The 288,358-nt window shown below is 38.1% G+C and overlaps 2 protein-coding genes and 1 pseudogene across 6 annotated transcripts; all 3 read left to right on the top strand.

Annotated features, from left to right (window-relative positions):
* The first annotated feature begins 6,312 nt into the window (after window positions 1–6,312).
* LOC143397092 (NADH dehydrogenase [ubiquinone] 1 alpha subcomplex subunit 12 pseudogene) lies at window positions 6,313–6,505 on the top strand (annotated as a pseudogene).
* A 2,648-nt stretch (window positions 6,506–9,153) lies between these two features.
* Window positions 9,154–65,503, top strand: Rab3ip (RAB3A interacting protein). 5 transcript variants are annotated; one of them, XM_076853102.1, is made up of 11 exons: window positions 9,235–9,312; window positions 23,344–23,616; window positions 24,321–24,579; window positions 39,168–39,263; window positions 52,312–52,389; window positions 53,019–53,222; window positions 56,237–56,365; window positions 57,713–57,825; window positions 61,605–61,704; window positions 61,790–61,859; window positions 65,149–65,503. In XM_076853102.1, exons 2-11 carry the CDS (start codon window positions 23,369–23,371, stop codon window positions 65,229–65,231), a joined length of 1,380 nt encoding a protein of 459 aa, XP_076709217.1. In that variant the 5' UTR covers window positions 9,235–9,312; window positions 23,344–23,368; the 3' UTR covers window positions 65,232–65,503. The 5 variants fall into 5 exon arrangements, with proteins under 5 accessions (XP_076709222.1, XP_076709217.1, XP_076709219.1 ...); XM_076853104.1 differs by lacking the exon at window positions 56,237–56,365; XM_076853107.1 differs by lacking the exons at window positions 23,344–23,616; window positions 24,321–24,579 and having other exon boundaries at window positions 9,154–9,312.
* Window positions 65,504–75,929: 10,426 nt separating this feature from the next.
* On the top strand, window positions 75,930–192,359 carry Myrfl (myelin regulatory factor like). The gene is made up of 25 exons (XM_076855407.1): window positions 75,930–75,975; window positions 110,125–110,215; window positions 121,629–121,696; window positions 121,792–122,050; window positions 122,744–122,832; window positions 128,256–128,409; window positions 132,141–132,336; window positions 135,465–135,541; window positions 136,685–136,795; window positions 138,385–138,475; window positions 145,013–145,213; window positions 152,635–152,743; window positions 153,512–153,621; window positions 170,587–170,750; window positions 171,407–171,470; window positions 176,031–176,116; window positions 178,375–178,449; window positions 178,529–178,581; window positions 178,703–178,873; window positions 185,639–185,701; window positions 186,346–186,433; window positions 188,742–188,816; window positions 191,674–191,794; window positions 192,076–192,150; window positions 192,273–192,359. The coding sequence occupies exons 1-25, from the start codon at window positions 75,930–75,932 to the stop codon at window positions 192,357–192,359; spliced, it is 2,724 nt and encodes a 907-aa protein (XP_076711522.1).
* The last annotated feature ends 95,999 nt before the right edge of the window (window positions 192,360–288,358 follow it).

The raw sequence follows: 288,358 nt of genomic DNA on the forward strand, positions 1-288,358 counted from the left end.
TCTCTTGTGTATGTTGCTTTGTTTTAGTTAGCTTTTTCATTCAAAAGACTCAACAAGAACAACTGAAAGGAGGAAAAGTTTATTTTCTCATGGTTTCCAAGGATCAGTCCATGGTCAGTTGACTCCATAGCTCTGGGCCCAAGGTGAGGCAGAACGTCATGGTGGAAGGGCATGGCAGAGGAAAGGAGTTCAGAATATGGCAACCAGGAAGCAGAGAAGAGAACTGTGCTTATCAGAGAGAAAATACAAACCCTAAAGGCATATATTACCAGTGACCTACCTCCTTCAACCACACCCTACCTGCCTACAGTTACTGCCCAGTTACTCCTTTTCAGTGGATTAATCCACCAATTAGATTAGGCTAAAGCCCTCATAATATAATAATTTATCTCTGAAAAATTCTTGCATTGTTTCACACATGAGCTCCTGGAGGATACTTCATTTTGAATAAGAAAGGCCCCCGTGGTAGGAAAATGGAAGAGTGAGGCAGATCCAAATGGAGGTTACAGAAAAGTTCAGATTCAGGGGCTAATAAATAGCACTGGTAATTTTCCAGGACCTGATGAGCCTAATTTTGGACCAACAGTGTTGGATCAAGAGCTATATAAATTCGTAGACTAGTGCACTCAATGGCAGCTCCTATTGGGTTCTCCTGCAGGGTTCTCTCTCTTCTCACTTGATTAAATCCTACTCCTTTTATTCTTGCCTTCCGTTACTGTCCATGGATTTTATTCTTCAAATTTGTGAGACAATAACTCAAAAATAAGCTGGCAGTGAGTTGCTGGGGTCTGTTGTGACAATAGAAGGCACAGCCCACCATTAAGAGCTGCAACACACCACTTGATAGTAGTGAACAGTTTGGCTTTGTGGGCTGTACCCCTCAGAGCTGATGCTGACAGATATCCCCTGCCTTGATTAGCTGCTAACATTAAAACAGGTTTTCTTGGCACCAGAGGCCTGCAGCTTACACAGACCCACTCCCCAGCAGAAGTAGAGAATCAAGTTTCACCTCAAACTCCAATTTCAATATTTAAGCCATTATATGCTCCAGTCTCTTTTAGGAATGAATATTGCTGTGCAGAAATCTGAGACCAGCTTGATATTTCTACTTTATAACTGATTTGATTATTTTCAATCTCTCTAAAGGATTATTATTTTCTGTTTGTAGTCAGTAGCTATACTAAGGAAAATGTTCCTCACATGTGATATCTCCTTTCAATTAAAATATGTACTTTTTTTTGAGGAAAGTTTCATTTAATTATATCTTTAAATATTTATTTGTTCCATTATTTTGGATCTTTTCCTTGGGGATACTGCTTATAAATTTAAAAAACTCTTTGGCCTATTTTCTAAATATATTATTTTGTTTCTAATCCTTCCTGACTCCATTTTTCATTTTATTTTGCTTGTTTTTCTCATCTGTTTTCTATATTTCTTATGTATTCTTTTCTTTTGCAGTTCCCTTCTAGTTTTGTTTTCAGTGATTTTTTTTCTACAACTGCTTTTCTGAATTCTTTCATCTTACATTTAATCACCTCCTGTTATCTTACTATATCTTCTTTTCATTCCTACATTTCTGATTTATGGTTTTATTTTTTCAGAGAGGTGATTGCCTCATTTTTTCTCTAATTCAGGGAAATATATTTTTTAAAAATTTTACTGGTATTCTTTCTGTTGTTTTGTTTCTTTTCCCAAAAATTTTGTTATAGTTTATATAGTGGTTATATGCTACTTCCTTTCTTGTTCCTTTCTCACCATCTTCTTGGACAAGCAAATAGCAAGAGTTTCCACTATGGGTGAGAGTATGGATAAGAAAGAATAATTTGTAGTTAAGTATAGACTCACTCCTCTACTGCCACAAAAACAGATTGCTTCATGTAAACATGTCTTACTATGTGATTCTTTGTACAACCTCACTTGTACTGTTTTTCTGAATCAACTTGGTACAGGTAAATTTTCTTGCCAACATGACTTACCAGTTTCCTATCTCCTTTTTTTTTTTTTTTTAAAAGAAGAAGAATGTGCTGGTATGGTGGAACATACCTGTAATCCCAGAGACTCAGAGGCTGAGCCAGGAAAATTGCAAGTTCAAGGCCAGACTCAGCAACCTGGTGACACCCTAAGCAACTTAGAGAGACACTGTCTAAAAATAAGGAATGAAAAGGGCTGAGGATATGGCTTAGGTGATGAAGTGCACCTGGGTTCAATCTCCAGTTTAAAAAAATGATAATGTTTCAGTAACTCAAAATCTGCTCATTACCTTCATGGGCAATATTTCTTTAAAAAAAATTTAAAAAATATTTTTTAGTTGTTGATGTACCTTTTTTATTTATTTACATGTGGTGTTGAGGAACGAGCCCAGTGCCTCACACATGCTAGACAAGTGCTCTGCCATTGAGCCACAACCCCAGCCCCAATGCACAATATTTCTTTAAGTACTATCTAGCTCTGCTGAGATCTGTTTTTCCTCCCACTTCTTTCCACACAATTCCTGCTCAGTTTGTTTTTGTCAACTTTTACATATGTTTGAGAATCTAGGCAGTATACTTGTGTACTAGTTAGCAAAAGAACAACAACAAAAAATGGGTTTGTGGATTTTGGGACACAGGGGTTGTTGTTTTTACTTTTTAAGTTCCTTTTTTTTTTCAGTACCTGGGATTGAATCTAGAAGTGCTTAACCACTGAGCCACACCCCCCAGCCTTTAAAAAAAAGAAAAAAAAATATATGTTGTAGTTGGACACAATACCTTTATTTTATTTACTTATTTTTATGTGGTGCTGAGGATCGAACCCAGCACCTTGCATGTGCTAGGCGAGCACTCTACTGCTGAGCCACAACCCCAGACCTTTTAAAAAAATGTTTTATTTTACTTAGAGACAGGGTCTCACTGAGTTTCTTAGGGCCTCACTAAGTTGCTGAGGCTAGCTTTGAACTCGTGATCCTACTACTTCAGCCTTCTGAGCTGCTAGGATTACACGCTTGCACCACTGTAACCAGAATCCTTAGTTCTTGAATTGTAAGGATAGAAAGAGAAAATATTAATATACCCAGTTATGTTCAAATTAGAAGTCCTTCTTTAGAATAGTGATGTCTACATTCTAGGGGTAGTTAGAAATCTATAACATGTGGCATGAATTCTCTCCTAATGACATTCAAAATTATGGATTTTTAGAATAAAATAAGGAGTCCTTCAAAATTGTTTAGTCAACTCTGTTTATATAAATGCAATAATATAACCTACCCAAACTAGGTATGACTCATATCTTTTGGCTGGGTCTTATTTGAAGCCTCATAATTATAACATGCTGGAAATTTTAGAACCCCAAGAAACAGAACAATATAAACAATTAAGTTTATATTGTTCATTTACTCCTTATAAAATACCATATATTTATGAGGACCAATATTCAGATATTTCTTATATAGGATCTAGTTCTTTCCTCAAGGTCAGATTCTAGAATTATCTGAATCATCTGGGCCCCTGTGCTGGAATTGCTTGCACTGAATAGGGGCAGATGCTTATTTTTTGCAGCCAAAAGTGTCTGCTTGTCTGGCAAGAATTATTTCACACAGGGATGATGGCAGAGTATTTTTGATCTGGAAAAATATTTACTTAAAACAGAAACTTGTTGATTAATTTTGATTATAGTTAGGTATTTGAGTAAATAATTTTTGGGATGTCAGGCACTATATACTTGAATTTCTACTCCAAATTTTTGTTACTGATGATATGGTTACTATCAGCCTGGATTGCAACAGTTTCATGACAGAAAGCCATGCAGTCTGAAATTTAGGACAATTTTGTGATTCATATGCCATTTCTCAAATTCTAATTAAGTTTGTCTTTTTGATAGTCTATTTCCCTTTCAGGTGTGTGAAATTAAATTCCTTTTGCAACCAGGTTGCACAGACAGGAGAGATACTTGGTAATTTAAACACATCTTGAGGTTTACTCACCAAAAGCAGCTGTAGGAACTTAACATATGATTCATGTTCATCATGTCTTCTGAAATTTGGACTTCATTTCTACCAAAATAGCACAGCAACTCCTCAAAAGTCTATGTAATTTTAATTCACATGCCTGGCTTAAATCTGAGATTTAAGTTTGTCTGTTGAAACAAAAGCCCTTCCTTTTCCCTGTGGTTTCAGTAGGTAGTTCAGTATTTTCAAATGTTTTGTCAGAATAAGAAGAAAGCCCAATCTCTTGGGCCCCTGCTTATTAGTACCTTGGGCCTCTGAGAACCCTTTATTTCCCCAAAGTCTTTGACCTTAAAACATCTTATTAACAAGTTTCCATAATCTACCTTCTGACTGCATTAAAATAAACCCAAACTGCATTCACTGCTTTGTCTATGTCCAGATGGCTGATGGTTAAGAGCAAGGCATGAAGAATGTTGACAACCATGATAATTTCTATTCTTACATCAGGAAAAGCTTTCTTACAAAGCTTAAATCACAAACACACCCAATGAAAGAAGCAAGATCAGTCCACTGTTTTTTTTTTTTTTTTGAATTAGTATTGAAAAATTTCCCTCTTCTTTCACTGCTGGTTCTCCACCTATAGTAAGCATCCATCAGTAAAGGATCCAGTCAAATCTGTATTAAGCAAAAAAAAAAAGGGTGGGGGGGTTATTTTTAAGGACATAATGATTTCTCACTGAACATGTGGGAAGGAATGAAGGGAGATTAAGAGTAGGTTGAGGCCTGGGACTGAAACACTTTGGAGAAGCTGGGATGTGCTCTCATTGTGTTTCATCTCTTCTCTTCCTCCTACTGCAGATTATTTATATATCTGGCACAGAGAAACAATAAATAAACATTTGCTTAATGGATGGCAATTTGAGTGTGTGATAAACCAGATATGAAGTCAATTCCCAAAACATTTTCTTATATGTTTGGAGTTTGTTAAAGTGATTTTTTAAAAGAGAAATTCTTTATAGTCTAACCTCTCAACCCTTTCTGTCAGCCTCCAAATTTTCCCCACTCCGTTTATTTTAACATCAGAAAAGGGGCCTAAAATGCCCAGCTGTCTCTAACTGATCTAATGAAGGACAATGCAGAGACAACACTTTTTTCTTTTTCTTTTTGTACTGGTGATTAGAGCTAGGGCCTTGACCATGCTACATATGTGCTTTACCACTGGGCTGTATTCCCAGCCCCTAGTTCTGCTTTTGTACAGGAATTGCAAAAGCAATTTTTTTAAAAAATGGGAATACAAGCACCAGACTACATGTAACTATTGGGCTAGACAAGGAAATGATTGTTGTTCACACACTTTCCTCCATAACCAGTTTTTTTTTTTTTTCATTTTTACATTGTTATTATTTATTGTCTGGATTTCTACTTTTACATAGTTTTTGCCTTTAGGGTCATTTATGTTCTTACCAACTCACTGATATGTTTGATAAGGTGTTTTATACATTTTATTCAGTACTTTGAATTGCTATTGGTGGGAGAATCTGCCAGAGTCTCTATTGTGCCATACTGCTGGTCATGGAAGTTCAATCTGCTTTTTTAAGAGTTTGAACTGAGTTTGTAAGATATATAAACCTGTATTCTAAAGACCAGGACCTTAACTCTAAGTTCTCCACCTGTAAATGACTACTTCTCACCTGTGTCCAATTGTCATTTTGGTAAAGGATTCTATGCAAAGTCAATTTGAAACTGCAAAGTACCATGCAAATATACAAAAATTTTTAATTTTGAAACAAACAAAAGTTATAACTAGGGTAACAATGTTAGAATAATTTGTTTAATTTAAAATTTCTCTGAACTTCATTATTTTCTGGCCTATGTATGAATGGGAAAAATCTTAAAAAATTAATCAATATTATTTTATATATTGTATTTTACTGTGGTGAGCCGCTTCTGCAGATTATGGTCGCCATTGCAGGATGGCGCTCGCTCCACTGTGGTCTGTAACAACTCCTTGTTTGGGAGAGTTGGTGCATGGTTTTTCAGCACCCTGTGAGAAAGTTCCACGTGGCAGCTTCGCATTGGGGCTTGGGATGCTTTATTAAGGCTGGGAGGGGCATCCGACTAGGAATTAGAAGAAATATCAAGGGCCTGAATAAACTGCTGAAAGAAGATTCCTGAGTTGCGTCTTCCTTGCGGGCAAGGGGTCGCGACATTTTACTACAATTGTATATTTTTTAATGAAAGGTAAAGAAGTCAAATGAGCATATTACAAAATCTATTTTTTTAAGTTACATTTGTCCCATTTGGCCTGTCTTCAAGAAGCTCACAGTCTTGTTAGGAAAACTGAGGAATAAAACTACTATTAAAATTCTATATGGAAATTGCAGGGTGAGATGGAGTTGCTGCAGGTCCTGAAGTGTGGGCTGCAGCAGGTTAGTGACCATGATGGTCTCTGTGGCTATTTATGAATTTTCTTCAGAGCAAATGATGTGAGAGTTGGTATATTAGTGGGGGAAGACAAGTATGGAAACAAATACTACAAGGACAACAAGCAATTTTTTTGGCATCATTGGCTTCACTGTATGACTGATGACCCTCCAACAGCAAAACCACCTACTGCTCATAAATTCATTTGGAAACCAGAAGTTCAACATGAGTGGCACTCCAGAACAGTATGTACCTTATTCCACCACCAGAAAGAAGATTCAGGAATGAGTCCCACCTTGAACACCTTACAGGTAAAGACAGTGAAAAGCGGTTTCAATATGTAACATATGGTCCAGGCTCAATCTCCAGCCCCCGCTGCCTCTGTTTTCCTGGAAGGGCTGCAATCAAGTCGAATGCAGCCTCTCCTCCTTCATTCTGCACTCTTCTCCATGCACTCCATTCTGCATTCCTTCACTAACATCCCCTTCCAACCAGCCCATCAAACTACCAGTTCCGTCATCTCCTTCTCTTCCTTCTTTCTCATCCCCAGAACCAACTAACTGCCAACCCCTGTGCATTCTAGTCTATACCTTCCAAATCAGGACCCCCTTCTGCAAATTCATTACACCAGATTAATTCAGAAGTTCATCAATATTCACTTTTATTAACAATCCTCTTTTTAGTCTCCTATTGGCCTGTTAGACTCTATGTAATCTGCTGCAGTGCCATGGATGTTATTATACTTGTAAAAAATAAAATAAAATCATATAACATTCTGAAAAAAAATATGTAACATATGGGACTTTTCATGGACTTGTACTTTTGTTGCTTACCATTAACTTGAATAAATTGTTTAATCAAGTTAAAAAAAAAAAGAGAGATCATGTGTTATAGACTCACAGGTAGGGGCAATGAGCCCATATTGGGAATGGTGGGACAGGGCTGAGTGACAAGCAACGGTAAAAGGTTGACAATGGAATTGATGCCTGGAAGGATAAGCAGGAATTATCCAGGTAAAGAGAAGGCCAGTGACCAGAACATAATTTTATGAAAAGAAAAAGTGCAAAGACAGTGACATAATGAGGATATTGCAAGACTGGGGAACCCAAGAAGTTTGTTGTATGTTGAGTTTATTCATTCCACTTGTTATTAACATACTTGCCTCCTGAGTCCTTGGATGGGAGGGGGTGCTATTTGTAATGATTTTTTGCCCCCACACCAAGCAGAAGGCACAAAAATGGAGTGCAATAAATATGTGCTGAATGAATGGCCAACCATATAATATAAGGGAGAAAAGTTAACAGTCCATGAATGAGGAAGGTCATACTAGCAGGCAGTGAATGAAACAAGAGAGATTTAAGAATTTTTTGAACATTACAATGCATAGGACTTGGTAATATTACTAGGCAACTCTAATACTGCCTTGGAAAGAAATAAGCTAGGCCATGTTGCTTGCTACTCCAGAAATTTTTGGAGTTAATTTGGTAAGGAAATACATTTTATTCAAAGCCAGCTTTGAAGGAAGATAGACAAAACCTAATTGTTTCAAAAGTTCTGTCTTGGAAATCCCTGAAAATTAGCAGAGACTTTAAAGGAGAAGAGGCAGGGAAGTGATAAAAGGCAGGAAATGTACAGATGTAGGTTTAGTTAGCCTGTGTTGGCACCAAGGACAATTTGTACTCCCATCATCTTTGATGCCTTTCAGGGTAGGGGATTATTAGGCTCTCCAGCCTCACTTTCAGCATGAGAAAGCCATTCCCAGTTTCAAATGAGGGCCCCCAAATTCAGTTTTTCAGTAATATACTGAAGATGGGATAAAAATATACTTGACTGGAGTATAAAATGACTTCCTAGGTCTTTATTGGATTGTAGGTAGATGATAATAGTAACCTCATTAATAATAGCTAATATGCAGCACTTTGTGTAGTACACTGAATGTTTTACATGAATATATTTCATATCATTTAAACTCAGCAATCCAGTGATGTAGGTATTTTTATTATACTCATTTATTAGTGAGAAAATTGGGGCTATTAAGAGATTAATTTGCCCAACATCACAGGGAGATCATGATGGTAGTAGATTCAAAGCGAGAAATTCTGATTCTAACAGCCATATACATAACCTCCTTTTCTTACTCCAAAATGTGACCGATACACAGAATGATGGACCTGTTCAATATGGATCAATGGATTGTATGTATTTCTTTACACATGGAGACCAGATGGTGACTGTCTCTCTTTTGTCACACTTTTAAAAGCTTGGTTCTTGTCTGTATTTTCACTTTTCCCACTTGGAGTTCTTAAAGTAGGGTGGAAGTTTAATAAAACAGTTCACACAAGAGAAAGAAGGCTGGCACAGAAACGACATTCTCGAATACTCTGGAAGCGGCTGGAATGAGGAGATGTGGGTTCTGGGTTCTGTCAGGATTCCCTCCCCCCACGCCCGTTATAAGGTGTGTATGGGAGTCAAGCCTCAGGTTGATTCCAGCAGTACTCAACTCACAGTGAAGGTGCTTCTTCCGACTCCTAACGAGCCCAACACGCTGGAAGTTACCGAGAGGTCACCTCTTCCTTCGGGAAACGTCCCGCAGGGTATCCGGCGGTCGTTCCCAGGGAAACCGCCCGCGGAGGCACCTGGGCCAGTGCCGGGGAACCTGCGACGAGCCCGCCTGGCGCCAGGGGGCGCGGAAGCGCGTCGCCCCCGAGGCCCCACGCCCCGCCCCTCCCCGCCCCCAGCCCCGCCTTCCTTCCCGGGGGACCGGCCGCTCCCGGCTCCCGGTCCCGCTCCCGGCGCAGGCGCAGTCCCGCGCTCCCTCGGCGGCACCCAACGCAGAGCGCCCGCCGCCGCGGGGTGTAGCGGCGTTGGCCCGCCTTCCCTCTTGGCTTCTTGTTGCCTCTCGGCGCGCTCCCTGCAGCTCTGCGAACGCCCCTGAGCGCGGGCAGCGGCCGCCGTGGGTTCGTCAGGTGAGTGCGGCCGCGGGAGGGAGAGGCCCGGGGCGTGGAGCACCGCCCCCCTTGTCGCCCGCGCACCTCCTCCCGCGAGCCGGCCGGGAGGGGCGACCGCTGCAGGTGCAGGTGCCGGTGCGGCGGAGGGCGCGGCGCGCGGGTACACGGCCCTGCTGCCCTGGCCGGGCGAGCGCCTCTTCGCCTGGGGACGAGGGCCGTAGGACCCCCCCACCCCAGCAGCGGGATTGGGGGCTTGGTCGGCCGGCCTTCCCCTGAGCCGCGGCTGGACGTCGGGGTGCGGCTCTCCCCTGCTCCTAGACTCGGGCGCGTTACTCATTAACTGCGCGGTCCCGAGCGCCAGAGGCTGAGAGCCCGGAACCTAGTTACCTGTCGGCGGGCGGGAGCAGCCCTTCTTGTTGTCGCGGAGCCGGTGAAAAGACAGTTCCCGAACTAGTCGGAAGCGGGTCGCAACACGGGACGCCGCGCGGCAGCTGGTGTGGAATGAAGCAGTGGTTGTGCAGCGAGGGTTCTACCATGCCCCCGTCTTAGTAAAAGTCTTGCGAGGCACGGTGTCGAGGCGTAGAGGTCACCCTCGGGAGGTTTCGACGAAACCCGGTGGGATAGCGCTAGCGCCTGGAGTCCCGCCTTAGCAGGCAGCTCAGCTCAGCCTCACTTTTCTGGGGAATTGAGAGGAGCTGCCCAGATGTAGTTGTGAGGACACTGCCCTCCTAGTTTTGACAGCTCGCCCCCACTGCCTGCGGAAAATCCAGTTTAGTGGGAGGAGAGGTGATGTTGCTAGGTGGACTTTGCAGCAAGTGAAGAGTTTCCAGTTGTTACGGGGATTAAAACAGTATCTGTAATGGCAAAAGGATAAGGTCTTGAAAACCAAGAGGCGCTGAGTTAATATCGATTCCCAAAAGACAATTTGGTATCACGGAAATGTTGCCTGTTTCCGGACTACCTGTTAAACACTCCACTGTTTTCCCCAACCTCCTTCCTTCCAGTGTGTGGAAAGAGCCATGCAATCTTTTGCTGTGAAATGATTGCATAATTGGAGGAGAGACCGATAAGAGGATTTAAACAAAACTGTACCATTGTAAATCTGTTGAAAGACCTAGTTTCTGCTAGTTATCCTTGTTTTATTCATGCAGTTTCTTTTTAAAATGGTGAATGACAAATCAAGGAGAAAAGATGCAGAATAGGTTTGTAGATAATCAGTAAATATTTGATACTGTTAAATATTTCACCAGTTTTATGGGGCCTTGTTCTGTTAACATTTGTTATTTATTTACTAATACTGTGCATTTTTATAGGACTTTTCATGTTTGGACAGAAATTGTATTCCGAATCTGGTTTATGTGATCTAATTCTAAAACCTTTGTAGAATTTATAGAAATAAAGTCAACAGTTACATAATTTTACTACAGTAGTGTATTTCTTACTATTAGAGGAAGTTTTTACATTTTTCTAGTACAATAATGTTACGTATTAGTGAATACATACTCTTGCGAACCAAAGTGTTTTATGTAACTCTTCCTTGTGTGTTTCATTAACCATCTGCTCTGTGATGTATTGAATACATCTAACCTTCCATCAAGATGGTTATTTGATGTTCACTTGCTTCATGGAGTTTCTAATTAGTGAGGTTTCTAATTAGATCCAATTGCACCCTTTGAAGTAGTGTAGTTATACACATACTTCCTTTAATATACCTTACTGCTGATTTCCTCTAAATCTGTTACCTCCAACACACACATAGATGCTCTACAAATAATTTTGTAATTGAAAAGATTTTAGAAATAGTTCATTCCTCATTTTTAATATGGTAGAACAAAAATTTGTGGGTTATGTTAGCTTTGCATGTATTATAGTGGTTAGTATACATTTTCTACCTTTGTCAGTGTCTCTCTCTGAAAAAATTAGTGAGGTTGGCCTAATGAAAACTTATTTAACCATCACTAAGCATATAATGTTTAGTAAATCATTCAATCTGTATGAGGTTATTTCCTCCATTTGTAATACTGCCAGGTTGAAGCATATGAAATTGCCAGTGTTTGGCAGTTTTTAATGTTTACTGTCTAATATGAACTTCATAATGGTGGTGTGAGGATTTATTGGAATATTCCTTGTGAAATGTGGGAAAGAAGGAACAGACATTAGCTTGGCAGAATGCTGAGCATGTGTTTGATATTTAGTTCTCAGGACATTCCTGGGATATAGGTGGTTTATTAAATTTTGCGAATTAGGAAATTAAAGTGTGGAGTGTTGAAATAACTTGCCTATAGTTATTTAGTTGTCATTTATCATATCACTGGCTGATGGCAAAACCAAGATGAAAAATTATGTGCTCAAAGTGGAACTCTTAGTTCCTTATGTTACTGGTCTGCACCTGTGGAAAAAGAGCTTTGTATCTATAAGGAGGCAATGAATGAAAGGTGTTGTTATTTTTAGTTCTATTTTTAAAATACCCAAGGATTCTGATGATAGTGGCACCACTGCTGCTACACTGGTGACTCAAGTCTAGTGTTTCTCATGTGCTAAGTCCTGGTATACTCACTATACTAACCTGTTTACTCTCACAGTGAGTTAGGAGATAGGTAATATTTTATGTCACTTTTATAATTGAGAAATTGAGACACTGAGAGGGTATATAAACTGTGCCTAAGATTACGTGGCTAATTATATCATAGACCTAGATTAGAATTCAGCTGGTTGTCTCCAGTACCATTACTGTTATTCACTATACTCCATCACTTCTTTGGGTTTAGTTGTAAAACTGAAAAATTGTTTGCTTTTAATCATTCTCCCATATCATGTGTTGTAATGCTGAAGAACTGTTTTTAATATAGCTTTTATGAGATGCTTATTAGTGTAATATGTAATTCTCATGTCACCAGAGGTTTTTTAAATCAAATATTCATTGAGCATCTACTCCGCAAGTCAGTGGGGATTGAAGGAAAATATTCATAGAGAGTCTGGAAAGTAGGTGACATATAATCATTCCCATATCTTTTATAGGCTCCTCAAAATTTGGATGCATATATATTTATGTCATATATACATATGGATAGATAGTTATAGAGAGCTATAGGTTTGTTTTAATGAGTGCCAAATAAGAAAGCAAGACTAGTTGGGAAAGAAGGCAGGATAAATAGTAGGTAGAGATATTTATGTGTGGAGGTAATGAGGAAAAGTTTTAAGGATGTTCTGAAGGTGTATTACTTTTCAAACTAAACTTTTGTCCAGTATAATTCTGGTTAAAATGCATTTCAACAAAGGACAATAAGTCATTTACTGTACACTTGATATCCTAAAAATGAAATGTCTTGAGTTTTTGAAAAATTCTTTCTAGCTAGTTTCTCCTTTTTTTTTTTTTGTACCATCTTTAGCTATACAGGTAGTACTTTTTAATTTTTCCCTTTATGCTTCCATAATTTTGAGTACATGCTTATATTTTGGTATTTATTAGTTTTGGTATTTGTGCTATATTTGTAACTGCTTCTAGCACACTAGAATTGTGTTTGACAGGTGATCTCTATAGTCTGCCAATGCTTGGAGGGCAGGGTTTAAGTTCTCTCCATCTATTTTGTAACTTTAGCATTGGTCTTGATACCCAAGGATCTGTGCAGTGTTTCTGATGATCACTGAAATATATCTAGATCATTCAGAGTGAGAATTGAGGGGACTAAAGAAAGGAAGAGGGAAATACTTAAAACCGGTTGCATTATCTTATTATCTCTATTTTTCCTTCTGATTTTTCTTTTAATTATAAAACTGAGCAAGATAGTTTCATAAGCTTAAATTGTATATAGTCTTAGTTAGAAAAAGTAGTCTTTATTTTAGAATATTGACAATACAAAACTAAATAGCTATAGACATAAACCAAGATTACTTACAAGAGGAAAAAAAAGAATTGTTGAAATAATTCAAGTTTATGAGAGATTTGTTACTTGTAGTTAACACAGGATTGTAAATATAATCATAGTGGAAGTTGATGAAATTCTGCTAGTGGATGTGAACATATACACACAGAAACTGACAATCTAGTAAACATTCTATTCAGGAAGATCAAAGTGCCCTAGATACATGAAGGAGCATGCAAATGATAGCTTAGAACCAGTTAAGTAAATGAATTATTTTTTGATCTGTCCAGATAAAAGTAATAGTATTGAGTATCATTTTGAGGGCACCTTGTTGACATATGGGGATAAAGTGTAAAAGGACAACCAGAATAGGTTTGAAAAACAATGAGTAAATGTGTATTGATTCACTGTTGGGAGGAGTATCATATTTCCTATGTTTACCTCAGACTAGTTTTCCCCCTTCTGCTTTATCACAAATAATAATCTGTAAGATAATATACTTAATGATTTATAAGATAATATACTATCAGTATATTTTTGCTATTTTCCCATCACTTAATTCTTAGATTTTTATAAATATTTCATTTATATTCTATTTTACAGTCTGTAGGACATTTTTATATTTATAACTAAGCCTTTTGATTTTCTTAAATATATACAGGAGAGACATTATCACTACCACTGTAGGTGTTAAAACTAAGGGTCAGAGACATTAAGTGACTTTCCAAGTTCATACATCTAGTTTATGATTGAATCTGAATTAGAGGGAGAGTTTAATGAAGCTAGTGTGAGATAATGCATAATTTCTTCAAACTTTAAAAATTCAGTTTCTCCAGTCTTGATGCTATCTTAGGTTCTTATCATTTTATCTCTTACCTTTTTCAACAAAGGTAGCCTGGAATAGCTGTCTCCACTCTTTACTGCTTTCCTCTCTAAAAGACTCTTGTATATTTATCAAATCAGTGCATATTGAATGTGTATTGACAAATATTCTTTTATGTACAGAATAAGGCTTCCATTATTAGGAAGAAATTTAGAGGACTTGGGTTGTAGCTTGATGTAGAGTGCCTGCCTGCCATACGTGAAACCTGGGTTCAATCTCAGTACTGAAAAAGTTTTTTTTTTTTTTTTAAGGGAATAATTTTTTATATTTATTTTCCAAAGATTTGTAATTAAATAGTATAAACAATATGCTATTAGTAGCCAGAAAGTTCAGAGCATTTTCTGAAAACCCTGAATATAAGCCTCTGCAATAACTAATATCACTAAACATGTCAAGAATACATTCAAGTGGTCTGTTTTAATAAAAATAGAAAGATGCCTTTTTCATTAAAGTAGAAAAATGCCTCTTTTCATTAAAAATATTGATACATAATACATATTTATATATAAGGACCTGAATAAATATTTCAAATCTCAACATAGAGTCAAAATAGAGAGGACATGATAGCAAAAAAAAAAAAAAAAAAAAAAAATAGAGGAAAAGAACAGAAAGGACACAGTGAAATAGCAGATATCTAGTTCAAGAATAGTACATTAGAGATTTCAGGTTTTTTTTTTTTTTCCTCAAAGAAAAGTGTTCAGAGATTAAATAGTATTCTTCCCTTTGGATTTTTACTTTTTATGGTTGATACAAATGAGACCTACTTAAAGATTCTTTGTCTTCATCTAACCTTTATCTGTCACTGCTCCCACCCCGCAAGTTTGTCCTAGTTTATCTTAGATGTAGTGCAGTCAGATGTTGGAGTCAGTCACACCAGGCTTGTATCCTACCTTTTATTTATTGGCTGTTTGATCTTGACTAAATTAATCTCTATGAGCCTCCATAAAACAGGGATAAGAACCATTTCAAAGGAATGCTGTGAGAATTAACTAGGGGTGTGTGTGTGTGTGTGTGTGTGTGTGTGTACAGATAGAAATGAAACTTTTGTTCTGAACCTTTCTATATATTTATATGCTTCCCCCACCATTCCCAGGATATTACTTACTGTGGCATTAGATCAAACATTCTTAATTTCTTGTGTAACCTGTTGCATTAACAATTCTCTCTAGTTTTTACTCTGTAGCTAAAGCCCTTTTTGCCTTGGGAGTCATTTTTTTCTGATTATATTACAATATACCTATACTTTCTAACATAAGGATGTGATCATCTCTTCATGATAAATTCCAGGCAACATTTTCTATATTAAATCAGGGTTTTAATGGTCTGTCACTTAGCTGCCTCTCCAGCCTGACTTTTTCCTGGGAGTCACATGTATATTTTACTTCTCCTTCTTTCCCCATACCCTCAGGGTAATCATTCAGTGGTTCACAATAGGTTATGTGCCATCTCTTTAGTCCATTATTAGAATTTAGGGCTGGATTTTATTTATTTTTTATTATTTTTATTCTACTTAGTTGTACATGACAGCAGAATGCATTTCATCAAACACAAATGTACAACATTTCAATTCTCTGGTTGTACACAATGTAAAGACGCACCATGTGTGCAATCATGCATATACTTAGAGTAAAGATGTCCATCTCCTTCTACCATCTTTCCTACCCCCATGGCCGTCTCCACCCCTTTGTCAGTCTAAAGTTCCTTCATTCTTCCAATACCCCCACCCCCCAATCAGCATTCATTAATCAGAGAAAACATTAGTTTTTTGGGATTGTCTTACTTTGCTTAGAATAATATTCTCCAACTCCATCCATTTACCTGCCAATGTAGGACTGAATTTTAAACTTAGTGTTGGATTTGCTCTCAGGAGTTGAAGCTGTCGATCATCCTTCCATTCTAACAAGAATATTTGATAATATATACGCCATAAAATAAGTGTATTTGATAAATATAGATAGTGTTTTTAAACAAGTGAACTAATTAATGAAATTTTTAATGCTTTAATTCATTAGACACTTTTGAAGTAGCAGTCTAATTTTTAATGCCAGGAGGTGTTTCTTCCATAATTCATAGTAAATTTAGGATGTTATTTGGTAATTAAAATGTATCTGGACTTTCCTCCTAGTCCCCTACCTCCTATATCCCCCAACAGTCTGTGAATAAATTGAAAGATGAAAATAATACTTATGTAATCTTTAAACTTTTCTTTTAATCTACCTTTGAATATTTTTTATTTTTGTGACAGTAAAAGTAAAGCATTCTACATATGTAGTATAATATATAGATGTTTGCTTTGTTAAGGAGGAACATTTAAGAATAACAAACTTTTAATTTTTAATATTGTGTTTAAACAACCAAACAACCATTCCTTTTTTTCTCCTTATTGATGATGTTTGTACTGATACATTGTGATAAAAATATTTGGCAAATAGCCATTAAATAATGCTTTACAGATCTTTATAAAAATTCTATTTTTTATTATAAAAACTAATTTTAATTGATAGGTGTCAGATATAATGCTAAGCCCTTTATGTGTATTGTCAAACTTAATTCTCATCTCAACTTTATGAGTAGGTATAGTTATTCTATCCAGCTTTCAGATGAGAAGTTGAAAATTAGATCCTGGGGTTATGTTATTTGTAACTGGTCAAGCCAGGATTTGAGCCGGATTCCAGAGTATAAGCTTTTTTGGTGAGGTAGCAAATACCATTGGGAAGTCAAACCCTGGCCTTCCTTTTAATAGAGGGGTACACTCACCACTTCATCCCAACAGAATCATTGGGTCCAATTCCATCACCATGTGTGTGTGTGTGTATGTATGTGTGTGTGTATATATATATATATATATATATATATATATATTTGGGTTTAGAGAAGGTAAATGACCTGCCCAAGTTCCTAGGAATAATTTAGAGCATGGTCAAAACCAGAACCTTAGCTTTCTTCTTTAGTTACTGGTGTTTCTAATTCATTTGTGATTCCATATAACCTCTTGTGTTGGAAATGATTTACTTTCGATAGTGTAGTGCTTTGAATAATTTTAGTAAGTACAGAATTCATATTGTTTAATTTTCAGATATATTAAATTGGCTTGGGAAAAAATAAAAATCACAGCTTTAATTTTTTCCCCTAGACATGAATTCTGTGTTTCCCACTTATCAAAGGTAAATTAAATAAGAGGAATGTGCTTTTTGTGGGAAAATAAATTTAATTTATCCATTTAGACTACTTATATAATAATATTAGGAGTAGATAATTTAAAAGTTTTAACTAGATTAGTGTTAGATAATATGCTGAGATAGATATGTTAAGACTTTTCTACGCATTTACTTAATGAGTTAAAATATATGACACATAGTGAACCTTCAGCAAAGATTGTTATTTTTGCCATTATAATACTGATTTCTGGGAGAAAAAAAATAACATGAAATACATATTAGAAACCAGAGGCATTGTTTTGATCAGTTTTTTCCTTATGAGTGGAAATCAGCTTTGTTACAGTAATAAGGCAAGACAAGTTGTGTTGGTGATTAATCTGTAAGAATTTAATGTGGTCATCTTTTTCACCTATTGGTCGTCCAATAGACTTATCCTTGCCAAGTTTAATTTATAAATTGGGATAATCTCCGATTGAAATTAATTCTTTTTGAATCACTCATTGCTTACTGCAAAGAGTACTATTACTTAAAAATAGTAGCTTATTTTACTCATAAAGACAAAGTGAAATCAATCTTAACATGTCCATAGATTTTAGAGAGCTAAAGACTTTCAGATCAGTGAGATTGGCAGCTCATTGCCAGCTAAATTACATTTTCTAGGAATTTCACAGACTTGAATGAGAGGCTAACTTTAATTTGAAAAGAATCTTTCCACAAGTGACTGGAATATAAACAATGTTGAAATGTATCCCCTAGAATAGAGGCATTGTAGGTAGAAGCTCAGCTAAGAGGTGCTGTCCTAATGCTAAAAGCATTCTCTTTTCATTTATCCTTTGAGGTAGAAAACCAAGATGCAGATTTCCTGATGAGAACTTAGGCACAGGTTGCCCCAGTGATTTGACAGAAGCAGGATTCAAACCTACCTCTCTTGGAGTCTTATCTCTTGTATTCATAGTCTGTGCTTCATCTTATGGAATATTCATTATTTCCATAAATGTGTTGTTTTTACACTTAGGCATACTTGGAAAATGTTTCAAAGGGCTTTGTCTTTTTCAATATTTCCTACTTGTTGTTGAGGACTTTTCTTTGATTTTCTTTTTTTCTGGGAGTTCTTTGTCTATGATTTATTTGTCTCTCCTGTGTGATTTCTTTGTACCTTTTGCATCTTCTGAGGCACTTATCACATTATTATTGCTTCTACTTGTCAGTCTTTCTTGCTGTATTGAAGCTATTTGAGGAGGATTGATTAAAGAAAAATTTTTCCCCTCCAGAGCCTGGTATGTAGTAGGTCTTCAGTAAATACTTGTTAAAAGGAATGGCTGAAATATTGTATTTATGTATAGGAAAAATAGAATTGGTGTTTCAGGGATGATGGATTATAATTCCACATAAAAAGAAACATTTCTACTAGAATAGTTTAGTAGTGGAATGGGAAATAGTTCTAGTGGTTAAGGATTTGGACTTTGGAGATCCAGACAGAATCCACTGAAATATCCCAGAAGTGTACTGAAACGATACCTAATATTTAATAAATTCTCAGTAAAATCAGCTGTTATTATCATGAGAGAAGCCACTTTGTCTTTCTGTGTGACTGGGACTGGTAGTTGGATGGCTCAGCTCCCCAATTCCTCCATCTCCTCCTGGGCCCTTTTGTAGTTCTCTGCTCTCAGTCTCCTTTTGCTGTGCTGGAAATAGAACCCAGAGCCTCTGCGTGAAAGCATGCACCTACCACTGAGGTGCACCTCCAGTCCCTGCTTCCCCTCGATTATTTTGAACAAATAAACCAAGTAATCTTACTTCATATATAAATACTTTAGTGTATATCTTTTAAAAAAAAGGATTTTTAAAAACAAAACCATAATTCCTAATAATATCATTTGTTTGTACTGCTAGTTTACTCAAATAAGAATCCAGAGTCTATACATTATAGTTATGTCTCTTGTTTCTCTTTTTAAAATTAACCAATTTTCTCTCCTTACCTACTCCGCACCCTCTTTTAATAGTTTTTTTTCCCCCCTGACAAAACCAGGTAGTTTGGGGCTAGGGTTGTGGCTTGTGGCAGAGTGCTTGCCTAGCATGTGTGAGACACTGGGTTGGATCCTCAGCACCATATAGAAATAAATTTTAAAAAAGGTACATCAACAATTAAAAAATATTAAGACACAAACACACACACACACAAACAAAACAAAACAAAACAAAAACCAAAAACCAAAAACCCAAAACCAAAAAACAGATAGTTTGTCCCTGAGAATTTACCAAAGTCTGGATTTTTCTACTTTGGGCCCTCAATATTATTTAATATGTTCCTTTTTCTTCTGTATTCATTACAAACTGATGAAGATGTAGAGGCTTGATTGTTTTGGGGGTCTTTTTTTCCTTGGGGTAATGTTTTGTGAATGGTAGTGGTATTCATTTCTTATTTACCACATAATATACAGCATCTGATTCTCTCCCTTTTTGTGATAAGATGTGCTCAGTTAGTTTAGGTACTGTCATTCTGATTCATTAACTATACAATTCTTCAAACAGCCTTTTCTGTTATGGTTTTAATAGCTAATTATTTCATTAGAATTGTGAAGGTATGTTTGGAAATAGATTTTTTTCTTTTTTTTAAATTTTTTTTTCTCACAAACTGTTTAGCTCCTTGATATACAGGAAGGTAGGGATAAATACATCATTCTTTCCTTTTATTTACCAATTTTGAAAATAGTGAATTGGTTCCATAGCAGTGATCAAAGGAGACTAGTGAGGGTTTTTTTGTTTGTTTGTTTTATTTTTAGTATCATTATGAACTCATGGACTTAAAAATATTTTGAATTTCAGTTCTTTGAAGATGTTCTCCTTTTTGATGTTCAGATGTCCCATCTTTGGTTAGTGGGAGTCCTTATATTATTATAAGGACTTATATTATTCCAGTAGTTTTTGATAACTTTTTTGCTTTCTAGTGTAAGAAGATGTTCTAGGGTCCTTTTGTAGGTTACTGCCCCAGGCTTGTAATCAGCTGTTTTTCCAAGGAGCTCTTGTTTATGTTTTTGTTGTTGTTGTTGTTGTTGTTGTTGTTTGTTTGTTTAATAGAAAATGGTATTTCTCTGAGCATGTGGGTACCTAGTGCTACTGAGTTTGTCAGTGTTGCTATACTTTTTTCATCAGATACAAAGATGGGACTATTTTTTAGTAGAAAGTTTTTCTGCTATTTTTGATTCAAATTTAGAGCTATGAGATTTTAACTTCTTTGATTTTATACTTGTGTCCTTTTTTCTCAGATACAAAAAAATCTTAGCTCCAAGTGACATTAACAAAACATTTGCTTCATCTTATATGTGTAATAGTTTCAGAATAACAGTACCAATGTTACCACTCATCACTGAAAATAGTTTGAGTTTTTTCCACTTCCTTTTGTCCATAAACATTCCATTAGAATTTTACACTTATATTACTGTGTTTTAAAATAATATGAAATAATTCTTTTGTATATGGTTAAGGTATCACCTCAATATATAGTTAGGTTTCTTCTATTTTTAGGGACTCTTAAAATTTAATCTTGTTTTATTATTTTTATGATTTTAAGTTCAGTTCAAATCTGTTAAGCAAGGTATAGTCAGAAAGATCCAGATTGCATGCCCGTTCACTCCTACCTGTTTTCTTCCTCCTATAGATAACTATTTTTTATTAGTGTTTGGTTTGCCCTTCCATTTCTACAATGTAAACATATATACATACAAATATATATCATATACATTTTGTGTACATTTATAAACATATAAAAAAATTGTACTTTTATTCTCCTTTCCTAGATAAAAAGTAGATTATAATACCTAGGTACTTATCCTTTAAAAAAATTATCAGAATATCTTCAGGGTCTCTTCATAGCAGTGTGTAGATACTATTTATTTTTCTATAGCTATATAGTGCTTCATTATGAGAATGTACCCTGGTTCAATAAAATAGTCTTTTGCTCTTGCAAACAATGCTGTTAGCCTTATGAGTATGCATTTTTTTTGGGGGGGGGAGGATAAAGCTCTTAAGAGTGGCATGATGGGCCATGCACTAACTGAATATGCCATTTTGCTAGTTATTATCACATTTTCTCAGGATTTATATCATTTTTCATTTCCAGAAATGGAAATGCGTTTATACCCTATGATTCAGTTAAATCTTCAAGGTATAGATAGGTGAATTAGAAGTATATGGGATAGCTGGGCACCGTGGTTCTATTTAGGACAGAGACTTGGGAGGCTGAGACAGGAGGATTGAAAAATTAAGGCCAGCCTTGGCAATTTACCAAGACTCTCAGCAACTTAGCAAGAACCTGTCTCAAGAAAAAGGACTGAGGATGTAGCTCAGTGGTAAAGATCCTGGGTTCAATCTCTAGTCCCCCTGCCACTCCCCACCAAAGTATGTGGGATAAAGGAAAGGAAATGTCACAAATAGTTACTGATAAAAATGTCAATTGAATGAAAACATTTGCAAAGGGGTTCTACCTTAAAATGAACTGATTAATGATTTAATATTAAAGTGAAAAGAAATGTAGATATTTCCTTGGGGTATGTGTAATTATGAATAAAGGTGAAATTTATTTATTTTGGATGAAAATAAATTATAATGGAGTATTAAACACTTTAAATTCCTTGCTAATCTTAGTTATGATTTGACATAGTGGATATTTTGCATGAGGAAACAAGGGTTAGTTAACATTTTGAGGACTGAAATTACCATTTGTAATTAATAGTTTATTGCATTTGAAAATGGCATTTGTAGATGCCAAACCAACAATTTTGGTCATTCATGTATGCCCTAGAGATCTGTCATGTAGTAATCTGTACTTTTGAGAAAATATATAAATATTGAGTCACCTCTTTCTCAACTTCACTGAAACCTTTTTATTCTCTACTTGAGATTTTAAACATTTTATTGGAGATATGAGAGTTAAATTTTTCATTTAGTTTAACATGTTTTTGTATTTTAACATGGAAGAAATTATATACTCTACTGATGCTTGTATTTGGGAACTTTAAAGTTCTGGGAAGTATAATTCATGATTATCAAAGTACAACTATAGTAGAAGTTGGGTTTAGAATGTAGAGGAATTTACTTTTCAGGCTAGTAAGTTTAGACTTTATTCTGTATAGACAGTGGAAACTAAAGGGTTTATAGAATCTTGAAATGAAAAAGTTGAGTGGATATGTCTTAGTTTTCGTGTAAACTTTGTAATGTAATTGGGTAGTTTTATAAAATATTTTTGTTAACAGAGAACCTACATATACTTGTTATTGTTAGTGGCTATTATAACAATATTTATTTAGGTCGTGCTGTGTGCCAGGCATGTAGTATTCTACTAAGCACTTTAATGGATTGTTTCCTTTAATTCTCACAACAAGCAGAACATTGGAGGAAATTTTGTTGTCCTCATTCTCATTCCATCAGAGAAGAAATTTTAGGTTTAGGGAAATGGAACACATTATCCAGGATTGGATCCTGGTTCTATTTAGGACATTGTTGAGTCAGTAAAATTTGATTGAGGCCTGCCCATTAGATGTTAATTTGATCAGAGTTAATATTCAGATTTTGATGATGATTATGTGATTATGTAGGAGATTGGCCTTGTACTTGGGATACAGTTTTATATATACTGAGATATTTAAGGGTTTATGGGTATCCATCTGAAACATTCTCAAATGGTCCAAAAATGTCAACAGTTTGATAATGTGAGTGAATGGGCGTATAGGAGCTCTGATAATGTGAGTGAATGGGCGTATAGGAGCTCTGTAATATGTAGGTAAATTTAAAGAGAGAGAGAGAGAGAGAGAGAGATTGATTGTGTGTATCTTTACTGCCTTTTTAACTTTCTGTGACCTTGGTTAGAAAAAATATCAAGCAGATTTTTATTTATTCTTCATACTTACTTATCAAGTGTATTTACTTTAGCAATATTAGTTACCATTTTCAAGTTTTTTCCAAATCAGGTGGTTTACCTTTGGTAGTATACTCTAAGGTCATTAAGTATTAAGTGATTGTAGGTCTTTCTTCTTTAGTCTCTCTTAAGTTTTTACTTTATTATGGACTATAAACACATAATTTATGCATCTTAATTTAGTTTTAAATATCAGCATCAAAAATAACACTCTGATTTTTGTTTTAATAGGTTATCTTATGATGAGGCTTTTGCTATGGCTAATGACCCCTTGGAAGGCTTTCATGAAGTAAACCTTGCTTCACCTACTTCACCAGACCTTCTTAGTGTGTATGAATCAGGAACTCAGGAGCAGACTACCTCACCAAGTGTCATCTACCGGCCACATCCTTCAGTTTTATGCTCTTCTATCCAGGCTAATGCGTTGGATGTTTCTGATCTTCCTACACAACCTGTATATTCATCCCCCAGACGTTTAAATTGTGCAGAAGTATCTGGTATCAGGTAGGATTATTTAGGATTATAGTTTTTAAAAGATGGGCAATTTGCTTAGTTACTTTTAAGTGTAACTATTTTTGAAAATTTGAATAACATCAGCTTCACTGTGTAGAGCGATGTATAATGCTTCAGAACAGGGGTTGAAAAACTTAATGTAAAGTGACAAATAGTAAATATTTTAGCCTTTGTAAGACATATAGTTACTGTTCCACCTATTCATTTCTGCCTTTAGAGTATAAAAGCCACCATAGACAGTATGTAAATGAACGAGTGGGCTGTGTTCCAATAAAACTATATGGACACAGAATTTTGAGTTTCATATAATTTTCACATGCTATGAAATTGTATTCTTTTGAGTTCTTTTCAACCATTTGAAAATGCAAAAACCATTTTTGGCTCATGTGCCTTTTGAAAACAGGTGGCAGGCTTGATTTAGTTTGCAGGCTATAGAGCCGACCCCTGTTCTTAACATTATCCAGTAGAACTTTTGGTAATGTTAAAAATGTTCTATTTCTGTGTTAATCTGCAGGAAAGCTATTAGCTTCATGTGGCTGTTGGGCCCTTCAAATGTGACTACTATGATTGAAGACTTGCTATTAATTAAATACAGAAGCTACCAAATTGGATAATGCAGTTTTAGAGATATGGCTTATGCCATTTCTTTGGTGCTTATGCTGATATTTTCTGAAAACTGTTTCTTTTCTTTATAGCATTCATGTTACAGAGCCAGCATCTTCTGTTACCTCTGGAGCTGCAGCTGAGTTCACTAAATTAACTACAAGGAAGGACAACTGTAATGCAGAGAGAGAGTTTTTACAGGGAGCTACTATCTCAGAGGCTTGTGCTGGCAGCGATGATATTTTTGGGTTGAGTACAGATAGTCTGTCCCGTTTACGAAGCCCATCTGTTCTTGAAGTTAGAGAAAAGGGCTATGAAAGATTAAAAGAAGAACTTGCAAAAGCTCAGAGGGTAAGGAAAAAAAAATATTCTTCCACATATCATGTTAGAAATTACTGCTTCTCCATGGGGTAGGGCAACTAATTAATAAATATCTTTACAGTTTTACACTTACCCTTCACATGTGCCCAGCCTCAGCTTCTGTGGTGTAGCATCAAGGAATATGAAATTGGCTGGGTAGTAAAGAAGCCCATCTAAGAGGACTTATTGGAAAAATGTGATTCTAAAACTCTTCTGGTCTCCTGTATTGACTAATCTCTGTATTACATTCTTTGTAAGGCAAATTTAGTGGATTATATTCCACATGCCTATTTTTTCCTTCTTATGTCTAAATGGCTTGATACTCATTTATTTGAAGTCATCTGGTCTAATTCATATTGTTTTGAAAATTGTTTTAGTAAATTCACCTTTGTTATTCTGTTTTTGAATATTTTCTGTATTTTACCTTGGAGAATTTTCTTTTCTTGGTAGATTATTCTGTTTCCCATTTGTTGTTCTTTAAATTTTTTGCTATTTATTTCCAAATTTGTGGCCATATATTACTTTCTTATGAGACAGTCTTTAAATTACAGAGGGAAATATATAACATCAAGAAGCAAAATATCTCAAATGAACATCTAAGTTCCCACTTTAAGAACCTAAAAAATGAGAGTAAAATAAAATCAGAGCAAGTTGAAGGAAGGAAGTAATAAAGATAAGAGCGGAACTAAATGAAATTGATGAGAAAAAATAGAGAAAAATGAATGAAACAAAATTCTTGTTCTTTTAAAGAGCAATAAAATTTGACATACCTCTGGTAAGCCTGACAAAGAAAAAAGACACAGATTATCAGTAGCAAGAGTGAAACCGGGATATCACTACAAACCCACTCGTCAAAATACAATAAGGGAATAATATGAATGACCTTACATATTTAAGATTTGATAACAGTGGTAAAATACCAATTTACACATATAAATTAAAAAGGTAGGGCAAATATTCTGTAGACATATAACTTTCAGCGCACTGTGACATTTCACAAACATGTATTTCCCCTTTTCCCAACTAAACTTGTCTCTCAAGAACAAGAACATAACTTTTTTTTTTAATCCCCACTTCCTAGCATAAAACAATATAATGCTTAGTGTATATGCCTCTTTATTAGTGCCTCAATGAATAGATGATTGTTAAACAGCCATGAAGATATGTCAAACTATATTTTTTTTGAAAGTTCATAGCATTTTTAATTAGAGGTTGACATAAATGTAAAATACAAGAAATCTATTTCATGGAATCAACTTTTTTGTAGACCTGATGGTAGAATGATTGATTTACACAGAAAATTTGGTATAAACAGGCCTATTAATTAGAAAGGTCTAATCATTACATGATAGCTAACTTTAATGTTATATTTACCTCATATTGATATATGAATTATTAGATGAATTTTAGGTCTATAATAGATTGTGTAAAACCCAAGTTCTCAATGTCCTCTGATAATATATTTTTAATAAAATTCTTAAAACTCAAAGGTTTTCCAATTGTTTCCATTTTTAAGTGGAAAATATCTCCATTGTCTTGCTGACTGACATTGATTTCCCTAGGTGCAGAATCTTTGAAAGGCCTCATCTCTGCAGTCACAGAAATCTGATTTTAATAGTGCATCTCTAGATGAATACGTTATTAAGGATTGGTTCATGGTAACTAAAGTCACCAGAACCTTGTTCCTTTTTTTTTTTTTTTTTATTGGTTGTTCAAAACATTACAAAGCTCTTGACTTGTCATATTTCATACATTAGATTCAAGTGGGTTATGAACTATATTTTAACAAAGAATGTTATCAGGAAGAAAAATCAATAGTCCTTTTAGTCTTTTCCCAAAGAGAAGGAATGTGGTGAGATGTGATTGTGTTTTGCTGCTACCATTTGGCTCAGACTTTATTTAATATATAGTATTTTAGTGAAATCACAGATACAGAAGTAAACTGTTAAACATATATATCTACCTTTCAAAGCACGTTGTGTTTACTTATTGATCACAATAAATCTCTTAGCTCATTTAGGAAATCTTTAGTTGTGTTTAGAGGTTGTTGAGATAATTGAAATAATAATGATGTATATGCACATATATAGTGAATTTTATTGTGATGAGTACAACATACTTTTAATGTTAAAAGTCTATAAGGACTCTTGAATATGAATATATTTTCTGAATTATGGCAACTTGTGATTCAAAACTTATGTCAACAGCCATTCCCGTTATTCCAATTTTTTTTTTTAAGAGGCCAGATAGTTGACATTTTTTTCTTTCTTCTACTTTTATTTGTTTCTATTTAAAGTGAGTTTCTTATAGGCAGGATAAAGTTACATCTTGATTTTTTTATCCTTTCTAATAATGTCTCTCTTTTTTCTTCTTCTTCTTCTTTTTGGTAGTACTGGGGATGGAACTGAGCTATACCCCAAGTCCTTTAAATTTTTTTTTATTTTTTTTTAAATTTGAGACATGGTCTCACTAAGTTGCCAAAGTTGGCCTTTAAGCTTAGAATCCTCCTGTCTCAATCTCCTAAGTCACTGAGATTATAGCTGTGCATCCCCATAACCAGCCTTTTAGTTGACATGATTTGAGTATTTACATTTACATTTCATTTCTATCATACTATTTGTTTTCTATTAGTTGCATATGATTCTTCTTTTCCCCTTTCTTCCTGTTATGATTTCTTTTGTAATCTATATTTTTTATGAATTCATCTTTTCTTTAGCATATTGGCTATGTATCTTTGTTGTGTTAATTTAGTAATTACTTTAAGGGTTTATAGTGTACGTATTTAACTTGCACTATCTTCAGTGATAGTATCCTACTTCACATACAGTGTAAGAATCTTAAAAAAGTATATTTCTGTTTTTCCCATCCTATTTTTGTTGTTATTGTTGTTGCTGGTACATAATAATTATATAGTATAGTGGTTGCATGGTGGCATTTTTGTATGTGCACATAACATAATTTGATCAATTTTGCTTCCTGATACCTCCCCTTATCCTTACCTTCTCCCTCCCTAACTCCCTTTCTCTACTTTTCTGCTTTCATAATGTCCTCCAACCCCCACCCCCCACCCCAGCTTCCACATATGAGAGAAAATATTTAATACTTGTCTTTCTGAGTCTGGTTTGTTTCACTTAACTTGATGCTATCCAGATCTATCCATTTTCTGCAAAAGATGTAATTTTGTTGTTCTTTATGGCTGAATAAAACTCTGTTGTATATCTCACTTTTTCTTTATCCTAGTCTAGACACCTAGACTGATTCCATAACTGGGCAGTTGTAAATTGTGCTTTGATAACATAGGCACACATGTATTACTAAAACATGCTGACTTTAATTCTTTTGGGTAAATACCAAGAAATGGTATAGCTGGGTCATATGATAGTTCTACTTTCAGTTTTTTAGGCACCTCCATACTGATTTCCATAGTGGCTGTCCTAATTTGCATTCCTACCAACAGTTTGTCTTTTTTCCCTGAATCCTTACCGGCATTTTTTGTTATCTATATTCTTGATGATTGTCATTCTGATTGGAGTTAAATAGAATATCAGTGTAGTTTTGATTTGCATTTCCTTGATGGATAAAGATGTTGAACATTTTTTCATTTAGTTTTTGGCCACTTGTACTTTTGAGAAGTGTCTGTTCAGTTTATTTGCCTATTTGTTAAATTGGATAATTCGTTTTTTTAGTGTTGGATTTTTTGAGTTCTTTATATATTCTGGATATTAAATACTCTGTCAGAAGAGTAACTGACAAAGATTTTCCCCCATTCTGTAGGCTGTGTCTTCACACGGCTAATTGTTTTCTGTTGCTGGGCAGAAGCTTTTGAATTTGATGATATTCTATGAATTGATTCTTGATATTCCCTGAGCTACAAAAGTTTTATTCTAGAAGTTGTTGTTTGTGCCTATGTGTTGAACTCCTTCCCTTATGTTTTCTTGCAGCAGTTGGAAAGTTCCTATTCTTTTTTTTTTTTTTTTTTAATTAATTTTTATTGTAGGTTGTTCAAAACATTACATAGTTCTTGATATATCATAATTCACACTTTGATTCAAGTGGGATATGAACTCCCATTTTTACCCCATATACAGATTGCAGAATCACATCAGTTGCACATTGATTTACATATTGCCATTCTGGAGTCTGTTGTATTCTGCTGCCTTTCCCATCCTCCACTATCCCCCCTCCCCCCTCCCCTCCCCTCTTCTCTCTCTACCCCCTCTACTGTAAATCATTTCTCCCCCTTATATTTTCCCTCCTTTCCCCTCACTTCCTCTTGTATGTAATTTTGTATACCCCTGAGGGTCTCCTTCCATTTACATGCAATTTCCCTTCTCTCTCCCTTTCCCTCCCACCTCTCATCCCTGTTTAATGTTAATCTTCTTCTCATGCTCTTCTTCCCTACTCTGTTCTTAGTAACTCTCCTTATATCAAAGAAGACATTTGGCATTTGTTTTTAAGGGATTGGCTAGCTTCACTTAGCATAATCTGCTCTAATGCCATCCATTTCCCTCCAAATTCTATGATTTTGTCATTTCTTAATGCAGAGTAATACTCCATTGTGTATAAATGCCACATTTTTTTTATCCATTCGTCTATTGAAGGGCATCTAGGTTGGTTCCACAGTCTTGCTATTGTGAATTGTGCTGCTATGAACATGGATGTAGCAGTGTCCCTATAGTGTGCTCTTTTTAGGTCTTTAGGGAATAGACCGAGTAGTGGAATAGCTGGATCAAATGGTGGTTCCATTCCGAGCTTTCCAAGAAATCTCCATACTGCTTTCCAAATTGGCCGCACCAATTTGCAGTCCCACCAGCAATGTACAAGAGTACCCTTTTCTCCACATCCTCGCCAGCACTTGTTGCTGTTTGACTTCCTAATGGCTGCCAATCTTACTGGAGTGAGATGGTATCTTAGGGTGGTTTTGATTTGCATTTCTCTGACTGCTAGAGATGGTGAGCATTTTTTCATATACTTGTTGATTGATTGTATGTCCTCCTCTGAGAAATTTCTGTTCAGGTCCTTGGCCCATTTGTTGATTGGGTTATTCGTTATCTCATTGTCTAATTTTTTTAGTTCTTTGTATATTCTGGATATTAGGGCTCTGTCTGAAGTGTGAGGAGTAAAGATTTGTTCCCAGGATGTAGGCTCCCTATTCACCTCTCTTATTGTTTCTTTTGCTGAGAAAAAACTTTTTAGTTTTAGTAAGTCCCATTTGTTGATTCTAGTTATTAACTGTTGTGCTATGGGTGTCCTATTGAGGAATTTGGAGCCCGACCCCACAGTATGTAGATCATAGCCAACTTTTTCTTCTATCAGACGCCATGTCTCTGATTTGATATCAAGTTCCTTGATCCACTTTGAGTTAACTTTTGTGCATGGCGAGAGAAAGGGATTCAGTTTCATTTTGTTGCATATGGATTTCCAGTTTTCCCAACACCATTTGTTGAAGATGCTATCCTTCTTCCATTTCATGCTTTTAGCCCCTTTATCAAATATAAGATAGTTGTAGTTTTGTGGATTGGTTTCTGTGTCCTCTATTCTGTACCATTGGTCCACCTGCCTGTTTTGGTACCAGTACCATGCTGTTTTTGTTACTATTGCTCTGTAGTATAGTTTGAAGTCTGGTATAGCTATACCGCCTGATTCACATTTCCTGCTTAGAATTGTTTTTGCTATTCTGGGTCTTTTATTTTTCTGTATGAATTTCATGATTGCTTTCTCTATTTCTACAAGAAATGCCATTGGGATTTAGGGTTCTGTAGTTTTCATTGTATAAGTCTTTCACCTCTTTTGTTAGGTTGATTCCCAAGTATTTTATTTTCTTTGAGGATATTGTGAATGGGGTGGTTGTCCTCATTTCCATTTCAGAGGATTTGTTGCTGATATACAGGAATGCCTTTGATTTATGCGTGTTGATTTTATAGCCTGCCACTTTGCTGAATTCATTTATTAGCTCTAATAGTTTCTTTGTAGACCCTTTTGGGTCTGCTAGGTATAGAATCATGTCATCTGCAAATAGTGATAATTTGAGTTCTTCTTTTCCTATTTTTATGCCTTTAATTTCTTTCGTCTGTCTAATTGCTCTGGCCAGTGATTCGAGAACTATGTTGAACAGAAGTGGTGAGAGAGGGCATCCCTGTCTTGTTCCAGATTTTAGAGGGAATGCCTTCAGTTTTTCTCCATTCAGAATGATGCTAGCCTGAGGCTTAGCATAGATTGCTTTTACAATGTTGAGGTATGTTCCTGTTATCCCTAGTTTTTCTAGAGTTTTGAACATAAAGGGATGCTGTACTTTGTCGAATGCTTTTTCCGCATCTATGGAGATGACCATATGGTTCTTATTTTTAAGCCTGTTGATGTGGTGAATAACATTTATTGATTTCCGTATATTGAACCAACCTTGCATCCCAGGGATAAATCCTACCTGATCATGGTGCACAATTTTTTTGATATGTTTTTGTATCCGGTTCGCCAGAAGTTTATTGAGGATTTTTGCATCTAGGTTCATTAGAGATATTGGTCTGTAGTTTTCTTTCTTTGAAGTGTCTTTGTCTGGTTTAGGAATCAGGGTGATGTTGGCCTCATAGAATGAATTTGGAAGTTCTCCCTCTTTTTCTATTTCCTGAAATAGCTTGAAAAGTATTGGTGTTAATTCCTCTTTAAAGGTTTTGAAAAACTCTGCTGTATACCCATCCGGTCCTGGGCTTTTCTTAGTTGGTAGTCTTTTGATGGTATCTTCTATTTCCTCAATTGATATTGGTCTGTTTAGGTTGTCAATATCCTCCTGACTCAATCTGGGCAAATCATATGACTTAAGAAATTTATCGATGCCTTCACTATCTTCTATTTTATTGGTGTATAAGGATTCAAAATAATTTCTGATAATCTTCTGTATTTCTGAAGTGTCTGTTGTGATATTGCCTTTTTCATCCCGTATGCTGGTAATTTGAGTTCTCTCTCTTCTTCTCTTTGTTAGCGTGGCTAAGGGTCTGTCGATTTTATTTATTTTTTCAAAGAGCCAACTTTTAGTTTTGTCAATTTTTTCAATTGTTTCTTTCGTTTCGATTTCATTAATTTCAGCTCTGATTTTAATTATTTCTTGTCTTCTACTTCTTTTGCTGTTGTTTTGCTCTTCTTTTTCTAGGATTTTGAGTTGAAGTATTAGATCATTTATTTGTTGGTTTTTTCTTTTTTTAAGGAATGAACTCCAAGCAATAAATTTTCCTCTTAGAACTGCTTTCAATGTGTCCCATAGATTCCGATATGTTGTGTCTGTGTTTTCATTTATCTCTAAGAATTTTTTAATTTCCTCCTTGATGTCTTCTATAACCCATTGATCATTCAGTAACCTATTGTTCATTCTCCAAGTGATGCATGATTTTTCCTTACTTCTTTTATTGTTGATTTTCAATTTCATTCCATTATGATCAGATAATATGCATGGTATTATCTCTACTCCTTTATATTGTCTAATAGTTGCCCTGTGACATAATATATGATCTATTTTTGAGAAGGATCCATGTGCTGCTGAGAAAAAAGTGTAACTGCTTGATGTTGGGTGGTATATTCTATATATGTCAATTAAGTCTAGGTGATTAATTGTGTTATTGAGCTCTATAGTTTCCTTATTCAACTTTTGTTTGGAAGATCTGTCCAGTGGTGAGAGAGGTGTGTTGAAGTCTCCCATGATTATTGTATGGTGGTCTATTAGACTCTTGAACTTGAGAAGAGTTTGTTTGATGAACATAGCTGCACCATTGTTTGGGGCATATATATTTATGATTGTTATGTCTTGTTGGTGTATGGTTCCCTTGAGAAGTATGTAGTGTCCCTCTTCATCCCTTTTGATTAACTTTGGCTTGAAATCTATTTTATTTGAAATGAGTATGGACACTCCTGCTTGTTTGCGAAGTCCATATGAGTGATATGATTTTTCCCAACCTTTCACCTTCAGTCTATGTATGTCTTTTCCTATCAGATGCGTCTCCTGAAGGCAGCATATTGTTGGGTCTTGTTTAGTGATCCATTCTGCTAGCCTGTGTCTCTTAATTGGTGAGTTTAAGCCATTAACATTTAGAGTTATTATTGAGATATGGTTTGTTCTTCCAGCCATATTTGTTTATTTATGTTACTAAACATGGTTTGTTTTCCTCTTTCCCCATTAACTTTTCTGAAATCAGTGTGAGTCTTCTAGTTGCTGTCAGCTAGGCAAAGATTGTGGCAGTTGTCATTGCCTACTTGGGTGCACACTTGTTCACTGTTGTTCATGTTATCAGTTTAAGACTTTTTCCCTCTGATATACTGAGGATTGAACCCAAGACTTTATGATTGCTAAACAGGCACTCAACCAGCCCTCTTGTTATTAATTTAATTGAATTATGTGAATTGGGTGCTATATTTTTTTATCTTAAATACTGTGTTAAAACATCTTCAGAAGGATTTCACTATGTCATTGAAAAACAAAAAGAAAGAGACAAAAAAGCAATGTAACATGATTTATCATGTTTATCAGTTTAGAAGAGTATTCCTTATCACATAAAATGGACATTCTAAGAGGAAAAAAGCGTGGTGTGATAGTTTTATTAGCAGTGTATTTTCTTTCCTGATGTATAAAATGTTTATCTTAAGAATCATGAAGTCGCTGGGTATGGTGGCACACGCCTGTAATCCCAGAAGCTCGGGAGGCTGAGGCAGGAGATCGTGAGTTCAAAGCCAGCCTCAGCAACAGTGAAGTGCTAAGCAACTCAGTGAGACTCTGTCTCTAAATAAAATATAAAAAGGGCTGGGGATGTGGCTCAGTGGTTGAGTGCTCCTGAGTTCAATCCCTGTACCACCCCGCCATACACACACAAAAAAGAATCATGAAATCTTAAATTTGTTGAAATATACTTCATTATAGAGTCCTGTTATTCTCTATTCTTAATACCTCTTGAATTTTCTCTAAAACCATTTTAAATCTATATTTCTTGCCTAAAATATTACAGGAATTACTGTGTTCTTTCAGTCCAGTTTTTTTAACTTAGCCAAACTCTAAAAGTCATCATTCTATATTACAAATTTGATTGTTGCTCTATTAAAATCCTTCATAATCTTTTAGATAATTTCCTCTTGCTTTTAAGGTAAGTCCCAATTGTGTAAAAAAAAGCCTGCCATTCAAGGCTTTTCAAGACAGATCATAAACCTAACTTTTTTTTTTTTTTTTTGTGGCATCTACCCTCTTCATATTTGGCTATATAAAGCACACTTCTTAATTTCTTCCTTTGCATTTGGAAGACTCTTCTAGTACGAACACATTACTATTTATAAAATTGCCTTTGCAACCCTCGATAGGCAATGATGTCATGAATTTGGTCTTTTTTCTTTCATATCTCTTTACCTAGATGAATGCCTGATGTGTTGTTAACAGAAACAGTATTTATTGAAAGTATGAATTTTGAATAACTATATTACAGTACAAAGTTTTGATAATGAAAAGTACAAGTGAAGATCTAAAAAATATTCACATGAAGTACACATTTTACTTCATACTAGTAGATTGAATTGAACCCGGAGGCATAAAGAGAAAGTTATCAGCTGGGTGTGGTGGTACATGCCTGTAATCCCAGCAATTTGGGAAGCTGAGGCGGGAGGATTGAAAGTTCAAGACCAGCCTCAGCAACTTAGTGATACCCTGTCTCAAAAAATAAAGAGGACTGGGCATGTGGCTCAGTGGTGAAGTGCCCCTGGGTTTAATTCTTGGTAACAAGAAAGAAAGTTATCAGTTATTCATGGGGAAAGAATTCAGGAGGATGGGATCAGCATGGCAATGAATGGAGAGCAAATCAGACCAGTTTAACTCACCTTAGAGCATGGATCATGGGAGGTAACTCTGAAAAGGAAAACAGCATATGTTGCAGAGCGTATTAAGGTGAGGTTTACTCTACTTTGATAGATAGTAGGGAACTACTTGAGAATTTTGCTTTCATGAATGACATATGAATTGGTCTGTTGGTTTGGAAGCTTCTCAAGGGTATAGTATTTTATTTGTTTTTGTATCCTGGAAATTACCATACTGCTTACGTAGTAGAAAATGTTGAGTGAAGTTAGATTTCACATAAAGTTGTAAAAATTAGGATTTGAAAGGACCTGGCATTAAATTTATGCATTTATTAATGTGTAAATTAATGTAGGGAGAGCTGGCATTTAAAAAAAAATTGTAGTTAGATGGACAGCATGCCTTTATTTTATTTGTTTGCTTTTATGTGGTGCTGAGGATCGAACCCAGTGCCTCACACGTGCAAGGCAAGAACTATGCCACTGAGCTACAGCCTTAGCCCCAAGAGAACTGGCATTTTAATGATGTCTTTATGTCCAAGAACATGGGTTTTTCTTTCTATTTGTTTAGGTCTACTTTTGTGTTTTTTCATGACTATTTAAAAGTTTTCATTGTGCCTTGTAGTCTTTAGCATTTTAAGTTTCCTTTGTCATCTTCAGTGATTTCAGTCCTGTCCTGTCCATTTTATTTTTCTTATATTGTTTTTGGTATAGTTATGCCCATCCTTTTATTTTTAATCTGTCTGAATCACTTCACTTTAGGTATGTCTGTTGTATAGAGCATAGGGATGGATTTTGCTTCTTTACCAGGTCTGAATGTCATTTTCTTTTAATAGATGAGTTATATCCACTTAAATTTATTAACAAAGATGCTGTTTGGGCGTTTTTTTTTTTTTGTCACATAACTTTCTGATGTTTATTGTATGTGTATATGAACCTTTTCACTATGTACCCGGTTTGCTTTGTATTTTCCTTCAGTTTTTCTTTTTGGTCATTTGGAAGGCTTTTATTTTAATTTCAGTTGTTACTAAAGTGATAGACTTTGATGTATCTAGCAAATAGTTGTGACAAAACATGAATATTACTTTTATTGTTTAAAACTGGAATGCCCATAAGTACGTGGAGAGGTTTGTGTGAAATATTGAAAGACTGTTTGGGCATTAGGTGTGTCATTAGGAAATCAAAGATTTAAGATAAATTGGCCCTTCTGTAGAGACTGTCTTTGGTCCCCACCACAAACAATACTAAAATAATTTAATAACTATTTCTTTCCTTTTTCTCTATAATTTAATTTTAGTTACAGGTACTATCATAATGTTAACCTCTGTAATCTGAACTATGCAAGTTTATACACATTGTTTGTGAGCCTCAAGTTGTATCTGTTTACTTTCAGCTAATTTCTTAAAAAGTTAGGAGACTTAGTTTCATCTTTCACCTATTTTTTCATTTCTGTATTCTCAAAACTTATGTCATTTATATACTGTTTTGTTATCTTTATCCCATTTAAAATATAGACACTTTTTTTTTTTTTTAGAGCAATTTTAGGTTCATAGAAAAGAGGAAAGTACAGAGTGCCCATTCAGAGCCCTTCACTATAAGCATCATTCACCAGAGTGGTACATTTGTTATAATTGATAAAACTCTGTTGACTCATTATCCCTCAAAGTTCTTTGTTTACGTTTGGGTTCACTCCTGGTGTTTTATATTCTGTGAGTTTTGACAAATGTAAGATGTGTATGTATCCACCATTATAGTATCATAGAGAATAGTTTTATTGCTTTAAAAATCCTCTGTGCTCTGCCTGTTCATCCCTCTTCCCCCCAAAAAAACCCTGGTAACCACAGATATTTTTTAAAATTTTCATAGTTTTACTTTTTTCTATTATGTAAGACAGTTCGAAATATGTATGTAGTTTTTGAGTTTTTCAGATTTTTCACTTAGTAATATGCATTATAGGTTCCACCATGTCTTTTCATGGATTAATAGCTCATTTCCTTTTAGCACTGAATGATGTTCCATTATCTGGATGTAATTTAATCATTCACCTACTGAAAGACATCCTGGCTACTTCCAAGTTTTGGCGATTATGAATAACGCAGCTATGAATGTCAGTGTACAGGTTTTTGTGTGGACATGTTTCCAACTTGTGGGTACATACCAAGAAGTACGAGTGCTGGATCGTATGGTAAGAGTTGTTTGGTTTTGTAAGAAACTGCCAAACTATCTTCCAAAGTGGCTGTGTTGTTTACATTCCTACCAGTGATGAATGAGAGTTCCTGTTGCTCCACATAATCACAATTTGATGTCATTAGTGTTCAGAGTTTGGCCATTCTAATAGTAGATATGTGGTAGCATCACTTTGTTGCTTTAATTTGCATTTCCCTAATGAGAAACGATGTTGAGCATCTTATATGCTTAGTTGTCATTTATGTATCCTCTTTGTGAAATGTCTGTTCTGGTGTTTTTGTCCATTTTTAAAATTGGATTGTTCTTGTCTGAATGTTGTTTTAAGCGTTCTTTGCATATTTTGGGAGCAGATATGTCTTTTACAGATATTTTCTCCCAATCTGTGGATTGACATCACATTCTCTTGATATCTCCATCTTTTAGTCACAATACTATGGTTCAATGTGATTCCTTCTCATCTCCAGTCCTTAATTAAAGCTTCTGTAGATTTTTTTTCCTTATTCATATTCTCTGCCCCATCATTCAGGCAGGCTGATGAGAGAGAGATTTTCTAAGGTCTTACAGATTTATGATACTTTCTGGCCTTATACATGGAAAACACTTTGGCTGAATATAAAATACTCAGTTTACATTTTTTTCTTCAATACCTAAAAAATGTTACTTTGTTTTCTAGAGATGTTGCTGTAAAATTTTGATGTGATTTTTTTCCTCCTTGTATTTGGCTTGGCTTTGCATTTAGCTTTTTAAAAATTTCAACTGATAAACATAAATTGTTAAGTATTAATGGGAAACCATGTAATGTTTCAACACACATATAGGTGGTAGTGTGTTTAAGTCAGGTTAAACATATCTCCACAAAAAGTTATCATTTTTTTTTGCTGCAAAAACATTCAAAATCCTTTCTTAAAACTTTTTGAAATGTAGAATTTATTTTTATATTTGTAGTCACATGTTTTTGTGCACCAGAACATCTTATCTTCTAACTGTAAGTTTATGTATTTGTGTTTTTTTCGCATATTAGTGTGAATTGGATTTTCCTTGGCCCTTAGGAGGAAGTTCCTGTGAAGGAGTAGGATAAGCCTGGATAGCTTTCCCCTCTGTTGATATTGGTATATTTGTGTACACTTCCGTCTCTCAGAGGTATACCTTGTTCAAGTAGGTTTTCTCTTCTAGCTCAGTGTTTCTAAGAGCTATACAGGTGTAACATTTCATCACAAGATAGTTTTCTCTTTCCCTCACACTCTGTGATCTGTTTCTTTTGTAACCTTGCCACCCCCTTTCTCCTCTTCTGTGGGTTCCTTCTCTCTGCTTATCGCCATTGTTTTTGTCTGGCAGTTTGGTTTCAAATTCCAAGCATTTTTCCCTTAGTATGAGACTCTGTCCTTGGCCAGGAGCTCTTTGCAGACTTCCGAGATCCTTAAGAGTTTAGAGCTTCTCAGCACCATTTGCTGCCTACAGAGTGGAATATACATGTTTGTTTTGTTTTGTTTGTCTTAATTCATCTACAGATGGGGCCTGTGAAAACCTTTCTGGTTTTCTCCATTTGTCCTCAGATTTGTTCTCTCAGCAGCACTTTTTGAGTTATTTAGTGATTTTGGGGTTCTGAGATCCTTTCATTTCCTGTGATTCCCTTCTGATACTGCATTGTGGGCAATATGAATCATTCTCTCATATTCTGAAATTAGTGGGGATTCTCTTTTACCTAGTTTTGATGATGATATAGTCATTAGATTCTTCTGATTTTCTAATTGATTTATTTAGTTTTTAGGAGTTATCTTTAGGAGATTTAAAAACTGTGCTCCTACTACAATTACAACACAACTATCTTGTATTTTGTTTCTGTAATTGTGATGTGTGTGTGTGTGTGTGTGTGTGTGTGTGTGTGTGACTGCTGTTTAAGGAGCTTGCTTTTTTTTTCAGTGTTTGAAAGGTTAATTTAGAGCTAGTTAGACATTTGAAATTGCATATTTTTAGCATCTTAATAATTTTTAGACATCTGTTTGTGACCTGTAGAGAAGTCACATGTAAATATAGGTTGTAAATTTTGTCATTAACATTGTTTTCAATTTTAAATGCTAATACGCATTGTTTATCTCTGGTTACTGTGTTAAATGGATAATCTAATAGAAATTTTAGATTTATTATAGTATGGCACATAGGTATCTACATGTAAACAACTTTTAAAATCAATGTGAAAAAACCACTGAACTTTAGTTGAAATTAATAAGCATAATTAAAAACATTCCTTGCTGGATAGAAATAAATATGTTCAAGAGAAAAACGAAGGGGAAAAAAGAGTGAAATCATTTTATTACTTATAATATATATTCATATTTAATCTTTGGGTATTTTATGAAAGAAATGTGAAATTTTAGTATATGTTAGATGGATTATTTGTGATTTTAGACTATGTAAAATTTTAGCCTTTCATGTAGCAAGTACTAGATAAACATTTTCAATGTGAACATGTAGGAGAAGCTAGTATTAATAATTTGTAGTCTCATTAGCAAACATTTATAGCCTTTTGAATCAAACTATATACTGTGGAGTCCCCAAATAAAATTATTAATTTTTCATAGGAACTGAAGTTGAAAGATGAAGAATGTGAAAGGCTTTCAAAAGTGCGAGATCAACTTGGACAGGAATTGGAAGAACTCACAGCTAGTCTGTTTGAGGTTGGTCTGTTTACATCTTGGCCAACAGCAGCATCTTGATTTTTATGTATTGATAGAATTGTTTTTTGAAGAAATCTTTCAAAGGATATGCTCAACTTCATGTATATTCATAAGTCCTCTAAGCAAAAAAAAAATTCTTTAATAAATGTACAATCTGTAACTTAAAGAAAAACAAAATAAATAAAACACTATAAGCTACCAGTATCAGGTAATTTAAAATTATATGTGTTTAAAGAAAGGAGATAAACTTAAATTTTAAATATTTATAGGCTACTTTAGAGTAACTTTTTCTGATTCCACAACAAAAATGACCTCTGATATGGGGTAATGTGAGGAATGTTGGAGAGTATATTTGCTATGTTTATCCTGCCACCAGGACCAAAATTTCTACCCAGCCAAAGCATTGATTCTCAGTAAGAGTATCAATGGCCCCTAGAAGCAGAAGTAATAGAGTGTGTGAGAGGGAGAGAAAGACAAAGATACTCAATATTATAAAGAATTTGCTCATGGAATTATGAAAGGTGGCAAATCCCAGGAGTTTCAAGGTGAACTGATACTCTAGAAACTCAGGTAAGCAGATGGTGTAGTTCCAGTCGAGTTTGAAGGCTTGAGAATCTGAAAGAGCCAATATTCTAGTTAGAGCCTGAAGGAAGAAGGAGTTTTCATGCTCGGGAACTTTTTGTTTTATTTTGGACTTCAGCTGATTGGATGAAGCCCACCCATATTATAGAGAGCATTTGCTTTACTCAGTCTGATAATTTAAATGTTAATTTCATCTAAAACAACCCAAAACCCAGAATACTGTTTGACCAAATATTTGGACACAATGTGACCCAGTCAAGATGACAATAAAATTAACCATTATAAGGAATTGCCACCAAAATGCTAGTAATAGTCCTTGGTCATTTTGACAACTTTTAATATCTCTAGGGAAAAGGATAGTACTTACATGGTATAGAACCATTGCCATGAAGTGTCTCCTTTGGTAAGACCGCCAGCCTTTGGAAGTTTCTTAACAAAAATGTTGATGTGTTACCAGAATGAATAATGCCATCAGCATCATTTAGCAATGTTTTTTACCCCTAAACATTATTTATTTATTTATTTGTTGTGGTGCTGGGGATTGAACCCAGGGCCCTGTGCATGTGAGGCAAGCACTCTACCAGTTGAGCTATATCCCCAGCTCCAAAGATTTCTTCTTAAATTATTTATTATAATAAAAAAAAAATTGGGGGGAAAAACTCCATTCTGTTCCATTCCAAATATGTACAGAACTCTAAAATTGCTTTTTGTTATTTTTATTCATGTGACATTTATTTCAGTTTTAGAGGTATGCATATTTTCTTACATATAATATTAATATAGTTTATATTTTTCAAATAATACTTTCATTCAATAGTTGAAATGATAATCTATGATGTGCATGTTTCATAATTTGTTATTTTCTTGAATGGACATTTTAAAATGCATGTATTTATTTCTTCAGTTACCTAGTCATCAGAAATGAGAGAAAACTAAATTTAAGAATGGTGGTCAATGGAAAGTTAAAAATCTAGAACAGGAGTATTTAATGTTATATTTTATACTGAGACCAGGAAAGAAAGTATGTTGATAAAAGATGATTTTAGTAATGAAATTTGTATTCAAATTATTTATGAATTATGAAAAAAGTGCTGACAGTTTTTCTGTGGCCTTAATTGTGCCTTGCTAATCTTAGTTTATCATTATCTTATGAAAATATTTTTTCCTTGCATTTTTATGTTTGTATAAATTTTTAAATATTAAAATTATTCAGAATAAACTCCATTTGTACACTTTTGGTAAACCTGACATGTAATTTCAAATTAGGAGTTCATTATTATGTTTGATGAATAATTTTGAATATTAATTATAGTTTATATGTAGCAAAATTGAGTCTTAAAATACCAAATATGTACAAAACTCTAAAATCGCATATATTTGTACTGTCTTCAATTTTGAGATAAGACAACAAAATTGTCAGTTGAAAGAATACTTTGCACTCAATATGGAAAAAATATAGGTAGTCATAAGATTTTTTTGTTTTGTTTTATAAGCCAGTCTTTTTTTTTTTTGTTGTTGTTGTTATGCTTTGTTTACTCTCAACAGTAAAGAAAAATAAGATGTAAAAAGTCTGTTGAGCAAGGCTAGTATTCAGATTTATTACCCTGACTCTTGCTTTAAATACTATTAAAATAATAACTGGCACTTACGTTTGTCTCAGGCCATAACATTGTAGTCATTATGAGGCCTCTCTTTCCTTTATCCCACATTCAGGTTATTAGTAAAGTCTTGTGGTGCTACCTCTAGACTCTAAAGCAAAGCATATTCCAAGTCACTGTTATTTACCTAGATCAATATATGTTGAACTTTTTGATTCTGTACCCAGTCAGTGATAGAGAAATTTCAGCATGTATCTCATATTTATTGCAGGGTCCCTATGTGCTGGGCTCTGTTATAAAAGCACGTAGACGTTTTATAAGTTGTATACATATGCTAACATATATAATAATATATTACATACATTTAACACAAAAACAATAATAAAACTACTTAAATTTTTATAATAGTACCAAAATATTTTATTCTCACCAAAGCATTATATGTATTTGTATTTTTATATGTAGTGAGGAATGTGATTGAATGTTACTTTGTTTTTGAAAATTGATTTTAAAAATTTATGACCCAGATGAAAGTCTAGTCTGAGTTTCATTTTTAAAATTAAATGTAATGTTGCTGGTAACTCACAGATTTATCAATCCATCTGTCATCAGTGTAGTGGCCCCTGTAAATCATGTATATGTTTTTTTTCAGTTCTATTACCAGTTATGGGAATTTTTTTTTAAATCCTCCAGCAAATTTCTGTCTTCCCCAGTACTAACAAAGTATTATTATTATTTTTATTAGCACATTATAGTTTTATATAGTAGCTGGGTTCATCTCAACAAATTCTTACGTGCATGGCATCTGACCCACTCCATTTCAGTCCCTGTTTGTTGCTGCCTCCCCACATGTTCCCCATTCTATTCCACTGTCCTCCCCTTGCTCATTCCTCATCCATCCTTGATGGGTGCCTTTCACACACACTTAGTAAAGGTAAAAATCCTTGGTAGTGTGTTTATTTATACACATAATATGATTTCTTTTTTCTTTTTCTTTTTTTTTACTACTGGAGATTAAATGAACCCAGAGGTACTTTACCATTGAGCCACACCCCCAGCCTCCCAAGCTTTTTTTGAGACAGGATCTCATTAAGTTGCTTAGAGCATCTCTTAAGTTCTTAAGGCCTCAGCCTCCTGAGTCGCTGGCATTACAGGTGTGTGCCACTGCTCCTGGCTGTAACAGATTTTTTTGCAAACTAATTAGATGTTGTGTTTAAACATTATTAAAAACAAACCAATGAACAAAACAATAACAACAACAACAATAAAAACCCTGCCACCTCCTTTATTTGAATCACTAGTGACCAGGTAGAATAAAAAATCTGTTTTCACAGTTTTTAAATATATACACATAATTGTTTAGATCAGAAGTCTGCAGATAAGAGCCTCAGGATAAAAGCACCTTATGTTTCCTTTTGTCTAGCCTGTGCTAATAATGGGTTTTATATTTGTAAATGGTTGGAGGAAAATGTAACATTTTGTGACATGAAAATTTTAATATCAATATGTAAATTAGGAGACAAGTATAGTAAGAATAGAAATTTGTTAATGGAAACACAATATAGGAAGGAATAAAATCTGAGATTAATTATGTAAAGTGTTTATATATAGGGTGTACAAATTAGAGTGTTTGTCTGTGATTGAAATTAAGTTGTTATCAGTTTAAGGTAGTGCTATACCTGGAAAATGTTCAGTGTAAACCCTGTGGTAACCAAAAACAAAAGAAAAAACTAAACAAAATTTAGATACACAAAAGACAAAAAGAAAAGAATCAAATAAATGGCCACAAAATATCATCAGACCACACTAAATAACAAAAAAGAAAGGAGCAAGGAAACTACAACACAGACAATAAACAAACAAATAAAAATAAATTTAATAAAATGGCAAGAGTAAACCCTTACCTTACAATAATTGCTTTAAGTGTAAATGAACTAAACTTTCCGATCAGAAGGCTAAGAGTGGCTGAATGGGTAAAAAACAAAATGCCAATTATATACTGTCTGTAAGAGACTCACCTTAGATTTAAGGACACATATAGTCTAAAAGTGAAAGGATGGAGAAATAAAACTGGCAAAAGAACAGAAGTAATTGGACAAAGTAGATGTTCAATCAGAATAATCACAAGAAACAAGGTCATTATATGATGACAAAAGGTTTGGTTTGGCAGGAAGATAGTTATATGTACTCACATCAAAGCACCTAGATAGTAAACATTAAAAGATCTGAAAGGAGAAATATCTGCAAAATAATACTAGGGGACTTTAATACCCCACTTTCTATAATGAACACACCAATTTAACAAAATCAATGAGGAAAACAGTAGAACTGAATAACACTTGACCAAATGGACCTAACAGACATATATAGAACTTCCCACATGACAAAATAATACAAATTTTTCTCAGATATACATGAAAGATTCTCCAGGATTGTTCATGTTAGATCACAAAATCATTTGTAAATTAAAAAGATAAAAATCATTTGAAAAATCTTTTCCACCTACAGTGAAATTAAGCTAGAAATTGATAGCAGCAAGAAACGGGACAATTCACAAATACATGGAAACTAAACAAAGTTTTGAACAACCATGGGATCAAAATGGAATTTGAACAATATCTTGAGACAAACAAAAAGGAGAATACAACATACCAAAACTAATGAGAAGCAACAGAAACAGTACTAGAGAATTTTATAGCAATAAATGCCTACATTAAAAAGAATTCAATCTCATACCTCAAGGAATTAGAAAAAGAAAAACATACTAAGCCCAAAGAGAGCAAAAGGAAGGAAATAATAAAGATTAGAATAGAAAAAGAGACTAGGAAAATAATAATTTCAACAAAGAGTTTTGTTTTGTTTTTTTTTTTTTTTTTGAAAAAATAAAAGCAAACCTTTAGCTAGACTAAGAATAAAAGAAGACTCTTCTAAAACTGGAAATGAAAGAGGAAACATTGCAACAAATGCCTCAGAAATAAAAAGGGGCTTTTATAAACAACTGTATACCAATAAACCAAATAATCTAGAGGAAATGGATAAATTCCTAGAAACATACAGTGTATCAAAACGGATCAAGAAGACATAAGAAAGCTTGAACAGACAAATAAGGCTGAGTCAGTAATCAAAAACTTACCAACAAAGAACCACTCAGGACCAGATGACTTTATAGGTGAATATTACTGAACATCCAAAGAAAATACTAATCCTTCTTAAGTTCTTGAAGAGAGAACACTTCCAAACTCATTTTATGAGGCCAGCATTCCATTGAAAACCAGGTCAGCAAAGACATGAGAAAACAGCTATGGGTCAATATTCCTGATACACATAGGTACAAAAATTTTCAATAAAATGATTGAAAACCGAATTCAGCAGCATATGACAAGAATAAATATACCATGATCAAATGGGATTTATCCCTGTGATGCAAAGATGGTTGAACATGGGCAAATCAATCATTATAATACAGTTGTGTTAACAGATGGAGATCATGTGATCATCTCAATAGATGTAGAAAGACTTCCTTACAAAATTTAACATCCATTGATCATGAAAACTCTCAACAAAATAGGTATTGAAGCAGTGTAATTCCACACATTAAGAACCATATATGAAAAACTTATAGCTCATATCACTGTCAATGGGAAAAAAGTTGAAAGCTTTTCCTCTAAAATCTGGTACAAGGCAAAGGTTGCCTGCTCTTTGCCACTTTTACTGAAGTCCTAGCCAGAGTAATTAGACAAGAAAAAGAAAAATCATATGTTTGAAGGTGATGTTAACATATATAGAAAGTCCTAAGGATTCATTAACAAAAGTTAGAACTAACAAATGAGTTTAGTAAACATGCAGGATACAAAAATCAGTGGTGTTTCTATACGCAATGAACTATCTGAAAAGGAAATTAAGAAAATCCTGTTTGTAAAAATACTAAAAAGAATTAAATACTTAGGAATAAACTTAACCAAAGAGATTAAAGATTTGTATGCTGATTATTATAATATGTGGATGAGGGGAGTTAAAGAAGACAGATATATAAAAAGATATCATGGCTTGAAAAAATTAATATTGTTAAAATGTCCATAAAACCAAAAGTGATTACAGATTCAGTGCAATCCCTCTCAAAATCCCAATGATTTTTTTTTTCAGAAATAGAAAAAAAAATCCTAAAATTCTTATAGACCTGCCAAAGAGCAAAAGTGAGTATACACATACACACACACATATTTAAAAAAAATACATACATATATATACATATATATATATATATGTATATACACACACACACACACACACACACATATAAATTGTTGATGGACCTTTATTTTATTATTAATTTATTCATTTATTTATATGTGGTGCTAAGAATTGAACCCAGTACCTCACACATGCTAGGCAAGTGCTCTACCACTGAGCCACAACCCTAGCCCACAAAAGCAGTTTTCAACAAGAAAGAAAAGCTGGATATGTCACACTTCCTTATTTCAAAATATATGACAGAGCTACAGTAGTCAAACCAGTGTGGCACTGAGAAAAAGACAATTGGAACTAAGTAGCCCCCAAATAAGCCTATGCATTTATGTGAAGGGTGCTTATAAATACATGGTTGAGAAAGGATAGTGTCTTCAATAAATGGTGCTGGGGAAACTGGATATCCACATGCAGATAAATTAAATTGGATCTTTATCTCATGGCATAAACAACAACAATAACACAAAATAAACTCAAATTGGATAAGGAAAACTTGAAACCATAACACTACTATATCAAGAGCACAGGCAACAAAAGCAAATTAGACAAGTAGAATTGCATCAAACTTCTGCACAGCAAACTGAACAAAATGAAAAGGCAGCCTACTAAGTGGGAGAAAATATTTGCAAACTATGTATCTGATAAGGGGTTAATATACAAGGCACTCAATAACCAAAAGGAAAAGACCTCCATCCTCCCCCCCAAAAAAAAACCCACAATTGAAAAATAGGTTAAGGATCTGCATAGATGCTTTTCCTTAAAATCAATACAGATGGCCAACAAATATATTAAAAGGTGCTTAGCATCTTTTTTTTTCTAAGAGAGCGAGAATTTTTTTAATATTTTTCAGTTTTTGGTGGACACAACATTTTTATTTTTATGTGGTGCTGAGGATCGAACCCAGCACCGCGTGCATGCCAGGCAAATGTGCTACAGCTGAGCCCCAGCCCCAGCCCCATGGCAGCATAATTTTTAATTGATACCATGTCATCCCTCTTCTTAAAATAAAAAAAAAGCCTTCCTTTTACACTTAAAATAAAATCCGGAATTCTTGCCCTGATGTTTGATTATTAGAATGTAAGCTCTCTAAGAGCAGGGACCTTGTCTCTCTTCCCAGTGTATTATCAGCACTAGAATGGTACCTCAAAAAGAGATGTCATGAATAAATGCTCATCAGGTAAAAACAAATCAAAACCCAATGAGATATCCAAAATATAAAAGATGTTGTCAAGTATATACAGAAAAAGAACCCTTGTACACTGTTGGTTGGTGTTTTAGTTTTGTGTTCTGTGACCAAAAGGCCAGACAAGAACAACTCAGAGAAGGGAAAGTTTATTTTGACTCATGGATTCAGAGGTTTAGTCCATGGTCAGCCAACTCCATAGCTCTGGACCTAAGGTGAAGTAGAACATCATGGCAGAAGGATGTGACAGAAAGAAGCAACTCAGGACATCACAACCATGAAGCAGAGAGAGTTCTGCTCACCAGGGACAAAATAGTAAACCCCAATATGAGGCAAGACATCATGGTGGAAGAGTGTGGCAAAGGAAAGCTACTTAGTTTGTTACAGCCAGGAAAGAGGGGGAGCTAGTGCGAAATGAGTCAGGGATAATATAATTCCACCGGCATACCCCTACTGGTCTACTTTCTCCAGCCACACCCTATCTGCCTTCAATAACCACCCATTAATCCGTTCAAATTATCAATCTATCAAATGGATTAATCCACCAATCTGGTTACAACTCTTATACTCTTAAAACAATTTTGCCTCTGAACATTAATACATTTTCTTACACGTGAACTTTTGGGGAGACACTTCATATTTATACCATTAAATTCTGCCCCTGGCCTCCAAAAGCTCATGCCTATCTCACAATGCAAAATACATTTAATTCATTTCCAAAACTCTCTATTGTCTCCTATGTTGCCTTTTTGTTTTGTTGACTGCTGTGCAGCATTACTCAAAAGATCAAGTCCAAAATCTCATCTGAGACTCAAGGCAAACTCTTATCTGTGAGCCTCTATAAAGATCAAAAGCAGGTTACATATGATGGCACGAAGTACTTCCATTCCAAAAGGGAGAAGTAGGGACATGGAAAGAAGATGAGACCAAAGCAAGAACTAAGTCCACCTGGGCTAACAAGTCCTGTAGCTTAGGTCCAGCATCAGGGGGACATGGCATCATGATGTTTTCTCCAAAGGGCTTGTGTGGTTCTGCCCCCATAATATTGCTGGTTATAGCCCACATGGCATTTCTCTTGGTTTGTTTCTGCTTGATTTCTGCAGCTTTGGCTTTCTTCTTAAATCTTCATGCATTGCCTTCTCAGGGATTGCTTGCAGAGATTCCAACCCTGCTATACTTTGTCTGGCTTCCCAGGCCTTCCTTTGACATTTTAGTGGAAGCCTCCATGACCCCGTGACTCCATCATACTGTATTCATGCAGAACCAGCACCACATGGATGACACCAAGTTTTGCTGCCATGTTGAACAGTAGCCAAGCCTTCTGGCACCCTGGCTATAGTGACCTGTGAGTGGCTGAGCATGGTGAAACAACTTTTTAGGCTACCCCTTGTGCAAGCAGGGTGCTCTCATTGTCTGGTCTCAAAGGAGTTTTTATCTTTACACCCTTGAGCCTGTGATAGGTGTGGCCTTGCCAGTTCCCAGTATGCCTTCAAGCTCTTTTCTATTGTCTGGCTGTGTGAGTATTTAGCATTTCTTCAGTAGTTGTAAATTCTTCAACAACCACACTTCCTTGATCCCAGTTTTACTCACAATTTTCTGGCCAAACTGCAAGTTTTTCAGATCTTTCTGCTTTGCTTTCTGCTGCTGATTATCACTGTAAACTTGGCTAAAGGGCATCAGCAGTGTCCATGCCAGTGCCTGAGTGGTCCATTCAGCCTTTGCATTTAACCTCATGCTAAGTCTCAGGATATGGGCAAAATGTAGACAGCTATTTTGCAAGAAGTTACATGAATGACCTCTAGTCAATGACCTCTAGTTCTCTAAAATTGAGTACTCAATTTTATTAGAGTCCTTCTTCCCCTCTGAAACTTGAGCCAAGTCTTTACTGTCAGCAGTTCTAATGTCATTCTGGTCTTCTGAGATCCCATCAGTCTCACCCATCAAGCTCTGCTTACAACATTCTAAGGCTTCTGCATCCTGCATCTCCAAACTTTTCCAAAATCCCCCTGCAAACCAGTTCTAAATACTTATGAACCACATGGTCAGGTTAGTCACAGAAATGGCCCCACTCCTAGAACCAATTTCTTGTTTTAGTCAGTTTTGGATCATTGTGACCAAAACTCCAAAAAGATGAGGAAAAGTTTATTTTGGGTCATGGGTTCAAAGGTTAATTCCATGGCTGGCCAACTCCATAGCTCTGGGCCCAGTGTAAAGCAGAACATAATGGCAGAAGGGCCTGGCAGAGGAAAGCTACTCAGTTCATGACAGCCAGGAAGCAGAGAAAGAAAATAAGTACAAGGAGCAGAGGATAATATAATCTCCAAGGGCATGCTGCCAGTGACTTTCTTCCTTTAGCTGTACCCTGTCTGCCTAAAGTTACCACCCATTAATCCATTTAAACTATTAACTCATCAAATGGATTAATTCATGGATGAGGTTACAGCTCTCATAATGTAATCATTTTACCTCTGAACACTACTGCACTGTTTTACACATTTCATATCCAAACCATAACAGTGGGTATGTAAATTGGGATAGCCATTATATAAAACAGTATGGGGGTTCCTCCTCAGAAAAATTAAAAATTACCGGCAATCCCACTTCTAAGTGTATATCCAAAGGAAATAAAATTAGTATCTTGATGCCTGTACTTCCATGTTCATTGCAGCAATGTCTCAATAGTAAAGATATGAAAATAAAATCTGATGTTTCTGTATATCTTGGAGTATTATTCGACCTTAAAAAGGAAATTCTGCCATTTTAGACAACATTGATGAACCTAGAGGACACAAGTTAATTGAGAAATGCCAAATACAGGAAAATGTTGCACAGTCTCCACTTACATAAAATTTAAAATAGTTGAACTCATAAGCAGAGTAGATAGGTAGTTGTTTGAGGTTGAGGATTGGAGAAATGAGAGATGTTGGTCAAATGGTACAAAATTTCAGTTATGTAGGATGAAAAAATTCTGAAGATCTAATGTGCAGCCTAGTGACAGACAATATTGTATCTTTGAAATTTGGTAAGGTAGCTGCCATTGCAACCATATCCTTTAAAAGGCAACTTTTGCAAGTGGTAGCATGTTTAAAATGAAATTATATGAAATGTAACTTTCATTGCTCATAAATTTTTATTGAGATAGGCACATTTATTTGTTTATATATTATCCATGGCTGCTTTCACACTGCAAAAGATAAATTGAACATTTGCAACAGAAACTGTATATGGCCCTCAAATCCAAAAATACTATTTGGCCTTTTACAGAGAAAGTTTGCTGATTCTGGTATAGATGATTTTTTTATATCACTTTGAGCTTCAGAAGGACAAAGTGATGAAAATTCAGTTCCAAACCTTTGAAAAATCTGCTTTTTGATGACTTTTGTTGATTTGCAAAATTTTATGCATTATCTCTTTAGATATTGCTTCTGCCTCAGCCTAGTTCTTCTTTCCTTTTGGGACCCCATTATGTGCAGAGGTACTTTTCATTATCACTTGTCTGTAGTGGAAAGGTCGCCTCAAATTCCACCTCGTTTTTTTGTGTTTACTTTTTCTGGTCTTGACCTCTAATTGTTCAGTTTTCTTAGCTCTCAATGTTTTCAGACACATTAAAAACAAAAATAACCAACAAAACCTTGTTAGCTTTGCTAATTGTTCTCTATATGGTCCAAATTGTATAGTCCACTATTATTGAAAGTAGAGTCTATTTCAAAATATCTAAATACATTTTCCCCCCATAATATGAGTTACTTTTATAGCTAATGTCACTTATCTTGAAAGGTCAGATTAGATTTGTTCATTATTTTGAAAATATCTGCCAGATAGTCTTCAGTTCACAGCTACTTATCCTGGAAAATTTTGGCAAATCTGAAACAATTATTTTTAAAAAAGAAAATGTTCAACTCATTTAGTTATTAAGGACCTTGCCAAGAAATCAGCATAATGGTGCATGGAATATTTTTCTGGTTAATTTCATTTCATATAAATCATTGATAGTGAAGATTCTTATATTTAAACTAATATGATTTATGAGTTCATAGGCACACACAAACCACAACTCTTTACAGTACTGTAAGAGCAAGTGGATGAATGGGATCACCATTGTCAGTGGTAGGGAACTTCCACTCTTTAACCCAGCATTTGGCAAACCTAGTGAGGTGCAGTTTCAAACTACTTTATTTACTAAATGTCTTTAAACCTCCCTACCTTCTGTCTTTCCCTTAGAGAAAGTATAAGTAGAAACTCTGAAATATAAATTCTTATATTACAGGGAACTATATAATCCCATATTTTTCTAATCTTCCTGAATCCTGGGAATCATTCCATATAACAGCATAATTTTAAAAATATTTTTTGTTGTTGTTGATAGACCTTTATTTTATTTATTTATATGCAGTGCTGAGAATTGAACCCAGTGCCTCACACATGCCAGGCAAGTGTGCTACAGCTGAGCCACAGCCCCAGCCCCATGGCAGCATAATTTTTAATTGATACCATGTCATCCCTCTTCTTAAAATAAAAAAAAGCCTTCCTTTTACACTTAAAATAAAATCTGGAATTCTTGCCCTGATGTTTGATTATTAGAATGTAAACTCTCTAAGAGCAGGGACCTTGTCTCTCTTCCCAGTGTATTATCAGCACTAGAATGGTACCTCACAAAGAGATGTCATGAATAAATGCTCAATAAGTAAATATTGTATGTGTGGAAAGGAATTAAATACCTAGAGTTTCATATTTTCTGATTTTCCCTTTTTAGGTTGCTCTGTACAAAATATTCTCTTAGTACTATTTTGTGAATGTTTTTATTGGAAGTTCTGAGGCTTCTCAATTGTCATCCCTATAAACTACAATATTATTGATGCATTAATATTTTTGTCCCCTTTCTTTGCTATGATTAATAATATGAATATATATACATGTATATATGTATACACACCTATACATACACACATATATTTATATCATGATCAAATTATAAACACCTAACTGCAAGGAAGTTGGCTTTGACCTGTGAGCCATTATCTTTTTTTTCATCAAAGTCACAATCCTTATAAAAGCATTATCAGAATGACTGAACTCAACTTGGCTGCCTCAGTGGTAATAGGTACTAAATGGAGTGTACTTGTTCTTAGTTCCTAATAATTTGTCTCATGTCAACTGCTATTTTGGTAGTTGATATTGAATTCTTGGTTTCAGGGTAAATTTTGGCAGTATGCATTTGCTTCAATTATAGCTGCTTGGCAGTTGGCTTTTTTAGTAGATGGACACAGTATCTTTATTTTGTTTGTTTATTGTTATGTGGTGCTGAGGATCGAACCCAGTGCATCACATGTGTGAGACAAGTGCTCTGCTACTGAGCTACAACCCCAGCGCTTGTCAACTGGTTTTTGAAAACAAATGTTAAATCCTTTGTTTCCAAAATTTGAGATATTAACTTTTTCAGGAAGCTCACAAGATGGTGAGAGAAGCAAATGTCAAGCAGGCAACAGCAGAAAAACAGCTGAAAGAAGCACAAGGGAAAGTAAGTTTTTATGGCTTTTAATAGAATGAAATTTAAAGAAATTACTAATAATCATTTTAAGGATACATTAATACTGATTAGATTTTTGTTCTGGTTGTAAAAGTAGTACTTATTCTAGATTTGAAAGCTACAGAAAAATGTAAAGAAGAAAATAGTTGCTACCTAGATATAATTAATAGTGAACATTGGTGTCCATTTATATTAGAACCAAATGATTTAAAGCCTTGTAAATCACATCTTAAAGTGAACATTTATTTTCTTAGCTTACTGAAAAGCCACATAAATGTTAGATGTTACTATTTTAGTAAGATCTAATTTTTACTATTAAAATTATTAAAATCTATTTTAGTAGTGAACTACAACTAATCATGAGTTATTAAATTTTGAAGATTTCAAAAGTTTATATACATTAAATATTTTGTTTTTTGATAATTTTGATGACTAGTAATTGTATTCAGACCTTGTGGAAACATCAAAAAACTTGGATATACTTTCATTTTATTACTCCACAGGAAAGACAAATTAGACTTATTTTCCATCATTGAAAGTGTCTAGAGCAAATTGCTAGCATTTGGCTACATATGTCATAAAACATATTTAGTGTGTATGACTGTTGGTTTCTCTTCAAGATCGATGTACTTCAAGCAGAAGTAGCCGCGTTGAAGACACTTGTGTTGTCCAGTTCTCCAACGTCACCCACACAAGAGCCTCTGCCAGGTGGAAAGACACCTTTTAAAAAGGGGCATACAAGAAATAAAAGTACAAGCAGTGCTATGAGTGGCAGTCATCAGGACCTCAGTGTGATACAACCAATTGTAAAAGACTGCAAAGAGGTAACTGGTCAAGGACTATCCCCTCTGACTCTATTGATACTTATTAATTCTCATCACTGAGGTCAGTTATGATTTTTGCCAGCAAAACTTTTAGTACAAAATATGCAATATTAAGATGGGGGAGGCTTTATCTAGAGCTGGCTGCTTTCAGGGATTCTTCACTTCCATTTTCTACTTGATTGACCTTGGAGTACCTGCTGGAAACTTGGTAAGTTTCTTAATCTCAATTTTTCATTTAGGGAACAAACTGTCTTGTGTTATATAAAGGAGAATGGGTGGCTTTAGTAACCTAGTTCTTAGGTTACTAAAATGTATTGCTAGAATGCTCTCGTAAATTACAAAAATAAGAAATATGTGAAAATAAAATGAGGTGTTTTTTTTTTTTTCAATGTTGGGGATTGGACCCAGGGTCTAGTGCATCTGCTAGGCAAGTGCTCTACCACTGACCTTCATGCCTAGCTTTAAGGTGATTTTCTTAAAAGTTAGTGTATTGCTTTTATTTAATTCTGAGAAAAGTAGAATTTTTTATTATTAAGAGATTCCTAGAGTTAATTCAGATACTTAAGCAACAAAAAATAGAAATAATTGCAGCTTTATTATTTTAGAAGACATGTTATAAAGATAACTGAGTTAGTGTGCTAATATTTTGAATACTTAAGAGTAAAAATTATGTTATTATAAAATATTTTTAATTTTATCATTGCAAACGATGGAAAAGCATTTCCCAGGGGATTTATCAATAATTCATGGAGCACCACTTCCTTGTGTTTTCTTTTCTTTTTTTTTTTTTAGTTGTAGTTGGACACAATACCTTTTTTAAAATGTATTTTCATGTAATGCTGAGGATTGAACCCAGTGCCCCACACACTCTAGACAAGTACTCAACTACTGAGCTACAACCCCAGCCCAATCCCTGTTTTTTTTTCAAGAGCTATATTTTACATTGTTGAATTCAAATCCATCATAATCTTGAAGAAGCTATTTATAATTTTTCAGTTAAATTTTTTCATGGAAGCCAGGAATTTATTAAATTATCTTAATCGAATTGCATTTAGTTTTGTTATTAATGAAAATGCTAATTAGAAATACTTGGTCAAATCTGGATGTTACAAAATATAAAATATACATTGCTTTCTTTGAAATATTTGACAAACAATTTTTAGTCATAACTTTAATTTTGATTTCTTTGAACGTAAATAGCATTTTTAATGGCTTGTTCCCACTTGCATTTTTGCTATAGTTTCTCACTCATGTGTAATTTTGTTCTTTTCCCCTGTGTTTATACTGACAAAATTTAGATGTTTTCTCATGGAATATTTTAAAGGTTTGTTTTTTGGTTTTTGAAATTCCTTAAAATAAGAATAGGCAGCATATAACTTCAAAATAATAGCTTTTTTGCTTTTTAGGTATCATCTTATATTCTGATGTTTTATGAAAAATGTCAAAAAGTTTTAATAAAAAATTGGCCTAATGTAACTCTTAGAACCAGATGTGACTATCTCAAACAAAATATGCCTGTGATTCTGTAGAAAACTGATGGGACATGCAGTCATGTTATTAGCAACCTATCTTCTGAAAGCATTTAAAACTCATTTATGCATGCGGACACACACTCAAGGCAGTCTTTAAGATCATACTGCTCAGATTCGAGTGTAGACGTTACTATTTTCTTACTGTATAACCTTGGGAAAGTTACTTTATTTAAGTCATAACTTCCTTATCTATAAAATGGTGATTGTAATAGCTGTCTCACACAGTTCTGTGGATTAAATGTTTATAAAATGCTTACCATAGTTGTTACAAGAGTCAGCTTTTAAGAAATGGTTTAAATTACTGCCTTTACATTAGACTCTTTCCTTAGAATACCATATCTGCCTTGGGGTTTATGTTCATTTTTTAAATAAACTTACAAAGAAAATAAATATGAAAACATTAAGTATTTATCTGCTAATATTCTTTATCCCTTTGCCTTTAATTTGATTCAAGGAATTTATGAATTGGGATGAAAAAATTCACATTGAGATTGTCATTATACATCTTAAAAGAAAGTCTGTAGGAAAGCTTGGATACGCTCAGTCTTTTGTTACTTTCACGTAAAGAAACTGCACCTCTGATTAAGCTATTTAGAAGTCAGCCACAGCTGTAGTCCATGTGTCATACATAGGGTATTAAGTGCATCTGGAGAAGAGTGGCTTAGGATTGTAAAGGAACAAGGGAGACACTTCTCTTTGGGTGGCTGGTATAGGTGTAGCTTTGTCTTCCAGCAAGTGGTGTTGAATAGGTAAGCAGAGGGAATATTAGGATCTGCAGGGAAGAATACTTGGGGAAATTTTGTTATAGGGAGAAGGGAAAGAAGAGGAATAGCTAAAGGAGTGGTTAGGAAAATGAGTACCAGAAGTGGATTATTCTCAGTAATTCATATGGTAATTACTAGATGTTGATGTACCAGAAATATCTAAACATATTTTAAGATAGTCAATTTAGCAGACTAGATGTGTGCTTTTTTTTGTCTTTTTTGCTAATACAATGAACATTTTGGCAATTCTTCTAGAAATATTTTCAGGTAATAGCAGAACAATTAGTGTCATTTTTGACCCCATATTAAGTTTCACAGTTTAGTCTCAGTTTGAGCAGTTTACTTCGTTAACTTGGCTCCACTTTTTCATTGTTTTCAGAAAAGACTTACCCGTTTTTATATTAAAACAGTGTGCACCTTTGTCTTAAAAACAGCTCCAATGTTAATTTTGGGGGAACCAGAGTTGAGGAAAGAGGTAGAATCATTGGATACCATAGTGGATACATTAAAAAGGGTCAGTCAGTCATTTCAGAGTCATTTTTTTTTTCTTAAAGAAAAATTGCTAACATGTTTTAAAACAAATCAGGGATAGTTCAGTTCATTATTTTAAATGAGCATTTACTTTTCAGTAATGTTTAAATTAGATTTTTGTTTTATAAAATGGTTTTGTGTTTGTTCTTTTTAAAAAGTTGTTTTGTGCTTTCTTTTGGTTTGTTAGGCTGATTTATCTCTGTATAACGAATTCAGATCTTGGAAGGATGAGCCCACAATGGACAGAACATGTCCTTTCTTAGACAAAATCTATCAGGAAGATATCTTTCCATGTTTAACATTCTCAAAAAGTGAGGTAATTTTTTTTCTTTTTTGTAGGAATGCATTAAAGTTGTTTCTGTTCTTTTTACTAAGTCATGTTACATATTTTCATATTTCTTACATTAGTAAGTTATTATAAAATGTTATGTTTTGCCATTTTTTCCATTCCATATTAGAATCATAGTTGTTGGCATTCAGTTACTGAACATCTTTTCTTCTTTGAGCAGAGGATCATTCACACTGAAGTGTGTGTTGCATTGAAGTGAAGAGTAAATACATTTAGGGAGGAGGGCTTATTTCTTGATCAGCAGTTCCAGGTTTAGTGTAAGGGAAGTTCTCTATACAATCTGTTAAAAGTTTTGTATGTGATAAAAATCCATGTTTAGTTTCTGCATCTTTTAAAACAGGAAAAATAACACCTTCTTTGCCTTTGCCACAGGGTTAAGAGAAAGAAGTGAAGTAGATTATATATAAAAACTTTTTAAAAATACAAGTCACTATACAAATGTAAAGTCATAATTTTACTTTGTTCTTCCATATAAAAGGTTTGTCTTCAGATATTCTGTAAATTAATGTTTAAGAAATTTCATCCTAAGAGTTTTGTATTAAGTCTTTTAAGGATTTAGTTATAACATTACTTTTAAGGAGAACTTAATATGAACATTGTAACACTTTTGATATGAATATGTGTTTATTATAGTTCTGTAGCTGGTTTCAGTAGGCCATTCAGTATTAGTTATCTTGCTAAGCTGAAGAAGCTTGCTTGTGTGTGTGTGTGTGTGTGTGTGTGTGTGTGTGTGAGTGTGTGATGGTGGGGATTGAACCAGGCTTTATTTAGGTTGTCAAAATGCTCTGCCACTGAGCTCCATCCTCAGCCCCCAGAAATTTACCTTTGTTACCTACTAATCAGTTGTTACCTTCTCCATCTGGAGACTTAATATTTGATAATGCAATTATTTTTTGCAGTCTTTTATAAATATAAATACAAATTGAGAAAATATATTGTCTAAAATTAGTATATGTTGCGGTGTTATAAATGACATGTATGTAAATTAGCAGAAGAAAGCATTAGGATATTCATTCTGAAATGGCATTTACAGTGGAGGTTAATTGTAGGTAAGAAGTGAACAGAGACTGGAATTAATACCTTAGATAATGAAAAAAGTCACTTCACTACAACTAAATTGCCTTTCATAACAGTATCTGAGTTATAAAAGAAGTTAAATCAAGAATATGTGATTTTTTTTTTCCTTTTTGTTAGGTAAGGCCAAGTTAGTGAAACTTGGGGAAAGATTAATTCATAAAATTAGTTAACCATAGAATATAATTTGGTGCTTTTCTGCCAGCATGGCATCTAATACTTTTATTTTTTTTTTTTAAGTTGGCTTCAGCTGTTCTGGAGGCTGTGGAAAACAATACTCTAAGCATTGAACCAGTGGGATTACAACCTATTCGATTTGTGAAAGCTTCTGCTGTGGAATGTGGAGGACCAAAGTAGGTTTTCACATTTGTAGCTTGTAAAAATAATGAATTTTTGTGTGTGTGCATTTGTTTAGTTTTTTAGTTTTAATTGTGGTTACATCTCCTTGTGTTTCTATTCAGAGTCTATATAGCCCAAAGACAGATTCCCAGACAGTGTGGGAGATAGCATTTCAAATTTAGCATCAAGAGAAAGTCTTTTAAATTACAAAAATATACATATATGATAGGGATCCAGGTAGACTAATGATTAGAAGCATGGTTTTTGTTTTTTTAACCCCATGTTGTGACCCATTTAGTGGAGTGTAGGCAGATTTTTATTTGGTTATACTTGTGTATAGCTGTATACACTGGGTGTCTGTGTGAAATATTTCTGAGGGTTACCATAAAAATAATTTGAGGAGATACTGAATTAGACCAGGTCTTATCAATAAAAACAGGGTGCCAAAGAAATTGGATCAATCTTCACCTTGCATATTGCTAATATAAAGTGTTGTCACTTTTGTAAATAATCAGTTTTGTCTTTCATGTGTGAGAGGTATTTGGGATTTACATGTGTGTGTGTGTAAGTATGTTTTTTTGTGTGTGTGTGTGTGTGGTGTTGGGGATTGAACCCTGGGTCTTCTTGCACCGGGTAGACATGCACTCTACTTCTATCCCTAGCCTGCTGTTTGGGGTCAGAGGTAATACTGCCATATTTCATAGCAAGGCAAGCTGTTTTCATCCAATCCCATGAGTAAGAAAGATTAAAACCAGTTTTTAGATAGTGCTGGTTTTAGGTAAAGGTAAATGTTTGGCCTAAAACCAACACTGAATTGTACCCTGTTTTATATTTTTAAAATGACTTGGAAAACTTTTGAGGAAGGTACTTAGTATATAAGAAGCAGATCAATATGGGAGACTGGAAAGCCCAACAGAGCTTGTAGAAAGCAATAATTGACTTTCCTCAGGATTATTGTGAAGTCAGAAGATGAAAAGACTAGTTGAAATTAACTAATAAGTCTGTTAAAATCTGTTGTAAAAGTTTTATTCTTCCATTTCTCGCGATGCGAGATACATTCTCAGCAAGCTTAGAGAATGATTGTATTCATGTGACTGTTTGTGGAGTCTGTCTGTGAGCCACACATCTACCCAGAGTCTGTCCTGTGTCACACTCCCCTTGGGACACACCTCTAGCACAGTGGCCCCTGAATCATAGGAAAGGATTTAAATTCTACAAACACCCAAGTATTTTTAACTTAGTCCTTCAACCCCTCAATTGAAGAATCAAATTTTGTGATAGCATTTTTTATACTTTGAAGCTCTATGTCATACTTTATTTTAAATATAGCATATAATAGTTTTTATTGTATAATTTAAATTTTGTGTCTATGATATATCACACATATAATACATTTGCAAATACCATCAAATGATGACAAATAGGGGTATCAGTGAAAATGAATTCATAGTATTTTACTAAAACAGTTACATACTTAGAGAACAGTTTGCCAGTTTAAGGATACTGTGCTTGTTGGCATGAGCTCAGAAGCCAAGGAGTTTGTAGTATATAGCATGTGGAAAAACTGAAGGAAGATGTCTTTTCATTATTTTTTAAAATATTTTTTTAGTTGTAGATGGACACAATACCTTTATTTATTTATTATGTGGTGCTGAGGATCAAACCCAGTGTCTCACACTTGTAGGCAAGCGATTTACCATTGTACTACAGCCCAGCCCTTTTATTTATTTATTTGTTGGTATGAGGGATTGAACCCAGGGACACTTAACCACTGAGCCACATCCCCAGCCTGTTTTTATTTTTTTGAGACAGATTCTCAGTAAGTTGCTAGGGCCTTGCCAAGTAAGTTGCTGAACCTGGCTTTTGAACTTGTGATCCTCCTGCCTCAGCCTCCTGAGCCTCTGGGATTACAGGTGTGTGCCACCACACCTGACATATTGTCTTTTTAAAATGAAATGTAAAGTGTGGCCTTTACCAAGATTCTTGTGGTCTGGTTATGAAGATAGTGACTAAATAAATGTCGTAGTGCTATAGGAATTTTGAGGAAAGCAAGATTATTCCAAATGTGATCACGGACTCCTGAAGGGAGGGAGATTTGATCTGTTTTTATATCTATTCCCAGAAGAATAGTGTATATAAAAAATAATTTTATCAGCTTGATGCTACTTTTTCTTCTTGGGTAAATTATAATTTTGGAAGTTACAAGAACTTCTAACACTGGAATCTTAAATTTATTGACCTTTTATTTTCCCCAAGCTAGTAATTAATACTTTGAAATAGTTATAAGTCATTAAAACAATTTGCTAATAAAGGAACAATGGAGACAAAGTCTTTAAAAAGATCAGAAGTGTTTTGTGATTTTCATGGCCTCCTCAAAAATTATCCTGTTCCAAATAACAACAAATTCCTCAGGATGTTTCCTTACTATGGAGGTACATTTGTATTATGTTTCTTATAGAGCTGATATTTAATGTTTATATAATACATTTTTCTTTATTATTATATAACTTACAATGTCATATAAAATGCCATTGACCACTTTATTTTACTTAGAACAGTGTTAAATTTTTAAAAAATACCTTTATTTTCATTCGTTTATTTATTTATTTAATATGGTGCTGATGATCGAACACAGGGCCTTAGGCATGCGAGGCGAGTGCTCTACCACTGAGCTACAATCCCAGCCCCATGCAGTGTTAATTTTATATTGATAAGAGTGATAGTTGTATTTAGCCAAATTCTTAGCTTGCTAGGGTGGCAAGTCTAGCCTGATAAGCAAGTGAACTTCATCTCATGGAGCAGTAGTGACAGGTGGCTCATTACTGATGCATCAGTCACTGAATGTCAGCTGTGTGTCAGGCACTTAAAGATGAATGAGAGGGCTGTGGATGTGGCTCAAGCGGTATCGCGCTCGCCTGGCATGCGTGCGGCCCGGGTTCGATCCTCAGCACCACATACAAACAAAGATGTTGTGTCCGCCGAGAACTAAAAGTAAATAAATAAATAAATATTTTTTAAAAAAAGATGAATGAGACACTGTCTCTGTCCTCAAGAGGCTTACAGCCTCATCCCCGACAGGGAAGTCCTCGTGCCAAATAGGAAAGATGTTACAAAATGCAGTGTGCTGTTTATATGTGTATTAAGATTCAGTATGTTTGTAATGTGGCTTAGTCCTTTCTACTTCTCCTGCATTAAGTGCATACAAGCCAACCAACCAAACAAGGAAAAAAAAAAAGTACCTCATCCAGAAGCTGTTACCCTGCAAGCTATTGAGAACAGGGTTTGGGGGTTTTTTGTTTGTTTGTTTTAAGACAGGGTTTTGCTACATTGTTGAGGCTGGCTTCTTTGAATTTGTGATCCTCCTGCTTCAGCCTCCCAAGCTGCCAGGTTTACAGGTGTGCAACACCCTGCCCAGCAAGAACAGGTTTTGAGACTTGAACAGTCATCATTAAGTTCTCAGCTGAGAAGTTGAAGTCCTTGTACTAAGCTGAGCACTGTCCTAGGGCTGATTACTTATTTTAAATTTGTTCTAGGATAGGACACATCACACAGAAATAGTTGGTTTCTGGTTCTAGAAGCAGTTAGTGTTATGGTATTAAGCATATATTAGAATATAAACTCCTTAAGGACACAGATTTTGTTCTTTTCATCACTATAGCCCAGCATTCAGAAAAGGGTTTGTTACATAGTAAGTTCTCAAGTATTTGTTGTTTACTGAGTGAATATATAACTTATATAAAGGGCAGGAGCAAAATGCTTTTAATTTTAAAAAGTGATATTTATTATTTTACAGAAAATGTGCTCTCACTGGCCAGAGTAAGTCTTGTAAACACAGAATTAAGCTAGGGGACTCAAGCAACTATTATTACATTTCTCCTTTTTGCAGATATAGGGTAAGTGACTTAACTACAGTTTATTAATAAAATTCACTTTGATGCATGGCAATTGACTCATGACATTTTTCCCCTTTCTGCCTAGATCACTTCTGTATGTAATTTTTTTACATACATTCGATATATTCAGCAGGGACTCGTGAAACAGCAGGATGGTGAGTATTCTTAATTTGCTGTAAGTATGTATATGAAGATTTAGCAAAATGTATGACAAGTAATGTTCAAAAAAACTTTATTGTTTTTACATTTATGTTGAATCCCTTTTGTAGTTCTAATGAAATGTGTAGATAATTTGGGAACAAATCTCTCTTTAAAATATATATATATATATATATATATATTTAGTTGTAGATGTTTATTTATTTTATGTGGTGCTGAGGATCTAACCCAGTGCCTCACATGTGCAGAGTGTATATTCTACCACTGAGCCACAACCCAAGCCCCAAAAATGTCTCTTTTTAAAAATAAAATATTCAATCTCTTTATTTGCCTCATATTTTTTTTAAAGAGAGAGAGAGAATTTTTTTTAATATTTATTTTTTAGTTTTCGGCGGACACAACATCTTTGTTTGTATGTGGTGCTGAGGATCGAACCTGGGCCGCACGCATGCCAGGCAAGCGCGCTACTGCTTGAGCCACATCCCCAGCCCAATATTTGCCTCATATTACACTCTCGAATTTTAAGCCAGTCCAGTTTTAATTTGTAAGGTATATGCGATCAATCAAGTGGTACATGTTGAGGAGAGTACAAAGATTATTAAATTTAATTCTTAAGAGATGAAAATGAGAAAGCTCTAAAAGTGGTCAGATTTGTTTAAAACAATTATTGGAAGCCACGAAGGAGCTCACAGTAAATTTTTTCTGTATTTTCTACTTTCACGTGTGAATTAATAAAGCAATCATAAGATGATTCTGAATGGAATAGATTGCTACATTCTAAACCAGCAGAAAGTGCACATGATGTTCCAGATGAGCTACCTCATACAAGTGTGTTAATATTTTTTTTTTTTTAGAGAGAGAATTTTAATATTTATTTTTTAATATTTGGCGGACATAACATCTTTGTTTGTATGTGGTGCTGAGGATCGAACTCAGGCCGCACACATGCCAGGCGAGCGCGCTACCGCTTGAGCCACATCCTCAGCCCCAAGTGTGTTAATATTTTTAATACAGTCTTCTGTGACTGCTCATGGTTTTATAGTCCAAAGTCTTAAATATCAAGCATAAAAACTCATATGGCCTGACAGCTTTGAAGCAGTTTTTCTTGAGCACATGTAGTTTAGGGACAAGTCTATGCCAGTTTTGCATTTGAAGTTGTGGGAGATTTTCCCGTTTATATATTTTTAGGTACTGAAAATGTCTTTCAGTCACATAAACTAGTGTATCTCAATTCTATAGAAAAAGTAGTCACACTGGGTGTGGTGGTGCACACCTGAAATCTCAGTGACTGGGGAGGCAGAGGAATCACTAGTTTGAAGCCAGCCTCAGCAAAAAGCAAAGTGCTAAACAACTGAGTGAGAACCATCTCTAAATAAAATACAAAAAAAAAAAAATAGATATATACATTGTACACTGGATTTCACACACTTGATGCAAGAAGAATAATATAAAATATAAATAAATGTTTATGCTGAATGCATGTTGTGATAGCAAATAAATAAATAAATAAATAAAATACAAAATAGGGCTAGGAACGTGGCTCAGTGGTTGAGTGCCCCTGCATTCAATCCCTGGTTACCCCCCCAACACACAAGAAAAAAAGAAAGAAAAAGAAAAAAAAAATTATATCAACAAAACTTTAGTCTTTCTCAAACTCTGGTTTGTTGGAAAAATTGTATTTATTTAGAATCCCATATAATTGAACTTTAATGCCTAGAAGAATAGGAATGAAACCTGCCCTTAATTAAGCTGAATTTCAAAAGTCTGTGTAACATTAGTCTTTGAGCTGTATAATACTTTTTATGACTTTAATAACACTGAAATCTTTTTAAATAACTGCTGGATAATATGATTTAAAATGGAGAACAGATGATTTATGTTGTTAAATTGTCAGCATATTTTTTTCCTTGTTAAAATAAGATTTGTAGGAAAGTCTGAAAGATAATTTACTTTATGAAAATAAGAAGAAAATGACATGAGTTATGCGGTAAAGGTGATGCCTTCTCTGCTTTCTGTCCTCTTGGACTTCACATATTTGGTACTTGTCATAGACTGTGGGTTTATAGTAAACAAGTATTTTAATTTTAAAATCTGTTTTCTATGCCTTGTATGAAACAAGGATTAATGGCATCTAAGTCTAAGGCAGGGTTTCCTGACCTTGATACTACACCTTGACATACCAGATCTAAAAATTTAAAATGCTCCATGAAATGAAGCATTGGGGCAGATATGATGCCAAGGAAGAAAATCCTACACCTGACTTCATGCGTTAAGTTGTAGTCACAACACAGGCAAACTAAAAATACTCAGGCTGTGTGGATAATGGGTATGTAAGACATGAGTGAATTCATGTTTAGAGTTGGATATCTTCCCCAAGAAACCTTATTTATATGTAAATATTCTCAAATCCAAAAATATCCCAAATCTGAAACACTTCTGGTCACAAACATTTCAGATAAGAGATACTCACCCTGTGTTGACATTTTGAACTGAATAATTCTTTGTCAAGAAGGGTATGTATTAGTGCATTGTAGAATATTGAACAGTATCCCTGGCTTTACTCACTAGATTCCAGCAGCAGTCCTTGGATGTGACAGTGAAAAATGTATACTGACTTTGCCAAATGTGCCCTGGGGGACAAAGCTCCCCTGGTTGAGAACCACTGATAAATCAAACCCATCTGACATAGACCTTGTATTATTTGAAATACTAAATAGATTTTTCTACTTAGAGTGGAAAATTATAAAAGAATATAGAGTTGAAATTTACAGATAATCCTTTACATTTATTTTTAATTTGAGCCCAACACAGACTTTTCCCTATTATTACAAAGAATGTTACTGAGTTTTCTGGTTTGTATCATTTTCCTTTTTTCTAGTTCACCCTCTGTTAGTGTTAATGAAGAATAAAATGGCTAAAATATAGCGTACTAAAGCAAGAAGATCTATAAGTTTAATAATAATTTGAAAAATTGAACATTGAATTATACTCACTTCTGAGGGAACAAAATTGACAGTTACTCAAAACACTGAAGTATATACCTTTTGGGGGCTAAAGTGATAGTCTTTGAAGTATTTAACAAATAGTTGTGACAAAACATGAATATTACTTTAATTGATAAAATTGGAATGCCCATAAGAACGTGGAGAAGTTTGTGTGAAATATTGAAAGACTGTTTGGGCATTAGGTGTGTCATTAGGAAATGCCCAATTTGCATTGTTACCTAATCTTAAATTTTTAGATGTTATGTTGTGATTTACACAACTGTCTTCTCTGTTTGTATAGTTGATCAGATGTTTTGGGAAATTATGCAGTTGAGAAAAGAGATGTCATTGGCAAAGCTGGGATATTTCAAAGAGGAACTCTAATTCTCTGCGTGGGACCATGCATGAACCTCCCGGAATATCTGAAAAATGGCTGAATATTTTTATGGTTACTTGATATTTATTTCTAAGGAGTGGGCCCAAGACTTTTTCCCCTTATTGCAGATTACACCAAGAAGTACTGTGATTTCTTTTTAACTGACCTATGCTGTCTCTGCTTATTCTTTAGTTGAACACACTATAAAGAATTGCAGGTGTACTAGTGATTGTAATTTATAGCTGCAAAAAAAACCCCAATAAATAAATATTAGATTGAATGTTTGTGTGCATATGTGAACAACATGGCAATAAACTTGAAAATTAAAGCAAAGTGAAAAAAAATTCTAGGAGAAAAGTTTTGATTAAGAAGAAATCAGAGGGCTGGGGCTGTAGCTCATTGGCAGAGCATTTACCTAGCATGCATGAGGGTTTGATCCTTAGCATTGCATAAAAATAAACAAATAAAATAAAGACAATCTGTCCATGTACAACTACAAAAAAATAAATTAAAAAAAAGAAGAAATCAGAAACTTGAGCATTGCTATTACTATTAAAGGAAATACTTAAAACTTTACGCACAAGAAAATTCTAGGCCCAGATGATTTTACTAATCTTTTAGGAATGGATTATTCTAATGTAAATTCTCTTCCAGAGAATAAGATTCTCCTACATCAAAAACAATATGACCTTGATAGTAAAACATAGGGATGATGCAAGAAAGAAAAATCATGGGTCCATTTTAGACATGCATATAAATATGCAAATACCTATAGAATATACCACACTGACCAAGTGGCATTTATTCCAGAAATGCAATGCTGATATTTTAGAAAACTGATAAAATCTCATTCACCATATTTGCAGAATAAAAGTTGATCAGTAGTTGAAGAAAAACATTTAATAAATCAATGACCACTAATAACAACCAAGTTAAAAATAAATGAGAGAATGCTTTTCAACTTGTTAAGGGTATCTACAGAAATCTTATAATAAATATCCTGGGGAGGAAAGTGCTAGAAGCATTCTCTTTAAAATGCACCAGAGAAGGGTAAAAATTATCCTCACTTTTTATTTCATATTGTAGTAGAAGTGTTAGCCACTGCAGTAAGATAAGAAAAATAAAAGTGTGATAATTAGAAAGAATAGAGTAAAAGTATCATTTTCTACAGATGGTGTGATTGTCTGCATAGGAAAGTGAAAAAAGGTGTTCCATCAGATTATTAGGCATTAATTGGAGAGTTTAGTAAGATAGCTAAACATAAGGTCAATATATAATTGTGATTTACACTTTTATACACCAGCCATAGAAAATTTAAAAAGAAAAGAAAATTAGAAAACTGTTTTTTACAAGATGCCAAACAATTGCAAGAAGAATTCTAAAGTGCCTGGTAATAAATCTAACCAAATATATGCCAGACTTGGTTATAGAAAGTTATAAAACTTTACTAAAAGATAGTAGGAGGATTAAAATGATGTTATGGTTATGAGAAGATATATATAGGATTAGGATGATATATCATTATATCATTTTAATACAAATAAACTGTCAGTTCCCACCAAATTGGTCTATATAGAGATTTGATATGTCTTCCAACTAAATCCCAACATTTCTCCTAGGTTTGACAAACTGATTTAAAAAAAAAATTTTTTTTTGACAAAGTTAAGGATGAAGAGTGAGCAAGGTATTAATGGAAAAGGAGCAAGAATTTTACTCTATTAGAAGGACTTTTAATGAAGCTGAAGTATTGGAGTGTGTTATTGGTGCAGAAACTGACAAAATGGCCAAAACAAATAGAAAGCTCCAAGGTAGACTCTCACAAATATAAATTTTATACTGACTGGAAGCATGGTAGAATCAACAGTAGAAAAGACTTTGTAAAATGGAGACAACAAAAAAGAAATGAAGATAGGAAAATTGAATCTCTTCCTCACACCATGCACAAGAAAATCCTGTTTTATTCATCTTTTTTTTTTTTTTTTTTTTTTTGTGGTACTGAGGAGTAAACTCAGGTCCTTACAAATACAAGGCAAGCACTCTACCACTGACCCACATCCCTAGCCCATCAACTCTGTTTTGAGTGCCCTTAAACATTAGAACTTTTTTTTTTTTTTAAAGAGAAGAGAGAGAGAGAGATAATTTTTTTTAATATTTATTTTTTAGTTTTCAGTGGACACAACATCTTTGTTTATATGTGGTGCTGAGAATCGAACCCGGGCCGCACGCATGCCAGTTGAGCGCGCCACCACTTGAGCCACATCCCCAGCCCAAACATTAGAACTTTTGATGTAGAAAACATTCAACTATGAGAAGGTATTTGTAACACAACCAATAGTAGATTGGAATCAAGTATATACACAGTTCTACAAATGAACAAGAATAGAGCAGACAACAGGAGAATGGGCAAAAGACAAGCAGGTCTTCCACAAAATTAGAAATACATAAGGACCAATAGACATTAAAAATTTTTCATCTCTGTTAAGGAAACATGGAGACTGCAATGACACCTTTAAGTTTATTCAATTGGCAAAAATTAAGAAACCCAACAAAATTTAATTTTGAAAATTTCAATCAATAGACTCATTTATTGCTTTTGGGAGTGTGAATTGATATCCATTGTGAAAAATCATGCATTTGAGAGGCTGAACATTTGTATACTCATGGGCCAGAAAATCCTCTTCTAGGTATATTTTCAAAAGAAATAACTGTACAAAATGCCCCAGAATACATATGTAAGAATGTTCTGGAAAAAAATCCAGATATTTGTCTATAGAATAATACAATGTGTTCACTAAAGAACTGTTGCATGGCAACAAATGAATGAATTCCAGGTACTAACAGCACAGTAACCTAACAGATGGAACAAAAAAAGGCCACTCCAGAAATCACCATGATGATTCTCTCATAAAGGTCAAAACCTACTACAACTACACAGCTGTTTAGACATATATATAAATATATGATAAAACCAAGGTAGTAACAAAGTTCAGGGTATCTTTGGGTGTGTGGGAAGAGACAAAGGTAGGAGAAAACAAATATCTGAGTAAGTCACCATTAATGTTCTAGTCTCTGGGTTGGGTTGTGGATTCAAGAATGTTCATTTGTCATTAAAAGTAAATGCATGAATGAATAAGACACTTGGTACTGTTATGAACCAAGGACTATGATTAGCTCATTGTGTATGCACCTACATTCCAAAACAAGAGATAGCGGGAACTCTATGAATTGAATTTCAGAGAGAAGAAAGAAATCACATTTAGATCCTAGGTTTTTGGCTGGAGCTTTTGCTGCAGTTTATTCAAATGGAGAAATATATAGATGGGGCAAATTTGATATGTGTGAAAAAGACAAAGAGTTCAGTGTTTGACAGAAGTGATAGGCCCATTAAACATCAGAGTGGGATGTTAAGTAGGTATTGGATATATGAGTCTAAATTCAATGATAAGCCAGGTCAGGAGATAAGTTTGGGAGTCATTAGCTAAAGAACCAGAGGAGCTGTAGGGAATACAGAAGTACACAGTAACTTGAGCACTAAGTTACTTATGTCAGTGGTAAAAGTCCTCAGAGACAAATGAGGAACTGTTAGGAGCATTACTGCAAAAGAATTACTGTGTTATCAATTTATGCTTGGCAGATTATTTCTACACAGGATTTAACTGCCAAGATTACTAATCCTAAAAAAGAGGAAGACTTTTGACAAGTCTCTAACTTGGTTAGAGCTGGGAGGGGGCCTAACCCTATGTAAAGGGCTCTAGATTGTGGGGAGAATCACTCAGCAGACTTACACTCTGGCCCAGACTTGGCTTTCCTAAAACAAGGAGGTCATGAAGGTCACCACTTCTCTCTGGCCTCTGTAAAGACTGAATCAAGCGCTCTTCATTATCTCTCCCAGTCCTAAGACAATCACAGCCTTTGACTGAGTATGTACATTGAAAAAAAAAAGTTTCTAAACATTAAGTTGTGGGAAGCCATTCTCGCACGTGATTTGGGTTACCTCCCTGGCTGGGTGAGAGGTGCTTAGACAACTGTGTCAGAGCCTTCCCCACCCTGTCCCAGGTGCGAGGGCTTGTCCGTGTGGAGGTGTGCCTGGCCACTGACCTGAAGACCAATCACTGACCCTGACCTTGGAATGCTGCCCCCCTCAACCTTCATTGGATGGGATTTTCCCTTGAATTTTTGTTCCCCAATAAAAGCTCATTCCCTGGCGTGTTCTCTCTCGCTAGCCTCTTGTGTTAACCTTGCCACTGCATTAGGTGGCTGGAGGCGGGAGCTAGGAGAAGCCGTCTCCAGAGCTGGGCATTAAAGGTAACGAGAATTATGTCTCTTTAATTTTAAAACTCACTAGTTAATTTTTATGCTTTGAACCTCTTTTATGAAGCTCAAGTGCTGGTCGCGTGGCAGATTGAGTCTTAGTCCTTAAATGAACTTGGAATCACAGATCCACTGACCACCATAGCCACCGAATGGATCCCGTGTGTTCTTGTTTTGTGCATCCAGCATCTTAAAACAGATCTGCTTTTATCCAGAAACTTGTTTTCAAAAGCATTTTTTTTTTGGTAGTGTTTTTCTCTAGCTGTGCTTTTTTTTTTTTTTTCCTAAAAGACACACAAGAATCCAAAGCACTATGAATCTGTTTTTGTGCTAGCAAAAGGTTCTTCATTTTCTTCATGGAATGCACCATGATTACCATCTCAACAGACAACTGGGTTTCTTGTCTTTTTATAGGTAGACAAATAGTAGTGGGTATGACTTTTGTACAGGCTTTCTAAAAAGTGAAAATTCCTCCTCACTAAATTCATTCATTCACTACACAGTTGAGAGGCTTGGAGGTGCTACTCTAGGTGGGGATACAGCATTGAACAAGATAGGCGAGATTCCAGGGCTCATGGAGCTCTGCCTAGTGAGAAATGGACAACGAATTTTAAAAGATGGGATAAATGTGGTATAGGTACTTAAAATAGGGTCACAGGCCAGAGAGGGAAATGGAAGATGACTTCAGATTTGGTGGTCAATAAAAGGAATATTAGGAGGTGACATTTTAAGCCAGGCTTCAAAAAGCTGGGCCAGTCATGTCGGGGAAGAGAGCAGGGAGAACATTCTGAAACTGCTGTAAAGTTCCTATGGAGGCAACATGCCTGACATATTTAAAAAATGTGGAAGAGGGGCTGTGGCTATAGCTCAGTGGTAGAGCGCCCGCCTTGCACGTGTGAGGCACTGGGTTTGATCCTCAGCACCACATAAAAATAAAGAAAAAAAATGTGGAAGAGTCCTGGAGTGCAGTCGGTGTTAGAAGAATGGTCAGAAAAAGTTGGAGAAGTGGGCAGGAGTCAGACCCAGTAGATCTTTGTAAGCCAAGGTTGGGAATTTGGAGTCTTCTGTGACAGCTCAGATGACAGTTCTGCACTTTGCTGGCTCTTTCTTAGCTTGGCCTTCAAATACTGGTATCTCCAGAGTTTTGCCTGGATGTCCCTCCTGTTTATCTAAATGTCCTTCAGATCATTTCTCCTAGGGCTATTGCTTTAAAAACTATCTACATAACAATTGCTCATAACTCTACATCTTTAATGACATCATCCCTTATTCAGATCCACAATTTTGTGTCTATCTACTTGCCAACTCAGCCTTCTCACTTGAATTTCTAATAGGAATCACAAACCTGAACATGGCCAAACTCACCCAGTCACTTAAGCAAAATTCTGAGCTTGTTCTTGTTTCTCCATGTCTATCATCATTAAGCCCAATTCCATCCCTCAGCAAATCCCATCAGTGCTCTCCAGAATTTATCTAAAGTCCATTCACCCACTCAGCCCAGCCTTTCACCCAGACTTCTACAGTAATCTTTCATCTGGGGTCCTTGCATCCATTTCTGCCCTCCTACAATCTGCTACAGCAACTGAAGTGATTATTTCAAAACAAAAATCAGATAATGTCATTTCTCTACTTAAAAACCTTCAGTGTCTTCCCATCACACTTAAAAAAAATATTCAAACTCAACAGAAAATCTTGATCAAGTTTTTACAGTGGTAGTTATTAATAGATAACTAACAATAAAAATCAGCTTAAAAAACAATTCATAAATCTTTTTTAAAAACTGTAGAAGAGGATCAAACTTGCTAAAATTTAAGAAGACTAGAAACACTTCCTAAAGATAGTCTTTTAAGGAAGTTCACATACAGTTTACCTCAAGGACTGTGGCTTTCTGACTCAGAAAATCTGGTCAAATGTTTTCTCTTCTGTGAGGAAGTTAAAAGTAAGGACTTAAAAATAAGGGGGAGAAAAGACAGTGGAATGAGATGGACATCATTACCCCGAGTACATGTTTCAAGATGCGAATGGTGTGATTCTACTTTGTGTACAACCAGTGTTGTGAAAAATTGTGCTCCATTTGTGTAATATGAATTGTAATTCATTCTGCTGTCATATATAACAAAATTTTTAAAAAAGCGGGGGAGAGATCTAATGATCTCTATAGAAAGGAGGTAGTGAAGTCAGAGAAACGGTAATGAGGGGGAAAAGGGAATGGGAAAGAGGAGGAAAAGCAGAATGAAATTAACCAGACTAATATATCAGCAAATTCACTTTTATCTGTAACCATAATGTACCAATTAAAAGAAAAGAAAAAATAAACAAAAAGACAAGGTCTAAGTGCTGTTTCATAGAGCTGACGGCCTCAGGGACGGTCTCAGGAGGGAGACAAGTTCCCATCACCCCATTCCCACATTTACCACATCTGTAGACTTAACTATGGCACCTCAGCTTTTTTTTCTTTATCTTTTGAAGTTCTTTAGGAAACAGTCAATACCAAAACAAACCCAAACCACAGCTAATTAGATTGCTATTCAAGAAAACAAATCCCTACTGAATTTGTACAAATGGGAACATCAAGAGAATAAGAAAACGTTAGCAATGTAAAGACCATAATGAAGGTAATATTTGTTTCTGAGTGGAAAAAGTTTCAACTTAAAATTCCATTTGTCACCAGATGGATGGTACCCTCAGCTGGTTGCTCTGGACTCTAAGCAGGTATATTTCCATTCCCCTACCAACTTCCTTCTAAATTCCCTTGACTTTCCTTAGACCCTGCTGAATGTCCAACCTGCTGGTGCTTGTATATCAGCCTCCTAACCAGGGGTCACATCCAGACAGCTGCAGGCTCAGTAGTGTTTTCACATGTGTGCTATTCACCCTTGATGATGTTTTGGTTTATTTTTATGTTCCTTTTGCTTTAAAACAAATCAGTTTCCAACTTTTATAAATGAGACTTAAAATCTACATTTCAAGTTTCTCTTAAAATAAGCCCTTTTGGGCTGGGGATGTGGCTCAAGCAGTAGCGGGCTCACCTGGCATGTGTGCGGTCCGGGTTCAATCCTCAGCACCACATATAAACAAAGATGTTATGTCCGCTGAAAACTAAAAAAATAAATATTAAAAAATTCTCTCTCTCTCTCTCTCTCTCTCTCTCTCTCTCTCTCTCGCTCTCTCTCTCTCTCTTTAAAAAAAAATAGTCCTTTGAACAACACTAAGATGAAATTGTGATTCCACCCCCTGCATTTGGGAGGCTCTACCTATTAGCAGGACATGTCCTCTTTGGTTTGCTCTGTGCCCTGATTGTCTCCCTGACACCAAGGCTCAGGGTCGAAGGTCTGTGATCAATATGGTTGTATGGCTACTTTTGCTTATTTTGAACCATTTTACTCACTACCTGGCCCCAGAAGTGTTCGAGTTGAGACTCCATTTCTCTCTCTCTCTTTTTTAAATCAAGCTTTTTAATTTTATTTTTTATTTTTAGTTGTAGTTGGACACAATACCATTATTTTATTTATTTATTTTTATGTGGTGCTGAGGATCGAACCCAGGGCATGTCAGGTGAGCAATCTACCACTAAGCCACAATCTCAGCCCCGAGACTACATTTCTAACCTCAGCTTTTCAGCTCATTAAATGGAATCTAATTTCTTTCTCTCTGATGTTTCTTGTTATTCCTTACTCTGCTTCTGAGAACTTGAAGTCTCTGGGTGGACTTTTGGATAGGATCCAGAATTAGCATTTGGCCACGGATTACAGTGGGTTGACTTACTTCTAGTGGATTCCATAAAGTGTGGCTTGGGGCTTCCCTTGAAGTCTTAGATTTAGCTAGAAGCTCCACATTATAGGCATGTTAATTCATATTTTACCTGAAGGTATAAATCCTTCAAAATTTCACTTTGTGTTTCCCCGTCAGTAGCCAATTCTTGGTTTTCATTGTGTTACTTCAAACTTTACTACTGCCAACCTGGATTCTTTACCAGCCTTCAACTGGTCTAACCCACACCAGCCAACACATTCTAACACAGCTATCTCTCCAAGTTTGCTGTAATTATATGCCCCACACCCAGACAGAAAGCATTAATAGATATTAGAATGAGGGGCTGGGGTTGTGGCTCAGTGGTAAAGCGCTCACCTAGCATGCATGAGGCACTGGGTTCGATCCTCAGCACCACATAAAAATAAAGAGAAGTAAATGAAGGTAAAATAAGATGTTTTTAAAAAATAGATAGAATGAACATGCATGGAATTATATTACTTTAAAAATCTACCACTCTTTTTCTCCAGCCATTTCCATTTTTCTCTTTCACTATCTGGCACACAGCTCCTGCACTTGTGCGCTCTCCCCTCCAGGCCATTGCTCTTGTTTTTAAAAGCATATTCATGAAGTCTCTTCAGATCCCAGTTCTGTGTGGCACCTTGCCAGATCCTCCCAGATTAAAGTGTTCTTTCCTTCCTGTGTTCTCTTGGGATATTTTCCCAAGATCCTATCAGTCTGCCTTGAGCTTTAGTTCCATGTGATTTTCTCATGCCTTAAATCTGAGCTTGTGGAGGGTAAGGACCATTATTTACAAGGACCCTTTATTTTCTGTAACCAGAGGATAGCTCCTGCAAGTTGAACCAAAACAAATTGAAAATTCATTCCTTTAAACAACTTGATTTTAAACCCTTATAGATCTGGGTACCAATGTGACCTTAAAAAGAGGCTTCTAAACCTCTTTTATACCCCTAAATAAAATGTTTGTTCACCTTCAAGAAACAACATATAAGTGTGAAATTTTAAAGTACATGTTTGGAAGTATATACTACATCACCTAAACTAATTCTAATAATGAAACAATAGACAAATTCAGAAAGCGGGACGTTCTCCAGGACAAGGGGTCTAGACTATAGAACCATGAAAAACTAACCAACCAAGCAAATGAAAAAGGCAGTCCATGAACATTTATTGAATCCTTGATCAGAAAACAAAAAGCCATAAAAGATATTTTTGGGAATGGTGGCAATTATAGATGAGATGATGGTATCAAATTAATATTAAATTTCTTTGGTATAGTAATGATTTTGTTATGTGGGAGAATGACCTCAATTGTTAAGAATTGTACAAAACATTGGCAATGTATTCTCAAATGACTCACCCCCCAAAAGTTTATATATTAAGAGGGAAAAAGCAAAAGTGTCAAGATAATAATAATTAGTAAATATAGATAAAGAGTATATGGATATTTTGTGGTACTATTTTTGAGTTTTCTCTAGATTCACAATTTTTTTTTTCAAAATAAAAAGCTTGGGGGGCGGTGGATGCCAGGAATGTTGGCACACACCTGTAATCCCAGAGGCTCAGGAGACTGAGACAGGAGGATCACAGATTCAAAGCCAGCCTCAGCAAAAGTGAGGTGCCAAGTAACTCAGTGAGACCCTGTCTCCAAATAAAATACAAAATAGGGCTGGGGGTGTGGCTCAGTGGTTGAGTGCCCCTGAGTTTAATCTCCAGTACCAAACCAAATCAAACCAAACAAAATGGTAAGTAAGAGGGTAGAAGGAAGTTTAATTTCCTAATTGTATTATTCTTAAGCTGTTACTAAATAAATGATAGCTAAGCAGTGAAGAAAACATTTCTTTTGGTCTAACTTTATATTTTGTAGTGGAATCAACTAGTAGCAAACCATATATTCAGTTGTAAGAATTATTAAATTGATAATGCAGATTTTATTACTTTTAAGATAGACTTTTCATACTTTATGCTTTTTTTAAAGAAAATCAACTGGAAGAAGTAGATTAAAGTGTGTATTGAGGAATATAAGTTTTCACTGTAGGTTTGGAAATATTGGACAAATCCTAACTTTTCATTATCCCAAAAGTCTTTCTAAGCCATCTACTATTTTAAGTATCTAAAAGTAGATACCTACATACCATTGATTTGCCCCCTTTTCTAGGTTAAATGAAATTACTGTCTTTTCTTGGTGCTCGCTAAATGGATCTGGTCGATAAAGGTGGAGATATAAATATATCAGTGTAAAAGGACAAATAAGAGATAAGACCATGCATTTATTGCCCACTTATGTAATTGCATGTGTCACTAAGGACAAAGGTCCTTAAAGCAAGACAAAAGGCAAAGTAGAAACTGCTCTCTGCATGAAGATAGATGGGCTTGCTGCCACTTCCCTCTTTGGGATTTTTTTTTCTACATGGTTGTATATTCTTCTAGTTTTATAATTATGTTTGAGAACTTAGCCATTTTTCTGAGCACAAGTTGATGACTGAAGAGATGCTTGGCTCCAATAAAAAGAAAACAAGGATTTTTCGAGAGCATTCATAGACTGGGTCCAGAGGACAGCCCTTTCTTCCTGAGCTCTGACAACCCTTGCTTTAAGAGGAAATATTGACTAGGACCCCAGCGCCATGGATGTAGTAGGTGAAAATGAGGCCCTGCAGCAGTTTTTTGAAGGTAAGAAGAGTCTGGTTTCCAACGGGAAGTTACCATTCTGAGAAATGTCTCTTTCGCAATTGCAATTGCACCTTTCCCTCATTTACTTAAAATTTGTCTTGAAAGAAACCCTATATTTAGATAACTCTCCTGAAGTTGGAAATGGAGGTTGTTTACTTCATTGTAGCAAAAGTCAGTAGAATGGATAGTAATTTTAAAAAACAGAGAATTTCCATCTTACAGCTTGGTTGTTAAGAATCAAAGAGTCAGTGTATTTATTATTTATTACTTGTGTCCTCTGGGTTTTAGAAAACATCAGATTTGTCTTATCTCTAAAGGGACTGAATAGAGCCCAAGAAAAATGTAAGATTTAACTTAAAATATTTTTAGTTAGTATAAAATACAAAACAGACTAAAACAGCGAAGAAACACCTCCTTCTTATTCCCATCTTTCTGTTTTTCTCACAACACTTTAAAAGTATGTAACTGAATAGGATTTGTTTTTTCAATCAAATATCATTGTTTTCACAGGGGAAAGACATGCTGTGGATTATTACACAGGTTTTCTTCCTAGTGAGATCCTAAATGGCAGGATACCTGCTCCTCTTTTGCTGGGTTGATATTGATATTTGCTGGGTTGATATTTTGCTGGGTATGCTGGCAATGTCTGTGAATCCTCGTCCTCTGTGCTCTTCTTCTATGTTCCAGAGGGAGACTCCACATTGGGTGGCTTCGGTGTGATACAGGTTAGCTGTGCTCAGACTCCCCGTGAAAGGACATGTGGCTATAGGTATTTCCCAGGAGCGAGAATGAGGAGAACTGAGGGTGCTCCAGGGCAGACGTGCTAGAGGACAGTCAGCAGTACACAGGGGACGTGCACCTGGCAATTCTTGTGCTTAGTAAAGTGCCTGGCAAATAACAGATGTTCAGAGGTTGAATGGAATTGATCAAATACTAAACAATATAGAACAATAAGGAGTGACAGGTCATATAAAAAAATAGTCATTCTAGCCATCATTAGAAGGAATCAACATAATGTGGTGGTTTTCATGGTTTGGATTTTGCCAGAAGTGGCAAAAAAGAACATATGAATAAGAGAATTATCATATTCCCTCCATCCTACAGTTCTGCTCGACAGTGGCCAAGTTAGCATTGCCCACCAGGTCATGTTTGAGTTGTTGCTTCGTTGTTATTGCCTGATTTTACATCAGATGTAACTGTCGTTTGAGCAGCAGGTTACAAGCTCCAAGCTACAGTTGCATGTGCACTTTTTTTTCTTTAAAAAAAAAGAGAAATTATTAATGTAGTTTATAAATGCAAAAAGTCTACTTCACTTCCTTCCAGAACAAGGACAATTTAATCTATCTTCTGTTTATTTTTTTCTGGAAGAGTTATTAGATCCTACAGGATTCCTATGCTGTCCTTGTTTGTAATATTATAGTTTCTATAAATTTCCTCTGTAGCTTGTGGCAATACCTGATTAATACAAAGTATATTGTTTTTTATTTTTATTTTTTATTACAGTTTCTCTTTTAGCTCCAAATCAAATTATGGCTTTTTTTGAAGTCTTTTTGATGGGGGAGGAGTCCATTAACTACAAAAGAAAAGAAAATGCTCAGCATTTTTCTTATTATCTTTGAGTGTATAGCTGGGATAGGTGGCAGACTTTATGAATAAAAAATACAGGCATTAGCTTAAGTGACTCCCTTCCCATGAAAATCACAGAGCTAACTGTCATCTTAAAAAAATTTCTCCACTATTCAGCAAGCATTAAGCACCTACTCTATGCCAAGTCTGACGATCACCTCCTTTAAGTGGTAGCCCGTAGTGCTTTGAAACCTCTCCCTTGGATTTTAATGATTTCCTTTCCCTGGACCATTTTCAAATCTTCCTTAGAAGGAGGGGAGCAAAATTAGATATGGTGTTGTGACAAGAAGGGACAGTTGGTGCCTGTCACGCTCCCGTTGATATGCTGCTGTTTCTAATCAAATACAATATCATGAAAATTTTTTATAAAACAAGGTCTGAAAGCCAAGAAAACTTTTGGCAAATTGTTATACACCTGAAAGCATTTTTCTCCATTTCCTTGGACTCTTTGTTCTAAGAAACTAAGCTCTAAATAATGCATTTTTCCTTAAGAACATTCTTGTATTCAAGAACATCTGGATTGAAAATCTCATCTTGAATTAGCTCATGCTGACTTTAGTTTTTGTTATACAATGGCCAACTGAAACTCCAGCTCCCTGCTGGAGTCTGTCTGGGTAGCTCTTAGGACCAGAGGCCGAGGAAGGGCAGGAACCTGCACACAGGTCCTCAGAGCAACGAAGAACTAACCAGGAAGCTGCTATCATACAAGCTTTGGATACTTTCTTTCCCTGTCTCTCTGCTAAGATTTACATTCTCCAGGTAGCTGTTATCAAAAGAAGGTGGTGGGATGCAAGGAAGGTGGAAACGTATGCTACCCACGAGCTGTCAGGAACACCATGGCAGAGTCCAGTGTTCAGGGAAATGCTGAAGACCCTGGAGCAGAAAAGCAGTGATGAAGTGCCCTGTCAACAGGGGACAAATCGAGAAAGACTTCAAGGAAGGCGAGGCGGAACTGTTGTAGAAGAGAGATATAGCTTGGAAAAAATGTCTGCATGGCATCAGTAGATAGCAGGCATTCAGTAGTACTTGTAGAATCAATGAAAGAAAAAAGCAGTGCAAAGAACTACACCTTTCAAGAGGTATTGAATTCTAACGAGATTTGGGTCACTCAACAAGTTCAAATGTAGGAAAAAAGAAAAAAAAAGTGATTGATAAATGATCTAATGCCACCTTCTACTTTCATAGAGTCTTGTGTTCAGAATGCTTTCACAGAAAATGTCAGCAGTTTTGATGAGTGAGAAAGGTTACTTTCTCCAAGAGTAGGTTTGGTTCATCTCTAAAGATGGAGTTAGACATCTTGTTGCATGTAGCACATCTAAACTTCCCCCACAGGAGTGGGAGTTTGTTCATCTGTGAGGCAGCTTCTCCTGTGTGGAGACAGCATGGACTTTCAGAAGGAGACTGGGAATAAGAATGTACCAACATCAAGAAGAACCAGACAGATCTTTGCAGGTGATTTAGGGTTATTTCAACATTTCTACCTCATGTTGGTAGCTGGTTAGAAACTGTGTTGCCTTGGAACACAGCATCCAGAATAAAGAGGCTACTGGCTTGGTGCCACCAAGAAGAAACCCCTTTTCTTCTTGCATGCTGGGATCCCCAAAATGAAGTTGGTTTAATGACAATTTAATATGTGCCATGATGAGATCAGAGCTGACCCTGGTCACCTTCACACATGCTGCTGCACTAGAAATCTGCCAGCCTTATTGCCATCTTTAGGGAACCCTGAGACAAAGTCCCATGGACAAACCCTTCTGAGAGCAGGTTCCCCCCACCTTCTTTGGTGTTATTAATGTGGTCATCATTTCAACTTTGGAGTTAGGATGGAACTTCTGGCCAACTCAACAGTGTCTTGGAAGCTAAACATTCAACATAATGGCAATTTTGGAAAACATATAAAAGAAAATTATAGTCATTACTATTAATCTCTGTTTGATTTGGTCTTGACCTTATGTGTTTTTTAAAAAAAAATGGGGATTATATTATTTGTACTCTTTAGTAATGGTCTTTTTCATGGAACATAGAGTGAATGTCTCTTATTATTAGTTATTCTTGCTGATCTACAACGGAGATCCATAAGCTATGATCCATAGCCCAAATTTGGTCTGCAGCCTGTTTTTACAAATAAAGTTTATTAGGACACATCTAATCATTCACATATTGTCTTTGGCTACTTTGATAGTGCAGTGTCAAGAGTTGAGTGGTTGCAACAGAAGCCATATGGCCTGAAAAACCTAAAACATTTACCATCTGGCTCTTTACAGGATATGTTGGCCAACCCCTCCTCTACAACCGAATGACTGTTATTTATTGAATACTTAGTATATTCTGGGTATAGAATCATAGTTAGGAACATGGATTCTAAATCAGCCATCCTGGGTGGGAATCCTGGCTCTGCCATTTATTTACTACCTCTGAATTGGAGACCAGTAAACCTCTGCAGGAGTTAGCTCCCTTATTTATAAAATGGAGATAATTGTATTATCTCAAAATGTGGTTGAGGAGCCTTATGCATGGCAGAAAGAGGTCAGTAACTCTTAGCTATTATTATTCTCATTGTTAATTATCACTTTTCTCCACTTACCATCAAAGCAGCTCTGTGCGGTTTTTATCCTCCCATGAGAAACACGAGGCTTATGGAGGTTAAGCAGCTTGCTGAAGGGTCATCCAGATAGTAAGTGGCTGCAGGATCATCATTGATTCCTTCCTTTGTTTATTCACTCAGCCAATCAAAAAATACTGGAGTGTCTCTCATGAGCCGGATGCTGTCCTAATGTACAGAGTATCAGTGGCCACAAACAGACCCCTGGCCCTAAAGGGGCACCTTTTCTAGCTGAAAGAATGAGATAAGATAACCTAGGGAGATACATAATAAAGATGATTTCAAAAATTCCTTAATTATAATAAAAATAGATGATGAGAAACTGAGGCAGGAGGATCACAAGTTCAAGACCAATCTCAGCAACTTAGGGGAGAGAGACTGATGCATGGAGAGAGTGTGTTCCTAGGGCTATAGTGATCAGGAAAGACTTCTGAGAAGGTGACAGTTGAGGAGCTGGGAACTGAATAATGATCAGGAGCAAGTCATGCAAAAGTTTGGGAGAACACTCACGCAGAGTCACTGAGTGTGGAATGGTTTGGAGTGGTGTGCGGAAGGAACAGTGAGGCGCAGGTGGTTGGAGTGTAGTGAGTGACAGTGGGGAGGGTGACAGCATTAGAGTTTGACATTAGTTTGGACTTTTATTGTCAGTGTCATGGAAAACTAGTTGAGAGTTTTAAGCAGTAGAATGGGCAGGACAGGCAGATGAATGGGACTCGAGAGTGAGGAAGACAGAGGAAACTGTTAAGGACGACGCCTCCATGTTGGATGGTTCATAGTGATAGGAAGATTCAGATGTAGAAGATGAAAGGAAGCACAAGTAGGTGTGTGTGTGTGTGTGTGTGTGTGTGTGTGTGTAATCATTTGGAACATTTTACATGATACCTTTTAGATAGTGAAGTAGAAATAGGGAGGAGGTTGTTTAATCATTGAATCTGAAACCCAAGGAAGAGGTGGTGCCCCTTATGTCAGTCTGGGAGTCCTCGGTATGCATGAGGTGCTTAAAGCCTCTAAGATTGGATGGGATCACTGAGAAGTTAGTACAGGCAGGGGGAGGGATCCTACAATGATGTTGAGGATCCAATGAGAGCAACTAGCAAAGGCATGTTAAGTAAGGTGACAGGAAACCCAGGAGAGTGCAGTGTTAGCTAGGAAAGTGTTTCAGAAAGTATAGGCACCAATGGTGGATATGTGTCTGCAGTCCTACATAACTGACCAAAGAACTGGGGAAAAAGAAGTTTGTGGGTGACCTTCCTAGGTGGGAAGAAAGCCCAGTCACTGGGTTTGAAGAGAGACTGGAAGGCGAGGGGCTAGAATTGATAATACTTTGGAGAAACTCTGCTCTAGTATTAACAGGAAAATGGGGCAGCAGCTGGAAGGTGCAGAGGTCAGAGGGGTTTTGTCTGATCATTGGTTTGGTTTTGATTTTAAGACAGGAGATGTGAAGTATGCTTTGCTGGTGGAAATGATTCAGAATAGAGGATAAATACATGAGGCAGAGAGGGAAGTAGGTAATGGTGGGAGGGGAACCCTGGGAAGGTAGGTGTTTTAGTTAGTTTTTTTGCTATTGTGACTAAAACCAGCACAACCAGCAATATAGTAGAGGGGGGAAGTTTATTTGAGGACTCACAGTTTCAGAGGTCTCAGTCCACTGACAGCAGGCTCAATTCCTCAGGGTTCAAAGTGAGGCAGAACATCATGGTAGAAGACTGTGGCGGAGGGTTCACATGATGATCAGAAAGTAGAGAGAAACTCCACTCACCAGACACAAAATATATACCTCAAAGCCATGTCCCCAATGACCCACCTCCCCCAGCCATACACCCCCCTCCCCAACCATACACGACCTGCTTCCAGTTACCACTCAGTTAATCCCATCAGGGATCAATTCACTGATTAGGTTAAGACTCACCACCCAATCATTTCCTCTCTGAACCCTCTTGCATTGTCACACATGTGAACTTTTGGGGGACACCTCACATCCAAAACCATAACAGTAGGCAAGGACTGCACCCAAATGTCTGGGGAGAGTGTGCCCTTGAGAAGCAGGAACACCTACTCTAGTAGGAAGAGGAGAATAGCAATAGCTGGGAGACATATCAGTTTGGTAAATGTCAAGGTGAGAACCTGAGATTGATTAATTCTGTTTTCCCTATGAAGTAGAGATGTCCTAAGAGGGAACTAGTGGTGGGAGGGTGGCAGGCGACTATTTGAAGACTTAAAGAAGAACTAGTTGAGAACTTGAAGAAGAAGGAGAATAAGTTACAAAATTATCGTCTTAGAGAACATATTAACTTCCTAGGGCTGCCATAACAGACTATCATAAACTTGGTGTCTTAGCACAACAGAACTTTATTTTGTCACATTCTGGAGGCCAGAAGTCTGAACTAGAGATGTTGGCAGGGTGATGTTAACTTGGAAGGCTCTGGGGGGAATCTGTTCCATGCCTGTCTCCTGGCTTCTGGTGCTGGCTGGCAATCCTTTGTGTTCCTTCACTGATCTCTGCCTCCACCTTCACCTCACTTTCTCTGTGAATCTCTTTCCCTTCTCTTTTCTTTAAGGGACACTTGTCATTGGAGTTAGGGCACATCCTAATCCAGGATGATCTCAAGATTCTTAATTACATCTGCCAAAATCCTTTTCCAATGAGGTCACATTTACTGGTTCTGAGAGTACATAACTTTTGGAGGGGTAGCACTCTTTCAGCTCACTAAACACAGTAGAAAATCCAGTTTGCCAGGGCAATAGTAGGGCTGCTAGACAGTGCAAAGTCCAGATTCAAAGTTAATGACTTCGATGAAGATCAGTCATAACACTTGTATGATTTTCCCAGCCACGTTCAGCTACCGAGGTGCAGGTTGAGCATAGGTGAAGAGCTGTACTTAACCAAAGTTGGGCTTTTCCCAGGTGATGCCACAGAAGGAGAGACAGGAGGAATGACAAGAATTTGCATGGGAGGGATTGGAAGGATGGACACTGGTATCTGAGTTGGGTAATAAGGGAAGAAATAGTGAGAAGTGGGGTGAGATGCAAAAAATGTGGGAATAAGGTCAGAGGAAGGGGATCTGTGTGTGTGAAGACCTGTTAGAGCAGGGGCATAAGTGTCAGTGAACAGAGGAGTGAGCTGGGCAGAGGATATAACACTGATTTCAGAGGGTTATTGGTGATGTTAAGGACTTGGAAAGGGGTCATGCGAGGCGGTGTCTCAGGTGAGGTGGAGAAAAGATAGAGGTGAAGAGTTTGATGCTGAAGCAACCAGCAGTGATGGCAAGAGTAGTGTTGGAAAGGGGAAGAGAGGAAGGTGCTTAAGTATCCAGTGGGAAAGGGAGAATGACCAAAACGCTGATAGTCGCCATTAGTAGGAGGCGACCTTGTTGTTTGCATATGGTTCAAAGCTTATGAAGAAGAGAGGAGGAAAATTAGTCTGGAAACAGTACCAGAGACTAAGTAGAACACATCATCCGTTTTCAGGATCCAGGAACATGTGAGAGAAAAGAAACCTCTAAGTGAGGTGCTCCATAATTTATCCATTTCTTATTGTCACACACTGAGGCCAGAACTAAACTTTTTACTTGTTCCTTGTAATGAAATTTCCCCTCAAATCTTTAATTACCTTGTATGAACCTCCCTAAAATAAAATTGATGACACACAGGATATTAAAAGCAATTAGGTCTTTGATTAGTTAATTATTGCGAAATTACTTGCTGGATATTTCTAAAAAAAAACATCAATCTGCAGACTGTACTTTTGCTACTACTTGGTATTAATTTGCAGTTTTTTACTTAAAAAAAAAGTTACTCTATGCCTAGACTCTTTAGCCTGAGATAATAAGATTCTCAGGGGAAAGAGGACAGCACCCTGTGAAATAGAGTGGAAATATGGATTTATGTATAATCAGTCCTATCTACAGGGAAGGCTCCGTAGCCTCCATCAGATGCTCAGTGAGATCCATGACCCAGAAGAGGTTAGGAATCGTGGCAGTTGTCCCAGCTATTGCTGCTGCTCTCACCTGTGTCAAAGGAGGAGGAGTCAAAGCCTGAAGCCCTTGACGGGGAGGGTGTTCTCAGAATCAGGTGGGAGATTCTGGGCTGGGGCACGTTTCAACAATCAGAGTCTAGAAGCTAGAGACTATAGTCAAAATGTTGTTGAGGGATGCGAAAGGGTGATGTAACATCATGATTAAAGGCAGTGATGAAGAAATTGCTAGCTGGTCGCAGAGACATAATGCCTGTTATCCCAGTGACTTGAGAGTCTGATGCAGGAGAATCACAAGCTTGAGGCCAGCCTGGGCAATTTAACAAGACCCTGCCTCAAAATAAAAAATGAAAATTAAAAGGGCTGGAGAGGTAACTCAGTGGTCAAGCATCCCTGGGTTTATTCCCCAGTATGAAAAAAATTACTGTTTCCTCTTTATATTCTGAGTTGTTACCATATGAGTAAACACTTATACCCAAACCATATCATAACCAGAAATGGGGGGTGGGAAAAGAGAAGGAATGAATTCTCTGTAATCTGCTCCCAGTTTTACTGGTTGAAAAAGAAAACCAAGTGACCTATCTCTGAGAGACTGACCTGACCAGGAAAAGATGACTGGTTTCTTTGACCTATTTTCAAGGATTATTGCTGAAAATCCAAGGCCAGAGGCACTTGAGGAGATGCTTCCAGGGACTGAGCTGGTGCCTAGGCTGCTTCTAAAAAGATCCTGGGGGATAATTAACATTAAAGGAGACTATCAAAATTGATGTAAAAGTCAATAGAAGGGAAAGGAGAGGGTAATAGAAACCTTGAGGGATAATAGTGAAATCAAGGTATTGATGGGTCAACATGGAGACTCCATATTTTTCCCCCACTCTCCTCCAGACATTCTCCTGTCTCTTCCAGTTATTACCAAACTCTCATAAATACTCTCTTTATTCTTTACACACGTTCACTTTTCAACCCACTTTAATCTGGCTTATGCCCCAAATGTTCTTTTTTTTTAATAAGTTTATTTATTTATTTATATGTGGTGCTGAGGATCAAACCCAGTGCCTTGCACGTGCGAGGCGAGCGCTCCACCACTGAGCCATATCCTCAGCACCCCCACATGTTCTTTATTCCCCTATTTTTAATTGGTGCCTTATAATTATACATAACAATGGGCTTTGTTGGTATATATTCATACATGCACATGACACAATAATATAATTTGGCCAATATCATTCCCTAGTATTTTTCTCTTTTCTGTCCCTCCCTCTACCTTATTTCTAATCTCCAGACTTTCCATTGATTTACATGAGATACCCTTCAACCCACCTTCCTTTTTCTTTATCCTCTCTAGCTTCCACATATGAGAGAAAACTTTATATGACCCTTGACTTTCTGAATTTGGCTTATTTTGCTTAACATGATACTCTTAACGTTCTATCCATTTTCCTGAAAACAACAATTTTGTCCTTCTTATGGTAAATAAAACTCCATGTGTATATATACCACAATGTAATATCACATTTTTAAATTCATTCATACGTTGATGGACACCTAGGCTGGTTCCATAGTTTAACTATTGTGAATTGTGCTACTATAAACATGGGTATGCATATATCACTATAGGATGATGACTTTAATTCCTTAGGGGGAAATACCAAGGAGTGGTATAGTATGGTGGTTCCATGCCTAGTCTTTTGAGGAACTTCCATACTGATTTTCATAGTGGTTGTACATTCCACCAACAGTGTAAACATGTTACTTTTCTCTCACATCCTCTCCAGTGTTCATTATTGTTTGTATTTTTGATGGCTGGCATTCTACCTGAAGTGAAAAGAATCTGTGTGGTTTTGACTTGCATTTCCCTAATTGCTAAAGTCATTGAACATCTTTTTCATTTAGTTTTTGGCCATTTGTAGTTCTTCTTTTGAGAAGTGTCTCCTTAATTCATTTGCCCATTTATTAATTGGGTTGTTAGTTGTTGGTAAGTTTTTAAGTTCTTTTGACATTCTATATATTAACCCTCTGCAAATTTCCTTATTCTTAAGCCTTTGATCCATTTTGAGTTGACTGTTGTTCAGAGTGAGAGAGAGGGATTTGATCTCATTCTTTTACACATGGATAACCAGTTTTCCCAGAATCATTCGCTAAAAAGCATGTTTTTTCTCCAATGTATGTTTTTGGCACCTTTGTCAAGGATCAGATGACTGTAGATGTGTGGGTTTGTCTTTGTGTATTCTATTCTGTATCATTGATCTATATGTCTGTTTTTACACCAAGCATTTTTTGTTATTCTAGCTCTGTAGTATAATTTGAAGTCATGTATTGCAATGATTCCAACATTGCTTTTTTGGCTTAGAATTGCTTTGCTTATTCTGGGTCTTTTGTTCTTCCAAAGGAATTTTAGAACTTTTTTTTAAGTTCTGGAAAGAATGTCATTGGTATTTTGATGGGGATTACATTGAAGCTATATGCTGCTTTGGGTAGTATGACCATGTAAGCAATATTAATTCTGCCTATTCATAAACATGAAAGATCTTTCTATCTTCTTGTGTGTTCTATAGTTTTCATTATAGAGGTCTTTCACCTCCTTGGTTAGATTTTTTTCCCCTGGATATTATTTCTATTTCCTAGGTTTTTTTCCTTTTGAGGCTATTGTGAATGATATTGTTTTCCTGATTTCTTTCTCAAAAGATTCATTATTGGTATATAGGAAAACTTGATTTCTGTATGTTGATTTTGTAATCAGCTACTTTGCTGAATTTGTTTATTAGCTCTAGCAGTTGTCCAGTGGAGCTTTTTGGATCTTCTAAGTATAGGATTATATCATCTGCAAACAGTGATAATTTGACTCCTTCCTTTTCTATTTTCATCCCTTTTATTTCCTTCTCTTACCTAATTGCTTTGACTACAATTTCTAGTACTATATTGAATAGGAGTGATGAGATCCTTGTCTTGTTCCAAATTTTAAAAGAAATGCTTTCAGTTTTTCTCTATTCACTATGATGTTGACTTTGGGTTTGCATGTATAGCCTTTATGATGTTGAGGTAGGTTCCTTCTATCCATAGTTTCTTCAGTGTTTTGTTTTTTTTTTTTATCATGAATGAGTGCTTAATTTTGTTGAAGGTCTTCTCTGTATCTATTGAGATGATCATATGATTTTTGTCCTTGATTATATTTATGTGGTGAATTATTTTTGTTGATTTGTGTATGTCAAACCATCCTTGCATCCCTGGAATCAAACCAACCTGGTCAGATGTACAGTCTTCTTAATATGTTGTTGAATAGGACTTGCTAATATTTTATAAAGAATTTTTGCATTTAAGTTCATCAGGGATATTGGTCTATAGTTTTTTTTTTCTTGGTGTGTCCTTATCTGGTTTTGGTATCAATCCATATATTCTTTTGAATTTTTTTTTAATTGCCACATCACATAAAAAAAAAAAAACTTCCTCCCTCATCCTCCTGGAATTCTCACTGGGTTTTGCCACTTTCACCTGCTGTTTACTTATGGAAATTCTCTCCTATTTCCTTCCATCATATCTTTGCTCCTGGTTTTCATCCAGCCTCTCCATTTCCCCTCACTCTCTTTCAGTCCTCCTCCTCTGTGTCTGCCCCATAATCCTGTTTCTGAAATGCTTTGATTGAGCACCACAAACTTACCCAGGGGTTCCCATAGATCTATAGTCCAAACCCCGTCACCAAGTTCTAGACCTGTGTTCACAGTTGCCTAATGTATACACATGTCCTCAGCTTCCCCAAATTAGTATAGTCAAACTGGAACTCATTAACCTTCCCCTTCCCGATTCCCATCTTCACTGTCTGCTACATGTTGCCACTTCTCCAACAAATCTCCTGTCTTGTTAGTCTATTTGGTACTGTTATAAAAAAAATGCTATTATCAATAGGTAATTTATAAAGATCAGAATTTTATTTCTCATGGTTCTGGAGACTGAGCAGTCCAAGAGAAGGTTCCTGCACCTAGTGAGGGCCTTCTTGCTGCATTCTCACGTGACAGAGCAGAAGGGTAAAAGAGCAAGCTGGCCAAATGCTGCATGAAGCCTCTTTTGTAAGGGCCTTAATCTCAATGCCTGAGCTTGGAATAATGGTCCTAATGTAGCATTCCAAGTAGTCCTTTCTCTGGGGACGCCTCCATATTCACATCTGTGAGAGGCAGTTTGATGTAGTGGTAAGAGCATGCCTAGGGCCAGAGTTCTAACCTTTTTCTTTTTTCCTTCAGGGCTAAGGAATGAGCCCAGGGTCTTGTGCATGAAAGTGTTCTGCCACTGAGCACATCCCCAGGCCCGCCAAGTTATAATCTTGGTACCACCTCTTCCTAGCTGTGTGATTTTGAAAGAGTTCTTTATTCTCTTGGACCTATAGATCTGTATCTATAAAATTGAGACAATACTAGCATTTACAGTGTTATTGTGAAGGTTAAATGATAAGGCTCAAACTAATACCTGGATTAGTGCCATGTTTGTTGTCATCATCATCAGTAGCAATATAGTCATTATTGTCATCTATGTACCAGCTACATTGAGCTTTTCATAGAATCTTGAATACACTTTGCTTTTCTCATAACATGGCTTTAACTCCACCCACTCATTGCACTTTCCTTCTTCTTCATCTAGCAAGCTTCCCTGGCAAAGTTAGAAGCAAAAATTCACATGCTTATTCAGTGCTTCATCTGTAGTTTTGGATTAGCACCCTTCATATTGATACCTGTGAGATGTTAATTCATGTGTTTCATGTCTCTCTCTCTAGAAGACAATGAGTACTTGAAAATTAAGACTTGGTTTTCTCTCACTTGTCTTTGCAGGGATGGTGTCTTACAGGTAGTAAGGTTAATGAGTTACTCAGAAGATCTTTGTTAAAATCTTGACCACTACTTCTTGTGGAAAAGCAGGAACTTTGATCATAATATATATAGTATCTTGGTTTGTGCTTCTTTTCTTCATAAATATTTTAATATTAGAATCAACCAATCTGGGGAGGAAGTTGCAGCTCCTCATCAATTCACATTGTTTAGGTTCCTCCTGGATCTGTTAGCCATCATGGTGATTTTCCTCTGTTAGGTAACACTATTTCTCTTTAAAAGGAATTCTTTATTGGCAGGTAGTAATGGAGGTAGTGTGGTACCCAACGGAAAACATGGTAGAGATGCAAATTGGGGGTGGAGAAGGATGGAAACCAGAGTCCACAGGGAAAAGTTCAGGTTGGAACTCAAATTGGGTCATGAGCTGAGCTGAGAATCAGGATGAATACTTGGAAGTCACAGGATAATAGTAATAATCAAACAGAGGAGAAGAAGCTGCATTCCTGAGTAAAATTAGAGGCTCTAGTGCTAGGAAACATTGTTATGGTAATAAACCTGGGTTGTAGGAATGATATCGGGAATGTCTGATTACAGCCTCTTTCCCATATGAAGCTGCATTTAATAGGCCACCCACCTCAGCTCTGCAAACTGAATATTATAAATCACACACATTAAACTTGAGCTCCTGATTCCCCCTGCATAAGCGGTGATGAGTGAAAGAGCAATTAGAGCTTAGGCTCAGACCTAGATTGCTCTGGGTTCAAATCCTGCTTCTATTGCATAGTAAGACACTGCCTTGGGTCTGGAGTGTAGCTCAGTGGTAGAGTGCTTGCTTAGCATGGGCAAGGCCCTGGCTTTAATACTCAGTACCAAAAAAATAAAGGAAAGAAAGATGATGTCTTGGCAAATGACCGGGCCTGTCTATTTCTTCATCTATCAAAAGGGAGTAATAATTACATCATAAGAGAGATGTGAGAAATAAGTGAGACGAAATATATAAAGTCTTTTGCACGGTACCTGACATATAGTTATTGACTAGTGAATGAAGTAGTAGTACTATTCTATAATTCGGAAAAAATATTTCTTCTTATGAAGAAGCTACACTAAGCAGCCTGTGATAAGTAAGAAAACCACTACCACATAACAGATGCTTGACTTTATGTTAGACATTATGCTAAGACCTTGGCTGTATTAATTTCTAAATTGCACAACACAATCAACAGATATGGTCACTATCTTACAGATGAGAAAACAGGTTCAGAGGATTTCCCACCTGTCCAAAGTAACACTTATTATATATCTGAGCTTGGATGTTCACAGAAATCTGTCTGACTTTGAAGGCCTGTGTTTCTAGCTGTTTCACATGCTGTTTTCTAAACAGGTTGCAATGGAATATCTATAGGGGTAACTGTAGAACTTAACAGTTTCAATTAAAATAACCAGTTGTATCTTTCGCTCTGTCTCTCTCTCTGACAATTTGCATGCATTCTGGACTGTGAACAGTTGGTACATTACTGCCATCTGGCATTTTTTGGCAAATCCCAGCTCTAGCACCAAAAGATCAGGTGTTAGTGGTAAAAAGGCAATGGTTTATGTTTACAGAGAAGATGGATAGAAACTCAAATGATAAGGCCACTAATAAGAACACAGAGATAAAAGAATACCAACCCTGATCTGTAGTACTGCTTGGTGTATAACAAGGGAATTTAGGCAGCAGGTTTGCTCAGAAGTGTAGTGGAAATATTTACTCCTAATCTTGTAATTTTGAGAAGCCAGACTCAGGACAAAAAGCCCAGCAAGAAGACACCCTGATATATTTGATGCCCTGGTGTTAGCAATATAAGAAACAAATGTTGCATATAGCAATAGAAGAAATATGATCTAAGGAGAATATCATCTGACCTGGTATTTAGAATTGATGTCACCCTCACACCCTCATAGGGTTAAAGCTATCAATAGCTTTAAATGTTGACAGCTGGGAGATGTACTTCCTAAGAATCCCTATGGTGTGCTGGTTAATCGAATAAACCTTCATTCACACTGACTTGGCTGAATCTTGGTTCTTTTGCTTCTCATAAGTATGACCTTTGGGCTATTACTTAACCGTTTAAAGTCTCCCATTTTTTTCCCCATCTGTAAAACGGGGATAATAACATCTATCTCTTAGGGTTAAGAGGATTGATGACAAAATGTTGAAATGGTGAAATAAATGAGAGTTATTGATTTATATTGTAACACTTCCAAGTGTGAAAAACCAAATTGCTTCCCTTATTTATTTTAAAACATGAATGTGTACAAGCTGTCCATACATTTCTTTTTTAAAGAAATACTCCTGTCACCGGGGAGTTATTACAACTTTTACATGTTCACATTAATTCCAGAGCCCTTATAATCATAAAATCCATTTATAGCCCTTAGTTGCCAAGCAACAAAGGACAAAGTACTGAGTATTTCCTTTTAGTGCAAAAGGTTCAGCTTTTCCATGTTGCTCTCAAAATCAACATTTTTCAGAAAAGACAGAACAGTGAAACTTAATAGCATATTTCTAAGGCTTAGTTGGCATTCCTTGTATGGGATAAAAATCAGAGCTGAAAGGAATAGATTGTTATTATTGTTCTGTTTGGCATAGCCTAAAGCATTTTGTGCTAATTATGCAGCAAATCCACAAGAAGTTCTGAAGTCAGACTGCAAATTCATTTGAGGAGAGAACTCTTTTTCTTTTACTTATGTTCTGTGATGCTCTGGCTTCCAAAGCATTGGTTCTTTTTTGTCTGTTGTTAATGATCTTGCAGGAAAGGCTGAGGTGGAGTTAAATTCAAATGAAAGAATGTTATCTGCTGACCTTGGTAACCACCAACTTCAAATAGGTCATTCACCACAGCTTTGGCAAGGTCTAGGAAGCGGGCTTTTAAGGCTCATAACTGAACTAAATTATCTACTTCCTTAAAAGGAATCAAACCTTGCAATCACTTCTGTTGTTTTTGTCCACAGATAATCAGCAGGTAAAGGTTTGGGAGTCCAAAATAATCAAAAGAATATTTTTTACTGGATATCCTATAAAGAACTCTAGTATAACTTATATTTTTAAAAGCTCATAAAAGCATGTATGCAAAACAGTTTTTAAATTTGCATAGCCATTTCTCTATTCATCTGTATTAAAACAGTGCAAAAGCAGATTCAAATGTTTTATTGGGTGTTTTACTGCCCTTGCCCCTTATGTCTCCTATATATGTCGTGGGCTTCTAAGGATGCAAAGAGTAGAAACAGTGGTCTTCTTTCTTCCCTTGTTGAGTTAGGGACACTTGTTGCATTGAAACAAATCTATAGATATAAGTCATACTTAATGTTCTACCTATAGGAAGAGGCAGAGAGGAGACTTATAAGCTATTATAATTCCAGGAGGTAACAGTCAAGTCTCTTCTGCTGAGAGTAAATGTCCTTTGGAATGATTTTCATGCATGAACCTCAGAGTAAGATTTAGCTTGTTAGCATGAGCAGTCTGATTCCAATTGATGAGTAGTGAGATTTTGAAATCGATTATACCATGTGTCTCAACCTTTGAGTACCAAGAATCATTTGAGCTACCACTTCCTCTTATTATCTCCATGAGGATAAAACAAAGACCAAAGGAAAAAAAAAATTCTTCCCTTCCTGGGAGAAGCAGGTTTCTGTGTGAGAATCTTAAATAGCCTGAAATGAGGTTGAAGAGGGCAGTTATGTGAAACAATGCTCCAAATTTGTTCTCGGTTGGATGCTTTTTATGGAAATATGGAAAAACCAAAAAAAAAAAAAAATCAAAAATTTTATATTACTTATTCTCTGTTTCATTCCTAACCCATCTTCAATTTCCTTCCCACTTTTGTTTGTGTTATACTGTTTACAGAGCTTAATATTTCATATACTTTTATTTCTATCAACTCATTGCCCTAAAAAATTGGCAGATGTGTCTAAAATCACTTTGACTTTAGACACTGCCTTCTCCACGCTGTCTAAAATCACTTTGATAAATACCAGGGTTGAGTTGAAATCCTGGTTCTCTTGCTTCAAATCCAACCCCATCTGCCCCTCACCCTGCCTTCCCCAAAGAAAAAGAAGATAGATACATTCTGGCTTACGAGCTTCCATATTCTGGGGCTAGATGTCAGAAGAACATTAAGTAAAGATGCCCAGTCTTTGGAAAATCCTCCGGCTTTCTATCCCCTCCACACTTTACCCCTAGGCACCTCATAATCTCTCACAGACTGCTCATTGGATGCCCCAATTCACCCCCTCTTCCAACAGAGGCAGCAGTTTCTATCTTTTAGGCCTCACTGAACCCCCTCCTTGCTTTGATGAAACTGATCTGTCTGGAGTTCAGCAACTGGTTCACTGTTGAGTCTTGTCTTATGGGGAATGCAGAGAAGGAATAAGAGGAAGCACACTTACCATATGCAAGCACCTTAGTGGGATTATATGTGTTATTTTGTTTAGTCTGCAAGCAGCCCTCTAAGGTGTGAAACCCACCTCCTTCCTCCTGAAGGGGAAACAGGCTCCGTGAAGTTAAGTAAGGCTGGCATTAACCCAGGTCTGCCTGACTTGCGGTTTCCCACATCTCACGTTCTTCTGACCTCCAGGTCAACCAGGGCCCCTCCTACAGAGGCACTCTTCCCTCTCTTATTCACAGCTGTTCTCTCCAGGTCCTGGCTTTGGGGTCATCCCCTCAAGTCTTTTTTCTGTGTCTGTCTTATATGGACAGAAGGAAAGAACTAAGTCTCATTCACTTTGTAGCTTTAGTACCTGGAGACTGGCACACAGCAGCCACTCCAACATATTTGTTGAAACAACTCCAAGCCTAGGCCCTTCCCAGGATTCCAGATCACCTGGATTTTCTTCCCTTATCTCTTGTATCTAAGAAAACCAGAGTCCTGAACCTGGCTGAAGACTCACCCCTCAGCCAGTGTTCTGTTGGGCTCTTCCCTCCCTCTCTGCTTGGTAGAGAGGTAGGCAGTGCTGAGGCACTCCGAAAGCCACAGGTGTGCAGCTTTCTTGTTCCATTTTCCTGAACTTGCACCACACAAGGGGCGAGATTGAATTTTCAATACTGTATCCCAGGTGAGTCAAACTTGTGAAAAGCCTGTGGCCTCTTTAGCTGTCCTTCCTTCAGGAAGGTTTCATCCTCCTCCTCCTTCTCCTCCTCTTCCTCCTCCAAGAATAAGCTTGGAGTGAGGATTGAGAAACAGTAAAATTCTCTTCCTCCTACTCCTCCTCCTCCACTTTCTACTCCTTTCTTTTGTCTTCCTATTCGCCCTCCGTTTTGGCTTTTGGAAAAATTAGACTTTCTAACAAAACAAACCAGAATAACAATTCTTAAAAACCTTGGATATAAAATCAGTGAGATTACTTGATGTGTTCCCCTGTTACTTAAATGTTTTTGGGGTTTTTTTTTTTTTTTTTGTCAGTTTCTGTTTCCCAAATTATCTTCTATGGTTGATTGATACTGGTTAATAGGCAGTCAGTTATGTTTTCTTTTTCTTCTAGTATTTTATTTACTCCTGTATCCATTAACATTAATGTGCTACTGAAGAGAAAAATGAATGAGGCATAAGAGTCTAATCCTCATGTTGTCGGGCTGGGAGGAAGAAGAGTTTTAAGTATTCAAAACTAACAAAAATGGATTCCCAGACTCACAGAAAGGCCAGGGGAATCTTGCTTAATTTATATTTCAAACACTAATGTAAAGGGGAAAGAAAAATGAGCTTGATTATCTATTAGTGAAGACAATGAAAGCACTTCCATCAAAATAGAGATCACATGATACAGCCAAGAGGCCATCTTCTTTTATTTATTTATTTATTTTTAATTATAGATGGACACAATACCTTTATTTTATTTATTTATTTTTGCATGTAGTGCCAGGGATGGAACCCAGTGCTTCATGCATGCTAGGCAAGCACTCTACCACTGAGCCATAATCCCAGCCCCGGAGAGGCCATCTTCTCTTCTTTGAATCCCACATAAATTTTTAGATTGTTCACTAAGAAGCTGTGCAAATACCACAGGGGCAGCTCTCCAAAGATATCAAGCCAATCAGCATTCATTTATTATTTATTCTGAGTGACTCTTGAGTTTGTGAAAAAGCAATAAGGAACACATTCCTGTGGAATTTTAATAACATTAATGCTAAGAGAACTTAGACTCAGCATTTTAAAGTTATAAATATGGCAGACACCATCAGCTGACACACCTACCTTCTCTCCTGCCAACAGAAGCCTGATCTGTTCAGTTAGAGGAGAGTCCTTGGATCCAGGAAGGACAGCTCTCACCCAGCTCTATCAGATGAACTGTAGTTGGTTTAACCTGTTTTTATAACCTCCATTCTCTCCTCTTTTTTATTTATAATTCAGGGATTGCAACATTTTTTTTGCAGCCAACATCATTTTATAAAGGGAAAATGCCTACAATTTGCTAAAGTTTAACATTAATAATAATTTAACATTTGTTTACTTTTTATTAGGAATAATAATAAAATAGTTTTTACTAACTTTTTGTGGATTTCTCCAACCCTGCCTTCTTCTATTACTTTTTATGATTCTGCAGAAAGTAAGGAACACATATGTTATTTTATAGTAAAAACACCCGAGCCCCTGCAATGACAGCTGGGTTATTGCAATCTGGGTAATACTTAAGCTCAATAAGATATTTTGCTTCTCTGAAAAGTGGAGATAATAATAATAGTGCCTATCTGATAGAATAAGTTTGGTGTGAGGGTTGAGAAAATGAATGTAAAATTCTTAGCACAGTATTGGTACATAATGTGTTCCCTAAACTTACCAAGTATTCTTCTTCCTCTCCATGGGCAGCTCTCAATAAGTTGCTTTGTGATTCTTTTGCACCCTGCTGGCCTTCCTCTGGGCACTCCACTCTCATCAGCATTCCTCTTAAGTCTCATGTCTCGGGGCTTGATCTTCACACAGAAGAACAGGGCCTTACCTTCTGATTTCTGTACTCTCTGATTTTAGTATTATAACCTTACATCAGTTTCTTTGTCTTTCCAACACTTCCTCATCACAACACAACTTAAAGACCTATATCTTTATTATCTATTCATTCATAGACCAGGTTTCTCTATATTATATTTACATAATTAGCAAAACAACAACAACAACAATGTAAAGCTGCATGATCAACCTACTGAATTTCATCTTGTCACAATCCAGTCATTCAAGATTAGATGCAACATATACTGTGCCTTGCCTGCCTCCTTCTGGCTGGCTGCATACCTGGACAGTTTGCATTCTCTGTATTTATCAAATTACAAACAGCATTATTCTGAAGCATGAGAAAGTGTTTTTACACTAAATGTTAAGTTTTTTCACCAGGTTAGCATTCTGGGGAACAGTTGTTCTCCCATATACAAGTTTACTTAATTCTGTGAAATACTAATGTAATTCTCTCTCCCTTTTTTGGTCTGAGTTACCATTACTAGACAACCATGGCCATCCATCTTCGACCTACCCTAACCTGCTGCTCTTCCTCCTTAGGTCTGACTTTCGCACTCTGCTGTCACTGTCTGTTTGTCTGTGCTCCCCTCCCCTACCTTGAAGGTGAGGCTGAGTGTTGCTCACCATTATATTTCCAGTGCCTGGTGCACAGCACACCATTAAATATTTATTGAAGGTTGAATGAATGAGTGACAGATTTTGTTAGGTGTCTAGTTGAAATCAAGGCACCCGTTTCCATTGAGAGTCTCCTATCAGCTGGTCAGGCAGCTGGACAGGAAGAGGAAGGAAGTCCATCTGCCAGGCTAGTTCTTGATACAGCACAGTCTCCCTGATGTCTTCTACTTTTCTCAGAGTCCAGCAGCCAAGTTTACAATAGTCTTTTTTAGAATTCTGCATCTTCGGCAGGCATAGAAAACCCACGTGAGGGCTGATCCTGTTTCACAATGTGCTTGAACTATTTTTTTTTTTTTAACTCAAGTTGGATAAAGGTTAATTTTCATTTTATCTCTCAATTATCAGCCAATAAGTTCCAGGTGATTCACATCATGTTAAAGTCCAGAAAGAACCTTTGAATTCGGTCACTCTTTGCAACAGTGGGTCATGTTACCTCTGCTCCATGAACTGATTAGATTCTTCCTAGATCAATGTAAGACTCCCTATTAGGAGAGCAGGAAATTCCCAGGATTCCAGGACACTAGGTGGAGTTTTCTTGGGGGCACTGCCCTGCTGTTTACTTCTGTCTCCAGGAGTGCAAAAAGCAGGATTGAAATGACATGGCCTTGAGCAGATGAACTCCTCACCTCCTTCCCCAGACTCCTCACCCAAATCTCATTCCTCATCTCAAGGAACCAGCATAACTATCAAGATAAGTCCTGTGGAATTGCCTAGACTCCTTCTAACCAGTCACAGAATCCAGTGTTTTATCCTCCAAGGTACTACTCACGAATGACGTGGTGCTGGTCATTGTTTAATAGCCAAATATCTGTGGGGGGGAAAACCTGAAGGCTTATTTATCTATGGCCAATTTACAAGGTGTAAATACTCTCTCTGTGGCTAGTTTCCAGCTACTAACATGATGTCACAAAATAGGAAGTTGGGATGCGATGCTCACAGGTGCAAGCTGGCTCCTGTTGAGTCATTTAGGTGTCCTGTACTGCCTTGTGTACATTTCCACGATCACCTCAAGTTGCTTTGGAAGATTTTTATGTTATTTTGCTCATTGTCCTCATTGTCCCCGTCTCAAATACAGAAAATAACGATAGTGACAGAGTACAATTTATTATGTTGTTATCTTTGCTAAGCCCTTTGTGTGCATTATCTCATTTGGTTCTCAGAAAAAAACTCTGAGTAGATGCTCTTACTAGCCTTATTTTACAGATAAAGAAATGGAGGCACCGAGAGCTTAGATAACTTGCCCACAGTTGCTCAGCTGAGAAGTGTTTCAGCTAGGATTTGAGTCCAGGCCTGCCTGTAGAGCCAGGACCCTTAAATACTGATGCTCCTTTGCCTTTGTGTCTCTAGTTCCTGGCACTGTGTGGCCCATAACAGGTGTCCACTGTGTGGAGAGTGATATCATCAGGAAAGGCTAACACTGACAGTGTGCTCACCTATCTCTGCCCTAGCCTTGCATGGCTGCAGTCCAGTCGCCCAACTGTTGGCTGAATGACCTTTCAGAATTTTAAACCTGATCATATCACTCTTCTGCTTAAAATCTGGTGTCTTCCAGTCTCTAGATAAACTGTTCACCATTCATAACTACATTTATTCATTCAAAGTTCTACGTATCATGCAGTAAATGAAATAACTACCGTATTCTAGATGCTTAAAATCTGTATACTCAAAGAGAATTTCAACCCTAGAGGGGTTTATTGTTGAGTGAGAGAGGCAGACACACAACACACAATTGCTACATGGTTAAAATGAAAGTCGTACAACTGGTAGCAGGTCCAGGAAGGGCACCGCTGTCTCTGCTGTGTTCTTCACCCGCCTGCTGGATTTGGCCGGACTATTGGCACACTTTCACAGGAGTCCTGATGCTAATTATTTGAATTTATTTGCACCCTTTCTTTTCTGTTCCTAGAATGTTAATCATTCCCTTTCACCTTGCTTGAAAGTCCTCTCAAGTGTCACCTGCAGAAAGTCCTTGGCTCTGACCCGGCCAGCCTGGTTGAAAGGCCTCTGTAGTATTCAAGCATATGTTCATTCGGACACTTAACATCTTGCCCAGCTCTAGCTCATTTTCTCAGCCTCTCACTGTTTCTGATTTTATTCCTGGACACAGAGATGACACTAAGTAGATTTGCAAATAAGTGAATGAAACATTTAGTCAGTTAATGATTAGAAATGTTTCTGGGAAATATTATCCTTACTCATCTAACTGTAAGCTGGTTGTGCTTCTGAAATGTTAGATTTTAGATCCAGTTCAACTTCCAATGGATTTTCAAGGCAAAATTCTCCTTGGCAAATGTGAGAAGGGGAGTATTTTCTTTCCTCTTCTCCCTATTCTTCTTCCTCGTCGTCTATTACCATTTGTGTTCTAGTGTCTCATGAACACGGCACGTCAGAGGGCAACTATATTTAAGTCCGAAGAGTAATTATTTGGGAGATCCTCCTGATTGATTTGAGAATTCTTCAACAACAACAACAACAACAACAACAAAAAACTATAGTTGTAACAACACATGTTGACATCTTGCCTGTCTTCTGGCATTGTTGTATGTCACAGAGGATGAAATAACTGATGAAGAAAGGAACAAGAGTATGTGTTAAGCTTGTAGAAAGTGATTTGGGAAGGGGATCTATCCAAAGGAATCCAGAAGGGTCTTTACACAGGACTGGTGGGTGGTGGATGGGCAGGTGGGTGGAGGCCGCAGGGAGAATGAAAGGTCTTTGCAGTGCCTCCCGGGCTCACACCTTGGAGAGGCCCCAGAGGCATATATATGTTTATTAGTAGGTCCTGTGAGTGCAACTTGGCCTTGCCTGTGTACTCCCTCATAACCTCACAACCCACTACTTTACAAGGTGGCAGGACAGGTCAGCCTACTGCAACTGTTTCTGTGCCTGGAAGAGGAGGTATAGAACTAGAGTGAAGAAAGGCCTTACTTTTCAAAAGCAACCAAATTCAGCTGCTCCACACTCCCAGGGGCCCTGGGAAGCTTCTCTTGTGAGCAGGACTGTGGCAGCCCTTCCCAGCCTCAAAGGCATATGTAGAAAAAGGTGGAATCAAGGTATGCAGCTGAGCCTCCCCGACAGGAAACAGGATGTCCAGGGATGCACTCCTCACAGGCTTGGGTGTTATAAACAAGTGTTTCAAATATTTAGAGCAAAAGTGATTATTTTTAAAAGCACTGGATTTATTTTAAGAGCCAGTTGAGAGTTGCTCTCTGTGTGTAAAACCTCCTGAAAATAGTTTTATCTGACACTATAGATTTATTTTGCTGAGTATTTCCTCTGGGTTTGGAAAGCGCAGATGTGATTTTGGAGTCCTAGACAAAGCCAGTTACTGCAGGGATCATCCTCCTTGCTCATGAAGGTGCTTGGCCAGCTCATGCCGGAAGGCCCTGGGAACTGGGGCCCATCTATTTCCACCTGGGGAGTGTGTGCAAGTGACCCATTGGTCAGGTCTTAGAATCTATGAGCCACCTATTTCTACCTAGGGAGTGTGTGAGTGTGTGTGTGTGTGTGTGTGTGTGTGTGTGCACGTGCGAGCGCGCACGCACATGCATGCATGTGTGTATTGGGGTGGGGGTGCTGTATAAAGCAGATGGGACACCAGCAGGGGCTTCAGTGGGAAACTAACCAGATTCCTCCCTCCATCTGTTTTTCTTAGTGATTGGCTTGCCCAAAGCCCAGAGAAGCAGTGGGAGCAAGCCAGTCCTCTCTGGTTGCTTGCATTGCTGGCCGAGGTGGAGGGGTACAGTGTGGAAGCAGGGAGGAATTAGGGATGGTGGTGAGAACATGCTCCGAATTCAAGGCAGGACTGGGTTGGCTTTCCTGTGTGCCACTTATAAACTGTGCAATTCTGGGCAAGCTAGTTAGTCTGTTAATCACTTGGCTTTATCCCTAAATTGGGATCAATACTAACATCCACATCCTGAGACCATTATGAAGATTAAATAGGAAAATGCAGGGAAAGTGCTTATCCTTTTGCTTAGCCCAGAATAAGAAATCCAAACTCTAAGTGTCCCTGGACAACTGCAGTAATGTTCAAAGTTATCTCCCTTCTGTTCCCGTCCCCCTATAACCCTTTCCCACGAAGCAACCACAATAACCTTTAAAAACATGTAAAGCATACCTTGTTCCTTCGCAAAGGTTTTCCTTTGCTCTCACTTCCTCTCCTACTCCCTTGCTTTTGTGATCTAGACACTGGAATGATTTCTTTCTCAATATACTGAGCACAGTCCAGACCCGGCTGATGCCCTTCCCATTCCCTCTGCCTGGCATCCTCTGCCCTCGACAGAGGGCACCTCCTGCCTGACAAAGGCCAACAAATCAAAAAGAGTCTATCATACATACCACCTGCTTTATTTTTCATCAGCATCTGGATGTATCTGTTTACTTATTTAATTTTTCATGTCATGTATATCCTACCTTATCCTCACTGTTGCTACCTTTCCCTCCCCCAGAATGCAAGTCCCTTATAAGATTCTTTTATTTTTTTTTTCACTGCTGTGTCCCTGGAACTTGGCACAGTGCTGGGCACATAGTAAGTGCTTAGTAAGTATTGGTTGAGTCAAGGAAAGGATAATGCATCTTGTCCTGCCATCTCCACCTGATCCTTTCTTCAAAGTTTAACTCCAAGACTAAACTCCAGGGCAAGGTCATTTCCAACCATCACAGTTTTTAGGGATCTCTTTTGCGAATTTGAGAGGCACTTGGGATATGTTCCATCCGTTTCCTTCTTAGCACATGTCCCTAAATACAGTTGGTGGTGTCTCTTCTCCACTTTCCCACAATTTTAGAACATAGATAAGGAAGAAAATCCTCCAAATTCTTTTTATTGTGGCCAGAATAAAGCATGAGCGATATTGGTGTGAAAGTCAGTTGATGTATTGAATATCAAGGTACCTGGAAAACACTTCATAAGTTCATGAAGAACTTATTAAATTATCTATCATTTATTTCAGATTTTAATAAAAGAAAGAAAAGTCTTTGAGCTTCCCTTTGTTGGCAAAAACAAAAACAAAAAACCCTAGTTATTTCATATCCTGTAGATGTATTACAATCCAAGAGAAAAGCAAAGCATTTTATGCAAGCGTGCCACACAGAACGGAGATTGGGAGTTGTCAAAGACAACATGCCCATCACACAGTGTCCTTGACATCCTTCTAAATAATGGGTTTGAGTGCGTTTGTGTATCATGGCATGTTAGAGAGCAGTTGACTTCAGCGGAACTAGCTCCTCTGCATTTAGCACAAATAAACTGTCTCAGTTTTGCTCTTGCTACAGTGGCATGAGGTGCTCCCATACAATTATTTGGGAATTGTATGGCTGCAGGGGAGGTTCTCATGCCACTTAAATGGCAGTGATAAGACAAAGCTTAGTCAGAGGGCTCTGAAGGAGACTCAGATTTCAAACTCCTTTGTTGTTAGGGTGCAAATGTATTTGCCCACCCATTAGAAATGGCAGAAAGGATGGGGTAAAGAAGGACACACAGAACAGGGAGCATATGTCCCATTTAGGTCACTGCTGTTTTTTTATATATATATATACTGGGGGTTGAACCCAGGGTGCTCTACCATTGAGCCACATCCACAATCCTTTTTATTTTTAATTTTTGAGAGAGAGTCTCACCAAGTGGCTGAGGCTGGTATCTACCTTGCCATTTTACTGCCTTGGCCCCAGAGTCCCTGGGATTGAGGGTGTGTGCCTCTGTGCCCAGCTGTAACCTTTTAAGTCAAGGACCATCGGTCCAGTCCTTTCAAGTAATTTATTCACTCATTCAGCCAATACACTTTGACAGTCCACTGTGAGCCAGGGAACAGGGCCAGGTGATGAGTTACAGTGATGAATGAGACAGCTATGGTTTTTGCCCTCTGAACTGTCTCTGTTGAGCAAGATATTGGCAATCATTGAGAGGTTTTGATTTGGGAATTATTAATTGAGAACTTTAGAGATAACATTTGCTTTCAACCTTTATTTTTATGTGGTCTGAAAAACTCGGTTTTTATGTGGCTAACTATATAGTAATTTTGTGTGGGTGCTTTTCATTGTCCCCATCATGGTTTAACAATTGTCCTTCCAAAATGTACAAACATATGTCCCTTTTTTCTTCGAATAATATTATGTTTTATCTAAATCTTCCATATATGTAAGAATTTATTTTGATTCAGGGTGAGATTATAGTATGTAACCTATTCATATTTCATGAACATGAAATGATGCATTTATCATAAACTAACTACCTATAAATCTATTTGACTTTATTTATGGACTTTATTTTTTTCAAAAGACTGGTCTGTTTATTGCTACAATAAGAAATTTATATTACTTTTGAATATCTTTCTTATTAATAAAAATCCCTTATCCTGCTGGGTGTGGTGGTGCACGCCTGTAATCCCAACGACTCAGGAGTCTGAAACTGGAAGATTGTGGGTTCAAAGTCAGCCTCAGCAAAAGCGAGGTGCTAGGCAACTCAGTGAGACTCTGTCTCTAAATAAAAATACAAAATAGGGCTGGGGATGTGGCTCAGTATTCGAGTGCCCCTGAGTTCAATCCCTGGTACCCACCTCCCCTCCAAAAATCCCTTATGCCAGTAGTGGTGGCACACACCTGTAATCACAGCAACTCTGGAGGCCAAGGCAGCAGCATCAAGGCCAAACTGGGCAACTTAGTGAGACTCCTCTATCAAAATTAAAAAAAAAAAAAAAAAAAAAAAAAGCACAGGGATGTAGCTCAGTGATGAAACTCCCATGGGTTCAATTCCCTGTACCAACAAATAAATAAATGCTGCTTATTTACTCGTCTAATTTTTTCCCCTAGGAATTTTCATATAAACTGTAGATTCATTTTGTTATTTTAAAAAATTTTAAATGTGGTTGTATTAAATTTATAAATTAATTTAGGAACGTTTACATATTTATACTATTACCTCTTTTTGTTCTACCAAAATATGATTTTTATTTACTCAAGACTTCCTTTAAGTATATGAGAATTTTAGAGCTTTCTTTTGATTTTATCAAGCTTATTACTGGGAATTGTATTCCTATTCTAAACGGGATTTTTCTGCATTAACTTTCCCTAGTAGCCGTTGTTTTAATTATAGAAATCTATTGATTCTTTTAAATGGTACATTTGTCTTGGCCTCCTTATTGCAGTCCATTATGTGTAATACATTTTGGTTGGTATTCTCTGGCTTTATAAATTTAAAGTTATTGTCCTCTGCAAATTGCTTTCACCTTTCTGACATTTATCCCTCTCATTTTGATTTCCTGATTACATGTGAAGCTAATGTATTAAATAATAACATGGTAACAAAAAGGCTTTTTTCCCCCAATACTAATGGAAGCAATTCTAGCTTTTAAATCATTAAACATGACTTTGGTTGTTATTTGATGTGAGTTTTCTAGCAACACACACACACACACACACACACACACACACATATATATGACAAATATTTTGTGTATATGGATGTATATAATCTTAAGGATCTATTCATTGGAATCTATGTGGAATATTCCATGCCTATTGGCATTGATCAAGAAGGTCAAATACTTTTTACTTTTAGAATGTGAATGGTAGTATTGAATCATCCTTGTGTTCCTTGATGATAAATTCTCTTAATCTCAAATTCCACTTGGCAACATTCCATTTTTGGACTTGAGTATAATATTCCCAGACAATATTAGTCTGTAGTTTCCTTTATATATTTCACCTATGTCAGATTTGGGCATTGGTTTTCTGTTGACTTAATTAAAGGTATCTGGAGACTTTTCTTCTTTCTCTATGTTCCGAATTGTGAAATTAGTGGAGGAATTATAACATTGCTGAAGTTCTAAAAGATGACATATGCCATTGGATCTTGCTCTTTTATGCAAGTGTAGGGTGAGGGCTGTGGGGGAACATTTTCTACATTTATTTCATGGATACTAGTCATTTTAGATTTTTTTTTAATCTTTGAATTTATTTTGGCAATTTTGTTTTTAAATTAGAATATCATTTTGTACAAAGTTGTACAAAATATTTTTCCAACATGTAAAATGATTATTTTTGAAAAATGTGAAATTACTTTGAATTCTATAATCTAACCAGTGTTGGTAGTGGTAGAATATTATTTATCACCTATGAATATTTACAGATAGAAGAATAAATAGGTGAATGGATAGGCGAACTCTAGATAGGGCAGAGGGTTGGAAGGGAAAGGAGGGAGCAGTGGGTTAGCAAGAATGGTGGAATGTGATGGACATCATTATACAGAGTACATGTATGAAGACACAAATTGGTGTGAACATACTTTATATACAGAGTTATGATAAATTGTGCTGTATATGTGTAATAAGAATTATAATGCATTCCATTGTAATTTATTTTTTAAAAAATCAATAAAAACCTTATAGTACATTAATGTACTATAGTAATTCACCATATTAATTTTACTTGAATTTAACAGAATCAAAAGAAACTCTAGGGATTACAGAATTTAATATAGTTGCTTATTTACTCTTAGAGATATCAGTTCCAAAGGATTCTTCCAAGGTTAAGAACTGAGAAAGTTATTAAAAATTTGGAGTAGTTTTTTAAAACCTGAATGTACTGCCTACATTTGAACATGTAGGTGGTACCATGTTTGAATATGATTTATTCTCCTGAGCTCATGCAGTTCAATCTCCAAATCCATGTGTTAACGGGATTAAGAAGTTGGAAACTTAATCCAACTGTGGTATTGAGGTGAGACCTTTGAAAAGTGATGGTTTAGATAAGGTCATTAGGTTGGAGCCCCCGTTATTAAATCTGTGTGGCTTTATAAGAAGAGGGACAGAGTCCGGACATATCTAGACATATATATTCCCTGTCTCTTGCTGTGTACTACCTTGGAACTCTGATGGCCAGAAGGTCATTAGTGGAACTTAGCTAATGTCAGCACCATACTCTTGAACCTCCCCAACTGCAAACTAAATAAGCCTCTGTTCTTTATAACTTAGCTTGCCTCATGTAGTTCATTATAGTTAAAAAAAAAAGTTACTAAAAAAGGTGGTGAAGATGCACTCTGAGATGTGAATGAGGAGATGATTAGTATTACATATTCTACTTTCAAATTCCTAATTTTTATTGCTTATATTATTCTTCCTTAGAGTTTCTTACTTTTAACTTTCCATCCGTAGCTACTCTTTCCTAGATGTTCAGTCAAAATCCCAATTTATATGAATTCATGGTTCATGAGTTTATTTCCTCTTCAGGTTCTGTTTTCCCAAGTTCTTTATTTTGAATTATTCTTGATTGGTGGAATTTCATTGTCAAGGGATGATTTTCAAGAAAGACTCATGAAAGTTTTATCCCCTGGACTTTTTTGTTTTGAAATTGTCTCTCTTTTGCCTTTATCTTTGGGGAAAAAAAATTCCTGGGTACCTGTTTTCTTTCTCTTGAACCACTGCAGAATTTATTAAATGTCTGCATAGCATTTCATGGAAAGAATGTCAATTCTATATTCACAGTCAATTATTCCCAATCTTCTGTTATTATAAAAAAGCATGCCATGTTATTCTTCTGCACATTTAAAAAAACATTTATGTGACTTTTCCATTAGAGTAAATTTAAAGTAGAACTGTAGGTCAATGTAAATATGCACATTAAGATATTTAGAAACGTACTAAACTACTCTCAGAGAGATTATTTAATTTATGCTCCTTTCAGCCAGCAGTGCACAGAGGGACTTATTATTTCCATTGTCATGACCAGTGGGTTTTAGTAGTTCTCTGAATATATGTGAATTTGGTAGGCAAAAAATATTTTTCTGATCTTTTAAATTCTGTTCCTTAGTAAGATTTAAGATTTCGTACTTTGTAAACTGCCCTTTATCTTTCTCTACTATTTTCCTAGGGGAGGTGTTGATGGTATTGTTGAAAGAACATTTTATATATGAAGAATTTTGATTCTTTTCATATGTATTGAAAATATTTTACATTTTTTTCTTCTATTATACTTATGATAATCAAAGAGTGCTAAATCTTTTGGGTAATAATTTTTATAAGAAACAAAATATTTTCCCACTTTCAATTTTCCACACATTACAAAAGGAATAGTAGTACATTAGAGAAAGCTGGCAGACGTACCATAAACAGGGATGAATATTAACATAAATAATGAGGCATTATTATCTTCCTGGTGTAAGTCACTAAAAAGGACATAATATCACTTATGTAATAGTCTTGCCAAACACATGCAATTTGAATGTAACCATGAGAAAATATGAGGAAAACTAAAGTTGAATAGAATTTTATAAAACATCTTTTTAAAAAAAATCTAAAAACTCATGGCAACTGAATGAATTGTGTTATCCTGGATTAGATTCTTTCTTAACATTATTAACACTATAGACAACATTATTAACACTATAGGCAGCATTATTGAGACAATAGGCAAAATTTGAATATGGAATGTAAGTTATAAAATAAAACTGTATCACTCAATGGAATTTTACTCAGCCATAAAGAAGGATGAAATTATGGCATTTGCTGGCAAATATATGGAACTAAAAAATATCATGTTAAGTGAAATAAGTCAGTCCCCCAAACCCAAAGGTCAAATGTTCTCTCTGATATGTGGATGCTGACTCACAATGTGGTGGGGAGAAGGAGGGGAGGTTCATCCATGGGGCAGAATGGAGGGAAGGGAGGGAGGATGGAAATGGGAAAGACAGTAAAATGAATCAGACCAGTGAAACTCCACATGATGTACAACCATAAAAATGGAAAGTTATACTCCATGTATGTGTGATATGTCAAAATACATTTTACTGTCATGTATAACTGAAAAGAACAAATAAAAAAACTGTATAACGTTGACAGTCCTGATTTTTATAATTGAATTATGATTGTGAAAGTAATGTTTTTGTACTTGAAAACACGCTATGAAACATCAGGGATAAAAGCAACATATTTTCAATGATTCAGAGAAGTACGATAGGAGAGTGTGTGGTATGTGTTTATATATGTGCATGTGTATGAGGCGAGGAGAGAGAATAGTGCAAGTGTGAATCTTGGTGAAAGGTATATATGAATTCCTTTGTTTTCTTATAGCTTCTCCATAGGTTTAAAATTACTTCAAAATAAAATGTTAAATGTTTCCTTTTTCCTCAAAAAAAAGTATAAAGTGAAATTTCTCAATCTTCTTTATCATTTCTGGTTTTCATGCCATGATTGAAAAAACCTTTATTTCAAGATCATAAGAATTTTTTTTCTATGATTTCATTTTCACATTGATCTTTGATCTATCTGAAATTTGATGTTGAAGTAAGAAAATGAACCAGGTTTTCTTACCTAAATGTCTAGCCAATTTTCCCCACAATGTCTACCCTTTTCTTGCTGGTGGTCAAAGTATATACATAATACGTACGCAAATTCCATATGTCATATATATATGTAATATCTCTCTGCCTTGGATTTGCATTCCTTTGATGCATTCATTTGTGTATCTCAGTACTCATTACTCCTCCTGGTCATTCTTGCATATGATGTATTCTTCCAAATGTTCAATATTTCAGAGAATTGTTTCAAAACATTTAAATGTGGGGATTATTTGATTTGAGCAGCACACAAATCAATTATAAAGGCTTTGCAATATTGAATTTTTCAATCAACAATGTAGGTCTTTCCATTTTAAAAAATCTCTTCTTAAAGCCCTTCATGGAGGTTTTTTTTTTTTTTAGTTAAAAAAAATTTTCCCTAAGTATACATTTAAATTTTTCATACTTTTGTAATTTTGAATGGAATTCCTACCTCCACCCATGATGTCCATCTAAATAGTTGGCTGGTTATTATTTTTTAATAGCATCAGTTTTCACTTTTAATTTTGATCAACCAATCTATTTAATTTTTTGATCATTTCTAATAGTCAGTTATTTATCTGGTTTGGTAGGTATAAAGTTATAGTATGGTTTTTGTCTTCTTTATAATATATATTACTACATTACATTTTAGATTCTTTGAAAATTCTAATAATATATATTATAACCAGGCAGAAACCAACAAATTTTATTTAAAATTAAGAAAAAGAACAAAACTGTTGCATTATATTTTAAGAGGCCTAAAAAAGTAAATTAAGATATTGAAATTTTTTGAGCATAACAAAATTATTCATCAACCAACAAACCAGCCATATAACTGTTTGTCTATCCACCCATCCATCCATCCACCAAACCTATCCAATAAATGATTACTGCTTGTATTTTTTGTGCCATGGATCCTTGTGGATACAATAAGAAAAACACAGTCCTTGCTCTTATAGAATTGGGGAGGCAGAAAGAGTAAGAGAAAAAAACACAAGTGCACAATATTTTTTATTAGAGTATTATATTTAAACATAATAGTTGGGTTCATGTGGACAAAATCATACATGCATAGAATTTTGTTTACTCTATTTCAGTCCCCATATTCCCCTTTCCCTCCTCTTCCCCTTTCCCAATTCTCCTTCCTAGACTCTACTAATCTTCCTCTCACCCATTTATTTATTTATTTTTGGATTGGTGCTTTCTATATATACATAAAGGCGAAATCCCCTGTGGTGTATTTATATAAGCACATGTTGTGATTTTGTTGAATTCTGTATTTCCTTCCCTTTCCCGTCCCTCCTCCCTCTCTATTGCCTTCTTCTACCCCCAGTGATCTTCCCTATATCTTTATGATTTCTGATCCCTCCCTCCATCACCACCTTCTTCCCCTTATTTTGTTAACTTCCAAATCTGAGGAAACATTTGACCCTTGACTTTCTGAGTCTGACTTATTTCACTTAGTAATAATATTCTGCGTTTCCATCCACTTACCCATAAGTGCCTTAATTTCATTCTTCTTTATGGCAGAGTAAACCCCCATTATGTATATAAATCACAATTTCTTTCTTTTTTTCTTTCTTTCTTTCTGAGGATTGAACTCAGGGGCACTGGACCACGGAGCCACATCCCCAGCCCTATTTTGGATTTTATTTAGAGACAGAGTCTTGCTGAGTTGCTTATTGCCTCACCATTGCTAAGGCTGGTTTTGAACTCATGATCCTCCTGAGCCACTGGGATTATAGGCATGCACCACCATGCTTGGCTAAACCACAATTTCTTAGTTCATTCATCTATTGATGGGTATCTGGACTGAGTCTATAATTTGGCTGTTGTAAATTGTGCTGCTATGAACACCGAAGTGGTTGTTATCACTGCAGCAAGCAAGCGATTTTAATAGCATTTAAGGTAAAGAAAGCATTCAATCTTTTGGAAGCACATAAAATGGGTACCTACTCCAGCCTGAGAATCAGGAAGACTTGCTGAAGGAGGGTGGCATCTAAAGAGATATCTGAAGGAAATACTTAAATGGAAGAACGACAGACCACACTCTCAATAAATGCAGTGTGCTATGTTGTTACTTTGAAATCCTGGGGTATGAGCTTGTCTAAGTGTTTAGCAGTCATTCTGAAATCTTCATGGCTCTTAAGATTTTCAATTTGCCTTTGCAGCTCAAGGGGCCAATGGCACTCTGGAGAACCCAGCCCTGGACACGAGTCTCCTGGAAGAGTTCTTGGGCAATGACTTTGATTTGGGGGCCTTGTAAGTAATGAGAAAACTGCTCTCCCTGTACTGATGAAATAATTAAATGAACTGGGAATGATCCCCCCTTTTCCATTTTTTTTCCCAAAAGAGCTTGGTAGGATCGGTATTATTTCTTCTAATTATTATACAATACCAACTTTCTATTAAAATATCAATCTTCTTTGGCAGATTTCACCAGTGAGGCCTAGAGTTTTCTTTGTGGGAAGTTCCCCCTGTTCCCTTCAACCCCTGCCCTTGCAATTGATTTGATATCTTTGGGATATGGGACTCTTCAGGTTATTAATTGGTAGTTGTCAGCTTAGGCAGTTTGTGTCTTTCAGTGAATTTGTCTGATGAATATGTCCACTGGTACAAAGTTCTCCATATTTCCTTATTATATTTTATCTATTTATCTATCGATTTATCTATCTATCTATCTATCTATCTATCTATGGGTACCGGGATTGAACTTAGGGGCACTCAACCACTGAGCCACATCCCAAGCCCTGTTTTGTATTTTATTTAGAGATAGGGTCTCATTGAGTTGCTTAGAGCCTCACTGTTGCTAAGGCTGGCTTTGAACACACGATCCTCCTGTCTCAGCCTCCCAAGTTGCAGGATTATAGGCATGCACCACCATGCCCAGCCCTTATTATATTTTAATGTAGTGACGATTCTCTTGTTCTTAATATCAGTAGTTTGTATCATTGTTTTTCTCTATCAATCTAACAGGGGGTTTATCAATTTTCCTAGCTTTTTCACAGAACCAGATTAAATTTATATTCTTAATTGTTTTTTCTGTTTTCTATTTCACTGGTTTCTGCTTTCATTCCCTTCCCTTCTTTTTCTTTCCTTTCTTTTTAAAGTTTTTACACAGGGTCTTGCTAAGTTGCCCAGGTTGGCCTCAAACTTGCAATCCTCCTGCCTCAGCCTTCCAAGTTACTGGGATTGTCATTGCACCTGGCTACTACCCTTATTTTCTGATGTTAATATGGATAGTCCATCTTTCTTTTCTTTTCTTTTTTGTAGTTGTAGATGGACAGCTTGCTTTTATTTTGTTTGTTTCATTTTTATGTGGTGCTAAGGATCGAACCCAGTGCCTCATGCATGCTAGGCAAGTGCTCTGCCGCTGAGCTACAGCCTCAGCCCCTCCGTCTTTCTTTTTTATTCTTAATTTAGACACAGTTAAACTCATTTTTTTTGTATATAATTCTGTAAGTTTTTACAGATTCATAAACTCACGTCACTACTCTCCCAATCAGGACACAGAACAGTTTCTTCACCTGCAAAATTTCTTTTCCTTTTCCCCTTTGTCGTCAAACCTCCTACCCTAACCCCTGGTAACCTCTGAATTGTTCTCTGTCCCTATAGTTCTGCTTTTCTCCAGGATGTCACATAAATGAAACATACAGTATATAACCTTTTGGATCTTTCATTTCTCAATGAACAGATTGTCTTTTTATCAATAGTTCATTCTTGTTTATTGCTGAGAGAGAATTTGCTTATCCATTTACCCATTGAAGGACATTTTGATTATTTCCACTTTTTGGCAATGATGAATAATGTTTCTATAAACATTCATGTACAGATTTTTGTGTCATCAAAAGTTGAAATTTCTCAGGGCTGGGGATATAGCTCAGTTGGTTGAGTGCTTGCCTCATATGCAGAAGGCCCTGGGTTTGATCCCCAAAACAAACAAACAAAAGTTTAAAGTTCTCTAGAGTAAGTACTTAGAATAAGGACTGCTAAGTCATAATGAATGATCCAATATATGATCATTCATATGTTAAACTGTAAAACTTGCCACCTTTTTCAGAGTGACCACACTGCTTTATTACCATTAGTCATGATGAGGTATCCAGCTGCTTCTTTCTATCATTCATTCTTCATATTGTCAATTGAAAAATTTTAACGTAGCCATCCAAACAGGTTTGTAGTGGCATCTCATTGTGTTTTAATTTCATTTCATGTGCTTATTTGCCATTCAAACATTTTCTTTGATTAAGTTTCTGTTCGAATCTCTTGCCCATTAAAAAACAGTGAGAGTTACTTTTATCTTATTGTTGAGAAAATTTAAAGTTTATTCTGTTTATAAGAATTTTATTAGATATGTTATTAGTGAGTACTTTTTGCTGGTCTGTAGCTTATGTTCTCATTCTCTTTACAGTATCTTTTTTTCAGAGCAAAAGTTAATTTAATTTCAATTTTAATGTCCAGTTTATAGAATTTTTCTTATATGATTTGTGCTTTATATCTAAGAAATATAGAGTTTGCCTGATCCAAGTCCCCCGATTTTTTTTCTGAGTTTTAGAGGTTTACATTTTACATTTATGTCTGTGATTCATTTTGAATTAGCTTTTGTTTAAATAAATAAATACACACATAAAATGTATATACATGCAATGTTTTATGTAAATGTAATGTATTTTATATATACACACAATGTTATATGTATCTCACTACATTTGTCTATTCATCCACTGGACACTGAAGTTGACTATGTGATTCTATCATCTTGGCTATTGTGGATAGTGACGCCATAAATATAAAAGTACAGATCTTTTCAAACTACTGATTTCATTTCTTTTGGTTATGTACCAATGGTGGGACTGCTGGATCATATGATAGTCCTATTTCTAGTTTTTGAGGAACTTCCATACTGTTTTCAATAGTGGCTGTAGTTACTTTTGACCCATAGTATTTGAGTTCTCCTTTCTCTACCTATTTGCTACCATTTTTGATGTTTGTTTGTTTTATAATAGCTATTTTAACTAGGGTGGGATGGTATATCATTGTGATTTCATCTGCATTTCCTTGATGATTAGCAGTGTTGAGATTTTTTCATCTATTTGGCTATTCATAGATCAATTTTATTGCTCTTTTCAAATAACCAGCTTTTAGTTTCATTGATTTTTGTCTGTTGGGCTTGTTTTCAGTTTCACTAACTTCCATTCTTATTCTCATTCTTCTGTTTGTTTCGAGTTTAGTTTGCTTTTCTTTTCTTTTTTTTTTTTTTAGTTTCTTGAGGTGGAAACTTAGTTCTTAACAGGAGACCATTCTTTGTTTGCTAATTTAAGCAGGTGACACTATACATTTTTCTTTCTGTTTGGTTTAGCTGCATATTTGTGTTTTGATATGAGCGTACTGCAGCTACATTCATTTAAAAGTTTTAGACACTGTTATAATTTTTGCTTTCTACTTTCATACATGTTGAAGAATTTAAGAAGAAAAATCGTTCATTATAGTGACCTAAGCATTTATCATTTTTGTTGGTCCTCTTCATTTGGGAAGTTCTAATATTGTTTCTGGTGTTGTCTTTCACTGTAAGAGCCCCTAGCCTTTCTGTCATTTATAGCAGATCTGTTGGCAATGGGTTCTTTTAGTTTTCCTCCACTGAAAATGTATTTATTTTACTGTCATTCTTAAAGCAGATTAAAAAAAAATCTTTTAGTTTTATATGGGCACAATACCTTTTTTTATTTATTTAGTTTTATGTAGTGCTGAGGATTGAACCCAGTGCCTCACATGTGCTAGGCAAGCACTCTACCACTAAGCCACAACCCCAGTCCCTTAAAGTATTTTTTTTCAGATGTAGAAATCTTGACCAAAAGGAGTTTTTTTTCTTTTCAGCACTCCTAAAAGGTTGACCCACTATCTTCAGGGCTCCATGATTTCTGATGAGAAATAGACAATGATTTGAATTATTGTTCCCTGTACATAATGTCCCCCCGCCCTCTGCTGGTAGAAGTTTTCTTTATCTTGGATTGTAATGTGTCTGAGTACAAGCATGGTTTTCTTTGAAAGAACACTGTTTGAGATTTGCTCAACTTTTGAAACTGTAAACTTGTATTTTTCATTACATCTGGAAACTTTTCAGCTATTATTTCCTCATATTTGTTTTTCTGTACCAATGTCTTTTTTTTCTCCTTCTAGGATTCCAACAATCCAAATGTTAGACCTTTTGATATTGTACACAGTTTTCTGAGGTTCACTTCATATTTTCATTTTTCTCCTCTCTTTTGTTCATATTGGATAATTTCAACTGATCTGTCTTTAAAAGTTCACTGGGCCCTCCTCTGACATTGTCACCTCTGTTCTGTCACTGAGCCCACTTTGTCATGACTATAAATGTCTCTGCCAAGACAGAGAGCAAAATCAGGCCAGAATCTCAATAGTCAAGGGGAAACCTATTTGTGGATATTTCTAGTACCTGGCTCTTACTACTCTTTGCCAGTGGAAACATCCTTGCCAACAGACTCTGGGAAGAAGAGAGCCTCAACATTTTGTAAGCAGGTGAGTTAAACATACACACATCCCTACAGAGCTAGTGTGTTGCCAAGCTTCTGAGCCCATATACTCCGAGCCAGCTCTTTGGCTCCAGGAACACCAATTGCCCTTGCACTTACCCTCACATGGTTCACTCTGTCCAAGCAGTGGTGTGAATTCAGGTGATCAATGTTGTATTCTTAGTGTCCAGAGTGATAACAGTCCTTCCTGCAGGACTGCAGATATCCACTTACAGGCTTCCTTGTTGCAACTGAGTTCCAGACCTAGTTTGCCCCAAAATATTTCCTCCTTATCTTTGGGGGTGGTTTGAGGGGGCAGGTTGTAGATGATATAGAGAAGGAAGTTAATATTTACTAAAAGCATTTACTAAATGTTGGGCCTTGTTCTTTGCACTTTATACAGTCATTTAACCACATATTTGATGTTACATATTTCCTTCTCTTAACAAAGCAGTCAAATAGATAGTATGTTTGTAATATTAAATTTATTGTGTATATTTTACAGAGGAGGAGTCTGAGAGGTTAAGTGAGACTCCCTAGGTCAATAAGTAGCAAAACTGGGATAAAAATCTGCCTGGCTCCAGAAAACATGCCCTTTCTCCTACATATAGCTTGTAGATTAATGAATATTTTAGGGAATGTTTTGAAGAAATATGAATCTCAGGAAAATATATTTTATTTTTTCCACATTTTTATTAGTGCATTTAAATGATATATAATAGGATTCATTGTTACATATTCATTCATGTACATGGTATAGCAATATAATTTGGTCAATGTTATTCTTGGGGAAATATTTTAAAAGTGTCTAAAATTATCTATCAAAAGGTTTGATTGGGCTCCGGAGGCTGAGCCAGGAGGATCAAGAGTTCAAAGGCAGCCTCAGCAAAAGCGAGGTGCTAAGCAACTCAAAGAGACCCTGTCTCTAAATAAAATACAAAATAGGGCTGGGGATGTGGCTCTGTGGTCTATTGCCCCTGAGTTCAATCTCTGGAACCGCTCCCCACCCCCCAAAAAAGGGTGTGATTCAGAATGGATCTGAGCCTCAGTTTTGTAAAGATTGTCGGAGTTCACGGTCATTAAAGTCCTCAGATCAGATAACCTGTCACTACTTGGTAAGTGCTCAGGTGCAGGCAGGGAGGTGGGGCTGCAGTAAGTCTCTGCGGGAACAAGCAGAAACAGGTCTAGTCCCTGGCCGCAGGGATGCTGGCTGGTTCAGTGATCATCACAACCTGCACAAACACTCTGTGTTCTGAGTATTTCTCACAACAGGCTCTTTAGGCAGGTTGGCAGGATTTCTCCCAATTGCCCCCATGGCCAGGGTTTTCTTGGTTTTGCCTGAGGGAGCCCAGCTGAGATTCCAACCTGGGTTAACTACAAATCCTTAATTACTTACTTTGTTCTAAATTGCCCTATACAGTGCCTTTAAACAATGGCAGTGACAACTCCTTATGTAAATGATCTAAGATACCACTAGGCTACAAAATTACCAAGAGCTGGTTTGAATGTCATAGACAGATTTTTTTCAGATCTATATAAATGTATTAAAAACTAGAAGTATTGGTTCTGTAAAGCAAATTTCCCCCTAAATGCTCTATAGGAAATTTGTTCCAGGAGCTGCTGTGGGCAAAGAAGGAAAATTCCATAATCAGTAAATAAACTTGTGACTCACTGGCTTAAACCAAATTAAATGAGCATCTTTTTGTTTTTTCAGAAGCACTTCTCAGAGCTTTTGATGCGCTAATGAGAAACTGGAGAAGGGAAATGATATTCCACATTCCTCAAATTTATTTAGCTACAGACCCCCTTTAGTAAGCAAGTATTCACATATGAGGTTGGGATTTGCTACTTAGGACTTTTTCATCTTTCTGTGAAAATCAAATTGTCAGGCAGAGTTGGGACCAGTCCTATCAGCTTGTGAAGGTTCCTGCAAATTGCCCTTAATGCTTTATCTCCACATGTGATAGAGTCCAGGTACCTAATTGTCTAGAGGAGCAGGTTGAGGCCCTCTCTGATTTTCTAGGTTATTCTACTAGGTACACAGGTTGTAAGCGCAAAATGACGGGTGCAGACCTCAACAGATTCAAGGAAGCCATTTATTGTTCTTCAGTGACTTGGGCAGCGTGGAGACTCCTTTTCTGGATGCGAAAATGGCCATCGATTACAGAGGGGATTTTGGTTTTATAGGGAACAATTAGGGAGTTTCATCATTGGAACTTGTGGGTGTGTGGTTTGGACAGTCAGGGGCTAGTTATGAAGGTTAAAACTTTTGACTCAGGAGGGCAGCTGTAAAAGGTTGAAATTCATTGTTACCTGGAGAGATAGGAGTCCAGATTGTGAGGGTGGGTATTTCTTTTTCTGGAATTTATTGTCTTCCAGAGTTTCAGTATTTGCCTCCATCCTTCAGGGCCTATTGTTCAGTATTTACTGTGTGTAAATAGGACTAATTTGCAATGAGAGAAGGTCAAAGTGCAGAGCCTAATATTCAGTATTCACCAGATGTTATCAGGAAAGGATTTACTGGAAGGTCAATGCTTGGCTAGTTTCCACTCCCTCCTCCTGAGCTGCATTATCTCTCAGCTTCTCTTTGGGGGTTGTTTTGTAGGATTATTATTTTCCATAACTCTTCATAGGTGAGCTGGAGTGATGGGATATCCTGGGAAGTGTCCAGATGTGGAATGCTACTTGGAGAGTGGGAGCAAGAAATGTAAGGGGCAGCATGAAACTCCAGAGGGTGCAGTGGAAAATACACAAGATTGTGTGTGAGAGAGTGTGTAGAGAAAGGAAAGTTCTGGGAAAAAAGGCTAGCAGCTATGCAAGACAGGCTTCATTTCCTTGGGGGAAAAAAATTGCCCAGAGTTCACCTGCTGCTTTCCTGTACTCAAAGTAGGAGCCAGAAAGCCATGGCATTGGTATCTCCTGAGTGCTAAAAGTGAGGCATTTCAGGCCTCACACAGAAACGCTGGATCAAAATCAACATTTTGACAGGATTCCTGTGGGTTTCATATCCATATTATGGTCTGAGAAACTCTGCATTAGGTCACATGAACACGCCTCCCCCGCCCACCTCTCAAGTTCCAAGCCGATACAGTCACATATCACTTAACGTTGGGGAAACATTCCAAGAACATGTAACAGCATGGGGTATACTCACATCAATCACGCACAGGAAAATTTGAGTATCATAGGTTGCTACGATGTCTTTAGGGGGTATAATCTTACAGGATCACTGTCAAGGACAGGTAGAAAGGATATGTAGCACATGTACAATCAGTAGTTTAGTTTGCTTAAGTATGCTGGATGGGGGTCGATATCCTCATGAGCTTTAGGTTGGCCTTGAGGCCCTACCTACAGGGTAAGAGGGAACCAAACGAGTGCACTGAGTTACCTGGGGGGAGGGTGTTTGAATAGGTGACTTCCTAAGAAGGGGTTATGTAGAGACACAGGAAGTCATGAAGGAATCTGCTCTAGGTTTCATTTCATTTCGTTCTAATGGATGAGCTTCAGCATCTGATATTAGGATTTTACTTAGGACCTGGCTTATTGGGGTTGAATGGCATAAAGAATTAGGAGCTAATTGCCAGCTGCATGTCTCAATTCTACCACCTGCGGAGAGGGCCCATAAGCTCTTTAATGTGATGTCGAAAGAGGGCGTGAAGTACAAGTTGTTCTGTGAGAAGAACTTATTAACAGCTAAATTCATTGGCTGACTTGACTCCTGGGTTCAAACTAATGCAGAAAGAGGAAGATTGGGCCAATGCATTACCTGTACTCCTCCACTCTAAGGATGTATTTGTGCAAAACAAAATAACCTGTAATAATTAATTGGATTAGGATGGTCTGCATTTACATCCTGATATTTAGGGATAAACTCTGGTGGTGAACCTCCATCTCCAGTGTGGAGAGTAGTGCAGGATGAATAATCTTAACCTGGGTTTCATCACCTGTGGATTAGGAATAATAACAGTACCCTTTTACATGGGGGTTGTAAAGAGGAAGCGAGATTACACGTGCAAGACTTAGCAGGATGGTTGTGAGTCTGAGTCAGGAGGACTCAGAAGGACAGAACAATCTCAAATAACAGTGTTTTTCTTGAGGTTCATCAACATCCTTGATTTTAACAGTTTGCTTAGTTTTGAAGGAAACTATCATTAATCCTTCCTTCAAATTCTCTGAAAAGAACTGCAAAATTTCTTTAAATATATTAAATTGCATTGAGAATGGAAACAATTAAATTACCATGAAATAAAAAAGAAGCTGTGGTTAAGTTTGGAGAGTAAATTATAAGGAAAAGATAACATTTTTAAATCTTGATTTAAAAACCATCAATATACATTGCTGTCCCGGACACAGGGATTCTTTCATATTTCTCTGAAGAGTGAATTTCTTGTTTTAGTAGGCAACTACTTTGCTTAGACTCAAACCATAAACTGTCTCTTGGGAAGTAGCCTACATTTCTGTTCCTGCCCCACACACGTATCCATGGTTCGGCTCAGCAAGAGACTTGGGTGGTTACGCACAGAATCCGGGTTCCCTCTCTCTGTACCTTTGTTTTCCAATATTTCCCTTGCAATTTTTTTTTTTTTTTTCACCAGCCATGTCTGTCCCAAACTCTGTCTTCTTGTTCTTCAGGCCAGAATAATTGTGGGGTTTTATTGATGTTTTATCTATTCTATGTTCTAACATTGATCAGCCTTCAGGCAAAAAGCTGTAACCACGGAACTCACTCTCAGCCATTGCCTTCTTCTAAATTTCAATGCTCCTCCAGAGTCTTGTTGCTCTTTTTTCCACTTTCCATTGTCTTTGGAGATATAGATAGATATAAGATATAAGATATATATATATTTGGTACTTGGGAGTGAATCCAGGGTGCTCAATCACTGAGCCACATCCCCAGCCCTTTTTTGTACTTTGTTTAGAGACAAGGTGTCACTGGGTTGCTGAGGCTGGCTTTAAACTCTCCATCCTCCTGCCTCAGCCTCTCAAGCTGGTGGAATTATGGGCGCGTACCACCACACCTGGCAGTATTTTTTAAAATAGTTTTCCCCCCCTTCTGGGAAAATCAAGTCTGGTAGGAGCCATATCAGAGCAGTTGCTGTTTTTTGTTTTTTTTTTTAAATATTTATTTTTCAGTTGCAGTTGGACACAATACCTTTATTTTATTTATTTATTTTTTATGTGTTGCTGAGGATGGAACCCAGGGTGCTCTACTGCTGAGCCACAATCCCTGCTGAATCTTTTGCATTCGTTATTTATCTAGTTGTTGGTTCTCTGTCTTTAGGGTTAAAGGCTTTCTGAAAATATCTGATTTTTTATGTTTGTTCTTGTTTAAGAAGTTCTGTGTGCTCACCATTATTATGAAAGAATGGATTTCAATGTAGAGTGATCAGATAAGGGCTAGCAAGTTCCTTGATAACTTCAAAATATTTTCTTCCCTCCCTGAATAATTTTTCTTGAGAATGGTATTCCAATTTCTTTTTTGGGAAATCTACTTGGATGCATGCAAAGCAGAATTGAGGAAGGGCCTCACAGTTCTACATTTAGATTTTTTTTTTTTTTTTGGTGGTGGTATCAGGGAGTGAACCCAGGGGCACTTAACCACTGAGCAACACCCCCAGCCCTTTTTATCTTTTGAGACAGGGTTTTGCTAAGTTGCTTAGGGCCTCCCTAAGTTGCTGAGACTGGCTTTGAACTTGTGATCCTCCTGCCTCAGCCTCCCAACCCATTGGGATTATAGGCCTGTGCCACTGTGCTTGGCTACATTTAGATTTTTTAATGCATCCCTTCATATTCAGCCAGCAGCTGGTCTTAACTGTGCCTGGTCACCTGTACTACTGTGTACCTGGTTCCATTTTTCCAAAGAATAAACCTTTCCAACTTATGTTGGGGTAATGGGTGGGGAAGCTGATCTAAAGGCCCAGTTGTTTCTTAATCAAAACTTCAACTAAGCTTTCTGTTTTCAGCCTCACTCTTATCCCTTACTTAAGAGGCTCCAGGTACCTCCAGTGTCCTGGGCTTTTTGGAGTACTGTTTGATTGGGTTACTTATCGTTGACTCCCATGTCATTCCTCATCTCCAGGCATTTTTATTTTTTTTGCTTTGTTCCATTATGCTAATTCATTTCCCACCCATCCTATCTGTCCACTACCCTATTTTTGAAATATGGTCTGCTGTGGTCTCTATTCAAGTTCTCTATATCCTTTTGTGTTTATGCTTCTGTATTTGCATTTATTTGGATGGTGTTTTAGAGGAAAGTAAATGTATATTTTTTCATCCCTTATTAGTAGGGAGTAAATAAATAATAAGGAATCAGTTGGAGGAGTCAACTTTTCTAGTAAATGGTAAAAACAAACTTTTCTCTTTGTATTTTATTGGAATCTTAATCAACTGGGAAAAACAATATAGCTTACTCTTCAAGTAAGAGAATCTAGCAGAGGTGGTGATGCTTGTGTGAGAGGTAGAATAAGAGGTTTTGACTGTAAGGAACTCGTAGGTCTTTCATAACAGAGGTTTTCATGGTTTTAGTGGTGAAAGATGAAATTGCACTTCACCTTGATATATAAAACAGAAAAAAGTAATTATTTTCCCACCAGAAATATTTACAAAATGTTCTTTTGTAAAACCTCTGAGCTCCTTCCAAAAACTTTGGGATTCCTCAGATATAGATGGAAAGCCACTGCAAAAAAATGGCATTAGCCCCAACAGTGTGCACAGACCTCTTTATGGTGTAAGCATGTTCAGAACAAAAGGACACTCATCAAAATTTTCTTGAACACTGGTTCTGTTCCCGGTATTATGTCGTGGGCTTTAGGGACATCATCTCAATTCTCACAACCACACTGTGAAGCAGGTGTAATAATTGGTGCCGTCTTGTAGGTGGGGAAATGGAGTCTTGGAGAACTTAAGTACTTGTTCATGGATACACAGATAGGGAGTACAAAAACTGGAACTCAAAGCCCGGGTCACCTAGCCATGACACAGGACACTGGGCATGTTCTGATGGGCTTTGCTCCTCAACCCCCGGATTCATCTGGAACCATCACGTGGATTCTGTTCACTGAGGTCTGCCTCTGTTCTTGACAAAAGTATCACAGAATAGTGTAAAACAAAACAAAACAAAAGCAACCCATGTCTCTAATCCTCAGGCAACGCCAGCTGCCAGATACCCCACCCTATTCTGCATCAGACCCCTGCTCTCCTCCGCAGGTCAAAGGTGAGTGCGACCCATCTGCCGCACATCTTGCGCTGTTCCTCTTCTGGGACTCAGAGTAGCAAGAAAACTAGGCCCTTGATTGTGTCTTCCCCCAGGCGCATGCTCCTGGACCCTGAGGCCTGCAGTTGTGCAGAATCGGGCTACCTTCCTCCACTCAGCAGCTGCAGCTGCCCCTGGGATGCTGCCTGCGCACCCGGCGCAGAGCTCATCTGCGAGGAGCGACTCCGGCCGAACCCCGGGCAGCTTTCACAACTGCTACCCAAACACGGGTCATCCAGCTCAGGACCAATCCGGGTCTTCCCATCTGGGGACAAGTTGTTCTCACCATCAGCAGCTGTTGTGCCACGTCTCCGGGTAAAGCTCAAGATATTCAGTTACAGGAGACCTCGCAGCCCGCTGCCCCGTGACATAGAGAACGGGCAGCCCGAGCCTTTCCAGCAGATGGCAGTGTTGAGACGCAGATAGGCCAATGGCGGGGCCCGGGTTCTTGGCTTAGACCATCTTTTAATTAAAAACCCACTAAACCCAAGGTCCTCCTTCAACAAAAAGCTGAAATGTCGGAAATCTATAGGGAGATTCCAGGTAACGGAGGGAGCCGTGTGCTTACGCAGGCTCAGCCAGACGACTCAAGGGGATTTGTAAATGAGCTCTCAGAAAACTGTCAATCAAATATTAAGGAATATTCTTTTCTTTTGCTTTTCTCCTTTTTATTCCGTCTTCTGGGTCTAGAAGGTGGCAAAAAGAGGAAGAGTTATCAAAAATTGTGGTAAAACTCCACATTGAAAACATTCTCAGGTGTAAAACCTGCACCTGTAGTTGAAGTCTCTGAGTCTTTTGAAAGTTGTAAGGTTATTTTTTCAGGGAAAGAAGTATCAGGTTCATTGGATAAAACAAAACTAAGTTTCAGACTAGTAGGGTTCAAGTCATCTTAACTAACAGGCATTAGACTTAGGAAAGTCCAGAGTAGAGACCTGGGAATTTAAATTAGATTTAATGTAACATGTTGAGCAAAGAAGCCTAACCTCCCTTTTGGTTCCTTGATTTTAGAGCCTCATTGCCTCCAGCCAAGAAGAGAAAGTACACACAGATATTGGATGACTCAGAGGACTGCAGAGTGTGGGCCCACCACTCCAGACCATGTGAGCAAATCTGGCTGTGACAAAGTCAAAGCCCTCAGTGTCTTGGCCATTGGATCAAAGCTTTTTACAGACCTTTATGTTCTCTCTCATGGAGGGCAATGATAGACTCTGGGAGTTAATTTCTTCCTTCTTGATGTTCTTCATGCAGGTGGGGTCACATAGGTGCTCCCAGGAAAGGTTGACCTTCTGTCCTTCTGATGCAAGTGAAATGCCAGTCTTTCAATTTCAGGAGCAATGTGTCTAAGAAGACAGGCTGCAGGCCTGCTGGTGTGCCCACTGCTTTCTTGAGTACAGTTCTCCTCAAGTTTAATGTGCATAGATTAACCCAGGGGTCTTGGTAAAATGAAGATTCTGACTCAATCAATCTGAGCTGGGGTCTGAGACCTGAGTACCCAGATGAGGCCAATACTATGGGTTCACAGAAGACCTTCCAAAAAGCAAGACTTTAGTGTATTTCTCCAATGGAAGGAAAGTGGAGAGTTGAACTTTCTTTGCACTCAAATCACATTGGCAGGTTTCTGATTGATCTTTGAAGTTATGTAAAATCATCTTAGAAGTCTTCTGTCTGATGCCCAAGTGGTCAGCCTGTTTGTTTTCTTTTTTTCTTTCTATTTTATCTAAAATGTGATGCATTATGCTTTGAGCTTAGAGACCTGATCAAGTTGGGAACAATTTGGTCTTTGGGAGTTTAAGGACTTGAATTTCCAGAATTTTCTTTAGCATTTGCCATAATATTTGCTAGGGAAAAGGATAATACTCCAGGCCAAATTTATTAGCTACTGTAAATACTCATATGCAGGCAGTGTGAACGGTGCCCCAAATTCAGGGATTGGGAATCTCTTCTCTCCCCGTGAGTCATCTTGGCCAGAACAACAAGTTTTCCTCTTGGGGCTCCTACTCCTACTGCTGTCCCTGAGCTCTAGAGGATTACACCACTCTGCAAGGTGGCTTTCTCACCACCTGAAGTTGCTTCCTTTGTCTTTAGCCACCCCTAGTTGGAGCTGGTCTTTTCAGGGATGTCTGGCTTCAGCTTCAGCATAGGCTGAGGGGGTCCTTCAGTGGACACTGATGTCACCCCCTCAGCCAAATTCCACATATCACCATTCCCTGGGAGTGCTATGTCATGACTGCGCTGGGTACCCAGCCTTGTAAAAGGTAAACCTCTTATTTTCCTTTTACATGGATCCACCATAACCGACATCTGACCTCTCTATCCCAGAAACACAAAATGCTAAATAAAGCCCCACCTTTTGATGACACAGAGCTCTTTGTCCACCTTCCTAAGCAAAGATACCCTAGTTTCTTCAGGGATCCCTACATCTAGCCTGCAGCTTCTTTATGATTCTCAAACATAAAGCCTGAACAAATTCCTAGCCAGACAAGGGAACCATCTGTTCACTTTCCTCCAGATGCACCAGCTCAGTGGAGGATACGGGGCAAGTCACTCAAACCTTCCAAGAGTTTCCTCAACAGGCTGGATTGTTGCTCTGGCCACTCCCAGAGTTAAGCTCCATCCTGTGATGGTTTTTCTGCTGCCCGTCCCAGACAGGGCATTGATTTTTTTTACCATCTTCAAGTCCTGGGAGAGTAACTGAAATGTCTCAACACATAGGAAACCCTGAAGTCCCATTTAAAGGTCAGTAAAAAAGCTGACTAAAGATAATTGTTTCCAGACAACTGTTCAAGAATGAAAATGAGCAGGTTCCCAGGGCCAGAGGGAGGCAGGGAGACAAAGGCAAAGACTTAGTTAATCCAAATGCCATATTTTCATTACAGTTTATATTTTTAGCACAAGTTTTAGTGGCGAGCTCCCACTGATGTTGCAGAGGATAGGAGTTTTTACAAGGTCCTGGGGAAAGAACACAGTAAGAGAGGAAGGGGGAACTTCTGCCAGTCTTATAGGCAGCAGTAGGTTTGCCAATTTTTAATGGGAGATTTCTAAATCAATCATTTAGGCTCTTCTGGATCTTTTCCTAAGAGGTACATGTTGGCCAAGGGTTCCAAGATCTCATTTATTGAGGTCTGAATGTAGAATTCCTGGGTTGGTAGGAACAGATGTAAAATCTTGCTTAGAGAGAAAACCACTGGTAGGCAGGCTCCTCTTAGCTGGTGCTTGGCCTCACTCAACCAAATAAAAGAGGTTCAAGGTCTCCCTGAGAGGCTTCAGCCTTCTTATATTTTGAGCCTCATATGTGAAAGGGGTTTCCAGCTCCAGAGCCAGAGCCATTGGCCCATGGTGAGAGGTATATTGGCTGTGTTCACCCTCTAGAATCAGGAAAGTGCCAGTCTCATCTGTCTGGTATCTGGGAATTCTCAGATAATCTTTCTTGATCATCAAATGATAATAATTTCCACTTATCTCGGCGATTTGTTTAGAGCAAAGTACACACAATATTTTGAAAGGCGTCAGAGGCAAGCTTTCCATTTCCTCCACGGGGTGGGACTCAGGCATTTGCTGCCTTCACACTTCTGTTTCTCTCGGTGTTAGATTTTCTCAAGAGATCTTGCATGAAGAGCAGAGAAGTGTTTGAACCCTAGCTCTTCCACTCAACAGCTGTGACACCGGGCAAATGCTGTCAGGACTTAGAATCTTAGTTTCTACTCTGGTTAATGAGATTAAGAAAACTTGCTTCACAACCACTCTAGAAATGTTTCGTGGCCTCTCTTCAAGCATATCTGCCAACCTGAGAGTAGACCTGGAATAGAATATATCATATCATATTGTTCCATTTCTATAAACTCCTCTGTAAGGTTAGATTTCAGGACAATTATCAGTTTTTGACAGGAGAAATTACTTACTGGAAGAAGGGCTTTGGGGGGGTCTCCTAGAGGGCTGGAAGCAACCTATTGCTTGATTTAATGGTAATTACACAGAATTCATTTCATAAGAAAAATAAAATTGGGTGCTCATGATCTGTGTACTTTTCTTTATATATAAAATACTCAGATAAAAAAGTTTATTGAAAAAGAAAAGGATCCTCACCTTGAAGATGACTTTAGGAGCTGGTAAAATACTAGGCGAAGTGTCTGTGCATGTATACAGAAATCACCCAGAGTAGCAGCTCTTGTTGTTAGTAGTAATAATAAGTCCCAGCATTAGGCTCAGCTTCTGTCTGGAATTACACCTCACAGGAAAGCTATGACCGTGTTACTTTTACTGTTTTGAAACCTTTGCTGTTGTGTTAGGCAGGGCAGGAAATGCTGATTTCTGAGGATGATGCCAATAGTCCCAGTCCCCTGACCACCCTCCCTATCAGTGTCTGGAGGAGTGGAGCTGGCCTTTGACCATGTACCTGGGCACATTGACCTTGCTGCCAGGCTTGAGTAGGAAGCTGGCTGTGTTAGCTGGTTTGTAGCCAAGTACTGCCAATAGTTACCTAGAGTTATATGGAGGCCAAGCAGCACTTCCCAAGCGTATCTGAGTCCCCTTGCTGCAACAAGTATAGGTGATAATGACAGGGACACTAATATCCAAAGGCAGTGTTGTTTAAATGCTATGGTGGCAGTTGCTGGATTAAGCACTTCATAGACATTATTCCTTCATGGGATCCTTGCACCACCCCTGGAAGGTATATATGGCTATTCCCACTTTGCACATGAGGACATGGAAACTCAGAGAGCTTAAATCATTTTCTTAGGAATGTTCAGCCATTAGGTATAAAGTTGTGATTCAAACCCTTTGACTCTTCCTTGACCTCCTCTCCATTGTAGGAGAGAAAGAAGGAAGAAATGAAAGAAGAAAGGAAGCACTGGTTTCCCCTTTCTCTGAATTTGATGGAAGCAGAAATGTGGAAGGGCTTTATTTATTTATTTACTTTTTCAAAAATATTTTAGGCCAGGTAGCTTTTGGAGGAGTGAGGGAAGAGAAGATCCCACCTCCAATGTCCTTAGGTGGGAAGAAATTTTTCAGGATTTTCCAAAATCTCTCTAGCGTGGGAGATTTGGCCTTATAAAAACCAAAAAAATACATGTTTTGCTTAGGTGACATTTGATGACGATACTCCAAGAAAAATCTCATTTTTTGTGACATTTGAGATCAAAAGCAACTGGAAGCAGGTCTATTGATTTACTTATTTCAAGAAGACCTCAATAGAAGCCTAAAGAAAGGAAGAGTTAGATGAGCAAAAGAAAACCCATCCCTTTGCTACTGCATTTCCCAAGCTCTGGGCTAAGTGGCACATTCAATAGAAGTTAATGTCCTATTTCTGGGTTATTGCTGACAGCCTGCACCTGGTTTTACCAACACCCACTGTTTCCCTTTCACTCCTGACGTCAGGCATGAGTGATGGTAGAAGAAAAGGGAAACAGCAAATATACCAATAGCATTTTATATAAACACAATCTGAGGTTGAATTGCACAGTTTGGGAGGCATATTCAAATTAAGAGAGAGAGCTTACAGGGATTATTCAAAAATAGTGGTCACCATGTGAAAAGGCTGTTATTTGACCATTTTTGATGAACAAAAGTGGCAATTTCATATAGTTGATATTACATGCTAACAAGAACTCTGTTACTTTATCTTGGTTTGAACTTCTCAAGGTGTTTTCACTTTATTATTTTATTCTCTATGTTAGAAGGTGGGCAGCACATATTTTTAATCTCTATTCTACAATGGAGAGAAGTAAGATAGTAAGTGAATAAATAACTCATCTAAATTAAAAAGGGTAATTAAAGCCACAGAATCTTGGTGCCACCAAGACCTGTAACAAATTAGGGTATGTTGGTTGCAATTAACAAAAACAAAAACATCAAATTGCCTTATACGCAACAAAGCAAAAGAGAGAAAGAGCAACAAAACAAAACAAACCCTTTAAAACCAGTGGCTCTCTTGGCTCCTGTAACTTAGGAGGGTACAATTGGATCGCAGAACTCAAATCAAATCATCTGATCAGGTGCCCCTCTTTGTTAACTGCTTCTATTGGCATAACTTCATTCCCAGATGGGCTTTTCCCTTATGTTCCAAAATGGTGCCAGCAGCTCCTGGACATGTTATCTCATGGGTTCAAACCTCATGGAAAAGAGTGAGCATCTTTGAACCCACATTTCCCAAAGTGCTGAGATCCACTCTGCTTGGGTTGGATTAGCCCACGTGGCCACCTCTGAAGCAAGTACTGAATATTTACTTTGATCTATTTAGACCCTCCTAGGGCTGAACGTAGACTTCTCTGAATCACATGGTAGAAGTAGTAGATTGATATTAAGGATGAAGTCTCCTACAAGTGTCCACCACCTCCCCATAGCAGTCACTGATCTCAAGTTGCTTGTCTTACTGAAGAGGACACAGGCAGCAACATGCCTCCTACCTCCCAGCATTTGACACCTGTCCCAAGGTCACTCTGCCTCACACATGGCCATGCAGCTGTCTGTGAATCTAGGAAGAAGAATCTAGTAGGAAGGATCTAACTCACCTGTTTCTTTGCAATGACAGGTAGGAGTCACAACAATGAAGTACAGGACCTTGACGGCGAGGGACAGAATGGGATGCCTGTAGACCAGTGCTCTCCTTCCCTGAAGTGGCAGCCATACCAAAGCGTTCCTTGGCATAGTTTATTAAACAGTCATTATGAAAAACTGTAAGTGGCCTCCCCAGTGCCTGGGGGGTGGAGGGCTAGAGGCTGAGGGGGAAGGGCAGGTGCTGGATCTCAGTACTGAACCCAAGTATTTGGGCTTGGGTGTCACCCCATCAAATGGGATGGGTCAATGAGAAAGTGTCTGTCATACACCTGTTTTGCATCCTGGATGAAAGATAGTTGGAACATGGGCTTCTGGCCTTCAGGACCCAGACTTGTAACTCTAACTCATTATAATTTACCTACTAAATGCTGGGGAGAGAGGGGATCTTTCTGGGATCTCATGCCCAGTTTAAACTAAAAGCTGGAAGATTGAGTTTTCCCAATACACTAACATTTAGTCCTGCAGTTAATTTATAATACCACAAAAGACATTTTTGGGGTCACATTAAGTTGTTATCCAGTGACCAACTCTAAAATCAGTATTGTCAACACATTGCATATTTTGAATGTTTAGCCTGCATCCATAGTTGGTGGTTTCCTTATATTAAGAGACTGAAATCAAATCATACAAATTATCCTAAAATTAGAAAAGTTTCACCTTATTTTTTAACACTACAGTTGAAAAAATAAATGTGCACTCATGCATTATTGCTCTTTAACGTGCTTCTCTTTATTCCTTAGGGTATAATTTATCAACCCAAGGCTGCTGTTATTTTCGTTCATTATAAATACCTTTTTGAAACACTAAAAAAAAGTCAATGGTTAAAAAAATAGGATTTTGAAGTAATAAATATAATATGAAATGAGATACATTGAGCGATAAACTTGAAGACCTCCTTGGTATTTTCCAAATTCAAATATAGCAAAGTTTATCATTAAGATGTTTATGTTGGACTAGAAGGAAGAAATATTTCTCTTAAAACAAAGCCTAAGCCAGGGTGTGATTACAGGTACACCCCTGTAATCCCAAGACATCTATTGATTAAATACCCCTATAATCCCAACAACTAGTGAGGCCAAGGCAAGAGGACTGTGCATTTGAGGCCAGCCTCAGCAATTTAGCAAGGCCCTAAGCAATGTAGTGAGATCCTGTCTCAAAATAAAACAATAAAAAGGGTTAGGGATGCAGTTCAGTGGCTAGGTGACCTGGGAGTTGGTGTGTTTAATAGGAGGAAAAGAACACCAGTTGTTGTATAATTGAAATGTCATGACTTCATATCTTTGCTATTATGTGAGATCAGAAAATGAAAGTATGAATCTATGGGTTTTGGTTTTGAGTCTCAATCTTTATTTGATTTTCTTGGGGCACAATCCACATTCTCTCTGAAGCATTAGTACCAATGTATGACACTGTCCTACACAGGCACATGATTTTTAAAACCCTTAATACTTTTCCATCTGTATGCATCTGAGTTGATCAATCTTTGAGGTATTATCTCTCTCTTTTTACTTGAAGAGATTTATTTAAAAATTTGTTTAAACAGCTTGTCTCTGCTCCAACAAACTGGAAAAAAGGGAAAACAGAGATGATATCAATTCAAAGGTAGAGAGGCAAATTTATTTTGAATACTTTGCCATAATTCACTTTTCCTAAGCAAAAAGGAAGGCAAATAAATTCATCCAGTTTATAATTCAGGCTCTCTTGATTTTACTAGTCATGCCATTGAGAGAGAAAAATCACTTGTTTTTTCTTTGATAATTATGTAGACTATATTACAAAATATCTCCCTAAATTATGTAAAAGCAATGGAGTTAGGGTTTAAAATTTATTTAACTTTTATTCTGAATGATGTTTCAAAGTTGTGCTATAAAACAGTTTTTTAAAGTCAGTTTAATTGACTTGATGTTCAACTTTTAATGTCAAAAACATAATTGCCCCATAATTCCAGTGGCTTGGGAGGGTGAGACAGGAGGATCACAAGTTCAAAACTAGCCTCAGCAACAGTGAGGTGCTAAGCAACTCAGTGAGACCCTGTCTTTAAATAAAATGCAAATAGGGCTGGGGATGTGTCTCAATGGTTGAGTGCCCCTGATTCAATCTCCGTTATATACACCCCCCCAAATAATAATAATTGCATTCTCAGGTAGATTTCTATAATCAGAGATTGGCCTTTAAGGCCCAGAATCATCTTCAGTATAATTCTTGTTGGTTGATTCAGGCTTTCTTAAATTACAGACTAATGATCATGTCTGGGGTATAAACCTTACCTTCTTCTTTCAGAATTTTTGACAGTTAAGCATGGAACATCACAAAAAAAATTTCCTTTTTTCTTCAAACAGAGACAGTTTTTTTTTATTACCCTTAATAGTGAATTTATACAATTCCATCCATCAAGGCCTTAGAGTGTAAATTAGCAGATTAGTTCTAGAAACCTGGCTCAATATAAATTTCGCAGATGGCCTAACACATACAGGTTTATCAAATTCTTCATGCAATGAATTTACCTTTTGCTATTGGTGGGCACCATGATTGTGAAGCCTTTAACTTATTAGCTACTGAAGGTAGTCAATGACTCAGTGACTTGATCCATTGAGGAGGTGCTTAACTTACAAAGAACATGAACATTCTTTTCCTGCAAAACCCAATAATGGTTTCTGTTTCTGGAACTAGAGCAAAATTTAGAAACTCTATGTTGTTATTATAATGGCAGCCATCCAAATTGAGATCCCAGGAGGCAAAGATCCACAAAGTAGTGTAGTACTCATGGTTCCATAGTACTCATGTTTCTTTCCTGAGAAAAGAAATCCATATTTAGGAACCCTGAATTAAAAATCATTCCATATCTACAACCTGTATGGGAAAAACTCACCAACTTTTATATTCTCCTCTCTACTTCATAATGAACACACTTAAGTTGTTTTCTTTGAATTAACATTTTTAGAATATTTCATTAAACATCTTACACTCAAAGGACTGCTATTAAAAAAGAGGATGAGGAGCTGGGGTTGTGGCTCCATGGTAGAGCACTTGCTTAGCATGTATGAGGCACTGGGTTCCATCCTTAGTCCCACATAAAAATAAATAAATAAATGTACTTGTGTCCATCTACAACTAAAAATTGAAAAAAAAATTAAAAAGTAGCAATGATAAAACAAACAAAGTAAAAAGTCTGATTAGCTATACGGCCATCATCCCATTCCTTCTTCAATAAGGAAAGTCACTATGGTAGGTTTCTAGCACTATTACCAGATTGGAGAATAAAAAGGAAATGACCATACTCCATTAATCAACAGGTTTCCAGTTAGCAGAGTAACCAGATCTGATTACTTTGATTTAAAACTATTCCTGGCAATTCTGACCAGTTTGCTTTTTCATACATGTACCAATGGACTTAATATTCACTCATTTGAGTAATGATGGCAGAGCTGAAGAGACCTTTTTTTTTTTTTTTTTAAAGGAGGAAAGAAATTAATTCTATGCCAGATATTCCTAGTAACACGGTGATTTCTCAACTTTTCACCTACATCTTTGCATTGTGTTGTGGAGTCAAATTAAGGGTTTAGAAAGCACAAAAGGGATAGGGAGTCTAAGGAAACAGTGCTTCTATTTGGCAATAATTGAACTGCTTCCTTTGGAGAAGAAGATAAAAAGCTGGGAGAGAGCCCACTGTGTTTTGAAAGATTGTTTTCATTTCCTCAGTAAAAATTCAAGACATCTATTGATTAAATATAGCAAAAGGCGCCTCCAACACTATATTTTCTTGAAATGTTTTTACAGTTGATATCATCAGTGAAAGAAAATGTATAGAAAATATTTGTAAAATTGGTTTTTTTGATTCCTCTTTTCATAGACCTGATGTGGGCTATCAAGTTGTCACAGACAAAGGATTTAATTTCTCGCCAGCAGATGAAGCTTTTGTTTGCCAAAAGAAGAACCATTTTCAGATAACCATTCACATCCAAGTTTGGGGAAGTCCAAAATTTGTTAAAACCCAAATGGGCCTAAAGCCAATAGAAATGTTTTACTTGAAAGCTTTTGGAATTAAGGTAAATTTTAAAATTTAGCTTAATATAATTCAGTCAACATTTATTAAGTTTTCCATTTATCTATTGCTGTGTAATTTACCATCTCAAAACTGACTTAAAATAATAATTATTTATTTGGGCTACAAATGGACAACTTGGTCCAGGGTTGGCTTTAAGACAACTCTGTTCAGGAGTCGTCTGCTGGGCAGCTCAGCTGGGCCATTTCCAAGATGGCTCACTCACATGCCTGTCACATTTGGGCTGGCCACAGTCTGGAGCTCAAATGGACCATAGCTGTGGGGTCTTAGCTTTTCTCCATCTCCTTAAGGAGTAGTTTGCACTCCCTCACTGCATGGTGAGTGGGTTTAAAGAATAAGTGTTCCCAGACACAGGAAGTGGACACTGCCAATTTCTGAAGACTGAGCTCAGACAATGGCACAGCACCACTTCAGACTATAGTTTTTGTAGTTTTCAGTGTATAAATCTTGTCCTGCTTTTACTTTTATTTTTATTTAATTTATTCTTCATTATTTTATTCTTATTGATGCTGGTGCATTTTTCATATGGAGTAGACTCGTAGTTTTTACCAGATTCTCTAAGAGAAGTTTTGACTTTAAAAAAGACAAAGAACCAGCCAGGCACGGTGGTACATGCCTATAATCCCAGTGGCACAGGAGAATAAGACGGGAGGATCACAAGTTCAATGCCAGCCTCAGCCTCAGTAATGTACTAAGCAACTCAGTGAGACACTGTCTCTAAATAAAATATGAAAAAGGGCTGGGGATGTGGATCAGTGGTTGAGTGCCCCTGAGTTCAATCCCTAGTATCCCCAATCCCTGCAAAAAACCAAAGAACCACTATTTTAGACAGTGTCCCTTTTCCATGGTTTAATAGAGGGGAAACTGAGGCCTGGTCATGTTATATAATCCATCCAAGTTAGTAAGTGACAGAGCTGAGTTTAGAATTCAGGTAGTATGACGTCTGAGCAGTCAAAAGGTATTTATTAAATTATCACTTCTTAGCCAGCTCCTTGGCAGGCACGAGTATTCATTATCTACATATTTCATTCTGATGGTCAGCTTGGGCTTGGGTGTGGGATATCCTAAAATGAGGCTTGGTTACTGAATACAGTGGTATGGTTGGGATCTGGAATGTCTCCCAAAAGCTCATGTGTTGAAGGCTTGGTCCTCAGTGCAACAATGTCCATGAGTGGAGTGTGACCTGCAAAAATGCTAACGTCCCCAATGAGATACTCGATAGCATGGATTAGTAATTAAATGGACTACTAGGAGGTGGTGGAAACTGTCGGCAGGTGGGGCATGGTGGGAGGAAGTAGGTCACTGGGGCCTTGTCCCTGGTCCTTTCTCCCACCCTTCATCTTTCTCTGCTTCCTGGCTACCATGAGGTTTCTGCCTTGACGCCAGCTGAACATGGACTGAAACCTCTGAAACTGTGAGCCAAAATAAATCTTTCTTCCTCCAAGTTGTTTTCCTCAGGTATTTGTCACACTGATAAATACACACATCAACTCGTGTGCTCCCAACAGAGCTCTTAAAACAAAACAGCAACAAAATAAACAAATACAAACAACAAGGAAATAAACAATAAAACATACTTTTCTTACTGTGGAAGTAAAAGGATTTCATTGTAGCAAAAAAATTTTTTTAATATATATTTCTTTTAGTTGTCAATGGACATTTATTTATTTATATGTGGTGCGGAGGATCGAACCCAGTGCCTCAGGCATTCCAGACAAGCGTGGTAGCTGCTGAGCCACAGCCTCAGCCCTCATTGTAGAAAATTTGAAACATAATAGAAACTTATGGGGGCTGGGGATGTGGCTCAAGTGGTATCGCGCTCGCCTGGCATGCACGGGGTGCTGGGTTCGATCCTCAGCACCACATAAAAATCAAATAAAGATGTTGTGTCCACCGAGAACTGAAAAATAAATATTAAAATTTAAAAAATAATAGAAATATATGAAGAAGAAATAAAACTCACTCATATTCAGGATGCATCATTTGGTAGCTTAATTTTTCTTGTTATTAAAATTAATCTTGGCTGGGTTGTGGCTCATGGTAGAGTGTTGCCTGGCATATGTGACGCACTGGGTTCAATCCTTAGCACCACACATATAAATAAATGAATAAATAATAAAGGCTCATTGACAACTAAAAGTAACACATAACTTTAAAAAATTAAATGAATCTCATATTGCTAATATTATGTTTTGAAATACATGATATTATTAAGAACCCCATAAAATATTGTTTACAAAGATGATTCAGTTTTATATCCTAGAGATGCATAATGTAAATTCCTGTACTATTGGAAGTTTCACTCACTTCCAGTATTTTTAGGGTTATTAATAAAACTGCACTGAACATCTATATGCACCCAGCTTTGCATGAGGCCAAATTCCTAAGAGGGAATTTACACATCAAAGATGTGAACCTTATGAAAACTCTTGATGTAGGCTGCTCAATTTCTTTCCAGAAAGATTGTTAAAATGCAAATACCCAGAAGCTACATATTACATGCCTGGTTTCATTAGGCTCTTGCTACTATTCATGGAAATAATATGCAGTAGGAAAAAAAGTATGTAGTAGGTGCTGAACAAATGTCACTTTCTATATTCTACTTATTTATATTTTATATTGTTTCTTCATATTAGAATATAAGCTTCCCCAAGAGCAGTTATTTTTGTTAATTTTGTTCACTTCTTATTTCTAATGTTTAGAGCAGTCCCTGGAACATAGTAGGTGCTCAATAAGAGTTTATAGAATGGATGAAAAAATGAAGGAATGCATGCCTTTGTGCTGCCTAGCTCCTGTATTTGCCTCCTGATGTTTCAACCATTTATAGCCCACTCTATGTTCACTGCTTACCTGAAATACTCTGTTGTCTTGTGTCGTCGTTATTTAACCTTGTAGGTCTTTGCTTGTTGTGTCATCAATGGTGCACTGCTTTAAGGCAGGAACCATGATTTTATGTTTTTCCAGTGATTTACAATCCCTGCCCAAAGTCTAGCATGGTGCCTTGAAGACCCTTTTAAGTACTGAAATATTCTCTACTAGTGAACATATTTATTAGTAAATAAATTAATTTGTTAACTCCTTAAGTAATTTACTTTTTGTTGTTCCATATAGGTTGAAGCCACCAATCAAATAATTGCTATTGAACAGTCCCAAGCAGATAGGAGCAAAAAGGTTTTCAATCCTGTTAAGTAAGAATTTCTTTTCTGAATTCCTAGGTGAATGTTTTGGGAAGATCTATCATCTAATTTGTTTTGCTTATTTAAGATGAAATTCACTGTTAGAATCTAAATTAGTAATAATATGTCAATATTGTAAATGCATATTTATCAACAAAAATAAGATTGGTAAAATACATTGAAATAGTAGCGGAAATTCTTTATTAAAAGATCCATTTAAAAAATAATTCTTTATTACTAAAAACCTTAATAATAAATTTGGTTCCGTAAAGTAGATTATAGCTATATCTTCCTTCCAATTTTTTATTTAAATTAGCATGGATTAATTTCAAGGTTCCAGATCCAAGCTGTGTATACAATTCATTTTTCTTATTTTTTTAAGACTACATTGATAGATGGCTGAATGGATTCCAAGATAGAAAGCATGCACCACTGGTAGAATGCATAGCAACATGGCAGTCCAAAGTTAGAGTTCTGTCTCTAGAATGATTTGGAGTGGGGTTTGCTCTTTGGTTCATTTGTCTGGGAAGGCAGTCAAGACAGCTCAGGGTTTCCACCCTCAGTCAACCCCATTGGGCTGGGAAGAAGATGGTCCTACAACCGACAAACCAGGCACTTGGACAAACAGACTCAGATGGCTGGTACTTCTGGTTCTCCGTTGCCTGAGCAGGCTGGGCATAGCCTTCCTTTGGAGGAGGCTGCCTCCTGTCACTAGACTAGGGAAGGACAAGTACTTAACGGGAAACCAAGGCCTTCAGGAAGAGCCTAAAGAAGTTGCTTGCCAGGAGGTGAGTGCTATAGCAACAGCACAGACAAAAGGCATCTTTCCTCCCCGCTGTGAAAATGACAGAACCCATGCGCAGTGTATGGAGAGCACAGCCCTCATGCATCACAAACTCTGGGCAGAGCTTGAGCTGAGTGAGCATTTCTTGGTGGCTTGAAAGTCATTCCCTGGCCTTCCCTGGCAGCCACTCCTGACCTTGCTGTGGAGTGTTGACTAGTAATTGGTGGTTGGAATAAACTGTCCTTCACGGAGTGATGAGCACTGGGCTCTAAGCACACTGGACCCACTTGAGAGTTTAAGGAGTGGATTGGATATGATCAAGGACTCTGTGTTCTCTCATGATCTCTTGGTGTTTCTGCTGTTCATTTTAGAATTGACCTACTGGCTGACCAGGTCACTAAAGTAACGCTGGGACGTTTACACTTCAGTGAAACCACTGCAAACAACATGAGAAAGAAGGGGAAGCCAAATCCTGACCAGAGGTATTGGTGCCACTGCACACACCAGGTGGCCAGTCACACTATTTGACCGGGAAGTAGCCTAAGAGCTCTCTGGCAAACTGGGTCTCCTTAAACTGCTTTCCTCCTTTCTCTGACTCTTTCAGTTTAATGGTATATCCCATTTACCATCCGTGTCTTTATTCTCCCATCCTCACTCCTCATCATGCCCACCCTCCTGACCAGCCTTGATCCCGCCATGAGTTTCTAGAGTAACCATCTCTTCGTGTCTCATTGCCATCTTGAATGGAAGACTGATAAGCATTTCTCAAACGTGTGCGCTGGTCATGAAGCATGGCTATAACTTTTTTGATTAAAAAAGAAAATAAAATTGCCTGCATGATTTAGACTTGGGGTTCTCAAAGTGTGGTCCCAAGAGTAGCAGAGAGAGCAATACCTGGATGTTAGAAATTCAAGTTCTCAGGTCTCACCAAAAACCTACTAAATCAAAAACTCAGGAAGTGGGCTTAGCAAATTGTTTGTGTGTGTGTGTGTGTGTGTGTGTGTGTGTGTGTTTTAACAAACACTCCAGGTGACTCTGATACAATGCATAAGTTTTGAGAGCCACTGGTTTTAGAACCAAGGTTTTGGTATTGGGCAGAATTGAGTTTAAACATTTGATGCTGCCATTCACCTTGGGCATGTAACTTAGACTCTCAGAAACACATTTTTCTGTCTTATAAATGGTGACACTAACAATTCCTACTCGAATAAGGTTGTTTTAGGGACCCAAGTGAAATAACAGGTAAACTGCGTAGCCAACCATGAAACATTTTGAGTTCACAATGACAGTTAATAACAATACTTGTGATATTTATTATTCTTACTGATTTATTTTAGATACATGAACAGACTCTTGTTCTAGATGAACCAAAGAACTTACGTAGTGTTATGAAAGAATTTGTTAGCTTTTTTTTTCATGCAGTTTTTAAAGCCAAAGCTTTTCTAGTTGGGATAGTTTTTGTTTTGATTGTCAAACAACAGCTAATCTTAAAATCATCTCATCAGTTTTGAAGAAGCAATGGGAGCACAGAAGATGAAAATTGCCTTGAGAGCAAATGGAAGGAAGGTTCAGGTCTTTGACTAAAGTTCAAACCTGAGAAGGTGTAGGAGGCACAGTCCAGAGGTTAGGGTGGGAATGATCAGGTATGGTGGGCTAGCCCTGATGAGACCAAGCCCAGGACAGGTGACTTGTGTGTCTCTGGACACAGGAACCTCTGGTGGCTTCCTGTTGTGTTTGTGGGGGGTCCTGTTCTGAGGGCCCAGGAATGGTGAGGGAGGCCAAATGAGCACAGGCGGGCTGAGCCCATGTTCCCACCAGTATCTCTTCCCACAGAGGGCCTGCAAAACAGCTCACAGCCACCTCCAACTGGACATGGGGCAAGTGGGGGACAGTAGCATGTAAATCAAATAATTGCTCTCTCATTTCACCTGGGGACGAAGTTTAAAGCAGAAGGGAAAAGACAGTCTCTAAATCAGTAAACTCAGCTAGGTAAGTTCACTACTGATTAACTGTTGCATGAATTGTGTCTCTGCCCTGATATGTTGGTGTTGGTCTGCTGTTTCTGAACTAGATACTTCATGTTGGTGGTTGGACTGTATGCTGCTAACCAAGATCAGTTCTATCTGTTGTCTGCCCACATCTCTGAAAGGATCATTGTAAGGGTAAGCTCAATTCTCTAATTATTCTGCATCCTGGCTTATTTTCTCCTTTGTAGAAAGGATTTGAATTTCCAATGACACGCCTGAAGTACTCTATGTCTTAATTGATGATAATGATGATGATAATGGTAACATTAGAAACTACTGCTTTTGTTTTTACACAGTGGCTCTCAACCAAGGCCAATTTTGACCCTTAAGGATCATTTGGCAATGTTTGGAAACATTTTTAGTTGTCACTAAACTGGCATCTAGTGAGTAAAGACTAAGGATAGTAATCTGGGATTCCCTGGCTGTTGCAGCAAATCTGATTTTGAGATTGCTTATTGTTTCTGATGTTGCTTTGGAAGAAATAAAGACTGTCATTGTTTTCTTTCTTACTGCTGCTCAACACCTTACAATGTACAGGACAACCCCTACGCAAAGAATCATTCTTCCCCAAATGTAAATGATCCTGAGATTGAAAAATACTGATTTTTGCTCTGTGTTTTAGGCACTGAGCTAAACAATCTATACATGACATCATTAGACATTGTTAGACAATCTACATTATATTCTTGAAGCCCAGAGGAATTGAGGCTCAAAAGGGTAAATATCTTGCCCGTGATCCCACAGCCTGTAATGATGGAGCCTGGATTATAATCCAGCTTTCTCTGCCTCCAAAGCCCATAGGGTGAGCAAAGTGCCAGGGGGGTTGTCAGTTGCCCCAAAGTAACTGGTGACCCCAGGGAATCTGGGCCATTGTCATTCCTAGCTCATAGGAACGGCTCAATGCGTTTTGCAGAAGGATCACAGCTGTGGACAAGAGCCTTGGCAGCCAAACCAAAACATCAAGCTGTTGGCAGCTGCAGCAGCAGCTGCGTGAGGTAAGGCTGGCCACTGCCGAGAATGCCAGGGCATGAGGTAACAGGTAACCACAGGCCCGGCAGCCCTGGGAGGGGCCGTGTTGTCATCACTCTTTTGAAGTGATACAGGGAGGATGTGCAACTCCCGCAGGGAAAGTCATTTGCTGCTGGCATGCTCAGGGACGCTGTTCATCTAAGGCCCTGGGGGACAGATCTGCCCACTTGGGAGTGGTGTCTCTCCTTGCCTGCTGTTCTGAAACAAAGGGCCCTCTGTAATTCTTTCAGTCAATTAAAAATAATAAGCCACCTATTAGTGGAAATCCTTCAATGACCTCTCAGAGTTTTAGTGGAGGTGAAGTAATGATATGGAGTCAACACCTCATGGGTTCGGATGGCCCTGTGAAGGCCACCGTACGTGCCCCAGGGTGTTTTTTGGGGGGACTTGACATCATCTGAAGCAAGTGAGGTGCCTCTGAGCAAAGGCAGACAGGGACCTCTCCTGCCACAAGCCCAGCACAGAAGTGCCTGTCCATCCCTCACAGAGGTCAGGTGTCTTAGGCATCTGATGTAATCTGGGATTCCCTGGCTGTTGCAGCAAATCTGATTTAAAGTCTGGAAATTGAGATTGCTTATTGTTTCTGATTTTGCTTTGGAAGAAATAAAGACTGTTATTGTTTTCTTTCTTACTCCCCCCCTCCTTTTTTTTTTTTTTTTTTTTTTTTGGTACTGGGGATAGAATCTAGGGGTACTTTACCCTGAGCTACATCCTCAGCCTATTATTATTATTATTACCATCATCATCATCATTATCATTTATTTTGTGACACGGTTTTATGATCTTGCTAAGTTGCTGAGGCTGGTCTGAACTTAAAATTTTCCTGTTTCAACTTCCCAAGTCACTGGATCACAGGCGTGTACCAACACGCCCTACGATGTGTCACTTTTTCCAAGTTGGCTTAGACCAGGTATTGTGATGATGATGTTCTGAGCGGTGTGACTTGTGCTTGAGTCAGACAGGCCACTAGTTACCTTCATATTTTGAATAATTTACCTGGCAACAAGGTCTCTCCATTTGCTGCTGAAAACTCCTGCAAAGCTGAACTGCAGCTGCACAAGTCCTCATTGCACAGGAGCAAGGAGAGGGAGAGGGAGGAGGTTTTCTGCTTCCTGGCTTTCTGTTAACCAGAACCTCTTGGCTAACTGGCACCTCCTCATACCAAAGAACAGTGACAACTAGCACATGTGATGACTTTGAGAAGTCGAAAGTTTCTGTAAGTCACCTTCAGTATGAATATGAAAATCATTCAGTTACACTCAGCATAGATTAGGTATATTGTTATTTACTAAAGTTTTATTTTAAAAAGATGATTGGGCCTCTCTCTCCTATAGAGAGATGGCCTTTATTTGTCAGCTCTGACAAATAAACTCTCGTGTGTATCTCTAAAAAAAAAAAAAAAACCACAACAACAAAAAACCAAACAACAACAACAACAGACAGATGAGTGTAAGGTGTTTCCCTAGCTATAATTTTTGGTTAAAGAGAATATTCTGTAGTTGTGTTGGGCAACACAAGGTTACCCTAATATTGATACTCACAGAAAACCTCAAACTGACAATATCTCATGGATATTATTTCATTCTAACTCCAAAATACACAAGTGAAAATGAATGTAGAATTTTCAGTCTATTTAATTAATATTTAAACCAACCAACCAAGAGAAAAGTTGAATTGAAGGAATGACATTACTGTTTGATTTAGTGAGTTTTAGAGGTGTCCACAGCAAACATTTCCCTATGCATATGAGTTGGGCAGAGGGCAGATCAGTCTGTATTCTACACAAGAGTCAAATGTGGCCCTAAGAGCCATGGCTCTGTTTTGTTAGTTTGACCTTCAGAATAAAGACAAATTCAATAATTAAAAAAACATTACAGGACCTGGCTACATTAAATGAACCTCAAACTGCATTTAGCAAATTGAAATTCATTTTGTGGACTAAGGACCACTTCTCCACATGGTAGAGATAAACGTTTTACTCTTTGGTAGAGGGCGACGGTATGAGGGCCACACCTTGATGAGATTTAGGCTCCGGGAGGTGTCCAGGAAGGACACACCATGTTTGTCAGAATTCTCCTTGGAGAGAGAATGGCAGGCAGTACCCAGTAATTGTTCATCTGCATTGTCAATCAAAACAGCTTTAGAAATACATTATGTTCCTGTGGTGTAAATTGACCAATTTAGTGGAAATTAAGGTTTATTCCAGAGAACAGGTTTATTTCCCAGGTCTTTGTTTTTGGGACCTTTCTCCAATGGAGTTCCTTCAGTTTCCTTTGTTAATGACTAGGTTTTACTTCAGCTCCACTTTCCTTCTGAAACACTTAATTACACCTGGTTTGGAGTGCTGTGTTGCAGCAGGAGGGCAGATTATGTTTGTCTGCTTTTCAAAGACATGCTAAGATTTCCTCATTTTGATAACTAACAGATTATTCCAGTTCCTGTCCCAGAATAATAGAAATGGCCACATCCCCAAAGCACTCCTCCTTTACTTCTCTGCAAACCAAACTGAAGGGGCAAACAAAAAAGACCCAGGGGTAGGGAAGATGAGAGGCACGGTGTGTTTGCAAGGATGGGGATAAAGCAGAGCCATCTGGGTCTCTCAGATCATTTTCACTGGCTCTTAACTATTTCTGACCACAGACCTACCTTCCCTCTCCTAGTACGCACGCACGCACACATCCACCCTCCCATCCCTCTTTTAGAGATCAGATAAATTTTTATTTAACCATAGGCATCAGTTTGTGGAGTAATGTGTGTTTTGCCCTGTGGTTGGACATGCACAGATGTCAGCCGTGGAAGGGATAACCAGAAATACAGAGCAGTAGTCCTCAAACCACATCAGGAGTAAGCATCCCCTACAAACACCATCCCCTGGGTCCACTCCCAGTGTTTTTGGTTTAACAGGTCAAGGATGCCTGAGAATGCCCATTTCCCTCAAGCTCCTGGGAAATGCTGATGTGCTGACCTGTGCGCCACACTTTGAATGGCACTGGTAAAGAACATTTCTAGACCCATTTTTGGAACTCCTTTAAAAAGTGCCAAAACCAGTTTCCTAAGAGCTGCCTTCCTTAGTTCAAGCCTTCCTATTAACTTCTTGGCTGCTGCTTTAGAATCCCACCCAATGGTCAAGCAAAGAAGTTCCAATCCTTTCCAGGATTTCCAATCCATTAGGACTTCAGTTACTATGCTGCTGACTCCTATTCCAAGCACCTGCAGGGGGCACTCTTTACATTGCCTTCTTTACATTGCCCAGGGAATGGGGCAGCTCTGTAGGTTTGCTGCTGACAAGGGCAGATTATGTGATTGCAGGTTAAACAGAGATTGCTTTGTCTAGTGGAGCGTGACCGAGGATGCATTTGTGACTCTTTGTCCTCATTTTTTGCCAACTATTCATGCACGCATGATTTCAATCAATTCCACAACAACCCTCGAGATGGGTATATGATTATCTTTATTTTCCTGTACACTGGTACAGAAAGATTAATGACTGCCCCAAGGTCACATAACCAGTTGATGTCATAACATGGACAAGAATGTTCCGGTCTTCCCAAAATAAATGAGGCTGTGAGACAAATAACAAAAATATTTTAGAAACATTCGTGGATTCATTTTGGTGTTTGATATTCATTATTTACTATTAGGGCACATGTGAATACAAGCTTGTAATTCTGGAAAGAGGAGCTACATGACAGTTGGCATTGACACTTGAAGATGTGGATTCCAGAGAATGGAAAATAAGTTCCTAGATCTTATAATTTTCCTCTCCTGATGAGGACCCTTCCCTAGGTCTATATATTTAGAACATTGTAAATCTGGTCCTGTTTTTAAAAATGATTTTAACATATTTTAGGGATTTGAGTTTTCATGTGATGAAAGTCAAAGGAGAGAAAATGTTGCAATTGTTTCAAAAAAATTAAATCTACTTATATCTGCTGTTCCAATATCAAATTACCAACATGATAATAATTATTCCAAAGCTCATTAACATCAACAAAAAGATCCATCACTGTCCTATTTTGTTTCCTTGAATTGGCTCATTATATTCAGCACAGAGCAAAATACATCAGCACTTTATGTGGCATACCTTTGGATTTAGTTGGCTGCCCACTCTAAAAGGATTTGAGTCAAAGCCAATTTGCCATTCACATCCAAGGGGGCTCCAGGGACCTTGCAGAAAAGCCCTTTGTTCAAGTGAATTTACAGAGAAATAATGTTCATAGTTGTTACTTTATATTCTTTCACTGTTCTTGTCTATCAAGTGTCAGTAGATGAGTCTTCTAAGCAGCTCAGGGCTCAGAGAGGTGTGAATGAAATAAGAAGTTGAAGACACCTGAAAAATTCTTCCACTGAAACCAAATTAAGAACTAAACTTTGCAACTTCTTCCAGTTATTTTAATGAGTAACACATGGCTATGGTAAAGCAGTAAGTACCAAGAGAGTATGTAGTGAACAGTTATTCTCCTTCCCACCCTGATTTCTAGGTCTCCATCATTATTAGCTTCAGAGACCACCCATGCGTACTCAGATGCCCAGCTTGCAGGGTCTCATGACCACCAGAAAGGCAAAGAGTGAAGTCACTCTATTTGTACTGACTTTTTAAATCATCAGGATCCCAAATGTTTGTTTGGATGTGTGATAACCTGCCACAAACTCTCAAAAATCACAGAATATGTTATTATTTTAAAAGCAAATTAATCTTTTAATTTTAAGAAGTTTGAGGGAGTTAGAGACCCTTACATAAAGCTATTTGAAAATAAACTCAGTAGCTGCAGGGAAACAGGGAAGAAGGAAAACAGTGTGATGGAGAATTCTTTGGCAAAGAATTTTAAGGATAAAGTCTCCAGAATTTTGGCTACCATAATCATTTCACTTGGTTGTTTAGAAGATTTCCCGGGCTACTTCTAGGCCACACCATGAAATAGACAAGTTAGCGCCATTATGTATTCATCAGAGGAAGTATAGCTACAGGATTTGTTAGCTGTGTGTTTTTGGGCAATTTTTTTACCCTTTCAGAATGTCAGCATCAATAAAATGAGGATAATAGTTCCTATATCACGGAATTGCAGTGCAGATCAGCACACAAAAGTGTAGCTATTATTATTCTTCATTACTATCGATGTTTAGGGAATAGTTGAGGTGTATTAAATATATTTGTATCATCATTTGCTTGTTGCTTACATATGAAATCAGTGCTTTGGTGAAACTATAAAGGGCTGGCTCAATGAGAGTTATTTTTATTTATCTGAACTTTCATCAACTTGTAAAGCATTCTGATTTAATGTTCTGATTTTTGCATTATTATTTGTTATTATTATTCGTGGAGAAAGAGTCATTTTCAGTTTTCTTCTACTTCTTCACCATCCACCTGGTATAATCTAAATTCCAGAGAAATACAATAGAGATGGGATATTCCAAACCATAGCACATAGAGCCTCTGTTATTGGGGGTCAAAATGGCTAGAGATGCCTCCCTGACTTTCCTGGGGCCCCAGAGTTATTCAGTTATGTCAGAATGTTCTACCCAACACAGGAATCTTATGTGAAAGCCTAAGATAACATTCTTTTTTCCTTTGCTCGGAAGACTAACCATCGTATATTCTTGATACCATAACTTTGGTTGTACTATGTTTATATATTTTTCCAGGCCTCTAACCCTGGGCAGTTTGAAAATGACAGTGATGCATTATGGCAGCGAGGACAAGTTCCAGAATCTGTTGTCTGTCATGGTCGAGTAGGAATAAACACAGATGCACCAGATGAAGCCCTGGTTGTCGGTGGCAACATGAAAGTGATGGGGACGATCATGCATCCCTCTGACAGCCGGGTGAAGCAGAATATCCAGGAGGTGAGCTCCAGGGCAGGCCGAGGGCTCCTCCTCTGACACCTTTCAGGTGTGCTCCATGCTCTCCCGGCCTCTGACCTGCGTGCTTGGGGCATCTTTACGTGTTGCCGGTGAGACTAGCATGTTGCTTAAAATTGATGACTGTTGGTGCTGCTGGGTATCTCTGCTGAAACTGTGAAGCAGTTCCTACCCAAGAGACTGGATTTACCTGACAGGAGCAGTGGGCAGTGACAACATGTCATTGGCTTCACACATGGCAAGGTTCAGAGACATTTTCCACGGGCCGTTGCCCTTCCTTCTATGCTTGTCAACTGCTTAAACTTGCTTTCTCCTTTCCATCTCCCTGCCTGAGCATGGCCTCAGTTCAGTTCCGGATCATGTTTCTTCTGGACCTCTCTAGCCTGCTCCTCCCAGGGTCCTGGTGCTGGCCCTGCTGGCCATTATCCGCTGCCTCCTGCCCCTGCCCCTGCATCATCTTTGAGGAGCAGTTAAGAAGCTATTGGGTGAATCCCATGACCCAGGAGATCCAGGTGAGATCCCCTGGGCCATCAGATTGGTCTGGTACCTTTCCCCTCTGTGGAGAGGCAGTAAGCCCAGTAGAAATCAGAATCAGACCTATGTATCAGGAAGCCACAGCTTCACTTGGGAGTCTCCCCAGCTGTGTGACCCTGCATGAAACCCTTAACCTCACTGAACTCAGGGTCTTCTGTAAGATGAAAATGTTCCTTCCTACTTGACCCTCCTGAGTCTTATTAATTTGACATTTTTAACCAGTTAAGATAATAAGTACATACTGTCTTGGAAATTTACAAGTACTGTGTGAACCAAATGGATTAGGACGAAGATTCCAATCCCTTGGCTAGGCCTCTCTTGGTTCCAGTCCTTCCACCACTTTCCACTCACTGCTTCTGTCCCTTCCCCGCCTTCGCATTTGTACTACTCCTCCCAGGGGTATTTCTGAGACTGTGGTAGAACTGTGTTTTTAAACCTCCTTTCCTCATTCTTTTTTTAGCTAATAGGAGAACTAATCTGTAAATCGTTGGCCCTTGTTCCAGACTGCATTCCTTTCCCAGTGCAAATCTGCACTGGTTTTTCTAAACCAGCCAAGGAATGTCCTTCTTTGCTGAGAGGATTCCAAAGAATGGTGGTAACTGTAGACTTTCACACTGCTTGTGAAGCTGTAGTTCATGTTAAAAGAGCTGTGACCTGCTGGCTGGTTGGGAACTCAGGACTAGAAAGTTCTCACATGTTTCCAGATATCAGTTCTAGAGATTGAGCCTTTGAATTTTAGAGAGATGTGAACTGCATTTCAGATAACAGCAAGTCAAATATACCTTTGCAACTGACTGTACAACTCCCTACGGAGTCTCATTGAAATTTAAGTGGAATATAATAACCAAGGACTGTCTTCTAGGCTTACAGAATCCTTTACCAAAGTCTTCAAGTTTTGCTTCTTGGTTTGAAGGAGAAAAAACAAACAACAACAAAAGAAGCTTCTGTGGAACTTCTTAAATCTCTTCAAAGAAGCCTTCATAAAAAATGAAATGTTACTCCAGTCCAGATTCTAAATGTGAATTTCCTCCATCCCCTTCCTGCTCACAGTACTCTGATAGAACAAAGAGATTTCTAGTTCATAGTTGGAAGATTGGAGACTTATCCTGACCCCACCAGTCCAGGGCTTTAGCTCAGAGATATTCTATGTCTCTGTTGTCTGTGAAGAGAGAGAGAATGTTCATATTCATTTTATCCATGTTAAGGGAATTTTCTAAGATCATATATGTGAAGCATTTTTTTAGCCATATAATGCTAAGTAAACAATATTATTAATTTTACTTGTGCAAAATGCTCCATGCTATGTAATTCATTTATTAAATTATTTTATTTTAATATATTTGTTCTATGCACATTTATGAATTATATATTCCCAGAAATCTCATCTATCCCACTTGCCATGTTTTACAGAGATGAGAGAGATGATGGTAATGTTGATGATGGTGCTCATGGTGATGTGAATTTCATCTTCTCCTCTCCCTCAGTCAGTTTTTCCCAATTAAAAAAATTAATTTGTTCTAATTAGTTATATTTTTAAAATTTTTAATTTGTTCTATGTTTTTCCAACTTTTAATAAGAGGACTATTCTTCTAAATTCTCTGAGAGAAGGGTTGTCCTAGACCATTTGTGCTGCTATAGCAAAATACCATAGGTTGGTAGAATAGAAATTTATCACAATTCTAGGGTCTAGGATTCAGCTACTGGCAGTATGGGTGTCTGGTGACAGTCTGATTCTGCTGCCAGGGAGGTGCCTTCAATGTTGTATCCTCATGTGGTAGAATGGATGGAAGAGCAAAATGGGCCTGAGCTACTTCCCATAAGCTCCGTTAAAAGTTACTAATCCATTCACAAGGGCAGAGACCTCATGACCTAATTACATCCCCAAAGTGCCTCGCTTCTTAATTCCACCACAATGGTGATTCGATTTCAACGTGAATTCAAACCAGAGCATTGACCTTGGTTGATGTGATGATGTGTATAGGACTGAAGGCATTTTCTCCTCCTCTAAGGGTGCTGGCCCACTAGAGCTGGCTTGTGGATGAGCTGCTGTACAACATGGTGGCCGAGCATGTTGATCAATACTGTAATTGGGAACAATGAGTCTAGGTTGCTACCTTGTCCTGACTGTGTGCTCACTCAAGGCAACAAAAGTTGCTTTGTGAAGAATGAGCAGACATGCATGTGGGATGCAGAAGGAAAGATCTCTGGTGTTCACCCAGGCACACATCCAAGACGCGGGGAAGAAGACACAGATGTGACTGAGACCCCAGTGGCTGCAGCGCTGGGAAGATGAGGGCGGCCTGAGTGCGCAGCAGTTTAACTGGCTCAGTCATTTTGTCTACTGACGTGACTGCAGATTGGAGAAGGAAATGAATCTCTGACAGCGGAAACTGAGTGGAATCAGGTTGAAAAGTCAAGCCAGAAATCAAAGGGATGTGAAGAATATTCATGTCAATGCAAAACAAAACAAAAAACCATGAGGAAGTTGAGAGCTGAATTGCATCAGTCAAATTCTGTGGTGGAAGAAATTGTGGCATGATATTTAAAAATAAAATCTAAAAAAAGAAATCCGTTAAGACGAAAGGCTCAGAGGTTGTTTTGTTTTTCTCCCATGCATACCAGCCAGTGTACTAGTTGAGGACAAAATTGGACATGTGAAAAGCTTAAGAGAGTCAAGCATGCAAAATCTCCCTCCGGGCCACAAGCCAAATGCAGAAGCTCCTCAGCTTGGTGAACTGGTGTCCCCCAGGCTGCTCCTGCTCCAGGCTGGGCCAGGCTGAGACCCTGACCAGCTCATGGAGCCCGAGACCACCTTCCCTGAACACATGGGAGTCCTTGGCCTGAAAGTTCTCTGTGGTGCAGTCCTTGAGTTTATGACAAAGAGACCTTGGATATGACATAGCCAGATGATGGCTGTCAATTCTTTTGTGGTCAAAACTTTCCAAAGCTGCTGTGGGCAAGATCACATCAAATACTCAATTCCAAGCTCCTTGCTTGACACACACTGGTGCATTACATGCTCACCTGTGTAGGGCTCCTGTGCCAAGAAGGCACAATTCTTGCCTCAAGGGTTTTTCCTAGGTCAACTGGACACAAGGGGAACAGGCAATCTGGGCTGTCAATATTTGGCTTTGGGAAGTTCATAAACCAGCATTAACAATCTGAAGAGATATTCTTTGGAGAACAATGTTATAACAATGTTCAGTTATCCTAGTAAACCCTCAACATTTTCTTTGGCTAAAAATCCATTTAAGACAGCGTGGTAAAGTACTAGAGAACCCAATTGCCATGACTACGATTCTCAGCAATGTCTTTGGGGGAAATATAGTCAAGGATCCATGTTAAAAATCAAGAGCCATTTTCCCTCTCTGTGGTGTGGACAGGCTGAGCAAGGGCACAGCCTCTTTGGCTTTCCATATGCAAGAAAGGAGCCCACCCTGCCTCCATGTTATTCTCTGTGGGGGTTCATGCAGGCTGTGCAGGATCCAGGAGATAATGAGAAGAGAGCACAGGACTGCCAGGGCCTCAGAGGGTGTACACTTGGGTAGATAGTGCCAGGCCAGTCCTAGATGGCTCCTGATTGACCCCTTTTCTTAAATTCTCTCTCTCTCTCTCTCTCTCTCTCTCTCTCTCTCTCTCTCTCTTTGGTGCCAGGGATTGAATTCAGGGTCACTTAACCCCTGAGCCACATCCCCAGCCCTATCTTGTATTTGATTTAGAGACAGGGTCTCTCTGAGTTGCTTAGCACCTTGCTTTTGCTGAGGCTGGCCTTGAACTCTCGATCTTCTGTCTCAGCCTCCGGAGCTGCTGGGATTACAGGCATGCACCACCACACTCGGCCCCTTTTTTCAATTCTGTCAGTAGTTGTGCATCCATGTCACTACCTTCCTTCTTTCTATTTCTTTCTTTCTTTTTTTTTTTTCTCCATTGAAGATTTTTTCAGACTCTTTGTTAGGTACTGCACAGGCCCTGAAATGAGTAAGACACAGACCTGACCCTGAGGAAGAGAATATTTATTAAAATCTAAGCTCCAAATAAGAAATACTCATGGACTCTCCAGTACTGAGGATAGTATCAGCACATAGTAGCTACTCAATAAATATTTGTTTAATGAGTAAAGGAGCTCACAGGGACACATGTGCAGACCATAATGTAAAATTGTGATTACTGTATTTTACCTGACCTGGAAGACCCTCCCTGCTCTGGCCTCCACCTTTATGATCAAATTCTTAATGACACACTCAGCCTTGTGTAGACATCTTTCAGGGGATTTGCTGCCTTGGGCCCCTTGGTTTCTTGTGTTCTCTCTGCCTAGCATTCCCATCTCGGGTTCATTCCTTCCACCCCACCCCCTCTACATCTTTTCCCAAATCTTAAAATTATTAAGGTATGTGACAACTATGAGTTGAGCACCCACAACATGCAAGGAGTTGTACCAGAAATTGATCACACAGTGATGCACAGAAAACCGTGGTCTCAAGTGTGTCTTCATTCATTAGAAGTGTGTCTCCGACAAGGAAACAGAGGACAGAGTGGACATAACTAGTTGTCTGGTGACAACTGTGACTGGTGCCATGAAAACGAGCAGGACAATGAACACATCAGAGCGTAAGACCCTTCCTAGTCTTGAAGGCCAAGAAATCTTCTGAGGAAGGGGTATGGGGGAGTAAGATGTTGGGCTTTTAAGGCAGGGTCAATGGCACAAACAGAGGTCCTCGAGGGAAATCAGAACATATTTGAGGAGCCATATTAAGTTAAGATGTTGGTTGGACTTGACCATCTCCAGGAAGCCTCTCATTTTGATCTCCTAAAAATATTTTGGGTACCTTGGAGCATCTCTGGTTTACTGATCATAATTCCATCATTGCCTGCATGTCTCCCATTGTAATATAATCCTGTGATATGCTTATCTTCCTGTCAAAGCCACAGACTTTTAAAAGACAATCATTTTTTTTTAAGTCCCAACACTTAATAAGTCATAATATGTTCAAGGTGATTGGTAAATATTGGTTGAATCAAACTAATAATAAATGAATGGAATTTACTTCTCGATAACAGTCATTATAAAAACAGTGGTTTGCTCAAAATTATACTTCTGGATAAAACTAGGTAAAACTAGTCCATTTAGCCAGTTAGTCTCTAGCCACTGTCTTCACAACCAGCCAAACTTATGAAGGTCTAGGAGTCCTAACTGATGGTAGAGGAGCTGTCCTGCCACCTCGTGGGGTGGTCAAGAGAGAAGATGACAGTCACGGCAGGGTTTCTGAAAACAGCAACTATAGGGGGGTTGAGGTTGTGGCTCAGTGGTAGAGCACTCACCTAGCATGTGCAAGGTGCGGGGTTTGATCCTCAGCACCACATGAAAATAAATAATAAGATAAAAGTATTGTGTCCAACTATAACTAAAAAAATATTTTTTAAATCCCAGCAACTACAAAAGCATTTTTGATTCTTCTATCACATGGATGGATGCCCCAGGCAGTATATTTTCATTGCCAGAACAACTCTGGTTTCATAAGGAAATTTGGGGGACAAAGGGCTGCCAATTTTTTATTTGCCAGATAAGGACAGATAATGTTCCTGCTATTTTCATCAATTCATTAAAAAATAATAAAAAAAAACTCAAAGGAGAATCCTTTTATTCAAACACATTTAACTTTGGGGAAAGTTTATTCTATTTTCTTGATTTGTTATCATTTTTTCCGGGGTCAAGTGGTATTTTTTTGAGTACTTCACAGTGACAGTTGAGAATACCTTTAGACATAAGAACACGTATCTCAGAGAATGATGCCCTCATTCCCCAGATCTCAGAGCGATGGGGAGCTCTGGGTCCACAGGGACTACTGGTTGGTTAAACCAGGTTTTCAAACCACTTAGAGAATTTTTCTCCAGCAAAATGTTCAAAAGCAATTCAATGATATAGGAGGGGAGGCTTCCTGGAGATGGTCAAGTCCAACCAAGATCTTGACTTATTATGGCTCCTCAAATATGTTCTGATTTCCCTCGAGGACCTCTGTTTGTGCCATTGACCCTGCCTTAAAAGCCCAACATCTTACACCCCCCATCTCCCCCCATACCCCTTCTTCAGAAGATTTCTTGGCCTTCAAGACTAGGAAGGGTCCCTTTGCTCTGATGTGTTCATTGTCCTGCTCGTTTCATGGCACCAGTCACAGTTGTCACCAGACAACTAGTTATGTCCACTCTGTCCTCTGTTTCCTTGTCGGAGACACACTTCTAATGAATGAAGACACACTTGAGACCATGGTTTTCTGTGCATCACTGTGTGACCAATTTCTGGTACAACTCCTTGCGTGTTGTGGGTGCTCAACTCATAGTTGTCACATACCTTAATAATTTTAAGAGTTGGGAAAAGATGTAGAGAGGGGTGGGTGGGGGGGAAAGAATAAACCTGAGATGAGAATGCTATCTATACCTAAAGGTCAGAACTAGAACTAAGAACTGCATTTTCAATTTGTAAATACAATTTTTGCTATGAATTTGTGCACTCAGTTGAAAATGATTCCTTGTGATTGTGAATAGCCATTTGTTTTTCTCTAAGTAAGGAAGCTCTTCTCAGAGAGGGTTCCCTACTCAGAGGAGAGAAGTAAGGCGGAGCAGTAATAATGGAGCATTTGCCCTGAAATTTAAGCTCAAAAACTCTGGATTCATTTATTAGTCATTAAATGGAAGTCACTAATATAAACCATAAAAATTTGGCTGCTCTGAGAAATCCAGAAATTCCTCTTAAACTCATTTGGAAGAGAAGAACAGTGCCATTGTCAATATTCCATAATTTCTCTGTGTCACTCTGGGCATTGATTTGAATAGCAAATATCTAAACGGTGAAATCTGCTCTTCTTTAATTAAATTAGGTTGACACAAATGAACAGCTGAGAAGAATAGCACAAATGAGGATTGTTGAATACGATTACAAACCTGAATTTGCATCTGCGATGGGAATAAACATTGCCCATCAAACAGGTACACACACAAATTCCCATTTTAATTTTGGATTGTCAGCTATTAAATTTTTAATTCTCTCTTTATTTGAGGTTGTGTGCTATTGCATTTGACAACACCCTGATGATGTAACTCACCTTCTGTGAAACCCATGACTAGCATAGGAAAGGTTAAAGGATTTCTGTGTCATCTTTACAAAACACCCACACTTTTGCAACCCAAGGTTCTGGTGGAGTATTTTGAATATGTTGTTTCTTTTCCTTGGAGTCCTCTTGCTCATGAGATGAGGGTTTAGGAGCAGATAGCAGCTCAATCTGTGGGAGGCATAGCATGGGGCAGTCTTGGGATGGAGAGAGGAGGTGGAGTGGGTCTAGGTAAGAGAAAGAGTAAAAAGTGATGTGTGTTCTCCACCCAGGAATCTTAAAGAGGAAAGGAACATTTAGGAGCAAAGACCTATAAGAAAAAGGAAATCAAGCCAATGTCCCACCCCGCCTTGTATGTACGGAGATTTTAAGGTGTTTAGTCAACCTTTCCAATATTTGGCAGAGTTTAAAAAAAAAAAAAAAAGCAGAGAAAATGACATTCTTACTTTAAATCCTATGGTGTTTCTTGGCTCAGACTTTCTTTGCTTCAAATGTATTGTAGATCAAAGTGAAAACTGAGAAGGGATAAGAATCTATTTCCAAAGATGCCCCATGGCCATCAGTATTCTATTCTGATACAGACCTGGAGCTTTTTCTCCTGGAAGGTCTGCTGTGGATTAAAACTTTTGGAGTGTTTTGTACACAGGAATGATTGCCCAGGAGGTACAAGAGATCCTGCCCAGAGCTGTAAGAGAGGTTGGTGATGTCACCTGTGAAAATGGAGAGAAACTGGAGAATTTCCTCATGGTGGATAAGGTAATCAGCCACTCAGTCTACATGTGTGCTTTGGCGGTCACCCCGCAGATAAAAACCCCTTTTAACCAGGAAATAGGACATGGAAAAGAGTTCTTCACTGAGCTGTGGAGTGAGTTGTTATCAGTTATCACACAATGGCCATAGGCACCAACAAGAAGGGACATAAGGAGGTTTCTGCCGCAGGAGATGTCAAATGTCGGAGGCGAGGGGTGGCCTGGTGGGTCAGCTTGAACTGGTCTTTCCACCTTATCTTAAAAAAATTATAACATCGTTTTGGACGTAATACATATGGACAGTTATACTTTGTTAACATGTAATAATAAAAAGTAGAAGTCCCATAAAGGAAAAGAAAAATGAATATGCAATAGTAAGGATTCCTCTTGAGCAAGTGTTGTTGAGGGGAAACCAGCACTGGAAAGTCCACTCAGCATGAATCCTCTTAAAACAAGGGCCAGACATCAAGATAAACACCAACAGAAAGTTTTTGATTAGACTTCATTTTGAAAACAGGACTAGCCAGTCACGGTGGCTCACACCTGTAGTTCCAAGTACTCAGAAGCCCAGGAGTTCAAGGTCTGCCTGGGCAACATAGCAAGACCCTGTCTCAAAGAAACAAAACAGAACTAAAACTTATGAAAATCTCTCTTATGGAATACAACTTAAACCATAAGCACACAATGTGCTCCTTCTCAGAATGATGAAAGATTGAACAGAGTGTTGAATTATTTTTAAGTAGTTTTTTGATGAAATTAGGTTGGACTTTCAGAGTACAGTCATAAAGTAGGTCATTTTTACAAAGATACTTATTCCCTCCTCCCCCCACAAGGGCCTGTCTTAATTCCTTCAAATCATTCTCTTTGGAAGGAATGTCATCGTGCCTCTGGCTTAGCTTCCCCTTCACTGGGTGACAGGTCTCAGTCTGCCAGTCCCTTGCTTGTGGCCACAGTGTGTGTGATTTGTGAGGTTCCCTGATACTATGCTGTCTAGTCTGTGAAATCTGCATTTTTTGCAAAGTTGGCAAATTCATTCTGCTGCTGGCTTGCTTTACATTGCATTATTATACTTGATGCCCAGAGGAAATACTGATTGTCATAGGGATTTTGTAGTAGAGGAGAGATGTTTGAGTGGAGATGAATTTATAATTGGTCATTTCATGGGGACATTGCTTCCCAAACTTCAAAGTGCACACACATTAATGGGATTTTAATAAAATGCAGATTTTTTATTCAGGGAGATCCTGCTGGTCTCACCAGCCTCCAGATGAGGTCTGTCCTGCCAGCCCTGCTGGTCAAAAGGCACACTGTGTCTTTTCATGTTAGACCCCCTCCATTGTCTTCTACCTGCAAGCCACAGACAGCACTTAGATAAGAGTGTCTCAGAGGCCTGCTCAGCTTTACTCAGCACTGGGCTGCAAGAGTTGAGTGGCAGAAGTTCACTTATTGCCTTCCCGGGAACATCTTTTGGGTAGAAGAAATTTTCCACTTGCTCTCTCCTAGATCTAGGCTCTCACTTCATTTGAGAAGTATAATATGAGATATTTATTTACCTATTTTCCAATTTTTTTTTTGTACCAGAGATTGAACCTAGGGGTGTTCAACCTGTGAGCCACATCCCCAGCCCTGTTTTATTTTCTATGGGTCTTGCTAAGTTGCTTAGGGCCTCACTCAGTTGCTGAAGCTGGGCTTGAACCTGCGATCCTGATGCCTCAGCCTCCTGAGTCACTGGGATTACAGACACCTTCCAATTTTTTGTTAGAGTGAAAACACATACAACATAAAAACTATCATCCTAACCATTTTTGAGTGTACAGTTCAGTGGTATTAAATACATTTATAATGTTGAGCCACCATCATCACCATCCATCTTCAGTACTCTTCTGATTTTGTAAAATGAAGCTCGGGACCCATTAAACAATAACTCCCCATTCCTCCCTTCTACTTTATACCACCTACCTTTCTACCTTCTGTCTCTATGATTTTGACAAAATCTAAATACCTCATGTAAGTGGAATCGTACTGTATTTGTCTTCCTGTGATTGGTGTATTTCACTCAGCATTCTACCCTGGAGGCTCATCCCTGTTGCAGGATGTAGATTTCCCTTGTTTCAAGGCTGTATGTAAAGCCATCCATTGTATGCGTAGACCACATTTTGCTTATCCATTCATCCGTTGGAGGATGCTTAGTTGCTTTCTCATTTTAGCTACTGTGAATGATACTACTATGAACATGGATGTAATATCTTTTTGAATCCTTGTTTTCTATTTTTGTGGCTATATACCCAGAGGAAGAATTGCTGAATTGTGTGGTAATTCTATTTTTAAGTTTTTGAGGAACTGCAACACATTTTCCAGTGAGTGTATCATTTTATCCCACTTATAGTATCCAGGTATTCCAATTTTTCCACATCCTCACCAACACTCGCTGTTTTGTTTTTATTTTTATTTTCATGGTAGCCATCTTAATGGATGTGAGGTAGTGTCTCATTATGGTTTTGATTTGCATTTCCCTAAGGATTAATGACACTGAGAATCTATTAATGTGATTTTTGATCGTTTTTATATCTTCTTTGGAGAAATATTTGTTAAATTTGTTGCCCATGTTTAGACTATTTTGTTGTTGTTATTGTTATGGTTCAGTTTTAGAAGTTTTCTATTTATTTTGGACATTTGTCCCTTAAAGTAATTTGAAAATATTCTCTCCCATTCTATGGGTTATTTTTCATTTACTTGATTGTGTCCTTTTATATACAAAAGTTTTTAATTTTGGTGACATCCAATTTGTTTTTTCTTTTATTATTTGAGTCTTTGGTGTCATATTCAAAATTGCCAAATCTAATGCTACGAAAGTTTTGCCCTATATTTTGTTCTAAGAATTTTAGGTTTTACATTTGGGTCTTTGATCCTTTTGAAGTTAATTTTTGTACACGGCATTAGATGAGAATTCACCTTTATCCTAATACATACAGGCATTCAGTTTTTCTGGTACTTTTTGTTGAAAAATACTTAGGAGTATTTGTATACTTGCATTTTTATACATCCTCTGGGGTGAAGCACAGGTGTCAGTCACAGGTGCAATTTATCATCAACCTGCCAAGGTGGAGCCTTGTGGGGTTACCTATCTTATAGCAGCTATATTTCTTCTGAATGTGATCCTTCTCTAAAATGCTCAGGAAAAAAGTGTTCCTGAGAAGGAAAGTATAGGTAGTATCATCTTCCCAGGGCCTTACGACTGTCATTGTTCAGCAAAATAATTAGTTCTCCTCTCTGTCCTCCATAATCTTCCCATTCTCCAGTAGAGTTGAATGGGAACATTTGGAAACTATTAGCAACAGAAGTTCTCTGGGCCACACTGCTTCTCCCAGGAGAGGTTACAACCCAAGTTCGTTCCTAGGAAGGGAAACCCAGAGCTCTGGGAAAGTAAAGGACAGCATTCCTGTTCCAGGCAACCAGGTTCATTGGTCATCTGAGGAGAAAATCATGCCAAGCCAGGATTCAGTGTATAAATAGAGTTTTACAAAATGGAAAATTTGCTATTCTTTCCATAGCAGAACTTTGTAGTGATATAATCTATGGGGTTGTCGCTAAGGCCATCTTCATTGATAGAATCTGCAATACCAAAAGCAGGTGCACATTTCCCCACCCTGATGAGATAGGGGGAAGCCCAGGATTGCTCTAGGACTCTCTCTGAGGATAGACTTCATTTGCTAGTTAATCCTCAACATTGGAATCCTCTACAACATTGTAAGTGCTTCATAGAGCATCTCCTTTATTCTTTCTCATTAGGAATACAGGGAATTTGGCTCCTCTTCTCCCATGCTCTTTGTTAACTGTAAAGTAAGGAAGATGCTTGGAGAGCCTCTTGATTTCCTGGCCTCCTACCCATTCATGTGGGCCATGTGGTGACTTTGATTGACACCTCCACGGCTGCTTGTTTTAAGGACTTTCTGGGCTTCATATGATGAAGTAACTAGCACAGTTCAGATTCAGATAGTTTCTCCATTCTTCTCTCCATTTTTTTTTCACTACCTGATTCTTTTTTATAAAGAAATTTTCATTGAAGCTAAAGTGAAAACTAGAAATTCTTATGAAAATGTTGAAATGTTGTTCTTCACAATTGCTATATCAGTTCCATGAGTACTTTGCTACTGCATTCCAAATGGATCTTCATAGACTATCCATATAACTAACCAAAGTTGAAAATTAGTGATGTGTGTCATAGTTGTATGAGCAGCTTACTTCTTCCCCTTCAAAGGAGACATGACCTTGAAAGATAAACTTTTCTTATTGGGGTACTTTGCTACTTATCATAAATTTCACTTGGCTCCCATGTGCCCCAGTGAAGGCTCAGTGATAGGAGATGGAGTAAGAGAGTTCAGGGGTTGATCCTGAGAGCAAGGGGACCTAGGAGATTAGCAATGGGGAATTTTCCTGTTTGCTTGTTCATTTATCATTTCACTAGGAAATTTTTCTGTGATTATTTGGGAGCAAGTGGTTATATTTCCTAAACTTTACTGTCAAGTGTGATCAGTATAAGAGCAATGTACTCCATACAGGTTAAGAACTGCCTTAAAATAATTTACAACTAAGCTTATATAAAGATGAGGTGTATCTTGAACAATTAGTCCCCAAATGATTTATGTTTCTTTTTCATATAAGATTGCATGTTATATGCCATCCTGTTATGACTTAGTGTGTGGCTACTTTTTACTTATTTATTCTGTTTTTTCCTTCAATCACAACCTACCAGGAAATTGTCTATTTGGATCATGTGATGAATAAGTAATAATTGGTTCCTGTCTTCATGTAGCTTCTAGTTAAACAGAGGGTATTGAGATAGGTACACATGTTAAAAAACTCTAAGTGACAATGTGAATACTGTGAGATGCACGAAGCATTCTTTCAATTCAGAGAAAGGAAGAGAACATCTGGGCATAGGGATTCATGGAAGGAAAGGAATGGAAAGAGCTTAGACAAGAAGAAAGACACTGGGGACTGAATGTGTGACCAAGGGAGAACAGGTGACCTCTTGAGCTTCCTGTTTTTCTCATCTACCACATCCAAATAGACACCAAGTCATATTGTCTTTCTTTGATAATATCTCTTGTATCTCAGCTCCCATCTTTATTCTATTCATTTTTCTCCCAAACTATCATAATGACTTCCTAACTGACCTGGCAGTTGCCAATAGACTTATCTTCCTTAAAAAACAAACCAATCAGGTTGAGGATGTAGCTCAGTGGTACAGCACTTACCTAGCATGCATAAGACCCTGGATCAATCCCCAGTACTGCAAAAGCAAAACAAGACAAACAAAACATCAAACCAACCAATACAAAACAAATGTCCGATCACATAATCTTCCTTTACTAGTTTTGGCTCTTTATTCACTACAGAACCCTCTACAATTTGATTTGAGTCTTTTATTTCTGACTCAGTTTCTAACACTAACACCAAACTCTCCACCCTGCATACCTTCATGCCGCAGTCTGGCTGGGCACAATTCAGGAGCCACTTGTCAAAAGAAACTAACTTTATTTTTAGAACCACACACGCCAAACAAAACCGCTCCTCAGGAAAAACCCTCAGAGCCCAACTGCCACCACCGGCTTCCCACAAGCCACTTCCCCAACCACCAGCCTCTCAACCTCCCACAATCCTCCTGCTCTTGAGGCCAATTGGCTGGGTCGTGTGGGCAGAGCCAAAAAAGTCCCCCAATGAGCAGCTCCATGGCCTGAAAGGGCAGGGAAACAGTCCAATGAGCATCACCGCAGAGGTGCCAATCAGCTAGATGTTGCTGGGGCCGCTGTGAGCCAATCATCAGCTGGTAGTCTGAAAGGGCGGGGAAACAGCTCAATGAGCATCTCCAATGAGCATCACCACAGAGGAGCCAATCAGCTAGATGTTGCTGGGACCGCTGTGAGCCAATCATCAGCTGGCAGTCTGAAAGTTTGCTGGGGCCCTTTTGGCTGTGGCTCTCAACACCTTCATGTGAAGCTCCATTGAGCAACAGATTTCTCACCTTTTGTCAGGTAGGCAGGGCACTTTTAGAACAAGGTGTGTGTGCACATGTTGTATCCCTAACTTGAGAGCCTTTGCTACCTCTCACCTCTCACCTCTCACCTCCATATCCTTTTCAAAGTCCAGCGTTTCCATCTCCTTGTAGGGCTTACCTTCCCTCCCTTCCAGGAGCTTCCATTGCTTCCCTTACCTGGACCCACAGGCATGTGTTGTTAGCGACACCTTCCCACACCAGCCTTTTTCTCTGTTTCTCAGATCTGCCATTGAGTGTTTTCTGTCCTAATAACTCTTCCTTTGGACAAGCTCATCATTAGGATCTCCATGCACAGGCCTTCTCTGACCACCCATCTGAAATAATCTCTGCATCTCTCAGTTTAATTTTTCTATAAGGTACAGGGTACCCTACATTAGAAAACGGTACCCCTCTGGCTGCAGACCCCATCCGTCCTCTTGGCTGGGCCTTGGTGCTGTGAGCAAGCTGCAGACTTGTTCATGGAAGCTTGGAGAGTATTTGTTCTATACTGAAATTATCTGCTTATTCGCCTACTTGTTCTTTGCTAATCTCCCCAAATAGCTGTGTGAGAAAAGAAATTTCGTATATTTTTCAAAATTATTTCTTCAGTACTTTATTGTGTTTTTTATCCCAGAGTTTCCAGGACTGTGGGAATTCAACAAATATTGGTAGAATGAACTAATGAGTTCTGCAATGTCTTGGTTGATCCTATCTCTACGCTGCCTTAGGCCTCTGAGGACACATCTTCTAGAGGATTTATCACATTGTGTTGTCATTCTCTTGCACTAGATAATGGGATTCTATGGTTAGAGACTATGCCTCCTCAACCCAGTGCTGATTAGGACAGGATCTGATTTGTTGTAGATGCCCTTTGTTATAGTTGGGAATAACAAATTCCTCCAAAGCCTCATATGTTGAAGGCTGAATCCCCGAGACAGCAATATTCTGAGGTGGGGGCCTTGGAAAGTGATTGGATCATGAGGATGCCAACCTCATCAGTGGATTAAGTCACTGGTGGGTTCAAAATTGAATGGACTACTGGGAGCTGATGGACCCTGTAGGAGGTGGGGCCTATCTAGAGGAAGGAGGTCACTGAGGGCCTTCTCTGGAAGGGTATATCTTGTCCTTGGCTCCTTATTCTCTCTCTCTCTCTCCTTCCTGACTGCCATGAAGTGAGCATCTTTCCTTCACCATGCACTTCTGTCATGATGTTTTGCCTTGCCTTAGGCCCAAAGGGATGGAGACAGTTGACCATGGACTGAGACCTTTGAAACTATGAACCCAAACAGATATTTCCCCTCTTGCTTTTCTATCTTCATTCATTCTTTCTTTGGGGGAGAGGGTAGTAAGGATTGAACCCAGGGGCACTTAATCACTGAACCACATCCTCAGCCTTTTTTAATATTTTATTTAGAGACAGGGTCTCACTGAGTTGCTTAGGGCCTCACTAAGTTGCTGAGGCTGGCTTTGAACTTGTGACCCTCCTGCCTCAGCCTCCCAAACTGCTGGGATTAAAAGGCATGCACCACCATGCCTGGATAAATGGTCTAAGATAGTTCATCAAGCAATGAAGATCTGATTAACACTCTTGACAAGAATTTGCTCATGTTAATGCCTAAAGTTTTGAATCTCAATGAAAGGGAGAGAAGTAATTCAATTACATAAGGAAGTCTGAAGGAAAAGTGATTTTCAGTGGGGGAAAGATGAGTTCAATTTTGACTTTGAAATGTCAACTGAACACTCAAATGAAAGTGTCCAGGAAGTGCCCGGGAGTGTGGAACTTGAGGGAGCAGTTGGGGATTGAAAGGAGGCTGCAGCCATGGATGAAAATATTAGGAAGGGGAAGATTAGGGATGGAGGTTACAGATGGAAAACCTGTGGCCAAGTCTGGCTTGCAGATAGTGTTTTTCCCTCATGCTATTTAAAAACTTTCAAATTTGTTGCCTACATTAAAAAATGAGGAGATCTTCATACATTTCAGATTTTTGGCTTCCTTGAAATGTCAGAAATTCTGGGGACATGGTGCTGGGGCAAGGCTCTACCAATAGGGGCTTCCGGCACCTTCCTGTTGCTGGTCCCTGTTACTTGAGTAACAGGCCCAATGGCCTTTCAGGCTCATGTAGAATGAGAAGCAAAGGAACCAAAGCAAAAATCCTGAGGACACATTCAGTTAGAGCTAACAGAGGAGGAAGAGGAAACCTGTGAAGGCTGAACGGATTGGGCAGAAGAGGAGGAAGACCTGGGACAAGCACAGTATTGAAAGCCACGTGAGCTGAGGATCAAAAGGAAATGGGGAAGAGGTAGATGAGATCTTGTCTCATCCTGGCTCTCTCTGGGACCTACACCAGGGGTGGGTATAGGATACACACAGCCTTAACTTAATGAAATACTGGGATTGTCAGTCTTATTTCATCATGGCAAGCCATTTTCCAGATCCTCAACAATATCTGGCATTATCAGACATTCTGTTGTGCAGTTCTGACCCACTTAAAGTAACATCATATTGTTTTCCATCTGTCTCTTTCTGATTATTAATACAGTTGTGTATCTCTTTCTTGTGTTAGTTACTTAGGTTTCTTCTTCTGTGAATTGTTTAGCCCAGTGTTCCATTGGTTTGTGTTTTATTTTTGGAGGGGGTGCGGGGGATGAGAAAAAACTTTTCACTTGGCTCTATTATTTTATTCTTTCCCAGCACTCTCAAAAATAAAACAAATACACTAAATCTATATCAATAGCTTGAGAGAATAATAATTATTTTCTATTTCAAGGCCTTGGCTTACTTCCTAGTGTTAATTACAACTTCAAGCTCTATTATTTACTTGTTGTTTATGATTATTATTAGTCAGTCTTCCCCATTAGAAAATATGCTCTATGAATGCAGAGACTGCATCTACTTTATCTGTTTTGCCTACTATTATTGTTTAGGAGAATTCTTAGGTGCTCGAGAGGTGCATCATAAAGAAATATTAATTCTATTCATCAATTGAATATTGAACTACCTGTGTCAGGTTACAAAGCTGGCCCTGGGGAATCACAAGACACCACCACTGCCCTCCAAAGGAACTCAGTTGGGAAGCCAAGAAATCAAAGAATCACAATAAACCGAATGTGTGCTAGTTCAGCTGGAAATTTGTTTCAGTCAAAGGATTCAATTGCATTTAAACAGAAGTAACAAATATTAAACAAGAATTCTAAACTAAAAGAAGGGCAACAACAGTACATATAATTTGGAATAATTTTGTGAAACTCATGCTCATCCCATGTGAGGCAGAGATCAATATATGACTTCCCAGGAAATGAGCCCAAGAGTCATTCTCTTTGCAAGAGAAATATGTTTGGGAAGGAAGCCTCTCCTTCAGGGACCTGTTAAAAATTCGCCTGGAAGCCAGAGCTTCATACCATCTCAAAGGTCTGCTTTTCTGGTTTGGGGATTTTATTATTTTAAAGCCATGTTTGGGCCTGGTAAGATTTCCACAGAATAAACTCTTGGACAGGGATCCAAAGCTGAGTTTATTCAAAGCCCAAACAATGACCAGACACACCCCTTGGCTAATGACAGTTTCTCTCCCTTCAGCAAGCATTTTTGTAATGCTCAATTAAGGCTGGGTTATTCTCATGATTGTATTATAAAACATCAGTCCATGCAACATCAGGTGCATCATTTACCAGAAGGAGAGATTTTTCAAGTCTGTGGCTCCTTTTTGGGGAAGACATAAAGACCTGTGTTAGCTGGGCTCTGTAGCACACGACTATAATCCCAGCGGCTTGGGAGGCTGAGACAGGAAGATCACGAGTTCAAAGCCAGCCTCAGCAAGACGTGAGGAGCTAAGCAACTCAGTGAGACAGTGAGACCCTGTCTCTAAATAAAATACAAAATAAGGCTGAGGATGTGGCTCAGGGTTGAGTGCCCCTGAGTTCAATCGCTGGTACTAGTGCTAGTGTTAATTCACCCACATTTCCATGGACATTTCCTGACATGGAAAAGAAAGTGTATATTCCTTCCTTTTTTTTTTTTTTTTCCTGGGAGGAAACCTTATATAAAAAGATGAAGGAGAAGTTAGTTACTCTCTTCATTTTACTAGAGAGCATTATCATGACCTCTCAAAGCCTCATGGCATGAACCACAGCTGTGACAATATTCATTCATGTGATCATCAAATATGTACTGAGTTATTGGTCTGCTAGAGAATCACCCACAGGTGAGATATGGGCCTTGTTCTTGGTGAGGACAGGTGTTTACTATTAGGCAATTATGAAACTAGTGTAAGGAAGGGAGGAAGGGGAAGGGCTTCATGTTGAGGGAGCAGCCAGTGCTACTTCCAGACATTAGAGGAAGCATACTATGCTCAGTGATTGGAAATGGTTCAATGTGGCTAGAGCATAGGTTTGAAGCAGACTGTGGGGAAAGACAAGTTTCAGTTAAGATCCTACTCTATAGAGGAAGGAGAATGGGGGGCCAGGGAGAAGAGGGAAAGGGGCCTGAAATCAAATTTCATGCATGTGTGATTTTGTCAAAAAGGAACCCAACTATTATTCGTAACTACAATGCTATAATAATAATAAAAAAAAGATCCTACTCTAATCTAAATAATAGCTCTGATGTTACAAAAGCCTGTGTTGTTTTCCTGTGCACATAGACTTGCCAAACTGCCCCAAGTGTTCATTTAGAAAATGTGCTCATGCTGTCCATATGTATGCTGACCGAAAAGCAAGTATTTCAAACAGGGAGTAAAAGATTCTTGTGTGATTTGGAACATTTGCCACTTTTTCCTCCACAGTCTCATTAGTAGGTTTTTGGTGGTGAAAATTGGTTTGATCATTTTTTCCATCCTAACTGTAAAGCTGTGTTTCAGCAGAGGCAGTGGCCCCGGTTTAAAATTGTTACTATCTGGACAGAGCTGAATAATTAAATTAGGTTCAATTATAAAGAATGTTTATAACCAAAGATGGTCATCAAGTGGGGAAACTTTTCAAAATGCCACAGCGTACACCCATCACAACCCTAGTGTATTAAAAAAAAAATTAATTTCTCAGGCATTTGTGATGCACATTCCTGATCAAAATCTTCTCACAGAGACTGTATCACCTATGTAGAAAAGGACATTTTCAGAAAAATATAGATTATATTTTTTAATATGCTGGCCTCACTGTGGTGACGGAGGTCAGAAATAAGAACATTTAAGTAATCTAGCAAGAGTCAATCCCTATACCGTGTTCTTGGAATTTATTTTTTGGTAATATTCTGTTGGATCCATAAAGTAAGGACAGGTCATAATTATAATCCGAAAAGTAGTAAATTCCCTCTCCACCTTTATTTCCCCTTGAATAGGAAAACACATGAATGATCTCCTTGTCTATCGGACCTACCTGAAAGACATATGATGCTGGCAGATTTGAGCTGAAGAAATTAGAGCTGGCTTTTTATCATTATTGACAAGTAACTGGACAGTTGTAGCCACTGCTCATATCTCATGAGACAGTATTAAAAGTCTCATTGAAGAAGACACTGCTGGAATAACTCACTGTGGTTTAGTGGGGACTTTATCATCATTCTTTATGTTCCACTTTGGTTGGGGCTAAATCACAAATTAATGTATCAAGCAAATATTAAACTTAAGAAAAGGAAGAAGCCAGTTGCTAAGAAATAGAAAAAAGTAGAATTCGTTCCAGAAAGGATGGAAAGGAGCAGGCAGATGTGGGAGGGTTAGGACATGGAGCGGATAGTGCTGATAGATTGCCTGTCAAGGAGCAGGTCACAGGAAGGGGCAGAGAGGATGATTGGGCTTCTGTTTGGGACTGCTGGGCTGACATCGACTGGCCATGTGATCCACTGTAAATAATACAGTTATAATTATAGAATAAGGCTGTTTGCAGTATAAACATAGTAAATAATCATTTAATGTCCATTATGATTTAAAATCACAGACTGCTGGTCTTATCTTGGTGATTTATGCCTTATTTTTATCAAAACAAATTTAGAAGCCCAGGAAAATCTGCACCAGGATTCAAACAGTTAGAAGAACTTTTTTTTCAGGAGATTTTTGTTTGTTTGTTTTGGCATTTATTTCTGTTAATAATCTTTTTAGTGAAAAATTTCAAGTATATATAGAATTAGAGAAAATAGTAATGAAATTCCAAGGTATGTCTCACTCAGATTCTAGTTACAAATTCTCATCCAATCCTATATTATTTAAATCCCCTGCCAACTACCTTCTTCCACCAGCTGGATTATTTAAAGTGAACTCCCAAGTTGCTAAGGTTGGGATCCTAAATGTCTCCAGAGGCCATTGGTCACCAGTCTGTGACACTTGGCCGGGGCAGGTGGCAAGGGGCGGTAGAAACTTTAGAGAGCAGGATCTAGTAGAAGGACATTAGGTCTTGGAGGGTGTGACCTTGAAGAGGATATTGGGACCCCAGCACTTTCCTGCCTATTTTTTTCCTTCTCAACTACTGTGAGTTGAACTGCTTTGTTCTACCAGTTACTTTCCCATCATAGTACTGTTCTGCCTTGCTACAGGTCCAAAAGCAATGGGGCCAAGTGACCATGATTTGAAACCTCTGAAACTGTGAACCAAAATAAACCTTTCTTCCTTATTAGTTTATTTTTCTCAGGTATTTGTCATAGCAATGAAAAGCTGACTAACACAAATATCATATCATATTCTTATAGATGCCTTAGTATTTTTTTTCTAAAAGGGAAGAACTACCTCTTAAAAACAGAATCACTTATCATACTTAAAAATTTATAGGAATTCTTTAATATCAAATCCAGTCAGTGTTGAAATTTCCCCAATTGTTTTTATATATGTATGTATGAAACAAAGAAACAAGTGTATACTTACGGTTTTATCATCCATTGAGAATCGCTATCTAGATCCATTGTTTTATTAAGAGTCAGAAAATATTGATACACTATCATTGTTTTAGTCAACTTTTTTTGCTGCTGTGACTAAAAGACCTAACAAGAGCAATTTTAGAGGAGGAAAAGTTTATTTGGGGCTCAGGGTCTCAGTCCATAGATAGCAACTCCATTACTCAGGACTCCAGGTCAGGCAGAATCATGGCAGAAGAGTGTGGCAGAGGGAAGCAACTCACATGGTGATCAGGAAGCAGAGAGAGACTCTGCACTTGCCAGATACTAGTAATATACCCCAAGGGCACACCCCCAGTGACCCATCCCCACCAGGGGATTAATTCACTGATTGAGTTAAGGCTCTCATAACCCAATCGTTTCATCTCTAAACTTTGTTTTTTCATTGTCTCACACATGAGCTTTTGGAGGACTTCTCATATCTAAACCATAACAATCATTTTTTATTCATTCTCTGGAATTCTAAAATGAAGACCTTTCCCTTATTAAATAGGTAGCTGATATGCAGGAAAGGAAAAATAAGCTTCACTCTTTCTTTTATTCATAAGCTTTCATAAAACTCAGTTAAACCTCTGCTATCCTCCAAAGGGTAGAAATAACATGTTTCAAAAAATTGAGTAGGATTTTGGATGCTTTTAAAAAACACATTTGATTCTTTGATCTATTGCAGTGATTGGTCCTTTGATGTCCCATCTTTAGCCCAGGGGACTTTCTCCAGTTGCCTCTGGAGTCATTTTGACACAACCTCACGATTCTCATAGTTCCCCTACCTTCTCAGTTGTAAGTCAGGTTAACTGCAGGTTAACTGCACAGGGCTCCTACCCCAAATCTGGAATCACCAGTTTTCCAGAGTCCTGGTTCCTTTCAGCAAGAATGATATTTACAGACCACATGAGAGTGCTCATTGTTAGTAGTTGGAAATGTTTTTTTTTTCCTATTCTTTTTTTTTGTGAACATAGCTAGGGATTTTTGTTTTCTTTTTAAAAATAGACTGTGTTAGGAATTCATTGTAATATTTCTAACTTAAATTTAATATTGCAAAGAATTTTACTTTAATGTTTGGCTTTATATTTATATCTCTCTCTTAAAATGTTAAAACTTGCAGTTTCTAACATAATTAACTTAGCTATGTATTTGTTTCATCCAGTTATAAATGGTATGGTGTATGCTTGTGTATTATCCATTGCTATTTTTTTTCTGGATCTATGATTATTGAAAAGTTTAAGATCTCTGTTTTTTTTTTTCTTTCTTTCTTTTTTTCCCCTCCTTTGGGATACATCCCACTAAGAATGGACAAATTACTGTGCTTTCAAGACACTTAAAATAAGTCCTTTCTGTGAGGTTCATCCAGAAACTCAATACAAAATTGCTTCCTTTGTTTGCTTTTGCTTTTTATTTTTAGAGGATGTTTTGTAGTTTAATTATGTTTCATAATTATTTCAAAACTCACATTATTCTAAAGGCAAATTTATAGAACAAGGTATATTCAGAGAGCCTGGATTCTATTCATTTCACCCACCTCATTTTTTCCTTCCCATTATGTGTAAGAATTTTAAATTAGTTTTTGGTTTACCCTTCATTTTTTCCAACGTAAGAAAATTTGTGCATATTTTTGTATCCTCCCCTTGTTTTAAACAAAAGGTAGCATACTATACACAGTCTTCTATACCTGTTGTTTTCTACCCATAGTATATCCTAGGCTTTGCCCCATGACAGTATATAGAAATATTCTTCATTTATTTTTCAAACAGTTCCATTATATGCTATTATGTAAATGTACCACAGTTTATTATAAAAACCCCTTATTGGTGTACATTGGGTTGATTTTAGTCTGTCCTCTTCCTCCTCCTCCTCCTTCTTCTTACCTTTCACCAGGGGATGAGGTCTAGAGTAGATTTCTAGGAGTGGGATTACTGGCTTAAAAAATAAAAAACATGTCATTTTGTTAGATACTGCTGAATTCCACTCCATAGTGATCTTATTAAGTTACAAGATTTGGGGGGATAGTTAAAGGGTATCTGATAATACTTCAGGAAAAATATAAGGTTTGGGGGTAACTTTTGAAAATTCAACAGAGGGATGTCTTTATTTATTTGTTCATTTTGAGTTTTCTTAAATTAAGCATAGTCCTCAGGGATCAAGCTTTCAGCCATTTTGCTTCCCAAACAGGAAAACTTTCTATTTTTTTTTCCCCAAGCTCTCAGTACCCTTCAATTTACTTTCCTGTGTTCCAAGGGCACAGGCATGTGCTAAATACTGGTGAGACATGCGCATGGTCAACACAGTGGCTGCCCTCCACAGACTCCTACTGAGTGGGGAGACTGGCGCATGACACCTGGACACCACAAATGGCCAAGTGACAAAATCTAACATGTTCTGAGGACACGGTAGAAGAGAATGGTGTATCCTGGCCAGTGGCCTCTGAGAAAGTCCTGGGAACAGTGGGATGTAGACTGGCCTTGAGAAAGACATCTCTAGCAAAGGTAACTACTAGAATTAGGAAAGGTTTCAGACCCCAGGCATGGAGACATGGGGCTTTACTAGAGCTCTGTGACTCTGGGACTTTAAGAGTTTCCAACGCTTTCACAAGACCTACCTGTCTTTAAGCCACATGAACTAAGCCTTAGATCTGTAAGATTGAGCTTTTGATTCTACTCTGAATGATAGCTTTCCAGAGTGTTTCCCCTTAAGCTTGATTTTACGCAATGAGAATCTCAAAAACATGCAGCCCTGAGTTTGACCTCCCAACCACAACCACTCTAGAGCCATTGGCCTGGGGCTCATTTCTTTAGGCAGTGGACTAGCCTCTTAAAGATGCAAAGAGTGCTTTAGGAGAGGAGAGATCAGGGGGTCAGGATGCCAGCTGACAAGAATGTCCCAGTTTTTGTGTGTGTGTGGCTGAGAGACAGATACTTAAGACAACTGAAGTATCTGGGTGTTGGGGAGGATGGCCTGGGTTCTCTGGTTTGGCAATCTCTCCTTTCCCTTTCTGATGAGTGAGTGTATTTCTTGGAACTAGAATAATTGTGTGTGTGTGTGTGTGTGTGTGTGTGTGTGTGTGTGTGTGTGTTTAATCTTGTTTGAGAGTTCGGTTAAAATGTAAATTGTTCATGATAGTGATTGAGAGGTTAAAGCAGACATTTAACTCAAGACTTAGCCTCTCACAGAGAAAGAAGCTTATTACATTTTACCTGGGGCCTCACCTCTACAAAAGGTAGTAGTATAAGTTCCTTGCTTAGCATCTGGATGCCCATTCTAAGTGACAACTGCCATTTTAAGGAAAAAGTTTCACTTTCCCTCCCAGGGGTGTTTCTGAGAAAGGCTCCCCACTCCCTCATACCAACCCAACCCTTCAAGGCCTGTGTTAGGACCTGCCTGGCTCTGATTCCTGAGCCTACCCCATAAGTCCTGGAACCCAAGCCTGTTTGCCCCTCTCTCCACTATGGAGAGATGGCCTATATTTGTCAGCTCTGACAAATAAACTCTGCTATGTATCTCTGCCTGGTCTCCGTCTTTCATTTCTCCCTTACCATCTCTCCTTTCTAGCTTTCCCTTCAGATAGGACTTCGAGAAAAGCACAGGTCTTCCTTCCTCCCTGCTTTGCCTCAGCAATTGGATAAACATTTTACTAGGGAGAGAGTTGGAGTCACTTCTTATGGGGATTTAGTGATGAACACACAAATCAACATTCGGAAGCTTGTTCTGACTCTTTTTATGACTTTTAAATATAGCATAATAGCTATTGAAAATAAATCTTTGGATCTTGAACTTGACAACGTCCTTCAGCTCCATTCTCTCTTAGGTTACAAGGACATATTTCCATTTTATTGCAAATTGAACAGAAGCAGTTTTACTACGCAGCCAACAGTTTAGCAGACTGCTTTCAGTTTCAAACCTCTCCAGATTTATCTAGAATGAACTTGAAGTTGTGGGTAATGAACTTGAAGTGTGGGTAAATAACCGTTTCCAACAGGGTGTTCTGACTGTCTTAGGATGGATATGGACAGTTACCTGGTGGCCTGAAACTGTACCTTTATGTACTTTGTATCATTTCCCTTTTTTAGGACCAGATCTTCATGGAAAATGTAGGAGCTGTGAAGCAGCTCTGCAAACTAACCAACAACCTTGAAGAAAGAATAGAAGAATTGGAAATATGGAACAGGAAGTTGGCCAGGTTAAAGCGACTCAGTAGTTTGAAGACATCAGCCAGTGAAGCGAGTTCCATCAGGTGTGTCCAGTATATCCACTAAAATTTTGGGGAAGGAGAGAGTGGGCTCTTTAAATAACTACATCAATATAAAGATCAGTCTTTCAATCAAGCAGCAATCATTGCTTTCTGATCACGAAGTCCCTATTCTTCCCTTAGAGTGTTTTCGAACGTAATGGCCTTATGTGATACTTTTCTTATTTTTTTCTGTTGCTGCTTTAAAAATCAAACAAAACATGAGCCATCTGTTTACTAGCGCTCGTTATAGGAAGTGCTCAATTTTAGCAGAAAGATGGCTTCTCCTTTATGAAGAGAGGTGGTTATTTCCAAATTTAGAACACCAAGGTTCATCCACAGGGGAAAAACTTCTTATTCTTTGTTTTCATTATTTAAGGAAGTAAATGCACATTTTCTGAGATTTATTTCTGAGGAAAACAGAAATGTATTTCTTAATGCATTCATTTATGCTCACAAAGGTTGCTTTTTTTTTTTTTTTAACAAGTGCCACCCCACCCCCACCCCCACCGGCCCAACTGCTTTGACTTTTCTCTTTTCAAGTTATCACTGCATTACAAAAGAAAGTCCTGCTGATGTGTTAGTGACAGCCTGGGCCTTTGTCATATAACTCCTGGAGAGGCATTTGAATAGTAATCAATTCTTTCTCTCTCTTTTCAAAGCAAATTTAGTAGAGCTGTTAGTACATCTTCTCCAAGAAGGGCCATTCCCAAAAAATCCAACAAGGTAAATACTCTTAAATTCATAATAACAGAGGTGATATTTTCTATATGAAATAAAAGTCTTTAGAGAAATTGATCAAGAATTTTTTCTCCCATTTATTTATTTGCTGGTGGAATTCTCTAATTTGTATCTCATATACTTTAGGTCTTTGTACTAATGGTCATTCATACTAATGTTTTAATGGATATTAGCTGTTTTTTAAAAGGGTAGAAGTTGAGAAAAAAGGATGTAGAACATGTCTATTTCAGAAATATTATTTGGCCAGTTTTGTTTATACTGTCCTGGTCAGGTAAAACTCAGTAGCCCCTACTTGAAAATGGCCATAGGCTATAAAATCTATGTGTTTGTCTTGACCTCACCTAGTTCCTTATGAAGATCTCAAAGGGACTTCAGTTAATCCTCAAATCCCTCTTTTCCCTTCTAAATTTAGTACTAAATATGTTAGTGGGGAAATAGCATTCACTTGCTTGCAAAGGTTAAAATGTGATGGTTTCATTAATTAAGACAACTCACATCAAGTAAGATAATATTTCCAATAAAAAGTGAAGGTTAATTGTGTATTGACTTGAAGGATGCCCTCTCCGTCAGAGACCTGTGAGCCAGTAGCTTAGTCCCCTCCTAAGTTACTCCTTTACTCCCTGCAATTCACAGAAAGCTGTGAAATTCAGCTTCCTCCCTTATCCACCACTGGTCCAAAGGTAGTGCTTGCCAGGGAAGATATGCATAACTGTAACGGTGCCCTGTTAAAGGCTGACCCCATGTTCAGGCCACTGCTTCAGCTCACTCTCTACTCCCCTTGCTATACTGTGTTGAAGTATTAGAAAAAGACTCAGAAGTATTTTACAATTCTTCTAAAAACTATTAAATTGTCATACTGCTGACAAGCTTCTTGGTGTACCAATAAACATAAATACATGGGTAAATGTATTTATATACACATTTATACACACATACACACATTCTGAGCAAGTTACTTAATCAAATTGAGAAACATAATTCTAGTCTCCACCTTACAAAGATCATTGATAGGATTACATGTGCTAAATATGTGCTAGGTACATATTGCTCTATAAACACAAAGCACTAAAAATGTAGGAAAAGTGCCCCTTTATACTAACTAATTTGCAAAAAGAATGGAGGAAATAATATCTACATCCAGGACAGTCCTGATAGGTGCAGTTTGGTCACTTGCAATCTCTATAGCTCCCGTCTTACACCCAAAGCTTCTCTTTATTTTGTAGTTATCTCAGAATGTTATATATGTCCATGAGAGTGGATCCTGGGTTCACCTTCCTCACTCTGTGTCCCTAGGAACAAGTACATATTAGGTGCTCAAGAAATACTTGCCAGATGAATACATGAATGGAAAGTTCAGTCTGAGGATATTCCCTGAAGGTTCACAATTTAAATTAAAAGCATAAAATGATTGAGTGTTTTGAATGTGTGGACGGGGTGGGAGTTGGGGTGTGGACAAACTCTTTGACTCTTGCAGTTTCTCTAAGAGGCCAGTTGGTAGTAGATAAGTCAGATGTGATCTCTTCTTCTAAGGAACTACAAGGTTCAGGGAGATGGAGAGAAAAAAAAAAAAAAAGAATGGTTTTAGCTGCATGTGATAAAGGTTGCAGAGGCTCAGGACACTGCCCTGAGTATATTATGAGACCCTGGCTTCATAGACAGTATGCTTGGGCAACAGCAGTGGATCTGTAGGAGAGGTTTCAGATGGAATGGCAGAAGCAAAACCCTGGGAGCTGGGTTCACTGAAGGACTAGGTGGGAGTTGGTTAAGGAGGATTGTGAAGATAAGTCTGAAAAATATATCTTAGGCTCAGAATTCCTGGATCACTGGAAGGGTTAGTTCATTCAGTAAGCCATGAAGACTTTTTGAATAATAACAACAGTGGCCAAATGTTTCCTTTTGTTTTTAGGGACAGAACAATGGAGACAGCATAGCATTGTGTTTAAGAGCACAGATTGTAAAGCCAGATTTTAAAAATTCAAATCCTGGCTCTGTGACTTATTAGTGTGTGGTCTTGGGGTGAGGCATTTAGCCTTCCTGTGCCTCCTTTTCCCTGTCTCTAAAATTAGGATGATAAAAATAGCTGCCTCACAGGGTTATCAAGGGTGCTTGTGCAGATATGGGCATTGGTGTCTGCAAAGCACTCAGAAGAGTGCGTGGATCGTAGAAAGTGCTGGACACGTGCTCACTGAAGTTGATGTGTTCAGACCCGCTGTGCTGGATTCTCATATGTTGGTGTGTGGCAGATTCATCCAGGGAATTTAATAAAGTACAAATAATGGGGAATGTTTTGCTCCCCCTGTGATGTCTTGGTAGGACATCTCAGCTGTGTCTGTGAAGTTGACTCTCCCTTCTAGGCCATCACCAACCCACTAGGTGACTTTTCTTCCTTGAGGCCTCCTTGAGTTATTGGGTCACTGACATACATGTGTGGTGGGGAGTGGTACTCTTGGGTTGGTGGGGACGTTAATAAGCAAAGTGCTTTCTGTGAGCAGTTGATGGGCCTTACCAGATGGTAAGAAGTTTAGCTGGGAGGGGCCTTGACGTCCACATTGCTCCCCGTGCTGGCCAAGACCCATTCTGGAGAAAGCTTGAGGTCACCTGATCTAGCACCCATCCAGTTGCTCTTCTGTTCCTCTTTTCTGCACCTCCAAGAGCTAGGGTGGGGTGAGGTAGGAAGGACTTAAGAATTCAAGTTAGAATTCAAAGTATGTGGAGGAGAAGGGAAGAGGGAAGAAATAGCCACAGATAAATATTTCAATTATCTTACTTCTCATAGAATCCCAGCCCCTCCCCCTTTTGGATGAGGCCTGTTTAAACAGAATTTTCCAGGGCCTTTAGGTTTTTAATAGTAATTCTTACACACATCTGAATTGGAGAACATTACATTGTTAATTGGACCCACCCAATGACTCCAAAATATCGGCATATATTATTTTATTATTCCTATCTTATTATTGATAAGGAAAAATGAGGATCAATGACATTTAGATGATTTGTTCAGGATTGACTCCAAGTTGGACTTCAGGTCTTGGGTTATTTCCTTATGCTTGGTTAAAGAATTTTGAGAAAATCATGGAGATTTAAAATAACCAAGCCCCCGTGAAGAGTAGGATAATACTACTTAATTTAACAATAATACAGCATACTGTTAGGACATACCCAGAACAGTTCCACTAAGACACAGGAATGGTATATACCATTGACTTTTTGATATTCAGACTAACTTCCAGGGGCCACATGGATGACTCAGTTATAATAACCCAAAGGGTTTGTGTACTTGTTGAAAAGTATATAGTTAAACCCCTTTTTACATTGAAGAATATTTTCTTTAATCAAATAACAAGCTCAAGAAATTCAACCTAAGACCAAATCGAAGCTATTTCTTAATTGTCTCCACTCTCCAATATGCTTGCAACTGAAATGTGAGCTTCCTATTCATAATTCCCAGTGCAAAGCGAGTATTACATTTGCTTTCTTCTGAGGATACAGGGTAGGAAACTCATATTTAATGGGCACCTTATTAAATGGGCAGAGAGGGGCTGGGGATGTGGCTCAAGCCGTAGCGCGCTCGCCTGGCATGCATGCGGCCCAGGTTCAATCCTCAGCACCACATACAAACAAAGATGTTGTGTCCGCTGAAAAATAAAAAAATAAATAAATATTTAAAAAATAAATAAATAAATGGGCAGAGAACTTCTCAGCCAGATTTCCTACCAGTTCCTCAGCTGTCAATCCTGTAATTCTCGACCCATCCCAACATGTATCAGTCTTTAAGGTTTGTCTCATTCTGTAATTTACTGATTTTATTTTATTTTATTAATATTATTTTTTAGTTGTAGTTGGACACAATATCTTTATTTTATTTATTTATTTTTATGTGGTGCTGAGGATCGAACCCAGGGCCTCACATGTGCTAGGTGAGCGCTGTACCACTGAGCCACCATCCCAGCCCTGTAATTTACTGATTTTAATATCTCCTATAGTGTTGTACAAAGCAGAGCTCAAAAAACACGTGTTGAATAGGTAGATGTAAGAATAAATAAGACACGGGTCCAGAGCTGTCTCCTTATAAATAGGCAGAAGGATTAGATACCAATGAGAGAGTTCATTGGAGAGCTTAGTTGGGTTTTATGCCATAGAATCTTTTTCATGTTCTGTCATGATGCCTGAAATTCTTTGGTGGGAATTTATTTCTTTACATCCTGAAGATACTTTGATTTTTAAAAGTATTCTAGTAAAAGATAGACATTTGGGTTCTCACAGTGTCTTGTCATATAGATGGTCTTCTCTGGAAACACTGCAAGAATAAGTGCCTAATGAATGGCATAGACTATTGTCTGCAGGGTATGGGGAAGGGAGAATTCTGCAGCTTGGAAGGGAAGGGAGGGCCTGGTGCTGGGCTTTGAATCAAAGTTGTTTTCAGAGAGGTGAGTGGGGGTGGGGATGGGGTGGTGTCAAAGACCCCTGCTGGGAGCAGCTCTTCCCGCTTCCTCCTTACAGTTCATGTGCTGATGTATCACTGTTCATTAATGAACTTTTTTGTAGGTTTATTTTTCAGGAAAAAAACAGTTTTGTCCTAGCTGGGTTTTCCAGACCTTGGTTATAATTCTCATTGCTGTGATGGCATTTTGGTAAGAAAAACTTCAATGTTATGTTATGTCAAGTCTTCTTTTCCTTCTCATCTTTATTTTCTCACATGTGAGCTGGGTACTGACCTAATTTACTTGGAAGACATGGAAGGAGTGCTTAAAACTAGGCACTGACCTTCAATAGCTTAGAATGAGGGAGCCCCTTTTAAATTCATATTTTGAAAAAGAAGGCACCGGCTTTTTGCAATTAAATATGAGCTGAAGGATGACAGGTATTTTTTTTCTATCAACTGTTGTGTTTTAGCAGCACGTTCTTTTGTGTGTGTGTGTGTTTTTTAGCTTTGCAAATAACTTTCTCATATGGGAAGACGAGTGTAGGAAATCAGCTGTAATCTACTCTCTCTGGTCACCCATGTTCATTAAGATTCTTCTGGATTTTTCAGTGAACACTTTATACCAAAGGGTTACCAAGATGTATAAAAAGGCAACCAGTGTGATGAAAGTATAGCCAAATCTCCTGAGCAGTTGAATCAAGTGAAAGCAGTAAGGATGACAGTGTTTGCTAAGCAAGCTGGATGGCTTTTGACCACTGTCCCTCTGCTGGGAGGTGGGAGGGATCCCTTGTTGGGATGCAGGGTGCTTGCTCAAGCCTGTCTCCAGGCTCCTGCTACTGCCCCAGTGGCCCCCTGGCCTTTGATTACTGGTCATCTTGCCTGTGTTCTCTGGGCCTTTGAATACTCCTTTTTTGTTTTTAGTCTGACTATTCACATGGTGAAAAAAAAAAAATGCTTTGTGAGTGTGGGAAAGGACTGGCTTCTGGGCCTTGATTAGGGAAGATAACCATTCAGAGGGAAAGCAAGCAAAGGCCCCAAGGTTTTTCCAGTTTCTTGATCTAAAGAAGCTTCCCAGCAGATCTCTTTGTGCCCTTTGCTCCCCACAGCATTTCACTCACTTTCTCTCTCTCTCTCTCTCTCTCTCTCTCTCTCTCTCTCTCTCTTTTTTTTTTTTGGGGGGGGGGTACTGGGGATTGAACCCTGAACCTCAAGCTTGCTAAGCATGAGCTCCACCTCCAGCTTAGCATGACTTGGTACTGCCCACTATGAAAGATGCCCAAGAATTTGATGCGACGATACAGAATCCCCATTAAGTGCCTTTACAGGTTTCTCACTCTCCCAAGTGCTTGTCTTCTCCTGGGATTTCCAAATCAGGAATAGACACACTTATCATGGTCAGCCCAGTGGAAAGGTGACAGGAAACCTAATTAGAGGTGAAGAGACTGGTTTTAAAATATATTTATTGGATTTTATGAATTCCAATATTGTTGGCCACTAAGACCACGAGTGGGAGGTATTTGGCTTCTTGTTTCTGGCCTGTGATGTACCTGAGAAGAGTCTGAACCAGGGTTTACCCCAAAGAAAGGAGCAGATATCAATTTCATTCTATGACCCGGGAAAACTGCTGGCCAAGTTTGGAGAACCAGGTGTGAAGTCAAGTTGGCAAGAAGTCAATTCAGTAGACCCTGCTTCAAGAAAAGTACACAATGGAGACTGAAAAGACATCAGTAGACTTTCTTGTGTGGCTCTTGAGAATGCTGGAAATAGCCCTCAAAGAGAACCCAAGGTCTTTGGATGCGTGAGCATTGTTGGTATAGTGTCCCAGAGTCTAGACCCTTCAGGGAAACCTTCCATTTGGATATGCAAGTTCTACTAACGGGAGGGGAAGGCACCTTTATTATTTCGAAGTTAGTGTGGAAATGGGTGCTTTAAGACATTTCTTTTCCTTTCTCTGCCCAATTTGGATGTGGAAAGACAGGCAGCAGGAAGAAGTCAAAGGTGGTCAAAGGTGGTCAAACCACAGCTGGTTACTCCTGTGCCTCCTTCCATCTCCCTGTACTGCTCAGTAGATGGCCTTCACCAGTAGGAAGTGAACTTTGCACTGGCTATTCCCTGCAAGGAGCCGAGGGCTGCCTCCTGCTCTTAACATGCTTCCTCTTGTAATCTTCCACTAGTGACAGCCACATCTGAGATAGCTTGTCAGAGCTGCTCTATGGAAAAATCCATCAGTGTGGATACCCCAGGAGCCTCAGAGCTGCAGGAAGCCCCGGGCTTTTTCTCACCAGGGCAGAAAAGCCTAACTGTGCTGGTTTCCACGGTGTTTTTGTCAGCTATGGCTGCCCCTCCCCCTCGTGCCCATCTGTGTGGCCTGTGAGAGTACATCTTTGGCTGGCTGGATGTGTGAGATATATATGGAAACAAATCTTTCAGATAATGCTTTTTTTTTCTCTCTCTCTCTCTTAACAGTGCTTTGATGATAGTCTCCCTTTACATACTTAGCTTGAAAGATCAAGACCAGCGTGTCCCAGATCTCCCTCCAAGGTGAGAGTTCAGATCTTACATTCCTTTGGGAGAAGGATTCTTGAAGGTCTGTCTCATTAATCCTTGCATTCTCCTCCAGCAATATCACAAACTCTCAGGAGGCAACTCTGCCACCCACAGTCTCCCCCTCAGGTAAGGTCTTTGCATTCCTCACTGTCAAACTCAGCCCTCTTACATGTGCAATGTCAATGCAAGAAACTCGCCTTTCTGGTTAACGTTAATGCTTCCCTCCCCTCTGCTACATGCCCAGCAGTGCTTCCTACATCACTGGCAACCACACAGACCTCCTTACAAGTACCTGAAATTACTTTCTGTGAGATCCTGCCATGCCAGGAAACTTACTGCTGCCCCATCTGGGGAATGAAGAGTCCTGTGCTGAGACAATCCCAAGAGGAGAAGAAAATCCATCAGAGGCGAGGGGCAGGTAAAGGATGTTAAAAGAGAAACAACGAGGGCTTTGAACTCCAGGTTTCTCCCCTGGTCAATATCTACTTGGATGTCTGTTAATGGTTCCAGATATAGTTTCGCTCTCCTGTTTGGAGTGGCAAAATCTTTAAAAATGCAAATACCCAAACTGGCAGTCATCAATAATATTGAGTTCCTTGTTCGGGGATGAAATTTTGGTAGATTCAAGTCCTTATCATTTTCACCAAGTGAAAAGGGTCTCATTTGCCTGTTGCTGGCTAAGATGGTATAGTAGCCATCTTGGATGGTAGCCATGGACTGGTCCAGTCTTCATTTTCAAGGGGGTTTTGACCCTGTAAGTTCATTCCAAGTGAAATAATTATATGCATGTGGGTTGAAATTTTGGTTTATTTAGGACTTAAAAATTGGTGTGGTATTTGGGCTCTCTGTCCAAGCAGACTATGGCAAAATATTGAGAGACTTTGGTAACTCTAATTTAGAATTTTTAGGGCAGGCTCTAAGATAGTGAAAAACAAGGTTGGCATTCTACTTTCAGAGAACCTTCTTCCTTTTCCTTTTACACACAAACAGTTGTATTTCAAGTTAAAAAAAATTATAGAAACTTGATCAAGGATTATTGGTGTTATTCTGTCTGTAAGATCGAATGCAATTCTTCTAAATTTATACTAAATTATTATTTTTGAAGTCTCCCATATGCATATTAATAAATATCTAAAATAATATCAATAATAATGCTTCTAACAGTACATATTAATATGGCTTACTTATTAGGATGCTGTCAAAACAAGAACACTCAAATAGTAGTGTCTCCATGTGGAAATTTCTGACTCACTCTGTATTTCAAATGTGGATCAAAAGAGGGCTCTGGGTCATCATTCATTCAGGATCTAGCTGATGGAGATTCCATCTCAGTACACATTCCCACAGTCTCTGTAGTAGTAAGAAAGCAGGTCATGTTGTACACCGGCATTCATAGCTTCCACCCAGGCACAACACACATCACTTCTACTCACACTTTATTGGCCAAAGCACGTCATATTAGTCCTATCTAATTTAAAAATGGATGGGGAAATGAAAACCTAACTCATGCCTGAGAAGATGAACCAAAATATTTTTAGGCAGTTCTAATACCTGACACACTGAACATGGTCAGTGGATAGAGTTTTGAGGCACTGATGGAATTTCCTTTCTTTTTGATATTATTTCATATCCTAGTCTTGGATAAATAACTCTTACAAATCACTATGACTATGGCATAAGAAGGTTTTAGTCTACTGTCATGGCAACTTGCATCAGAAAATCAATCAATCCCCTCAAACCTGCAAGATAGGCCCCGTAATTGTCCCCATTTTTTTTCCCAGTGAGGAAGCCGAGGCAGAGTCCTCCCCATCACCCTCAACCCCTATAAGAGGCAATGCTTGTGCTGCTTTTCTCATGAAAACACTGATTTGAACAGATACATCATTACAGAATGAAAATAAGGCTTTATTTTGAAGAAAGAAATTAGTTTCAGTCATCATAATCTCTATATTTTTATATATTAAAAAAAACCCAGAAAACCTAGTACTAACACTGACATTCCTAAAGCCTCCATCCCTTGTGAACGTATGTGAAAACTTGTGGCTGGCAAGCCTTTTTCTCACCTTGGGTGTCCTTACAAGGGACACTTGATATCCTTTTTTTGAGAGCAGTCCTTAGAGGGGACCATCCCACCTATGAAAGATGTATGGATAGCAATGGATTCTGAACAAGGAGAGGATGTGGACGGGTCCAGTCTTCATTTTCAACGGGTTTTTGACTCTGAGTAAGTTCACTCCAAGTAGCAATGGCATCAAGAGAATATTGAGAACTGAGCTTATTGACCAGATAAAGATTTGCTGCTTTCCTTCCTGGGACAATGAGTGCCTGCTGATCTTGTTTCCATATCTATTGAAATTCCTAAAGAGGCCTGGGATTGTGACTCAGCGGTAGAGCACTCGCCAGCACAGGCAGGACCTGGGTTTGATCCTCAGCACCACATAAAAATAAAGGCATTGTGTTGTGTCCATCTACACCTAAAAAATAAATGTTAAAATAAAATAAAATAAAATGTATTATTAAAAAAAAAAAAAAGAAATTCCTAAAGAAAGAAGATCTGCTCCAAGGTGCCTGGCCATATTCATCTAGACAGAACTAGCAGCTTCTCTAGCTAAAAATGAAATCCAAGTTCAACTTACCAGGCTCCCTGACACACTGAGAAAATTGTTCTCTCTTCCTTTGTTCAACTGGAGAAAAAGAGAATTGAAATGTTTGATTCACTTTCATCTTCAGGGAACCTGGAAACTTTTAAGGACTTAGAGACACAGATGTCAGAGAGCAGATAGACCAGTGATATTCTATCTTTATGACCTTGTGGATCCATTATTAGCATGCTTTTACAATGATTTGATTGAGAAAAACATATAGGAAAAATTCAACTGTCACATTTGGCACAACAGTTTATTCAGGACTACATGAACCAGTTGATGAGGGGATTAGGAAAAAGACCAACAGACACAAGTAGAGAAAAGGCCAGGGCTTGGTGGAGAGAGACTGACCATGAGCAAGCTTGGCACCTTTATTATATAGGTTTAAACATCAGAAAGATTTATTATGAGAAAGCTTCTTCAAGATAAACAGAATTGAAGCTGAGGGTAAAAGCAGCCCAATTAGAACTTATCAGCTTGTGCCCATAATTCTCTACCTCCAGGCCGCAGATGTTTTAGCCCAAGGTTATGAACTAATAAAATTCCTTGGCTAGCAAGAAATTTCTCTTTGAATAGGGCATCACCACCCAACTGGGTGGTTTTGGATGGGTGCCAAACAGTTCCCTAAGGGAGGTATCCACCTTGGTCTTTGGACAGTTCAAAGACCCATAATTCATTCACTGCTCCTGACATGTAACTATATATCCAGTTAAGTATTGAATTGAATTATGTTTATTAATCCAACTACTTGACAAATTTATGGAAGAGATGTCCACAGACAATATCATAGACCTTTTATAGAATCTCTTAGGGTTTCAAAGGCCTCAGGTCAGAAGAACTTCTGATTTATGTTAACTTACCCATTTTACAGCTGATAAAATGGAGGCAAAGGACCTGGCTTCAGATTCCCCAGTTGACCACGTTTAGTTGTATATTTCAAAGAGAGTAGAAAGATTTTGATTGTTCCCGATACAAAGAAATGATACATGTTTGAGGTGGTGGATGTATCATACCTTTGATCATGACAAATTGTATACATGTCTCAAGATATCACACTGTACTCCATAAATATGGACAATTATTATGTGTCAATTAAAAAAAATTTGAAATCCAACCAGAAATAAGCAAACAGACAAAAGATTCCCCAGTAATGAGCAAGGTCAGAACTGGAATCTGATTCCCTTATCTCCATGTCTTGGTTTGCTTCCCATTCACCAACCTACCTCCATTTATTTGGATACAAGTTGTACACATAACTGAGATTAACTCTAGAAGATGCAGAAAGTACCTACTCTATGGTTCTAGAAAGCTCCTGCTGTGTTCTCTTCCCCTCCAAGTTTCCCATGCCCATTGAAATGTCCCAGAAGCAGGGTATTTTGAGGGTCTGAGCAAAGGATATTTGCTCTGCTGCTGGTACTTACTTCCCCTCTGCCCATGGCACTGTATAACTGTGGGGCTCCTCAACACAAAAGAAGAGAAAGTCAGGCAAGTGTTATTTCCAAACCAGATGTTTCTGAGACATTAAAGACCAATTAAAAATTAAGAAACAAAAATAAAAAAGAAATTCAAGGAATAAAAAAGAACTTTAGAAAAGCTCTCAGTGGGATGCAGAGTAATATCTAACAGTTTACTGAGTCCCAAAGCACATTTATCAAACTTCTCCCTGAGGAGCAAGATTACAAATAAAATAAGTGAGAAAAAATCAGCATTTTTATGACATGATGAGCTTAAGGCATTATTTTTCTTTTGGTTCTAAGTTGATTGTGGAAGTCTGTGTGAAGTCTTTCAGAAAACTTATCTTTGCCCTCTTGCCCTGGCCTTACCCCTACCACACACACTTGGTTAAAGGTTTGGGTAAGACTAGTCAGGATGTGGAAAGTATTTTATAATATTGAGCTTCTACTCTGAGGAACCAACTGAATGCAATGGATTTTATTTTAATCCGTGGAATCAATAAAGACTTACATAGATAGAAGAGTTGGATATTAAAAAGCAAAGATCCTGTGGGGGGTAAAAAATCTATGGGATTCTCTAGATTGCAAGAGTTGATGAGATTTAAAAAAAAAAAATCACAAAGCAAAAGACATCTGGAATTCGTGCACATTTTATTTTTGAGACCAGAACTCTGAGAAGAGCAAATGGCCAAAAGAAAATGGCCTTCTGTGTTAAAGGACTCAGCTACTGATTGGTGGGTTCATGGACTTTTTTTTTTTTTTTTTTTTTTTTTGTGGTGCCAGAATCAAACCCGTGGCTCTATGCATGTGAGGCAAACACTCTACCCACTGAGCTAAATCTCCAGCCCCCGACTTCTTCTTAATACAAATCTGGCTTAACAGGACAAAAGAAGGATATCCAAGATGCTATATTGGAACTCTGCCATCAACAGAGTTTTATAAGGAGTACAATATCCACCTTCTACCATGGCAGAATATACTTTGGTTGAACACCATCTTAAATCTCTCTTCTGTATAAGTTTCTAATTTAGTTTATGGGGAGGTCTCAGCTGCCAATTGTGAATTATATCTCCAATTTTATAATGAAAATCATTGGGAATGTATGGTAAGCTCAAAGTGAATATTGCTGGAAGACATTTGTAAATTGAGAGCTGTTCCTATGACTCCAGAAAGATTTATAGCTTTCCAATAACCAGCCTTTCAGAATTGAAGAGTCTTGCTCCAGAGAAGTAACAATTTGGAGGTGTTTTTAGAGGATTTAAAATTTATTTTCAACTTTTGAAAAACAATTTTCATAATTGTAATCTGTAATATTATCTCTTCTGAGCCCCACTGTTTTATTCCTGTTTAAAAAAATATTTTATCCTATCAGATTCTAAATTTTTAAAAAATATATATTTTTTTCAGTTGTACACAATGCCTTTATTTTTTTTATTTATTTTTATGTGATGCTGAGGATCAAACCCAGGGCCTCGCATGTGCTAGGCGAGTTCTCTTCTGCTGAGCCACAACCCCAGCTCCTCTAAATTTTATTTATAGGGGGTCTCTGTCTCCAAGAACCTGAAAACATAGCTCAGTGGAAGCAAGGTGGATCTGTAGTTCTATTGCCAGAGTTCATAATGAGCCCCTTCCCTAAAAATTGAGCAGAAAAGTAGAATCCTGAGATGGTAACACTAAGGTACATGAAAACTTCCCCAGATAATCTGTCTTTAATGATTTTGATTATCAACACTACTGATCAGAAACTAAATAAGAAATGAAACTAACATTAGCTTATTATTAATCAGAGAAAATTGGTTTACATAATATATACAATATGAGCAAGACCTTGTGCCAAGAGTTTCAGAGGATTAGAGTATTAATAGAGGTTCCCCATTCTGAAGTGGTCAAAAAAGGACAAAAAAAAAAAAAAGAAGAAGAAAGAAAAAGTTAAGTGAAAATACAGAGACACTCTTAAGACTAATGCACTTGAATATAGTGACCAATACATCACTGATTGATGGCCACATGCCACATGGGTGGTTCAGTAATAAATGCTACCATATTTCACCGCATAATTGTCGCCACTGCATAAATGTCACATCCTACTTTTTCAGTCTAAAAATTGTCAGTGTATTTCCGGAAGCTGACTTGTGCGTTGGTACCAATGGTAGACCCAATTTATTCAAGTGATGATGTCAGAAAACCAAACCAAAGACAATGGTGCAGAATCTTCCTACACCAAAGATTAAGTTTTGTTAAGTCCACACTTCACAGCACTGTAGTAAATTTTCTCAAATGTAATATTTCGACAACAATACAACACATCAATAACAATAATGTGTTAACTTTTTTTTTCCTTTTTTCGGACCAGAAAATTATAAAGAAATGACGTGCATTGATTTGGACTATTCAGTTTTAACATATATTCATGAGTATTCTGTGCATCCTAATCTTGCACCAAAGTCGGTTTAGTAATGAATGATTTTTAAGTAATACTGGCACAATTTTTTTTTTTTAAGCTTCACATAGTGGTTGTACCTTTCTTTGCCAAAAAGTTTGGTATAAAATCTGCGACAATTATGCAGTAAAATGTGGTATGGCATTAAAAAGGAGGGAGCTGTGAGCTACAGAGTCAACTTGGGATGGTGTCTTAGTTTGCTACTGTCGCATAAATTACCCTTGATTTATTTTCTCATAGTTCTGGAGGCTTGAAGTCCAAGATCTTGATGTCTGAGGGTCTGGTTTCTTCTGAGACCTTGCTCCTGGCCTGCAGATGATTGCCTTCTTATTATGTCCTCTGGGCATGAGTGCCCTGGTGTCTCCCTGTTTGTCCTAATCTGCTCTTAAGGACACTTGTCAGATTGGATTAGGCTACCCTAACAGCCTCATTTAAACTTAATCACCTGTTTAAGGGCTCCATCTTCAAATAATGTCACATTTTGGAAAATGGGGTTAGAACATACGATTGGAGGAATGGGCATTTCAACTCAAAACAGAGAGAGGGTGGGAAAACATTCAACTTATAAAGACAAACTAGGACTTACAGGGTTTATTCTCATCCTGAACAAACCCTCTAGACTGACAGATGTTTTTCCTCTTTAGAAGAAAAAAGCAATTTGTTCCCGGTAAGAGATGAGCTCATCCGCTCTGACTGGCAGAGTGACTGTAAGTTGACATTTAAATGACACTCTTTTTGGTTTGTGGGGCCAGGTAGAATCATGAGCTGTAAAAGCATTACTGGAGTGGGAAACAGGAACAAAGGCTGTAGCCCACCTGCCACATACCCATCCGCTGCATATACCCATGGAGCTAGGTTTCTGTAATCGATGTTAGCTTGACCAATAATGAGGCATTAAAAATGATTACCCACCAGCAGAAAAATTGTGGTTGATCTTTGTGGGTTTAAATATTTTATTTGAAGTTCTCGTTTTCCTCTTTTATTCTGACTATATTTTTAGTTGTTTTTTTTTCTTTTCTGTTTTCAGAATCGAATTGTGTTTCATGTTTCATCTTCATTTTCAAAATTTGGACTTAGTAGGATTTCCAAGGTCCAGAAATTCTTCTGGATCTTATGGAGGCTGTTTACTAGAGCCTGTATTTTTATAGGCTTTCTTAAAATTTACTATCCCAAAAAACAAACAAACAAATCTTGGACCCTTCTCCTCCTCCTTTTTCCATTTCAATGTAAATAGAATCCATTTATCTGGGACACTCTTATTTTATATTCTGCAATTTGGAGACTATGCTGGAACACAGTCCTCTTTCCCTGTACAAGAGTTTACTTTGTTTTCTTTTTCTTCTCAATTCAGGGATTGATACGACCATTACTTCTATTCAGATTATGGAAATCCAGCAAATAATAGATCATCGGTATTGCAGTAGAAGCCTTCTGTGCGGGTAGGTGAGCCTCCCGGTGATGCTCTCGTTGTTTCCAGAATTTATTCAGGGCTTCAGTTTTGAGACTGGAATGAAATCTAAAGCTACATATTGAAACCAATGTGTGCTTACATTACTCCTTAAGTGGAAAACACATTGGTTACATGGTGGAGAAGGGAATCATAAAATGGTTGGTATTAGCAAATGTCAATAAACCACAGCCCCAGTGATTCCAGTCTCCTGCTTTAATGGACAAGTCCAAAGCAACATGTCTAGGAAGCATCTCTGTGGCTGACTCTCTAAGGGCACATGCCACAGGGACAGAGATGCTCATTAATTTTATAAACCACAAAGACAGACATGACTATCATGGCTCCAGGTTATAAGAGAGCTGACATTTTTATATTTTAGTAACTAGGGCTGTCATTATTTTAATTGCTGAAAAACATACGACTTATCTTAGCTTTTTAGTAAGGAGAAAAAAAATCTAGATTTTGCAAAAATTATCAGCAACATCCATCTGCAGTGCCATATGCCATATCACCTGTATGGGGTGATGATACATCTAGGATAGAATGCAAGCCCCTCCATCAAGCACAAATGCAAGTTGTTGGCTTTAAGAATGGGGAGTGAGGTTTTCTTAATTTGGTAAATGTTTTACTGGGCGTCTATTGGGTTTAAAGGCAAGACCTATATTTTGAACTGGTATCACAAATCCTGTGGATTTTCAGCCTTATTTATTTTTCAGCCTGATAGAATTTGGCTCTAAGTTGATGGTCCTGAGTTATAAGAATAACCTGTTTGTTGCTTTCTGATTTGTTTATGATGCATCTATTTGTATCACATTGAATTCTCACAAAAGCCCTAAGAGTTTGGTCTTATTTTACCTATTATGCAGTTTTCAGAGAACTTGAAAAAGTTTGTTTAAGATCACTCATGTAATAAGTATCAGAGATCTTAATTAATGGAGCAGGGCATATTGAAGAAGAATTAGACGATACAGGCTCAAATCCTAGGACTTGGGTAAAATGTCTATTCTCTTTGCATATTCATTTCTCATCTATAAGTTGAGTCTATTATCAACTGAGCTGGTTGCTGTGAAGCATGCAGATATTGGGAGGCACATAATAGGAAATGAATTCCATTCATCTAAGCTCCACAGTGAAACAAAATACTCCTCATCCCAAGACAGTTCTTCCTCTCTCTATTTTTAATACACTCATTCTCTGAAAGAACACTGTTCTTAACTTGGTACAAAAGTAGCACTCTTATCTTTCTTTCTTTCTTTTTTTTTTTTTTGAGGTAAAGTAAAAATTGTATTCAAAGTGCACAATGTGTTGCTTTAATTTGATATTTATATTCATTGAAATGGATATAATTTTGAAATGCCAGTTCTTTCAATTCTGTATATTTTTGCTTTCACATTTTTAACAACTTAGTTTAATCTAAAATGACTGACTTTTTCCCCCACTTACCTGATTTTAAGTTGTTTCTTCATATAATTCATGTAATTAAGTTGGTTATAATTCATCTTAAGTTATTTCTCCATGTAATTCACAGGATGACCAGTCATAATGAACACTTTGTTTTAGATACAAATATGCCATTTTTTTTTCCTGGGATTTTTTATTATAATGTGAATTAGTGGAACTCTCCACTCCCCCAAGTATCTCTTAAATTTGGCAAGTGAGAAGAAACTTATGGATAAACAATTCTATCTTAAAATTTCCTCATTACTAAATTGTAATCAGGGCTATGATAATTGTAATAGATTCAGGTTCTAAAAGTACGTATTTTCTTTTCCTACATTTCCATATAGGTCGTTTTCATAACTCAGGACCATTGACTTAAACTCTAAGTTCTATCAGGTTAAAAAAAGAAATAAGGCTGAAAAACATATTCATTGTTTTAAAGGAAATGATTTAAGGTTAAAAATTGGTCTTTATTATTCCCAGTTCTCCTTCCCTGAGTCTGAGGCCTTTGCCTCATTTGTCTTCTGAAATCTGTGTCTCTGTAATGGGGACTGAATTTATTTCTTCTGTTTTTAATTTTGAATATTTGGTCCGGGATTTGATTTTTTTTCTTGTATGATCTAAAAAAGTCTAATCATCGTAGTATGTTTAATATTAAGATATGAACGAGATCATTCTGAAATTTGACAAGCAAGTCTCTGAAAATCAAAACATTATACCAGGTTAAACTCGATTGCCTATATTTATTATTTATTATATAATATTTCACAGTTTACATATAAAAATGGAGCGGCAGAAAGCCTTTTAACATCTTTCTTGCATATTTTGATTTGTGGTTTTAATTTTTTCATATTTAGACCTGGAAATTATAACTACAATATTCCTGTTAATAAGTACACACCTACCAATGTCAAATTCTCTCTGGAAATCAAGTAAGTACATGGTATAAAATACAAATTTGAACAGTAAGTCTGAATTTAGTTCATAATTTAATCAATAAGCCATCAGTCAGCATTTACTAGTGATAGGTGGAGAGGTGGCAAGTGGAGGGAGGGTTTTCAGAATGAGAACTGGGAACATCCCTGTCCCTCCAGGAATGTAAGGCTATACTCATCCCTGTGCGGCGGAAGTAGCTATAGTTCCAAGTTCATGAGCTGCCAACTTCTAATGATTTCTCTTCAGATTGGGGTGGGAACAATGGTAATAACTTGACCCCTGAATGGGGGGCTGCATATTTTGATGAGATCCTGGTAGCATGCTAATTAATGCAGGTACCACCCCTTTGCTCCAGGACAGGAGAGAATAAAAGAGGAGCCAGAGTTTGGAATTGGGCAGACCAGGGTTCAGATTGTGTCGCTGTCACTAATCCTACAGTCTTAGAAAAGTTACTTATTTTCTCTTAGCAACTATTTCTTCCTCCATAAAATGAATCCTGCATTATGCCATGGCACATATTGCTGCTGGGGGAATTAGGGTTAATACTGGGGTAGTGAGCAGCTGCCATTTGCTGAGCACAGGCTGTGTGCCAGGTACTGTACGCATTAATCCTGGGTCGTAGAATCCTCACAGCAGTTCTCCCAGGATGGCATTTTTTCAGTTTATGTTTTATAGATGGGAACTCTTGATGTACGGAGATTAAAAAAAAAAAAAGTGCTCTAAAACACAGCTAGTATGTGGCTGGCCTGGGCTTCCAACACCGCCCTCCCTCTCTTGCATCCCCTGGGAGAGAAGATGTGGAAGGGCATTGCCCTTTTCTGACTCATAGTACCACTCATAGCACTCAATTAATGGTAGCTTTTAATTATCTACCTTCCCTTCAAAATCACAGAACTCTAATGTAACCTATTCTTATCTAATATTTTAAGTAATTATGGTACTTTGATTTTCAGCTCACTTCACTCAAAAATTGTGTCATGAAGAAATCATGTCTCTTGATTTTAGTCTCTCCTTTTTTCCTCCTCCATGTCCCCCCAGCCCCGTTCTCTACCGTCCGTCTCTCCTCCCTACCCTGCCCCTGCTCCTACCTCAGTTATTCCCCCTCCATCATCCTCCACGGCCCTGATGTCTCACTTGGGCCCCACTGTGTGTCTCACTGTACACCATCTTTCATCTGCTTTGCCCACGTGAAGAGGCTCAGTTCAGCTGCTTACCTTGGAAAGATTTGTTTCAAGCAGCCCATGTTTCATGACAGAATCCACCATCTTTCAAGGCACAGAGAGAGAGAGAGCTAAATGTACTATTCTTACAAGCTAAATGTACCATTCTTACAAGCTAAATGTACTATTCTCTAGCATTCCTTGAATAACCTGGAACAGCATTTCCTTATTCATTTCTAGCTTTCAAGGAAGGAAATAAGATTATATGTTATAACTTCTGAAATGGCAAAAGATCACCTTGAGCCATTAAATCAGGCCTTTTGGCTTATGAACCATTTAAAAAATATGGTTGATTTTTAAAATAACACATATAACAGTCCTGCCTTATCCACCGTTTCTCATTCTACAATTTCAGTTACCCTTGGTCAACCACTGTCAGCTTTTTCACTGCTGTGACTAAAAGACCTGATAAGAACAATTTTAGGAGGAAAAGTTTATTAGAGGTTCATGGTTTCAGAGGTCTCAGTCCACAGTCCATTCAGAGGCAGAACATCATTGTGGAAGATGTGGAAGAGTGTGAAGCAGAGAGAGAGTTCACTGGCCAGATACAAAATATTTACCTTAAAGGCACACCCTCAGAGACTCACCTCCTCCAACCACACCCCACCTGCCTTCAGTTACCATTCAGTTTATCCCTGTTAGGGGATTAATTCACTGATTGGGTTAAGGCTGTCATATCATTTTACTTCTAAGCCTTCTTGCATTGTCCCATACGTGAGCTTTTGGGGGATAACTCACATCCAAACCATAACAACCACAGTGAAAAACTATTCAATGGAAAATTCTGTAAATAAATAATTCATAAATTTTAAACAATATATTATTATGATTGTTCTATTTTATTGCTACTTGCTGTTGTTAATCTCTTACTATGCCTAATTTATAAATTAAGTTTGATCATATGTGTATATGTGTAAGAAAAAAAGTCATACATAGGGTTTGGTACTACTGTCTGTAATTTCAGGCATCTATTGAGGGTCTTAGAACTTGTTCCCCCATGGATAAGGGAGGGGATTACTGTAAACTCAACTGAGATTATAAATTGTTCCCATTTGAGCAAAAGTATTGTTTCCAAAGAAGGATGGATCTCATCCTTTTAGTGATGATTCATGAGTCAGTCTCTAGAGAGGAACCATCCTTTCTTACAGGGCTTCTACTCTGATAACTTTAAAACCTGGTAATTTCTCATGGGACTCACCCCCAAATCCTTACTTATGTTTGTTACCTTGTTATTTCAAATAATATCTACCTATATCAGGAGTTGGCAGAATCTAAAATCTTAGACACTTCGGGTAGGTATAAATTTAGCTGCAAGTGTGAAGAGAGGGGATATGTCCAAAGATTATTTAAAAATCTCTGGAAATATTAAGTTCTGAAGTGAGGCGATCTACGTCATGACATTAGATTTTACAAACCATCATATGGTGTTTCAGTAGTTATCTAAAGGTGGCTTGCTTTCTATAATAATGAGATGTAAGGCAGTCTATCAGTATCCCTGAGCCTTGTATAATAAAATGGCTATCGTGAACTTCAGAGGGATTTCTGAGTTACATAGCCAATGGGCCCTCTTTGTATCTAATAGGAGCTGGAAACTGCTTCTTCAATTGTCCTCTCTTTCCTTTGTGTCTTGAAGCACAACAGAGCCATTGATAGTCTTCCAGTGCAAATTCACCCTTGGAAATATATGCTTCAATAGTAAAAGGGAAACCAAAGGATTCCAAAACCAAGGAGAAGTCTTCCAGGAGATGACACAGGTAATGTTTTCTGACTCCTTGACATTAGCTTGTTCCAGTGAAGGATGGTTAGAACTGTGGCCTCTGTTCCCTGCTGAGGGAAGGACACACTGAACCCCCCCTCAGCTGGCTAAACCTGGTCACAGGGCTTGGCTCAGCCTTTTTGTGTCGTGACACCTATCTAAAGCTGTTATTGTAGACACCTCTCCTGCAGTCCTAAGGAAATGCCTCCTTGGGCTGTGCTCCTTCTAGTTTAGTGTGGAGTGTGGTTATGAAATGGATCTCTCTCATTCATTATTTAGGGATACCAGCACATTTGGAGCCTCCCTGTCGCCCCATTCTCCGACAGCGCATACCATTTCCGTGTGGCTGCACCAGTAAGCTTGCTTTTTTTTTTTCTTCTTCTCTTTTTAATTAGAAATTGATCCCTAAATAAATAAGTAAAATACTTTTCACAGTTAATTTTTACATTCATCTTTCTTTTCTCCTTTTCTGATAGGATTTGGCTGACTGTTCGACAGATCCTTTTTTTGCAGGGATATTCTTCACAGACTACTTCTTTTATTTCTATCGACTCTGCGCCTAATTTATTCAAGTTTGGGGATTTCACCAAAGAAAAATGCTCAGAAATTCAGTCAACAGACACAGAGATCCCCTTGCAACTTTTTTTCGTCTTTTTCTGTGAAACGTTTCACATTTATTGCTGAAGGACTCTTTTAGGCTTTGGCTTCCAACAGTTTGGAGACATTAATGAGGAGAATAAAGTGTTTGCTGGAACCTGAGAGAATGTGGTATTTGATTGTGTCATGACGCTGAAGAGAACATATCCCCGAGAAAACCGTACTGTTGCATTTGAAAATACTGCTTCTGGTATTAAGGATGCTGTAAAGTCAAAATAAGCAGGTCTAGTACTACTTTTGTCTTATTGTGTTTTGAGGCTTATGGGAAAAAACAAAAGCCATTTCAACTTGGACCTGGTAAACAGAGATTCTGGAGAACACGTGATGTGGTAGGGGTGGGAGTGAGTGGTGTCTGATGTTAAGCTCAAGTGTGTGTGTGTGTGTGTGTGTGTGTGTGTGTGTGTGTGCGCGTAATACAGTACAAATGTAACTTGCCAATGAAATGGATTTAAGAGAAAGAGTTGCAACTCTTCTTCACAATGCTCCATGGGCCTAAACTTGCTGTGTGGGTGGGATATGCCCTCTTATGAAGATGGAAGCCCAAATACCACAGGACCTGCTGAAACTGTTCAAACTAGCTAATTGAGCATACACTGCCTTGCTCATGCATTCCTTGGACATCACAATAAAGGTTCAAACCGGCAATTTCTCCCTTTCCCTCTGCTCCTGAAGACCTGTGTGCTTTCCCATCTGGCCTCCTAAGATATAACATGGACTCTTTTTTTTGGAAATGTAAGAAAAACATCTTTTGATGTCTCCTGATTTGTTGGCAATATAATACTTCCAAGTTTCTGTTACTGTGCTCTGGTTTAGAACTTGGAAAATCAAGCTCCTCTCACTGTTCTTCAGGGAATAGGGCAGTTGAATGGCTGTTCTTCCCTTATCTTACTGTTGGTCAATTTGAATGAGGCTATTTTATTTTTTACCTTCACAATGGTAATCAGCTGTAATAATACACCTTCCTCTTTCTTATTTTTAGATATTACTAGATAAGTACCAGGTGGATAGAAATTAATTGTGAGACCTCAACATTAAGAAAAGACATGGTTCTTGCCAGGCTTGGTGATGCATGCCTATAATCCTCAGGGTTCCAGAGGCCGAGGCAGGAGGATCACAAATTCAAAGCCAGCCTCAGCAACTTAGCAAGGGCCTAAGCAACTTAGCGAGATCCTGTCTTTAAATTAAAAAATTAAAAAGGCCGGAGGTGTGGCTCAGCAGTTAAGTACTACTGGTTTTAATCCCTGGTATCAAAAAAAAAAAAAAAAAAAAAAAGACACGGTTCTTCAGATTTTTTTTTTTTTTTTAAGTTGTTTTTAGGGCTGGGGCTGTAGCTCAGTGGCAGAGCACCTGCCTTGCACATGTGAGGCACTGGGTTCAATCCTCAGCGCCACATAAAAATAAACAAATAAAATAAAGGCATGCTGTCTACCTACAACTACAAGAATTTTTTTAAAAATATTTTTAGTTGTAGATGGAAAAATGCCTTTATTTTATTTATTTTTTTTATGTGGTACTAAGGATCGAACCCAGTGTCTCACACGTGCTAGGCAAGACTTTTACCACTCACTGAGCTATAACTCCAGCCCCATCACAGAAGATATTTTGAAATAAATTTCTTAACACAAAGAGTTTAACCTCTGGAGCCAGGTGATTCCATCCTTGAGTTCAAATCCTGACTTTATCTGTGTCTCCTCTGGCAAGTTATTTGAATTCCTTAAACTTCCATTTCCTCATTCATAGATGAGGACAGTGAGTATTTACAACAGACAGGATTAACTGAGATAAAGTGTGTAAAACATAGAAAGCTTCTTACTAAATATGAGCAATTATTATATCCACATAGAACAGAATCAGGAAGATTACAATGGGATTATGAAGGGATTGAATAACTAAATACACATAAATCAAGTCATTTTTATAAAAAATAAAAACCAAACAGCACATAGAACATATGCCTTTGTATTACATAACATTTATAATATTATTATATATTGAAAATCATTTCTCCTTTCACGTTTAACAGCATAGCCTTTGTAGAAAATGGAATAGGGCAGTTAATTCTTGGGAGGAGTATGTCAGATTCCTCCAGTTTCTTAGACTCAAATTCACATTTGCTTCTCCTGAGCTATAGTATTGGCCTGTCCCAGCATGATTTGGGGTTAGATACTGGAGTTTTCATTCCATATCTTTTTTCCCCTGGTGCTGGGGATTGAACCTAGGCATGCTTTACCACTCAGCTACATCCCCACTACTTTTTATTTTTTATTTTGAGATAGGATCTCACTAAGTTGCCCACACTGGCCTTGAACTTGTGAACCTCTGGCCTCAGCCTCCCAAGTCCCTGAGAGTATGTTCATAGAACAGCAGGTGATTAGTGTGGGAGAGAGAGTCCATTAATCTGACTCCTTTTCTCCCAGTTCTTATTCATATGCTTATGCTCAGGACAATATGGAGGTTTCAGATATCGACTGTAGTTCAGTCATATTGCCCTAAGGGGGTTTCCATACAGTATTCCCAGTAAATTCCTTTAGAAGACTAGATGTTGAAAGTCTTCCAGAAGATAGTGTGCCACCTGTGGCACCCTGTGGCATGCTGGGATTAGTTAAGCTTGCTGGGAGAAGAGACCTACTAGAAGATTCTCTTTGTATTAAGAAAACTACTCTAAGATTTCATCTCATTCCAGTCAGAATGGCAGCTATTATAATATAAACAACAATAAGTATTGGTAAGGATGTGGGGAAAAAGGCACATTCATACACTGCTGGTGGGACTGAGAATTGGTGCAGCCAATATGGAAAGCAGTGTGGAGATTCCTTGGAAAACTGGGAATGGAACCACCATTTGACCCAGGTATCCCTCTCCTCGGTCTATACCCAAAGGACTTAAAAACAGCCTACTACAGTGATGCAGTCACAACAGTGTTTATAGCAACTCAGTTCACAATAGCTAAACTGTGGAACCAACGTAGATGCCCATCAGTAGATGAATGGATAAATGGCATTTATACACAATGGAATATTACTCAGCAATAAAAGAGGATAAAATCATGGCATTTTCAGGTAAATGGATGGAGTCAGAGAAGATAATGCTAAATGAAGTTAGCCAATCCCAAAAAACCAAATGCTAAATGTTTTTTCTGATATAAGGAGGCTGATTCATAGTGGGGTAGGGTTAGGGTTAGACAAACTCTAGATAGGGCAGAGGGGTGGGAAGGAAAGGGAGGGGACAGGGGGTTAGAAAGCATGGTGGAACGTGATGGATATTATTATCCAACGTACATGTATGAAGACAAGAATTGGTGTGAATATACTTTGTGTACAACCAGAGATATGAAAAATTTGTGCTCTACATGAGTAATATGAATTGTAATGCATTCTGCTGACACATATAAATTAAAAAATTCATTTAAAAAACTTTCCCAGCTGTAGATGTCCACTGTGGACAAAGCTGCTTCAAGCCCAAAGGCTTTTATTTTTTTATACCAGAGAATTATGACTTCAGTGGCATGACCTCAGATTGAAGTAATTTAAATGCCTGTCTTCCCTCCAAAACTCATAACCCCAGTGTAATCACGAGAAGAATATTAGTCAAATTTTAACTGAGAGACAGAAACTCTACACAATATCTGATCAGCACTTCTCTAAATTGTCAAGGTCTTCAAAAACAAGGCAATGCTCAGAAACTGACACAGCCGAGAGGAATGGCAAGAGACACAGACTAACTGTAATGTGGCTTCCTGGGTGGGACCCTAGAATGGAAAAGAATAGGTGGTGAAAACTAAGGGAATCTGAACAGAGAATAAACTAAAGGATAGGCTTCAGTTAATGTGTCAACATTAGCTTATAATTGTGAACAGTTTCCATACTAATTAAGGTAAGGTGTTTATAATAGGGGAAAAGGCATGGAGTTTATGGGAACTCTGTGTACTTTTTGCAATTTTTCTGTAAATCTAAAACTGTTCTGAAATAAAAAAAATTATTTTTAAAACATTCAGAAAATATTTTAAAACATCTTAAGGGAGAGCTGAGCTGAAATATCACATATTACCCTATGTTGTCACAAATGGCCACCAGGTGCCATTTGTGATAACATAGGGTAAGTTTGGCCATGAAAAATAGATACTGTTTTTTTTTTTTATTTCAGGTCATTCAAAGTACCTTAATTCCCTGCTTTGCCAATTATTTAAGATCATATTCTATATAACACTTTAATAGCCCATAATATAGAATATTGTAAAATAATCACATATCATAAACAAATAGAATTCTAATAATTTCTATGAGTTCTAATAAGATACTCAAATACGACTTTGAAATCTCTGGCAGGTTTTTTTTAAACAACTGAAACATAAAACTTCACTTACAAAATCTTGCACGAAGGTGTTCAACCCACCAGTGATTTTTTTTTTTTTTTGTACCAGGGATTGGCGGTTTAAAAAAATATTTTATTTAGAGACAAGGCCTTGCTGAGTTGGTAAGTGCCTTGCAAAGTTGCTGAGGTTGGCTGTTATGGTTTGAATGTGAGGTGTCCCCAAAAACTCACCTGTGAGACAATGCAAGAAGTTTCAGAGGAGAAATGATTGGATTGTGAGCCCTAATCGGTGAATTAATTCCTGATGGGATTAAGTGGTAACTAGAGGCAGGTGGGGTGTGGCTGGAGGAAGCGGTTAATTGGGGGCATGGCTTTGGTGTATATATTTGTATCTGGAGAGCGGAGTCTCTTTCTCTGCTTCTTGATCACCATGATGTGAGCTGCTTTTCTCCACCACCCTCTCCCGCCATGATCAGTCTCACCTGGAGCCCTGAGGAAAGGAGCTAGCTTTTTTGAACTAAGATCTCTGAAACTGTGAGCCCTCAAATAAACTTTCCTCCCCTTTGGTTATGCTAGTTAGATTCTTTAGTCACAGCAGCAAAAAAAGCTGACTAAAACAGAAATTGCCATTCGTTGGGGCTTGAGGTGAGGCTGAACACCAAGCCTCATTAATTCACTGATGAGGTTAAGACTCTCACAATCCAATTATTTCTCCTCTGAAACTTCTTGCATTGTCTCCCATGAACTTTTGAGGGACATCTCACATCCAAACCATAACAACAGCTTTGAACTCAGGATCTTCCTGCCTCAGCCTCCTGAGTCACTAGGATTACATCCCACCAGCATTTTTAAACAAAAAATTTCATAATATTCTTAACATACCTTTTTTAAATTTTTCATTCTAATTTATTTCTCCCATGCTCTTTTTGAATTTGGTCTTCAGTGATAAATTTCCAATAACACATTGTTTGAGTCATAGACTTACAAATCTTCAAAAGAAAAGCAACAAAACTCCCTAATTCTGTTGACAGTTTATCAAAGTTTCTCATTGGATACTGACAACCCTGTGATGTTAAAAGTGAAGGTAATTATTCCTATTTCCCCATTTTACAGATTAGAAAGCAAAGGCACCAATAGGTCCAGCAGGAACAAGAGGTCCCTTTCCACTACACTACTTCACTCATCCTTGAGAATTTTTTCCTTTCTTGTGACTCTTTGGAGTTGGAGACCACCAACTGAGATATGGTCATCCCCTCCCCTTCCTCATCAAAAGGCACTAACATATCAATGACCCTGGTAACTGATATTTCTTTAGGAGTAAGCTGATTAGAGGCCATTTAGTCATAATATAGAATAAGGGGAGGGCAGAAGGACAGTCATGGTGGAATCTCCTGCCACCAGCCACTAAGTTACATGTATTTGTGCCAGAGCTTAACAGCTCACTTTAGAGTGCTGCATATCAGCCTCACTCTGAGGAACACGGCGGTGAATTCTTCCCTTGGCAAAGCTAAATGTGTTTTGGCTTTCATTTCTTCAAGGGCATGTGGCATTGATTTTTGTGTCTGATTCTAAAGAGCCAATTGAGCTCTTAAGAAGCATCTGAGGATTTAGAACCTAGTGCATTTTTGATGAGTGGTTGTTTAAAGCTAGTGGAAACACAGCTTTGGAGACTTTCAATTTACCAGCAGTGTTGAGTACACAAGTCCATCTTTTCTTGGCTGGATTCTACGAAGGAGACAGTCTTTGTCAGTTCTTATGACATGCAGCCCGATGAAGGGATGGGAGCCAAAGATCACAGTCTCAATTCTTCAATTTCTTTATGGTCCCCCACAAATATGAAGTTAGATCCTATTTTAGAAAGACTCTCGATAGACTTGTCTTCACCAGAGTCAATTTCTCGAGCCATTTGTAAGTTACACCAGTCTGACCTACAGTTTAGAATGCAAATTAACTGGGAAGAGAACTAAACACAGGGTCAGGAGACTTGGTGCTAGTCCTGGTGCAAGTACTTGTCATTGGTGTCACCCTGGATAATTCTTTTAATTTCTCTGGGTTTCACTTTCCCAATTGCAAAATTGGATTCATGATAGTCTTACCTACCACCAAGGATTTTTGTGAACATTAAATGAGATGATTATGTGAAGTCTCTTTGTAAAGTGGTTTGACACTGCAAGAATACAGGAAGATACTGTGAATAGGAATCACTAAATTTGGTCTCTGGGATATTGTTGTTGTTGTTATTATTATTATTATTATTATTATTTGTGTGTGTGTGTGTGCATGAGAGAGAGAGAGAGAGGGAGAGAGAGAGAGAGAGAGATGTTGCGGATTGAACCCAGGGCCTTGTACTTGTAAGGCAAGCACTCTACCAACAGCTACAACTCCAGGCCCTGGGAGATATTATTTTGAATGAATAAATAAGACATTGACAATTCTCTCCTTTTGAGTTTCAGTCCATTATGCTTAGGGTAAGTTACTTGTATGTCTAATTACCATCTTCTCCACCTAGAAAACATGTTGCCTAGCACATAGTAGATGATCAGTTAACATGCAGTAAGTGAGAAGTACATAAAAAGAGAACCATTGTCCTCTTACCAGGGAGGAAGGCAAGAAGATATAGTTAAAACAAATTTGAGTTCCTCTTACTCTTTCACTGTGATTATTTTTTATTGTTACTACTTGGGCTAATAGGATTATGATTATGTTATTATTATTTGGAATAAGAAGTTATTATTCTTTTCTTCAAGCACATTTCAAAAACCTCTGAGCGACTTCCAACAGAAACTACAGAAAATCAAATGGCTTATTGTCTGTTAGAGGATTCCAGAACCCTGATAGTCAGCGATAGCTTATTATTCATCATTTATATTTATACTGCTGCACTTAATTCTGTACAGCACAACTGCATAAGCATCTAAATTAATTGCAGATTAATCAGAAAGCATTTAGTGAATGTTTCCTTTTGTATCCAAACATTGAGTGCATTATGTCAGTAATTAGGCTGCTGTAGTCTTTCCACTGATGTGAATTTTAAGATCCCAGGCCCATCATCCTATGCAGTTGCTGAGAAACACTTCCTGTTAAGTGTGGACACTCTAGGCTGTCAGGAGCAGTATCTGGAATTATCTACAGTAGAGAAGCTACTCAAGACTATGTGAAAAAGAAAAGGCTGTTAGTCATACCTCCGAGAGGTAAGACACGAAACAGAGCAAAAGAACCACAAATACACACCAGAACACCCCGGTGCAGAGGACCCTTCAGTGTACTGAGCTCTGCAGCCCTTGGCTCATTTTCACTTATTCATTTCATGCATATCCCTGGGGACTTTCTATGTGCCAGACTTTGTGTGAGGTGCTAGGGAACAAGAGAAGCATGGGGTTGGCCCTGACCTTTTTGCACCATTGTGGACTAGCCAGACAGCCACACAGTGAGCCATCACCTGATATTGCCAGGTAACCATGGCATTGACATTGTGCTGGGAAGGAGCAGAATGTGAAGGAGAAAGAGGAAGGTGAAGGGTAAGAGTAAGGTAAGAGTAAGCCTGGTAAGAGGATGGAAGGGAGGAAAGAGAAGGCTGCAAGCCCAAAGAGTCACCTGAGCTATCTGGGTCCAAAAGGTAGAAGTTACATATGAAGCCACTTTTTATAATTTAAAACAAAAAAATCTGATTTTAAGTGCACCAGAAACTGCCAAATGAGTAATTCCCACCCCGCCCACCTTATCCAGGGCCTCTGCTGGCTTTGCTTATGGGAGAGGCGCTCTTGTCTCTGAAAGACACCACTTCTTTTCCTCAGCTCCCAGAGCCATCCATCTGTCCCAGGAGAGTCAAGGAAACTGTGGGAAAAACAAAACATGCTGGGTGGGGCCCTGGGTGACTCAGTGAGCTGGCAATGAGACTGTGGGTGGGGAAGCTGGGCCTCAGGACAGTGACTGACTCATCAGCAGGTAGTGCCCTCTCCCTCTATGGTAGGGACTTTTTAAAAAAGGTTTAATTTCTAAAGAAAGGTCACTTCTCATTTGTAAGTCTCAAGTGATCATGATGGGGAGGGTCGGAGAACCTCTTAAAAGCCCTCCTGGCATGCCTTCCCCCCTCTGTGGTAGCAGCACCCCGATTTTTCTTCTAGTGAACTGCCATGCTTGGGCTCTTCACTTCTATGAATCAGGTGAAGCTGATGCCATCCCCATACTCCACCCAACACCTAGGTCTTGGCAAAGAAAAGATTGCATTCCCTTGGCAACAGTGATTGGTTTAGGGTAAACATATGACACCAGTTAGGCCCATCAGAACGCCCCCGGAGACTAAGCAAAGAGATCCTCTCTGCGGGAATGGTTAAGCTGGTAAGAGTAAGCCTGGAGCTGCAGGAGGCAATCTTTCCATCATGGTGGACCGCCTGCCAGAGAATGAAGCCAACATAAAGGAAGGAGCTGAGATATAAGAAAGATTTCTAAGTCAGATATGCCCCCATGGACTTAGGTGGATGCATGCATCTTCATTTTGCTTTTTAGCTAGATTGAATTTGGATTCTCTACGCCGCCAAAATGATTCTGATAAATACCAGCCCTTTTAAAGTCTGAACATTTTCTATGCAGAATGCCCAACTGACTGATTCCTGATACCTTATTTGTGAGAGTTTTTTGTTGTCACTCTGCAGGGTTTGGAAGGAATCTCATGGAACTGCTCTTGCCTGGAAGGCCATGCTGTTTATCCATTTCTCCTTTTCCTACTGGGCGGCTAAATTCAAAGGGAAAAAAAAATCAAAGACAAAACTAATCTTGTGTTTGTATGGTACTTTCCATTTTACAGTTTTACAATTATTTCTGTCTTCCATTCTCTTTTTTCAAGAAATAAAAAGTTACACAAAACAAGTAAAGGACATCAGATTTATTGTATAATGATGCAGAAGAATTCTGCACCCAAAGCAGAAGTATAGCCAAGCTTCATGGGAACTAGTCAACCACCCCAGGCTAATCCCACCATCTTTATCTCATCCGGGGACCACATGGCATCTTGCCTAATTCTCTCTGCAAAGCTGCTTCATTCTTCCTTCTTCAGACTAGCTCACTCAGATCTGCTCACTCATTTGCTTGTACCCATCATGGCTACTCCCAAATGTTCTCTTGTACTCTGTTATGGTTGGTATATGAAGTGTCCCCCAAATGTTCATGCATTGAAGGCTTGTTCCCTAATGGAGCAGTGTTTAAAGGTGGAGTTTTGGGGAAGTGATTGAATAGTGAGGTCTATGACCTCACCAATGATTAATCTATTGATAATTGAATGGACTATTAGGAGGTGGCAGAAACTTTAGGCAGGTGGGGCTTGATTGAAGAAAGTAGGTCACTGGAGAATGCCGTTGGGGACTGTATGCTGTTCCCATGCCCTTTCTGGCTGTTATGAATTGAGCAACTCTGCATTGCTGTGCTCTTTTGCCATGATTTTCTACCTTACATTAGGACCAAGGCAATGCAGCCAGATGACAATGGACTAAAATTTCTGAAACCACAAGTCCAGATAAACCTTTCATCCTTTAAGTTGTTTGTGTCAGGCATTTTGGTCACAGCAACCAAAAGCTAACACAGATACCAAGTTCTATTAAATTTTTACTTGGTTCTCCAAATCTAAATGTCTTAATCTCTCAAATTTCAAAATCCATGAAAAGGAATCTGAGGGTTAAACATGGCTCCACTAGAGGCTGGGGATGTGGCTCAAGCGGTAGCACGCTCGCCTGGCATGTGTGCGGCCCGGGTTCGATCCCCAGCACCATATACAAAGAAAGATGTTGTGTCTGCCGAAAACTAAAAAATAAATATTAAAATAAAAAAAAAACACATGGCTCCACTGTCTACCTGGGGTTTAATCAGCTGTGGCCAGGTAAAATGGTCATGTAGTCTGTAGTGCTGCCCCTTACAAGATGGGAGTGGCGATAGATAGATTCTCTAAGGAGGAAAGAAAATTAAAAGCACCTTCAGTACAACCTTTTTATCTCATTTGATCCCCTTATTTATGTGAAGCAGAAATTATTACTATTTCCATTTCATGTAAGATTTAGGGTAAGTGGCTTGCTTGTCTTAGGCTGTGCAAACCAGGAGATAACACTTGTAGGATCTTAAACCCACCACTTTTCACAGCAGATCTCAAAATAGTTTCCTCAGCTCGGTTCTTTCTACTGTGGAATTGTATGGCCTCACTTTCTGGAGTATCACAATGATATCTAGTCTCGATTTCCAAGGTTTTGTTTTAACAGCACTAACACGTTGTTTTAAAGAAAACAGTGTGGGGATCCAGAAAAAGGTCGAGAAAGGAACTCTGAACTGTGGATCTTGAATACCGCTCTGCTATCTAGTAATAAAGAAGTGAGAGCGAAAATTCTTTTAGGAAAAGTTCAAAGGAAAGCATAGGGGGAGAATGGGGGACCTGTGCTTGGGACCTGTGTGTGGCTCATGGGCAGCTGCAGAGGTTTGGCTAAGATGGCTGGCAATTTGCTTTCCAATTGATAGGTCTGAGCAGTAAAGATTGCCAGCAGAAGAGTGGTTCTTGGTATGAATGGTCCTGCCTGGGTGTCCTGGAAGTCTGAGTGGTTCAAATCCAGATATACAGCTCATGCTCTAAACTTAAGACATTTCTATTCTTCCTTTGTTTTCCATATCCCACCAGACAGGGTGGGAAGAGCAAAGTGAAAGCTCATCAATACACTCACAAAATTATAAAATTTTCATAATTTTAGAGTGGCTTTTCTTCCTCTTTTGTGGCTCCTTGGGAAGTTATTTTTAGTCATGTACCATGGCCAAATTTAGTGGCCCACCCACTGACACCTACCAAAGATGTCACCTACTAGCTGCTCAGGGTGCTGCTGTTACTGACCCTCAGTGGCTCCAGCCTGGTTGCCTCTGTCAAGCCCGCGTGGAGGACTCTGTCCCCATCACCAATACAGGGCTGGATCTGATCTTGGTGTCAGTGCTCAGACAGATCTTTCTTGGTAACATCATTTTCCTGGGATTCAGCCCCATTAAATGCAAGTCACTTCAATCAGGGCATGATCTGAAAGTTGGACCCTGGTATTAGAAATGTCTCCCATCCAGAATTTGCTTCTTGTCCTAGAGCCAAGCTTCTGGGCTTCTCCTTGCTTCCTCTAAGTTGAATCCATGGGTTTTTCATGTAAAAGAATATAGGGATTCACCCTCTGGCCAGCCAGGCTTAAATTCCTAGTGAATATAGATTTCAGAGAAAAATATAAATAAATATGTGTAAACACATGGGCACTTACTGCCCGATTGTCCACTGGCATCAAACAGTGTTTTACATAATCCTTTCTCTGAGGTAGAATAAAACCAACTCATATGGAACTTTTGGGAAATGCAAATGTATCTTAGGACACACAGTTTTTCCTCAGCTCTCATGTTTCTGGGCTTGGGAGGACTTGGTGGGGACCAAGGACCAAGGTCCTCCAAGGAAACTCTACATCTGACACCGAAATGGTTGGTGCTCAGCAGCTAAATTCTCAAGGAAGGGGTGCCACTGTTCCTTGGATACACTCATTTCTTTTTTCTTTTGTGTTCAAATAATTATAAAGCCCAAAATACCACTATTTCTGAGGGGCACGCTAACCCAACTGGAATATTCTCCAGTCGAGACATCCTTCAAGTAGAAGATTTTTCTCTTCTTTGACCCACTTCAGCACACACAAATCCCTGACCTTTAAAGTTTTAGAACAATGCACAATTATTTAAGTCTGTGCACTAATACTCCATTGATGGGTTTTAATTTTATTTTATTCATGTCTTAGTCATGAACATTCTGGAACAGACTGTTTCTTAAACCAAATTTAGGACATCTATTTAAAATACTTGTGCAATGCAAAGAGGTTTTTGTAGATGGTGATTTGCAAATAGAATCATCCCTTTTCTGTTATGACACTTTGATGAGTTATTGAAGTATATGCATTCCCATGGTTAATTTTTGATCAGGAGAATGGAAATTTCATATAATGATAACTACTCTGAAAAGAAGGAACAATGGTAACAACGATGCGTGTGTGGGAGTGTGTGCACACGCATATACTCATAAAATGGAGTCAAGCTAGCTCAAAGTCAAGGAGTTCTTACATTCTCTCTATCCAACCCCTGGTAGGCTAACAGGTTCAAAATTGTATTAAAGACCTGATAGTTAGGAAGTTGATATTGTGCTCAACTTAGTTAAACAGGTATTCTTGAAACACCATATGTGTCTCTTGTACATAAATAGGGATTTAATCAAAGACAGATTTATGATAAGAAGCCCTCTCATTCTGAGTTGCTTCCTTTAGTTGTTGCTCCCAGGCACATTGAGCAGGAAAGATTAAAGTCCACTTCAACTCCACTTGAGCTGCTACTTATAACCAGTTGCAAATTTAACATTCTTTCCAAAAGGCTGAGATGGTTTCGTATATGTGGGTTTACATTTCATTGTTTCACCCACCTCAAAAATGGTGAAGGACTTTATAAGGTGATAACTTTCTCAAGTGGTTCCTCCTTGAGCAGAGGGAATGACTCCCTAGAAATGACCTATGCATGTGGTTGGAGTCGTCCTCCACACCTGTGAGCCCACACAGGACCACGGAAGGAGGACTATGGAAACCTCCAAGAAGGCCCTGTCCTTTAAATGTGGCCATCTTTTATTTCCTTGGCAGTCTATGAAAAGGAAAAAGAGCTCCAAATCACAACAGGCTGTATTTGTTTAGTGTTTCAGAGCCGGGCTCCTCAAACTTGAACGTGCATACAACTCACCCAGGGATCACGGTGGAATGCAGGTTCTATTTCAGTGGGTCTGAAGTGAGGCCTGAGGACTGGTCTTCCTAACAAACTCCTGGGTGGTGTTGATGCTGCTGGCCTGCAGACCCACGCAAGGATCAAGAGTTAGAGTTTGCTAAGCATTTCCCTCTGTCCCCTGTTCAATCATTATCACAAGCGGGTGAGGTGCTTGGCTCCTCCCCATTTCCAGAAGTGGAGGCAGGTTCAGTGAGACCACTTCCTTAGAGCTGCACAGCTGGTAAGACTGACGCTCAGCCATCCGAGAGTCCTGTGCTTTCCCTCCCACGGTTCAGCAGCCTTCTCAGCATTGTCTGTGACATTGCAGGGAAATGCTACCTAGCAGAGCTTTTATTTTCAGAGAGCTTATTCATCAGCACACCACTATATTTATTCCTACTCCTTGTGTCTTGTTAGATAAAATGTTTTATGTTGCTCATTAGCAGGTTTGGAATGGCGATTCCGTCATCCTGCATATTGTTATCCTTCTGTACTTCTTACCATCCACAGGTTGGCCCAAAATACCTGATTTCTCATATTTAATGATAAATACAGACTTTTAAGTGATGTTTGGAGAGTCAAGTGTTGATGAATATATAGAGGACCAAAGGATTACAGGAAGTAATATAAGCAGTATCTATGGAATTGGAATAAGAAATTAAATATCTTCTCACTAATAATAACAGCAACAAAATGATAGGAATAAAAACAGCATAAGCTAAAGTTTACAAAAATATAGTGGATAAATACATGGACTTTGGAACTTTTAATCCTGGTTCTGCCTCTTACCAAATGTGTTACTTTGGGCCAGTTACTTAACTTCTCATGCTTTGATGTTAAGAGGAGATAATATGATTTTTGTGACAACTGAAAGATTTAAGAACAAAAGGACCAGCACCTATTAAGTGCTCAATAAATATTAGCAATCATCATTACCCATCATAGTCCAGTCTCCTTATTTTTAAGATCAAAAAGCTGCAATATTCTTTGCAGGCCCGAGGTGAGGCAGAACATCATGGCAGAAGGGAAGGGTGGAGGAAAGCTGCTCAGCTGTGGCAGCCCAGAAACAGAGGGAGGGACAGATGTAGAAATCGAGATAGTTCAAGGTCATGCTTCTAGTGACCTGTTTCCTCCAGCCATGCCTCACCTGCCTTACAGTTTCTACCCAGTTAGTCCATTTAGCTATCAGTGGATTAATCTAGCAAATGGATTAATCCACGATATCAGAGCCCTAATCATTACCTGAAGCCTCACCTCTAAATCCTGCTGCTCTGGGGACTGTATTTTCAGCGCAAGTTTTTTTTTTTTTTTTTTTGATATTCCAGATACATGTGGAGGACATGTCACCACACTTACTGCCACCCTTGGTGTGCAATGGTTCTCTGATAACAGGCAGCATTGCACTTGACCCCAGTGACTTAAGTAGCCACCATACTTTATCTTCTTTCCTAATTTGTCCTAGGAGGAGTCTTGGAGTGTGGAATGAAAGACAAGGAACCTTAAGCTGAGCCATAGGTGCTGAAGAACTGGTTAAAGGGGTGCCTGGCTAAATAGGTCAGGAGGGCTCTTAAAGTCCCAGTGCTTGGGCTGCTCTCCCCAGGTACAAGTGTCCAACCCCATCCAGAGATTGTTGGTTTTAGAACCAGCATAGTTCAACAGGCTGATGTGCTATTGGCATCTCTGTCCCTGAGAACCATAAGGAATTTGGTTGTCCTGGGCAGGGGGTTGAGGGGCACTGGTTAGCAGCTGACCCTCTGGCTGTATTAGGAGGTTCTGTGTTTCAACTGCATCTAAAATCCTTTGTCTTCAGAGAATTCTCTGGCTCCGAGCTTTGGTACTTTTGTTTGGAGCAGACTCTCCCTGGTCTTAAAATTTCAGGTAAGTCATCTGATATGTAACTAAGGGATAAACACAGAGAGTAAAGAGATCTTTTATTACTTGTGTGAAGCCAGATATGTGCAAATAAACAGCAAAGAAGTGCAAATGAATTTGAGAGAGGAATTGTAAAACTCCAAAGGGACCATAACCCATATTTAAAAGGCAAGAGTTACTGAACATTTCACAGCTTTGTATTTTCTTCTCCATTTAGAACACAAATTTATGGTCATTGGTAGCAACAACAACAAAAATAACGAATAAGCCTCTTATTGCAAATTATCTCTTACAGCAAATTATTTCTGTTATTACATAAATCCTTCCTTCGACAATATTATCAATGAGGCCTCCTGTGGGTAAATCCTGTGTGCACAGAAAACCCAGAAATGTTGAAAATGGACCTTCATGGTCGTTCAGATCAAGGGAGTTCATTGACCTCAATACTATTTTTTGGGGGTTACAGAGGATAAAGGGCTTCAAATCACAGTGTGTAGGATGAATAATGTTGTGAATCTTTGTCTTGAGACAAGGAAAGAAAGTAAGTGTTACTGGCTTCCCCATGCATAGACTTGGATGCATTTGGAATTAGACAAAGTTCATTTTAGAAGAATGTTGTCCTATCAGAGTGATATACATACGTTTTTTTTCAGATGTTGAACACAACTAGTAAGCTTATTGCTGAAACTATAGTTCTCTTGTACAAACTTTTTCACTCTTCAGAGGCAATTATTTTCTACTGTTTTAACTCATTGTTCTTGTACGGGGTCCATATTTCTAAATAATATGCGTTTGCTAACTTTGTTCATCAATTATAGACACTAAAGTAGAGGAGGACTTTAGCTCCTACCTCCCACCCCATCTTTTAATATATTTACATCAAAATACTGTAACAATTCATTATTCTGGTGATACAAATATCATTCACAGTGGAGCATGAGTATGATTATAATTTCTGTAAATGTTTGTTGCTATTGCTTTCTGGACTCTGTTTCCTGCAGCTGTGGGGACATTTTTCACCAGGCACACTTCCTTACTTTGTTAAGTCGATGACTGGAATTTGACAGGCACTGTGGTCAATGGGCATCTCCACCCTCTGCACCTTTTCTGGCAGCACATTCATCTAGATTGATTCCTTCTGGCTTCTGCCCAACCTCATTGAGCTGCAAAACGTGAGGCCCACCACAGTCCAAGAATCATATGTAGGATTTATAGATGACAAGAACAGAGAGCAACATAAATAAAGGCAAGGGGAAAGCTCGAACATGGGGTTGTCTAGAAAGAGCCTTCTGAGATCTTTGGATGCTGCATGCGTAGCAGGGTGGATGTGGACACCAAGTCAGGGAGTAGCTCTAGAATCATAGAGGGATCTTCCATTCTTTTCACAATAAGTGACGTCCATGTGTACAACCTAAAACTTGATTTCATTCAGAAACATGCAAAATTTGCGATCACCTACCCCGCATTTAGCTATCAGGCCCCTTTGGTCTCCTTTTCTTGCTACTGGTTGAAAAAAGTCAAGCACCTGTGTGGAATTGCACTCCAGCCCCCACCACAGATCCGAGAAGAACTGAGCACAAAGGGAATCATGCAGAGACACACTCACACACACTCACACACACTCTTACACACACTCACACACACTCACACACACACACACACATTCTGAAGAACTGAATATAAATGGAGACACATATATACACACACACACTCACAAGAACAAGAACTAAGCACAAAGGGAATCAGAGCATGTGCAAGCCCACACTCAATGCTGGTTTTCTCTGGGTTTTTATTTACCTCTTTCCGATTTTTAAAGACCTTCAGTACACACATTAGAATACATTTGAAACTTCAAGGTGGAGATATAATGTTATTTGCCAGACTTTGTTTTTAGTCCTGTCCATGAGCATGAGAACCACTCTGATTGCTGCGACTGCTGCTGCTTTATCTGTTTCATTGTGGCTAGAGAAATAGAAAAGGGAATCAAAGAGAGAAGCATTGGCAGGGTAGGGATGGTGGGAAGACTGATCCTGTTGGTATTTCTGCTTTCAAACCTGGATGTAGAAAAAATATCATTTATAATCACCAATGCAAGTTACTTTAGATCTTAAGCCAAAGACATGAATAAGAAAATGCTGGGAAGTGATTATGCTAGAAATTGAGAAGTTCCATTTCAGTTTTCTTGTTCCATGCGCCTGCTAGGGATAGAGACTACAAAGTTGTGAGGCTTCTCATGGCGAATGGAGACTTCTACGCTTTCTTCCAATCTTGTTTCTGGTGTTTAGTCTAATAAAGCATGAACTGGGATTTGCTTTTCAAAAGTTTCATCTTAAAAGGCATAAATTCCAAGCAAGAAAAACAACCTAGAAATGTTGTTTCAAATCTAAAAGGAAAGAGAAAGTTCGACTAAGCATTAGAATTTATTTGAAGATAGAATTTATGATTCATAAGCCAAATGGGAATGATCTACAGAGGATATAAAGATCAAAAAATTGTTTTTGAGTGTTTAGCATTGTTCCTAGGAAAAGGTGCCAATAGGCTGACATTGTATATATTGGGTCTATTTGGTGGGAGATGGATATTTCAGTATATCAACCTGTCATATGAACCTTGCCCTGGCTGTGATTTGCCAAGAAAACAATCTTTCCATGTAGAGTTTCTGATTGGAGCAATTATTTGATGAGTTGAACACTGATATGAGCCTCCTGATTGGCCTGGAAGTTTTGGTTCTCGTTGCAAATGAATCGGCTTTCATTTGTGCATCACTTATTTGAGTTATTATGTTGGGGGTGAGAGGGGCTGGGGACCAAACCCAGAGCTTTTGCATGCTAGGCAAGCACTCTACAATTGTGCTACACCCCAGCCCCTGCATCCCTCATTTGAGAAGTGGGTTTGCATGAGACTGATACCAGAACCACCAGAGAGATAGTGTTTTATGGGGCAATAATTAATCAGTGTACATAATGAGGTGGTCCTGGTTCTCCATTTGTAGAGTCCAGAGCAAAAGTACAAATAAAAGACTAGGCCTGTGTCTTACCCACTTCTCTTCCCACCAATGTCTCTTACCTTCACAGCAGTGGCTATGTAAATGTGCCTTAGGACTCTCAGCCACCAAGGTTTGTCCCAGTCCCCGCCTGCCAACAGTCACCCTTGACTCTCTCTGAGGTCTAGGGGTATCCATAAGGCAATGGCTGCCCTTGAAAGGACAGAGCCAAGGAGCACCAAGCAGAACTTGGCACTGTGAGAGATAAAAAGTCTGTGGTCCATTTTCAGAATACAGTATTTAGCTTTGAATATGAAATTATGGGGGATGTAAGATAAATAGTTGGAGGGGTAATAGAACAGAGTAGTTACCATCAGTTAACTCACACTACAACACAATAGTCTGTCAATGTGGCAGATTCAAAGTCCATACCCCTGAACAGCCCCTTTACAAACAGGAGGTGAGGGAAGAGCTCAGCTTGAAACTTAGGTAAAGAAGTCAAAACTGTGTATATGCTAAAATGTACTCACCCCAAGAAGGCCACAAGAGAACAAAAGGAGGTAGAGACAACCAAAGGAATATTTCTTGAAATAACTCAATAGAAGATACTAAAACTTTGGCAATATCTAGGAAGATTGTGTACCCCATAGTACTCAGTCAACGAGGAACTGGGAAAGGGATCTTGCGCACCAGGGGATAAAATACTGATTGTAATTGCTCTGGGGTGTGCCTGATCATCCAGACACTCGATCTTGCAAAATTGCCATCAAAGCCTCACTTTAGCTGTACCTTGCATCTCCCAGGCCCTTCTTTGGATTTGGGCAGGTGAACATGTTTCTCAAAGCACTTGCTATAGGCCATTTCATGATGGCCTGGGGTGAGAGGCTGACCTCAGGATAGAAGACTCTCCTTGGCCTAATAGACTTCTCACCCTGTGAAGAGAGAAAGGTTTCCAGGGGAAAATTGAGTGGGGCCCAGAGCGGGAGACCTACTGCCTAGTCCCAGTGATGATGCTGCCCACCTGATCATTCTTTCCCCACTTGAAGGACATGCAGGAGTGATGATATTGACTCGGCAGATGACCCATCTCAGTGCTCCAAAACTGGAACTGTTTCTAACAGAATTAATTTTTCCAAATTATGGTCTAAGGGAGATTTGACTCAAGTCTGTGGATTTTAATCAAAGTGGTATCTTGTTTGAAATTGCTCTCCAGAGAACTGGAAGTAACTTTGGAGCTCTCTATCAACATTTATTTAGGTTCCTCAGATTGCAGTCCAGGATCCGCTGCCTCATTTGTTTTAATTCCAGGGTCAAGGACAGAAAAGATTTTACTTAACTGCTAATGGAAATCCTTAATCTGAATGAACCTGAACCATTTGGCCCAGGAAAATTAGCACACCATGTCAGCAAATGACGTTCAAACAGTTTAAAATAATCTAATCTTCCAGAGCTCTGTGCTTGACTGATGGAAACAAGAATTTGAAGAGAACAAAGTGGAACCTACGGGCTTATAAATGTGCTTTGGGGCAGAATGGTTGCAAAAGCGATCACATTTTGTTCCAAGAGGTTTCACTGCACAAATACTTCATCTGGCCTTGCTTACAGAACAAAGCCATAGAGCAGCATTAAATGTGGGACAGAAAAGGAATTTGATCTACTTAGCCAGCTGGTACATCTCCAGATTATACAGAGGGAAGAAGAAGAAGAGAAAAATGTAAAGCATAATGTGACACACAGCAATTTCATGAGATTACCCAATAAAAGATGCCTTAAATTTAAATGGATGAGAAAACAATAATGGCAAAATTGGGGGTGGGATGAAAGCTTGGTCCCTTTGGAAAATATAGAAAAAAAGACTCTAGAGGTATGGCCAGGGTAAGGACTGACCTCTTTGGCTGTTCATACAATTTTATTTTATGTCAATCATTCATTCAGCCAATATTTAAGTACCTGCTAAATATAAGGTCTTGTTTAATAGGAGACTATGTCTGAGGATACTTTTCCTTAATCTCCTTTCTTATTTTTTCTTCTATAAGTTTCCTGCTTAGTACCTGGACAGCCATCTTAAGTGACAGCTGCCATTTTAAGAAAAATTTCGCTTTCCCTCCCAAGTGCATATCTGAGAAGGGCTTACCACTCCCTCATACTAACCCAACCCTTACTGACTGCTTTAGGACCCTCCTGACTCTAATCCCTGAGCCCACGCCATTAAAGTCCCGAACCCCAAGCCTGTTTTGCCTCTCTCTGTCTATGAAAAGATGTGCCTTTATTTGTCAGCTCTGACAAATAAACTCTCATGTGTATCTCTGCCTGGTCTCCATATTTCACTTCTGGCTCTCCCATCTCCTGGTTCCTCACTTTCCTTTCATATACCCTATTTTCAACTGCATTGCCCCAGAGGTAGTATTAATATAATGGTTATACTACTGAAAGGCTATGTAAACTTGGGGGCGGGGGGTATTTCACATTTCTGAGTTTTGATTTTCTCATCTGTAAAATACCAACATTATTAGTGCCTATCTCACTCTAAAATCCCCCACTAAATGTTAAATATGAATGATATTATTAGAAAATAATAATTTTCTTCATAAGTTGTCAAAAATAACTTAGAAGACATCATTAGGAAAAGCAGCCTTAGTCAAAAGGGAATCTAGGATAATGTCCATACCTTCCAGTGATTTTTTATTTTTTGAACAAAAAAAAAAAATCACTAACATTTATTGAGCATGTGCTATGCAAGGATATAAGAAAAACTTTTTCAATATGAAATACTCATCTGGGGGTGGGATGTAACTTTTTCTTTTATCCTTAGGTTTAGTTGCTGGGATAGATTAACAGGAAAGAAGTTTTATTTCATGTGCACATGGCAGGGGTGTTCACAGAAATGAGGTGAAACCCCCAAAGAGGCAGTCAAACCTGGAGACTTCTATACCATCTTAATAGAGAGTGATAAATTATGGAGACATGACAAGACAGAAGAAAAGATGTTTACATTTCTATAGGTGGTAAATTTGGAGATGGAAAGTGTTTGGGGGAATCTAATGGAAGATAAAGTTTGTTATGCAGATTGATCTGGTGCTGTCTCTGGACTTGTAAGAGTCAAGAGTTTTCTCTCCTAAGTAGAAATTATTTTGCTCTTCTTGGTATGAGAAAAAGTGAGATGACTTCACAAAGGCAAATGGGGAAGGTGGAGGATTTTTCTTGGTCTGCTGTTTTTACTTTATTGCTTTCATCGTAAAATAATTCTTATGCCAAAATGGCATATTTTGAGGTGATTTATTTTGATCCTCTTTATTCTTTACTTGTTTAATAACCTTCATGCCTATTATAGAAACTTATAGACTCTTTGCTTACAGAGATTTTTTCAAAAATTATCAAATCTAAATTCTCAAAGCCCAGTTTCAACTCCTCAAATCTAACTTATTAAGCAATTTGCTCTATTGTTTTGCCTGCAAATTTGTCACAAGTATAGATTATTTGGTTTACCTTGTTAACAGAGCTCCCCTCAGAGTTCTTTGACAGGTTCTTGGTTTCCCATTAAATAGCTCTAAGTATGTTTTCTTTTGGGGAGGAGAATCTAAAACAATTTTGGGGTTGTTGAACCCAAGATTGATTGATGTGTGGTCGAAAATGTTCAGTTCCTATCAACTCATAAACACATAGAGGCCAGAGTAGCTTGAGGCTGTGGCAAGTATGAGGGTAAATCTAATATTGAAATATAGAAATATACAGTCAGGGTTATGGTGTATAGCTCAGCCATAGAGCACTGACATAGTATGTACAGAGTTCTAGGTTTAATCCCCAACACAGCAAAGAAAAAACAAACAAATAAATAAGCAATCACTTTAATATTTTCACACAAAATCTTTACCTCTTAGGATATAGTCTAAGCTCATTTGCACAGGGGGAAATCTGGTGCAATGGCTGGGCATGCAGCTCTAGAGACAGCCTACTCAGCCATTGGACAATGGCAGCCATCTTGCTGCTAGGGGGAAGACTGGCCTGAAGGAGGATCCAATATGGTGAACAGCAGATGTAAGAGAGTAAGAAGCTAAGACCTGACAATGATCAAGCTGAGCTCAAAGTCAGACTTATCCTCCCAGTTTTTCAGACGCATAAGCCAAAATATTTCCATTTTGCATTAACCATTTTGGGTGTTATAGGGTCTTTGGTTTTTTTGTCATTCACATCCTGTACTTCATATGTTGAAATTTTCTCTAATCTTCAAGCTCAGTTTGAAAGTACCTCTGTAGATGCAAAATCTTTCTTACTTCCTGAAGTTTTTCTTATTTCCACCAGATAAAATGGCGTCTGCCTCCTTCCCTCCCTCCCTTTTCCTGTAGCACTCAATTGGCACCTCACTTAAGACCCTTATCAATTATGCATTGGGCCTTTAAGTTCTCCAGGGATTTAGCTCCTAGAACTCCTAGATTGCAATCCTGATTGTAAAACCTACTAACTTTATCATATCATGGAATAAAAACAGCTCAAAACAAAGATTTGGGCTTGAGCCATTTTCCTGTTGTGTCACTCATATTGGTATCGAATTGTCCCACCCATGAGGAACAAACACTGTTTTTAGACCTACCTTTGTACATTGCCTTGGTGTCCTCCCACTACCTCCTTACCCCTGTATGAGGACTGATATTCCTTTTTACCTCCCTCTTATGCTCAAGTCCTCAGCCCTGCAAATAAGTTGGAATCTGGAATTCCTGGATCTTCCCCATTCTGTGGACACTTAATCAGGGTTACGACATAAATATACAATTTCGGTAGCTGACCTTATCTCTCTGGAGTCTGGAAATGGCTAGGGCTTGAAGACAGATGAGTTTACTGCAAAGGTTTGTCTTGACTGCAAATGATTCATTTTGACACAAAGAAACCTCTATTCCCCATTTTTTGTTACTAAAAACAAAACAACAACAACAAAACAACAAAAAAACTGCTCCTTATTTATCCTTACCATTTGTCTTTTCTTTCCTGAGAGGCAGTACAAAGGGTTAACTGTTGACAAAAATCCTTCATTTAAATGAACAAACTCTAAAGAGTTTATGGAAAGAATATTGTATCCAGATGTTCATCTAAGATATTGTCCTTGAGCAAATGGGAAAATAAAACAATATGATTTAATAGAGTCAAGATGCATATAAGCAGAGAACAGAAAGGATTAAAGACTTTTAGACTATGGCCTGGGTTATGACTCCATTTCTGCCACTTAATATATATGTGACCCTGGGCAAAGCACATAATTTCTCAGTGATCTCTTCCGAAAAAAGGATTAATAATAAGCTACTCTATCTCTATTAAACTGAGCCAAGATGACAAGCAAGCTGGCTGGAGCATAGTCACTTTGCTAACTAGATAAGCTATCCTTGTTATTAGTTCTATTACCAAGTGATCCAGGGTGTGAAATTTAATGTTTAAAATCTTAGTGAGAGTTTTACACAACATTTGGCAAACATTGAAATCCAATGTTACTGAGAAACCCAAGTGTAATTCTTTATGAATTGGCCACATTTATGGGTAATGTAAGGTCTGAATATCTGAAGTTGTTTCCTGCTACTGTCATGTTTAGAACTGACAATTACAATTATATTTGGTAACAATAATGTAATTATATAAACATATTTCTTGTGCAGATGAATAAAGTAGAGTATAAAACCAAGTAGAAAATCAATTGGTATTATTGAATAGGAGAAATCCAATTTTGGGTGTTAGCTCGAAGGTTCTTTAAGGCTTGTATATTTGGACTTGAGCTTATCCCATTCTAATAAGCATTGGGTTTCCCTGCTTTAGCATGAGGTAGCTTTTATTCAAACTCCTTGCCATAATATGAATTTAGATTCTTAGGTGCAATTGGATTTGTCTCCCTAAAGTGTCCCTTTAGCAAGATACTTTAGCCGGGGTCTTCCTGCAGATAATCACCATGTTGACTTTAGCACTAATGTTGCAAAAGCAATCTGGGTAAAATTAATGGTGCCTCAGCACAAACCAAATCAATGGTATCACACCTTACTGGTGACCATTGACTGTATCTTCACCACCACAACTCTCAACCTTGGCTCCCTGAACATCTCCATGTATGCAGGACCTCTGACAGGATGGCCATGTAATGTCTTTGGGAGGCTGGGCCACTGAAATATTGAATGCAGGCAAAGACATCCTTCCCACAAGGCTAGCAGGGAGGTCCAGAGCCTCTGGACTTAGGGTTGGCAACATGAAACTCAGGATGAACTAGGTCAAACTTGAGATTAGAGACCCTTCCCCTGGTTCTGGATTGCAAGAATTCTCCTGCTAACTTTCCACCAACCAGGTGGACTGGGGACTTAACCCATCTTGTCCTATCATCCCAGATATGGAACACCTATAAAAATTTAAATTGAGCAAGAAATATACCATTTATGGTAACTTTGAAATGACTATTATGTTTTTAGATATCTATTCTTTGAGAAAAGTAGAAGAGGAAAAGAAAAAAATATGTATTATATATGTATATATACATACATTGTGGATTATGATTTCTAATCTACTGTAATATAACTGCATCAATTTCATTGAAATAGTCACAGAATTGAAAACTTAGGACTTAATGAGTTAAAAGAAAAATGAAGTTGATTTAAAAGAAATGAGGAAGTGCAAAAGGAAAATCCTGGCACCTTTGAGATTATAGACAGAGATGAACATCTAGCACAATAATAGTGAGCATTGTGTTTGTCTTGTCACTGTCTAGACTGTTTATTCTGTGGAGGATGTGTCATTGAAGTGTACATCTGTATGGCATATGTTTTGTCCTAAAGCCAATTTTAAGTTTATTATGCTCTGCTAAGCCCTTAATGACTTGCAGGGTAGAGGTGCTTTTAATGCAATTGATGATACCATAGAAAAAGCAGGATCAGAATTTGGAAAGCCTTTGGCACGTTCTTTGGATAATGGATAAATATAAGCAGAAAGAAATCTAATAGGGAAAGAAGCAATTCACTAAGAGAGAAAAAGCAAATGAGGTAGAAAAGATTGATTTTGCACACATATTATCCACTTAGTCATTGGATCAAAGGACACAAATCAACAATTCCAGTGAACTCTTTGAATTCTCATCTTCTCCAAATAATACTCCTCATTTCAAATCCACCCAGGTCATAACTTTCCTTTAATTACAGGGATCCAGTCCATCAAAATTATTCTACCTCATTTATGTGGCCAATGTTTATGGAAAACTTCTTACATGCCAGCACATATACACAAAGAAAACACCATATGATCTTTAATGTAACGGAGAATATACCAGTGTAGCACCAAACCCTGTTTCCTATTCTTTCTAGGTAAACAGCTAGTTAGGAACAAACTAAAGGAATTTTAAATAAGTTCCCTAGGGTCATACAGCTAAAAACATTGCAGAGGACTCAAGATTAAAGTTCAAATGCAGGCAGTAGGCTGAAAGCAGACCATTAGTTGACATTCTCTGCATAAATCCCATGCCTAACTGATGTTCAGGAAGGAGTTCACTAGAAGTCAAAGCTTCTAGTGGAGGGTTGGAGACCTACCCTGCAGTTATGTAAGGTCATGTGATAGAGCCTAATTGTAGAATGTGGTGGGAATGGTATTTGCTCTGACCCCTAATAACCTCTCTCATAATCCTTTGTGGGCTCTTCTTCCCTTGTCTGCCAGCCAAATGCTGATGAACTAGAGGAAAACTCCAAGACTATCAGGGATGAGGAAATCACAGGATGGAACAAACTAGAGCCCAGAATGACTGTGTGGAATAAATCACTCCAACTGACTCCATCATATTGTAATAGGAGTACCAAAGGGTACTAAGAGTTGAGACTTGTTTCAGCAATTCAACTTCCGTGACTAATACATGTGTCGTAAAAGAAAAAAAAATTCATAGTACAGTTGGAGAGAAAAATGTACAAACATCACACCCCATAGTAATTTGTTCTCCCAGAAACATCACAGGATTCATGAACATTCTCCATGACTATATTCATAAAGTCATTGTCCTAAAAAGAGCATGGCAGATCTTCCTACATGTGATACTCGGAACAAGAATAAAACACACAGATGTTTCAGGAGCCAGCTTCACATACTTAAGTGTGAATAAGCTTGAGAAATAGTCAAATGTGGACCACTGGGGAGTTCTAGGAAGTGGGCCCAAACTAGAAACCAGAACACCTAGACCAAAAAGCAATCAGCCTGATTCTTTTAAAAACTTTCCTGGAAAAACACTAAATCTCTACAGGAAAACTTTGTCTGTTGAAGTCATAGTACACATGTGGGAGATTTTACCTAGCTGTCTCTAGGTTACCCATTCTAGTGCTGATTGTCAGCACTAGAATGGGTAACCTAGAGATATATAATATTTTCCTGTCCATTTTCCCTGAGAATTATCATTTGAGGGCAAAATTTCTGGTTCAAAATCTGTTGAGAGTCACAGCTGAAGGGGCCCCAGCAAACTTCCAGCTGATTGGCTCACTGTGACCCCAGCAAACTTCCAGCTGCCAGCTGATTGGCTCCTCTGCGGTGATGCTCATTGGGCTGTTTCCCCGCCCTTTCAGAACACGGAGCTGCTCATTGGGGGACTCTTTTGGCTCTGCCCACGCAACCTAGCCAATCGGCCTCAAGAGCGGGAGGAGTGGGGGTTGACAGGTTCACCAGAAGCTGGTGGTGGTGGCAGTTGGGCTCTGAGGGAATTCCTGAAGAGCTCCTGGGGTGCATGTGTGTTCTAAAAATAAAGTTTGTTTCTGGTTGACAAGTGGCTGGTGAATTGTGCCCAGCCAGACTGCGGCAAAAATCCTACTGCTATCTTAAGTGCTTTTATTCCTTTGATATCTGAAAGTATTGACCTCCAAGAGTCCAGATTATTAATTTAATGTTTATTTATTGAAAGAGCCAACTATATAAATCCTGGAGCCCTTTACAAAATGAGAAGGTGTGGCCCGCATTTAAAAAGCAAGGGGGAAAAATGCTGTTTTGGTGCTAAAATAGGAAACTTTTAGCGTGCCAGCAGTGTCATGCCTTGGTTGGAAAGAGAAAATTGTCCAAGACACTGCAAGCCACCCCCCAACATGTACTTGGTATCTGCGTTTTCACCTGCTGAGTTGCCCACTGAATGAGCTGGGGAGCTGCCAGTGCAGGGTAGCATGGCAGCAATGTGTCACTCAGTACAGGTGCACAACTTGTACTCTGCCAATTGCACACCCAGACTGGGGCCAGAGTCCTGCCTGCTCCCCCCTTGAACTGTTGGTCACCAAGGCTACCACAGGTGGAGTGTGAGCAGCTAAGAGCCCAGGAAGGGGAGGAAGCACCATCTCTGTCCTATCAGACTTCATCAACAAGACACTAATTTGAAGATAAAATTTACTGAGACTCTCAAGTCAGTGACTGCACACTAAATCCAAGTGGAGAGCCTTCTGAGTGAAGGCCCTGCGTCACTGTACTGCTCACAGACCCAGGAGTTGGGACCTGATTGCCCAGCGTATCCTACATGCTGAGCACCAGGACAGGTTAGTAAACAAAATACAAGTCCCTCCTCTTGTGGAGTTTGCATTCTAATAAAGTCCTTGCTGGAACGCTGGTAAGTATGGGATGGGTCAGACTTCGGTGAACAGCTTTACTGGAGGGAAAGGTTCGCTAACAGTCAGTTCTGAGCCTACCATAAAGAAGTGAACTCTGGATCCTGTTCTTCCACCTTTCCTAGCACTCTGGCGACACTGGGCAGTTAGCACTCTCCAAGCCTGTTCCCTCACCTGTATCATGGAAACAATGACATCCCTTCTACAGGCAAAGAGCCTACATGGGCACATGCTCATGCTTTCTACTATTGCTTTTCAGTAATAGTGTTGGTATTTTTAATGTAGATGAGTTGTAGCTTAAATGAACAGAAATAAGAAGGCACAGAATTTGGAAAATGGGGGAAGGAGAGTAGGCAGGTGAAGGCAGCACTTAACTCATTGCAGCTAATTGACCCCACTGGGTTATGCGCACTTATTTAATGTCAGCTGAATTAGATTAGATTCTCTTTTCTTTCACTGAAGAGATTAAATGATCTGGTGATGGGTAAAAAAAAAATCAAGTAATACAGCATCTTTCTATTTTTGTTAAATAAAACAGGTTTTAAAGTTAAGTGGAGCTCTGTTTATTTCTGATTGTTAGAGAAGAGGAAATGATTGCAGGTAATGGACTCCTCGCTGAACCATGAGTCATGAAATTCAGGCTTTATATTCATTTCCACCATTGATCTGAGTGCATGTGCTTTACTCTCTTGAGAATTCTATTTTGAGAAGTAGGTAATATTCTTAAAACACTAGCACTTTGTAAAAAAGAGAAAAAGCAATGCAGATGCTGTTTCCTGCTTTAGGAATGTATCCAGGAATTGTTTGAAATACAGCTGAATTTCTACATATCTTGATCATGACCTTCCAGAAAGGCATTTGTAAGTCTGGAATTTCCCAGGATCCTTTGCCAAGAATTAGTGTTGAGTTACCAGAAAATCAATATGACACGTAGTACACATTTATCTAGATAGTAATTCAACACACACGCTTGCACAAGCATTCTCGTGCACACTTTTCATTGTTTATGAAACTTCACTAAGGAAAAAGGGGGAGCCTTAGCCAGAGATGAAAAGGGTTTATTTTATATGTTGTTCCCAGCTAGAACTATACTTTTACTTATGATAAAAAACAAAACAAAACCAAGCCAAAAAAACTTTATTTTTTTTTATGTCCATCCTGGAAAATAGATTCTGTTTTTCCTTTCAGATCTATTTATATGACTCATCAAGCAATTCCCTCGAGTCCTGCCTAATATCTCATTAATATGGACTGTACCCAATTTAAATCTTCTCCATTTTTCCCCTCCCTCCATTTTCTTTTCTTCCATTCTATGTGTGTGCATGGGGTAGCGGGTTGGGGGATGGACAGACACCTTGGCCATTTCCTTTCAGCATCAGTCTTTATTATAGAGATTCAACCCATAGCTCTTTTCTGAGAACATGGGCAAAGTCTTCACAATCTTGTCAGGAATCATTCCACACTGTCTGATTCTTCTTCCCTGGGTCTGCATGTTTCCATACTGTCAAAGGTCTTTTCTGAGCCTGGCGGAAAGCCCAAGATATTTAGACTGTCTTGTATAATAAATTCTCCCATCTCTGGTTACTGTACTCCCTGAAAACACACACATTACAAGGGAATGTCAGGGTTAAAAACTCAAACATGCTGGGGGAGGAGAGAACGGGACAGAAGCCTGGGAAAAGTGGTTAGGAAACTTGGCTCTTCCTTCATCTCAGCTGTTACTTAATCACTATACCTTCAACCAGATCCTTAAGAGCACTCAAGAGAATTCTTGGTCTCTCTCAGGAAACAGATTACTCCCTCCGCGTGAAATCTTCCTTGGAAAATAAATTAGAGGGGTGGCGGGGAATTGGCTGAGGGGAGAGAGAGAAATGTTTCAGGCTCCCATATGTCTATTTCCAATGATTTATCCTCTCCCTGGAGCACTTGAGCTTCTTCATTTCTTGGGTTTATTTAAAAGAAAATCCCAGTAATTACCAATATTCAACAACCTAGGTTCTGCCCAATTTTGGATCAAATAGGTGGTGATTCTCAGGCACTGTGCTGGAATTTTCTCATTTGTTCAAGGAAAAGTGAGGAAGTGACTCAATATCTTTTTATTTAAATTACCTCTACTTTAATATAAGGCTTAGGAAATCCACCAGTATTTGTCATTAAGGTTTGGAGCGCCCAGAAGTGAGCTGGATGTATTCTGTTGTGTCAGTTTAGGATGTTATAATAAGTATGGCCTGACACATTTGATAGCACCATTTATAAGTTCTGTGTATGTAACATATGCTATTCAGAGGGATACTTAGATGTCCTTTTCCACCAACATTCTGTTCACACTTGAATGTCTTTATGAAGCTCCCCATTGCTAACTATTCCTCTGAGAAAAAAGCCAAAGGGTAGGAAGAGAGATGAATGGGAGGAGAAGCTGACAGGTATTTTGAGGGCTGCTGTGTGCCAGCCGTCATCCTGGGCATAGAGCATGGAGGCTGAGATTCTGTTTGATGCTGATTCTGCCACTTATTCAGTGTGCTAATTTGGGGGAAGTTGTTAACCTTTCTAAATCCCATTTCCTTATCTGCAAAATGGGGATTCTTATGTGACAATAGTTACCACTTTTTGAGCACTTTTTGTGTCAGGCATTATTCAAAGTGCTTATGTGCCCACATCAACTCTATGAGACAGACATTAGGAATAAAAGAGAGTAATTCCAGTAAAGTGCTTAGCACATAAGTATTCAGGAATAGTTAGCTATTATCATTATGATATTTTATTATTATAATATTATATAATATAATCTACCTTACCTAAAATGTATCTTATTTAATTTTCTTTTATCTATTAAGTTGGTAGCATCATCCCTAATTTTTAACCAGGAGGATATTAAAGGAGGCTAACTAACTTGCACATACTTGCTCAGCAGTTAAGAGAGAGCAGTAGGATTCAAATTCAGGTCTTTGGGATTCCAAACTTATTCTCCTTTCACTGTGTCGCAAAAACATTATTTACCAGTTCATTGTATAGAAATACTGTCTTCTGCCCTGTGGCTGCATCCATGACCCTGCTTCAGAGGTGTGAACTTTGTCCCAACAGCATTGTTAAAAAGAGGAGTTGGCATTCCAGGGCTCAGGCACTTGAGGTAACATTTGAGAATCATTTGTTGTCATTATGAGCCCCATCCTTGACTTCTCACCTGGGAGAGCTTCTGGGATCTCTCCTATTCACCATCACCACCATCTCTACTATCATCATCATCACCACCATCATCACCACCTCCACCATCATCACCATCATCACCACCACCAGCATCACCATCACCATCACGATTACCACCATCTCTACCATCACCATCATTACCACCTCCACCACCATCACCATCACTACCACCACCACCACCATGCCCTGGCTAACTCTTGCTGATCTTGCAGAGCTTGATTTAAATATCATGTCTTAAGGAGCTCTTCCCTAAGCCCCAACCTTCTATTCTTTTAGTCACTCATTCAGCAAATTTTTAGAGAGGGCCTAGTATGAGTCAGGCGGTCTTCCATAAACATCAGTATTGAACAAAGTTAATGAGACTCACTTCCCTAATTTTACTTTTGTTCTTGTTTGGGTAAAGTTCTCCATTGCATCCTGCAAGTTGGCCTCACAACATACATTCTTATGATTATTTATTTGTAAGAATTTGAGCTAATTCAATTCTTCTCCATTAGTTTCTACATACAAAGAAGGCATAGGTCATATGAGATTTTTCTCCATTAACACAAAGCTATGCACTTATTAGACAATAGATACTGTCAAATAACCGTCTAGCAGAGGGGCACATTATTTCATCATTCCTCCAGGGAGCCCTAGTGACAGGCATTCTCAGTACCAGCTCCTAGGATTTCCTCAGGTGCTTTGAGCTCAGGCAGTCAACCAGTGAGAAAACAGAAAGTTTAAAAGAGAAGGGCTCCATATTGTGATCTACCTGTTGAAAATAGTTCCTGTTCCGTGGGTATAAAAACACAAGTCTTACCATTCTGGTAAGCATCTTGAAAAATTTAACCAAATTTAGTATAAATGCAATGTTCCAACAAATATATCTTCCATCCCAGGGATATTTACATACGTGTGTGTGTGTGTGTGTGTGTGTGCATATATATATATATATATATATATATATATATGAATGTTAATTGTTGGCTGAGGATGTGGGACACTTGTACAAAGCTCTGGGTTCAACCCCCAGCATGATAAAGCAAATGAAATCTCATTTGTGAGTTTATTCTATCACTGAGAACCAGAAAGGTGAAATGTTGTGGGTGCACACAATTGAGTATTATACAGTAGTTAAGAATAATGGATTAGATATACATATGGCAATATAGAACCTAGCAACATATAGCCACACTAATGCTTAGTGGAAAAATTAGATAACAGAATAAGATGATTAATATAACCATTTGCCTAAGTTAAAAATCCATGCATACAAGACATTACATGTTTTGCAAAACATGTGCAAATAAAAAAAAAACTCACATGAAACATATTAAAATGATTGCCTGTGGTGAAAGAAGACTGAGGGTGGTGATGGGAATAAATGCCAATTCATTTAATAAGTTAACTTATCAGTGAAATAAGGAAGAGACTTGCACAGACCAATGATGTCACTGAACAGAAAGTTCAAAAGCAAACAAAAAACCTCTGTTTGCCAGAGCATCCACCCTGTTTATAGCACCACTGGTGAGGCTTGTCTGACAGTTGTGTCTATACCCTGATGCCAACTTTAGTTCACATGGCTTGCACAGGTGTTTTGGAGTATCATAAATTTACTTCTTCTTCCACAATGGTCACCCTAGTTCTGTTTTCACCATTGCAGTAAGTCAGCGACTCTGAATGCCCAGTGTCTGCTCCTTTCCATCTGACAGGGGACTTTGGCAGCTCAAAGAATGTCTCTGAGGTTGGCTCAGCTGGCTCTACTGAGTTTGTGAATCCCTTGGATGATCTCTCTCTCTGCCTTGCTGTGAGATCTAAAGTCTCATCTGCTCAATATTTCAAATGTGGCATCTAAGGCAGGCCTTGGTCTCCCAGTCATGTAGAAATATTGTCATGACTCCTGTTTTCAGTTTGGTGCTTGGTGCCATGGTAGTACAGTAGGGGCCTTTGGCTGTATCCCAATTTTCTGAACACGGGCATGATCCTTGGTCCATCCATCCCTAGCACTATGGTCCCCCATTATGGACACTGTTGTTTTGCTACAGCTCCTGAGTCACTGTTTCTAGAACTTTGGCTCTCCAGGCAACAAGCCACCACAGAGAAGCCCCTCCACCATGGTGTGGTATTGAGCCCTTATTGTACTGCAAAAGCTAACAACTGTGTTTCTCATGTGGTGGTTGACAGAGGCTGAACTCTCCAATGTAAAAGTCGTTGGATTGCAATGACCCAAGGGACATCCGGAATATATTTTGGGAACTGTGAATCCAGAAAATCAGAGTATAGCCTGGGAAAGCCAAATGAGGGAACTGTGGGCTGGATGGAATTGAGTGTGCTGAACTCTTCCAACTTGGCAAAGAGACAAGGGGCTATTACAAGAAAGTCAGGCAGATCATTTGTGAGGCACAGTCACAGAGGGCCTTGAATTTTTATTGTTTATTTTGGTTTCTGATATTATATCTAAGGGAGTATACGTTTAGGCCTAGAGATTGGGTTTAGGCCTAAGGTTGGAAGAGGAAGAACTTCATCACACCACTTTAAACTTGTGGTCTATTATAGGACCATAGTCAATAGTGCTCTGTAAATGAAAGTTTCACCACAAATCCTATTGATTATATAAAATAATATAGAATGTTTCTTTTTAAAAAATTTTTATTTGTTTTAATTAGTTATACATGATAGTAGAATGCATTTATGCACTTTGATATATCATACATAGATGAGATATAATTTCTCATTTTTTCTGAGTGTACATGTTGCAGAATCATATTGGTCATGCAGTCACATATATGCATACAGTAATAATGTCTGTTTCATTCTACTATCTTTCCTATCCCCGCATCTCCTCCCCACGCCCCCCATCACTTCCCTCTACCTAATCCAAGGTAATGCTATTCTTCCCTAGTGCCCCCTGCCTTATTGTGTAGAATGTTTTTTTTGATGACAGTATTGATTTGTAAAATGTAAACAGTTATAGTAAACTTTTTTATATTGCCATTTCTTTTATAAATATATATGATATATATGTGTTTGTATATATCTGTCTTATATATGCTAAGAGACTAAAAAAGTGGAATTGGCCTGACTATATATATTTATAAATATATATGCATATATTATATATTACATATGTGTGTGTGTGTGTGTGTGTGTGTATCTCCAGCCCTTCCTTCTATATATACACTTACACAAGCACATATGCTAAGGTACTCAAAAAGTGGAATTGGCATGACTATTTCAAACTCTGAGAAGCCTATGATAAACCACACACACACACACACACTTATCCCCCACCTCACAAATAGAATCAGAGGATACACAGGTTTTTTTCTTTTTAGCAAAATAAAAACACCTACCCTTCCATATGTATAAATATCGGTCTATATTATCCTTGTTAATGGCTTCATGGTTTTCATTATGTGGATATGCTGTAATTATTTATCCAATTCCTATAACTAATTAGTCAAGTCATTTCCAATTAATCAATATTGTAAGTTTCATGGTAATTTGCACCTATTTGTTCCTTAGCACATTCTCCCAGCTATTTGCTTTGGGTAAATTCCTAGAGGTGGGACTTCTAAGTCAAAGGTTATAAAAAGGTTTTTCTACATGTTGCCAAAATTTTTCCAGAAGATCACACTAATTTACACTCCAACCAAAAAGATATTGCAAGAGCCAGTTTCCTCAAAGCCTCACCATTCTGACACGGGTTCCTTCTTTGAGGCCTGGGCTCTGTCACCAGTAGTTTGACCTGTTTCAAGGTTAAGTGTGTGTGACATCTTATGATTTTAATGCTGGCTTCCCTATCTTGGGACAAGTCAATTTTCTCCATAAGCTAGTGAGTGCTTATCCTGGTCTTCAAGGTTGAACTAAACTGTCCTGTAAGTGTGTGTTTGAAGTTCTGAGTTTAACTTGCAAGGATAAATTGAGCTTATTTCCATGCTGAGTAGAATTGATGGCCAAGTGAAGGATCATGTGCCATCAGAGCCAACCTAGATTGCAAAATCATTGTCAGACCACCACTGAATGACATCCAGGTTATTATCACTCATCTCAGAATTTAAGCTAAACATGTTTTATGTTCTTAAAAATCGATCTACTATTCAATCATACTATTTGTTTTAAGCATTTGAAAAATTTTGTTAGTAACAAACTATTTCACTTATATTTAATAATATTAACACTTTGTATTTGCTTCATCAGTTTTCTTTGCTGAAGTAGTTGTAAAATAGTTACAGAAATTATGACATTTAATCTCCTAGGAATAATTATCTTATGATTTATGTTGTTTTCCATTTCTGAATATTCTGGGTATTACTTCTATAAACACTGTACACACACACACATGTGCACAAAACTCGAATAATTTTCTTCCTGCCGGGACTCACTTGTCCTCTCAAGAATTCATCTTCTATCCCTTACTTTAAAAAATGTTGAGAACAAGAGCTCCTAGCTTTGTCCTTCCAGCTGTGGGGATAGAGAAGCAGTTCATTAGCTCAGACTCGGTCTTCTGTCAGTCAAGGACAAAGTCCTGTCTAGAGATTCTGCCTTGATCCTCATGTGACATAGGTCTCTCTTTTTAGCCTGATTTTTGGAAATTTATATCAAGTGCTACTCAACCTACTTCCATATTTTATGGAGTTATTTTTAAAAAAGACAAAAGTGCAAATGTGACTTAGCTCATCTTATTGTTTTGGGGTAAGTTTGTTGGATAACTTTTAGTGCCTGAGAATCAGGAGACCGTGGCTGCTTCACCCCCCAAAGTAAAGAAACAGGGGTTGGCTCAAGTAATGGCTGAAGAAGGATAAACATATGAGTTAGTGGCAAATGCTGAGGATTATACCTGCAAACAAGGTCCAGGTTTGGCTAGGGTGGCATGGGCTAAGAGCACTTTCAAATTAGGCAAAAACAAGTCCAAACCCCAGCCAGCTCTGCCATGTTCTGAGTGATATTGGCCCCATTGTTTTTCTTCACTAAATCTCAATTTTAGTATTCATTTTGGGGTCATTTTTAGGATGAAATGAGCTAATGTATGTAAAGATCTTAGTATGTGTTACATAAACTACTTAATAATTTAATCTGTTATTATGATTGAGACATGGGATCACCTTTCCTGCTTTGACATAGCTTAATATACTATTAAGGCAGTGTTAGGGATTCTATAGCCCATGCACCAAATTCAGTACTGCTTATGAGCTAAGAGCAGTTTTACATTTATAAATGGTTGCAAGATGATCAGAAGAATGCAAATGATAGTGTCCATTAAGAACATTCTGTTGAAATGCAGCCACATTTATGCATTGAGTATGGTTATTTTTGTGTTATAAAGGCAGAGTTGAATAGTAGCAATTCCCTCCCTTCTCTGTGCTTCCTATGGGCCCTGACCTTTCCAGTCTGGCCTTACTTTTGGAAGCAGTGGGTTGATTGTTTACACATTGATTAGACAGTGGGCTCCTGGAGGCTGCAACTTTCTTATTTGTCTTTGCATCTCCAGTGCTTAACAGGATGCTGGTCACCTAATAAGAGTATAATAAAAGGACATACAATACCTGATTGCAGAGAAGCAGAGCAAGAGTTTTTAAACAAGTGCACAGAGCTTTAGAAGGGGATCTGCTGCAATTTTCCACCTTCAGATCAAGTTGGGGGCCAAGTGGATAGGGGAGGTGAGGGAGGAGACAGACTGCAGTTCTCTCCATTTGATCAGTGTGTGAAAATTAAAGATCAACCCCGGTCATTGAAAAACTTTTGAAGAGTTTTTATTTAGTTTTCTTTTCTTTTTTTCTTCAAATCAATTGCCAATCAAGTCTCACACCCATTCCTGTCTTTCCTTTCCTTTTCTGCCTCTTTGCTTCCCTCCTTCCCCCTTCTCTGCCCCAAGGCATTTTTTGTTTTTATTTTTAATTTTTATTTTATTTTTTTGGTGGTCTGTGACTTGATGCAGAGCCAGGCACTGAGTCTGCATGGTGTGGAGTTCCTTCTAGGCTGTTTTCCCAGGTGATCAGGACTGGCCAGAGCCTGTCATAGTAAGAACCTATTTTGGGCAGAAAACAACATTGACTCATAAGGTGCTATTTTTACATTCTTTATTTTTCTGATTGTAACCATACTCCAGAAACATACTTGGATTGAAGCTTAAGCATGACCCACAGAAGCCTAGGAGCATTTGGAGCAGAGTATAATTTTAGTTCTGACCACCGGTCATGCTAATAAGCAAGGAAACCTTCCACTGAGCAGCAAGCAAACTTCTTTTTTTTGCTCAGAAAACTAGAAGGCTTTGCTGGGTAAGGGAGGTAAACACTTGGTTCAAATAGACACACTAAACCAAAAGAAACACTGAGGGCTGGGGATGTGGCTCAAGCAGTAGTGCGCTCACCTGGCATGCGTGCGTCCCAGGTTCGATCCTCAGCACCACATACAAACAAAGATGTTGTGTCCACCGAAATCTAAAGAATAAATACTAAAAAAATTCTCTCTCTCTTTAAAAAAAAAAAAAAAGAAAGAAAGAAACACTGATTTCCTTGGGGCCAATCTCAAATGGCTTCCTCCAAAAAAGGGTTATGCAGGGGAAGAAAATAGTGTATGTGTGTGTGTGTGTGTGAGAGAGAGAGAAAGAGAGAGAGAGAGAGAGAGAGAGAGAGAGAGAGAGAGAGAATTTTGATACTATACAATGAAGGATACAGAATATCATTAGGCCTGTAGACCCATCTGAGGGTTATCTTACATTCATGGCTGTCCAATGTAAATGCTGTGTTTCATCAACCCTAATACACATTTTTTTTCATAATTTAGTATCTCTAATACCAGGATGAGCTTCACAATCTATAACATACTATAATTTAATTGGTAGTGATTTTAAATTTTCCTAGCAATACACAAAATTAATGGTGTGTATGACAATCAATGATGTCCTAGATTCAAAGACATAATATCTGACTTGGGTACTTTCTCTGTGCCTATAGCTGGAAAAGCAGAGTATACCTGTCAAAAGTCTTCCAAGGTCAAAGAGCCAAAGTACTCCATGGAAGCCCATCCCTGGCACCTGCAGTATTGCTAAATTCTTCTGTGTCTCTCTATGTTACACAGTTAGCATTTATTGAGTTCTTACTACAGTCAGACAATATTCTAAGCACTTTATCTACCCATCTGTTTTCACAACCCTGCAAACTAGGTGTTATTTACCTGTTTCTATCAGGGTCCCTCCAGGAGACAGAGCTATTTAACCAGGAAAAACAAAACAAAACAAAAACCCTGAGGTCTGCATCACAAAGAAGAATGGCTGGAAGATAAGCAAAAATAGCAAAATATATAGGACATGTCCTTATTTTTACATATGAAAAAAATCAAGATGCAAGAAAGAGTAAAGGTAGTGAGTACATTATCTAAGATGACATGACTCTGGTGAGCTACAAAACCAAGATCTGAACCTCAAAGTCAGCTTGATCCTTTACTCTTTATGCTTGTTGACTACATAGACCTCTTTGCCCTCTGCCGCCCTTCAGCTGTTTACCTATCTATCTTTTTCATGTTTTTAGCCAATAGCCATCTCTTGAGTAGCTACTGTATTTCAGGCACTGTGCTTGCTTTGGGGAAAATGCCAGCAATTAAAACAGACCTTGTGCTGTGCTCAGGGAACTGACAATCTATCTCTACCCAATACTGTGGGTCTTTCTCTTTTGCTAGTCTGTCTCATCTGCAATTGTGTATTCTTTTTTCAGTTATTTAATGTCTGCCCTTCTTTGCTTTGTTGTCTTGGTCTTTTCAGCTTTTAACCTATCGTTCCTTTTTCCCTTTCCTGTTATATTCTTTTTCCTTCTTCATATTTCTCATCGTGTTAATTGGCCAACAGGTAGATCTAAGTCTAGGTTCTGTTTGGTTTTCTCTTATGACAAGTTTCACAAGATTTGTTCTGAAAAACTTGTAAACAGATGAGTGAAAGAATTTATAGTTCTTAATCTTCAAACACAGATGAATAAAATGTAATTCATTAGGCTTTTACTTAATGACCTTTGATTTGCTTTGTGTGGCTAACATCTCTGAAGGAATTAGTCATTGAGAGTCTAAAGTAACAGATCTGAGAAAGCATAGCATTTGTAACAGTCTTAGAGGCAGGATTTCCAATCTATCAATCATGACCAGCCAATTCCTTTCTGTTTGAAGAGACGCAGTATGTGTAGCCATTAAGGCTACGGAACCAGATTACCTTGACTTTGAGCTCCAGGTCCTCTAGTTCCCTGCTATGAAGCACTGGGCAAGTTGTTCCTTCTCTCTATGCCTTGGTTTTCCTCATCTGCAAAATAAGGACAGTAGTACTTGCACTACCTCACCGGCTTTGGGGAGAATTAATATACAAAGGCATTTGGTAGAGTGTCTTGCTTGTAACAGATGTGATTAATGATCATTATTATTTATAGCACAAATTACATCATGGAAATAATGGTCTTCATGTCTGTAATCTTTTTATTCTGTTTATCTATATACTTGATTATGTTCTCTACCCTTTTGAGTCATAAGCTCAGCTTTCTGTGGATCTGCTCATGTAAGTGCTGAGAAAATATGATGTCAAAAAACAACCAAGTTTCTCAGTTCTTTCTGGTTGTTTGTGACAGAAAACCAACTTGATTGGGCTTAACCAGAAAGAGTTTCATAACTGGGAAGATGAGGAGCAGATCTGGCAGGCATGAGCAGGTTCAGGGCCTCCAGGGTGATCAACTAGGCGACTCGCCCAGGTCAGTCTCTCACCTGGGTTTTTATCCATTGACTTCCTTCCCTTCTCCTATAGTCAGGCATTCTCCATGTGATAACCATGATGTCCTCTGACAACCTATGATCTTCAACATTATAGCTACTCCGGGGAACCACACTCAAAAGCCCTCCTCAGGCCAGGTATGGTGGTGCACACCCGTAATCCCAGCAGCTTGTGAGGCTGAGGCAGGAGGACTGCAAGTTCAAAGCCAGCCTCAGCAACTTAAACCATAAGCAACTTAATGAGACCCTGCCTCAAAATAAAACAATAATAAGGGCTGGGGATGTGGCTCAGTGGTTAAGTGCCCCTGGGTTCAATCCCTGGTACCCACCCACCCCCCTCTAAAAAGTCCTTCTAGTTCAGTGGCGGAGCACTTACCTCACACATGTGAGGCCCTGGGTTCCATCCCCAGCAAGGCAAGAGAAGGGCGAGTCACTCTTCTTAGCGTATCTCAAGTTGAGACCTCTTGTAGTCCTTGCCATCCTGAGTAATTTTCCCCAGGGATTGGGGCAACCTGGGTCTCTTATTTATCTGAAATGTTAAGTCCAGCACTACCAGGGCACAGATAGCCAAGCTGACGTTCTTTTTGCTATTTCTTTGAGGTGAATTTGGGCGCCAAAAGTATATATAGGACTCTTAGTAGCTGGTTAGGGTAACCCAGTATTCCAAGACTGGCCTGCAAGTTAAGCCCTCACTGTGACCCCTCTGCACCACACTTGCACTGTACCTGCCTAGTGACTGGTTGTGTGTTAAGGAAGGCAGTATGTGATAGCACTGGGCGAAGAAATTATTAGACCAGGGTTTATTACCTACCAACTTAGTCTCAGAAACATCATATTTTCTGCCATTTCTTCTAGCATCTTATTTCTTATATTTGTCTTTTCAATAGACCTTTTCCAGCTAAGCAGATGATGGATTCTGGTGAACATATTTTCCAATGATCTATTCTAATCCCTAAACATCTTTAGTCACTGAGCTAAGCAATATGAAGAAATATATTAAGCGCCTTAGGTTTCTAAAACTATGTAGAGACTTGTGATGTACTTCAAAAGTCTTTTTTGAAGTACATCAAATCATTTTTTTAAAAAAGTAGTTATTGACAAGCAAGGACTAAAACATAAATATCTTAGTCACACAGGTCATAGCTCTCGAATATAGCTAACAAAGAGGCCACTACAACGCTCCTGATCCTAAAGAGCCTCTTGGACTCTGGGGCCATGTGAGCTTTTCCTGTTCTCTGTTCTCAACACGGATTCCCTGGACACAGTCTGTTTTCAAGGTTTCCCCACAGTCCAGCAACTCCTTGGCCCTGTGCACAGGATTCTGGCAAAGGGAGAGGGGTGGATTTGCCGGGAAGGATGAGGTTGAGTTTCTCAAAGTGAGGCTAGCCACTGAGAAACTGGGTGGAACTGGAGGAGCTTGCCTTGTGGGGCTCTGGGAGCTGAGGAAGGGGCCAGCGAAGGGCCAGCAGGGGTGGCTGGGCTGGGGGCAGCCACAGGCGTCTGATCCTGAAAAGGTTGGAAGCCGTGGTTCCAGAGGCAGGGGGCTCTGTTTAAGGACTGTGGTCCTGGGTGGCCAGGACGATGTTCTGAGCTCTGAAATCTTAGGCCTGGCCAGGGACGTGATGGTGTGGTGTCCTGGAATGCAGGGAGGCTCCCAGGAGGCCCTCTGTGAGGGGCTCTAATGAAGTGCCCTGGGTCCTACTGTGGTGCTTCTGTGGCTGTTACCCCAGAAACTCCCCAGGGTTACTGCCTGTGCTGCCGGGAGGGACAAAGGCTGTCTGTGTCCGGGGACAGGCCCGCCCCGTGGGCGGTGGATAGGCAGAAGCAGGCGGGGTGGGAAGGCCTGGCCTCAGGAGGAGGGTGGAGGAGCCTGTGTCCCCTCACTTCTCAGAGGCCTTGAAGGTGCCTGAGGAAAGCTTGTGTTTTATTTCGGACAAAAAAAAAATTGGTCGAGGGCCATGAAAGTAATTCAGTTTTATTCCCTTTTTTGGTGTGATCTTTTTGGAAGGGAGAAATACAAAATGTTCTCATTTATCTGCTTTAAAATTAAAAGCAGGGGCCACTCGAGTGAAAACAAGAATTAATGAGAAACACATCTAGCAGTTCCCCATCTATTAAACTTCAGACAGGGATGACATGCTAAAAAAAAATTTTTTTTAAATGTTCCATAATGCTTTTAATTTAAAAAAAAATTACATATTTCTCTGAATTCTTAACCAGAGGATATGGAGTACAATCTAATCATCTTTGGGTGAATCAGCATTGTACTTATTTAGACATCAATTTCAGTAAATGTCTCCAGTCTCTTATGCTTTTTCTAATTTTCTTTTTCTCGTCTCTGTTCTCATTTGTTGCTCCTGTGAATTATTTCTTTTAGAAGCAGACTACAGTTCCTTCTTTTTTTGTTCTAATTTTTTGATCTTACGGTAGGTAGGAAAATAGATGAGTTTACCAGAATCCCATCTAAAGTGAAGGCAGATGAATGATGATTGAAGTCCTTGCACCCTGACTTCTAGACGCAGGTGCGGAGATCCACCATGAGTTCATGTGGAGGTGCTTGGTGGTGGTTGTTTCCCAAGGACTTTAGGCCAAAGCATTAAATATTTGTGAACTTCTTTTTATATGCCAGGCACTAGGCTACACACTGAAGGTCAAGGAGAAATCCCAGTATCTTTCCTTGAGACCCAGATAGTTCTTGGGGCATGACAGTCCTGACAACCAGATGCCCCTGACAAGATTCTCAAATCTTATAAGAAAGTGTCAACAAAGTGCTACTAGACCACCAAAGAGGGTGGTCTCAGCCAGATCTGAATAGATAGGGAAGGCCTCAAGGAAAAGTGGAGGCCTTAGATGGAGTCTCCAAAGATTTTATTTATATTTTAATCTTAAAGAAAATTGAAATTTATCAAGCAAATAATACCGTAAAGCAGATACAATGTTGAGTCATAAAAGCACCACCAATCTTATATATATATATATTATATGGAACAAAAGAATCAAAACTATAAATGGGAAGGAGACCAGGCAACTTTAGAAAAGTGTTGATCTCTGGGAAAGAGGCAGAATAATATTAGGGAGAGAGCCAGGTGCAGTGGTGCACACCTGTAATCTCAGCAGCTCGGGAGGCTCAGGCAGTAGGATCACAAGTTCAAGGCCAGCTTCAGCAAATTAGCAAAGCTTTAAGCAACTTAGTGGGACCTTGCCTCAAAATAAAAAAATAAAAAGGGCTGGGGATGTGGTTGAGTGGTTAAGTGCACTGGGTTATGTGAAGAGGTTCAACATTTGGTTTTGTGAGTCTGCAGTTTGCTCTTATCACACAATGATGTATCCCACACTCCATGTCAATGGCATATAAGCCTATTGAGTTCTTTTTAACTCCTGTGTAGGAATCTGTAGAGACTAGAGAGAGGACTAGAATTGGCTTACATAAAATATGCACATATTGAAAGATGTTAGCTGGTTCAGAACTTGTGAGGGGCCGGGAGACCTAGAGCCTGAAGCCACGCAGGCAGAGCAATGGCCAGCCACACTCTGAGCATGTATTCGGGATGCAGTGGAGCTTCTGTAATGAAGACCCCACTGTCACCACTTCCCAGTCAGAGAGGCTGAGCTCCCAGAGCCTCCTACCCAGAGCTGCACTGAAGAGCCCAAAGATCTCTGGCCCCCCTCTCTGGGAAAGTGCTTTCCTCTCTAGGAATCTTCTCTGGCTTTATTGTCCTCATGGTCACCTTTGCAACCTCAAAGAGCGGAAGCAATAGAATGATCTCAGGGAACAGCTCAAATCTTGAGCTGCCAAATTGAGCCATGCATGTAGCGGTACACATGAACAATAGACCAGTTAACCATTAAATAGGAAAATCGATTTCCCACACAATGGCAACAAGGATTGAAATAAGTAGGAACGAACCACCCAGTTTCATTCGAATCCGGGTTTCTGATATTCGGATGTCATAGAGAGTCAGAGAGAGGTCAAGTTGGTGACAGGCGGATTTGCCCTCCTTTGCTGTTGTGCCAGGGAAGGTGAAATGCAATTCCACTTCAGTGCTTCTCCCAGGCACTAAAATTTATTGACAGAATCATAATTAAAATGACAGGTGTGCTCTTGAATTAATTAAGTGCTCGTGTTTATGGAGGGTATCCTGCAACGCTGAGCTTATTTTACAGTCTAACTACTTATGCTTAGTATACTCTACTAACTTCCACCCCATCCCACCCCACCCCCATCATCCCCCTCCACTCCCTGTCACCCCCCTCCACTCCCCACTGGCATGTGGCTTTTCCAATGTGACAGTATGTGTAAAAGCTCAGCTTTATTAAGCTCTTTTGATGACTTCCTATAATATTACATTTACTGTGATCATGTGCTCTGAACCCAAACTCAAATGCATGCTTTGAGTAAGACAATTCAGGTGTTTTCTGCTGGTTTTATTGGTCCTCCTCTCCCATAACCTTGAACTCGGTAATTTTGGTGAGGATGACTCATTTTGACTGTATTTTGTGGTGATATACGTACCTTTGAGTCACATTCACTTAAAAATATCTGTTCCAATTGGGTGTGGACCCTTGGCATGTACTTGGAATCTCCTAGTCTCTTGGAGACAAGAAAATATGAGAAGAGATTGGGAAAGAGGGGAGAAGAAGGTAAGATTTGAGTGAGTTAATATTTCAGAGAACGTTTTGAGGGAGATAAACTAAGCTGTCCAAATGCAACAACTTTTCTTTAAACTGAGCTCTTGGGAGGTCTGGAAACCCATTTTGTTTAATTCTGTCTCGAGGTCTCACCCTGGCTAGCCCAGTGCCTGGTACAGAGAGGCAAGGCTGAATCCTAATAGCCATCACAGTAGCAGGTGACATTTATCAGTCACTTTGCTATGTGGCACTGGGCTAAACATATTCACAATTCACTTTAAATCTGAAAATTATTTTGCATAGCTATCATAATCTATATTTTATAGATTAGGAAAATGATGATTTAAAAAAAATCCAAACACATGCAAATTCTTCCCCTACAAAGTCCTTCAAAGAGAGCCTCTTTCTAATGATGCCTAAAAATTGCACAATTCAAGGTTGCTTCCTTTGAGTGAAGCTCTGAGTCTTCTTAACACGCAAATGCTTTGGGAGAGGAATAACACAGTGGTGCCTCCTCAGTACGAACAGGTTTATCATATCTCCTGGGAACTGGGTGTGATAAGAGGCCAGACAAGTAGTGTAAGGACTAGAGGGTCCCTCACAGTGGGGAGGAGATTGCCTCTGAGGAAATTTAGGAGTCGATGCACAAAGAAATGAATTTTTCTCAAAGATGCTTGATCAAATACCCAAACCTACTGGCAGGAACAAGATTGGAGAAAAGTCATGTGGTCAGAAAGGGGCTCTGGGTCTTTGAGACACCCTGTGGAAAAGGTCCCACAAGGGTAGAAAATGCACAACAAGGAGCAGAAGGTACAACAAGGCCAGAGTCACTGACAGCTGCCATACAAGTGTGTGAATGCACTGTGTGCACACGGTTATATGTCCATCTCTGAGGCACGGGCCTGCGATGCCAGCCCCTCTGTCTCTAGGTGAGGGGTCTCATCCCTCAGGTACCTAGGCCTTTACTTCCTGCTCATGGAAAAATATTTTCCTTTCCTTCTGTTCCTATGACTTTTCCTAAAAATAGATTTGAGGTGGAGGGCCAGGTTTGAGGTGGCAGGCCAGGTTTGAGGTGGTAAGCCGAGTTCCCTAGAGAAGTTTCATTTATTCAGGCACTAGGCCACCCGCAGGCAACTGATCTACCCAAGGAGGGAAGCACAGTTAAAACAAGTCTCCACACGAAGAGCAGTGAGGTGCCGGTTTGGCTTGCTCAATACAGTTCCTGTAAGGCCAATTAGATAGGAGGAGATCCTCTTGGGCCAAGCTTCCCACAATAAAGTCTTCCATTTGCAATGAAGATTGTACATTCAGTCCAAAGGCTACACTGTCAGGCCTGAAAGAAGGGACTGCTTACCCCATACTTCAAACTCAGAAAACCACATCATGTGTATTAATTGTTTTAAAAAGTAAATCTAGACATTTCTTACAAAGAACACAATTATATGGTCCCGGTTTTGCTGTTATAAGCACTGAAGTGTGATATATTATTAAAACTCTTGTTTTGGCTTTTTTTTTTTTTCAGTTTTTGTTTTTGTTTGTTTGTTTTACAAATAGCCTTGTGAGAAGCCCAGCAGATACTTTGGGTAACTCCATTTTTCCACTTCAAAAGTTAAGATAGCAAAAGAGATTGGCCATTTGTTTGCTTGCTTTTCTTATCACTTAATGTTTGGCATCTCTTCTTCTTTCAAATACAACAATTATTTTATTATTTTTCTTTTCCCACCCACAGTATTCCCAGGTCATTTCCACACCCCACTTCATCCAGCTGTGTTGTCATTTATTAGCTAGAATGGATATATTTATCCAATTTTTTAATTCTCTCTCAAATCTTTTAGGGATACAAAAATTTTCAAGGGCTCTTCCACCCTGCGTCCTCACTCTATGGACAACCTGGGGTTCCTATTCCCTTTGCCCCTCCTTCTTCCTGAAGCCCACTGACCCTCCTCCTGTAGAGCCCAGAGCCTAGATCTGGGTGGAAAAGTTATTCAACTTTGATTTTACTGTTTGTTTAGTCAGTTGATTCATTTCATGATGCTCCCAAGTAGTTCTGTCCAATATTTAGAAGACATTATATCCCTCTCCCAAGAGGAACAGTCTGAATAAGTTGATTGGTAGCAGCTGTTGCTAAACTGAGTGTGGGAACACACCTCCTTGGGAAGGCAGTGCAGGAGCCCTAGAGGAGGGAGGAGGTAGCATTAGGAAAATGGGAGACAGGGAGGAAGCTGGGGCCCCAGGCTGTCTATAGGTTGAGTGTTTGGGGTAAGAGGGCCTGAGGCCTCTGCAAGACTTCACATCTCAGAAAGCTTTGTGCAAGAATTTCTACAAAACGAAATTCCTATATTCTGCTTAACAGCTGAGAATATAGCTGAAGTAGGCAGGACAGACTAAAATGGATGGCCTGGGGGAAGCCTCAGTGGGAGAAGATACATGATAAAATATTTATAGATCTTGAAAGAAGAGATGTTAAAAGTTAAATAAGAGCAGTAAACAAAGGATAGTTCTCCCGGCTTTCTGAATTCTAAAGTGCACAATGGAGATAGCCAAAGTATATGGGGCTTCTTAAAGGGGCTCTTTGTATAGAAAAGTGAAATAATGCCAAAATGGAATTTCAAAAAAGTGCAATGTACTGTAATTGACTACATTTAACAAATGCAAACCTAAACAGGATGACTGCCAGCAAAAATGAAAATTAAAGGGGAAATTTTATACCCCAAATGTCAAGATACATTTGAAATCACTCATCATACAAAGAACCAGAAAAATCTCAGCACGAGTTAGAAAAGGCAATCAACAAATGTCAACAAGGAGACGAGACAGGCTGGAATTATCTGGTAGAATTTTAAAGGAGTCATCATAAAAATGCTCTAGCAAGAAATTATGAACATACCTGAAACAAATAATAAGAGAGAAAGTCTAAGCAAATAGAAAATCTTTTAAAAAATGAAAACTTTAGAACTGAAAACTTTAATTGAAAAAACTGCTTCATAAAAAAATGTGCAAGTGAGGGGCCAGGGTTGTGGCTCAGTGGTAGAGCATTTGCCTCGCATGCACGAGGCACTGGGTTCCATCCTCAGCACCACATAAAAACAAATAAATAAAATAAAGACTATTGTGTCTGTCTACAACTAAAAAATATTTTTTAAAGAATGGGTAAATGACCTCAACAGACATTTCTCAAAAGAGGAAATACAAATGGCCACTAAATAAATGGAAAAAAAATGCTTAATATTACTAATCACGAAGGAAAACCAAATCAAAATCATCATGAGATGGCACATCACAAAAAAGGCAAAAAAAAAAATAATAAATGCTGGTGAAGATTTAGAGAAAGGGGGAATCTCATACACACTGTTAACGGGAATGTAAATTAGCATAGCCATTCCTGAAAACAATGTGGAGGGAGGTTCCTCGAAAAACTAGAAGCCAAGCAGAATACAACAGACACTAGTATGGCAGTATGTAAAAACGTGGATGTGTAACTGATGTGATTCTGCAATCTGTATACGGGGTAAAAATGGGAGTTCATAACCCACTTGAATCTAATGTATGAAATACGATATGTCAAGAGCTTTGTAATGTTTTGAACAACTAATAATAAAAAATATGATATTCCCATAATAAAATTAATACTTCAATTAAAAAAAGAAAAAGAAAAACTAGAAGCCAAAACACCACATGATCGCACAATTCCACTACTGAATATGTCTCCAAAAGAACTGAAATTAACATCTCAAAGAGAAGTTTTCACTCCCATGTTTTTTGCAGCATTGATCACAATGGCCAAGATATGAATCAAACTAAGTGTCCACTGGTGGATGAATGGATAAAGAAAATGTGTTACATACACAATGGAGTGTTATTCAGCCATATAAAAGAATGAAATCTGTCATGTGCAGCAACATGGGTGGAACTGGAGGACATTAGGATAAATGAAACAAATCAGTTACAGAAATACTGCAAATGTGGAAGCTAAAAAGTTGTTCACAAAGAAGTAAAGAATAGAACAGTGGTTATCAGAGCCTGGGGAGGTAAGGAAGGGGCCTGAAAAGCAGATGCTTAACAGGTACAGAGGTGCATTAAGACAGGAGAAATATCTTCTAATGTTTTATAGCACAGTAGAATAACTATAATTGAGGATAATAAGTTGAATATTTCAAAACAGTAGAAAAGACTAAATATTCCTGATACACAAATAAATAATATTTGAAGTGATAAATATGCCTATTATTCTGATCTCATCATTGTACATTGTATACATGCATCAAAGTTATCTTGCTGATACGTGCAATTACTATGTGTCAGTTAAAAATAAAAATATATTTAAAATATAATTAAAAAAAAAAACTCTCACTGGATGGAATAAATAGCAGAATGAATAACACATGGGAGAAAGTCGGAGAACTTGAGGCTAGAAAAAATAGAAATGACCTAACTTGAACAACAAAGAGAAAATTGAATGAAAAGAAATAAACAGAGCCTTATGCATCTGGGACTCAGTATAACAGGTTTAACATTCATAGCATAGAATTTCCAGGAGAGGAGAAGGAGGGTGGGGAAGAAAATGCATTCAAACAAATAACGGCTAAAAACTTCACGAAGTTGGTTTTGAAAGACACGAAATTGAAGATTTAATAAGGTAAGTCAATCTCCATTGAGGTAAAGTGAAAGCAGTGCATGCCCAGAGACATCAGGATCACTTGTTAGACAGGTTCAAGCAAAGAAAGCAAAGCACCATCTTCAGAAGACCAATGATTCAAATGACAACAGTTTTCTCATCAGAAACCAGAAGGAAGTGACAAAACATTGCTCAAGTGACAAAGGAAAAGAATCGTCAATCCAGAATCCCATATAAGTGAAAATATCCTAGGGAAAATAAGTGAAAACATACCCAGATGGAGAAAAGCTAGGAGACTTTGTTCCAGCAGACTTAATGAAACTTAAAATCCTTCAAGCAATAAATGAAAGAAAACTGGAACAGCAAGAATAAAGAAACAACCATGTAAACAGTAAAAATATGGGTGAATAAATTATCCTTTCTTTTGTGTGTTCAGAGTTGTGTTAGATGATTGAAGCAGAATTTTAACCTCATATGGTGTGGTTTTTTAAATGTATATCATGGAAATATTTACGGTAGCATAAGAAAATTATTTAAGAGAATATTGAAGATAATTATTACACTATAAAGAGGAGAAGATAAAGTGGAAGGGTTATGGTTTGGATATGAGTTGTCTCCTGAAAACTCATGGTTAGATTTTGAAAGCGGTAGCCTAGTCAGTGGATTAATTTGATGGACTGATAATTTAAAAGGACTATTGTACTAGGTGATAACGGTAGGCAGGTAGCGTGTGGCAGGAGGAAGTACGTCACTAGAAGCATGACTTTGGGATTTATATTTTTGTCCCTAGTGCCTAGATTTCTCTCTTCTTCCTGGCTGCCATGGACTGAGCAGCTTTGCTTCTCTACACACTTGTGCCATGATTTTCTGCCTCATCTCAGGCTCAGAACAGTGGAGGCGGTTGACCGTGGACTGAACCTCTGAACCTGAGTCCAGATGAACTTTTCCTCCTCTAAGTTGTTCCTATCAGGTGACAAAAAAACTGACTAACACAGGAGGTGAAATTTTATACTTTACTCAAACTGGTGAAATCTTGACATGAGAAGGCTGTGATGTATTCCATATGTACAGTGTCATATCTAGAGCAACCACTAAAATTTCTACCCAAAGAGACATGCTAAAAAACTCTATAAAGTTTTTAGAGAAATTAAATAGATGAATAAAAATATTTTAGGTAAGAAGAAAAAAACGTGACATCATTTTTTCCATCTTTCGGTGGTCATATAGTATATCTGCAAGGTCTAGGACTATCTGTATATTTATTATAAAGGAAAGTTTGTCACACTGAAAAGGTAAAGGGATCATAAACCCTTTTAACAAACATGAGATTTCAAAAAGCGGGTAGATCTGGGACTGTTTGGATAAATAGCAGAGACTAAGCTATTGTTTTAGAAATATGTGACTGTCACACAAATGCATTGAGGCGGATGTCTTCATTAAACTGAATCCTGGGGGAATTCATCACAGTGAGAATCTCTTCAGATGTTCCCTACATTATTAATGAAAAAGGTCACTTCTAGCTTTCTCACGGACACTCAACAAGGTTGTGATCATGCTGGGAAGTGTGAGGTTTACTGTTCTCAGTTATTTGGGGAATAATGATATAATAAAATCAATGATATAATAAATATCCATTGAAACACACACACATACATATGCATAGATGCATGTTATGCATGATAACATATATACTGGGAGTTTAAAGAATAATAATACTTCTTTTTCTTTCCTGATATCAGAACCACTTGAGAGGAAGATATAAAGGTCACTTAGATGAAAATCAGATACTATTTTTTATTATTGAACATACATTGGAAAACACAATTAGGGTATATAATTACAATGAACTTCTCCTTAATTAGACAACATATACATCCAGTCACAGCAGGATGAACAACTGCAGACCTCCCCACGGAGAGAAGTTCCTAAGTACTAAATGGCATGTATGCCTCTTATAGATGGGTTGTATGTCAACAGAGATGGCAGAGTGTGCAAAGCTGAGCATGATGTTTCTTCTCATAAAATTTGCCGATCACATATTCAGTTTTCTTCCGAAGAAACAGGCAAAAATGAGATGAGAGGCAGGAGTATTACTCTAGTGGATATTCTTTCTTCACACAAAAAAATTAGTCCAAGAGAGAGCTGGATAACCCCTAATAGAACAGCATATAATCCACAGATGGATTCTTTTCAAAAACTAAATAGTTCAAACATTTGAAGTTTTAATCCTTTCAGGAAATTGATTAATAGTTTAACTTGTTGACCCATCATTGTTATTACCTATAGATAATTTAATCTGTTCTCTAATCTGTCCTTGGTTCAATGTTCCTCTGTGGTATTCCATTAATACTTTTTAAAAATTAATTCTTCAAAAATGTCTTACTCAAATATAGACTACAATTAAATTTCTCAGAATTGAAAGAACTTGAGTTTCAGATTGAAAGGGCTAACTATGCACCCACTGCAAGGATGTAAAAATAAACAGCAGTATGCTTTCTTATGAAGGCATAAAGCTAGAAGAGAGAAGAATATCTTAACATTTCTGATCAAAAATTATTTTCACACTAAAATTCTATATTCATTTGGTATGAGGGCTTAATAAAGCATTTTCAGATAGTGAAGATTCCATATTTACCTTCCATGCATCATTTTTCAAGAGGCTGATCAAAGCATGTGCTTTAGCAAAAACAGGAAGTAACCCCAAAGTAAGAAAACCCTGGCGTCCAGGGACACAGGAATCCCATCTGAAAGGTCAGAAACCCATGACATCAGCTGTGTCACAGACCTGGACAGCAGGTAAGTCAGTGGAGGGAGAGCTTGAATGGAACTGATATTTTCTGACATGTTTGAGCACTTGAAAAATTATATATTCGAGTACGTAACAGATGTTTGAGTATGTGGGGAAAAATGAAGACACAAAAAACACTAAGCAAGTGAATTTATAAGACATGTATTAACTTTCAGAAAGATCAAAAGTTTTACCAAAACTAATAATATACTACTTGACTTACTTAGAAGATAACAATATTTACATTGTCAAAACAAGGGGTACCCTAAATTTTGGTTAAAAAAACACCCTTTTTTGGTAGTTCTGGGAATTGAATTCAGGGGTGCTCTACCTCTGAACTACATCCCCAATCCTTTTCAATTTTTCTTTGGGACAGGGTTTTGCTAAGTTACCCAGGCTGGCCTTACAGTTGTCATCCTCCTGTCTCAGCCTCCTGAGTAGCTGAGATTACAGGAGTGTACCACTGTACCCAGCTAAAAGTTTTAATTTGGTTATACTCTGAAGATAGTGAAGGAGGAAAAGACTTGCAGAAGAAAAGGAAAAGAGCTTAATCTTTAACTTCTATGGTAGGAAGTCAATAGATAATGTCTGTGTCAGTTTCCTGTTGCTGGGACAAAATACCTGAGAAAAACAATTTAAAAGAGAAAAGATTTATTTTGTCTCATGGTTTCAGAGGTTTCAGTCCACAGTTGTTCAGGCCCATTGCTATGGGCCTGAGGTAAGGAAGAACATCACGACGGAGAAGGTGAGGTAGACCAAAGCTGCTCAACTCCTGGCAGCCAAAAAGAAGAGTGGGGAGAAAGTGGTCATAGGGGTGAAGTGGGGTGGAGGAGTGGGTAAAGGGGCTGGGGGAAAGATAGGGGCCACAAGGGTATGTCCTCTCTCCCTTCAGTGAGGTCCCAACTCTTAAAGTTTCTATCACCTTCCAGTAGTCCATTCAGCTATAATGAATTGATCCATTGATGAGGATAGACCCTCCTGAGCCAATCACTCCCCAAAAGCTCCATCTCTGAACATTGCAGCCTTGGGGGCCAAATCTTCAACACACAAAACTTTGGGGAATATTCCAGTTTCAAATTAAAACAACATCTCATATGAGAAAATCCAAAATGGCAGCAAACACATAATATTCAGAAGTTTGGAGGTAAAGATCAAGTCAACCATCTGGAAGAATTAACTATATTTTGAAAATAAAATTTTTGGGGAAACAAGAGTGAAGGACAAATCCACACAAGCCAAACAAAATAAATTAACAGAACCCTTTAACCTGAGCCGTACCAGTTGTGACTGTACCTGCAGACTTCATTCTCAAGCTTCTGCCAAGACCCTTGAGAGCCGTTCCAGGCACAGGAGCAGAGGATAAGGGGCTCTGAGGTACCAGAATAACCTTTCATCCAGTTTACTTTTTAGGCTACGGTGTAACATTGTATTTGAAGATAGCTTTAAACTGCCTTAACAAATGTGTGTTTGAAAATAACTGACCCAGATATGTGGCACTAGAGAACACTCCAGAGCAGATATACAAGCCAATAAACCACCCAGCTTTTATTACTGCTTTCTGGAGTGTAGCTTTTAGATTGGCTAGGGACAGGAATGAGGAGAAAACACTGTTGGCTACAGGCAATGCCCCTGGCAGTTAGGTAGTAATAGTCACAGGACATGGGGTTCTTGGTGAAAAAATATACTGGCCCTCAGAGTTATCCCCTAACAGGTTTGGAATATGGAACAACAATATAAAAAAGTGATAGACTTGCGTCCTGGGATATACATTTAAAGAACAATGAAAGTATACACAAAGAGAGAGCACCCACCTACTGCATCCAGGTGGAAAAACTCATACATGTAAGAGAATCTATGAAAAAAAAAAGAATAAACTTTGCAATCCTGAGCTGGGGCAAAGCACTTACCTAGCATGTGCAAGGCCCTGGATTGGATTCCAGCTCTGGATTTGATTCCAGAACTGGAAAAACAGCCCTAATCCAAGGATGATGGGAAATGTTTGTATTCATAGCATAAATAAAAAATTTATTTATCATAGCATAAATAAAAAATGCGATAAAAAATATAAAAGACCAATTTTTACATGGAAGTTAAACCAGACATGAACTGAAAGAACCCATTTCAAATCATTAGAGGATTAAAAATTTCCTGAGATAGTCCCAATTTCATGTCATTTACTCTTTTTTAGAAAAAAAGTGGCTTATGAAAAGTTTAATAATATGATTTGATTGTTATGTTTTTGTAAAACTTTCTGTATAAATAAATTCACTAATTTGGGTAGGGTTCCTTTTATCAGACTAAGAACTGGAAGTTGGTGGAAATGGTATTGAGTTGCTTCTTTTAGGGTCCATTGCTTCAAAATCCAAATAAACAAGAAGAAATTTTAATATCTTCTATTTACAACAAATGGCAATCCTGTTAGCATTAAAGCTTCTTCCATCAGCCAGGGTGATTGTCCCTGGAGTCTGAGTTGGAAAGTGGACAACATGAAACGGAGGCAAAGCTGCCAGGAGGAAAGGTCTGCTCATGGTGGAAGGATTTATGAAACACTTGGGATACGGATGAACTCTGAGCCAGTTCTGTGGTTCTGGAGAGTCAGAACGTCCAAAGTCCTGCTTCTGAAAAAGCTCTTCTTTCAGATTAACTTTGGGGGAACTTAATATTTTTCACATGGATGAAGCAGCTTTGGAGCTCTGAAATTTCCCAAATGCATCATAAATTAGGCCAGATCATGAATCACATATTGTGAGAACTTACTAGTTATTTTAAAATGGAATGTATGGAAAATGAGATTTTTTGATAAGCATATTTAAAAAAGACTTTTAATTCTAAATATGCCACTCAGATATTCATTGCCTAAATAATACAATTTTTCAATATTAGAAACTACTGATATAATAGTTAAAGGAGAAACGTCATGACTATCTCAATAGGTTAGTAAAGATGTTTGACATCATGTATGTATTCTAAATCAAAACCTTAATAATATGATTATATATAGATACATAAAATATTTCCTTTTTGGGGCAGGGTACTGTAGATTTAACCTAAGGGTGCTTTACCACCGAGCTACATCCCTTATCCTTTTTTTATCTTTTGAGACAGGCTCTCACTAAGTTGCTGAGACTGGCTTTTGACTTGTGATCCTCCTGCACCACTGAGATTACAGGCATGGACCACTATGCCTGGCATAAAACATTTTGTAACCTATTTTTTAAAAATTTCCATTCTCAAACTAACTGCTGATACTATGCTTAGCAGTGAAATTCTTCTTCTTTTTTTTTTTCTTTGCAGTGCTGGGGATCAAACCCAGGACCCTGCATATGCCAAGCATGCCCTCTACCACTGAGCCCTTAATGGTGAAATTCTGTAAGCATCCCTATTATATGCAGTGACACATGGTCATCACTTGCTTTGTGTTCTATAACTAACAGCAATTAAACAAGAGAGATGATAGTAAAGATAGAAATATATCAAGAACCTATTATGTGTCAGTTACTCCATTAAGTTCTTTTTATGTTTTTTTAAATATCATTTAATCTTCACAACTTTATAGATAACTACTATTGCAACCCCAACTTATTGATAATATGTCCCACCTGTACTTTATCTAGTAACACCAACTATTAGAGAATAAATTCAAGAATTACCAGAGTTTTCACCAGGCTAGGAAACACTCAAGTCGCAATTCACCTTCATGGGAAGACATAGTGGACACCTAGAGAATCAGTCACCAGAATAACTATTCCTTAAGAAGAAATCCAGCCCTGGGATATGGGTGAAATCTGAACCAAGAGTCTAGAAACTAGATGAGATCACCAAGGGAGCAAGTGTAGAGAGAAAAGAGAGGAAGTCCAAAGACAGAGCCCTGGGGACTTAAGTGTTAAGAAATCTGGGAGAAAAGATGGAACCAGTAAGAAAATAAAAAATGACCAGTGAGGTATGAAGACAAGCAAGAGTGGGTGGTGTCCTAGACACTAATTGAGGAAGGTGTATCAGACTTTGACATCATTAACTTCAGAGGTCATTTCTCAGGAGCATTTGGTGGGTGGTCAAAGCCACCAGTGAAGTTGATAAAAGCAGCTCCAGTGGAATTGTGGGGACAAAAGCCTGACTGCAGTGGTTATAAGACAGAAGGCAAGGGTGGGAATTGCAGAGAGCAAGTACAGAAAACTCTTTTGAGGAATTTTGTTGCTAAACCTAACAAGGAAATGGGACAGTAGCTGAAAGTGACTGGGACCAAAAGAGGTGAGTTTTGTTTGTTTGTTTGGTGCTGAAGATTGAACCCAGGGCCTTGTGCATGCTGGGCAAATGCTCCACCACTGAAATATCTCCCAGCTCTTTTTATTTATTAAAAGATGGAGTCTTGGGCTGGAGATGTGGCTCAAGCGGTAGCGCGCTCGCCTGGCATGTGTGCGGCCTGGGTTCGATACCCAGCACCACATACAAACAAAGATGTTGTGTTTGCCGAAAACTAAAAAATAAATATTAAAATTCTCTCTCTCTCTCTTAAAAAAAAAAAGAAGAAGAAGAAGAGTCTAGGGACGTAGCTCAGTGGCCAAGAACCCCTGAGTTAAATACCTAGTACTAAAAAATACAAAAAAAAAAAAAAGAAAAAAAAGATGGAGTCTTTCTAAATTGGTAAAAGTTGGCTTTGAACTTATCTTCTCCTGCTTTATACCCCCAAGTAGCTGAGATCACAGGCCTGTTTTTGTTTTGATGAATAAACAATATAATGTTTAGGGATGTATGGGAACAGTGCAGTGAGGAAAAAAAATAATGCAATAGGAAAAGGAAAAATAATCTACTAGAGCAATGTCTTTGCATTTGTGAAAGGGATGGGGATTGATATGTACCTGGAGGTATCATAACAGGCAGCGAATGTGGGTACAGGTGTTGCTATGAAGTATGTTGAAGAAGTGCACTCAAAGCACCTCATTTTCTTAAGACTTAGCAAGGAAAGTAATCATTTGAAGACAATGATGGGGAAGGAGGTTTTCTGAGGGTCTAAAGAGAGAGGGAAAGATGGGAAATAGTTTCAGGAAAACAGAATGGCAAATGGATCAGGGAAACACAGTGAGTTTTCCAGGTAACAGTAAGGCCATTTGATGTTTACAGTCATGAATTTGGAGTGGGAATAATCAGATAGAAGGGTGCTTCCCTTCAGTCAGATGCTGTGCAGAGTAGGTTGGGTTTTGGCAAGTTAATGCAAAATGAGAGCGAGACAAAGGAATTAAGAGTCCATGCACCAAAATGATGATCAAGAGAAGTGAAACAGTGGGAGTGTGAGATACAGGACAGATACTATGACTAATGGAAGTTCTGATGCAGTCAAAGGATTATTGAAGTTGAACATTAGATGGAAAAAATAAGAGTTAAGGAAGTGGACTTGAGATTAAAAAAAAAAGGAGTGGCAATTGTTGCTAATAAATAGCAGAATTGCAATATCACATCAGAATGAGAGACTGAGGTAGCATGGAAGGAAAACCACTGGAGAAAAGAAATTAAAGGAACTATTGAAAGAATTATATTTGCATACAATGAAACTAACGAGAATTAAGGCCGGAAATGTGTTGGGGAGAATGAATCTGAGCTCTGCTGTGAAGGCTTTTGATTTGATTGAGTTTTGATAGACAGGCTAACAAGTACCATGGGCCAAGACAGATGCTGTGTTGGCAGAGACCCACCAAACACATTTTAACACATTCTCAATTCTAGCTGGTCCTCAGAGGTCTTCAGGTTTGTGCTGCATGAGAAGTAAGGGTTAATGTATTTGAAACTATCCCCTGGCAGACCTCCCAGAGTGAGAGTTGACTTCCTGCAGGGCGGGACCTTTTGGCAAAGATCCTGAGAGAATACCAAAGTGGAAGAACAGGACTGGAGGCCAAGGTTCCACGGATCATACACCTGAAACTGCAAGACTCGAGCCCCTGCTCTGTTAATGGCAGGGAAGATCTGGTAAGGCCCACCTGATTCTGAGATAGCAGAAGAGGAATAACACAACAAGACTTGGATCCCAGACCTCCATTGTACCCAAAGCCATGTTGGTGCTTCCCAAGCAAGCGGCTTATTAGCCCACAGAGTATGAACTGCAAACTCTTGTTAGTTCACTGTCCCAGAGTATGATAGGTAATGGAGGAACAACACCTGATCCTCTTCCTGTCAATCAGCTTCTCTGAATAAATATCCCTCCAGGTCTACTGTGTGTGGTAGGCCATTCATCCTGTGTGTGCTTTACCAGCATATAAGATCAAACTCTCTCTTCTTCTTCCTATCTTATATTTCAAGATTAAAAAGAAGGAAAGGACAAGCTTTTCCCCCTAACCATACATCCAGGATCACGAATCATAATGACTTGCTTTGTAAAGGTTTAAAGAACAAGCCTGGGAAATCCAATAGAAGATGGAAGCTCAAAGCATTAAGGCATTTTGCAGTATTAGCAATGGGTTGCTGAGGCAGGGTTGGCAAGAAGGAAGTATCCCATGCATCCATCACACTCCCAAAGTCATGGCAGACATCAAGGTGCTGATTTGCCCCAGAAGACTTTTTTTTTTTTTTTTTTTTGCAGAGTATTCTAGAGAACTATTGAACTTAGCTAGAGTTAGTATCAAATATCCCCCAATGTACCTTTTGTGATAAAGAATCCTTGATCATGTAACTCAAAGAATATGGATCCTTGGCTTCCAATACTGACTGGGGACCACCAGTGCAACATATTTGAAATTTTTATTTAAAAAACAATAATGATCAATAATTTTTGAAAAGCTATTTTGCTTCTCCAATAAATGTGTAGTCTAACAGGATCTAACAGCCTTCTTTCTTTCCTACCTCATTACCACCAGTCACATATTATCAGTCTTGGCTCAATTACTGATAATATTTAAAGCTGAATATAATTCAAATCATAGTTTTATAACACCAAATTCCACCACAAAACTGATCTCATAATAATGAGAATGAAAAAAAAAAGTGGCATCTTATGGTGGATTTTAAAGCCAGACATGTGAATTTGTATCAATCACCATCTCTTTGAACTTAATCAGGGTTCAAAATATCCCAAATCTATTTCTTCTCTATAGAATGATAACAATTAACAATGGTGTAGGTAATTTTAATCCACTTTAAATATTTAGTATTATATATAAATTATCTAGTATGGAGTTTGGAATAGAATTAGTACCCAATTAATGGTAACTATTATTATAGATCTATAAGTAACATACAATCAGCTCAGTATAGGGCATATGCAGGTTTCCTATGCCCTGAGTGGACTTCTCTATTTACAATTGTTTGCCATTAAATAGGAAAAAAAAAAAAAAACCAGGCAGCTGCTTCCATGTGGATTTCTGATCTTGTGAGTCACTGTTAAAAACTTTGATGTCCTGACCAAAACCTTGATAGCTTCACAAGCTGTTTCAGAAATGGGTCACAGTGATTTTTTTTTTTTAAATCTCTTTTAATGGGAAAATGAAATGGTGCTTTTATGTGTGAATGCTGTAATTTGTTAACCTCTCTGTTTCTTATAAATGTAAGTCTTTCTATAAAGAAGAGACCAGGTCAATTTTAATCATAACCACACCCCTGTGATAACTGAAGTTATCATTAAACTGTAATGGTGACTCCCCAGAGCTGTCACCATGCTTCCTCCAGAGACCCGAATTTCTAAGCCACAGAGGAGTAATCACCACTGCTGAAGAGGCTCTCCTAAGACAGAAAGGAAACTGGAGGAATATTCTAGTTCTTTTTGTCCACCCTCCAGTCTCCTATCAGTACTTTCCATTGTCCAACCAACAGGGTGACCTGACAAGATGGCCTGACAAATGCAGAAGCAGGCCCCTTTGATAACAGCATGCCAGGGACAGGAATGGATCTGAGGACCAACGGGAAAACAACTGATAGGCAGGCCTTCTTTCCTTGAAAGGGCCAAGCTCTTTACCGGGTCAGAATGTTTACAAATTCTGTGCCTTCTGCCTAGAAATCTTTTCCTTCCACTATCCACCTGGCTGCCTCTTTATTATTCTCTGGCCCCAGTTTAAACATTACTTCCTCAAAGAGGGCTGCCCTGGTTACCTAATGTCCCCTGTTATTCTTTCTTTAGATCCCTCTCTTCCTATAACCTTTGTAAGTGTGTACAAATCTTACAACTGCTGTTTAATATCTAGCTCTCCAGGGGCAAGGCGTACCTGTTTTGGTATGCCTGGCACATAGTGAATGCCTAACACCCAGTAAATAGCAGCTAAGATTATTACTGTTGTTTTTGACAGTCATTGGATAATCAGATGGAAGATGGCAGCCCTTTTTGGAGTGTATGCTCATTTACTTCTGAGGCCATTTTCTATTTTTTTTCTTTCTGATATTTAGTAAATGCAGATTGCATGTTCCAGCTTCATGAACATTTTGAAACACTGTCTAGAGTACCACATTTCTACATCTTAAAGGCCATTAGGAGAAGGGCTGATGCATACCTTGAACTGTCAAAACAAAAACTATGTTGGCAAACTTGAAATAAACAGATTCTTTCCATCAAATGATCTGTAACTGAAAAGAGAAAGATGGGTACGGTAGTGCCATTTATCATCTGCAAAATCTGTTTTTGTTTTGCACATTCTGGTTTGAATCTTGATTTTTTGCTCTTTAAAACTATGGAACGATACATTTTCCTTGACATTTCCCAGGATATCTCCATTATTTTTCTTCAACAATCAACCTATTTTTTCCTCCAAAAAAAAAAAAAAAAAATCAGATTCCTCTTTTTGCTTAGTATTTGATTCTGTAGCTTTAAGGGGAGAAGAGAAATACTTCATCTCTTATAGACAAAAGAAATGTGGATTTCACATAAAGAAAGGCTGTTGTGTCTTTATAGACTCTCCCTGAAGTTTCCAGACTTTCTTAACATCAGTTTTCCTAACCCCATCTGCCATGTTCTACCTCTTTTATCATGCAGAGAAAAATCCCTGCAATCTCAGTAAGTGAGGGGTTAGAGATGCAATCAAGCTGGCATTGGGATGACTAGGTGATTTCTTGCTGCAGGAAGCATGTATGGATCTTGCGTCCACTACCAGGTTCATTTTTGCCGTTACTCTACGATTTATTTATTCAAATGCCCATGGTGTATTAGACACTATGCTGGGGCTAGAGACATAATAATGAGTAAATTATCGTTCCTCTTCTCCAGAAGCTTAATGTGTAGCATAGGGAACCAGACAAATAACAAATATTTACAATTCATTACATCAAGTGTTTTAAGAAAGGTAAACAGAAGGCACTCTGGGAAGACATAGTAGATCCCTCCACCCAGTCTTGTTCAGGTGTTAGGGTAGGAGGTGGTACAGTAAAGGCTTCCTGGAGGAAGTGATGGTTGAAAGAGGAGTAAGAGCTGCTTACTGTTCAAAGAATAGACGAGTTTTCCTGAAAAAGAAAACAATATGTGCCAAAGTTCTTAGCAATGTGTTATCAGAGAATTGTAGGTAATTGAGGGCCAGATGTAGGCCAGGAAAGGGAGCCAGAGGTGAATTGAAGAAGTAAGCAGGGGACTAGGTCTTGACAGTTTTTACCTTGGGATAAGAATCTTTTCTTTATCATCAAGTCCTTTTGAATTAGCTTAAAAGAAACTGATGATAGATGTGGAAAGAAGGCAGAATTTTTGCTGTCAGACAATATGGTTTTGAACCTTGGTCCTATCACTATTTGGTGACCTTGAGCAAAATTACTTACCCTCTGTGCTTCAGCAATAAAAAAGAGATAATATCTGCTCTAAAGGGTATTATTAGCACTAAAGAATATAATATGTGTAGTCTCCATCACATAGCAAGGTGCCATGTTAAACCTCAATGACCATTATAGAATAAATTGCTATAATCAGGAATAACCACACAAAGCCTTGAGTCACATACTTGAGTGAACATAAACTAGACTCTGGGTTGTCTCTAGTTACCAGAGAGCTATTTATCCTGTCTGGGCCTGTTTGAATCCTTTTGTTTAGTCTCTTGGGCTGTGTAACATATATGTTTCACAATTTGGTGCTGTTTCACTGCCTAATAAATGAGTTGTTTGGAGTGAATTATTATGTCTTCAAACTTACACCCATTTCATTTTCTTCATGCCATAGAATTTGTGAGCTAAAAGAGGTTATAGGACTCATCTATGGAAATTGGGAACGGAGCACAATTTTGGAATAGAAAGGTAGGCAAATGAATTGAATATCCATCACTAGAGAAGTGACTCAATAAAATGATACATCTATTCTGCAAAATACTCTGCAACAGATACAGGGAATGAGATCATTCTCTATGTACTAATATAGCTGGGTTGTCAAGATCTATTGTTAAATCAAAAAGCAGGCTGCATAAAGATATTTTCAGAGTGATACAATCATTCTTCATATAGAAAAACATATACTTTTATAAATGATATTTTTTGCTTTCTATAGTTACATGTAAAGTGTGTAAACATAGGGACTCTGGAAGAATGTACACTAAGATGATAAGCAGATACATATTGTGACAAGAGAAGTTTTGTCAGGCAGGGACAATATTCCAAGGAGACATTGGCTTTTTCAGAAACATTTTAATTTTTACAAGTAATATTCACACTGTGTGTATAATTCAAAATCTGTTTTCAAAAAATAAAGAAATAGAAAGGACTTGAAGGTTGAATGAAATAGGCTTAAATCACAGCCTCAGCAGTTCATTAACTCCACAGCTTTTGGGGGAAGATGTGGCACTTCTGTCCTAGTTCCTCATTAACAAAATGAGGACACGCTCACCTGTCCTATGGTTCCTTGTACATTATCTGTATTCCATGTACTCATTACATTAGTTGCCAATGTCCCCTGAACTGTGTTCAATGGCTATTTTTACAAACTAGGAAACCAAATACAAAATGATTAACCCATTTCCTACAAGTCACACAGCTGTCTAATATGAGAGCAAGAACTATAGCCCAGGAGTCCTGTATTATAATGAAGTCAGCATTCTATGCTAGTGGAAAGTTGGATCATGATGTGTAATATGGTTTCTGCTAGTAATAGTTCCAATGTTCAGATTCCATGGGGAGGTTTGTTTGTAGATTTGTTATGGACAGCATTATATTCTGGCTTGGGTAACTATTGGACAAACCAAACCAAGAATGGCTAGGCAGGGTGTGCCCAATAGACCTGCAAGGTTGTTTCTGGCATGACTGTTATTTTGACCTTATTAACTCAAAAGGAGACAGCCGATTTATTCTTCTCCTTTTGTCCCTCTTGCCAGAGTTTTTTGAGATGCTAAGATGCTGTTTATGTGATTTCTTGGTTGGATGAGCCTGTGGATTTGAGTAGTGTCAGTAGCTTTGACCTTGATAATGGAGTCTCACATTGGCTCTCCCTTTTCTGCTTTGCTCTCCTGTCCTTCACACCCAGAACTGCGTTCCCATTGATACAGAAGAGCCATAAGTTCATTGCCTTGGGCTCTGTTCTCTGGGTAACTCAGGATAAGACAACACCACAGAATTCCAAAGATGAGAGTATGCCAATGTAGCCATCTTTGGCAGTTTTTCCTTATTTGAGAATCCTTTCTGTGTTCTCTCTTAATTACATTCTAAATGTGTGACTTTGGGAAAGTTCTTTAATTTCCCTGAGTTTCATATTCTTTAACATAGTATACTAATAATGCCTGAATTATGAAGACTTGGAAGGATTAAAAGCAATGTGATTGTGAATCAGCATAGTACTTGACATGCAGTGAGTGCTCAATAAATGTCAGTTGCTGTTATTATTATTATCATAAAAATCATTCTTATTTACAACAGATGGGATCCCAAACACAGGAAAAGGAAAGGGGGCTCAAAGATTCTTTAAGGAGGTTGGAAAGATACATGTGTGCACATCTGTAAGTATGTATGATAATATCTCACAATTATCCCCTACATTCCATTACAAAATTAAAAGATTCAGCAAAGGAACCACAACTTCTTTTAGAGTTAGACTTAAGTGATCATAGTGAAAATAATCATTTTGAACAGAGGGAAAGGGAAGAACTTGGTTAAATTAAGACTGAAATGTCTCAGTCTCTTACTTGGTCATCTCAGTTCCCTTCCCCAGGGCTAGCAAAGCCCAGCAATGTCTGGAATGCTCTCATTTGAAAGCTCTGTCCATTGATTCTGAGCTGTGCGTGAGGTTCCTGATCATAGAGGGCCTGACTCTCATATTTCTCCATCCTCTGATCCCAGAGCTTCAGTGGTATCACTTTTTTTTTTTTTTTAATTTATCCATGAAGAGATTTGTGTGATTGAATTTTCCTCTGTCTCTGGCTGTCAAAGATTTTGGTATTGTGATGTTTGTAGGAAACTATATCAACTACAACCATTTTTTTCATTGTTTTTGTTGGGTAAGTTTTCACAATAGCAGGGAAATCAGAGTGATTTGTGGGTTACTAAATTATTGGGCTTTATTTAACGTAATTTTTTTAGTTTTTTTTTATTGGTGCATTACAACTATGAGTAACAGTGGGGTTCATTTTGACATATTCATACATACACATAACATAATTTGGTCAATTTTATTTCCCAGTAACTCACAAGCCTATTCTCCCTCCCCTTGGTACTCGTCCTATACTCTACTGTTCTCCCTTCTAATTTTATGAGATTCCCCCTGCACCACGTCTTACTTCTTTTTCTCTCTCTGGTTTCCACAAATGAGAGAAAAATATTAACATGTAATTATTATGTCCACCAAAACCAACTAAGGTCTTAATATTTCAGAACTTCATATAAGAAAAGTAAGCAGAATGAAAAATTACTCTGTCCACCAATCAAACCTAGCAATTTTCAGAACACAATCCCGACTCCTCCTCCAATCTCAATTTTGTCTTCTGAGTCTGAAATTCTTATTCAATGACCTTTTGGTGTTTAATTTTCTGTTACAAGAGCAAAATGTCCCTCACACTACACACAATTGTGCAAAGCAAACGTAGTGCCCTTGACACCTCTTATCTGATGTTCTCTTTCTGAAAAATCCCTTTGCTTGCTTGATAACAGAAAATTAAAAGCCAAATTTTAGGCTACATATGGAACCATAGTTTGGTCCAATTATTTAAAATCTCTTTAGGCAATTTGATCTGGTCATTTAACTTGGGTAAATGCTAAATGCTTCAATACTTTTTTGCTCCTCTCCAAGATAGTGTCTTGGAGTAGTATAAGGTATGGTTCAGGTGTAAAAAAATAGGGGTCCTTAAATCTATGCAGGGCTTTGAATCCTCATGGCCCGAGATGTGCAGTGGCTGAAACAGTGGCAGGTTACCCTCATCCATCACTGAGTATGGTGGAGGAAGAAAGTTCTGTGGTTTAATAGATTGTGACACAATGCTGATAGGCATCTCTTACTCCCAGCTCCCCTCACTTTAGCTAGGGCTTTGTGGGCTGCATCAAAATTCAACTTCTTCCTCTACCCAGACCTGCTTGCTCCCTGCTTTTCTTACATTTATCCCTAATAAACATCATGTAACTGCATCTTATGTAGAGAGTCCAACTTATAACACTCCTCTATTCACCTGCCCTCTGCTCCTGCCTTCATGCCATCCCTACACATCCTGGGGAACCAACTTTGTAGGTTACCTCCAAGGCCCCCAGTCTTCCTGTGTACAAAACATGTGTGACACTAGCTTGAATATTCTTGGCCTCTCATTCCTATCTGGATATTTTTTTAAAGATAGTCCCTAGCCTCTGCTCAAAGCCTGTTATTGAAGGAGGATATGACAAGATTCTGGCCTCTCATCTCCATGATTTCTAACCACTTTCTCTGTGTATCATCCAAAAAAAAAAAAAAATTCTCACATCAAAAGGATTGGTCCTTTTCTCTTTACCCTGGACATAGAGTAAAATTGTATGATTGGACTCCAGGTCTGTCTCTAGACATGATAAATTAAGTGTTAAAGTGCCTGACTTTCAAGTCTATTATCTTTTGCATACTCAAAACACCTGATTTGAATGTCAGAAACCAAATACTCTTTCTTTCTCTCTGCACTTCTGTATGACAATCTTAACTCCTCCCTCATTTTTTCTCACAGTCTCATGGTCCTACCCTCAAGACAACCTTATATTCTGATTTTAGCTGGGTTGTAACCAGCCCTTGGTGTAAATATATATTATACACTGATTTCTAATCAGTCTATACAGGTTCTTACATGAGGTAAGATGTGCAAAGAAACTGAACTCTATTATGTCCTAAGTCCTATCTGTTCTACCTCCAGGAAATCCAACCCTTAAGGCAGCAGGGGAAAATACACCATATTTTGGTTCAATCCTGTAATGTCAGTCTAATCTGTGGTTTGATCTTTACAATCCCTGCTTGGATGCCTCAGGTAAATGTTTAGCCTTAAGAGTTTTGCTTTTCCATGCACTTAGAGAGAAGGGCTAGTTTTCAGCCATGGAGAAGACAGTTGTCAGATCCTTGCTAATCTCTGTTCTGCACTTGCTGATTTAGATTGCTCTATGGCCCAGTGGTCATTGAGGCAGAACCAGAATGGTCACAGTTTATAAGGAGACAATACCAACACCCATCATTTGTGTCAATGTTTTCTACTGCTGGCTTGTGGTGCATAAGCTTAACTGTAACCCTAGGCCTATGTTGATCTTTGGCCTCTTCAGTGCCTCTGTTTACTTTCTGCCTGTCTTTAGCCACCTCTAAGCTCCAGGGAAGCAGGAGCATACCTATGGTTCATTGAATGGCCTTCACTTAGTAAAACCTCCGAGCACTAGTTCCTAGGCTTCCCCCAGAGGCCTGCAGCCTCCCACATTATGCCCATGCTAGGGAAGTAGGCCATGAACCTTGATGCCTTTGGATATTTCCTAATTCTTTGGGTGTTTTGAAAAGTGCTTCCTTCTGCTTGCTTTTTTCATGTGCTTCCTGGTGCTACCAATTCTAGGGAGAAAGGGCTGGTACGAGGATTCTGCTCTCTGACTTCTTTAACTTCCTTCAGCTTTGCTTCTCCCCCCCGCCAACCCCTGCTTCCTCTATAATATGTTCTCACCCTAGTGTAAATAGAAAGGCAGCCAAGAAAGGCTTCAGAGCAGTCTCTTCCCTACTCAAAGGAAGAAACTTTACATTTTACACATTCAAGTCTAATTCTCTGTATGCTAATAAAGCTAAAAGAAATTTAAAAATCATTTCTTTCTTAGGAAATCTTGACTTTGGAGCTTATTATCTTACTTAGCACGGGAACCCTTTTCTTTATAAGCTGAGAAGTCACCAAGAAAGATTTATGAGATGTGGAAATGTATATGAAAATATCTCAAAAGATCTGCTGCATAATAATAATAATGTTAATAGCTATCACCTATGCTCTAGTGACTGTGATTTGCTCTTAATTTTCATAATAATACTGCAGGAAGGTATCATTACCCCAATTTTGAAGGTGATGAGCCCCAAGAGGGCTGAACAATTTGTCTTAGCTCTTTTAGTTAATAAGGGGTGGATCCAGGATTCAAATGCAGGTCTGTCTGACTCCAAATCCTTTTTTTCTAACCACTATAATCCTTCCACTTGAATACAACTGGCTACACAAGATAATTTTGATCACACAGAACCCTCCTTTGGTGGCTTAACTTTTCTGTTCAGGAAGAATCAGCTGGGCAGTGTTCAAAAACCAGGCTTTGAAGTAGTGCTGTATTTCTCTGTTTCATTATCTGTAAAATGGAGATAACACTACTCCTAACCAACCCCTAACCCCTTGTTGCGACGCTTAAGTTAGAATGAGGATTTGGCACAGTGCCTGGCACATAGAAAGTGCTGTAACTATTAGCTACTGCTATTATGAAAGTCTCACAATGGTACTGTCTTGATCATCAAGCTTCAGGTTTCAAAATCAAATATAAGAAAATAGTTTTGAATTTTCTTATTCTAATTTGTTATATATGACAGCAGAATGTATTACAATTCATATTACACATATAAAGCACAATTTTTCTTATCTCTGGTTGCATACAAAGTACATTCACACCATTTGTGTCTTCATACACATACTTAAGGTAATGATGTTTGTCTCATTCCACCCTCATTGCTACCCCCTGCCCCTTCCCTTCTCCTCCCATCCCTTTGCCTTTTCTAGAGTTCATCTAATCTTCCCCTGCTCCCCCTCTCAAGTTTTCAATTTTTGACATTCATAAATATTTAAACTGTGTTCTTCTGTTTCTTTTTTCCCCTTTATTTCTTAGAAATCAGCCTCTATTCACTGTAGGAAGGAAAATCCTGCTGTGAATGTTTAGGCAGAATTGAAGCTTTGGGTATGTCACCTTGTCAAAAACATTGCTGATTGTTTCAATCTGTTTGTTGTTTTTGCTCTATGGGAAGAAGTAATTGCTGCAATGAAACATTTTCATGAGTAGTTGTTATCACTATCATTATCATTATTAACAATATTGTGCCTTTGCAGAGAGGAAAGGAGAATTTCTATAGGACTGTGCCCAGCTTCTCAGTCAGGCACATCCACATCTTCATCCAGTTTCCAACAGGTGCTCGAAAAGTCACCAAATCACTGTGAGTCTCAGTTTTGCTGTTTGTGCCTACCTCCCTGGTACAATTGATAATCACATTAAATGATATAATATGCATCAAATATTTAAATATTAACTGATATGTAGAGTTCAGTAACAGTTTTTTTTCTTTCTTACCCCTGCTTTCTCCGTCACTTTTGACTATCTTAGCAGAAAGGTGACCATCACTGTATATGTGAAGTGTGTGTGTGTGGGGGGGCAGGGTAGGGTATTTTTAATCTTGGAGATCTGTCTGTTATGTAGCAAATGTTAGGAGTTAAATTCATTTATGAAAATCTTAACACTCAGTACCTCAGAAAGTGACTTTATTCATAAATAGAGTTGCTGCAAATAGATTACTTAGAATCAATTCATAGAGTAGGGTGGGCCCCTAGTCCAGTATGTCTAGTTTACTTAAAAATTGGAAAATCTGACCATTTATATTGGTCTTTTGTGAAGCACCTTCTCAGTTCTTTGCCCACTTATTGCTTGGATTATTTGGGTATTTTTTTTTGTGTGTGTGTGTGTGTGTGTGTGTGTGTGTGTTAAATTTTTTGAGTTCCTTCTTTATTGTGGAGATTAATGCTCTATCTCTTGTGCTAGTGGTATAGATTTTCTCCCATTCTATAGGCTCTCTGTTCACATTCTTGATTGTTTCCTTTGCTGTGAAGGAAAAGAAGCTTTTTAGTTTTATACCATCCCATTTATTGATTCTTGATTTTACTTCTTGCACTTTAGGAGTCTTATTGAGGAAGTTGGTTCCTAATGTTGTGGAGAGTTAAAAATGTTTAACATTTCTAGCAATTAGAGAAATGCAAATCAAAACTAGTCTAAGATTTTATGTCATCCCAGTCAGAATGGCAATTATCAAGAAAACAAGCAATAATAAATATTGGTGAGGATGTCAGGAAAAAGGTTCACTTATACATTGCTGATGGGACTACAAATTTCTGCAACCACTCTGGAAAGTCCTTAGAAAAGTTGGAGTAGAACCACTATTTGACCCAGTTATCTCACTCCTTGGTCTATATCCAAAAGACTTAGTCAGCATACTATGGTGATGCTACAGTGACAGAAGAATGTAATTATGGCATTTGCTGATAAATGGATGGAACTGAAGAATTCATGTTAAGTGAAATAATCCAGTTGCCCAAAACAAAAAAACGGAATATTCTCTCTGATATGTGGATGTTAATTCACAAGAAGGGAGGGAAAAATGAGAAGGTCATTGGACTAGACAAAGGAGAATGAAGGTAAGGGAGGGGGAATGGGAATAGGAAAGACAGTAGAATAAATCAGACTTATATTTCATATCCTTATATATGAATACATGATCAATGTAACTCCAAATCATGTACAACTACAAAAATGGGACTCTAACTGGAACAAGTTATTCTTATTCTATGTATTATGATATGTCAAAATACACTCTACTGTCATGTACATCTTGAAAGAACAAATTTAAAAAATGGAAAATCTGGACACAGATGCACCACACACAGGGAGAACACATTGTGAAGATGAAGATAGAGATTAGGATAATGTTTCTACAATCAAAGGGAGTGCCAAAGACTGCAGCAAACTACCCAAAGCTTGATTAGAGGCGTAGAAAAGACTCTGTCTCACAGCCCTCCTTCAGAAAGACTTGACCCTGCAAACACGTTGATTTTGGACTTTCAACCTCCAGAACTGTGAGACAATAAATATCTGTTGCTAAAGACCCTTGGTTTGTGGCATTTTTTTGTTGCGGCCTTAACAAACTAATATAGCAAACAATAGGAACTAGAACCTCCTCTGAAATGTTTAGCTTAGAGATTCTAAAATTTATATTTGTTCATCTTAAAAAATTGAATTCAGCAATAAAAATCAAGGGAGGTAAACAGAGAGGAAACAACTAAAGATGAAGAATGTAAATGGTATACAAATCCCTCATGGCATTTAGTTCATAGAATATTTCCATTAAAAAAAAAAACCAACATTTTTTAATGTTTTCTGATACAATTTTTACTAGTTCTACCTTAAAATAATTAGAAACAGTAGAGAAAAAAAAGTAACAATTGCAATAATACTAAAATCTAAGACTGATGATCAAACTTTCGCCAAAATCTAGTTATACATGTATGCCGCAAGTGGATGGATCAAGAAAGAGAAACCCTTTTAATGTTCTACAGTCTATAAATGTGTTCTTTTCTGAAACAGAGCAAACTGTTGGCCTGAATGAAGGTGGAAAACACTTCTCTCCCACTGCTCATCTGTGGGCTGCTCCACCCTGGCCTTACACATAAGGAAAGTGCACAGACACATCCTTTTCCTATCCCTAGTAGTGTCTATTTTTCTACATCCAGTCAGAAATTGTATTTTTTAAAAAAATTTTTTTTAGTTGTAGTTGGACACAATACCTTTATTTATTTATTTATTTATTTATTTATTTATTTATTTATGTGGTGCTAAGGATTGAACCCAGTACCTTGCACGTGCTAGGTGAGTACTCTTACCACTGAGCCACAATCCCAGCCCCAGAAATTGTATTTATTGAGTGTAAAAAATCAGATATTAAGTGAGAGGAACCAGTAATTTCTTTTTTTTCTAAATAAAGTGTTTGTGGGAGTCATAGGGCTGTTGACAAGTATTCTATTCTTTCCTCTTCTAGGCATAGGCACAGGGAAGACTGCATTTTCCCACAGCTTTTTGGTTCAGGTAGAGAAAGGAATAGGAAAAGCCCTGTGACCAGTATTCTTACATTGTGATTTTTCATGAACTACACCGGTTCCAAAATTGTAGAAAGCAATTACCATTCTCTCTCTCATTCCAAAGTATGTGCAGCCACATTGTTCAGCATAGCCTAGGAGAGGCCTTGCAATGAGATTAGCCAATTCCATTAAGGATTCCAATAAGAAAATATCAACATGCAGGTGCTCAATATTCCCATATAAGCCAACCTCCTATAATTGAATACCTGAGAAGAATTTTAAGATTAAAATCCTTTCATATTAGAGTAAAACAATGTAAAGATTCAAAGGATTTTATGTCTGAAATCAGATTCTCTGGTTCTTCTGAATTACAGTTTAAAGAAATTAAATTCAGCTCTAATTGTGCATTTTCTCATTCTAATATCCGCCATGCTTTGGCAGAACTGAGGTTCCCTTGGTTGCTGCAGCTTTAGCTGTCTCTCTTGGGATGGGGGATGATTTCTTTGGGGCTTCAAACATTGAAAGTCATTTCTTGTGGACCTAACTTTATCATGAACCTCCTAAAGAGTTAATGGGATGCTGGGAGCCATTAGCCAAGTAGGTATGACAATTTCCTTGCCAGCGTACCCCCATGTTGCTTAGTGGAAGGACTCGTGGAAATACGACATTTTGCAGCGACATTGCATGTAAGGTAACCTTGCTCAAGGACCAGGGCAGATCCGTGTTTAGGGTGTTCCCGGTTTAGGATAGGGCATATCCTGCTGCCTGAGTTCCCCTTGAGCTCTCACGGGATTCAGAATATATTTGGGAGACAGAAGCCCAGTGGAGGTGTGGATTTGGGCAGAGAATGTGGATTTCCCCAGAACGTGTTTGTAGATGGCCGGTGTGAGGTCGGGAATAAAGAATTGCTGTTTGAATCTACAAGCTGTGAGTGGCTCATGATTTGTGCCCAGCCAGACTGCAGCAATGGGACATAACAGATTGACACAGAACCTCCCCAATCTCATAGGGGTGAGGGGATGAAGAAAAACAAAACAAAACAAAACAAAAATAATCTTAAAGCCTTTATTCCAGGCAAAAAAGAAAAATATCCCAGGATCTCAAAAATTAGTGCTGCCAAAGCTCATAGCAAATTCTCAGCAGACTCTGTGGCTGGTCAGCAGCATCTTCTAAGATGGAATAGACTTTTGGAAGATCTTGATCCTAGTCTCACCAGAATGCCGCTTAGACTTGGTTAGCTATTCTTTGTACAAACACCATACCTACTGGGACTGGAAAAAGGGTTGGGAGGTGGAATCTATTTATTCAAACTGTCTCCTCTTCTAGAGAGTGGTATTTGAAACATTGCTGAATTCTTCCTTTCACAATGGCAAAATTTACCATTTTACATATTCAAAGCCTGTTGATTTCCATGTGTGCAATACCCTGTTGCTACAAGGAGAGAGGTTTCCCTAGAGACAGGGCCTGCACTGTTTTGTGCAGGAGGCATATTTAGGCATATTTTATACTAGGAGGCAGTGCCACTGCCTCTTGCCTATAGTTCATAGGCCCATGAACTATACCTACTAGGGAAGGTTTCCCCTAATCCTCCCATTTGTTTAGATGCTCTAAAATCTAATCCCTCATTCAGCTGGTCCGCTTAAGCATCTTCTCTGCTCACCCTGCATTTGCATGGTAGGACCAGTGCTGTGTAGTTAAAAACTCATCCTCTTCTGCAGTGAATGCAGAAAAATATTAATAGAGCTTTGATGTAAAGAAATGATACCAAATAATTAAAAACAAAAACAAACCCATGACATGCCTAAAAATGGGTAGAAAATGTAGGTAGAAAATCCCCAGAAGAACAAATGCCTGTGGCTGGTCAGCATAAAAATACTCAACCCTAGTGTAAGAAATATAATAATAAAATATTAGTTTTGCCTATATATTTAGAAAATATTTAGAAAAGTCATTTCAATGTCAGGGAGAGACATGAGCATGTGAGATACTGTAAATCAGTGTGAATGAATGAATAAATAAAATGAATGAGAAGCTGGATGAATGTATACAGGCTTTCTAAAAACTTTTCGACACTCTATGTCAATAGTCTTTAAAAAGTTTTAACCAATTATCTCAGTAATTTAGCTTCCAGGGAATCTACACTAAAGACATAATTAATTAGAGATACAAGCAAAGATTATTTTGATAGTATTTATAATAGTTAAAAATTTAAAGTAAACTAGAAATCACAAAATAATTAATGTTATAGTATATCTATAAGGTAGAGTATTTTGTAATCAATTTAAATAGCATATGAAAATAAATTTTAAATTTTAAAAAATCCCTTTACTGATAATTTTGAAATTATTTTCAACTTATAGAAAAGTAATAGTACAAAAATATACATAAACCATTTACTCATATATAAAATCTTTAACATTTTGTCTTTATTGTTCTCTGTGTGTAAAGTACATCTTTTTTCCCACAAGAATTCATTGAGACTAGATTGCATGCATTATGCCTCTTTACCCATTGAATACCTCAATGTGTCTTTCCTAAGACCAGGGACATTCTCTTCCAATAACCAGAGTTCAGTTATCAAATTCAAGGAGTTTACCATTAATACAATTCTTCAATCTACAGTCTATATTGCAAAAGTGTTGATTGTCTTAATAAGGTTCTATATGTCATTTAAAGTAGGATCCTTTAAAGTCTAAGAGCACATACTGCATTTAGCTTCCATGTTTCTCTGGATTTCTTAAATCTGGAAGAGTTCTTCAACTTTTCTTTGCCTTTTAGGACATTGATATACCTATAGAATACAGGAAATTATTTTACTGGATGCTCCTCAGTTTGTGGACATCCAATATTTTCTTGTGATTAGATTCAGATTATGCATTTGGGGCTAAAATACCACAGTAGTGATGGTGTATTCTTCTTGAGGAATTATTCATAATTATTGACAAAATGTTTTGATTTTCACTTTTAAGTTACATCTGAATTTTAAGCCATATATGTGAAGCATTCCTCCACCCAACCTATAGATCTCACCGTTGTCTTCCTCTAGCATATGTCAATTTTTTTAACACCTAGATCCTTATTCATTTGGAATTTATTCTTGTGCGATATGATACATTGACCACATTTTTAACTTTATGAGAATTTCTATCAGGCACAGTAGTATGCATCTATAGTTCCAGCTACAGGAAGGCTGAGGCGAGAGGATCATTTGAACCCAGGAGTTTAAGACCAACTTGGGCAACATAGTGAGATCCCCATCTCAGAAAGCACACACACATACATTTTCAATTCTGTGGAGAAATGCACCTAATAATAACTCAAAAAATGGAAGATGTAAAATTATGTTCAATATGATCCCCACATAAACACATAGAAAACAGAAGGAAATGCACCAAAATGTTACAAATATTTATGTCTGGTTAGTAGTATTATGGGGAGTTTAAAAATTTTTCTTCAGTGTACTTTTTATATTTTCAATAATGAACAGGTTACTTTATAGTCAGGAAAAAAAAGAGCAAATGTTCTTTGATTTAAAAAAAATGCTTGGGAGTCTGTAAAAGAGACTTTAAAATACCTATTAAATTGAAGTCAAAAAGAATAGGATCAATATATACTTCTCTCTCTTCTCTTTGCACATCTTCTCTCTGCCTCTCATGTTTTTCTCTTCTATCTTCTCACTCCCCATGACTTATATAGCAGTAAAACACATGCAGAAAGTGAGCAAGCCTTCCACAGCATGCCATTTTATTGCAGCAAAAGCTGCTTGGGGTTAATTCTTTCATAAAACACCCCTGCAGGTTATGACAAGAACTGAGGAGACCACATTGCTAATGGATAGTGTAAAGCCCTGTGGCATACCAAACACTCCCTTCCCCTCAGCTAACAGTCATGAGACAAGCAACAGGTACCCAATTACAAGGCTTTCTCTGTGTTATCCAAGAAAGTGTAAAATTTCAGGTCCCTTCATTTTAACAGTTGAGTGGTCAGAGGATTATTGCTTCCTTTATTTTATGGCCTTCGTGAGTCCCCAGGATGTGCAGATGAAAAACAATGCCAGATGGCTCCGTAGGAGACACATCTAATGGTTCTCTGTTGTTCTTAGTCTCCCCAAGAAGAAAGCTTGCAGTGGGGCACTCGGGATTGCCACATCCAGCGGTTAATAATAACATCTGCTCAGTGTTCACAGTGTGCCCAGTGAGGTCTGTTTTACACATGCTGTCTCTTGGGTTTTTTGGTTTTGGGGGGAGGTAGGGGGGTTACCAGGGATTGAACTACGGGGCACTCAACCACTGACCACTCAGCCACATCCCCAGCCTTATCAACATATTTAGAGACAAGGTCTCACTGAGTTGCCAGAGTGCCTTACTTTTGCTGAGGCTAGCTTTGAACTCGATCTCCTCCTGTCTCAGCCTCCACCTGGGATTACAGGTGTGCACCTGGCCATGTGCTATCTCTTGAAATTATCTTTGCAACTCTACAAGGTAAGCATAATTATTATGTCATACATATAATTCATGTCACAGGTAGGAGACAAGTAACTCTCTCTAAATCAAGCAGCCTGGAGGGGGCAGAATCAGAATTTGAATCCATACTTTTTAGGCTCTAAAGTAAGTTCTTTGAAAGACTGTTCTGATGCCACTGGGTGAAATATTAGTACCAAGAAACAATAGATTAACATATATCATTATATCAATGAAACCTATGACATATCCACATGAGACAAGGTCTCCTTTGAAGATGTTTTTTTTAAAAATAGCTTTTCTCAATGAGGGTTCCATAAGGAAAGTAAACTCTACCAAAAAATGACTTAAATATTATCTTCTAATTTTTTTTCAAGGATGATGGCACATAACTAATAGCATTCTAGATGCAAGAGAGAAGTTAATTCTTTATATGTAATGGGTATATGAAGGCTTATTACTTATCCATCTCAAATTTGAAAGGGTAATAAATATAGACTGCAATTATCAGCTGAATTCCACCCTCCAGGTTCATTAGTAATGTCTGAGGGAGCTTTTTTTTCTTTTAAACTGGAGATTTTATATTGATGATAAAAGGTTAAATTTCTCACTATCCCAGAATCATGTCCTTCCCCCCCCCACCCTAAAGAGATTAACATTCAGGATAAGTGCTTGCTTTGATACTGATATCACTATAGTTTAACAAGGGTCTTTGTTCTTGGCTAGGTGACAATTTGGTTGTTTCCTGCTGGCTTTCATTTAAGCAAAACCCGAATATTTAGCTATCAATGGTTGTTTAATGTTCCAGAAAATATCCTCATGCTGGATAGTTGAATGCCAAAGAATGTCTCTTTTCAAGTAAATATCAAATATTCCAATGATATTTGCCCTTTTTTGTGGCAAGGGGAAAAAAGCATAAACTTCATGGAAGTTTTTTTTTCAGGTAGTTTGTGGGATATCTTGTAGATTGAAACTTGAATTGAATGGTCTAAATGCTATCAACAACAGTGACAACATGAAAAATGTCACAGGGCATTCTAAATTCTCTTGTTTTTCATTCTTGACTATCTGATATAGTAAGATGATGCCAAAATTCCTGAACTATTTTTTGATTCACCCTCTATTTAACCTCCAGCCACAGGAGGATGGTGATTAAAAGTATGGGCTTTAGAATCAGAGAACAGCACCTTCATTCCTAGGTAATGATACTACCACCCAGGGGTGCTAGGAAGGTACAGTAAACTATCAGAATGATCTTAAGTACTGACTTTAGAGCCCAAAAAGTATAGGTTCATTTATCATAGCACCTACCTGGCCCAAAGACATACTATCATCATTCTAATTACAGCCATGCTTAATATTTATTGAGTGTTCAATAAGTGTCAGATAATATGCTAATAACGTCTATGAATTATTTCATTTACTCCTCACAGCCTCCTTATCAAGTAGATAATATTATTATTTCCATTTTTTTAGGTGAGAAAACTGAGATGAAGAGAGGTTATACTCTGGTATGACAGAGTCTGGATTCAAACCTAGACAGTCTGACCACATTGCATGAATACTGTTCTGCTAGATAAATGGTAACTATTAGCCAAATATATGAAGCCTCTGTGATTCTCGCAAGCAACTTAAGGCACTAGACATTTAAGCAGTCATTTCTAACTTAAAGAACTAAACTCAGAAACCTTTCAATGGTGCTTATTGTCAGGACTAAGCAACGAGAGGAGCATCATCCATAATCAGTTACCACTCTCCTTGGGAAGGTAAAGTTTGAGAAAACATGTTTTTCCACCAGAAGCAGCAATGAGTTCACATCAGTGTGGTGAAAATGGGAGAGCTCGTTCAATTCCCATTCAAGGACTAATCCTTCTCAGCTTTCTCAGTTTTCTTAAGACGGTATGTGGTAACTAATGTATTGGGCACACTGGCTGATGCTCTCTATGTGATCTTCTGTGTTTTAAATGTACCTGGGTTTTGTTTTAATCAGGTAAGGCAAGACATACAGACATGGAAATGACAGTTATGAAGGAAGAAGTTTACACTCACAGGTCCCTAGAAACAGTAGGCATGCATATAGCACATCACGCAGGGCCACAAGGGAAAGCTGCAGGGTCAGCCAGGAGGTAGAGGAAGAGAAAAGCATATGCAAGAACCTTTATGATGGTTGTCCCAGGATGGTGAGGCAGGGTTATCAGGATAGACAGGTTTAGGACTGGGTAGTCTGAATAATTTCCGTGGGCTCTAGGGCATAGGGACTCTCTCTCCTTGTCTGATAGTCACTAAGCCCCTCAGGGCCTGTGTTCCTACTCTGAGTGCCCCAGACTAATAAAGGAAATGGTTGAGGTTTGAGCTCAACCATTAATAAATAAATAAATAAATAAATAAATAAATAAATAAATAAATAAATAAATGAAGGAAATGGTTGAGTGTTTGATTTGCATTTGAAGAGTACAGTCTGCTATCTCTAGGAATCAGCTAGCCCCGGGAAAGGCAGACTGTGCCCGGGAGGAAGGACCCCCAAGATGTCAAAGTATCAGAAAATAAGAGAATTAATATACTCCAATTGAAGTGTCTTTTTCTATTTGTCTTAAACAACTTTGTCCTTGATCCTTCGGACTCTTGAAATATGTGGAATTCATGGCATCTTGGCTTGACATAAAATAAACAAGGAGGTCATTTCTGGGGAGCTCCGCTTTCCCCATGGCTGACTAGGCACCAATTTCTGTCCTTCTTGGTACTTATGAATCTTTGTGCTTTAACCATGGTTCCTGTTCAACCCCAAGTGTTGCAAGTAGTTAGCAAAGGGGTTCAGGGAAATGACAAAAGGAGGGCAGCCTGTGCCCTTTTGGAATGAGAGAGAGAGAGAGAGAAGAAGAAGAAGAAGAAGAAAATGGTAGCTTGGTGTGTTTAGGCAGAGAGGGTCTGGGCAAGCAACCCCATATTTTCATCAGGTGCTGTTGAAAAACCAGCCTCTATCTCAGAGCAAAGCCTGTCCAAGGAAGGGACATGGCCTTTGTCCTTGGAAAAACCCACAGAGCACTCCTAGGCACATTCCCACCCTGCTAAGTTGTTTATCTACAGGAGAGGTCTGCTGCGCCAGGTGTCCCTGACTCAGTCAGGCTAGGTGGGGACCCATAGCAGCCCCCTAGCAGCCACCAATCAGCAGGAGACAGGGAAATACCTGGGATGCCAGATGACCCTCCCAGTAGTTTATGGTGGTTGATAACAAGTTGGGAAATCATGTAGTTCAGCACGTACACCCCTCTTGGCTTAAACCAATCATTTCAAATGAATACCCCTTTTGTACTGACCAATCACCCCTAGACAACTTGTTCCCTCCAGTGAATGTGCTAATCATGTTTTAGAGTTGTTACTTGATTTCCCCTCGGTGTGTGATGATTTGCTATGATGTATGTGAAGTCCCTGCCCTCTCCAAAGAATGTATAAAACTGCTGCAAACCCTGGGTTCGGGGCCTCTCAGCGTCACCAGTTGCTGTGTGTGTGCGCCGAGGACCGAGCTAGCTCGCAATAAACACCTCTTTGCTGCTTACATCGATCTTGGGTCTCTGGTGGTCTTTGGGGGTCCCGAATTTGAGCATAACACTGTTTGATATGAAAGGGCCCCTGAGGGACTAATGTCCTCCATGAGGGTGAGAGGGGGACATCACCTGGGGTAGAAAAAAAAATGTTTTTTTTAATGACTTTTTTATGTACGTATGAAGTGTAAAATTAAATTGTCAATTCCAGTCTACAGAGAATATTTGGTAATAATAATATTGAGAAGAATAACAAAATAGACAAACTTTTGGTTAGACTAATCAAACTAAAAAGTGAAAAAAATCAATAATAAGGGTTCTAAATACAATACTTTTAGAAATAAAACATTATATGTAATTTGTGCCAATAAATTAAAAAATCTCAATAAAATTGGTAATTTTACTTGTCAAATTATTCTTTAAGCATGTCATGAATGTTCCTGTCCTAAGGTTGTTATGAAAAACCAGCCTCTACCTCAGAGCAAAGCCTGTCCAAGGAAGGGACATGACCTTTGTCCTTGGAAAAACCCACAGAGCGCTCCTAGGCACATTCCCACCCTGCTAAGTTGTTTATCTACAGGAGACATCTGTTGCGCCAGGTGTCCCTGACTCAGTCAGGCTAGGTGGGGACCCATAGCAGCCCCCTAGCAGCCACCAATCAGCATGAGACAGGGAAATACCTGGGATGCCAGATGACCCTCCCAGTAGTTTATGATTTTGGGAAACCATGTAGTTCAGCACGTACACCCCTCTTGGCTTAAACCAATCAGTTCAAACGAATACCCCCTTTGTACTGACCAATCACCCCTAGACAACTTGTTCCCGCCAGTGAATGTGCTAATCATGTTTTAGAGCTGTTATTTGATTTTCCCGAGGTGTGTGATGATTTGCTAAAAGAGGCTATGATGTATGTGAAGTCCCTGCCCTCTCCAAAAAATGTATAAAAATGCTGCAAACCCTGGGTTCGGGGCCTCTCAGCGTCACCAGTTGCTGTGTGTGCGCGTGCAGAGGACTGAGCTAGCTCGCAATAAACACCTCTTTGCTGCTTACATTGATCTTGGGTCTCTGGTGGTCTTTGGGGGGTCCTGAATTTGAGCATAACAGTTAAACATCTGTTTTCTCTGACTGGAATATTTTCACCCAGATAGCTGAATAATGTAGTTCTCTCACTTCCCACAGGCCTTTCTTTAAATTTACATTTTTGTGAGGACTTCTCTGGCCACTCAATTTAAATCCTGACCCTTCTCACAGATTTTATATCTCTTTTCTCTTGTTCTTTAACAGTGATTACTGAAGCCAGTTTTAAAGTTAGGTAGTCAGTGTAGTTAGGTAAATCGGGTCTAATATAGAGTGAAATCTAAAATGGAGGCCATGCTGAGAATGAATTCCCAGAAAAGTTGAGCAACTCTCGGAATGTTAATGAAGTCCAGGAAAAAGCCCCCAACAGATTTGAAGATAGCCCATCCCAAAGAAGTGTTAATGAACAGCAAACTTGAAGATCCTACCCAGATTACTTCTTTGGCCCACCTGTGTCCCACCCCTCGGACCTTCCTACCTACATTCCATCACTGAAAGAACTCTAAAAAGGGGAAACAACCGCACTTCCACGGATTCCACCTCTTGGGTCCCCTCCTTCCTCCGGGAGAAGTCTTTTCTGCTGTCCTTTAATAAACTTCTAATTTCTACTCTGCCCTTGCCTCGGTGTGCTTTTCTGGTGTTATTCTTCAACATTGGGGAAGCAAGGACTCGTCACTGGTGGACAGCGGTAACATTACTGTCTAACACACTATATATTTCACTCACTAATCTTGCTTTGTTGACTGCTTCTTTTAATTTATGTAATTTATGATGATGAAGTTTTTGTTTGTTTCTTTTGTTTTGTTCACTATTGTACTTTTATTAGCTAACTGCCTGGCACACTGAAAGTATTCATGAGTATTAAATGAATGAGTAAAAAAAAAAATCCCAATATTGAATTAAATTTGTATGTATGTATATAAATCACAATCAAATATAAGACAAAGATGATTTAGCATTAGAAAGATTTATAAAATTAAAGTGTGTTTATAACATTGAGAAATTTACAGAGAAATTCTCTCATTAAACCAGAAAATTAAATCTCCCCCTCAAAATGTACAGAAGACAACTTCTACCTAATGAGATGAATCTACTAAAAAACATAGAAAATATTAGTTTAGATGATGAAAGTTTAGAAGGATTTCCATTAAGAAATAAGACAAAGGTACCTGCAAATCATCTACTTTCAAGCGCTGAACTGGAGTTCCTAACCAAAGGAGTAATACAAGAAAAAAAGAAGCATAAGGATTTGAAAGCAAAAGACAAAATTTTCATTTGTAGATTGTAGAATTACCTTTCTGCAAGAATGAAAGGAATATTCAAATAACTTGTAAAATTAAGAGACTTTAAAAGATTATCTAATCTAAAATCAATAGACAAAAAATGACATTCTTACATACTAGTAATAATTATTTAAAAATGTGAAACAAAATTTTAGAACTTTAAAAGACATTTATAGAGAATATATTGCATATGTTCAAAGGGCAGGGGATGTAGCTCAGTAGTAGTGCCCTTGCCTAGCATGTGTGAGGTCCTAGGTTCAACCCTCAGTATCACAAAAAAAAGAAAAGGAATAATAAAGTACATATGTTCAAGAACAAGCCAGACTTAGTTTATGAGGACAGGCCCTAAGTTACCATGAGACTAACGAAAGAGATCTAGAATTTCCAGAGTGTGTTTTTTGGAGAACTTACTGATGAAAGTATGGTTTAAAGTATCAGCAAGGCCAGTTGGATCCTCACAATTTGGGTCAGAAAGAGGGGCATTAAGGATTTCCATTAAGATAAGAAATAAGACAAGGGTTCCTGCAATGTCCTTAAATATTCATCCTAGAGGGAGTATACATGGTTTATCTTAAGCTAATATCAAAGAGTCAGGCACATTGCTGGTGCCAGGTTCATTGTAAAACCACACTAATGGTTTTGTCTATTTATAGTTTTCTGGGAAACTGCAGGAAAACCAACTGGGGTTACTTTGAAACAGTCACAGTGATTATAACTTAAGATGGTTGCAGTCATGTCAAGACAAATCCATACAACATAAAATAAAATAAAGTACAAACACAAAAATGAAATTGGGAGTTACACACCAGATCTTTAGGGAAAGATGAAAGGAGGAGACTGGAAAAGAAAACATAGAGATTTAAAAAAAAAAATCCATGGAATAAAAGTTAATGCTTGCCCATTTTGGTGGTATTTGTTATAGATATTCATTACATTCTCTATTTTGGGTGATCTCTCTTCCCCAAATATCAATTAATTCAGGAAGACATCTCAATAACCTCAAAAAAGATGTTACCAAAATGTTTATGTTAAAATATCCCCATTGATTACTGAAAAAATTATCATCTAGTACTCGGGGCCACTATAAATAGTTTTAGAAATATTACAATGTCCTTAAATATACTATTCTCAGCCTTTTAGTCATAATCTATTTCCTGGGCTTCTAAAGCACTCGAGACTAGATGACATAAATTACTGCAATTCCAGAGTTTCATTCTAGTAGAATGAACAGTGTATTCTCAGGTGGGCTTTTTGCAGAATCTACATTCTAGTCTTTGAAGTTACAAGTAGGACAGAATGTTAAATGGCTGAGCAGAACTTGGCATGCCTGGACATGTAGGCACATCTTCCAAATCTTGCATTTCCTGTCTGTTGCTGACCCGTTTGGTGAGAGATCTTTGCCCAAACATTAAAGAAAGCTTTTTATTTGGAATGACTCAAAAGTTTAAGGCACAGTGAGGCAGTCTTGCATGATTTCAAAATCCTGTGCTCTTCTCCATTTTGAATTATGGAAATTCTAGTGGGTGGAGAGAGACTTTATGTGCCTTTATTTTATCTAATTGTTCCAGAGTTTATGTACTATTCAGAGTATTCTTTGGAAGTTCATTTATATGTTAATAACCACCACCCATAGGGCAAAATTGATATACAAATTATTAAATCAGTCTGTATGCATATTTTTTGGACAATTACTTTTTACAAATAATACCAGTCAATCAGACAACTATAATTACTTTGTGCCTTGCTAATACAGGTCTGGTAGAGAACTAACAGTTAGAGAAATACTTATTCGTCATTCCAAGGGAGACTTTCTTGGAATGATTTATGGGCATAGGTTCTATTTAAATAATGAGAAAATTACCAGATTTCTTCACCAGATTAATACAAGTGTTTTGACCTAAAATGTGAACATTTTGGTTTGCTTTTTACCCACCAATCTACTTTATAACAACTCTCAGCATGTATACGTAGAAGCTGTGCAAACTCAGATGTGACTCAAGGGAAAAAACAACAACAAAAAAAAACCGTTAAGACAGATATCAAAGCAGGAGGGGGAATAAATTCAGAGTGTTTTTTTTCTAACCCTTTACTGAAGTGGTTAGCTCTCAAACAGAGCCACTGTTCCACAAAACTGTAAGGCAAACAAACTGATTCGAATTTGGCATCCTTTTCTGTTTGTGCCCCTCTCCTCTCTCTTTGCTTATAGTCCATATTTCAGTGGTGTCCAGTCCTTCCTTTCATAGTGTTCCATATAGACCTGGGCAGTACCCAAGGCTTCTAAGTGATACTTTCTGCCACCCAACATCAAAATTCTATTTCTGTTGTGCTGAGCTCTGAGTTAACAGCTCTGGAATAAAGCAATTCCTTGCTAACTTGCTAAGGATTAGTGATGACTCTATTTGGGCCTGTCTGCAGAGGACAACTCGATAAAAGTTGTCTAGAGTTCCTCTGCTCCCTGGGCCTCCTCACACATCTCCCCCGTCTCCTGCTAAAAGCCAGCATCTTTTAGGAACCTGAGAGGTTTGCATGGTCACATAGTAAATCTGGGATCAAAGTCTGAGGTAAGAACCAAGTCTATCAATCCTAATATGATAGTTACCTTAACTCATATACCTAGGTATAAGAGCCCTAAATATTGGGAAATGAGTGAATTGTAAGACTGACAAAGGACCAGGTAAGCTTTGCATGTTTAAACCACAAATCCCTTTGGAGTCTCTCACTGGAAATGGTTTAAAGTGGAAACAATGATTGCAGCATTATCTACCTCTGGGATCCAAAAGTTGTCTTCTCAAAACAAAACAAAAGTACCAAAGAATAGGTCATGTTGACTTTGTCTTCCTGAGTGTTTTGGAGGACATGGCAGTAAAGAGATCACAGATAAATTATAATATTGGAAAAATGCTTTATGTGGCTCAAAGCCCTGAGAGCACTCTGAATGTCATAATAATTCTATAAAGACTACCAGGGCTTCAGAGAGGATTATCCTGGGATTTGGGGAAGGGAGATACAGTGCAGTTACTGATAGCCACAGGAAGTCACCTTTTTTTTGCAAATAATATTAGACAAACCACTCCAATATTTTATAAACAGAGAACAGTCAGAAAGAATATGGAAAATATTTTTAAGTGGATATTAAAAGATTAAATGGCTCTTGTTAAAATTTTAAAAGTAGTCATGAGGCATTTCCCTAGAATTCAGAATAAAGCTTGTATACCTAACGTCTATTTGTTTTTAAGCTTCAGTTAAAGACTTTAGAGCCCACCTTTGAGAACTAAAATCCAAAGTAAATCCATCAGGAAGAAAGATTATATGGTAAATATACATATGTTTGGAATGAAGCTCTTCTTTTTCTTAGAAGTAATATGTACATGAAAGAGGATTGCCTACTAAATAGATCTGGATTTGACCCTGCTATTAAAACTATGTGTGGAATATTTTAGTTTTCTCTTGAAAGGTATGTGTGTACATGTGTATTTAATAAAAATAAATTGTGTTATTTAGTGTTTTTTTGTCATGAATACATGACACAAACTACTTTTAAAGGAAAGGAGATTTATTTAGCTCACAGTTTTAGAAGTTTGAAGTCCATGATTGGGCAGCCCCTTTGGGTTGATGAGGATTAGCAGGAGTATGTATGTGTGTTGCAGAGCTTACATTGCCAAACAGGAAGTCAGAGAGAGAGAGAGAGACTGGGTTCCCATAATCCCTTCTGAGCACACACCCCCAGAGTCCTAAGAACTTCCCACTAGGACCTGCTAGCATTTTCTAATAGCCTGGGTACCAATCCTTTAATCACAGTGGGTTGTAGGGGACACAAACCATTTTTAAACCATAGCACTCATAAATAGTGAAGTGGATCAAAAATTTTTTAAATTCAAGTGATTTTATTTTCATCTGTTATATAGTCATGGTTGCCCAATTCCCACTGCAACCTTGCATTCTGAGATGTGAGCACATACACATCCAACAGAAATTGCCTTTAGGGTGCAATATCATATGTTTTAATTTTTTTTAATTTGTTCTAATTAGTTACACATATAGTAGAATGCATTTTGACACAAATGCAGCACAACTGCTCATTCCTCTAGCTATACATGGTGCAGAGTCACACCAGTAGTGTAATTACACATGTATATAGGGTAATAATGTCTGTCTTATTCCACTATCCTTCCCATCCCCATGGCCCCTCCCCTCCTCTCATTCTCCTCTGCACAATCCAAAGTTCCTTCATTCTTCCTTATTCCCCCCACCATTATGGATCAGCACACGCTCATCAGAGAAAACATTTGGCCTTTGTTTTTTGGGGATTGGCTTATTTTGCTTAGCATGATATTCTATAGTTCTATCCATTAACCTGAAAATGCCATAATTTAATTCTCCTTTAAGGCTAAGTAATATTCCATTGTGTATATGTACCACATTTTCTCTATCCATTCATCTGTTGAAGGGCATCTAGGTTGGTTCCATAGTTTAGCTATTGTGAACTGAGTTGCTATAAACATTGATGTGGCTGCATCACGGTAGTATGTCATCTTTTGGGTATAAATTGAGGAGTGGAATAGCTGGGTCAAAGGGGGGTCCATTCCAAGTTTTCTGAGGAATCTCCATACTTTTTTGAAGAGTGGTTGCACCAATTTGCTGTCCCACCAGCAATTTATGAGTGTACCTTTCCCCCCACATCCACACCAACCCTTGTTATTGCTTGTATTCTTGATAATTGCCATTCTAACTAGAGTGAGATAATATCTTAAGGTAGTTTTGATTTACATTTTTATAATTGCTAGAGATGATGAGCATTTTTTCATATGTTTGTTGATTAATTGTAATTCTTCTGTGAAGTCTCTGTTCACTTCCTTTTTTTTTTTTTTTTTTTTTTTTTTTGGTATTTTTTGAGTTCTTTATATATCCTGGAGATTAGTGCTCTGAGGTGTGTGTGGTAAACAAACCCACGTAAATATGGTTATTTCATACTGGACAAATGTGCCAAAAATGTACAATGGAGAAAAGATAGCCTATTCAAATGGTGCTGGGAAAACTGGAAATCCATATGTATCAAAATGAAATTAAACCTGTATCTCTCACCATTCACAAAAATCAACTCAAAATGGATCAAAGACTTACGCACTAGAACAGAGACCCTGGGCCTATTGGAAGAAAAAGTAGGCTCAAATCTCCATCATGTCGGCTTAGGACCTGACTTCTTTAATAAGACTCCTAAAGTGCAAGAAGTGAAATTAAGAATCAATAAATAGGATGGATTCAAACTAAAAAGCTTCTTCTCATCAAAGGAAGCAATCAAGTATGTGAGAAGAGGGCAATATCATATGTTTTTATTTTTCCTTTTGAGAAAATAGGAGATAGACTGTGAAGATGGAATAGAACATACTATGCTGAAATTTGACACTTTGATATATTTATTATTTTTTAGCTGAAAGCCATGGGGAAACAGCAGATGCAAGAAGGACTTTATGCTCCCCACCTTCTATTTCAAATCAGGGTATAAATTTCCCATGAGAAAGTTGACCTCCCTGTACCAGGAGGTGAAGAACATTCTTATCACCAAAGACGGGGAGTTGATGCCACCACATGTCTCTGTACAAACAACTCTTACTAAAATAACTCATCTTGATTGGTTTCTCCCATATATTTCCTAGTTACTTTCCTGTAATTTATCATAGCCAAAACTCCTCTTTTCTTTGTCTTGTCATGTCTCTATTATTTACTGCTCTTTTTAGAATTATATATTAGACCCATGTCGTTGAAATGTTATTTTTTTCTCTGAAGCTCCTATTCCATGTAAAAATGTTAATATCAAATAAATATATAGGCTTCTTTTTCTGTAATCTGTGTTTTGTAAGTTCAATTCATAGGCATCAGTTACAAAACATAAGAAGGTATAAAAACATCTTTTCTCCCCTACAACCACAAATACAACAGATTTCGATGTGAGCTTAAAGTTATTTCAGGAAATTTTCAAATAGAAAAAGTGTTGATCCATATTTCTGTCCTCCCCAAATTATTACCTTAATAGCTGGGAAGAAAACAGAGACCAACCAGCTTAAGAAAAAAGGGGAAGAGGGGTTCCTTACTGTCTCACATCATTGAAAAGTCATTTGGATTTAACCATAATAAGATCAAGGAGCTTTAAAAAAATCATTGGAACTTAATCTGTCTTTCCAACTCATGGCTGTATTTTATTTATTGATTTGTTCTGCTCTTAGGCTGACTCTCCCTTATAATATCAAGATGTCTACCAAAATATCAAGCTAATATCTCTATCAGTATGACGACCCTAGAGGTTCCTTTGAACCCAGTTGTTCTTATAAAAAAAAACTGAGTCTCATTAAGCCAACACAGAACCATTAAATCCATTGCCATAGCCATAACCATAGCCATCAGGAGATTAGCATGGTGATCAAAGTTATGGTGTACACTGAGTGGCTAAAAATAAGTCATTTGTCACTTCCTGGAGCTGAGGGTGGGTCAGCTCCACACAAATCACAAGTCTAAGTATAAAGGAAACGTGGTTCTTAAAAGGAAAATAAAAGTATTACTATCAAAAGAAGAACAAATAGATTCTCCACAGATAAAAATAACAGTTGTCCACCATTTTCCCACACATAACCTAATCCCATCTATCATTCTTTCACTAGTAACATACCCTGCAAATCCTACTGGAAACTCATATTTAGCAATTACAATAATAAGTACTACCTGGGAAAATGTCCATTATTATTATTTTGTATATATTAAATCTGTTAAGGCCACATAATAAATATTATATAACTAGACAAACGATGATGCTTTCAGTCATCATTCTGATCATAAATACGCTGACTCAACCTAAACAATTTTAGGTTTAACAATAACAGAAATTGATTTATAACATAACAGCAAATCCTATGGTAGGCTATGTGATTGATTCACATACTCAAGAACTGAAGTGCAACATTAGTGTTATCCTCAGAATGTCAAGATGGCCATCGATATGACAGTGGACAGATGAGGTATTGTCTCTTCTTGTGATTCTGTTTTGGAAAAAGGAAAAATTTTCCCAAAGGTGTACCCTCTCAACATATCTATATTTTCTTTCACATATCAGTCCCTGAATTGTATCCCATAACTGTTCCAGAAGCAACCATTGGCAATCATTAGTTTGTACTTAAACCATCAGATTCAACCTCTGGAATTGCTTCCCAATATTCAAGGATAGATGGAGGTGGGAGATACTTGCGTAAAATTGAGGTTTCTATTATGAAGAAATAAGAGAAAAATAGATGCTGAATAGACATAAACAGTTCTGTGCCTTCATGGCAAGTGTTAACTAGAAAAGATTTTGAATATCATTTTAGATACATCCATTTTTACATATGAGGTATCCAGGACTTAGAGATTTAGTGACATACATGTTTACAAACTCTGCCTAGTTGTAGTTAGAACCCATATGTACTTGTCTTCCTTCGTTAGCTAGATTGTCACCTTTGTGAAGTGGGGGATGAAGTCTTTTGCATTTGTGTTTCCATATGCAACACAGTGGTTCCTGTGCCAGAGTAGTGGTTCAAAGTATATATTGTTGATTTTCTTTGATGGTTTATATTTGATAATTTTTTATGTATAGACAGCAAATTAGCTATTATGTGGCCTTAACAGATTTAATATATACAAAATAATAGCCCATCTCCTAAAACTTCTGATTCAGAAAACATTTACCATTTCTTGAACATCACCTAATTTAAATTATCTGATCAGCAAAGAAGCTCTTAAATGGTAAAACTGTGTTTGGTCATAGTGATATAATTGTCTATGTAGAAAATTCAAAAGAATCAACAATAACAATAGCAAAACCCCCCTAGTACTAATAAGTAATGATTACAAGGTTACAGGATAAAAGGTCAACATAAAACAGTTAATTATTTTCCTATACACTAGAAATAAACAGCACATAGAAAAATTCTGTTATTGTTAGAACCCCCCAAATGAAACACATAGGCATAAATCTAACAAATTATACTAGAACCCCCAAAATGAAATATGTATGTATAAATCTAACAAAGCATGTACAAGATCTACATGAGGAAAACTGCAAAATTCTAATGGAAGATTTTTGGGGTGGGGGTGGGAGGGTAATAGGCATTGAACTCAGGGGCACTCAACCACTGAGCCACATCTCCAGCCCTATTTTGTATTTTATTTAGAGACAGCGTCTCACTGAGTTGATGAGTGCCTCACTTTTGCTGAGGCTAACTTTGAACGTGCTATCCTCCTATCTCAGCCTCCTGAGTCACAGGCTTGCACTACCCACCATGCCCAGCTCTATTGAAAGATTTTTTTTTTTTTAAAGAATAAATAGGGGGATATTTCATGTTCATTGATACAAAGACTCAATATTGCCAAGGTGTCAGTTTTCCCTAACTTGATCTATAGATTCAGTTCAATCCAAATCAAAATCTCAGCAAGCTATTTTGTAAATATTAACAAGCTGATTCTAAAGTTTATATAGAAAGGCAAAAGACCCAGAAGAGCCAACACAATATTGAAGAAGAACAAAATTGGAGGATCTGGCTCTACTTGACTTTGAAATTTACCACGAAGGGGCTGGGGATGTGGCTCAAGCGGTAGTGCGCTCGCTTGGCATGAGTGCGGCCCGGGTTTGATCCTCAACACCACATACAAACAAAGGTGTTGTGTCCGCCAAAAACTAAAAAATAAATACTTAAAAAAAAAATAAAAGAAATTTACCACGAAGGTACAATAATCAGGACAATGAGGTACTGGTGAAAAAATAAACAAGTACATCAATGGAACACAGTTAAGAGCCCCAAAATAAACCCACATAAATACAGTCACCTGATCTTGAACAAAAGAAATACAGTAGAGTGAAGAGAATCTTTTCAATAAATGATGAAAACATTCATGTGCAAAAAAAAAAAATGGACTTTACACATTTCACAAAAATTAACTCAAAATAGATCACTGACCTTAATGTAAAATGTGAAATGTAAAAATCCTAAAAGATAAACAAAAAAACTAGATGAGAATGAATATCATGCTAAGTGAAATAAGCCAATCTCACAAAACCAAAGGCCGAATGTTTTCTCTAATATGCGGATGCTAATTCACAATAACGTGGGGGGCACTAGGGAAGAATAGCATTACCTTAGATTAGGTAGAATAATCTCCTTTGACTCCATATCCTGCATCCTGGGTACACTGGGGTCTCCAAGGTCTCAGACAGTCCTTCCCTGTCGTTTTCCTAGACTCAGTCCATCAAAAAGCTCTCACAGGTTGGAGTCTTGTGCTTGAGGATTTCCTCTGACTGAAGCTGCATGCCATTGGCCCCATAGTTGTTTGGTTTGTGGGACTGATCCACTTCCACAGCTCCACTGGGAATTGCTCTAATTAGGTTCCCTATGGTGGCTCCATCCCTGCAATAAGTTTCAGTCTGGAATCCCAGACTGCCTGATTCATCCTTTGGTGGAGGCTCTTATGTCATTATAGCTCATTTACTCTGTATCTGCACAGTCAGCACCACATGGACATAACCAAGACTTAGCACTTGTGCTCTTCAAAGAAAATGGACACAAGCCTCACCTGAACCTCCTTAAGCCATAGTGTGGGCTGGCCTCGAAACACTTCACCAGTGCCAAAGTGGTCCTGGGCAGCAAATCCTGAAGTCCCACAGGCTATTTCTGGAAAACTCTCCTTCAAGGTCTATATTTGCCTCAAGGACCTCTCAAATGCCTTTAGGGTCTTTCTCATGATGTCCATTTTTTTTGCACATGCTTGATTGTCCTTTTGTCATATTATGACACAGCACAACGGTTCTTGCCAGATGCTGGAGCAAGAAGTCTTAAACTTCTCTGCCTCTACAACTGTGATCCAAACAAACATCTATTGTTTACAAATTATCTGGTCTGTGGATATTCTCTATAATAGCAGAAAATGTACTAAGACAAGATATGGTACAGAAAACACATATAATAGAATTTATAATCACCCTAATTAAAAAGTACAATCAGAAAACCTTATACATGAAGCCTCTGTCTTATATAGTGCTTGACAATTAGTGGATTCAAATATTTGTCATTAATGTGACTTAGGCCGTATTCTCCCTGCCCATACCAGACTCCCATAACTGTTTCCTCAAGATATTTGTGTTTTTAATCTCATCACTTCCTGGTTCTAAATTATAAACTAAGACTTTACTAGATTTCAGATTTACCTAATTCATACCCTTCCTGCTGCTGAGATTTCCCTAGATAAATGGAGCTATATATCCATTATTATGTTGTACATGTAGACAGACTACATTTATATATTCTGATACCATTTTTTATAATGTAAAAAGACATGCAAGCAGTAAGAATCTTATAGAGTTGAAAGGTTAATTCTTCTATCAACCTGAAAGTTTCCCCTCAGGTATATAACAGAGTAGGGAATTTATCACAGAAAAGTACTCCTTGGATGCTGTTTTAGCCAGCTTTTTTAACTGCTGTGACCACAAGATCTGAAAAGTACAACGTAGAAGAAAAAAAGCTTGTTTGTCTCTCATGGTTTCAGTGGTCTCAGTCCATAGATGGCCAACACCAGTGCTCTGGGCCCAAGGCAAAGTAGAACATCATGATGGAAAGGTGTGGCAGAGGAAGGCAACTCAGGACATGGCATCAGGAAGCAGAGAGAGAGAACACTCTGCTCAACAAGGACAAAATACATAACATAAACTAAAGGCACACCCCCAGGGACCCAATCTACTCCAGTCACACCCTACCCTTCTAAAGTTATCACCCAGTTAACCTAATCATGGGATTAATGCACCAATTAGGTTAAGACTCTCATAAACCAGTCATTTCACCTGTGAACTTTCTTTTTTTTTTTTTTGTGAACTTTCTTATACTGTCTCACACATGAGCTTTTGGGGGGACACTTCACATCTAAACCATAACAGATACCTAGAGTAATAATATTATTAAGAATGTAATAAGAAGAAAATACAGACAGAATATCAGCAGCAAACAAGATAACAAGATATGTCCCATCCTCCTTTACCATTGGTAAAGATGTATATAAACTCTCCACTTCTTTTATTAGGACAGTGAAATATGTGGAGCAGAGTGTTTTACCATGTATAACTTTCTATAAGGCCACAGCAGCAGCTGAAACAAAATTCCTAAAATATTCAGCAGCAAAATGTGGGCTATACAGCAAGGACTATGTAGTCAACAGCCCTGCATTTGAATTCTTATGTCAGTTAGTAACTGTAAAATCTTTAATAAGTTCCATAGTCTTTCTGAATCTTAGTTCATCAATCTTAAAAATAAGAATATACATATTGTGTTGTCAGTGGGGTTTTAGCACAGTGACTGGTACAAAGTAAACACTCAATAAATGGGTGAATTAAAGCACAGGCTATACTGCTGTCAAAGGGGCCCCAAAACTAATGGGTCAAACAGTGATTGATTTCTCTCACTTAATAGTCCCAAGTTCTTGGCTGTGCTCTATTTGTTGACTTCTGCCTGGGACCCAGATTGGTTTTGCCATCCTTTGAGTCACGGATACTGCTGTAGTTGTAGTCATTATATCACCAGTGGAACAAGGGAAAGAGGGAGTCTCAAGCAAGCAGCCTTATCCTTAAGGAAATGATGGTCAAATTGTCCACATCCTTTCTACTCACATCCATCAGCAAAACTTAATCTTTTATAGACCACATCCTGCTGCAAAGGATGCTGAGAAATAAAGTTGGGCAGCCACATAACCAATCAAAACTCAGGTTATCTCTAACTAAATGGAGGTTAGCCATCCCAACTAGCTATTTTTATTGCAGTAAACACCATAAAGGATGTTCCAATGAAGACGTCAGAATATGGGAGGTATACCACAAAGTACATGAATATCTTGAAAGATGATTAAAATTCAGCAATTGCTAATCCCAGAGCTAAAAATATTCACAAATACATGCATTTAAGCAACATTTATCAGGTTTGAATAGTTAAATCGTCAATCAGCAGAATCACACACACTTGGTTCCTGGGCGACATTTGAACAATACAAAGAAACATCATTAGTTGCTTGGGTCTGATGATAGTCATGGTGTTGTGTTGCCCATGATTCAAGGTGAGTACAGAAATCTTGGCCTTCCCTTCAGGCCTTCCACAGTGCATTCTGCCTTGGCTACTTTATTAAATATTTATCCTCTCCTGAGTATCTATATACTTAGTCAAGTACATAGTGTCACAACCTCCTCCCTAGATCTTGTAGCATTCTTACCTAGGAGGTTGGGCCTTGTCTCCTTATATTTCCAGCTACTAGCTAGCTTGCTACAAAATAAATTCAGGACCTATAAACTACATGGTGCTGACAATCTGGGTTTGACTACTCTCTGGTTTTGTACTTCCACTTTGTACCAGATAAAACTAACTGGGATATTAATGCCACCCAGAAGCAAGCTTACTATGCTTTGGGGGCTTACCATAATATGCACACTCAACCTATTAGAACTCAGTGTCCTTTAAGTGAGGTAAAAAAGGAAACTTCTCCTTGCCAAATCCACTAATCCTTTTACTGGCTTCTTTTCCCTATCGGTCTCTGTCAATAAGGTCACAGTTTGCCTTTCATTTACACTGAACTGCGTAGTGACTGCAGAAAAGGGGAAGCATCAGGTAAGGAGAGTCAGGGGTTCCTTAAGAGCAAAACCCCAGCTTTGGAGAAGGAACCTATCAAGGTAGTGACCTAGGACTGGAATGCACTTGGCTAGACACTAAATTCCATGACAGAAGGAATTATATATATTTGTTCACTAAATATTTCCAATGCCTAGCACAGAATTTAGCATCCCATATGAGCCAATTTTACCAATTACACAAATGAGGTACTAAGCAGGGATGTGAATACAAAGAAGGGAGAGCCTTGTTATGATAACGAAGACTGAAACTACACCAAATACTCCCTATCTGCCAGCCAACATCTCCTTATAGAAGAAATCTACCCACACCACCAAGTCTTGTTCCACAGCTAGACCCCCAGCAGGATAAGCTACATAATTTTCAGAATCCTGTTCAAAGTGAAAGCATGATTGTTCAAAAATTAAGAATTTCATGACAGTGACAATACATCATACAAGGGCGGGTGCAGAGCCTTTCTGAGCCTGGGATACTACATGACTCCACAGTTTGCGCGCCCATGAAGTCACCAGCCCAGCAGCCCTGTTTACATAAGTAAACCTGATTTCCAGACCCAGCTGACCCAAGTAAGGTCAATTAGACCCTCTCTGGAGAATTGATCTGAGATACAGAGAAACTTAGACAGTTAGAGGGAGATAGGAACTGAGCTCCAAGCACACGTGGCCTGAGAGTTGGCGGTAGTTCTCAACCATGCACACATAACTCCATAAGCAGAAAAAGATTAAGGAGAGTAGAATATAGCATCATTAGATGAGATAATCAAGACAACATGTGACCACTGAGAGGGGAGAGGCAGAGAGAAAAACTGTCTGGGAGTTCTCAGGAGGCCTGACTGTCTAGACTTCTTTCCTGTTCTCTTGAGGCCCAGCTGTACTTCTAGAATCCCCTGTGCCCTTCTAATCAGCTCTCAACTTGAGCTAATTGGAGTAGTATTTGTGTTTGTGGGGTTATTTTGCTGCGTGTTTTTTACTTTCAACTTAAAAAATCCCTGAGAAAGCCAGGAAGGTGTAATAAACCACTACTAGACAACCCAAAAGACTGGGTTGCAGTTTCTTAATCTTTCCTGCCTGTGGTAAAATCCTTAACAAGGCGGGGAACACAGGTAGCAATCAAGTGACCAAGACAGAGCAGACAAAAAGGTTCAGTAGAAGTCCCTTTGTTGTTGTAATGTAGACTAATAGCTGGTAAGTTAAGGCAAAGAGGGGATGAGGTAGAGAAGCATATAAAATAAGACATGTTAAATAGTTTATAAATTTTAAACATTTACCTGGGTATTTGCACACCAAATTTTGTAGTATAGGTCTGAGTCTTTTTTTGTATTAGAACATTAAATAGAATTCAGAACAATTTTCTTCCATTTTCCACATGTAATACAGCATCTATGATTTCCAGTTCTAATTTGTGTAAATTGTGCCGAGAACTTAAGGATTGTTACAAATTTAAATGAATACAATTTTTTTCAGATTTCACTGATCAATCTTTTATTATTGTCTCATTAGCAACAAATTTTGACAGCAATTTTAAGTGACATTTTGAGTCTTTTCAACTATGTAACATTTTTAAAGAAATAATTTACATAAAGTTAATTTTTTCAATTTTTAAAAAAATTTTTTTTAGTTGTTGATGGACCTTTATTTATTTATTAATTAATATCTGGTGTTGAGAATCAAACCCAGTGCTTCACCCATGTTGTAGGCAAGCGCTCTACCACTGAGCCACAACCTGAACCCAATTTTTTCAGTTTTGAGAGGAAAACTCAATGAACGGTGATGAACGCATGTACCTATTTAACCACTACTACAGTCAAGGCATAGAACATTTCCATTACCCCCAGTATTTCCCTTGTATTCATTATAGTCAATTTCCCCCTCCATCCTCCAGTCTTTGGAAACTACTGGTTTGTTTCTATCACTCTAGTTTTGTCTTATAGAATTACCTACTAGTGGAACCATATGGTATGGAGTCTTGTACTTGATTTTTCCACTTAACATAATGTTTTTCGGAGTTATCTATGTTGTTGTATGTGTTAGTAACTCATACCTTTTTTATTATTATTGAGTAGTATTCCAGTGTGAAAATTTAGAATAATTCTTTTATGCAATTCACTTGTTGATGAACATTTGGATTGTTCTTAATTTTTGGCTACTATGAATACTTATGAGCAAATCCTTACATGAACATATACTTTCATATC

The sequence above is a fragment of the Callospermophilus lateralis genome, chromosome 4, assembly GCF_048772815.1.
Source record: "Callospermophilus lateralis isolate mCalLat2 chromosome 4, mCalLat2.hap1, whole genome shotgun sequence".
Taxonomy (NCBI): Eukaryota; Metazoa; Chordata; class Mammalia; order Rodentia; family Sciuridae; genus Callospermophilus; species Callospermophilus lateralis.

Excerpts from the sequence above, each read along its gene's own strand:
- Rab3ip (XM_076853102.1), top strand. The coding sequence starts at position 23,369 with ATGGCTAATGACCCCTTGGAAGGCTTTCATGAAGTAAACCTTGCTTCA. Across the intron at positions 39,264-52,311 it reads TCACAGCTAGTCTGTTTGAG|GAAGCTCACAAGATGGTGAG; the intron begins GTTGGTCTGTTT and ends TAACTTTTTCAG. Across the intron at positions 57,826-61,604 it reads GTGGAATGTGGAGGACCAAA|AAAATGTGCTCTCACTGGCC; the intron begins GTAGGTTTTCAC and ends ATTATTTTACAG.
- Myrfl (XM_076855407.1), top strand. The coding sequence starts at position 75,930 with ATGGATGTAGTAGGTGAAAATGAGGCCCTGCAGCAGTTTTTTGAAG. Across the intron at positions 128,410-132,140 it reads AACAGTCATTATGAAAAACT|ACCTGATGTGGGCTATCAAG; the intron begins GTAAGTGGCCTC and ends CTCTTTTCATAG. Across the intron at positions 136,796-138,384 it reads AAGCCAAATCCTGACCAGAG|ATACTTCATGTTGGTGGTTG; the intron begins GTATTGGTGCCA and ends TTTCTGAACTAG.